The sequence below is a fragment of the Salvelinus namaycush genome, chromosome 18 (assembly GCF_016432855.1).
Source record: "Salvelinus namaycush isolate Seneca chromosome 18, SaNama_1.0, whole genome shotgun sequence".
NCBI lineage: Eukaryota > Metazoa > Chordata > Actinopteri > Salmoniformes > Salmonidae > Salvelinus > Salvelinus namaycush.
Window position 1 is genome coordinate 6,932,056 of NC_052324.1, and position 288,358 is coordinate 7,220,413.

Genomic DNA, 288,358 nt, shown 5'->3' on the forward strand with positions numbered 1-288,358 from the left:
TCTCGCTCTCTCTCTTGTTCCCTCAGTCGTCAGAGTGGGGTGCACCGGCTTGTTGTCTGGCCGTCTTCTGTCCTTCCCTGACCCCGGAGGCCCGGCACTACCTAACAGACCCATTAGTGAGGGGAATTGCATGTGTCTGATGTGGCCGAAAAACCAATTATTAGACACTTTCTTCCCAATGTTGCCAGAGTCTGTTGGGAATGGGCAATCACGCAATAATTTAGCCACTGATTTAATTTCACTCCTCTCTCTCTCCCCCCTCTCTCTCTCTCCCTCTCTATCCCCCCCCCTCTCTCTCTCCCTCCTTGTAGCGTGACTGACATCTCCATGGTCCTTTGCCAGGGCTGCTCTCTCTAACTCTGCCAGGGATGGTTAGCTGGCTGGCCTCAAGCCTCACGTCTCAACTCCACCCATGATTACAATAACTCAGACAGGCGCTGAGATGTGCGCGCGTGTGTGTGTGTGTGTGTGTGTTTGTGTGTGCGTACGTACGTTGTTGCTGGTCATAAAAAAAACTCCAGTTCTGTGTGGAGCGGGATATACATTTCAAAAGCCCATTGACAAGTTTATCATGCAGTCAGATCGCCGGGTGCTATTCTCCGCAGACTGGCACTGACAGAACAACAAAGGGTTTGTCAGTGAATTGAAGGCAGATATCCACAAAGATGCAGATGTAAACCGCAGAGCCCAGGGACTCCCTCACTCCTACATCAAGCTGGTCTCCTTTCTACCCCCCCCGTGCATGTTGGCACTCAGAGGAGACGGATGGAAGGTGGGGTGGATGGTGTGTATGTGTGTCACGGAAGTTTAAGGGGGGTATAAAGGAGGCACGGCTCTCAGGGCGCTGATTGGCCCCCTGCGTGAGGGTGGCAGGGTCAGAACGGCGCTGGGGGGGCCACCGGGAGGACTGCCCACGGGGCCCCGTGGCGGCTGGGTCCCGCTCCATCAGTCGCGGCCCGCTGCTCAACCAGACAGCCGTATTATGGGTGACTCCCGCTGATGCCCCCCTCCTCCGCCCCAACCGTGGCCCTCATGGCCCCTGGACTGCAAGAGGCACAGTCTGCCTGAACCACAGCAGGGGCTACCCGCCGTTCACAGGGGGGGAAAGTGGGAAGTTTTGATATCTCGATTAAGGGAGGGAGGGGCTGGTTGGGGGGGGGGGGGGGGGGGGGTTGTACGGTGGCCAGGCTAAGGCTGCTGTCAGCTCTCTCCTTGTACTCTATAGCCAATCAGATCCAAATGGAGAGAGGGACGTATTGTATTGTGTGGCAACATTTCATTACAGGCCACTTGTTTAGGTCCCTGACCGTGTTCTTGGACCCTCTAGGACTCCATACAGTAGCAGAGTGTTATCCTGTCTGTGCTCTCAATAAGCCCTGCTCTACTCCCTCTGAAAGAAGGTGCTAGAATACTTGAGTGGTTTGTTGATATGCTTGAGCTTAACAAGAGTGATGCACAAAAGCTTTTGTGACCATTCTGAGGAAATGGAACCGGATTTGACACACGCGAACTACGCACGCACGTACACGTGTGCGCACACACATGCGCGCACGCTCGCACAAACACACACACACAGTGCCATGTTTACTCTTGCAGTAATTCCAAACGAACCTAGGGTTTGGAGACAATGGGACATAGTGGAATTCATAAAATCTCAAGTGAAATTGTGAACACACATTAAAAGATTCTCTCACACACACACACACACACACACACGCACACGCACACGCACACGCACGCACACACACGCGTAATGAAGCCTCATTAACATCAGTAAACAACCCCTCACTAGGTCGTGAACCCACAGCTCTTAAACCAGACCTTCTAGACAGCTTAGGGATGTGCAGGGCTGTGGCTATACAATGGGAAGCAGCAGCCGTAAACAGAGAGCATCAGGCATATAAAAACCTCTGGTTCAACCCTCCCCCTCCTCCTGCCGTAATTACATGGCTACATTCGTGCGCACGGCCCGGCAGACACCGCGTCTGAACCCCTGCACAGATATGATCTAGCGAGGAGCAGCTCTTATTAAATATGAACAAACACCATTCCCAAGTAGCCTCAATCCCCAGAAGGAATCTCCTGCGGTGGCAGCAGCAGCAGTAGCAGTACAAGCTATCTCCGGCACTACTGAAGCACTCTCCCTGCTGAATAGGCTGGTGCACTTTGACTGGCGGGAGTTCAAAGAGCCAAGGAACGAGGCAAGGAGGGAGGAGGAGGGCGGCGGGTGGAGGTGAATGTGCGTCCTACACACGTTCAAACCCTTCCATGTACAGTACTTCTACAGCGCACGGAACAAGTCGGAGAGAATTAGTGGAAACTGGGAATGGAATTCATATCTAGGGGAGCACGCAGATGTTCTCCAGTGTGTGAATGGAGAATCTTCAGCCGTGCTGAATGATTGCTTGGGACAAGTTTATAGATAGACGTATAAGCAGGCAAGCCAGGTGTGTCACTTTCCAAAGGTGTACATGAAAAGCGTGTTCTGTTTCCATACTACGCAAATTGGGAAGCAATTATTCAATTGCAGATTTGGAAAATCTGCAATTTTACATAATGTATATATTAGGCCTATGTAAGATACTATTTTCTGCCGAATTAGTGCATGTCATCATTAGACATCATGGAAATTACACATTTCCTCTGAGGTACTTTAAACGCTGCACAAACACATTCAAAGACAGACTACCTACCTGGCAGATAGCAATGCACGTGTACGTGCACGAACACACAAACAGACACGCACACACTTTGATTACCCCTTTTCCTGTCCAGACGCAGTGAGGTGTGATAGTAAGGTTTAAAGCTTGCATTGTTCCTGGCCAGTCAATCTGTCCGGCAGACTCCAGAGTCCTACTGATCACCCCATTACTACCGGGAAGGAGAGAGAAAGGGGGGGGGGGGGGGGGGAGAAAAAGGAGGTGGAGAGCGAGGGACGGTGAGGAAAGGGGCTACAAAGGGCTGAGACACCCACATCTGTCCGGGAACAATGTCAGAGCTTCCCCATTCAGAGAGAGGGGTTAAAAGAACTGTCACATCTCGCTGATGTGAACGCTGTTAAATGGTTCACTGGTTTGACAGTAGTTGATGCCAGAGACTGCACTCCCCTGGGAGAGCTCTGGGAAGGAAGCACAGGCTCTGGCTGCCTCTCAGGCTCCCCTCCCTTACCCACCCCTCCATTGAAAATCCAGCAGATAAATAGATAGGCGGAAATAAACAATAACACGCCACAGGGAGATAATAGGGATCTGAGAATGTATGCATCAAGTGAATATATGCATATTGTTTTTCTGTGTGTCGTCATTGTCAAAGCAGCTCTTGAAAATCTCCATAGGTAAAGACAACCACTGAGATGACGTGAAGCCACTCCGATTAGGCCACAGTGTCCTTGGTGGATCTGTTGATGTTTGGGTGTCTACTGTTGTCTTTCGTTGACGTGACCCCCCAAAAAACTAGCCCCAATCCCCGTCCCACAGTAGTTGCGGTGGAGCAGGCACTCACATGACAAGGGGGCAAAAAAAAACTGCATCGCTTTAGTGTCGGTACACTTTGCGGGCGCTGCTTCCCTTTGGTGAGATGTTCTGCCTCCGGTGCTACATTTGACGGTTTGTTGAGCGGCACGTAGGTGTGTAGCCGGAGCCACAGCCGCCGCGCTGTGATCAAACAGCCTAACTGACGCATGGCCAATTATCCTGGCTGCCTACTTTCATCTCATGTTTAAGGGTAGGGAAAGAGAGCGGGAGAGAGGGAGCTAGGAAGGGAGGGAAAGAGAGTGAGAGACGGCTGTGGGTTTAGAAGAGTGGCAGATGTAAAAAGCACACTTCCCATCCCCAGAAGGAAGCACGCCTGACATATGCACCATTTTGGGAAAGTAAACAATGGAGTTGTCTACTTTGTGGATGGTTACCCCATCTATCCCATAAATAGGCCAATCAGAGAGCCAAACATAGAGTATAAGGGGATCTATCAGATGTGACATACCATGTACAGATTTTTTGTTCCCCAGTCTCTCTGTACATCACTCCTTTCCTCCCACACAAGAGAAATGACTTCCTTTCAAATTTTTGTAAATACTTCTCAGCTGTTTCGTTCTATTATTCTCCCTAGCCCAAGGCCGATAACGTAAGGAACCATCAACTCCTAGACTTATCCTTAGCTGTGAAGTATAGGTTACAAGGCCTGTGCTCACTACCAAGGTCATCTTTGTCCGTTTTACCCTTAGTTTGCATTCATTTGCTACGAGAGAAAGCCTTAAGTGAAGCACTCTGTAGTAAAAGAGTAAAGTCCCAACTTGTGTTCAAGTGAATGGAATTTAAAGAATGTAGATAAGGATTGCTCCTTCTCCAGTGCTAGGTGTGTGCAATGAATACTCGGGGAGAAAAGGTGTAGATTCACGCGCAGAGTGCGGCAGGTGTTTCTTTCGCCTTCGCAGAAGGCAGGAATCGCAATCACAGGCAGGCAATGGTCATACACAGGTAGGCAAACAGGCAGGTGAATCAAAACTAGGACTGAAGGCTACAACTGGTTCTCACAAACGAGCTAGGAAAAGGCTTAGTGGAGTCAAAACGAACAATACCTCACAAAGGCACAAACAGAATGAACTGAACTAAATCAGGAGCTGATGAGACCAGATGAGTAACTAACACAGGTGAAATCAATGAAAGACAGGGCTACGTTCAAGAACACAAAGAAACAGGGCTACGTTCCAGAACACAACGAAACAGAACACAAGTTTGATGGCGAAAATAAATGCAGAACCTTACAGTGTGTGAGTGGGGAGAGTGTGGTACAGTTTAGAGAGAGTAACAGGTTTGCTCCACTGACCTACAGTCGCCTTGGTCCTGGCCGAGCTTTTCCTCCCCTTGCCGCCGCTCGGCGTAGTGTTGTCCTTTAGGGCGTTCTCACACTCTCTCTCCATCATGGCGCCCAGCTCCTGGGACACAGTGTTCAGGTAGGCAGCATTCAGGAAACCCAGAATGGTGTGGGGCTTGGCCACCCCATTGAGAACCTGGAGCTCCTCCCTGAGGGCCGAGCACAGGGCCGGGGCGGCAGCACGGAGCCCCAGGGCCAGCCTGTCGAAGCCCGTCTCCTTCCCACCGGGGCTGGAGGCCAGGGCAGAGTGGAGCAGAGACAGGACAGCCTGGCTCCTCAGGCCCTGGTAGCGCGTCAGCACCTCCCACTCTGGGTAGAGGAAGAACAGCTGCTGCAGACAGTAGATGCGCTGAGGGACGGGGAGGGGACAGGAAAGTCTGTCCAGCAGGTGGCGCCGCAGCCGGAGCCTTACCTCGTCCCACACCTCATGGCTCTCCAGAGCACTGTCGTCCCTGACCGTGTGGACCGAGGTGTGTGACGAGGGGCCGGGCTGCTGGGGGGTGGGCGAGGGGGTGGTGTTGGGGAAGGACACGCCACACTGGGAGGAGATGTTGTGGAGCAGCTGGAGGGTCACGTCCTCTCGCCCCTCCTCCTCGGTCCTAAGGTACTTGAGCTGAAGAGGCGGAGGAAGGATGGTTCATGGAGGAGCTATCAACATGTTTATAGGTATCAATACGATCAGCAAATCTTTTCAATGTTATGGATGGTTATTGATAAGCACATTTTGACTGGCTAGTGAACTACATAGCATTGTACATTGTAGGTTCACCCCTCTCTCATCATTATTATCATGATGTGTTATTACCAGAGCTTTCAGGAAGTCCAGAAGCTCCTGGTTTCCTGTGGCGACAGGCCTGACAGTGCTGGGGTTCCGTGGGTTAAACCACTGCAGACATTCCGTTGGGCTGGGTGGACGCTCCCCCGTCCAGGACTCACCCATCTTCCCCTGCAGTTCCTTCAGACTCTGTTCTATACTGGAGAGGGACAGAGACACACGCCACTCACAATAAACCTCTGACTGTCACCTCCATCACATACTGCATAACAGTACTGTATTCCCCCCACCTCCCTGTCCCCCCCACCGATACACACACCCCCAAACCCTGAGAGAGACACATCAGCGGTAATGAACACAGACATCAATATATCTCGGCTGTGTGTGTGTGTGTGTGTGTGTGTGTGTGTGTGTGTGTGTGTGTGTGTGTGTGTGTGTGTGTGTGTGTGTGTGTGCGTGCGTGCGTGCGTGCGTGCGTGCGTGCGTGCGTGCGTGCGTGCGTGCGTGCGTGCGTGCGTGCGTGCGTGCGTGTGTGTGTGTGTGAAGTGGTGTTACACACGTCCGATACATGTGCGTCTCCCAGTGTCACTTCTCTCGCATTCCCTCGCCACACACACACACACACACACACACACACACACACACACACACACACACACACACACACACACACACACACACACACACACACACACACACACACACACACACACACAGGCCTCCCATATTAACAGACTACCTCAGCAATTCTGTCTCCCCTTTAATCTTATCAAGAGTAGTATGTTAAGGCCCAGTTCTCTTTGACATTTTAGAGACACATTTGCATCCACCCACACACACACTCATGAAGAAGTTTCCCTTTCACACGCACATGGAGCACAAAGAAGAATGAACATTGAGAGAGAATTGACATTGATTAAAGAAAAATAAGTAAAATAACGTATTCAAATTCTGATTAAAGGTTAAATATGTCAAATGTTAAAGGTTGAAAGCATGGGGAAATATATAAGGGGGATTCGAGTAATGCAGTAAAATAGTTAACAATGTTATAATGTTGTTTGCTTTAAAGTATGAGGCATATAAACTATGTTTATTTAAGCTTAGATTAGGCCTGCAGGAGGTTGATGGTGGAAGGTTATAACGTTGAAATGTTGTATTGTTGCAATGATGAAATGTTTAAGTTGGTGGATGTTTAAGATGTAATGGGAGTGGTACATTGAGTTGGAGTAAGATTGTAATTGAGTGCGGTGAGGAAGATTCATGTTTAAGAATGAATGTTTAAAAGTTAAGGTTAATAATAAGGTACATTAAGGATGTTTGCGTGATCTGGAAATTGCCAGGTTAGAACGGTTAGGGGTGAAGTGGATGGACGTCCTGTTTAGGTGGAAAAAAGATAGGGGTTAAGGGGCAGAAAAAGCACCTTTTGGAACGAGGGCCACATTTGGTGTCAACTACTAGATACGTCATTAGGGTAGGTGTTAACCACAATGAGTTAGCAGAAAGGAAAATGGAGGGTATAAAAGAGCTAGGATTCTTTTGAAGGGGAAAAAAACTTTGAGCTTGCTAGAAGAACTTGTCGAATGCTGGATTTAAAAAAATATATATATTTTTTTAATTATATAACCTATATTTAACTAGGCAAATCAGTTAAGAACACATTATATTTTACAATTACGGCCTACCCCGACCAAACCCTAACCCCAGACGAAACTGGGCCAAGCTGGGCCAGCTGGGTTGTGATACAGCCTGGAATCGAACCAGGGTCTGTAGTGATGCCTCTAGCACTGAGATGCAGTGCCTTAGAATGCTGCGCCACTCGGGAGCCCAGGAAGAAGATTTTTGCAGTAGTTTTTTAGCTTAAAGTATATTTTGATTCGTATCATACTCAGTCAAAGTAAAATTCTAGGGGGAATCTTTAAGGGTACCTCATTGATAGAAGTTTGAAGTAGTTGTTAAAGTTTTCGACGTCGTCTGAGGGACTTATCATCCTGAGAGGGGAGCCAACAAACTGTTTATAGAGTTGTAGAAGGTAAAAAAAGATATATTATATTTTATTGGCACACCCCAAAAGGGGTTGAGTTAAGGGCACTGAAGGTTGTCTATCAATTTCATTTACTGTACATTTTTGCTTATCATTGATTGGTTGATTGATCTGGGATTGTTTTATGCCTGTTTCTGGAATTTTGAATAAACCTGCTTTATTGTTCTGTAACCCTGTGTCATCAAAGAGTCTCTCGTCTACTATAGGTTTCTGAAGTAGACTTGATTCGTTGAGGATTTTTTAGCATCTGGTTAATTCGTCTATTGGGGACTCGAGTGACTGGTGTAAAATAACCTAACCGGAGACATAGCTATAGGCGCTGAGCGCATTGGTAGACGTCGTAGGAGGAGATGATTCTGGGCTAAGCCAACCCGAGAGAGAGCACCCCATAGTGTTCTGAAGTTGAAGCTCTGGCCTGGTCGATCCTGAAGAGGCGCCGAGTTGCAGGTTGAAGCAGCATAGGCACTCGACTTCGGGGATAGCCCACTCTACTGTAAGGCCCTCGCTGTTGAGTTTAAGGGACAGTCCCTAGCTGTATACTAGCTCAGTGGTAAGGCAGAGCGGCATCTATCAGATCTGTAGGGATTAGGGCCAAGAAATAACGGAACTGCCATTGGGTAGACAGGGCCTAGTTGAGTCGTTAATCCTGCAGAGGGGGGGGAGTATTTTAGCTTTGATAAATTGACAGATTAGATATGACATTCGCGGGCTCAACATGTTTAGTCGTGTCCATGAAAAGCAATGCTAGCACTCATCTGTACGTGTGTGAGAGAGAGAGTAAGAGAGAGAGCGCGAGAGAGAAGGGAGAGTCAGAGAGAGTTAGAGAGAGAGAGAGAGAGTGAGAGAGAGAGAGAGAGAGAGAGAGAGAGAGAGAGAGAGAGAGAGAGAGAGAGAGAGAGAGAGAGAGAGAGAGAGAGAAAGAGAGAGAGAGAGAGAGAGAGAAGGGAGAGACAGAGAGAGCGCGAGAGAGAGAGACAGAGAGAGAGAGAGAGAGAGAGAGAGAGAGAGAGAGAGAGAAGGGAGAGACAGAGAGAGTAAGAGAGAGAGAGAGAGAGAGAGAGAGAAGGGAGAGACAGAGAGAGAGAGAGAGAGAGAGAGAGAGAGAAGGGAGAGACAGAGAGAGTAAGAGAGAGAGAGAGAGAGAGAGAGATATACAGAGAATGAGAGAAAAGGAAACAGTTCCATTTACTAACACCCAGCTCATTCACCACTCTGGGCCTATAAAGCTCCTCCTGCCCCCTGCGAGTCGGTGATACACACATCCAGATGTCTCCCAATGACGACACATTAAATAACCATTCAACGTGACACACTTTCATTTCAGAGGGAAAATGTGGGGCATAAAACGTTATAGACCACCAATCTGTATCCAAATTGCTGTCGATTGAATCCCGCACACGTGGTTTTAGTTGGCTAGACGAAGCTGTATGTATAGACAGTCTATTTACTTAATTTTGATGCAGAATTTGCTGACTGACAGAAAGCCAGAACACGCCAGGGGAGTGGTGATGTGTCTGTGACACCCACAGAGGACATCCAAGTGGTGACAGGTGTTGTTGGAGGGAACACACACTCTTCCACAACGATAGTCAATCGCTAGCTGTAAAAGAGCGCTAGCTCCAACTAGCTCCCCCCGCTAACGGCTTGTGTGAGAAACGCTGACAGTGCTGTCTGTAAAATGAACACAATACTCCCCCCCCCCTCCCCACCTAAAATCAATGTCTTTTTTAATTGCTGTTTGTTTTGATTGAGTAACTTCTACGCCCTTACCTTGGGTGTCACAGTGTTCAAGAATGGTACCCCATTAATGCAGAGAAAGGTTTTCTTGTGCATCATTATGTATTGCGTACACATGCATTGTTTGAATTCTGTTCACGCATACAAATTAATATAGCTCAATGTTTTTCTCCAAATGTACCAATATAGCACAAAACAAGAAATCACTAGCTCCACTCTACCAATCAAAGCAAGCCAAGCTGACATTTCACATTTCTGACAAAACTGACATTTGTTTTAGCCCACATATCTTCATGTTAAAACGTGTATAGGAGAGGCAGATAGAGGCAGTCTATTTAATGTTAGTCATAAACGTGTGATGTGTGATCTGGGCTCCACCCCAGGACTTTACTCAGACAGCAGGTCTTAAATGAGCATCCATCTGGTCCGTCAGCCAGCCTCTCAACACCATCAAAACACACCATTTTACAGCATACACCTCTCATTTTACCTCTTTCTATAGAAAGACACCCGTGCGCGAGTGAGCACATACGGCCATACACAGTCACGCACGCACGCACAGTACACACAGTACACACTTTTATATCCCACCCCTACTTCTCTCTCTCTCATCTCATCTTTTCTGCTCATCTCAGCTTTGAAGGTCCACTGTAGGATTTACAGTTTGATTGAATGTCTGTGTGCCACCTGCCAGGCTGGGGTCCAACTCAGGTTGTATGATGGACTATGTCAGAGCCCCCCCCCCCCCTCCCCCAAACACCTCACAATGTCTCACCTTTAGACCTGAGGTGTGGGAACAATCTGGAGATTAATCAACTCTACCGGATTAGCCTCGACCACAATGACTTCCACCGCACAGAGCTCACAAGCTGCAGAGCTAGACAGCTAATGCAGCGAGAGATAGAGAAAGGGAGGAGAAAGACAGCAGTTTGACACAAGGAAACACCCGGTCAATCCTCCAAGTGAAAGTAACAATGGACAGACCTGAGGTGAAAAGAACCACAGAGCTGAAGCTAAACAAAAGGCCGGGAGATGAGTGGAGGAGAAGTTTCTTTAAAGTCTCTCGACAAACATGTCCATCATATCACTCCCCACTTCCTTACCCCTTCTCACATCCCCAACGAAATGGAATTGTTTTTCAGATTGGGCTACAGCAATACCCTACAAGACAAGCCTGGGCACACCACCGCCACTCCGTCCCCACCCTCTCACCCCAAAGAAAGGAGTGATTGGAGGGCTTTTGTTAGATGGCACATTTCACAGCTCTGTGACTTACAGAAACCCAATCCTGTGATTAGTCAGTGCATTGACGTTATCTTAAGTTCCTTGTCAGAATTAATTTAGTGTGGGTGGGCTGCGGGGCTGTCTGTCAGGCTCCGGGGAGAGGAAAGCAGAGAGGGGGCAGGAAGCGATCCCTTTCAAATAAAGCCCTAGCTCCAAACTGGACCGGCCGCCTGGGAACCAAATATCTGCCCCATCAAAAGGCCCCATTCTACACGGAAACAAGAGGGAATGGGGTTCAATGAACAGCCTGAAACGGATCCCCCATTCGCCCTGCCCGTGGCCCCTCTTAGTGCCCTCAACCTTGCCAGAGACCGCAGGCATACACACACGCTGCCACACACTCGCATACACACAAACGTACGCAGACCGATGATGATATACACACATACATGTTTAAGGTACATGCAAGCACACACACTCACACACACGGCAGATATAACTATGAGAAATGTTGGCAGGCGTCTAGTGTACGCCATTTCCCTGCCTTGCAGAAAGGCGACAGCAGTGTCTGCAGTCCCTTGGCCTGCACTGCCACTTCATTAGAGGACTTTTTCTGCTGGCCTCCTGAAGTGTACCATTTGATGAAACCTAATGGATTACAGCATTTCAATTTGGGGGAGCCGGGCCCCGTTGTCAGCCTATCTTAATCTCCTTCAATTAGGGAGCAGCTCTTAGGCAAATCTCTGACATCTGAGAGCTGGGAACAGGCCAGCCAGTCTGACCCACAAATAGGTTGAAGCCTTCCTTCACGGGAGTGGGCAGTAAGAGCTCACTCGTTCTCTTTATGTCTCTCTCTGTCTCTCTCTGTCTCTGTCTCTGTCTCTCTCGCTCTCTGTCTCTCTCTCTCTCTATGTCTCTTCTCTTCTCATCGTCCGGATTCCCTTTACTCTCCTCCTCTTCCATAATTTGTCCCAGACACTGATAAATGGATTAGGCAGCAGGTGTGTGTGTATGTGTGTGTGTGTGTGTGTACGTGTGCGGCTGCCTCTGTGTGTGACAGAGGCTGACCTTGGTGAAAGTACTGTAAGAGAGGAGCCTTGCCAGGGTCTGTCTACTAGTCCCCAAATGGGCTGAGATGAGCCCAAGGCTGACTGACCAGAGGTGCAGACTGAGTGGGGATCGCCAGATTTTTTGCCCAATTCCCCATTATCTGTCCCTTTGTTCTCATAATGGTTATCCCTCTCCCATATCCACAGGAACACAAAATAACCCTTTAATGCTTAGAAGGAAGAAAAATGCCTTGGCCTTCAGTAATAAGCCTTGAATTACCTACCCAAGGGTTTTCGTTTCAAGATGTGGAATCTTCAATTATTTTGTTCCCATTTTCCCCCCAAAAAGAGGGCGAGAAAAGGGGGGGGATGAGACGCAAACGCTAATGGTACCAGAGTGAGAGGCTTTGTTCAGCCGCCACATTTAGCCTGTCCCTCATCATCTATACTCGCCCTCACAGCAGCACAAAGGATAAAAGAGCTGAAATATAGATTTCTCTCTCTACTCCTCCTCCCCCTCCCTCCCTCCTTCACTATGCCCGGTCTCCTCTGGTTCCTCTCTCTCTCCCTCCCTCCCTCAATATGTGCCATCAAAATATTGAGAGCCTAGTCCATTTCACTCTGTCCTGAGTGTGGTATTTTCAAAGAGAGAGAGAACGAACGAAAGAGAGCGACAGACATAGACTCGGGTGGCCTGTCTAGCCATCTCATGTGGGAATTGGAGCAGAAGTTCTCATCAAAGGGGCTTTCACACACCTCAAAATGAGTCAGTGGTAACTGGTTGGAAAAAGCAGGTGTAATGTTCCCTTTGATGTATAAATCCTAAAACGGGATATGCTTAAACTGTCTATGCAAGATTTACATAACAGTCAGTCTGGGCACATATCTTAAGATTCACTCCTTTACTATAAGTGAATAATGTTATCATGCTGTATCATAACTGAATACAAACGGATGGAGTACGAACAAAAGAGGGAGACAGACAATCAAAGGCTCTTAATCTGCAATGTTGCTGTAAAAGCATGTTCTTTCACATAGGTTGAAGAAGAGCTCCTCATTGTAAATGGCAAATTGAGATGAGTGAATTTTCTAAAGCTTGAGGGCTCTGCTCCGTGATGTTTTCAAAGATAATTGACTTCTTCAAGCTCACAAAAGATCAGAATGTAAACAACGAGCATCTTAATCAACCATTCACTTCTCAAATGAACCTTTAATAACTGTAAACTCACACTGATGTTTCTGACAGATACTTGGCAACGGCTAGGAATGCTCATTAGTAACAGAACACACGCACACGTACGCACGCACGCACGCACACACACACACACGCAAATGGTTTCAGCAGCTATCTTTAACAACGTGCTGGAATATTAAACTTACAAGAGAGTTGGATGCTACAAGGCCAGACCTTGTTGTAGAGTCTTCTCAATGTTAAAGGCCCAATGCAGCTGTTTTTTTTTATCTCAATATCAAATCATTTCTGGGTAACAATTAAGTACCTTACAAAAATTGCTTTTTAGCAAGAGTAATTTCTCACGAAATAATTTTGCTAGGACTGTCCGGAAGTGGTCTGAGTGCAGGGGAATACTGATAATCCCTGTCAAAATCCAAACTAGCTGTTATTGGCAGAGAGGTTTGGAACTCTCTTTCTTATTGGTCTATTAAGTAATTTACCGCCTGGTGACGTCACTAAGCAGCAGTGGTGATTTTTGCACTATAACGGTGACAAACAGCGCCCACAAACTGTTAGGGCCTACATAAAGCTGTCCCAACAGCAGAGTCCCACCACCTTACCACCGCTGCACCTGGCTATCAGCGGAGCCTTGTCTGGCAGCGAAACAGTTCATTCTGCCTCATTTACTGCCGTTTAAAAAAACATAGCTGATATGGCTGACTTGCTTAAACAAATGTAGTTTCTACTGACAATTGAGATGTACAAACTATGGCACAAAGGGCCGACATGCGGATAAGAGGCAATCCGTAATTTCGATTAAGACATTAATGAGCGAGCCAGGACAGACGTATATACTATATATTTGTTCAGCACTTTTGAAATGTACAGCGACAGAATTCAGAACACAGGCCGGTCTTACAGTGATTTCCCTGTACACCAAGTCAGAACAGTAGGATAAATAAAGGGGGCATATAAGCAGACAATGAAAGCTCTTACAATATTAGATGATGACATTTCTCAAAAACCGGTTATAGGCTACATGTGCACCGCCAAGTCAGAACAGTAACATCAGGCGAAATTAAGAGGTGAAAATAGACCAAATAATTAGGGTGAGGCACATGGGCTACTAACAGCTTACTACACAACATACACTTAGTATGACTTTCTTCGCGACAGTATACGTATCTCCCTGGCGTATTACATAATTTATGCAGCAGCATATAAGACAGTTTTGGACTCACGTTGTTGTGATGTGCTCACAGTCTGAGCTTGTTTATTCCCGACTTCCCAGTTGCAATGCTTGCAGTTAGCCATTGTCACCGATTCCTTCCAAACCCCTCATTGTTGAATTTGTGATTTCCAACTTGTTGTGTAATGTTTATGTCTAATGGCCGATGAGCAACGATACGTTTAATCTATAATTTCTCTTCATTATTTCTCTTCATATGACAAGGATTAAAACGGATTTGCCAGTAGATTGTCAACTTGATTCATGATGATGACTGCTAGCTAAGATTTTGAAAGTATGATGTTGACATGATCAGTCCAATCAAAGCTACAGTATAACGTGATTTGACGTAATTTTATCTGTGACCAATGACCTTGAGCCTTCTTGGAAGGGCACTACTAATGAAATTCTATGGCAGGAGCCACAGGGCTTGAATGTTGATGTCTACCCCTACTACTTGGCCGTGTCATAGTGTCCCCATGAGTGACAGAACACTGAGCCAATCACGGCGCAACGCTCCTATTTTCTGCTGGCTTGCTCCACCACCACAGAAAGCACTGAGCTAGGCTGAAACACCTGCATTTTGGAGCTGCCTTACTCAAGAAAACTAATGCATGACACAAGTAATTTTTCCAACAATTGTTTAGACAGATTATTTCATTTATTATTCACTGTATCACAATTCCAGGGGGTTAGAAGTGTCAGAGTCTAGGTGATGTGGGTAAGGCGGAGTCAGGCGCAGGACACAGAGATGAGTAATAATAGTAACTTTACTCAAAAATAATCTTCCAACAAGGAGAACGAAAATCCAGAATCACATAAACGAGACAAATGACAACAATAAACACGCACAAAATCATGATGGCTCCAGAGGGTTAAATAGGGAAAATAAATAAAAACGTAATGGGAACCAGGTGTGTACAATCAAAACAAAACAAATGGAAAAAGAAATGTAGATTGGTTGAGGCTAGAAAGCCGGTGACGATGACCGCCGAACGACGCCCGAACAAGGAGAGGCACCAACTTCGGCGGAAGTCGTGACAACAAGTTTACATACACTAAGTTGACTGTGCCTTTGAACAGCTTGGAAAATTCCAGAAAATTATGTCATGGCATTAGAAGCTTCTGATACACTAATTGACATCATTTGAGTCAATTGGAGGTGTACCTGCGGAAGTATTTCAAGGCCTGCCTTCAAACTCAGTGCCTCCTTGCTTGACATCATGGGAAAATCAAAAGAAACCAGCCAAGACCTCAGAAAAAAAATTGTACACCTCCACAAGTCTGGTTCATCCTTGGGAGCAATTTCCAAATGCCTGAAGGTACCACGTTCATTTGTACAAACAATAGTATGCAAGCATAAACACCATGGGACCACGCCGCCGCCATAACGCTCAGGAAGGAGACGCGTTCGGTCTCCTAGAGATGAACATACCTTGGTGCAAAAAGTGCAAATCTATCCCAGAACAAGAGCAAAGGACCTTGTGAAGATGCTGGAGGAAACGGATACAAAAGTATCTATATCCACAGTAAAAAGAGTCCTATATCGACATAACCTGAAAGGCCACTCAGCGAGGAACAAGCCACTGCTCTGAAACCGCCATAAAAAAGCCAGACTACGGTTTGCAACTGCACATGGGGACAAAGATCATACATTTTGGATGTCCTCTGGTCTGATGAAACAAAAATAGAACTGATTGGCCATAATGACCATCGTTATGTTTGGAGGAAAAAGGGGAGGCTTGCAAGCCAAGGAACACCATCCGAACCGTGAAGCACGAGGGTGGCAGTATCATGTTGTGGGGGTGCTTTGCTGCAGGAGGGACTGGTGCACTTCACAAAATAGATGGCATCATGAGGAAGGAACATTATGTTGATATATTGAAACAACATCTCAAGACATCAGTCAGGAAGTTAAAGCTTGGTTGCAAATGGGTCTTCCAAATGGACAATGACCCCAAGCATACTTCCAAATTTGTGGCTAAATGGCTTAAGGACAACAAAGTCAAGGTATTGAGTGGCCATCACAAAGCCCTGACCTCAATCCCATAGAAAATGTGTGGGCAGAATTGAAAAAGCATGTGTGAGCAAGGAGGCCTACAAACCTGTCTCAGTTACACCAGCTCTGTCAGGAGGAATGGGCCAAAATTCACCCAACTTATTGTTGGAAGCTTGTGGAAGGCTACCCGAAACATTTGACCCAAGTTAAACAATTTAAAGGCAATGCTACCAAATACTAATTGAGTGTATGTAAACTTCTGACCCACTGGGAATGTGATGAAAGAAATAAAAGCTGAAATAAATTATTCTCTCTACTATTATTCTGACATTTCACATTCTTAAAATAAAGTGGTGATCCTAACTGACCTAAGACAGGGAATTTTTACTACGATTAAATGTCAGGAATTGTGAAAAAACTGAGTTTAAATGTATTTGGCTAAGGTGTATGTAAACTTCCGACTTCAACTGTATATACACTACCGTTCAAAAGTTTGGGGTCAGTTAGAAATGTCCTTGTTTTTTAAAGATAAGCACATTTTCTGTCTATTAAAATACCATCAAATTGATCAGAAATACAGTGTAGACATTGTTCATGTTGTAAATTACTATTGTAGCTGGAAATGGCAGATTTTTTATGGAATATCTACATAAGTGTACAGAAGCCCATTATCAGCAACCATCACTCCTGTGTTCCAATGGCACGTTGTGTTAGCTAATCCAAGTTTATAATTTTAAAAGGCTAATTGATCATTAGAAAACCCTTTTGCAATTATGTTAGCACAGCTGAAAACTGTTGTCCTGATTAAAAAAGCAATAAAACTGTCCTTCATTAGACTAGTTGAGTATCTGGAGCATCAGCATTTGTGGGTTCAATTACAGGCTCAAAATTGCCAGAAACAAAGACCTTTCTTCGGGAACTCGTCAGTCTATTCTTGTTCTGAGAAATGAAGGCTATTCCATGCGAGAAATTGCCAAGAAACTGAAGATCTCGTACAACGCTGTGTACTACTGCCTTTACAGAACAGTGCAAACTGGCTCTAACGAGAATAGAAAGAGGAGTGGGAGGCCCTGGTGCACAACTGAGCAAGAGGACAAGTACATTAGAGTGTCTAGTTTGAGAAACAGACACCTTACAAGTCCTCAACTGGCAGCTTCATTAAATAGTACCCGCAAAACCCCAGTCTCAATGTCAACAGTGAAGAGGTGACTCCGGGATGCTGTCCTTCTAGGCAGAGTTGCAAAGAAAAAGCCTTATCTCAGACTGGCCAATAAAAATAAAAGATTAAGATGGGTAAAAGAACACAAACACTGGACAGAGGAACTCTGCCTAGAAGGCCAGCATCCCGGAGTCGCCTCTTCATTGTTGACGTTGACACTGGTGTTTTGCTGGTACTATTTAATGAAGCTGCCAGTTGAGGACTTGTGAGGCTGCTACAGTTGAGGACTTGTGAGGCTGCCACTGCCACTGGTCAGTCCAACACCGCCGCAACTTCAGCAGCGGCAACTGGCCCGTCCGACTACGACGCAACTTCGGCAGCTGCATCAGGTTCTGATCAACCCGCACTGCGTTCCTGTGATCGTCCTCGAGGCCGGTGTCGTTGGGGGGGTTACTGTCACGGATCCCTCCGGAACTTTCATTAGAGATTAGTACTTGATTAGTACTTCCCACAGATTAGTACTTGAATAAGTGTGCCCTTTGGTTTCCATTGGGCTGTCCATTATTGTTACATTGTCCGTTGGTGCGTGTGAGTACCTGTGCTTTGTGTTTTGGCTTCGTGCCATTGTCGATTGCGCAGATGATTACGGGTCTCGTCCCGTGTGTTAATCATTGTGCGCGTGTGTTATTTATTCGAGGTACTTCTCGCTCTTTTGTTTGGGTTTCAATCCTGTGTTTTGTAACGTGTTTGTTTGCCCTTCGTTCCCGTGCACGGCACGCCGTAATTTGGGTAGAATAAAAAAAACTATTACGCATTCCTACGTCTGTCTCCCGATCCTTCATGCCAACGTGACAGACAAGAACATCTCAGCTCAAAACTGTGTGTGTGTGTACGTGGGTGTATGTGTTTGTACGTGGGTGTACGAGTGTGTATGAGTGTGTCCCTGTCTGTCTGCCTATGTGTGTAGTGCCTGTGTCCAAACTCTCGAGTTTCACCTCCTGTCAGAAAAACTTTGACATTAAGAAAACCTCAGTGTGGAATAGACGTATCCTCGGGGCAACCCATCAACCAAAAAAGATTCTCGGGATGACACGCTCCTTTCTCTACCAAGCATCCCATTCTACCAAGCATCCCACCAGGTGGCATGGTGCCCAACTTTGCCCACATCCACTGCTGCATAGAGCCTTCGCTGACTGTGCTCACATTCCCATAGAATGACCTGACCCGAGTCCGTATTCATAACCATCTCAGAGTAGGAGTGGATGATCTAGTATAAGTTGTTATAAGCCTTTTGAATCATAATGAATAAGAAGGGGGGACCTGATCCTAGATCAGCACTCCTACTCTGGAACACTTGGTGTATATACCGGCCGTGGACAAACTCTTGTTCCTAGTTATGGTGGTCCTGAGAGACACTGACCTGCAGGCATTGAGTTTGAGTTTGTCCTCTGTGTCTCGGAGCAGCTGTTGGATATCCAGCTCGCTGGGAAGCCCAGGAAGCAGGAGCTCTACAAAGGCATGATCCTGTGGAAGGTCCCCCTGCCATTCCATCCTGCCTGGGGCACAGCGAGAGAGAAGGAGGAGAGTGAGAACGAACAGAGAATAATGGAAAATGTATTTTCTCACAAAAACAACAAACAAGACGTTGTCAGTATCACAGACTAAAAATGCTTTGGTTCAATGGATGTTTTTCTTGGAGAAAAAAAAAATCAATAGGTCTCTTGTTTAGCTCTTATTGAATGCATTATGTACACAGTAAATAATGAATGTACCAAAATGAAGCCATCACATTTTAAGATATTTTATCAAATAGACCATGGATGGACCATGGTCCAAACACACGCGCTCACACACGCGTGCACACACACCGCCACAGCATATGAGACATGGTAATTTGATTTCTCCTCGAACAAGATTGTTATCAGGAGCCGTAAATCAACTGCACCTGAAACAAGAGGCAACTTAAATATGTTCCGCCACATCCCTCTCCTCTGTTCCACTTACAGTAGGGGGACCCCTGATTAAAATGCATAGCTTCTAAGTATTATCAGACAGTGACACTACAACCAGTTAACGTAAAAAAGGTAAATAAATAACTAACAAGAAAGGGGACTCTTCACTGCAGGCTTAAATAAATAATCCATCTCGGTTCACCTCAGTATGACGCCCCCTTGGTGCTTAACACATCCTCGAACAGCCAATCATGCGCTGGCGGGGCTCGGCCCATATCAACACCGTCATCATGAGTCAAATGGAATGTAATGGAGAGTGTCAGTGTCAATTTGGCTTTCTCACACTCCTCTCCCCTTCATCTGCTGTGATTTTAATAATCCCTGTCAAAGTCCAAACAGCCTGCCGTACGTAGGCCTACCACCCTGACACGCCAGACAGAAAGCTCAACATTCATTTAGCCCACACAAAGGGAGGCCTGTCCAGCTGGACAAATATTATTTTCTTCACTTGACAGTCTCTGCAGTTAAGCTTGTACTTGATTATTCCCTCCCTCCCTCATCCTCCCCTCACCCCCTCTCCTTCCCCACATCATCATCCGTGCACTCTGTCTGGGAGGGAGTATATAGAGAGACTTCTGGAGACGTGTAGGTTTTCAATCGGCGGATTAGGAACTCGACGGTGTAATCATACGGGAGAGAGCGTGTGTGGCGGAGGCTGGTGATGATAGTGTGTCACACAGGATGTGCATCAACAAACGCCCGTGTGTGTGCGCGCGCGTGTGTGTGGTACACGTGAGAGTTAAGGGAGAGTGTCAGGTTCACATTGTCACCACACAGGGCCTCATTAGCAGCGGAAGCAGTAGATATCTTTTGTGTTGTCATTATCTATTTTGAAAGCAGATGTTGAGGAGCCCCAGTGTATTTTTGACTGCTGCCACTGGGTTGACTGGGGCAGACGTATACTCAGAGCACTCAAAGAGAATCTACAGTAGCAGTCTCCTCTCACACAATCCCAGTTAGAGATTGTTCTGAAATATTTAGCAGCTCGTCCCCAGGCTGGCATTTTAAAGCCACTTAGAGCGTGTCAAGTTAAAGTCAACACTGTTTAAAAGAGGGCACCTAACATCCTCTTTTAAAGAAACAATAAATTAAACACATACATAGTTTGACATCAAAACATTTCAGAAAATGATCTAATATGTTCTCAGAAGCAGCTATGAAAACACTGTAACTGTGCTTCACAAGGCCTCAAAATACAGCTCGAAATTGAGTTGATTCATGTTCCCCATTATTTCTCCCTTGCATTCATTTGATTGTCTACCTACTACCGAATTTATGCTTAAACGTTACCTATATGCTGTGGAAATATCTAAGTAGGCCTATTTGTAGGCTGCTATTACATAGCATCAAAGTAGGCTAAATGGAATTAAAATCAGTCATTATAGTGTTTGGAGAAACAGCTTATTAACCTTAATTTAACTAGGCAAGTCAGTTAAGAACAAATTCTTATTTACAATGACGGCCACGACCGGCCAAACCCTAACCCGGACGACGCTGAGCCAATTTTGCGCCGCCCTATGGGACTCCCAATCACGGTAGGTTGTGATACAGCCTGAAATAGAACCAGGGTCTGTAGTGACGCCTCTAGCACTGAGATGCAGTGCCTTAGACCGCTGCGCCACTCGGGAGCCCGAGTGCCTAGAGTCGAGGTGCCAAGTTTGGCACAGGGGTATAGATTATAAATGTAAGAATTCTGTATTTTTTTGAGTTGATGGATTTTATGGGCTATTTGGTTCTGTGCTGATAATTTAGCTTGCGAATGCCATTCCACTGATTAAGAGTGTCATGAAATGATCATCCAGAAGCGGCGCTCCCAGTGGCCGAGTACTTTAATGCAGGCAAACTTAAATCTGTTTTTCCTCATTTCTACCAGCATGTCACATGTGCAACCAGAGAAAAAAAAACTCTAGACCACCTTTACTCCACACACAGAGACTCGCACAAAGCTCTCCCTCGCCCTCCATTTGGCAAATCTGACCATAATTCTATCCTCCTGATTCCTGCTTACAAGCAAAAACTAAAGCAGGAAGTACCAGTGACTCGCTCAATACAGAAGTGGTGAGATGCTGATGCTACGCTACAGGACTGTTTTGCTAGCACAGACTGGAATATGTTCCAGGATTCATCCAATGGCATTGAGGAGTACACCACCTCAGTCACCGGCATCATCAATAAGTGCATCGACGACGTTGTCCCCACAGTGACCGTACATACGTACATACATATCCCAACCAGATTGATTGAATTCTACTACACTGGCTCTGGCGCCCGTTGGATGTGGCAGGGCTTGAAAACTATTACGGACTACAAAGGGAAATCCAGTCTCGAGCTACCCAGTGACGCGAACATTCCACACGAGCTAAATGCCTTCATGTTTGCTTCGAGGCAAGCAACACTGACGCATGCATGAGAACATCAGCTGTTCCGGACGACTGTGTGATCATTCTCTCCGTAGCCGATGTGAGCAAGACCTTTAATTAAACAGGACAAAATTAAAAAAGCCGTGGGTCCAGACGGATTAGCAGAAAAGGTACTCAAAGCATGCGCGGACCAACTGGCAATTGTCTTCCCTGAAATTTTCAACCTCTCCCTGACCGAGTCTGTAATGCCTGCATGTTTCAAACTGACCACCAGAGCCCTTGTGCCAAAGAAAGCAAAAGTAACCTGCCTAAATTATTACCGCCCTGTAGCACTCACGTTGGTAGCCATGAAGTGCTTTGAAAGGCTGGTCATGGCTCACATCAGCACCATCATGCCGGAAACCCTAGACCCGCATACCGCCCCAACAGATCAACAGATGACGCAATCTCAATCGCAGTCCACACTGCCCTTTCCCACCTGGACAAAAGGAACATCTATGTGAGAATGCTGTTCATTGACTACAGCTCAGCGTTCAACACAATACTGCCCACAAAGCTCATCACTAGGCTAAGTACCATTGGACTAAACACCTCCCCCTGCAACTGGATCCTGGACTTCCTGATGGGTCATCCCCAGGTGATAAGGGTAGTCAACAACACATCTGCCATGCAGATCCTCAACACCGGGGCCCCTCAGCGGTGCGTGCTTAGTCCCCTCCTGTACTCCCTGTTCACCCACGAATACGTGGCCAGGCACGTCTCCAACACCATCATTAACTTTGCTGATGACACAATAGGGTCCACCGACAACGATGAGACAGCCTATAGGGAGGAGGTCAGAGACCTGGAAGTGTGGTGCCAGGACAATAACCTCTCCCTCAATGTGAGCATACAAAGGAGCTGATCATGGACTATAGGAAAAGGAGGGCCGAACAGGTCTCCATTTACCTCGACAGGGCTGAAGTGGAGCGGGTTGAGAGTTTTGTGGTGTCCACATCACCAACGAACTATCATGGTCCAAACACACCAAGACAGTTGTGAAGAGGGCACGACAAATCTTTTCCCCCCTCAGGAGACAAAAAAAAGTTGGCATGGGTCCCCAGATCCTCAGAAATGTATACAGCTGCACAATCGAGAGCATCCTGATTGGTTGCATCACAGCCTGGAATGGCAACTGCTCGGCATCTAACCGTAAGGCGCTTCAGAGAGTAGTGCGTACGGCCCAGTACATCACTGGGGCCAAGCTTCCTGACATCCAGGACCTATATACAAGGCGGTGTCAGAGGAAGGCCCAAAAAATGGTCAAAGACTCCAGTCACCCAAGTCATAGACTGTTCTCTCTGCTACCGCACGGCAAGCGGTCCCGGAGCGCCAAGTCTAGGTTCAAAAGGCTCCTTAACAGCCTCTAACACCAAACCATAAGACTGCCGAACAATTAATCAAATGGCTATCCGGGCTATTTGCATTGACCCCCCCCCCCCCTTTATTTTTACACTGCTGCTACTTGCTGTTTATTATCTATGCATAGTCACTTTACCTCTACCAACATGTACAAATTACCTTGACTAAACTACCCCCGCACATTGACTCAGTACCGGTACCCCTGTAGATAGCCTCATTACTGTTATTTTATTGTGTTATTTTAGTTTATTTAATAAATATTTTCTTAACTCTATTTTCTTAAAACTGCATTGTTGGTTAAGGGCTTGTAAGTACGAATTTCACGGTAAGGTGAAATTTGTGAACATTTCATTTGATAAGCTATGGCCTACAGTGTTTGTTTTTTTACAACATTGTGAACCAATAATTGAGTTAAACAAACTTATATTTTGGGTTCTGATGGGGTAAGACAGTTGAACTAAGCTCATGAGGCTTTTATGTTATATTCTTCAATAACTAATGGCTATAATTAATTTAAAAGTCTAAAAATGGATGCACTAATGCCAGATTGCGCCCTTAACAGTTTAGCCTATCTCTATTAGCTCACATGTGAGGTCAGAGCCGAATAATAGAACGGCCTGCAAACACTTTTGCCTGTTATAAGTGTCAGGTTTAGATACAACAAAACACAAATTAGAAGCTATAAAGTACTGATGGCTTTTAATCAATTTCTTTGTTACAAAGAGACAGCCATCAATATCATAATCCCATTAGGCTACTTCTTCAAAATCCCCTATCTAGTAGTTTACAGCTGTGAGCCTATTTCAAGTCAAGGAGGCAATGTAGTGAAAATAGGCATACAAAGCCCAATGAAACCTTATTTCTTCTCCTAAATCTTCATTTAATAAACGGACCATGGGTACAGTCAGAGGCATATATTTCGCTTGTCTCAGCCTGTCATGTTGTCCCTTGGTCTCATTGATTGGTGTAGCCATACCAGAAATAGAATTGGATACATTACAGACTAACGTTACTCTGCATTGGCCAAAAGAGCTTAAAACGATTAAGAATCCTGCATGCTGAGGATACACAACCTATTAACGTTTTTGAACGCCTACGAGGCTATGAAAACGTTTGAAATATACATATAAATAGACGATAGGCTACACACCTCTCGATCAGAGCGTTTTGTTTGCAGTCAATGAAAATCTGTTACAATCTGCTCCATTGTAACTAATCTGAATTATCCACAAAGCGTCTGTAACAACCACCCGGAAGCAACCAAGGGAAAACTTCCGCCGGTCGGAATGCTCCAAGTTTCAGGCATGATAGAGGGGGATTTTGGTTAATATTGTTTTATATTCAACGGTTTTGAGACGTGATACCCATGCACAATTGAATTTGTTATGAAATTCATAATTTAGGTATTTTCTTCTCATTCATGAAATCATGCAATGTTAAAATAATGTGTGTTTTAAAAAACATGTGTCGTGTATCCCCCCACTAGTGCTGTTTACTCTCAAGATAGGAGTGTTTTCTACTTAGCACAAGGGTGGCAAAACAATTATATTTTGCTCAGTGATAGTCCAATATGTAGCTAGTTTATTAACCAATATGCACGATTTAATTGTAGTTTCGATAAATATAGCAACATGTTGTTGAATGAATCAAATGCCAGTCTAGAGAAATAAAATATTGACGGCTCGCAAAATGGTATCGACTGTCAAGTCTGGTCATGGCGTCTGAATTTTGGCGCTAGCTAGATAGCGTCAGTGTGGACGTCACATGCACAAGCCAAGGTACTTTAACGTTATCGTTATATTGTTTTTAGTTAAACACTAACCTAACTAATACTTACTAGATAGCTACTGCACAGTGTTTAGCTAGCCAGTCTTACTGACATATCCAGGGATTTAATGAAAGTGCAATATGAACTTCCCTCGGGCGTTCTATTGGTTTCTACATCATGCTGAAATTCCATTGACGTCCTCCGCTAGCTAGCTAACTGGCTAGTTATCTGCAGTTCAGATACCCATTGAAAACGTGTGTTGCAAAAGTAAACGACAGTCTTGCTGACTTGCTCTACTGTTATTTCTACTCAAGCAAAGCATGACTTAATTTATAGTAGACTAGTTTTCATTTGTTGTCTTTTATCAGGATGGTGGACACCAAGCATGTGTTCCAAGTGTCTGGGATCAAAAATCTTCAGAAGAAGGGAAAGTTGCTCCACGGAATCATTCAACTGGGTGGAAAGTACATTGGTGGCTCTGTAAGTGTTGACATCATAACATCATAGCTACAGGCTTTCACTCTCAACCCTCATTCTCCCTTTATAAGCGGGATAATCGCACCAAAGGCCAGGCTGTGAGACAGCCATTATGAGAGCTGGATGGCACCTGTCACTGTCAAGACAGTTCATTGAGGAAAAGATTAACAGTGGGTGATTAGTCCTGAAAAATGACCTTAATTGGTTTCTGATGTTGGGATGTATTTTTGACTCTGTCATTTTATCCTTGCCCTCAATTGGCTCTTATTATAGTTACTGTACATTTGCCTCCAGTCTCAGGGGCACACAATGTGCTGCAAAGTTCGTATCCCTTTATCCCCTCCACGACTCTGCAGGAAGGTCACAGCAAGAACGGTCACTGGTCAGTTTAGAACTTTAGTTGCTGACCTTTTGGTGTCCGTTGTTTTATTTTCTATGTACTAGGACTATATCAAATGAGTTGGCCGACCACATAGGATATTTTCAATGCCACCAAAACATTCCGTTTTATTTAGATGGTTTGCCTTGTGTTGATCTTCCAGGTTTATAAAGACGGAACTACCCATCTGATTGTCACCCGTGAGCTGCCGAGTGAGAAGTTCATGGCAGCCTGTGCAGGAGGTAAGTGATGATGAACGTAGGCGTTACACTTACTAGGTGTTACATGAACTGAGTGTACAAAACATTAGGAACACTTGCACTTTCCATGACAGACTGGCCAGGTGAAAGCTACTGATCCCTTATTGAATGGGCAACACAACATATTTAGATGCTTTTAAGTGGGGTATGGTAGTAGGTGCCAGGTGCAGCGCTGCTATGTTTTTCACGCTCTACAGTTTCCTGTGTGTATCAAGAATGGTCCACCGCCCACTGAACATCCAGCCAACTTGACACAACTGTGGGGATCATTGGAGTCAACATGGGCCAGCGTCCCTGTGGAACGCTTTCGTCACCTTGTAGTCCATGCCCCTACGAATTGAGGCTGTTCTGAGGGCAAAAGGGGGTGCCACTCAATATTAGGACGGTTTGCCTAATGTTTTGTACACAGTGTATTAGGTAGCAAGTCTTGACAAAGTCAGCTTGTACAGACTATATAGGGATTCCACAGCTTGATACTCTCATGGACCTTTCAGAAGTAGCGTTTTTATGTGTTTTGTGGTGTTTGTCGTTTCTCTTCCCTCTCTGTCAGGCAAATGGATCGTGACTCCAGAATATATTTTTGACTCTGTAAAGAATGGTTCGTGGCTGCCAGAGGGGCCCTATGAGTTGGACATTGTCTCCAAGGGAGGAGTCCCTGGGGCCTCTAACCCAGTGACGGTGTGGAGGGAGAGGGTGACCAGCAGGACCATGGCTGGGGCCTTCGAGAGCTGGAGGGTCCTCCTGATGGTCAATGAGCCTACTCGCAGAGACATGCTCAGAAGGTGGTCTTTAGAATTGTAGTGGGCAGTAATATGACGTGTGTGTGTGTGTGTGTGTGTGTGTGTGTGTATATATATATATATATATATTAACATGTTTGTCTGACTCCATAAAGATAATTAGCCATATGCAAGAGACTATGCTTGAGTTACAGTAATAGACAATGAAGAAAGGTCTGAGAATGGAATTCTAAAGACGTGTATTTAATGAATTTGTAAAATGAATGGATTCACTTTCAAGGCAAAGCTTAAGTTACAAGCATTAGAAGGCATTCCAAGCATATGCAGTGCATTCGGAAAGTATTCAGACACCTTGACTTTTTCCACATTTTGTTACGTTACAGCCTTATTCTACAATTTATTAAATTGTTTTTTTCCCCCCTCATCAATCTACACACAATACCTCATAATGACAAAGCAAAAAAAGTTTCGACATTTTTGCACATTTATATAAAAAATATAAAACTAAAATATTGCTTTTACAAAAATATCCAGACCCTTTACTCAGTACTTTAAAACACCCTTGGCGGCAATTACATCCTTGAGTCTTCTTGGGTATGACACTACAAGCTTGGCACACCTGTATTTGGGGAGTTTATCCCATTCTTCTCTGCAGATCCTCTCAAGCTCTGTCAGGTTAGATGGGGAGCGTCGCTGCACAGCTGTTATCAGGTCTCCAGAGATATTCGATTGGGTTCATGTCCGGGCTCTGGTTGGGCCTCTCAAGGACATTTAGAGACTTGTCCAGGAGACACTCCTGCGTTGTCGTGTTGGAAGGTGAACCTTCTCCCCAGTCTGAGGTCCTGAGCGCTCTGGAGCAGGTTTTCATCAATGATCTCTCTGTACTTTGCTCTGTTCATCTTTGCCTCGATCCTGACAGTCTCCCAGTCCCTGCCACTGAAAAACATCCCCACGGCATGATGGTGCCACCACCATGCTTCACCGCAGGGATGGTGCTAGGTTTCCTCCAGACATGATGCTTGGCATTCAGGCCAAAGAGTTCAATCTTGGTTTCATCAGACCAGAGAATCTTGTTTTTCATGGTCTGAGAGTCCTTTAGGTGCCCTTTAGGCAAACTCCAAGCGGGCTGTCATGTCCCTTTTACTGAGGTGTGGCATCCATTTGGCCACTCTACCATACAGGCCAGATTGGTGGAGTGCTGCTGAGATGGTTGGCCTTCTGGAGCTCTGACAGAGTGGCCATCGGGTTCTTGGTCACCTCCCTGATCAAGGCCCTTCTCCCCCGGTTGCTCGGTTTGGCTGGTTAGCCAGCTCTAGGAAGAGTCTTGGTGGTTCCAACCTTCTTCCATTTAAGAATGATGGAGGCCACTGTGTTCTTGGGGACCTTCAGTGCTGCAAAAAATGTTGGGGTACCCTTCCCAGATCTGTGCCTCGACACAATCCTGTCTCGGAGCCTTACGGACATTTCCTTTGACTTCATGGCTTGGTCATGCACTGCCAGCTGTGGGACCTTATATAGACAGGTGTGTGCCTTTCCAAATCATGTCCAATCAATTGAATTTACCACAGGTGGACTCCAATCAAGTTGTAGAAACATCTCAAGAATGATCATTGGAAACAGGATGCACATGAGCTCAATTTTGAGATAAAAAAACAAAACAATTTTAGAATAAGGCTGTAACGTAGCAATGTGTGGAAAAAGTCAAGGGGTCTGAATACTTTCCCAAAGGCACTGTAGATCGTAAGGTTAACTTACAGGACAGAGCATGAACAAAGAGATGCCCTCTCGGCCAGATGCCTAGGAAATGAGAACATGCAACCTTCCTCCATGGACTGGATACAGGATAAGAGAGAACAAAGGCATTCGTTTCCATTTATAACATCTGAAGGTGTAACCTTTCAACCCGAAACAAACCGCCATTGACTAATCAAACGATACCAAGTTTACAGTAACCTAAACACTCCCAGGCCCAATCTCCACAGGGTGTCACAGCATGTAAGAGCTTGTGCGGCGGATGAGACCAATGTAAATAAGACAGAATTCCTGAGAAGACAATAGAACTCCTTTGCATGATAGTGTAATTCAGAGGTCACACTGTACAGATACAAGTAAGAGATCATACATCCGTATAGATAGCATCAGTTATTCTCAGTGAACAAGCTTCAGATAGAGACCAAGCATAGAATAATGCTATATTATCCATCACACTAGTCCTCTGGATACTGTAACATAGAGATACATTTTGGCCCCTCAGAGGGGGAAGGGCTGACTAGCCCTTGGGCATTGACCTTTTTGTTCCTGTCACATTTTCCATGCAGCTCCAGGTGACAAAAATTAGGGCCAAGCCTACAGAATTGACCTCAAACCTCATGCTTAGACATGTAAATGATGCATTTCTTGTCGTCTCAAACACGTTGTGTACTGTATTTGTTACATCAAATATCAGACACACCTGTCACTTAATTTATCATGAACATATCTTTTTTTCAGAATCCTAAAAGCTGGGAAGGCCAATGTGTACTCGTACCCTCCTCCCTCCCATGCTGACGTGACACACGTGTTGACAAAACATGTCGCAGAGCATGCGAAGGCCCACAATGCACCATGCTACTCCATAGAACACATGGCCCTGCATCTTTTTGGGGTAAATGTCTATGTAGATGTCGGCTGGTTAGCTTAATTAACAATTACGCCCAGTGAAAGGCTCGTATAATAAGGCTCAATCTAAGTGCTCTGTCTTGTCTTCAGGAGAACGTGTGTTCTGATATGGGTTTAACCTGGACAGAGGGACAGCCAGAGGAGACACAGGAGGCCAGTGAAGCTCTCTCCACAGACTTTTCAGAGCTGGAGAGCGAGGCCAGGGACTACATCTCTCAAATAGGGGTGAGGGGCAGGTCTTTTCAAATCCGTCTACGTTTAGCAATGAAGCGCAAGGTTTTCAATCATTGTTTTTCTGGGCGAAAGCTCGTGTCAGTCGTACAACTTTTTCAGTCGTCATTTTAATGACTGCATGTGTGACATTGTGGATGGCTCGTTTCATGCAGGAGCGGAAAAGACTCCCAGATATCCTGAGCTACTATGCCCCTGGACCGTACGCTCAGGTATGCAGATCTGCTCGAAGCATAGTAATACATCTACCATACATGCATATTATACAACTGTAAAATGAGTGTGTGACGCGTCAAAGAAGATCAGGTCATTCAATTTCCTTTATGTCAGGCGCCTCACTGAAAGGTGACATTTTGTGCATAGACGCATCATATCCGGGTCACCTGATTTAACCAATGCTGTCAGTTGATTGGTGAAGCGTGATTGGCAGACCTATTAAAGGTAGTCTCTCACTGTCCCTCCGGTGCCTTCCCAAGTGGATTTTCTTCCGATTGCTATTATAAACGGCCATGTAGTTCTTTTTCACATTTCCTAAGTTCATATTCAAGTAGGCAATAGATGACAGTTACCGAGATGACCTGATGAACTTCTGACGTCCTTCTCTTTCTCTGCTCACGCCGTTGTCCATCTCTCTCTATTTTTTTGTAGACTGCTGTAGCCAACTTCAGCAACGTGCAGAGCCTCACTGAGTGTGGTTTATTCAACCAAGCCCTAGAGGAGCTCCAGTTGTACCTGCTGCCAGGGCAGCTCCCCCCAGCCCCATTCCTCCAGCCCCTCATGCGTCACGCTCTCCACGTAAAGACCACACAAACTGTTTGTTGTCCATTGTCAAAAAAATCGAAACCTGATTCCCTGGCTACTCATAGCTCCTCTTTCCCCCATCCAGGGGGATGCCAAGCCTTTCTTTCTCAGCGAGTTCCGCACGGTTCTCCACAGCATCCTGAGGAACAACCCTCCCTGGGGTTCTCCAGCTAGCGGGACGTTCTTCATGAAGGTGCTACAGTGTCCCCAGTGTCGAAAAGGAGTCTGGCCCCTTTTGGAGACATCACTCAGGTATAGAACACTAGAGAGACACTTATACAAAGGCCATAAACTGTATGTCCCAATAACCTCTGTTCAAAAGATAATTTTAAAATGAGATACCCAAGTCTCCTGTGTTTTCATGGGCCATCTGCAATTCTACTATATCCATCTCTCTTTTTTACATACACTGCTGGTTTAAGGTTTTAGAACACCTACTCATTCAAGTTTTTTTTCTACATTCTAGAATAATAGTAAAGACATCAAAACTATGAAATGACACATATGGAATCATGTAGGAACCAAAAAAGTGTTAAACAAATCAAAATATATTTCATATTTGAGATTCTTCAAATAGCCACCCTTTGCCTTGACGACAGCTTTGCACACTCTTGGCATTCTCTCAACCAGCTTCACCTGGAATGCTTTTCCAACGGTCTTGAAGAAGTTCCCACATATGCTGTGCACTTGTTGGCTGCTTTTTCTTCACTCTACGGTCCAACTCATCCCAAACCTTCTCAGTTTGGTTGATGTCAGGAGTTTGTGGAGGCCAGGTCATCTGATGCAGCGCTCCATCGCTCTCCTTCTTGGTAAAATAGCCCTTACACAGCCTGAAGGTGTGTTGGGTCATTGTCCTGTTGAAAAACAAATGATAGTCCTACTAAGCCCAAACCAGATGGGATGGCGTATCGCTGTGGTAGCCATGTTGGTTAAGTGTGCCTTGAATTCTAAATAAATCACAGACAGTGTCACTAGCAAAGCACCCCCACACCAGAACATCTCACTTCACGGTGGAAAATACACATGCGGAGATCATCCGTTCACCTACACCGCGTCTCACAAAGACACAGCGGTTGGAACAAACAAATCTCCAATTTGAACTCCAGACCAAAGGACAAATTTCCACCCGTCTAATGTCCATTGCTCGTGTTTCTTGGCCCAAGCAAGTCTCTTCTTCTTATTGGTGTCTTTTAGTAGTGGTTTCTTTGCAGCAATTCGACCATGAAGGTCTGATTCACACAGTCTCCTCTGAACAGTTGATGTTTTACTTGAACTCTGTGAAGCATTTATTTGGGCTGCAATTTCTGAGGCTGGTAACTCTAATGAACTTATCCTCTGCAGCAGGAGTAACTCTGGGTCTTCCATTCCTGTGGCGGTCCTCAGGAGAGACAGATTCATCATAGCGCTTGATGGTTTTTGCAACTGTACTTGAAGAAACTTTGAAAATTCTTGAACTTTTCCATGTTGACTGACCTTCATGTCTTAAAATAATGATGGGCTGTCGTTTCTCTTTGCTTATTTGAGCTGTTCTTGCCATAATATGGACTTGTTTTTTTACCAAATAGGGCTATCTTCTGTATACCACCCCATACGTTGTCACAACACAACTGATTGGCTCAAACACATTAAAAAGGAAAGATATTCCACAAATAACTTTTAAGGCACACCTGTTAATTGAAATGCATTCCAGGTGACTACCTCATGAAGCTGGTTGAGAGTGTGCAAAGCAGTTATCACGGCAATGGGTAGCTATTTGAAGAATCTCAAATCTCAAATATATTTTGATTTGTTTAACACTGTTTTGATTACGACATGATTCTATATGTGTTATTTCATAGTTTTGATGTCTTCACTATTATTCTAGAATGTAGAAAATAGTAAAATAAAGAAAAACCCTTGAATAAGGTGTGCTGGCGACAGTGTCAGCGTGCATGCGCCCGGCCCGCCACAGGAGTCGCTAGAGCGCGATGGGACCCGCACGACGCTGGGCCAATTGTGCGCCACCTCATGGGTCTCCCGGTTGCGGCCGGCTGCGACACAGCCTGGGATCGAATCCGGATCTGTGGTGACACCTCTAGCACTGCAATGCAGTGCCTTAGACCGCTGCGCCACTCGGGAGGCCATCCTTCTCCTTTTCATGTTGTACCCATCTTCCTCCTTTTGGTGTCTTTGTTTCTCCAGGTTCTGCATGGGTAGCAAGCCCTGTCACTCACTCCCTAGCCCCGCCTCCCCAGAGCTGCTCCGCTTCCATGGTGACCTGCAGGCCTTTATGCTCGAGCTCTTCAAGTGTGACATGCACTCAGCTAACAAAGGGTAATCCCCACCGACGGGACACAGGCATATATTGGCGTAATGTAGAAAACAGCTGCCACTTACTTGAAACAACTTCGATAGTTCTAATCAACGTCATGCACCACAGACACGACACTTGTGGATATTTCAACACGTCCTCCGTCTTCCCTCAGAGAGGCGGGAGGCTTGCGGTCGTCCGTCCTCTACAGGGTGTTCTGGAGCTTGTGGGAGCGCTCGACGCTGGCCTCCAAGGCCGTGCAGCAGATCGCCCAGCTCCTGGTGCAGGCCTCATTGTGGGAACGCTCTGTCTCTGAGGTAAACCGGGACACGTTCCCAAGTCCCTGTTCCCGTCCTCACCAACATTCCAGTCACATACAGTAGGCCTACATCCCTGTCCCGCCCATAGTTCAGTTCAAAGTCGATTCTGAACTTGCGGCGCACCATCTAAGGCAGTGGTTCCCAAACTGTTGGGTGCTGTGTCAGCAGGGGAAGTGCAGGGGTCTTTTATTTTTTTTTAATTGGGGGGGGGGGGGGGGGGGGGGACTCATTTCCTCTTGTCATGTTAGTCATTACAGACCTTAGAGATATTTGTAACTCGTCAGAAATGCCCAGATCAACTAGCCCATGTCAGCTGTTTTTGTTGTTTTTTAGCTATTTTAAGCCAGAGATATTGTTGTAATAAGAAAAGTTATCATGTGTAGGATTGCAAGACAATTCACTTTAAAACTGCAACGTTTTCTCTGCTCCCATGGTAACATTTGTAGAATTGCAGGCAATAAGCGTTAAACCTGCAAAATTCTCTCCACCAACAAGAGGGGTGTGAACAGTTTTTGTATCATGAACAGTGCTTGTTCCCATAGAAATGGATGTGGGGGGGTGGTGCGGGATGTTCCCCAATGCTGGAAGGGGGAAACCCCTGATCTAAGGTGTTCCATGTCCAGCACATAACAGGAATTGTAATGGAATCGGGCCCTCACTCTGGTCCAGCTATGTAGCCAACTACTCATCTGTGTCCTTGTGCTGTGGTTGCTTGCGTAGGGTCAGGAGAGGGACTGGGAGAGGGACAGGAGGCAGACGCTGGTGCTGACCCTGCAGGACACGCTGGGCGTGGTGGTGGACTACTGGTGGCAGGAGTACAGCCGCCTCAACCGCAGCCTGGTGGACAAAGGCCTGGAGGACCTGGCTCAACACATCGCCATCCTCTGCCAGGGTACGCTGCACTGCACACAGGTCTGAGGCGCCGTCCCGAGCGGCACTCTGTTCCCGATTATAGTACAGAACTTTCGCACTACCTGTGGACCCCGGTGAGAGGGAGTGCACTATATAGGGAATCGGGTACCATTCGGGACGCTACCAGTCTGACACACAGCAGCAACGTTTTAATAATGTGTTCTAACTGATCCTGTGTTGATGTGGAGGGTATTCTTCCTGCCCTCAGACCTGCCCCCAGATGTCCTCCAGACGTTTGTTCCCGGGATGGTCCCAACTAGGCTACGGATGGTCACGGCAGACGCCATCTTTAGGAACGTGTGCTGCAGGAACGGCATCATCATCGGAGCAGAGCCCATCTCGCTAAGGAAGATTGTACGTTTTGGCCAAGTCTACATTAGAATGTGTTTGGTTTCCCCGTCCTGGCTCTTGTGTCCCAGGTGTAGTACTAGTGCAACAGCGGTACAGTGTATTGGACCTCATTTGCACATACAGGCCAGTTATTTTGCTGGGATCAGATTCTCTTGCTGCTGTCCTCACTGCTGGGCCTCTCACTGTCACAGCTGCTAACTCTGGTGTCTTTATCCCTCTGTCCAACACACACACACACACACACACACCTCCTATACTACAGAGGCAGAGTCTCTATAAAGACCCTCTCTCCTTCATCTTACTGTGTGTGTCCTGACAGGTGTCCTCCTACCTGCCAGCCCTGGGGAGGCTGTGTGCGGTCAGGACAGGTGGCTCCAGAGTCCCCCGGGCAGACAGCGGGGGCCCTCGGCCTGGGACTGAACCCACCTCCTGCAGCTGGAGCACCCAGGGGACCGATACAGGGTGAGTCTTTGTGTCTGTGCCCCCGCTGACCACTCCAGTCAGGCTAGAGGGCATACAACCAACCTCCCTGAGGTGAGCAGAGGAGGGGAGGTGTAGAGGGGGGAAAAGGTGTGTGGATGGGAGAGGTGAGAAAGGGAGGAGATGTGGTGAAATGAGGGAAAGGAAGGAGGGAGAACAGGAGGGGGTGAGAGGATGCCATAGGAGAGGAGTGTGTGAGAGAGCAGGTCAGAGTGAGTGTGTCGATGTGGAGTCACATGCCTATGTATCAGAGTTTACAGGAGAGGTGCAGAGAGCAGGTTAGAGCCCCTACAGCTAGGCTTCTCTGGACAGACTGATGGCTCACCTCTCTCCCCTGCCACCCCTCCCCCCCGCGTCATACCAGGCAGCTGCTGCTGTTCAACACCCCGCCGCTGGCACAGACACGGGGAGGCAGGGACCGCTGGGGATGAGGTTCACCTCAAGGCTAGCAGCTCACTCACCGACCAGCCTCGGCCTCTTTTCCCCTCACACACTTTATTCACATTTTTCAATAGGAAATCAAAAGCTGTTTTTTGTTACCTCACCTTACAAAAAGATATATTTTTCAATTAATAATTGTGTATTTCTCAGAGAGTTGGGGTGAGGGGATTGTATAATATGTATGTTTTGGTTTAGAAAGCTGAGGTAGCATGTGAGTGAGAGGCCATGAATGTGCTTTAATAGATAAAGTGTGTGATGAGGAGAAGTCCCTCTCTCGCTCTCATAGGCTCTTCCTGTAAGGACAGCTTGCCATCAGGGCACAAGTCCAGACAAAGACTGGCGGGAGGCTCTCCATAATTGAAGCCCTGTTTCCTCCTGCTGGCTTAATCAAGCAGAGCTTATTGCTTTTCTGTTTGAGCCCGTTTGGGTTTGTAATTCTCTGTATCGCTCTCTCGCCCTCTCTCGACACATGTTACTGTAGTCTAGCAGTTAGAGCGTTGGGCCAGTAACCGAAAGGTCGCGGGTTCGAATACCCGAGTCGACAAGTTGAAAAATCTGCTGACGTGTCCTTGAGCTAGGTACTTAACCCTAATTTGCTCCAGGGGCACCGTACTAATATGGTTGACCCTGTAAAACAACACATTTGTGACAATAAAACATATATTTTTGTATTTATTATTTTACTACAGCACAGTGAATCACAGCATCCCTTAAAGGCATAGTAGGCAGCTTTTTTTGGCGACCTGAACAATTTTACGTAGAAATGTGTGTTAAAGTTCTGTTATACACAGCCGCGAGCTGCCTAGTGACACGAGCCTACCAGACGAGCAAAATTGCTTGCCTCGAAGCGAGCATAGAAGTAACACTGAAGCATGCATGAGAGCATCAGCTGTTCTGGACGACTGTGTGATCACGCTCTCCGTAGCCGATGGGAGTAAGACCTTTAAACAGGTCAATATTCACAAGGCCGTGGGGCCAGACGGATTACCAGGACGTGTACTCCGAGCATGCACTGACCAACTGGCAAGTGTCTTCACTGACATTTTTCAACCTGTCCCTGAATGAGTCTGTAATACCCACATGTTTCAAGCAGACCACCATAGTCCCTGTGCCCAAGAACACTAAGTTAACCTGCCTAAATGACTACCGACCCACAGCACTCACGTCTGTAGCCATGAAGTGCTTTGAAAGGCTGGTCATGGCTCACATCAACACCATTATCCCACTCCAATTTGCATACCGCCCCAACAGATCCACAGATTATGCAATTTCTATTGCACTCCACACTGCCTTTTCCCACCTGGACAAAAGGAACACCTACGTGAGAATGCTATTCATTCTCTACAGCTCAGCGTTCAACACCATCGTGCCCTGAAGGCTCATCACTAAGGTAAGGACCCTGGGACTAAACACTTCCCTCTGCAACTGGATTCTGGAGTTCCTGATGGGCCGCCCCCAGGTGGTAAGGGTAGGTAACAACAGATCTGCCGCGCTGAACCTGCACGGGGGCAGGGGTGCATCCTCAGTCCCCTCCTGTACTCCCTGTTCACCCATGACTGCATGGCCAGGCACGACTCCAACACCATCATTAAGTTTGCAGACGACACAACAGTGGTAGGCCTGATCACCAACAACGACGAGACAGCCTATAGGGAGGAGGTCAGAGATCTGGGCCTGTGGTGCCAGGATAACAACCTCTCCCTCAACGTGATCAAGACAAAGGAGATGATTGTGGACTACAGGAAAAGGAGGACCGAGCACGCCCCCATTCTCATCGACGGGGCTGTAGTGGTACAGGTTGAGAGTTTCAAGTTCCTTAGTGTCCACATCACCAACACACTAACATGGTCCAAACACACCAAGACAGTCGTGAAGAGGGCACGACAATGCCTATTCCCCCTCAGGAGACTGAAAAGATTTGGCATGGGTCCTCAGATCCTCGAAAGGTCTATAGCTGCACCATCGAGAGCATCCTGATTGATTGTATCACTGCCTGGTATGGCAACTGCTCGACCGCAAGACACTACAGAGGGTAGTGCGTACGGCCCAGAACATCACTGGGCCAAGTTTCCTGCCGTCCAGGACCTCTATACCAGGCGGTCAAAGGAAGTTCCTAAAAATTGTCAAAGACTCCAGCCACCCTAGTCATAGACTGTTCTCTCTGCTACCGCACAGCAAACAGTACCGGAGCGCCAAGTCTAGGTCCAAAAGGCTTCTTAACCTCTTTAGGATTAGGGGTGGAGTTTACACTTTTGGGGAAAATCGTTCAAAATTTAAAACGGCCTCCTACTCAATTCTTGCTCGTACAATATGCATATTATTATTAATATTGGATAGAAAACACTCTCTAGTTTCTAAAACAGTTCTAATTATTTCTCTAAGTGAAACAGAACTATTTTTACAGGACATTTCCTATCCGGAAGTGAGATTTCCAATATCGAGGTCTCTCTTCAAAGGCTTGTCTAAAAAAGGGCTTGTCACTTATGACTGTAGAAACACGCCATACGCCTTCCCCTGGGTGTCATGCGGAAGTGAGAGAAGAAATGAGGTGATTATCTCGTTCAGGGGTTGAATACAACCTCTTTGATTGAGAGGACCGCCATTTTTTTTTGGGGGGGAGGCGCGAATTTGGACCTGGTATCGCCTCCTGGAAAACGTTCGTTATTGATGAATATGATCTCTGGCTTCGATTTTATTCGATACATGTCACAATAGCATCCTAAAGTATGTTTTTTCAATATATTTTAATTATATTATTGAAATTTATTCTGGACTTTAGACGTGATGCGACGCAAGAATTTTGTCAAGATGGAGAGGTTAGCGTCGCACTGCCAGTGTGCTTGCTAATTCAAGAGGGAAATCGTTCGTTCTGGATCGAAATAAAGACGTTTCTGAACAAAGGACCCCTTGGAGAACATTCTGATGGAAGATCAACAAAGATAAGGACCCAATTTGGGATGCTTTTTCATATATCTGTCGAACTGTGCTATGCTACCGTTCGACTAGAATCAATGATGCTGTGTGCTAGCTAATGTAGTAAGCTAATATAACGATATATTGTGTTTTCGCTGTAAAACACTTAGAAAATCGGAAATATTAGCTATATTCACAAGATCTTTGTCTTTCATTTGCTATCCACCATATATTTTTCTGAAATGTTTTATGATGTGTAATTAGGTAGTTGACGTTGGTGTCTATTTACTCTGGCTGCTCCCGTGCTATTTCTGACTAACTATGATGGTAGCTATGATGGTAGCAGTAATGTAAAACTGATTTATAGCTCAAATATGCACATTTTTTGAACAAAACATAGATTTATTGTGTAACATGTTATAGGACTGTCATCTGAGGGAGTTGTTTCTAGGTTAGTTAGGTTGGTTCTAGGTTAGTTAGGTTGGCTTTGTGCATGCTACCTGCATGCTACCGGTGCTGTGAAAAATGTCTGTCTATCTTTTGTATTTGGTGGTGAGCTAACATAAATATACGTGGTGTTTTCGCTGTAAAACATTTTAAAAATCGGAAATATTGGCTATATTCACAAGATCTTTGTCTTTCATTTGCTATCCACCATATATTTTTCTGAAATGTTTTATGATGTGTAATTAGGTAGTTGACGTTGGTGTCTATTTACTCTGGCTGCTCCCGTGCTATTTCTGACTAACTATGATGGTAGCTATGATGGTAGCAGTAATGTAAAACTGATTTATAGCTCAAATATGCACATTTTTTGAACAAAACATAGATTTATTGTGTAACATGTTATAGGACTGTCATCTGAGGGAGTTGTTTCTAGGTTAGTTAGGTTGGTTCTAGGTTAGTTAGGTTGGCTTTGTGCATGCTACCTGCATGCTACCGGTGCTGTGAAAAATGTCTGTCTATCTTTTGTATTTGGTGGTGAGCTAACATAAATATACGTGGTGTTTTCGCTGTAAAACATTTTAAAAATCGGAAATATTGGCTATATTCACAAGATCTTTGTCTTTCATTTGCTATCCACCATATATTTTTCTGAAATGTTTTATGATGTGTAATTAGGTAGTTGACGTTGGTGTCTGTATTTACTCTGGCTACTCCCGTGCTATTTCTGACTAGCTATGATGGTAGCAGTAATGTAAAACTGATTTATAGCTCAAATATGCACATTTTTTGAACAAAACATAGATTTATTGTGTAACATGTTATAGGACTGTCATCTGAGGTTGTTTCTAGGTTAGTTAGGTTGGTTCTAGGTTAGTTAGGTTGGCTTTGTGCATGCTACCTGCATGCTACCGGTGCTGTGAAAAATGTCTGTCCTCTTTTGTATTTGGTGGTGAGCTAACATAAATATACGTGGTGTTTTTGCTGTAATACATTTAAAAAATCGGACATGTTTTCTGGATTCACAAGATGTTTATCTTTCAAATGCTGTATTGGACTTGTTAATGTGTGAAAGTTAAATATTTCAAAAAAAATTTTTTTTGAATTTCCCGCTCTGCCTTTTCAGTGGAATGTGGGAGGAGTTCCGCTAGCGGAACACCCATCCTAAACAGCTTCTACCCCCAAGCCATAAGACTCATGAACAGCTAATCTAATGGCTACCCCAACCCCTGTTTTACCCTGCTGCTACTCTCTGGTTATTATCTATGCATAGTCACCTTAACTCTACCTACATGTACATATTACCTCAATTACCTCGACTAACCTCTGTCCCCGCACACTGACTCTGTTCCAGTACCCCCTGTATATAGCCTCGCTACTGTTATTTTACTGCTGCTCTTTAACTATTTGTTTTATTTTTTACTTATCTAATTTTTACTTGACATATATTTTTCTTAACTGTGTTGTTAGTTAAGGTAAGCTAAGTAAGCATTTCACTACACCTGTTTTATTCGGCCCATGTGACAAATAAAATGAGATTCGATTTTCTCATTGATAGCAAGTCTGAGAAGCGGTAGATCCGTTCTATTTGCACTATTTCTATGCTTCTTGTTAAGTTTCATTTTGGTTTGTTTTACTTTCGCTTTTGTACACCAGCTTCAATCAGCTGAAAATAATGTTTATTTTTATTTTTATTACAAAACATATACACACACACAAATGACAGCATACGCACACAAACAACATCATCACACCTGCCCAGACCCACATGCTCACACCATCTCCAGCGCCTGCATCACTCTCCGCCACATGGCCTCAAACTGCACCATTTTGTTTCTCTCAGTAGCCCACCCACTCTGAACATTTGGATAATAAAGCATTGACCTTTCCATTGTGTTATCAGTAGAGGATTGGTTGATTTCCAGTTAAGTAAGATAAGAGTATCATCCAACCCATCAGGTATCTCACTGCACCCTCATGCCATGCCTTGAACATATGTAGACCGACAGAGTCAAAGTAAATTTGCATTGTAATACTTCTGACATTCAACTTTCTAGCTGAGCCCATAACTTTTGGACTTGATAACATTCCCAGAAGGCATAGCTTATTGAATCCTTGTTAGTTTTACACTTAAAACGTGACTCTTGCCGTTGTGCTGTAGAATTGGAGAATTTTGTCGCTTGTATAATACATTCTATACATTAGTTTACACTATTAAGCGTCCATTTTCGTTAACTCATTTTGTTAATGTTCCAACATTCCCTCCATCTTGTACCAATATCAGATATTTTTAATTCATGGGTCCAATATTTTTTTTCTACGAGGTTGTCAGTTGGATAGGCTCTCTGCAAGGTAAGATATACAAAACCTATCATATGACCATCCTTTTTCGACTCAGTAGTATTCCCTCAAGATTGTCCTGATGTCCCAAACATTTCAAATTTAATTTTCGTGATATGAAAGAGAAGTTGCATGTATTTGAAAATATCTACATTGGTCAGTCCAAAATTGCTTTTTACAATTATTTCCTATTACAAAGTAATTTACGGTTTCTATGCCTTTAGCTGTCCATGTGGACCAATTTATCGGTGAATTCTGAAAAGCTTGCTGGTTTTGTGTTCTACCCGGTAATTAATTGCATACACCTGGTGTCTCAGGTCTAAATCTGTTCCTGATTAGAGGGGAGCAATGGGGGCGGGGGCGGGGGGAGTGGGACTGGCTTCGAGGTCCAGCATTGAGTTTGAAGGCTCTACAGGGGTGTCAAACTCATTCCACGGAGGGCCGAGTGTCTGCAGGTTTTTGGTTTTTCCTTTCAATAAAGCCCTAGACAACCAGGTGTGGGGAGTTCCTAACTAATTAGTGATGTTAATTCATCAATCAAGTACAAGGGAGGAGCGAAAACCCGCAGACACTCGGCCCTCCGTGGAATGAGTTTGACACCTGTGCTCTACACTATTCATTGCCTGTTTTGTTACATAAACTGAAATTAGGCAAACTTCTTAGAATTTTTGCAACCAGGAAATGGCGGAGCGATTTTTGCCTATTGTACTTAAAAAAAAAAAATGAATCTGCTTTTTATGATTGAAAAAAATAACCATTTAGGCAGCCTCAAATGCAATTTAACAAAAGCAATGTCAGTTGTGGAAGGGTTTTTGATGTTGCTGCCTCTCTGATTCTGAGGTGATCTTTATCACACCTTGTGGGGTGGAAATGGCACTGGAGAGTCTGCTGCCTGTGTGTGTGTGTGTGTGTGTGTGTGTGTGTGTGTGTGTGTGTGTGTGTGTGTGTGTGTGTGTGTTTTGTGTTAGTGAATGGCTTATTGTACAATGCCCCCGGGCTTGCAGTGATCCTGCACCCAGAGTGACAGAATGATAATCCTCTATAGTATGGACGATCATAGGGGAATGAGAGAGGCTCTCTCGCCAAGTCTGTTGCCCCCATGTGGACAGGGTACTTTTTGAGTTAAGTGGGATGAGATGAAAATGTTTCTCACACACACGCGGGCACTTCTGATCTCTTCACAGACTTGTCCCTGCTAATAACAAGCTACGTGACAGAACGTGTGTTCCTCCCACACTGTCGGGGAGATTCCGCCCGGGTTCTGAACAGCCCAATTACCAGGGAACAAGCAGACTTCCCTGTAGTAAAGCATGCCTCCCCTCTCTCTCTCCTCTTCACTGTCACCCACATGTCAGACGTCCTGCTGGCAGCCAGGCAACAGGTCTCCCCTCCGCACACTCACTCACAGCGCTACTGACAGCCATACAGCTATTAGCACCACGCCGCTTTGAAGAGCGCACCTTCACTACGTCGTCTTTATTTCTTTCTCATAATCTCCTTTTTTCCCCCCGTTGAAATGACTCGCTTGGGGTTTTACTTACTAGGTGGAGGAAAAATGACGGAAAAAGGACCTGTGACGCCTACGGAGCCACAGCGCGTGGTAATTTGATCACGCGCGCGCGCGCGTCGTCGCTAGCTAGACGGGACGGTGTTGCGGATTTCTACGGGCCAGGTCACCCAGCTCGGGTTGTAGTGTTATTGCTGCATGGCCAGACTGATGACCACGTCATCATTAATACTGTAGGAAATATTGAATTGCATTCTAGAGGATTAATTTACCCAGCGTCCTCCTTGGCGTTTACACTACCTCACAGGATCCATTTCCTCAGTGCAATTGGGTGTGACCTTCATTTTGGTTATTCTTCAAACAGGGGGGCAGTGGAGACGAGTAACACGCTGACTGCACTGTATTTGAGAGCATGGGCTTTAGTAGGTGCACAGTGCTTCATAGTGACAGCCATTAAAAGACCGTGCTGGGAGTATCTCTTTGACAGGGTCCTGGTAGTTGTCTGTTTGAATGAGGCACAGTACTGGCCCTGTACACACTGCTGCCACTGCTCTGTTACTCAGAGGATGCTCCATTGCTTTGTGTGTGTGTCTGTCTGTCTGTCTGTGTCTTCCTAACATGTAGGCTTACTATTCCCAGCTGTGAAAGGAATTTCCTCTCTATGGACATTCATTGTGGCAGTATTAAATACTTTGAAAAAATGCCAGTCATCAGATGGCCATGATGATAATGTTTGATGTCAGACCTTACCCTGTCTCCCGTCTCTACCCAGAATGGCCAGCAGTCTGGTTAACGGAGCAGGTCTGGGCAAGGAGAACATCCCCAGAGGTCTCAACCGTGTCAACACAGCAGGTAACACGAACATACACACACACACACGCACACACACAACGCTTCTCTGCATATTTGCAAGCAAAAACTATTTTTCATCGACTGATGCACAGGACTAGGTCACCAGTAGAGCGAGGACACGAGAGCCTTGTCATCCGTTTGAACTTAATGAAGAGCCCATTATGTATTTATAAAGCCATGGATTAGCAGATGGTGTAGCTATGTGGGTGGATTCAATAGGCTTTTCTCATCTGTAACGAGTTCACCTTGTTTGCCACCTCTGGCATTCTCATTGAAATTCCACACGCTGTTAATGTTCTGGATCTATTATTCACATTTTTTAGGGTAAAAAAAAAAAGAAAGAATAATCGCACGGATAAAAGAGAAACGTGGAAATCATGACAATAGACGACACCACCACACGGGCACACAATGGTCGTCAGATCCCCAGTTTAAGAATATTAAACACAGCAATTAGGGCTGTGCTGTGAAAGTGATTTACTGCGTGCAGAACTTCCTGCACTTAGAGGCTTGGCACTCTGTGTGAACTCTCTGAGGTGTCAGCGCTCATATCTCCCCTCTCACCTGATCAGAAAGGCCCTGCACCAGAGCCAGGGAGGTAGGGGAGGGCAGGCAGGAGACTCCAGGCTGTTTGCGTGTGTTGTTTTTCCACTACGTGATCTCTGTACCGATGCGCTCAGCATAAATGTTTGATGAACCATCAGCACATCTCTCTCTCTTTTTCTCTCGGACACACACACACACATTTCATATTGCTTTCCTATGAGCTGTTTTTCTGTGCTGCATATCTTAAACTCTACGGCCACTGGGTCTCCCCTCTAGCATCTGAGAGGGGCTGTGGGTTTAGGAAGGTCCTTTTCTGTGCTCTGGCAGTTCTACAGTCTCCTTGGTGTTCTGTCCTGACTCCACTGTTGAGTTTCTTGGGTGCTACTAACATAGCTAGCATTGAGGAGAGCAGACTCTTACAGTAGGTGAGGTACAACATTAAAAACTGGCATATTGTACCCCCGCTTCCTGTTAGAACACTCAATTGAAATCGCATCGCCATCCAGTGACCACCGTCTTGTGATACTCTCTACACACATCAAATCGGTTCTCTGTCGTATGTCACCGATCAAGCCTAGTTCACAACATTCTTACGCAGTTTTTCAACTTCCACGGCAAGCCAGGTTTGGTGTTTTCCTACAGTAGGATATTGCCGTCCAAGCATGTACGAGGTTGTACATTCAGACATTGGTGTAAATGAATACTTGGCACTGTGTATAGTTTTCTAGCACCGTTCTGACAAATAGCGTTCTTATTGGAAGCGATTTGCCAGCAGCTTTTTGGACCAGCTTGCCAGTCAACACGTGGCACGGCTACACAGACAAAGTGGAGGGGTTCAACACGTACATTTAACTTTTCTATTAAAGAGTGAAATGGGGGATTGTTAGAGGGATTTATAGAAAAGGACAGGCGGATTTATCCTTTCCGTGCTTATAAATGCTGAGCATGCAATTACCCCTATAATGGAGGCATTTCGTCCAAATTGGAGCCATTACAGTGATTTAACAGTGCGTGGATTGGGCCTGGCATTTGCGAGGATGTGTACACATGGGGAGCTGTGGAATGGGTGTTTAATCACAGCGTTTTAGAGGCTGTAATGGTGGAACACACTGTGCAGACCGCTGACCTGCCACAGTGCAGAACAACTCATTAAGGCCAACTTGGACTTCACTCTCTGTCGTCTAGTTATTGCTGTTTTTTTTTTTCTTTTCGTGTGTATTATTCATTTGAGTTTTATGTTTATTCGATTTGGAGATAATTTATTTACATGGAAAGAAAGTGGTCTTATTTATCGGAGTTTCTTAACTGTATTATAGGAAGATTGAGGAAGTAGTGCTTATGAGGGAGAGGTTGCGTTGGAAACTGTGCTCATGTCGGCCATCTTGGCTCCAGTGTATTCCTCGCCGCATGGTGTGAGAATATTGGTACGGACCAGTAACTCAGAGAGGAGAGTGTGCAGTTGGGTTCACGGTACTGTTCTGTGAAACTCCACCGCCAGATCCGATCCACCAGTACCGGCTGTCCCTTTTTAAAATCCGGACTATTCCAGTTGGACATAACGGACAACACCGCATTCCAAAACCCATAACTGAGGAGAGGCAGGATTAATTTTGGATTTCCTGTGTTTTGGGCTGGCGAGAGGCAACGCACCAAAGAGACGCTGGGTTGCTCTGCAAGGGAAGGTGTTTTTTTTCGAGGAGGGCGCTGGGGCATGATGCAGCAGGGCAACTGGCACTGGAGATCTGAAATATATTCCACAACACAAGCTACCCTCCGCTTTGTGGCTTACCTCTGCATTTTGACACGAAGAAAGAAGAAAGAACAGTGCTGTTCCTCGTCCAGATGTTGTCGAAGCTCCAGATAAACAGCGTCTCTTTCTTTGCTGTCCCGCCCTTCAACCTCTTTGTCAGGTGGAAAACACATTTAATGCGTCTAATGCAACCTCAAAGACACCTCTGGGAAGAAAGGAACTCTTCAAGTTGAAAGCGTCGAGCATTTTCAATATTTCGCTGTGCCTTGAAATGCAGCACGCCTCTCTTCCTCTCCCCTGCACTCTTGCATGTCCTGTCTCTGTCTGCCCTCTCCTCCCTTTCTCCCCCTCGTTCCTCTCCTCCCACTCCCCATGCCCTGCTCTGTGCTCCAGTGAAGCCTCTGTATGGCCAGGCAGGCTAGTAAAGCATTTATTAGGAATTCTGCAGTCCTGTATTATACTGGCAAGCAAAGAGGCACTCATGCTTGGCCTTTAACTTTCTCGTGAAGTTCAGCCATACATGAAAATAGGGGGTACTGTCCCTCCTAATATATTCCTGATTTAATATTGTATCGAAAAGAGAGCGGGGGGGGGGAATGTAAATACATCTTTTGTGTCTGGGTGTTGTAGTTTGCTGATTAAATATCACGTGGTACGTTGGTAATGCCCGGTGGAGCTTTTGAACCCTGGATGTGTGAAGAATCCTTTTTGGAGCCTTTGTGCCTGGGCTGTGTACCATAACTTTCTCCAGGGGAACAATACGTGACAGGAAGAGGCTCTTCTCACACTCGCAGCCCGTTTATTAACTTTGTGGGGCTCTGGTGTAAGTGGAAAATCCCTCTGTCCCCAAAAAAAGAGGGAGGAGAAAGAGCCCAATTCACTCTTTTTTTTAATGACTTTATTATTATTTATTTTTGATCTCCCTCCCGTTTGTCATCTCTCCTGTTAAATCGCATTCTCATTGGAGGTTCGCCTTTTCTTTTTTTAGGTCATTTTTTTTGTTTTGTGGTCGTTGGGGACATTTCTTCAGTACATTATTGGTGTGTGAGTGTAACAGGGGGACAATGGGTAAGACACACCCTAATTTTGGATTTCTCTTCTTTTTTTTTCTCTCTCTCTCTCTTCTCCTTTGTGCCCATTGACGTGGTCCTGGCGAAGGCGAGACACTCCTCCACAGAGCCTGCAAGAGGAACCAGGTTGAGACGCTGCTTCAGATCCTAGCACTTCCTGGGACCGACATCAACGTGAAAGGTAGGTCCCCCCCCCCCTCTCTCTCGCTGCTTCCACTTTAGGGTGTCGTGGAGCGATTTTAACGTGGAATTAGAGAAGGAAGGAAAAGAGAAGTGTGCGTCATCAGTGTAACCTTTAGCTAAAATGCGAAGGGTGTGTCTTGGAGGAACGGGGTGGGTTGGAGGTTAGATTTAGTCGCTCTGCCAAGTGAATGCACTTCCTCTTATATTTTCACCTGTTTCCCCCCCCCCCCCTCCCAGGGAAAATATAATAACTGTCTTCCTTTTCAGTCCATTTCAATGGCTTATTATGCATCGTTAGTTTAATAGTTTAGATGCGTTGCTTGATGGTCGTCTAACGTGCTAAGTGGAGATTGGGTGAACGGGACGAAGAGTAAAACCGGAGACGTGATGGCGAAGGAAACGGGACAAACTGAAGGGCTTGGAGTGGTGGGAGGACTAGTTTGAGAACGATCTCTATGCTCTAGTGACATGGAACGCAAACCTGTCCCCATAACGAGGCCTCTGGTCTCCGAGACAGAGAACTCCTATTGTTTAACCTGTTTGGGCTGCAAGCCCTAAGTCGGGATCAATATGACAACAGCCACTTCAAGTGCAGGGCGCGAAATTCAAAATCTATTTTTTAAAAATATTTAACTTTCACACATTAACAAGTCCAATACAGCATTTGAAAGATAAACATCTTGTCAATCCAGCCAACATGTCCGATTTTTTAAATGTTTTACAGAGAAAACACCACATATATTTATGTTAGCTCACCACCAAATAAAAAAGAGGACAGACATTTTTCACAGCACAAGTAGGATGCAAGTAGCATGCACAAGCCAACCTAACTAACCTAGAACCAACCTAAATAACCTAGAAAAAACTACCTCAGATGACAGTCCTATAACATGTTACACAATAAATCTATGTTTTGTTCAAAAAATGTGCATATTTTAGCTATAAATCAGTTTTACATTACTGCTACCATCATAGGTACAGTCAGAAATCGCACGGGAGTAGCCAGAGAAAATACAGACACCAACGTCAACTACTAATTACACATCATAAAACATTTCAGAAAAATATATGGTGGATAGCTAATGAAAGACAAAGATCTTGTGAATAGAGCTAATATTTCCGATTTTCTAAGTGTTTTACAGCGAAAACACAATATATCGTTATATTAGCTTACTACATTAGCTAGCACACAGCAACATTGATTCTAGTCGAACGGTAGCATAGCACAGTTCGACAGATATATGAAAAAGCATCCCAAATTGGGTCCTTATCTTTGTTGATCTTCCATCAGAATGTTCTCCAAGGGGTCCTTTGTTCAGAAACGTCTTTATTTCGATCCAGAACGAACGATTTCCCTCTTGAATTAGCAAGCACACTGGCAGTGCGACGCTAACCTCTCCATCTTGACAAAATTCTTGCGTCGCATCACGTCTAAAGTCCAGAATAAATTTCAATAATATAATTAAACTATATTGAAAAAACATACTTTAGGATGATATTGTGACATGTATCAAATAAAATCGAAGCCGGAGGTCATATTCACCTTTAACGAGCGTTTTCCAGGAGCCAAGTACAGGTCCTACTTCGCGCCCAGAAAAAAAAAATAAAGTGCGCAAGTCTCACTCCAAGAGGTTGTGTTCAAACCCTGGACGAGATATTCAAGTCCTTTCTGCTCTCACTTCCGCATGACACCCAGGGGAAGGCGTATGACGTGTTTCTACAGTCCTAAGTGACATGACCTTTTATAGACAAGGTCTTGAAGAGAGACATCGATGTTGGAAATCTCACTTCCGGATAGGAAATGGGCTGTAAAAATAGTTCTGTTCCACTTAGAGAAATAATTCAAACGTTTTTAGAAACTAGAGACTGTTTTCTATCCAATAGTAAAAATTGATTAAGAGGCCGTTTGAAAATGGGCACATATTTTCCAGTTTTTCAATACGCCCCCTGCAGCCATAAGAAGTTAACGTGAGAGCATAAGACCGATTACACCTACAGAATACACCAACCTACCTACTGCACACTAGGTATAGATCTAGACTTGTTTCTTCAGATCAATATAGATTTAAGCTATTAAATATTACGTTTTGGTGTGTGTCTAGCTTTGGATGTAGAGAAATTATTAAGAGTATCCTAGATGATTTGGTTTTCAAATGAAAAGATGGCTGCTATTAGCTATGAAGATATTAGCAGTATAATAAGTTGTTTGATGGTTGTCATAGGTGTTGTCGTCCATTTAACTCATAATGTAGAATTCAATCTTTAAAATATAATTGGATGACCATTTTGTCTGGTGTGTGTTACTACTCAGACCACGCAGGCTGGACGCCCCTGCACGAGGCGTGTAACCATGGCAGCCGTGCGTGTGTGGAGGCCCTGCTGCGCCACCGGCCCACCCCTCACCTGTACAGCCAGGTGGGTGGAGTTAGCCCCCTACATGATTCGCTGCTCGGTGGACACACGGACATCGCCATGATGCTCCTGCAGCATGCAGGTCAGTCAGCGCGCATGGTATGCCGAAACTTCTGTACTTTTTCCATTCTGGAACATGAAATATCAAATGTTATTTGTCGTATACGCCGAATACAACAGGTGTAGACCTTACCGTAGACCTTTCTGTGAAATGCTTACTTACAAGCCCTTATCCAACAATGCAGTTCAAGAAATAGAGTTTGGAAACTCAAGTAAAAAAATCAAATAAACAGACAATAAAATAACAATAACGAGGCTATATATCAATCAAATGTATTTATAAAGTCCTTTTTACATCAGCCGATGTCACAAAGTGCTGTACAGAAACCCAGCCTAAAACCCCAAACAGCAAGCAATGCAGATGTAGAAGCACAGAGGGTACCAGTACCGAGTCAATGTGCGGGGGTACAGGTTAGTTGAGGTAATTTGTACATGTAGGTAGGGGTAAACTGACAATGCATAGATGATAAACAGCGGGTAGCAGCAGTGTAAAAATAAAGTGTGGGATGGGGGTCAATGTAAATAGTCCGGTAGCCATTTTGATTAATTGTTCAGCAGTCTTATGGCTTGGTAGAAGCTGTTAAGGACCCTTTTGGACCTAGACGTGGCGCTCCGGTACCGCTTGCCCTTCGGTAGCAGAGAGAACAGTCTGACTTGGGTGACTGAAGTCTATGAAAAAACGGTTCGGTACTAGAATTATTACTTTTGCTACTTCTGTCAAATGTGTCTCACATTGTATAGAGATTAAGAGGAACTCTCAAGACTTCAAAATATTTTTTGAAACCTCCCACTTTGGGCTGGATGTGTCAATGCAGAATTACTGTTTTACCTCAATTAGCCATGAAATCCCTAGTTTGTAAGTAGCTGTTTTTCTGGAAGCGGTGCTGTGCCATTTTTCCTATTTTTTTATGTGGGCCAGCCCCTAGCAATTCAATTTCAACCAATGAGCTTCAGCCCCTCAGCATTTGAGTGACAGCTAGCAAGAGGCACATCATGCGCACACAGCAGAGTGAGAGAGAGCGCAATGACGAAGTGCACATATCATATATGACGTAGTACGCAATTTTAGGGGAGCGCTCTTGGCTCGTGAGCGCTACTTTCAAAACAACTGGCTTAGAAGTATACAAAAGTACCGGAGAATACCGTTTAGCACCTTACTGTAATAGTTTGCATTAAAATGTGCAAAAATAGCTTTTTTATCAAAATACAATTTCAAGCAAGAATTTTGCTAGCGATTTGACAGGGGGGGGGGGCACTAAAAACAAGCTGTTATTGGCAGAGAGATTTGGAACTTGTTTTGTTATTGGTCCCACCGATTAACCCACCGATTGAATAGAGCAGTAGCTGAGTTAACGGTCTGAATCAAATGTCATTCTATGACTGGCTAATACGACTTATTTTTTTGCCGTGGTAGCGAGTGTCGTGGTACTAAGCCTGGTATCGAATTCAAAATGTTGGTACCGTGACCACACGCACACACACACAGAGAAACAAATGCATAGATTCACACACAAAGTCGAAGAGTTACTTTATTGGTTTCAGTTTGAGGGCTAGCCTATTTGGACTACTATAGTATTTGGAAAAGTAGCCTAACTATTGAATGAGGTGAGAGGAATATGGATGGATGAATGAGTCTGAAATGTAGCTTTGATGTATCAGGGAAATTGGCACTGGACTTTAGCGGCCTAACAGTCTTACGGCCACAGTCTCAAATCTAAATCATCTATGCATCTCTATCTCCCCCCCCCCCCACCACCCTCTCTTCCTTTCTGTGTTCCATCGCAACGTCTGTCCAAACGTATTACCCATCCACTCATAAGATGTCTGTTAATGTCTTTTTGAAGAGATTAGAGTCGTCAGGTTCTGCCGCTTGTGAAATTCACACGCTGGTTTGGTGGGAAATATGTCACAACAGAAATAGTTTGTGTGTCTCTGTGTGTTTGCTTGCCACATGCAATCGCTGTTTGGGAGCTTTGAAGTGAGTGTGACGTGTGTCAAAATGAAAGGGGGGAGGAGGTAGTGGTTGCATAGCTGTGTGTGTGTGATGGTGGTGGAGGGGGGGATGGGTAGGTGTGTGTGGGGGGGTAGACAGCGTTGAACAAGACGCCCATGTAGGCTGCCGCCACTTCCCTGCCTCACTCTCCAATTTGACTAATTATAGTTAATTTGATTTGGCTTTCCTATTAACACATGTATATATTCTGTCCTCAAAAAGTAAATTAGATTGGGATTGTTTGGTCCCGGTGAGAAAACGGAGGATTTTTTTTTTTTTTTTGAGCGGTGACAGGAAGAAAAGGAGCAAATTTTAAAAGGGGTCAGAGGAAGAGACTGTTGGCAAAATGAAAGTGTGCGTGTGAGCTGTCTGTGTGGGCTGCACCAGTCACTGCGAGCCTTGTCTTACTAGGACTCTGCCCGCTAGGCCACATCACAGAGATGGATGGATGGAGCAACAGCTGCTGGAGGAACGAGAGCACGCTCACAATTTAACACGCAGCTCTTTTCCCCCTCTTTCTTTCACTTAGTTTCTATTTCTTGACGTTGTGACTGGAGGTAGTGGGGCTAGCTGGGGAGAGGGAAGGGGTTGCAGTGTCTCTGTCTGTCCCCATGGACACCACTGGCCTTCAGGCTGACCGATGGAAAGGACAGAGCGAGCGATTCCCGTCAAATAGAACATTCGAACCAGGGGCTTTGATTAGCAGGCGGCTGGGTCCTACACATCAAGACAGTTGTGGAGCGACTTGGACAGCAGCTTGGTTCCATTTACCACTCATTCAGCTTAAAGAAGAGGGTCAAGTAAAGTAACTACAATGTATTAATATGTTTTCTACCGACTATTTGGTTTACAATGATTACTGAGTACATTTATACATGAAAAAAATATATTTTGCGGTGGGGTTAGCTAGCAAGCGTTGTAGTGGATACTAAATTGCTGCTGCCTGGCTGTCACCCTGTTGTGTTGTTCCCAACAGCCAAACTCAGCTGCCAGGGCTTGGTCGGAAAGGCAGCTCTCGCTGCCACTGCCAAACAAACAAGGCCTTTCAATGGCAGTGTTGTAACCCTGAAATAATAACCCTGGCTGGAGGACACAGAGGGAGGGAGGGAAGGGGTTGGAACGTATGGCCCCCACCCTCGACCCTGGGGTGCTGGCGGGGAAAGCATGCCATGGCTGAGGGCAAGGCCTGCTCTCTCCCCTCTCTCTCTTTACCCTCCCTCTGCTCTCTGAAGACTTGCCCACACGACCCTGCGTGTGTGCCCGCTCGCCGTGCCCCCTCCTCGGCTGGGAGTGTTTAAATTTTGCAGGATGACCAGAAAGAGAGAGAGAGTGCCCCTGATTTGGAATGGAAAATGACCTGGAGCTGTGGCTGAGCTCTGAGCGGCTCCAGAGAGGCGTGGAGAGAGAGAGGGAGAGAGAGGCAGGAAGAAAAGAGCCTTCAAGCTGTCGCCCTGCGCCTTAATCTCTGGTGGCGTGGGCTCAATACAGCCACCCATGTTAGTAAGCAGACCAAGTCTGCTTAGCCTAGCCTAGCAACCCTCTACATCCAGTCTCATTGAGGCCCAGCTAACACACACCAACTAAACAGCTCATTTAGATTAGGCTACACTACACTAGGTTAATTAATTAGTGTCTTTTTTTTTTTTTTTTACTTTTCTTTCCTCATCACGAGCGTCTGCTCAACCGTAGGATAAAGAGGAACTGCACCCGCTGATTTAACCTAGTTTTTTGGCTTGCTCTTCAAGAAATGCAGGCTGCCATGACAGAAGCCAAATGTGAGTTGGCTTGGGGGTGTGGCTTGATGTGGGTGTTTCTTGGGTGTGTCCTTACCACCACCAAGACACACCCATCTGTCAGAACCTTGGCCGCAGATGTTTCCCCCCCCACTCAATCGCAACGAACAAACCTCCTGCAGGTGGAGCTCAATAACTACAGGCAGGTGTATGGTGAGATGCCGGAGGAAGCTTTGAATAGGTCAGTAGCCTACAGAGTAATATGAGAAGAATGCAATTGCTGAATTTCTGCAGATCAAATCGTTATGTCACACGCTTGGTAAACAACCGGTGTAGACTAACAGTGAAATGCTTACTTACGGGCCCTTCCCAACAATGCCGAGAGAACATGATAGAAAAATCATAACGCAAGGAATGAATACACACCGAGTAACAAACTAAGGGTTTTGATGAATGTCAAATGTAGTAACAGGTCCATGTAGATTAAACAAGCCTTTACATAATACCACAGAGGCAGTCTTCTGCTAATATAACAATGTGCACCTTTCACCTTTTCATTGTCATTCCCAGCTGTGCCAGATACTGTGCCTATCGGCGTTTTTGTCTGCTGGTAATGGGGCTACCTTGGCAAACATGTCAGAGTGGTCATTCCTTCCTGTGCGGTGTCCCGTATACAACAGGAGTTCCCGGATCCTGGTGCAGAATACACAGGGTTTCCCCCACCATACTGACTGATAACATTCAATAATTTAAAAAAAGGACAATACAAGAAAAAGTTGTCTAGTATAATTTGTATGCTGAGTGCCAGGTCTCTCTCTCTTCAGAGACATCAGTATCAAGCCTGTATGTCAGTCTGGACTTCATCACGACATCTTGCAAGTCTCCATGGCTCCGTACATGTTTCTGTGAACACACACAGTCACAGTTCTATTACCAACGGCAGTTAGGATGGGTGATATCTGACAGACAAACAGGTGCTACGTTGAAGTTTGAACAGGTCAGGTAAAAGCTACTCAATTATGGTCTCCCCATCAAACGACTGAGGCGCCAGTCCATCTGTAGAAACAGGCAGAGTTCATCAGTGACACATGGAATGGAAAGGGTTTTGCAAACTGGACATCTATCGAACCACTGCAGCAGTCAATCTTATGAAGTGGTGTTGACTGGGAGGGCCTGTGGGTGACGTACTATACAGCCACGTGGTAAGTTGCATTTGGTTCTAAATAAAAGTACAAAGCTTTTTGCTAATGCACTTCACAACTTAAATGACTCTACTAGATGTATCTGCTTGGCTGGGGAATTAGCCTATTATTTTATCAAGCCAGGAATTTTTTTTATGCAACTTTTCACAACACACATTACCTATCATTGTGGATGAAGCCGTCTGTGTCATCAGGGCAGTAACTCGGGTCACTATCAGAAGCCTTACGGCGTGTCCTTTTCATAGGAGTCGAGGGAGACTGACAGTAAGAGGTGTCACAAGGGTACTTGTGTTGCGTGACACACTTGTATTCTGAGGTCTTTCCTGACAAGCTGTGAAAATAGCAAGTGAACAATTAATGAAATGATTGGTCACTAAACCATTTGTAATCACATTGCTGGACATGTTATGATACCCACCTTTGCTCCTTCTGGTAGGTCCTGGCATCCGTTCATGGCCCGGGGATCACTCTGGCATCCAAAAGTGCACTTTGTCAAACAGAAAAACAGGGTCAACCATTGTCATCATTCCTAAATTATAAACATAGCTCGAGAAATAACGTAATCTCGTTTGTTTGCAAATTCTATGCTTTACAGATGTAGACTTGACTGGCTCCAGATTGGATTAGATTCAGGCCAGTGGGGACGTTACACTTTTCAACCAACTGTGACATTGTTTCTTCTATGGCTCTGGGTTGGTTTGAATTTGTTGCTGCTAGTTAGTACACTGTTGTAGTCAGACATGAGTTAGCTCGTACCACCATAGCTGCATCCAATATTTATTTGTGCCCTAGACATGGGTTGCACCTCGTAGGCTAATGTGACTGTTTTGTCTACGTTACACTAACTTAGAAATACGATGGCATTGCTAAAATAGGCAAATAATTAGTAGGAAACAATTTGTCATATTATGATGATGTCAAATGTACTTTAGTGAGATGGCAATGTTACTAGGTAAGTTTGACAAAATTAGCTAGCAATGCTAATGTTAGCATTGCTAGCTAAAATACTGTTGTCCCCTCGTCTCTGTTAGCTGGCTACCGGTGTACTCATCACCACTGGGGACCAACACATCTCAATCACCTATCCCCGCATGATAGGGTCCATCGGCAGGGCATGCAAACCATAGTTGTTGGCTGTGTATCCTGCTTTAAGCGTGCGTTGCATGGTCAATCCGTAAAGGCGTTTCAGTCTCAGACGTCCGTGATCTTTTTGAAATCGTTGGTTGGGGGGCGATGAAACAACGGAGCCCCATTCAATGAAGGGAAGCGATGTAGGGGGCGGTTTGCACGTGGACATGATTGTAATCCAAACCCAACCTTCATTTACTCATTGTGACACATTTCGGTTCCAAACTTTTAGACGACTTTGACAAAAATGGTGCTATTTACACATTGTAGTCAATTTTGACACTAGAATAAACGTTTCTGACTCGAAGGGATTAGTTGGTTTTTAGGGGCAGTAGCTCCTAAAAGCAGTTGCAAATTAATTGTTCAATTGAGGACAGCGATTTATGTTCTACCAGACCTCTTCTGCGGCTGCTTGTTTGTTAGTCACACCACCAAGCATTCGTCAGCTTGTCTGAGTCAGTCACCCCTCCCTTCCCAAGCCAATTCATTTGAGTTCTGAATTCATGTTTGTGGAACTGAAAGATGTCATTAGCTCGGCGGCAAAGGAAGCAGCTTGGTCCCCTCAGACTTGTGCAGTGTCACAGATGTCCTCAGGCTGTGATGCGGAGAGACGTTTCCAAAATGGCGGGTAAACCTCGCCTTGCCTTGATCGGGGTCAACTCGGTAGTCGTCGCAGCTGGGACTGAAACCAGAAACGTTCGGGTAGCGACTGCTACGTTGTTAGCATGTTGCTTACCCCTCACTACGGCCAGTGTGTGTGTTTCAGCAGAACTTCAGGCTGTGTTTTAAAAGGTTAGACCCTCCCTGGGTTCGCCACCAAATTTCTACTTTCTCTTTCTCTCGCAGCCTTTAATGGTGTTTTGGATGTCTCCTCTATCTATCTATAGAAGAGTTTCCCCTTTCATGCTCCTCTCACGTGTGTGTGTGTGTGTGCATGCAGGCAAGCTGCTATATATTTCAAGGTTGCACTTCTACTTGGGTTTGTGCTATTTTCTGGTCTTGCAAGATTTCTTGCAGCCCACCTAACCGCATAAGGCCTCAAAGTACATTCACTGTACTTTCCATCCACCTCCCTCTTAGACCAGACTAGCCCTCCTCTGTTAGAACCACTTGCCCGATGCTGTGTTTTTACTGCCTACCGAGGCAGCTTCGGAAGGGTAGGAGGCTTCTTTTATGCGAGTGGCGTAAACACACACAGGTCGAGCAACTCCTCCTGTAACGCTCCATTTTCTCCTTCTCTTCCAAAGGTCCAGTTGCGTGCCTTTCCTCTCGGAGGAACAAGGGGCGACGGGCTAGACACAAGCACGGCCCCAAGGTTAACGTCTAGCGTCTCTGTTTCCGGACAGGGGCGTAGCCGCGTCCTTTTCCTATGGCTGTCTCTTCTTTCTGTTCAGGCCGGACCTCAAAAACGCCAGCAATCAGTCTTCACTTGAATCCGACTGTGTGTCGACCCAAAAGACAACACCACCGTGTCCAAGAGCAACATGAAGAAGCCGTAGTTCAGACGTATCTGATCATGGTTACCCAAAAGTAAAAATTGCGCGACGGTTGTCACTTCCCGTGAATCTGGCCACGAGAGATTAAGACAAGTCAAGACTTCTATATTGTTACATTTTTCCAGCTGTGTTGAATGTGTGGTAGTGAGTAGTTTTATAGACCCTCCGTTTGTAAGAGGTCATGACTGCTTTGTGTACTAAGTTGCCTACCCAGTTCCTTCCTTATATGTTGTCCACGTGCAAATGAGGGTCCAAGGGCACTAAAGCTGCTCGGACCCTTACACAGTAACAAGTCTGAGTAGGTCACAGGATATGGCCAATGTCATTTTTCTTAGCCATTTCCCTGCACTTCCTTAGTCATCTACTGACAAGACACTGTGCCTTATCGAAGTTATTATCAAAGTGCTGCAAATCAGCATAAAGCCCGAATACTGGGCAGCAAGGGATTTACAATGTCGCCTCCAATCTGTTGGTTCCTCGTCCTGTAGATGTCATAACGGCTGTGTGTGTGGCAGGTGTGCCCGTGGGGGATTACAGCTAGAGTCCAGCCTTCAACCCTAACCCTCTGGCCCATAATCTGCCTCTAATCTCTGTCTGCCCAGGCCTATGTTTGGTTGGGTGATGAGCCCTTCAACCGGATAGCTCTCATTACCACCGCTAACAAACAAACATCCCTACGACTCTAGCTACTGCTAGCAGGCTGGGTTCACTTAAAGATGTGGGCTGCGTCTCAACAATGGCAAGTGGTTTCTAGGGCTGTGACGATACCAGTATCGCAATCATTTTTTTTACATGGCAAAAATGAAAACATGAAGTAGACCAAACTAGTATGTCCTTTTTAAAAACCTGCTGTGTGTAAAATATTGTTTGCTGTAGCTTGGAAAAGAAATACATGTGACTCTGGATGACAACACAATGGTGTTTGTTTCCAACGTTAGGGCTGTTTTCCTCAAGAAGTTAAAGCCGCTTTGTGTTTCCTTGCCACGATACAAACAAGTATCGCGATACTGATATCGTCCCGGCCATAGTGGGTTTGTTTCTTTGTCTCCTGTTCCTTTATCCACAGTGATTTCACCAAATCAGTCGTCTTTAAAAAAGTAGACTGGAGACTAGGAGAATAAGCTTTATCCCGCTGGCTGTTGAGATGTGTACATTGACTGTGGTTGGGCCGTGCCATTGGTTGATGCTGTGCTATTGTCTTCCTATGGTTGCTGTTGTTGTAGGGCAGGGGTGCTCCTCTGGGGGTGTTGCCCCTGGTCTCAGTTCACACAGTCTCTCGCTGTCTTTCTGTCTGGTGGAAGGGGAAATAGAGAGTGGGATGTTTACTGTGCTCTGCTGTGCTGTGGAGCCGCATCCCAGTCTGTTTGCCTCTGCGTCTCTCGTCTGGAACTAAAGCAGACACCGAGAGGGAGAGAGAGAGGGGGATGGAACTAGGACTCCTTGCTCTGTTTCTCCCCTCCTCCACTCTGGCTTTTGTATTTCTTGTCTTTGCCTGCCCTCTAAAGGCCAGAGGGCTCTGTGCTCTGTGTGTGATGGTGTGTGTGGCAATCAGGCTGCGTCTGACTGGTGCAGGCTGCAGTAGCATTCGTGAGGCGTGTGAATTCCCCCGCCTGCATGAGCAGAGCTACACACACACACACACACACACACGTAGAGCAAATAGCGTAATTACCCCTGCTCACATTTAATCCCCCAGGTGTTTTATTTATCTCCAGAGCAGCATATCTGACACATTGCGCCAATACCTGGACTCATTTTAATCGCTCTCCGTGATGCAGGAGCCAATATCGTACCAAGCCCCGGACACTCTTCCAACGCTCTCTCGCTCTCTGTGTGTGTAGGGGTGTGTGTATTTGTGTGTGCAGTGTAAGTGTGAGGTAAAGCACTGACAGGTTGTGAAGAATAGGCAGCGGCGGATTCCGTTGGAGGGAGGGAGGCCGAATCGGTTTAGGTCTTGCCGCCAAATATGGTGATGAGAGGAAGTCCAGTGGGAGAATATGGCGATACATCAGTCCTTTTCAGTCGAGATCGCTTTCTGAGTCAAAATACAAGCCGAGATCTACCGCTCAGATTTACACGACTTCAAAAAAAAACGTACGCCTATGTAACATTTAACCAATTAAAAAGCAGTTGTGTAGCAATGAGGTTTGTGCAGTAGCCTATAGACCCAATCCATTATCGCTGCATATTGGCTACGCTTTGAATTGCCGTGCCAATCTTGCTCTTCTCAGACCATTTTGAAATGATATTACAAACATTGTAGCCACTGTATATGACCATTTGATCACGCTGGTAATAGGTCATTTGTTGTATTACTTGTGAGGCACAGCTGAGTGAGCATAATCATTTGTTTTTAGTTTTTTACTGGACTGGATGGCCTGCATCTGATGGTCAGTCTGAGCAGAGGAAGGGAGCAGCGGTGAGGCTGCCTCTCACCCGACTCACCGACCCTCCCTCCGCTGGGAAAAGGGGACACAGTCCTTCAGCTGATGGCGAAACTTAAGCATTATTTCTGCCTCATGCACGTCATGCATGTTGTTACTCCTATGACCAGAGAAAGGTAAATATTCCTTGATATTAAAAAAGGCACAAGCCGCTAATAATAACAACGCAAGCTTATGGAAACGCGTTGCTGTGCTCATTCGTTGCAGCTGCAGTGCTGGTTGTAGCGTTTGTGGAAGTAGGGAGAACACAAAGTGTTGACTGGGCTGAATACCAACTTAAACATGAGCTTACTCCTCTAAACAGCAGCTCTTTGCTGTATTCGTTGTCTCTCGAGTCAGTTTTAAACATTTAGAAATCTCACATGATCAACTTTGCTGTGCGTTCGAGGCTTCTTGTTTTTACAGTCTATGGCGCGAGGAAACATGGTGATCTGGTTGTCCAGCGGTAGGCCTATAGGTACCCTTGATTTGTTCTCTGTTTTTGTTTTACAGAAATGTTTGGTGATCGACTAGGGAATGTTTGTAGATCGACCAGGTGACCACTGAGCTAGGTGAAACTTGGCCGACATTCTGCAAATGTTCTCATTGATGAAACACCATCTCAATGCTGTTCCCCAAATTAAAATCTGTTTCGAACAGAGTGCACAAAGTTTTGTAGACTTTACCATTTCTAAAAGTTAGAAAAAATTGCATTGTTTAGAAGGAGTACATGGGCGAATTGAGTTATTGCACATGTGCACTTCAGGGTAGGCGTTCCCTAACGAAAATATGCAAATACACGGTAGAACATGTTAGCTCGCTAGCTCCTGCTTGGCTCTGCCCACCTCCTTGTGTGTTCTGCCCACTATACTTCATTTGTTCCCATTTGGGAACTACGCCGATGAGATATCTTGAGTTAGTTACCGGTATTTTTGTAGCGCGTGTGTACAGGTAGACGAACACAGCCGGGCAGGATAGAAAGACCGCCACAGAGACAGACAGGTCTCTGCTGAATTCCCCCCCACACCTCTCTCTGTCTCTGTTACTCCCCCATGTTGTGGCCTGTCTGTCAGGCAGTTTGATATGGCGGCAGAGCGGCAGGCAGGCCAGGACCACGTCAAGCCTGCCTCACCCAGCCTGACACATCACTCACACTGATGGGTCTGATTTGAGCCCAGGCCTCTTTTGCATGGAGTAGGGAGGGGAGGAAATGAATCAGCTCGGGGGGGGGGGGGTAGAAAGAGAGGGGAAGGAGGGGTGAGAGCTCAGTTCACGGAGAAAGGGGGAGCAGAATAAGTGGGGGGGCGGGTTGGTGGCTGTGCCCATCATACCCGACTAGGTTTAGTATTTGGCTTCCTGTATTTCAATAAGTGCCCTGTAGTTAGCAAGCATGTAGGGGAGGGCCACAGGATGTTTCAACAGAATTTACAGTCACGGATGATGGTGCACTTCTTTGCCAGGGATTTTTCACACACAAAAACATGGATCGTTGAAGGCCACTTGAGCTGAGCCTGCATTCTGTGGACTGAAAAGATATTTTTTTTTTCCTTTTTGGAGAAGAGTTCCAAAAAGTACTCAAGAACATGGCCTTCTGCCATTGAAATGTTAATTGACGGTGTGAAAGGCACATGCAGAGCACAACCCAAGGCTGGACCCCTCACTGAAAGCTACAGCTATTGTGAACAAAATATTCCCACTTTGGAAGTCTATTTTTGAGGCTCAAAACTGGAAGATGTTTGCGAAGATTGACCATTCCCGACATACAACATTTCTCTCCCCCTCTCTTAAACTTGATAGACCTGGCAAATACTGTGAATGCTTCACCTCAAGGCCCAAAGCCCTTTGCCTGAGCATGACATGACTGACCTGAAACTTCATAAGCACTCCTTTTCAATGGGCCTAATGGCAAGGCCAAATAAACCTGGAGTGGTTGGCTATTATTACCTGCTTTGTGTGAAGAACTCTTCTCACCTCGCCTACCTCTCTCTTTCCATCCCTCTATCCCTCCCCCACTCTCTCTATCCCTCTCTTTAGTTCTCTCTAGAGCGGCTTTGATCGAAACCGTGCTCTTACGTCCTTGACTGCTGCTCCCTGGCTGACCTCTGCATTGTAAATGTCCCCCGCTAATGTAAAAGTTTATGTAGATTAACGCGCCAATTTATGCAGATTGAGTTTTTTTGCCACTTGAGCTTGAAGCACTATAAAGGTAGATGAGAGCTGACCTCCCGTGGTACCCGAGTCATGTGCTTTACTTTCGCTATTCCTCCGAGCGCCAGAGCTGGCTAGCTGTATTCGAAGAGGGAAACAGAAAGAAACACTTCTTCTTCATTTGCAGGCTCCTTTTTCTCTCCACAAGTCGTGATGGCCACCTAAGTTCCATAATAAATAACATTATTTAGCGTGAGTACGGTATGCACAAGTCTATGTATTTACTATGTGTGCGAGAGCGCCAACCAATAATTCCAATGTGTGTACAGTGTTTATTTTAATACCTAGTTAATGAACTACTTGAACTTGCTGAATGGCAGCTTCTACTCGTAAGGTAAAGAACACCATTCAGTGTATTAAATCGTCGGACGAAAGAAGAGCCTCCCTTTTTTAAGCCTGATGCCGCCTCTGCACACGTGCCACGCGCATCCAACAACAAGGACAACAATTGTCCTTCCTTTACCCGTCCTGTTTCACAAGCCTCAGAGTGTCTGTCAAACAGAAACCGCTGCCTGGCTGTCTGTTGGCTGCCGTTCAGACTCTGTGGCGAATCGTCAGAGAGCCCTGAACTAGCTCACAAGTGGCGGGAACATTGCGGAGGTTGAGCAGTCAAGTGCCATCAAGTGTAGTTTGCCATAGAAATTGGATGTCTAAAAGCAAACAAAGGGCTCACACTCGGCCTGCTCCACATAGGCCAAGTGTGCGTGGGCCCGATGCTGGAAAAGGCTTTTATTATGAACACACAAAGGGAAGAGGAGAGAGAGAGAAGACAAGAAAATGTACAAAGTACTTTTAACACGTTGCCCTACTACACACAGTGAAACCGGCTTTGCGTTAAAGTACATTTGTATGTATGTATGTACGTACGTGTCGTGTCCAGTCCTACTGATGTCGTGTATGAGCGAGGAGAAATGTGGTTCGTGAGAAGATCAAATCGGTCTTGTGTTTGAACGATAATAACTTTATTGTACTCTAGCCTCATAATGTCGGTTTCCCAACCCTTAGCAATGCCTCTCAGTTTGATTAATCTGCACTGACAGTCTAATGTGTTACATAAGCATGTGTAAACCTAAAACTTAAAGTTAATAGTGTCAACGTAAGTTAGCAGTAAAGTGAGTTGAATGCCTTGGCTGGCCCTGTGGGTTAACAGCTGTTCTTTCTTTCTCTCTCTCTCTCTCTCTGTCTCCACTGTATATATCTAAAACAGTCCCATTGGCCCCCATGTAGTCTGACACTGAGTATGAAAAAACATTAGGAACACCTTCCTAATATTGAGTTGCACCCTCTTTTGCCCTCAGAACAGCCTCAATTCGTCGGGGCATGGACTCTACAAGGTGTTAAAAGCATTCCACAGGGATGCTGGCCCATGTTAACTCCAATGGTTACCACAGTTGTGTCAAGTTGGCTGGATGTCCTCTGGGCGGTGGACCATTCTTGCCACACATGGAACATTTTGAGTGTGACAAAACCCAGCAGCGTTGCAGCTCTTGACAACCTCAAACCGGTGTGCCTGGCACCTACTACCATAACCCGTAGTAAATATTTTGCCTTACCCGTTCAACCTCTGAATGGCACACACACACAATCCGTGTCTCAATTGTCTCGAGGCTTAAAAATCCTTCTTTAACCTGTCTCCTCCCCTTCGTCTACACTGATTGAAGTGGATTTAACAAGTGACATCAGTAAGGGATCATAGCTTTCACCTGGATTCAGCTGGTCAGTCTATGTCATTGAAAGAGCAGGTGTTCATAATGTTTTGTGTACTCAGTGTATTTTCATAATTACGTTTCTTAAATTGGCTGCTCAACCGTGCGTTCGTTGTGTGTCATGATTTCATCACTGATGCTTCTCAGGCCCTAATTGCACATGTGTGCAACGTTTCAAAAACATGACCATGTTTTCTTAAGAGTGGCACTGTTTTAATGTCGTTTAAAGTTGAATTCAATTTCACTCCCTATTGCTCGGTCATACGATGGTGTAAATATGGTATTAATAGCAGTAGTTGAAATGCCCAAAATATTGAAAATGGTAACGAATGTAGAAACTAACTAGAAATCTAAAGTAATCTTGTTGGGGTCAAGATGAAAGGTTAAAGTTGAACTCTGTCTGTCTCTGTCCATCTTTCCTGCAGGCTCTGAGCTGCTGCAGCAGAGGGACGGTCGTGGTCGGACAGCGCTGGACCTGGTCTCCACCGTCACACTGAGGGAGGAGCTTCAACGCAGCGCCCTTGCCGGAGACGCGGCCCTAGAGGCCCTGGGGTCAGAGGTCAGAGACCTACCCTTCCTGGAGGCCTGCTCCTGCCTGCTGACTTGCCTGCTTCTCACCTACCAGCTAGAGAGGGCTGTCCCCTTCCCTCCCCCCTTCTCATCCTCCCAGGCCCAGGACAGGCCTCTCTCCCTGGGGATGAAGCTGGCCAGAGCCCTGGAGAGCCACACTGCCCGGAGGCTGACGGCGGGCTGGGGTGACCCACGGCTGGTGCGCTTGGCTGAGGACATGGAGACCGCGTTGGGGGTGGAGGAATGCCTGGCTCAGTTGTGTCCCGCTATCAGGGAGTGCCAGGGCCCACACACACGCCTCCTCATCACCCTGCTGGAGGAGATGAAGGCCCACAGAGCAGCGCTGCTCTCACACACACACACTGTGACACACACACCTGACTGATAATGGACATTGACTGCGGCCGTGATTCAGGCGCGTTATAGGCACGTTATAGAGCAGAGCACTATAACAGACTTTTAAAGGTATTTTATGCTTTAGCCAACATGTACAACGTTTCTTGTGAATGTGATCTCCACTGTCTAGGTCCCTGCTCTATAAACTTTTGAGTGAATTGCGACATGCATAAATTATTGTTGTTTACATTTGTATTCATGTTAATCATGTGACATTACACTACCACTGTTAGTCTTCTTTCTTTTTTTTCAATTTTTCATACACATTTTCATGTTAACACTGTGTTTTTATAGATTTTGAATAAATATATTTTGTATTGAGAAGTGGTACAATATGTAATGATTCGCAGTGGCTGCACAACTTCCTCATATGGATGCAATCAAGGGCTAGGTAGGTAGTTATATCCTAAAGGATAGGTAGGTTTAACCAATTACCGCAGCCTTTTTTTTATTAAACTATGGGTCAAAAACCCGGTGAGTCATCATGGGTATGTAAAACGTGGGTCGCTACTGGTGGAGTAAAGCGGTCACAATAGGGCTCTCCTAGGCCCCATACAAACTGCAAAGGATGAGAAGATCCAAGCCCCCTCACCTTGAACCTTCCCCTCCAATCTGTTATAGATTAGCACACTAGACAGCTGATTTTCGAGTGTTAAAACTGCCTCGTATTTAATCCCAGCCACAACGGGCAAATTCCGTTTGTATTACCTGGTGACCTGGGTGGGTGGAGATTTTACCATGGAATGGTCTAAAATAAGTCAAATCCTCCCAAACGGGTCTATGGTCGATGGTAAACTAATCTTGTTCTAAAGGAAGCTCCGCCTCAGGGGCTGAGCAATTGTGATTGGTTGGATAAAAGCTCTGTTTCATATCTGTCTGCATTGTGACCAAATTTCCTGGTCCCTCCCTTTACGCATATTATTTGACAGATATTCTTAAAAATATATATTTATTTTAAGACTCATATTGATGCCATAAGTCAATGGTGCCACCTGTCAATTATTTTATAAGGCGGGATAATGATTTTAATTATTTCACCGTCTACACTTGTAAGATGTCCGGACACAACGTGTGCCTGACTACCTCCAGAGGTGGCCAGGAAGATCAGATCAAAGTGTATTTTGTATACACCTGTCTAAAAATGTTGGCACGATCAGGACTAAGGACATGTTAGAGCCAGGTATAAACAGCTCTTTAGTTGCAACACACGGGATGTGGCTTTGACTCCCGTAAGGCCACATATAAGCGGTGGTGTAGCCAAGGCTTGACGCATTCAAGGATCGCGAACAGAAAAATCATAGTACAAACTCAGGACGCAGGTGAAAGGTAAAAGAAACACTTTTTAATGACAAATTTAGAAATAAATTAATCCCACTAAATCAAATGGGCTAGCTCTGTCAGAGCATATAACTTACTCAAACTGAACCAAAGTCATTCCTTCAAAAATCAGAGGTTTATGGAGAGTCCCGATGCAGTGCAGGTGCTGCCAATATAATAAAGCCACTCAGTCCAGCGACACTTTCTGCAGAATTGAATGTTGTGGAACGTTCAAATAGAAATAGGCTATGTAGATCGAACATGCCTCTCTGGCATGTAGAATAAGGAATTACATTGGCTCAATTCACGGCATTTCTATCTGCAATGTTCAAGAACATTTGGCAACTGAACATAGACCAGGTGACCTGTATAGTACAGGGTTATGGGTCGTGTAGTCTTTACTATGGCGGCCATCTTAGGGCAGACCCCCCCCCCCCATTTGACACCTACTGTGTGGCATGCCCGTAGGTGGACGTGTCACATGTGCATGTGATCGTGCAGCACGAGACGGACAGGTGTCTATAAACAATAACAGTAGTACTTTAATAAGAGCTTAATCCGTTACAGGGAATGACAAATGAATCTCAAAGCAACTAAACTACAACTCAACAGGACTCAAATCAACATAATATTGGCAGAGCTACCCATGCTCTTCCCCCAATTGTCTTCTCCATGCAGGGGAAGATACAGTAGCCTCTAACCCTGTAAGGCTGTTCACTTCTTTATGGTGGCTGGTACGGGTCAGGAGTCTTTAAAATAAGCAACAACTCACTGCAGCAGTTCCACCATTGTGAGCAACCATGCTGCTTCGCATTCGATTGCAGAGCAATTGAAAGGGCAACAAACGGAGGTGCGTGTCAGTTGAACATGCACCAGCACAGGCACTCACCAAAGGTCTGTCTTTGTATTTGGCAGTGGAAGCATCTATTGAGCCGGATGGGTCCTGTCATGTTTGGTCACGTAGTGTCCTGAGCTGGGAGCACAAGACAGAGATGGAAGAGCCTCATCTGTGGGCCACGTGGGGGGTAACCAGGAGTAAGACTAGCCCACCTCTGGGTGCTCAAGAATACAACCTAGCCTGGCCACACAAACTATTCCCTGAGTGGGGAACTTCAATACAGAGATGGGCTTATACTGTAGTGGGTGATTGTGTGTGTTAGAGGGAGCTAGCGATTACATCCTGACATGTGAGGATGATGTGTGTTTGTCAGAGGAGGAGAGACTAATGACCCAGTGTTCCTTCCTGATCTCTTCTTGTGGAGGGGAGTACCACTGGCTGGGTACGCATGTCGTCATTTACGGGGCTGTGAGGAGTGATGTACAGGAGTTTAGATGGAGGCGGTTCAGACAGTGGCGGGACTCCCAGACTAATAAATGATCTGGTCAGAGGATTCACACAGGGGCCTCAAGGGCCCTCCCGGGTGGTATGCACTTCGAACCAACCTTTTGTGTAGCTGGCTATGTATTTGTCTTCGTGAAGCTCAATGCCGTTTTTGGCAATGAATGAAAAATCTCCATAGATGATACAAAATATTTAATCTTTTACAAGTTTTTCCAAAATTATCGACATACATCTGGTGAATTTATTGGTCGTATTAGATGTACATTATTTTCTCATAACTTTCCCTTCACTGCCCACCCACCCCAAATCCCCGTCCTTGTCCTCTACAACCATTGGCCAGGACTAGGAGAGTGAAGATGATGTCACAGGCAACACTGCAGGCAAAAATACCTCGGAGAGAAATGACAAGCATACACCTATACAAGATCATCAACCAACATCAGACCATTTACAGGCATATTATGTACATCATTCCAAAAAAAGTAAGTTGAGTAAAAAAAAAAGGGTGTGCAAATGAAAGTGCCATTTTCCTTCATGTCCGTCCGATACATTCTGTTTAGCATTTTGTTTCCTGTCGCGTCCTATAAATCACTTTGGCTTGCTTGCATACATCGCCATAACAATGTTATAAAACTTTTAATATTTGGATATAAGACCAAACACAATATACCCACCACAGTTACTGTAAATTATACCACGTACAGTAGTTCACACATACATATTCAGGTTTTCAAACGGTCCCCTTTAGGCAATAAAAATAGACACGAGTCTGCATTTTAGAGAGGATGATATAACCCTCGTAGGTCCTACTCTCCACGGAGCATGTTATTGTATTTCAAGTGCATCTCTCAAACCAAACCAATGGCCTTCCAAAGTGGCAGATCTACGCTTGTTGAAGTTTAAGGGACGGAGGGAGGGAGGGAGGGGGGGAGAGGGGTATGTGGAAGAGTGGAAGGCCCCTTCAGATGTAGCCTACGCTGTGATCTCTCAACAGATGCTTTCGGGAGAGACCCAGGAGACGTTCCCTTCCGACAGGGCCACGATCCTAACCGCTGACGAATGAGAGAGGGACAGTGAGAGGGATGATGGGAGGGCTTTGGAAAGAGGGTGCGCACACATACACGCAAAGCCCTGCGGTCTCTGGCCACCCATCGTCTTGTCTTGTCACACAGCGGCTAACTGGCTGCTCGTCTAGCGGGCGACCTCTCCGCCACCAAACGCAGCGTCTGGCCCTACAGGTTCACAGTCCCATCTACATCACTCTCCAGAGCCAGAAGAGACAGACAACTCCAGAAACATGCACCCATGCACATTTACATGTGCACCACATGTAGCATACACACCCAGCATGCATACACACCCAGCATGCACACACACAGTGTACGGGGACACCCTCCATGCAGCTTGCTTGTTTGCTTTGCATAAACACCCCACTGGGCATAGACGTCAGTTCAACGTCTACCTTTGATTTACCCTTGGTTCAATTGTCAACTAACCTGAAATCAACCAAACATTTCATCTGGTCATTGAATTTAGGTTGAAAGTTGGGCGGGGGGAAAAAAAGGCGAAATTCCCTGACGTGGATCGAATTTTTGCAAATCGCTCAGCTTTCCCACGTTGATTCGACGTCATCGCGTAGCATTGTTTGGGCTGAACTGACGTGGAAACCACGTTGATTCAACCAGTTTTTTGCCCAGTGGGACACATACACACACATACGCGTATGCACAAACTCATCCCTTGAAAGAGAGATCAAAGTTGAGCAGGAGGTGGGGCAGATGGAGATGGCGGCCAGCCTGTGGCACAGTGCTGGAGAGTGTGTGTGTGTGTGTGCCCACTGAGGCAACATGTGGAGATGAGAGGAGAGGAGACCAGCCTTTCAAATAAGATTACCGCTTGGGCTGCCTAAGGCCTGCCTGGCGATTCTGTTTGCACAGGGTGACATCTATATTAGCTCAGTGGCACAGCAGCAATCTACACTTGCCTGCCTCTTCTGGGGGGAAACGACACCCTATTTCTGGGTAGAAAAACACTGATCTGCACTATTGATGGTAGTGCAGATCGGGAGAATGGCATATTGGCAGGACTGCAGCAGTTTTCAGTTCCATTTAAAAGAGGAGTTTTTGAGGTTTTGAAGTTATCATTCATTTGGATCGTCAAGGACCACTGGAACAGGGTGATATGTATATAGGCCTAAGAACTGAAAAGACAATTAACATTTGACCTCTTAAAATATCTAGTTGCTTAAGAAATCGGTGAGAGGCAATTAGAAACGTGGGCAAAGTGTAAACGTACAAATACAGCTTCGAAGATGCCAATGAAGGGTGTACTATAGGGTTATCTGTTTTAGTTGTCTCTGTGCAGTGTGCGAGCAGCAGGACATACTGTAACTGGAGGCTAACGTGCTAATAGGTAACACTGTATACTGGCTGAGATGGAGGCTTGGTGCAGAAAGAACAACCCCCCCCCCAAAATAGAATAATTTAATCCAAAATGTAAACACAACAAAAAATTATTTACAACATTCTGTAAAATAATGAATAAATAAGCTCTTTATCTATTGTTCCACATGCTTACACCCAGAGGTCATTGGGAGTTCAGATTTTGAAAAGTAGACCAGCCATTCTACCTGTTTAGCGGCTTTCTGACTCTGATAGGGTTAAATGATATGTTCCTTACGGGGAATTATGTAAAAAATGTCTGAAACCTCTTCGGATGAACTCATAACTGTCACACAGTCGAGCATGACTTGTACATCTGTCAGACTGGTACAATGCTGTAGACACCTGGGTCCGGAATGATCCGGTTCACTTTCATCCACGCTCATCTCTAAACTCGGAATTTATCGATTTTTCTCTTGCTGTCTCTTTCTACAATGATAATTACACTTCGGGAGCCTGTACATGTATATTTAAAGTCAGTAGAAGAGGGAGAAAGAGGAAAAAGAGGAAAAAAGTGGAGAGAGAGAGAGAGTGAGTCGAGGAGGTCCAGACCAGCCTTCCTCTGCTCCTTGGTGTCGGGCCGTTGAGGGAGGGAAGATTCAGTGGGCGGACAAAGCCAGCTACCCCGGGTTGTTTTTCTTCCTCTTATTTGGACTATGACTGAGATCCAGTTTCAGCTCTCGGTACTGCACCTGTTAAAACACACACACGCAGAAAGAGAGAGAGAGAGGGCGGTCAGGTGGGGAAAGTGCAGGATGCTGGGATAGAGTCAGTGAGCACCCTGGGCAGGCTCAGTGTGTCCGTCCAGCTGTGTGGAACAGTGGCCTGGGGGAAAGGATCACACAAACAAACAGAACAGGGCAAAGGCTCATGGGAAAGCTTGGAGAGAGTACAGAGCCATCCCCGAGTGCACGGAGGCTATTCAGGAAACACAGGTTAACCCCTCACGAGCTACGGCAGTTTAGGCTCCAGCCTCAGTGCAGCAGTGTGTTGTGTTGCTTCGTCTATGAAACCCTGCAATATGCAATGCTAACTGTATTCACCATGCCTAGGCTTGACCACGCAGTACTTTTGGAACTGTACACGTCTGATTAAGAACAAGTCATATCGAGGCCAACTACACACAGCCTCCATTAAAATAAACACAATTAATGATTTTCTCCTCCTCCGTCTGCTTTGTTCTCTGTCAGACAAGGATCAGACAGTCGTAACACACTCCTGTCTCTGAGAGACACACTGAACAAACTCCACCTGTGTGTCCAAAAAGTCCTTTGGCAAGAAAGGTAAAGGAAAGGCGATGTTGGAGATTTTCTCCCATGCTTATATTTTCTAATCCAGAGGTAACCTAACCAGTAAAGATTCTACACTATGGAGGGAGAGAGAAAGAGAGAGAGAGAGAGAGAGAGAGAGAGACAGAGAGAGAGAGAGAGACAGAGAGAGAGAGACAGAGAGAGAGAGAGACAGAGAGAGAGAGAGAAAGAGAGAGAGAGAGAGACAGAGAGAGAGAGACAGAGAGACAGAGAGAGAGAGAGAGAGAGAGAGAGAGAGACAGACAGACAGACAGACAGAGAGAGAGAGAGAGAGACAGAGAGAGAGAGACAGAGAGAGAGAGAGAGACAGAGAGAGAGAGACAGAGAGAGAGAGAGAAAGAGAGAGAGAGAGAGAGAGAGAGAGAGAGACAGAGAGAGAGAGAGACAGAGAGAGAGAGAAAGAGAGAGAGAGAGACAGAGAGAGAGAGACAGAGAGAGAGACAGAGAGAGAGAGAGAGAGAGAGACAGAGACAGAGAGAGAGAGAGAATAACAGCAATCCTCAGTAAGACAAAAATAATGGCGTTCCACAAATCCAAATTTCATCTCGACACCGTTGCCCTAGAGCACACAAACAACTATACCTACCTCAGCCTAAACATCAGCGCCACAGGTAACTTCCACAAAGCTGTGAACGATCTGAGACGCAAGAAGGGCCTTCTATGCCATCAAAAGGAACATCAAATTTGACATACCATTTAGAATCTGGCAAAAAATACTTGAATCAGTTACAGAACCCATTGCCCTTCATGGTTGTGAGGTCTGGGGTCCGCTCACCAACCAAGAATTCACAAAATGGGATGAACACCAAATTGAGACTCTGCATGCAGAATTCTGCTAAATGATCCTCTGTGTACAACGTAAAACACCAAATAATTCATGCAGAGCAGCATTAGGCTGATAACCACAAATTATCAAAATCCAGAAAAGATTCTACAACCACCTAAAAGGAAGTGATTCCCAAACCTTCCATAACAAAGCCATCACCTACAGAGAGATGAACCTGGAGAAGAGTCCCCTAAACAAGCTGGTCCTTGGGGCTCTGTTCACAAACACAAACAGACCCCACAGAGCCCCAGGACAACAACACAATTATACCCAACCAAATCATTAGAAAACAAAAAGAGAATTACTGTACTTGACACATTGGAAAGAATTAACAAAAAAAACTGAGCAAACTAGAATGCTATTTGGACCTAAACAGAGAGTACACAGTGGCAGAATACCTGACCCAAACTTAAGGAAAGCTTTGACTATGCACAGACTCAGTGAGCATAGCCTTGCTATTGAGAAGGCAGACCTGGCTCTCAAGAGAAGACAGGCTATGTGCACACTGACCACAAAATGAGGTGGAAACTGAGCTGCACTTACTAACCTCCTGCCCAAATGTATGACCATATAAGAGACACATATTTCCTTCAGATTACACAGATCCACAAAGAATTAAAAAACAAACCTATATAACTCCTATATCTACAGGGTGAAATACCACAGTGTGCCATCACAGCAGCAAGACTTGTGACCTGTTGCCACAAGAAAAGGGCAACCAGTGAAGAACAAACCCCATTGTAAATAGAACCCATCTTTATGTTTATTTATTTTCCCTTTTGTACTTGAATTATACTTGTACTTGAACTATTTGCACATTGTTACAACACTGTATATAGACATAATGTAACACTTGAAATGTATTTACTATTTTGGAACTTCTGTGAGTGTAATGCTCACTGTCATTTTTGTTGTTAATTTCACTTTTGTTTATTATCTACTTCACTTGCTTTGGCAATGTTAACATATGTTTCCCATGACAACAAAACCCTTACATTGAAATGGAAATTGAATTGAAATTGAGAGGTAAAGAGAGAAGGGGGGGGGGGGGGGGGGGGGCAGAGAGAAAGAGAGGCAGTAAAAAGAAAAGGGTAAACAACAACATTATAAATCAGGGGTTCATTTTATTCATTACCATTGTTATTGTTTCTTTTAAATCGGGCAACAAATGAAGGCTACAGTATTTAGCTCGATGCTTAGCCTCATACTAATTATGGTACTGTATGTTGAGGTGGACAGGGAGCCATATGACATGGATTCAGTAATGGTTTGTTTCTGCAGCACACATTTTCTTTCATAGATACAAAGGAATCGTCCGTTAAACACGGTCGGTATAAAGCTATCAAAAACAACTCTCGGAGTTCCGTTTTCAACTCAGTAATGGGTGTTCATGCATAGTGGCTTAGCCTCAAAAACCAAAGGCTTGTCACTCTATTTGCCCCTCGCTCACAGAGACAAAGTCGTGCAACACACAGAGACATACTACGCTGGCATCCCTGAAAGCCTGAGGTACACTACACTCCACACTGACTGACACCCTCTCAGATTCGCCAGACAAGTGACTGACGTCATCGAAGCGTTCCCCATCTCCAGTGTGGTCGCTGTTCGCTGCGGCCGGAACACAAGAAATCCCTCATCGTGGCTGTCTGAGAGCGCTAGCTAGAGCTTTCCCATTCGTCTCCTACCGCTTAACAGTGCCACTTCAACAGGCATTGTCTAACCTAGCCTTCATCTGTCTTACAACATGACTCAGACACATCACACGGGCATTGCATTAAACCCCCCCCCCCCCCCCCCTAACCAGCCACACACTGTAGGCTATTTCATCTCCCCTTCAACAGCGGTCACCACCAATGTTTCACCCATAAAGGGATCGGTGACTGGCGACCATACGCTCCTCGTGTTCGCATCGCTAGCACAGCAGACGGGGCTGATTCAGAGCCGCTGTCCACGGCCTACGAGCAGAACATCTGACAAAACACAGGATCAATTTACAGCTGAACAAATACGGTTGAGTGAATGGGCAGTGCGAGAGAGGTCCGGAGCGGACGATTGCAGAGTGGAGGAACTAGAAGAGGGGTCCTGTACATCTGTACTGGTTCTGGTGATGTGCACAGATCCGGGGAGAGAGAGAGAGAGAGAGAGGGTCCAGCCACATAACAGTGGGGGTGATGACAGATACTGTTCTCATGTGGGTGGGGATAATTTTCTCGTCTGGCCAACTAAAGCAGACACTGGAGCAGACGCCGAGGGGACACAGGTTTTATACGGCCCCGTCCCATCTGTTCTGCCGCTGGTATGCAGGGCTGCGCTGTGTCAGTCAGAGTTTCATTACGGGCGCTTAGGGGGCCATCGCAGAGCTGGCAGGACGCCATCGTCGGGTGAGCCTGAGATCCTGCCATGTCCATACGTGAGGGAGTGAGGGAGGGAATGAGTTCATGAACGAGAGAGGGAGTGAGTGAGTGAATGCACATTTGGGGGGTGGGACAGGTTCACTTTCAATAAGTGCTTTGCCAGGAGCCGTTCTGGTTACTTTCTGGAGCACAGTGACAGTCCTGACTCCTGAGTTCTGTTGTTCATATATCATTGGACAACATTGGGCATATTTTCAAAAGCATGCAGGGAGTGAGGAAAAAGCCGACAAAGTATCCGAAGCAGGATATTGTGAGATCACTGCCTGTTAGTGCCCCATTATAAAATAAAACGCCTACAATCCCCCCCCCCCTAAAAAAGATTTAGCAATTTGGGACTGTCTGTTGCCGTTCAAATCAAAATCAAAACTAGACAAACAAAAGTTTGCATTTTGGGAGAAACTCGTTTTCTTATCGAAAGGAGGGAACCAGACAGAAGAAAAGGAAGGGGGAAAAAACAATAATAGCTCAATCAAAAAAAGATCTCTTTCAGAAGAGCTGCCAGGGAGAGACGCTCTCTCACACGTCACCCGTTCCCTTCCACCTTCCAGGTGACAGGCCCGCCGTGCACCACTCACGGCGCCGCTCGCTGGTGCTCACGCTCACCCTTCCTAATAAAGCTACACCGCCCCGCACAAGAAAACATGGCGAGCTAGTTAAAGTCAAAAAAGAGGAGAGGGAGAGGAGCAAGTGAGAAAAAAACCCAAAAGGGGTAAAGAGAGAAAGAGAGGGAGTGGAAAAAGGTGACGACAGTGAGCTAGCAATTTGTTTAAAAACAAAGTGTGGAGCACAGAGATAACATCTTTGGGAGACAGTGGGTAAAAGACCTGGCGCTGCTCAAAGGCTGCTCCACCCTCGCTCCTCTCTCCTCGCCACCCTCCCCCCTCTCTTCTCCCCCATGTCGACAGTCAAACTACAAAACAGCCTTTGAAGTGTGCACTGCGGAGGGGGCGCCGCGCATACCAGAGAGCATTTTGTTTAGCAGTGTCAGACGGTGGCGGCTGGCGGTGTCCCGGGACCCGGTGTTCCGCACGGCTTTCTATTCTCTCGCTCTCACTGCCGCCCTGTCGTTAAGCGAGAGGATTCCGGTTTGAAGGCGCCTGGGTGGGCGGGCGGGTAGCGGAGCGGGAAAAGGCAAATATAAATAAGTCAATGAGAGGAGACAGAGAGGGCGTTTTAATGATACTATGCTGTTTCTACAGGGGGAGAAAAGCTGCTGCAGGCTTCATCTTTTGTGATGCCTATAACCTTGCATTAGGGGTATTAAACGGTGCCAAAAACAACAGCTAGCGCACCGACACCCATAAACAGGGGACTCAGCGGTACTCCTGTTGAGTTTTCACAGAGAAGAAGCATGTCAAGGTGAAAGCAGGCAAATAGACAAAGAACAAACGGAACGTTTCCCCGGCAAGTCTGTAGGCTGCTGAGTGGAGACTAATTGCTTGCTTCAAGTGAAAGATTGAAATGTGTCCCAGGGACGATGAGGGGGCCTGTGGCAGAGCAGAGTGGAAGACGTGATGGATGGTGTTTCACAAGTAGCCTCAGCCCTTAAGCCCTTTTCAGCCCCCTACGCCCTGCCTTTGACCTCCTGACCTCTGGGATCCCCTCCTCAGCAGCCAATCAGAGCCATCCTCAACATCAAGATTGTTAAAAAAAAAAAAAAAAAAAAGGTCCCCAGCCTGCATTTGGAGTTCAATGACGAGTCGTGTCTATTTCTGTGGAGGGGTTTAAAGTAAACCTGCTACTTTATATTGGCTATAAAGGAGCACTTGCTATGCTAATTGCTATCTTCCTACTTATGCAGTCCACAGCTCACATGGCTAATGGCATCATAAAGCATGCTGGTACACGGAGCTGTCCCAAATGGCAGGTTGGAAATACTTAAGTTGATTATGTCTGTTGGCCTCGTTTAAGGGCACATGAAGGATTCCCCTAGCCTAGAATGCAAGGTAGCTTACTCTGGTATAAAAATCACAGCCAGCCATCCAGAGGGGAAAGTATACAAGGCAGCCATTATGGTTACAGCCTATGAAGAACATTAAGCCCGGAGGAAAACGAAGCAGCTGACAACGTGAACTGGCTAGTAGGTAGCGGTTTCAACCAATGTGCCCCCCCCCCCCCTTTGTTCTGGTCTTTAAAGGTGGTTCACAGTGCTGTTCGAGGCCCAGGGTCAGTGAGCTGAAGAGCACATTTTTATAAAGACCCCTGTAGCTGTCGTGGAAGTGCACTGTTAACGGTTCACTAGAGCTGAGGGAGTAGCAGCCGTCCAGCCCCACCAACCCAACCGCCAGCACTTCATGAGCAATGGCCGCCTCATGAACAATGCCGCGACTGACTAACAGCAATATGCTGCTTGATCCATTGCTCTCAAAACACAAAACACACGCCCACGGACAATCTCGGTCTCTGTGAACGTACACATATCGGCAAACCAAATAAATGTGAGACGTTATACAACAATAAACACATAATGCACCTGGGAGACCACACGCACGCACGCACACCCAGAGCGAGAGAAAGAGAGCGACAGGGAAAGAGACTTTGAGAGATGGAGAGATAGAAAGAGCGAGAAAGGGAGTGAGCGAAAGAGAGAGAGAGAGAGAGGGTACAACAGTTCTTCCGCAGAATAGACACAGAGCAGCCGTTTGCATGCCAACCTGTGGCGCAGCAGCCTGTCTGCCCTTTGTATATAAAGTCATTAGAAAGTCATCAGTCCTGGCTGCTCCAAAGCACCTCTAAAATGACGTGGAGTGCTGAGCTGGCCCTGCCCTGGCCTCAGAGAGGGCCACCAGGGGGACAGCGTGGGAGGTGTAGAGGGCCCTGAAATAGCACTTCATTTGTTATCCGCAGAGCTGGCCGGCTGGACACGCGCCGGGGAGGGGATGCTCCATTTAGGCCTGCGGCCCTCCAGCCTCAGCCTCCCCTGGCCTGGCCCCTGCAGGCCCCTGTGACCCAGAAACACAGGCAATGCGGGGAACCCACCACCGGAGGCAGCGCAGCGGAGAGAGTACAGCACAGCAGAGGAGGGCAGAACGTTCTGGTTCGATTTTAGCCACGGAGCTCGCAGTTATCCCCTTCTGGAGCCGAGCACCCAGTCCGGTGATCAGGAAGTTATATTTGGCTGGGAACAGTGGTGTGAGACGAGGGTGTCGCAATCTGGTGCTGAAACCTGTTACCAATTAACCCTTCAGCAGCAGCAGCAGTAGCAAGAGCTCCAGGGTCCGTGGGCTGTGTGTGTGTCTGTGTGTGTGTGTGCATGCTTTCGCCTGTGTGTGTGTTTGCGTACGCCTGTCTGCCTGTGTGTGTGTGTGTGTGTGCACGCGCGCGTCCGTGAGCTATTCCGACCAGCCACCCCTCATTAAGAGGCTCGTAAAGCCCTCCTACCTGCCGGCCCCTCCGGCTCCAGGTGTGCAAGGTGGCTGCACCTCAGCAGAGGGCCACCTTGGCCTCATTTGGGTCGGGGCTACTTGCCACTGGAATGGCTCTGGAATACCGTAAAACAGCACGGGGCGTGCTGGGGGCGGGGCTGGGTGCGGAGGATTACGATCCTGTAAAGATCAAAGAGGTGGCGGCCAACAGGCGATCAAAGGGGAAGCATGTTGGCACTGATGTGGCAGGGGATTGGGTCGGGTGTGCGTCTGTGTCGCTCTGCTCTCAGCAGCACGCCCTGAGCACCAGGCATTGCTTAGCGGTCACAGAGGACGCCGCCCCCGCCGCATAACAGGCTCACTTTCACAAGCTGCCGTTTAATTGCAGTTAAACAGTGGCAGCACCTTGGCTGGGCGCGTTAGAGCGTCGGAGGTAAGAGTTGATCAAACCCCGCCGTCCAACCCAGCGACCGCAGCGTTAATCTGATCTCACGGTTAATGTAGAACTAAACCGCGTGAGGGTGGTTAAACTGGTGGTTTAAATCTATAATGACTTGCTCACAACAGCATCTCTATAGGAGCCACTTCTGGATGGATTCAAACAGCCAGCCCATAAAGGCCTTCACTCACTTAACATTATCCATTCTGTGGACATGGAATGAAATCAGGAAGTATTGAGCAGGAAAAACACTTAATAATGGTTGAGAAGAAAAAAAAAGTCATATATTGTTTTCCAATATGTGTTAGCAATACGGCAGTCTATATAAATCACTAAGGGACATCAGTGAATATATAGGTATGGAGGGAGAGCGAGAGAGAGAGAGAGAGAGGAGTGGGAGCAGGGGAAGAAGGGACGAAATCACACCCACCACTTGTATATCCGAGGGGACTCTGGACAGGAAGTCCAGGAGCTCGTTGTTGTCAATGTTGTACGGGTCACGGAGCTTCTTGGTGAATTTATTCACCCCTGCAGGCAGAGGGGGAGAGAGCTGTTCAGCGCATGGGTCACAAGAGCTCGCCTACCTTCTATTTCTTTCTCTCTCTGTATCACTCACACCATCTTTATCTTTCTCTCAAACTCCTCTGTTTCACTCACACTATCTTTCTCTATCTTGCTCTCTCTCAAACCTCCTGTGTCTCCCATACTCTCTTTCTCTCACACTATCTTTCTCTTTCTCTCTCTTTCTTTCTCTCTCAAACTCCTCTGTTTCTCCCCCACTATCGTTCTCTTTCTCTCTCTTTCTTTCTCTCTCAAACTCCTCCATTTCTCTCCCACTATCGTTCTCTTTCTCTCAAACTCCTGTCTGTTTCTCTGCCACTCTGTTTCTCTCTCGATCTCTTTCTCTCACGCTCTCTCTCCCATGCTCTTTCCACTCTCTCGCTCTTTCCCCCTCTATTTTTCTCTCCTTCTCTCGTTCTCCGTCTGTGTCATCAAAGCCCTCTTTGAGCCCTTCAAGGTAACTCGATGTGTTTCAAAAGCCGAGTGCAGACACCATTAGAGACCAGAGCTCCCCTCTCCACCCCTCAAGGAGGTGCTGCTCAGCTCTGTCTGAAATACTCAGCTCACTGAGTTTGTTCCCTGAGCAACTGTGCCATGGAGGTAGACACCAACCCACATGACAGGGTTAATAAAGGAGATATAATGATTTTCCATTCCCAATCTAGCCCACCTTACTGGTTACATTACATAAAGGTACTGTAAACAAAGAACTTCTAAAGGCTTCGTAGAGTATATATATAAAGGCTTCATAAGCCCTACATAAATCATCTATAAGCATACGTCATACACTATAAACAGTGTATAAACATACAGTGCGTTTTTGTCACATCTAGCAAATTCACCAAAGGTACTGTACTGTTCCATTGTAGTCTTATAAATGTATATTACTACTACGTTTATAAGACTACAATGGAACAGTACAGTACCCTTGGTGAACGGCCATATGTGACCGAATGCACCATTATATGTTTATGCACCATTGTGAAGCATTTATGTAGAGCTTATGTAGCCTTTCTGTATGCTCTATACAGCCTTTAGAAGTTGTACTTTGTTTCAGGCACTCACCCCAGGCCAGGACAATGTAGCGTAGGGGGATATAGTAGATGAGCACAGTGGCCACACACAGTGCAACAATGGCCAGCCAGCTTAGGAACGGCACTGTCCAGTTAAAGGTGCTGTGGAGAGAATGGGAGAGATACGTATTAGCCCTGAAGGAGAGAAAAAAACGAAACTATTCAAGAGTCTAGACTAAACACGTTTATTTACGTGGGGGGGAATAACACGCATCGTTTAATTCTCCAACTTTACCCTACAAGTGAAACTGACTCGGGAGTCTCAATAACTTTACTGCCTGTCCTCTGTGTGTAGCTGAAACGTGTATGTGTGTGTGTGCATGCATGAACGGGTGTGTGTGTGTGCACATAGTGTGTGTGTTCCAGCCAGCTTGGCGGGGCTGAGTAAGATGTGACAGGGGGGGGGGCGGTTGGTGAGGGCTAGCGATGCCGACAGCGCTGGCACGGGGAAGCGGGGGACGAGGGAGCATTGGAGCAGCGGGCCGGGCGCCGAGGAGGAAGCTTACGACTCACTTCTTTATCCTCTCGCCGTAGGAGGCTACTTCATCCAACGCATTCTGCACACTGATGCACACATCCTGGATGGCATACAGCTTGTTGATGAAGCCCTTTCTCTCCGGGTCCTGCAAGGACAGATACAGAGAGAAGGAGAAGGAGGAGAAGGAGAAAGAGAGAGCGAGGGCACGATAGAGCGATAGAGAGAGAGAGGGGAGAGAGAGAAAGCGAGTGAGAGAGAAAGAGAGACCGGCTGGGCACATGCATCTTTCAACAAAGAAAACATTTAAAGAGCGTCAAAGACTTGAAGCGGGGAGCCAGATCAGGAGAGATTCTCCTCCAGTTGACTGACTACTCTCCAGGCTGTAATAGAGATAAAAAGTCAGCAGAACGAATCCCAATGTTTCCCTCTTACAGCGAGCACACGGGGAAATCTGAATATGTGAATAGAGGGGGGGGGGATTTAGCTGAATGCCAAATGGATCCATCAATCTTTCTAATGCCAAAGACGGGGCCCGCTTTGCTGTTGGCAGCACACTGTGACGTCACCAGAGGCGACATCCTTATCATCGTTAACGCCGTCCGTGCCGGGACGAGCACTTCCTTCTCAACATTTGACGGTCGAGAACATCAGCAGGCCCAAAATGGACCACAGAGTTACGTGTCGGGCCGATGGAAAAGCCCCCAGTTACGTGTATTAGACAGAGTACAAAAGAAGTCATGCAACAGTCAATGAGCTGCTGTAGGACTGACCGACAGAACGGACTGGGACAGGATGTGGTGACTGACTGAGTGAGAGTGGGTGAGTGAGTGAGGACATAAAGACAGACGCAGACTGTTGTGGTGGGGGTGTGCACATGCTTGGAGGAGAGGGGGCCGCAAACCAGGGCTCTCCGTCTCTGTCTCGGGACAAAGACAGACTAAGAGCATAGGATTGATTCAGCATTACACCACCACAGTGACCTGTGACCTTTCAGGAAGTTCACTTGTAGTTTGTAAAGACTGTCACCTACGGGCTGATTGTTGATTGTCAGGCAGGTTTACTCAAAACCACTTATTTTCAAACCCACTTTACACTTCCTGGCAGTATTTGACGTCTATGGATGTCCACCTGTGTATGACAATGCTACAGGTACACACTCTGGTCATGGCCTTCAATAATCAACTGGAACAGTCACATCCTAGAAACAACAAGTGGCTAATTCATCTCATTAAAGAGAATTAGTGGATCTTTTTACCCACCAGGCCCCAACCCCAAATCCTCCCCAGAGCTCCCCAATCGCCCCCCTCCATCGCAACCCTTGTCCTGCTCTCCCTGCTCTTCCTGTAGGATCAGATATTTGAAAAATGAACCTGGATGCAGCCAGCAAAAACCACATGGCCTCCTCGAAAAACCACACAAGACAAATAGATATAATTAGACAGTGTCCCAGGGTTATTTTTCTTTGCAAATATTTCACAAACCTCCTTTCTCCCCCTTTCCTCAGCCCCCATCTGTTCTGTATTACTGGGTCCAACAAAGCCCCATGTCCATAGTCCATTGTGTTGGGTTGTGTTGGGCTTTGTGTTCTGGGCCTGGGGAGTGTTCTCGGGGCTCCAGGGAGAGTGTTTTGAAGGACAGGGGAGCGGTGTGAGAGAGCGAGTGGGGGCGGAGGGGATAGGTTAGAAGTCAGAGGAGCATAAACCATTGCCACATGCCCCTCGAACTGTGGGCTGACTCCTATTTCCTGCCTTCAAACATAGGAGGGAGGTAGCAAAAACAGAGCCAAGGAGAGCCTTGTTTTTTCTCCTGCTCCCCCGCACTCCCCAGCAGTCACATATGGACTAGACTAGAGCAACCTGCTCTAGAGAGAAGCTTGATGCGAACAGCTGGCTCGGCTGTGGCCAAGTAATACGCCTCAGAATGACTTTACAGTACCTTTCGTTACGTTGTGCTACCTTCACCTTGCTTTTCCTTTGCCCCTTTTCTGTTGGCAACCTTGACATCCATTGCGACCTTGCCACGCACTATAATGTCATCACCGAGGGAAGCGTTGATATAGAGCACTCTGTCTTGGATGACAGCGCCATTCACAGATCATTGCGAAGGTCAAAAGTTGCCTGTGACTTGTCTTCAAAAGTGTGTGTGTTGAAAAAAGGAGAAAATACAGACTCGTGTCTGCTTCTCAGAGAAGGATTTGACTTTGACGTTTAATGTTTGCACCCTTCCCATTTCGAAAAATGTCTTTCACGCGTGTATGTAAATGATTCGGCGCCGGCAGAAAAATCGCGTAGCATCTGCTACACGTCAGACATGATGAAGTTCAAACGAGTCAATCGAATTGTAGGCTTATGTCCTATTTCTTGTCGGTGTTGTACAATTGCATGCCTTGATGAGGCTATCCCATTGCTAACCCTACTTAACAGTTATAGGCTAGTTTGATTCAGATGAACCTGGCCTACAACAAGCTGATGTCACTAGTTTATGTCACACTTGTCATGTGGTTTCCATGGCCTGATCAACAGTGGAAAGTAAGTGTTGGCAGATCCCTAACGCTGGGTGCTGGTGTCACATACCCGGCCTATTCACACCTAACAGGAAGACCAGCTAGAGACAGAGGGACAGAGGGAGACTGCGGTGCTAGACCTCCCAATGGTAACCAATCGTCACCCGAGCCAACTCTGTACTGTACTCATCTACTCAAACTTCTCCAAATACAGTGGCCTCCCGAGCGGCGCAGAGGTCGCAGTGCTAGCTGCGTCCCTACAGACCCGGGTTCGATCCCAGGCTGTGTTGCAGCCCAGCATCGTCCGGGTTAGGGGAGGGTTCGGCCGGCCGGGTTGTCCTTGTCCCATTGTGCTCTAGTGACTCCCGTGGCGGGACGGCGCAACGCACGCTAACACAGTCGCCAGGTATACAGTGCTTCCTCCGACACATTGGTACGGCTGGCTGGCGGGTTAAGCACGCAGTGTGTCAAGAAGCAGTGCGGCTTGGCGGGGTTGCGTTTCGGAGGACGCACGGCTCTCGACCTTCGCCTCTCCCGAGTCTTTATGGGAGTTGCATCGATGGTACAAGACTGTAACTACCAATTGGGGAGAAAAAGGGCTAAAATAAATAAATATATAATAATACAAATAACCTTCTCCAGCACAAATGGGGCAAATAGGAACGAGAGCCAGATGAAACACTTTCTTGCGTTACGTGAAGATTTTGGCCTGTTTGTTTGCTTCAAGGTCTGTGTCTTTGTGACCCATCCTACCAGGACTGTAGAGGTACATTATAATCATCTAATGTGTGCTGACATTTCACTGACTTGAAAAAGAAAACAACTTTGAAAATGGATGACTTGATTCATTTCCCATCATTAGAGCTGTATTCATAATGAATTTGTGTGTGTGCAGGGAGTGTGGTGGCAGGGGCCACTGGTATGTCTGTCTCTGTTGGTGCATTTATTAAAAAGTCTCGTCTAATTATGTCAGGGAACTTTGTTGCACATAAACAAAACGCAGACGACGATCAGCTCCCCCGACTCTCTCACCCCACCGCCACGGGCTCTGAACTACAAGTCACAGACTTGGAGTCAGTGATATGGGATTCTGCACCTCCAGGATAATGGAAGAAACTACGCTGTGTGTGTGTGTGCATGCGTGCGTGCGCTCGTCCATGTGCATGCACACACGCATACAGATGTAGGATCTTCATTTGAGCCGATTTGCCACAGCAGGAAAATAATCCTACAGCAACAGGAAATGTGAATTATAATGTGAATTATAATGAATTTTCGTAAGGAAAAATCAAGTCTGACATTTCAAAGTGGAAATTTCAAACTTTAGAAGCCTTTTTAAACCTCAATTACACTAAAAGTTTGAAATGTTCTGCATTGCGGGAATGTTCTCCTGAAACAGGGTGATCAAATTAAGATACTACATCTGTAAGGTTAGGATTGAATGGTTTCTCATTCCCATCGGTGGCCCCTCTCTGGATTTGGGTCTTTACTGGGGACGGTGGGCCTGTATTTCTGTTTGCCATTGGAATGACTCTGCTCCAACGTCTGTCAAACAGCCTAAGTCCTTATAGTGGTGTAGAGGGAGCGCATATAAAAGCAAGCATTTTGAGGCTTCCGTTCTGTGTTTGGTTGATCTGGACTGTGCTGTTCCAACTGTAAGTCCTGCACGGGGGGATCATGTTCGAATTTACCTAATGGATGTTCCTGACGGATCATTAGATCATCGAAGTGCTATCGACCTCTCCTCATGACGACATCAAACGTAGCCCGCTTTAGATTGAACTAAACGATCTGTCGGAGAGAACGGCTCACACGCACACACGCAAACAGCAGCGTGCTACATGCCAGTTCAGTTGGATGTGTGTGTGTGTGTGTGTGTGTTTTGCTCTCTCCAACAGATCATTTAGTCCAATCTAAAGCATATGGTGCAGTGCCACTCAACAGCGGAACCTGATGGAGCTCAAGAGGAAGCCAGAGGAACGCTCTATTTTATATCTGAGACAAACTGCATCGAGCCCTGCTGGGTGTACTGTACATGAAAGGGCTGTGTTTCAGCGTGAGGGACAAACATTCTGACGTCAATTCACTCACTGGGCTTTCACAGCCACAAGATTTCGAGGGCTGGTTTCTCTGCTGGAGGAGATTTTTTTTAATGTATGTTTATTTGTGTGTATTTGCACTAATACTGCGAGTGCATATGTCCATACTTGTGTGTGTGTGGGTGTCTGTGTGAGTGCAAGTGTGCGTCTGTGTGTGTGTGTGTGTGTGTGCACTAGTGATGCGTGGGTCAGCGGTTCACCTGCACCCACCTGCAATTGTTAATAATCCGCAACCCCCCAGACTATATGTGATAAAGTGTCAAAATCTGAAACCCGCACCAGATCCTAACCCGCAAAATATAGACAACGGGCTGTACAGTCAGAGATGGCGGAACAATTTTTTGACAGGGGGTGCGGGATTTATTTTAAGCCTAATTTAGATATTTTCTGCCTATAATTTGCATTTTGGTACGCTATTTGTTAGTCAGTATCTTCATAATTAGATACATGCAGTTTCTCTCCGGTCGTTGCTTGCCCTAGAAGACGAAATAAACCCTTGCTCGTAAGAACGTCATAAATCGATAGAATGAATGCTTCAACATCTGTGAAGTTTCCCTCGTTCATCTCCGCTTCTCTCACAGAGCAAAGAGTTTCAGTGAAACATTTCCCAATGACATCCGTCTGACCGGTTTTAAGGAAATGAAAAGCTGTGGAAAAACGACATGTTTCTGATACGATTTCAGTTCAGCTTGGGATGCATATTTTATGCGGTTGAATACTAATCGGCTTTTATGATGCTGCTAAAGATATCCCCTTTACAGACGGTCCCTAAACACGCATCCACTTTCTCAAGATGAATGTATTCTCTTCACTCCTGCTCCTGAGTCGAAATGTACGTTTTGTGTATCATTTCACAGCAAGAAATGCTTAATTCTGCAGGAGTTAATATATTAGGCTACGTGAGAGGTTATAGACCTAGCCAACAGTCAGTGTCCAGATTTCAGTTGCTATTCCATTCAACCCATCTGAACAGTACAGTTCCCTTGACATATTTGAAGTCCTCATCTTGGGACTGTCGAATTTGTATAGCGCCTCACAATCATCACACGTAACGTAGTCGGCACTGCCATCATCCTCTTTTATCCATTTCACCAAATCTTTCCCAAACATTACTGTTCTGGCCCTCCCTTGTCTTTTGTATTTTAAACTCTCCCATTTCACCGCTTTTCTCTTATCCGATTAAATGTAGTTATTTTTGCCTCTGTGGAACGACGCTAACTTTTTCTGCCCAAGTTCCCAAATGCGTTTGGCAAGTGGCGTGCATTTGGCACGCGTAGGCTGTAGTTAGGCCCTGAAGCTTAGGCTTTAGCCAGATTCAAATAATGAAAGAAAAACCTCAATGTAGCCTATAGATATGAACTGCACAATAATTAGACAGGCATTTCATTGTTGTCTCTTTATTCAACCCACCCGCCACCCACCCGCAATTCATCCACACAATATTTCATGACCCTTAACCCGCCCGCCCCGTGGCTATGAGTCAACCCGCGCATCACTAGTGTGTGCGTGCCCTGCATCTGCGCAAGTGTGTGTGTGTGTGTGTTTGCTTGTGTGTGTGCCTGTTGACTTGTCAGCTGTGTGTTGATCCCCGTACTGCTGAGCTTGCCTTCCTATAAGTGTCTGGAGCAGTTCTCTCTATCTGGGAAGACATGGAGGCGACACTCGTTAGAATGTTGGGAGCTTGGTAAGAGTCTGTTAAGGAAAGACAACCTGCGGTGACACTAGAGAGAGCTTCATATACGCACAGCCAAGTTAGGTTGACTGAACTCCGCATTGTGCTTCGGAGGGCGGCGACGTTCCTGCAAATTCATTTAGTCACAAGTCTAAGCATTGAAAAGGGAGACGCGAATAGGGTACGCCTCGTGATATGTTTCATCTATGCTCTCATTTCTGTCTGAGAGGAATTGCTGTAGGGTGGGATACTAGATGAGCCATTTTGAACTCTATAAGAGACAGTTAGTTCTGAACTGACTTCAGGCTTTGAGAAGGAGGGAGGTCACCATCTATAAAGATGGCATCTCACATGATATTATTCTTCCCTAACAGACACATCATAAAAGAATATAAAAATACAACCCCTAAGCCTATTCCACGGCAGTCAGGATGAGTGTGAAACTCTGGTGACCGCTCGCTGCTGTGCTTAAATTGCACCCTTTCCCCCCCCTTTTTTTTTTTTGTGGCGCACAATAAAATTGAAATGTCATATAAAACGTGACAGGATGTTAATTTAAGGCTCCCAGAGGGCATTTGAAACAGTTCTTGTTGATTCTGTAACAGCAGACAGCCCATAATCCCCCTCTTCCACCTCCGAAACAACGGCAGTAAAGATTCAAGCTGCTAAATGCTTTCAGGGTGACACCATTTCCAACCAAGGCTCAGAATTAGCAACAGCAGAACAGCACAGACATAACAACAAATCAAGACTACGTGCGTTTGGCTCTCTCATATTTCTTTAGTTAACAAGAGATTAAGCAAAATACACAGTATAACTTCAGTCATCACAAAATACTGAATGGTTTAAGAGGAAAGCACTACGGAGCTACATGGGAGTGCACTTGGGATAAATGCAGCTAGGTTGTTTCACGAAACGAGTGCCCTTCGCGTCCCTTTTCCTATTTTAGTTCAAAATTGTGCGCCAATATTGAATGTTAAAACCCTGCTATAATAAATGAAGTGCCTTTTAATATAGACCACATGGACACTTCAATATATATTATATGAATAAAAGCAGTGCCAAAATTCAGCTTCACCCCAACATGTCTCAACGTTTTTAACATCATTGTGAAGCCATCAATATTTTGTTGCTTTGACAAAGTCGTATCTGAAGCCTATTATTTATCTCATGTGATTAGTGATTCATTTACGTCTGTCCCTCGTGTTAAGATCAACCCTGTCATGTGAGCCGAACTCTCGTTTCAGATGGTGAAACTATTCCCTTTTAAATCTTTTTTTACAAAATAAATATTGAACATCTAATAGTCAAATCAGAGTCTAAAAGTAGGCTAGCCGGTTCTACGCTTTTTTGCCCAATTTTCTGGTGTTTTGGGGTGGAAAACCTTTACCCGTAGATAAACAGGCTCGACATGTTTCAACAATTACATTTTCTTTTTTTGTGAAGCTTGCATTCAATTGTCACTCCCTGTTGCACACAAGGTTCCAATTCCCCTGTCACAAGGGGATTTACGGCTGATTTCAGATGAAATCGTCAACCATGTTACGGTCAACCCTGTTACGGTCAACCCTGTTACTTTATTTGGCACTTAATAGGCACTTGCTGTAGTAAATTGAACATGTGGTCTTTATAACAGAATGTTAAAATGAGGTGAAATCAAAGATGCACTTCTCAAAAGTCAGCGAATTGTTGGAATGACTCAGCTCTTATATCAAAATGCTAGAACAAATCTTCAGAATTTCATAAAACTGATATAAACAATGTTAACAAATCTAGTTCTTAGCCACCGGCACTGTTTACCAAAGTTCCTCCCTAGAGGAAACAACAACAAAAAAAGGATTGAAGTTGAGCAGCTCATCTGTAAGGACATGAGTATTACCCAAGACAGTTTTGGAGGGATACCTAAAAAGGACGCAGTTATCTTATCCATCTAGTTTATAAACAAAAACACATGAATCTCAAAAACAGGACCCATGAGACATACTGGTTTATACAGTACAGTACCTCTCGGACCATTCTACAATCCAACCGGAAGGGGCAAGCTGCAGGATCAAACCTGATGGCTCGTGGGCCCAAGCTAGGTCTATGTCTGATAACCATTCATTCACCTTTAATCCCTGAAGGTCAGTGATCTATGCTCATGGCCAGACCGTGACCACACTGTACCAGCGGTCCTCATAGAGGACATGTCTCCTATTAGGAGAGAGTCCCAACTTCAGCTCCCTCCGACCAGCTAGAGATAGCACTGTGCTGCTGGCACATCGCCAGCACGACGTAAGAGGCAGATGTTTCGTTTTGAAGCAGCAGTGTTAATACATTATTTATTTCACAAGTAATCCTTGGGTGAATATGGAGAATACATCTCCGTTTTCCCTCCCTCTCTTTTCACAACCACATAAATATCTGGTTAACCGGGCCCCGAGATGCTCAGCACGTTCTCCCCTATCATCAAGTGGCGCTCGCAGACACAAAGGGCCTTGGGAAGGCATGCAGGAGCGCTCAGTTCACTAACGGGGATGGGGGAGGGGTTGTGGTGTGTGTGTGTGTGTGTATGTATGTATGTGAGTGTGTGGGGTGTTGCTTCGAAGGAGCCAAAGTCAAACTCCAGTTAACTGTGGCAGCTGAAGGTGGACTATGCAGACACCACACTCTCTCATTCTATTGAGGCTTTTCACCCGGCCTGTTCCCATGGTGAGGGTTGCCGTGACGCCCGAGGATAAATGTACACATAAGTGGAGGTGGAGGAGGCTTATTTTCAGGTTGACCTCTACGTCCCATGGCTCCCTCCTAAAAAGCCTATGTGTGTGTGTGTGTGTGTGTGTGTGTGTGTGTGTGTGTGTGTGTGTGTGTGTGTGTGTGTGTGTGTGTGTGTGTGTGTGTGTGTGTGTGTGTGTGCGTGTGTGTGTGTGTGTGTGTGTGTGTGTGTGTGTGTGTGTGTGTCTGCGTGTGTGCACTTCTAATGGGGCCGAGGTAGTACTGCCATGATCACCTTTCCAATCTCCCACCCACCAGCCTCTCCATCAGAAAGACTCAAGGTCGGGCACAACAGCCTACGGACCCCCTCCTGCACCATCCAAGACCCTCACTCTGCCATGCTTCCCCCTGCCTGCCCTCACCCCTGCCCTCCTGTCCCCCTACTCTCCTTCCCCTGTCCTCTCCAGGTTCCCGGGTGGCAGCGGGTGATGAATGGGACACCGATACTCTTCTCGTTTGTTGGCCTGGTTCAGCCCGCTGCCCTCTCCATCTCCAAAAAACAAGGCTGTCACATTCACAACAGCCCCAGCACAGCTCTACTCTCAAACCTACTTTGCATTCTGAGAACTTGGGTTAAAGGCACAGGCAATTTAGGGATTTATAAGTGATGTAAAGTCAATAATAAAAGGTTATATATCCAATATATACACTAGCACAAATACCATCTGTGTTTCTCAATCCTGGCTCGAGACAAGCCACAGGGTCTGCAATGGTTTCAATTAAACCAATTCCCTTCGTTCCTTCATAGGGCACATGCCCAGCCTTCAAACAGTGGGACACTCTTTCCCTGTCACAATACACTGTGGTGAAACAAGGTAATATGACAGAGTAAGTCATGCTGATAGTTAATTTTCTCTGATTCATCAACTTGCTTTACAAAATCCAGGCCAATTTATTCAGTCTTCATAACACCTGAAATGTCATTACATATTCATGTGCGGAGATAAAACAAGAGACCGGGACAATTGGAAAATTCCCCTATTTTAAAAAACCTTGTTTTAGAAAAAAGTGATGGGATCGTACCTTCAAAAGCAGCATAAAATATGTATCCTCAACACTCATTACACATTTATGACTCTTGTTAAAAGAAAAGGTAGCAACTGCCTCTGCCTATGTTTGACTTTGAGACACAGCCGCTATCATGTGATGTGCTCCAGATTCCAGCCAATCAGAGGGCGGATAGAAGAGCTCCACGTCTGTCAACAGTGCCAACGTTCTACTCTGACAGAGCTCTGATACTCTGACAGAAGGCAACTTTCACTGGTTTACAAGTGCAGATCTGCTTGAACCGAGGCTGCAGGGAGCTGGTGGCATTTCTCTTCGATATACTGTCCATCAGAGTCTAGACGTCTGGATCGTCTGGTTGTGAATGTGTCGCTGATTCAACTAGAAGGCCGTGACAGGTAGGTAGCAGTAGTATCCTGAGGACAGGGGGATAGGGCCCTCTTGGCTTAGCGACGGTGCAGAATCTCTAAGCACAGGGGGCACACACAGGTGTGAACACACACGCACACACACGCGCACACACCCACACCAATGGCTCACCCATACAGCTAGCAAAGCATTCCCAGATGGTGTAACTATTCGATAGGGGACATGAAGCCCTCTTAACAACTGTTATCTGTGAATGGTCATCCGACACCTGAGACTCGTCATATGGAGAACAGAAATGGTCCATGGGCTTACACAATGATCGATGCATGATGAGCTTGCCCAACATGTGGGTTTAACTCACCATTACAGAGGATGTTGTCTCTTCCAGTCTATCTTTCCTTACAGGGATGGATCCTACCACCCTACAGTCACATAAGGAGGGCACCTTTCCGTGCCGGACCCCACCCCCCCACCCCCCCATTCTTATCCCAAAAAGGACCGGGATGGGCGGTGTCGGGGGTGACAATAGCGCGGTGTGTTACGGAGCGAGCGTGCCAATGAGACGAGGACAGGGACTGGCAGGACAGAGTGAGCGCCTGCAGGCGGAGCGGCTGGACAGACAGACGATGAGCCATATAAGCCAGACAGGGACACCGGGAAGGCCGGAGCGGGGCCACACTTACCACCATCACCCGTATCCACTCAAAGTGCCAGGAAGCCAACATATCCACAAGGATATGGCTTTCAGGCAGTCGGACGTCATCCGAATGGCCGGGCCCAGGCACCTTGTGGGTCAGAATAGATTAAGATTTTTTTTTTTTTTTAAACCAGGGACACAAAGGAAAGGGTTAAAACAAGGCTGAGCAGCAGAGCAGAGGAACAGATATCTGGGGGAACGGGAGAGAAAGAAAGAGAGAGGAAAATAATCCACCTGATGTGTTAGAAAAAATGGCAAACAAACAAACAATGTGGCACACTTTGCAAGACAATACTCCTCCACACTTTTCTCCCCACCTTTTTGTTCTTTCACTCTTTATTAGCCAAACATGATTAAAATGCAGTTCCTAGGAGCGTCTCCCAGAAGAAAATAGGCAAAAAAGTAAAAAGCACTTTTTTTTTTTTTTTTTTTACAGCGTGAAGCTTTTCATCCTTCACAGACGGAGAGAAGAAAAGAACTCCAAGCAGCTCAAAAGTTCTCTTTATTTTATTCTCCTCCGCACTTAAAAAAAAAACCTAACTTGTTACCTGAGGACATGCATGGCGAATCACAAGCTCAATAGCCCCAGAACAACTTTTCAGTCACACTTTTTAGAGTATTAAAAATAATCCCCCCGCGCACTCTTTAGTCCAATTACATCGGAGCACGCAGCTATCGGCGGATCTGCGCGGTGCGGTGCGGAGCTGGGGCTCCGGCGGCTCCTGCGCTCCATGTGCTATCTGCAGATAAGCACAGTCTCCCTCCACGCCCAGATCCACATTGTCACAATGCTGCCTGTACCAGGATCAGATCTTACAGCATTACACACTGCTGAGAGGTTACCTGTGTTTTCCCCTCTAATGTCACCGTGATAGGAAAACAGAGAGACGCAGAGAGGGAGAGAGAAAGAGAGATAAAGAGAAGCAAAGGGAACGATAGAAAGACGGCTCCCGAAACGGGAGAGAAACAGCGAAAGTAGAAGAATGAGGGAAAAAGGGAGATAGACGGAGAAGAGGACGAGCGAGAGGGGTAGAGATGGCTGTGAAATGGGGTGTAGCGTATTAAGGTGCTGCTGTTAGGCCCAGGGGTCAGGAGAACGGGAGTGTGTTGCTAGGGCGCCATGGGCGTCGACGATACAGCAGCGGTTTAATACCCATACACCTGCCAGGCCATCGATAAACACAGAGCTGCTATCAGGTCGCCACAGCTGCCTAGAACCCCCATTATATCCTCCATTACTGACTCCACATGGTAACAGCAAGGAGATTAGCAACTTTTTGTTATTAGCAGATAGTATCTTCGTATACTCGCCTTAACAGCATAGCAGTGGTATCACTTGATGTTCTCTCTCTCTCTCGTGTCATTAATTGTCAGTCGGAACTCAATGAAAGCTTCCCCGAAAAAATGACATACAGCATGAATAACACAAACAGTGTTTTTTCAAATTATACTGAACAATGTGCTGTTCCCTGTGTGAGTATGAGTGTGCGTGCTCTGCGGAGAACGTGTGTGTGTGTGTGTGTCCTTCGCCTACAGGGAGAGGGATGGTAAAAAGCCTGCCTCAGCAATACAGAGGAGAAGGATAAAGAGATAGAGAAATGACTCGAGAGAGGGAGAGTGGGGTAGTGTCAGCTCTTCATCTCTTTTCAAGAGATCCTTACTTGAACTTAGAATATCCATCACACCTGAGTCCACATGAATGTTCGAATGACGAGTAGCGAAATGTCTATGGTGTTATTCACACCGGGCGTCTGTGTCTGTACAGTAATGCCTAGGAAGCATACTGGGAAATGGGACAGACACGTGCTTAACAAATCAGGACTCCTTCGCTGTACTAAGTTGTTGAGTCGACATAATCGGAAACAAAGAATGAACAACAACAAACAGCGCTTCTCTATACCGTCTAGAGTCTCTACCAGCACCTCATCAGGGCACCTCACTGTAACACGTGACGCCGTCAAAGTGTCCCTGGTGTTTCTAAGCCAAGTACGTAACGCACGTACAGGCCTGTGTGGGTACCAATGCTCAAACTACTCTAGAGGACATAGACAATACACCCAGCAGGGAGAGACGGAACGAGAAAGTGAAAGGGAGGGAGAGGGAGAGACAGAGAGAGAGACAGAGAGGAGAGCGCGCCAGAAAAGAGAGAATAAGCGAGAGGAGAGAGAGAGCGAGGGAAGAGGAAAGGGAGGTGGAGGAGGGAAAGGGAGAGAGGGAGGGAGAGGGAAGAGAGAGAGAGAGAGAGAGGGAGAAGGCTGACATCTGTAGTAGGTGTAAAGAGGCGTGAGGGTGAGGTGTGTGTGTGCGAGCGCGGTAAAGCCGTGAGTGGGACATGATTGCAGTGTGTATCTTATCTGGCTAGCAGTAGTCCTGAGGCGAGACGAGCGCGACTCCAGTGGCCAGCCATGCGTAGTGAGTGTAATCTCAGAGCTTCTTCAGCCCCTCTATCCCTCTCTGGGAGACAGGCTATCACACACAGGGACCCTGGAGGTGATAACTTTACTCCAGCTCTGGACAGCAGGCTGTGTAAGACAAAGCTGCAACATAGACGTCATTCAGTCCCTACAGATACTACTGGAAAGTCTAGTCTGTCCAGTACTTACACCTAAAGCTCCCATGGCATACATGTACCAACCTGATCTCACAGTTTCACTCCGGAATTTGACGTATTTGGTCGAGCGTTGATTTCGGACCCGTTAATTCCGCGTGGTGACAGGGTTTAAAACAGGGTTAAGTTTAGGTATTGATTCCGCGTGGCTAAGGTTAGGGCTATGGTTTGGGGAAGGCTTAAAACAAAATAATAATAATAATAATAAAAAGCACTGTTTCCAGTATCATCAACTAGTCTCCCTGCTTGCTAGAGAATTGTGAACTACAATGGCGCATTGGTCTAAGCAGTTTTTAAAAATGTATTTTTATTTCACCTTTATTTAACCAGGTAGGCCAATTGAGAACAAGTTCTCGTTTACAACTGCGACCTGGCCAAGATAAAGCAAAGCAGTGCGACAAAAACAACACAGAGTTACACGTGGGATAAACAATCGTACAGTCAATAACACGTTAGAAAAATCTGTATACAGCGTGTGCAAATGAAGTAAGGAGGTAAGGCAATAAAAAGGCCAATAGTGGCGAAGTAATTACAATTTAGAAAATTACACGAGTGATATATGTGCAGATGTGGATGTGCAAGAAGAAATACTGGTGTGCAAAAGAGCAGAAAATCAAAAACAAATATGGGGATGAGGTAGGTAGTTGGTTGGTTGGATGGGCTATTTACAGATGGGCTGTGTACAGCTGCAGCGATCGGTAAGCTGCTCTGACAGCTGACGCTTAAAGTTAGTGAGGGAGATATAAGTCTCCAACTTCAGCGATTTTTGCAATTCGTTCCAGTCATTGGCAACAGAGAACTGGAAGGAAAGGTGGCCAAAGGAGGTGATGGCTTTGGGAATGACCAGTTTGGGTGTTGCTATGGTGACCAGTGAGCTGAGATAAGGCGGAGCTTTACCTAGCAAAGACTTATAGATGACTATGTAGCGAGGACCAGCCAACGAGAGCATACAGGTCGCAGTGGTGGGTAGTATATGGGGCTTTGGTGACAAAACGGATGGCACTGTGATAGACTGCATCCAATTTCCTGAGTAGAGTGTTGGAGCAATTTTAAATGACATCGCTGAAGTCAAGGATCGTTAGGATAGTCAGTTTTACGAGGGTAAGTTTTGCAGCATGAGTGAGGAGGCTTTGTTGCGAAATAGGAAGCCGATTCTAGATTTAACTTTGGATTGGAGATGCTTCATGTGAGTCTGGAAGGAGAGTTTACAGTCTAGCCAGACACCTAGGTATTTATAGTTGTCCACATATTCTAAGTCGGAACCGTCCAGAGTAGTGATGCTAGTCGGGCGGGCAGGTGCTTGCAGCGATCTGTTGAAGAGCATGCAGTTCGTTTTACTAGCATTTAAGAGCAGTTGGAGGCCACGGAAGGAGTATTGTATGGCGTTGAAGCTCGTTTGGAGGTTAGTTAACACAGTGTCCAAAGAAGGGCCAGATGTATACAGAATGGTGTCGTCTGCATAGAGGTGGATCAAAGAATCAAGAGCGACATCATTGACATATACAGAGAAAAGAGTCGATCCCAGGAATTGAACCCTGTGGTACCCCCATAGAGACTGCCAGAGGTCTGGACAACAAGCCCTCTGATTTGACACTGAACTCTCTGAGAAGTAGTTGGTGAACCAGGCGAGGCAGTCATTAGAGAAACCAAGGCTGTTGAGTCTGCCGATAAGAATACGGTGATTGACAGAGTCAAAAGCCTTGGCCAGGTCGATGAAGACGGCTGCACAGTACTGTCTTTTATCGATGGCGGTTATGATATCGTTTAGGACCTTGAGCGTGGCTGAGGTGCACCCGTGACCAGCTCAGAAACCAGATTGCATAGCGGAGAAGGTACGGTGGGATTCGAAACAGTCGGTGATCTGTTTGTTCAATTGGCTTTCGAAGACTTTAGAAAGGCAGGGCAGGATGGATATAGGTCTATAACAGTTTGGGTCAAGAGTGTCTCCCGCTTTGATGAGGGATGACCGGGGGTGACCGTGGGATGACCGCGGCCGCTGTCCAATCTTTAGGAATCTCAGACGATACGAAAGAGAGGTTGAACAGACTAGTAATAGGGGTTGCAACAATGGCGGCGGATAAGTTGCTCTCTGGCTCGAGCCCAGCGCTGTGCCATAGTTATGTTTTGGAGGGGGAGCGCCGACAAAGGCACATTTCCACGTCCCCAGCACCTTTTCAAACACTCGAAATCCACGGCTCTTTCCGGTCACCAGCCTGACGTGTACACTCTTAGAAAAAAAGGTGCTTTCTAGAACCTAAAAGGGTTCTCCGGCTGTCCCCATAGGAGAACCCTTTGAAGAACCCTTTTTGGTTCCAGGTAAAACCCTATTGGGTTCCATGTAGAACCCCTTCCCCAGGGGGTAGGTGTGTGAGTGCGTCTGTCTGTCGCTCCGTTAATCATACAGGTCTCGCTCACTCTCTCACTCTCTCTCACTCTCTCTCACATAGGGATGAGTGAGCAGACGGCGACGTGTGTGTGTGTCGACGGAGTGTGGTGGCAGAACCATCACCTGCTGGATCCCCTGTAGCGAGGGCCTGTCTGGAGGATGACAGACAAGTAACAGGCACACACACACACACACACACTGCCATTCACCTGGACTATCTCAACAGGTACTATAATGCTCTATGAAACTGTCTTCTGCATTGATGTCATGTTCTCATCCCACATGGACAGTTCACAGGCAGGCACGCAGCGCGCTCACACACACACACACACGCGCGCATGCACGCGCACACGCACACGCACACACACACACACACACACACACACACACACACACACACACACACACACACACACACACACACACCACCAGAGAGAGAAGAGGAGGAGGAGGAGGAAGAGGAGGGAGAAGCAGCACACAGAGTTAAGCTCCATTCTTCTTTTCCCCTTCAGGTGCCTGCTTGGGTTTAACAACTGAGCCGTCCCCATCAATTAGCCTGGACTTTGGACTTTCATTGAGAGTAAGTGACTAATATCAGCATTGGCTAAGAAGAAAGACACTTTTCACGATTGCCCAACAATCTGTTAAGTGGATACACATGTGGCGGCCTCGGCAAAGCCTGCAAGGGGTCCTCTCCCCAATAAAAAACAGGTGCTCCACTTTTTTGCCATGTAATACCCCATTTAGCCCCCGGAGCAAAGGTTATCCAGCTAATAGCTGCCTTGTGGTGCACAGGGAAGAGCAGCACACACGGCCAGAACGGAACATCTGGAACGGATTGCACATACTTGCAACATATGCTTCAGGTTCAATTAAAATGAGGCCTTGGCACATTTATTAATCTTTTTTTTTCTACCTTTGTGCCATGAAAAAGGCCTCCTCTGACCTGACCTTAATATTATACAATTTTAGCAAAGACGAGAGGTAATGAGAGCGTCAGGTCATTTCAATACCTGAGAGTGAGAATGGAAATGACAAATTTGTTCAGCCTCAAAACTCCATTTGTTGTGCACTTAACCAGGGAATAAAGGGGGAAAAAAGAGGGTGTAAGAATGAAAGAGAACGGGGGGGGGGGGGGGGGGGGGGGCAGGGATGGAGGGAGGGAGGGAAAGAGTGAGGGAGAGCGCTAGGGTGGTTTGAGGAGAGAGATATTGGTGAAATAAACAAGAAAAACAGCCCCCTTTCAACTTCCCTACAGCTCAAATGGAATGCTAACAGTTGAGGGGAGCGATAGATCAAAATGTATGAAGCCAGAGTTGGTCAATTGTAGCCTTTGTGGTCGCCTTGCTATCCGGCGCCCCAGCCCTGTGTGCAGAAAGAGCAGGGCCCTCATGTGGAATAATCAGCTCAGGACTCAATCTGACAGACGCCGCGAGCTGCAGCTCCCTCATTTCAATATGAAAGTTGAAATGTATTTTTTCTTCTTCTTCTTCTATAATCTGCATCTTTTCAAACGCCTGTTTTTTTTCTGAGGGAAGGGAGGAAATGCAGAAGAAGAAGAGTAGAGAGATAGAGAGGTGAAAAAAGGTTCAAGGTTGTTTAACGCATATCTTCAATCGCCGCCCTGTACATCGTAGCCTTGGAACCTTGCAGCCGTGGAACTTTTCCCTCAGAGCCGCTGGAGGAGGGGGGAATGAAAATGTCGAGACGCTTGTGGACTGACTGCACATAATATCTGCTTTTTTAACCCTGTGATCTCACACAGGCACTTGTGGCACTTTGGATATTTCAAAGGGCTGGAAAGAGGTCAGCCTAAAATAACTCCAATCTAAATGAAGAGAGTCTTCAGGCTATTTCATTTCAGATAACAAATTGCTTAGTCAAAGGCTCATACAAGTCGAATAAAAAGGACAGACTGAAGAGATTTTGTCGAAAGTAGTGCCCAGAGATGCTAAATCAGATGATATTCTAATTGATCTTGGTGTTGGGCAAATATCACTTAAAACTAACAATAACCACGAAACAACATCAGTACGAAGTGTGCACACAAACCACACCATGCTACGTACTGCCATTTACATCATAGGAAGAACCAGGAAAAATTCTATAGCACACAAATATCCTCCTGAAACAAAACAGAACCTGGGGAACGATTACTTCAGATTTGGTTTAGGACCATTCAAAAGGATTCTACTCTGTTGTCTTTTGGTGCTACGAAAACCCTGCGGTCGGCTGCTAGTATCAAATGTCAGGTTCCGTAACGTTGAAGCCTAACGCTGCCTCTCTCCCTGACTAGGACTAGAAAGGATCAGGAAGCTCAAGGCTAGTATGGCTACAAGCTGCCACTGTGTAAACGAGCGAGCTAACCCACTAAAGCAGCCACCTGTTGTTACCTGATAGCTGCTGAGCACATATTCTGTTTTATTACTAAGTCAATGAGAAGATAATGCTCCTAAATAGTTCCTAAAGCTCCTTAAGTCGGTGCTTTATGCGTGATCTCATCCCGGAGGCGCAACGGGCAACGCTGCACATCAACATTCCAAATACAGTAGATAGCTACATAAAGAAGAGAAGAGGACGTTTTTAAAAGAGCGAAGCAGAGCAAATCACTAATACTGACAACCATGATGCTATGCATGAAGAGGTTACAACAGGCAGAGAACGTGTCTGGACCCATTTCAGGAAGACAACGATCAATGTTCAAAGTTTGGATGTGCGCGTGCGTGCATGTACGCGTGCGTGCGTGCACATTTGAACGTGTGCATCTAAAGTTTGGAGTGTATTGAAATGGAGTGTACACATTGCATCTATGTGTTTGTGTTTCCTGTGTGTGGAACGCTGGCACCCCAGAGACTTCCTGTCCCATGACAGCATACAGAGAGAGAGAGAGAGAGAGAGAGAGAGATAATTACCTTGTCATCTTTGTCATAGTCCTCATCCTCGTCCTCCAGCAAGTCCTCCATCGCTTGCTGCATGGCGGTTGCCACAGGAACAAGAGAAGAAGAGAGAGATTAAAAACACATAAGTGGGGCAGACAGGTATTCTCATTCATTCTCATTACCACAAATTGCACGATGTACACTAAGTATACTGTACACAAGGCTGATGTTAACACAAGTCAATACAGGGCTGATTGCAGTCTTTTAGTCTTCCAGGCCAATCTGAGCCCACCTCTGACCTCCACCCGTTCCCCTACCTCTCCTCTCACTACAGGGGGTAGAGAAGAGGAGAGGAGAGGATGGCCTCCAGCAGAGGAAGCCCAGTGACAGAGAAGTGTAACTATCTGCTTCACTGGTCCCTAACTGATGGAACAACAGCCATTTCAGCAGGCTCCTCCCACTAACCCCCACAACACACACAAACAACCCCCCCCTACACACACAAGGGAGAACAGATAAAGAAAGAGAGAGAGAGAGACTGGCAGCGAGAGAGTGAGTGAAAGTAAAAAGTAAAATAGAAAAATTTCTATGTATGTTTGTATGTGGGGGATGCTGAAGGAAATGGGTTAAGGAGTTGTGGGAAAGTTGTTGTCTCGACCTTTCTGATAGAAAGGCATAAAGACGTCATTATTAACCGTACATACGTTGTGTGTCTCCTTCAATCGCTCCAATGGCCTTTTAAATCCCCCAGGAGGCCTACATAAGCACACGAACTAGGTTTTGACTCAATCTCTTGCTGTTCGCTATAGGCAAGGAGGAAAGTGGGGAAAGAACAGGCGCTCAAAGTTGTATTACACAACAACGAAGGGTGGAGCAGGCAGCAGCAAACAGGTTGACTCAGATCAGGGATTGAACTTAGCGTCCCCTGGGAAAGAGGAGATCTGTAAAGAGTCGGACGGACAGACAAACAGATGGAGAAACAGACAGTGTCAGTAGTATCACGCGTGTATTCTTGCTGCCTGCCTGCCTGCCTGATGAGCAGTGGTAGGACAGCACAGATCGTTATTCCTCCTCTCCTGCCTCCTCCCCGTCAATCACACGTCAAAGCTACAGGGTCAGACGCAGCGGCATTACCCTAAACAAACAGGCGCATCATAAACCCGCAAGCTGCCAAGGGGCTGCATTTATCTCCTCCCATCATCCCATACCCCCTACCCTACCCCCGCCCGCACCCACAAACAAGTTGGAGAAATCCAAAAATCATTACTTCCCAGAACAATAGCTTTTGTCCCTTTGTTTTATTGGGATAATAAAAAGTGCGGCTGACATAAGCTCCTTATGTAAATACAGCTTCCCGCAGAAACAAAGAGAGGTTCAACCCAGTTGTGCTGAGCGGGGAGAGAGTAAATAGAAGTCATGACGTTATGTGTGTGTGTGTGTGTGTGTGCGTGTGTATCTATCGACAGCTTAGTATGGTTGTCGAACTTGTTCTACTCCTGCCTATTCACCGGAATCCGTTGGTGTCCACAACAATCAACTGTTACCGAGCTAACGAGCAAGTGTCCCGCATCTAAAAACTCTGTGTACAATAAAGACCTGGGCACCGTGTCAGAATCAACAACCACAAAGGACACGCTCAAAATGGATCATGGGTTTCTCCAAACACAGCCTTTTTACTACAGTATACAGCACAGTAACATACTGTAGGCCCCATGTTATCTAAAACAGAGAGAATATCAGCTGACGATAGGCAGTACCGACAGAGACGAGGATACCGTCACCCCCCCTACGTTCTCTTCTCCCCTCTTGCCTGGGGTAAAGAGAACAGCCTTGTTCACCGCTACGAGAGTGCGTAGTAATATAAATAAATAAAAGGAAAGACATGTCATCTCATCTGCCCTGAAGATTGCCACAACTAAACGCTGCGTCTCCGGAAGACATCAATTACCAGCGCGCTGCTGATGAATTCAGCAATTTCCCCTGTTCTGTTATGATGAACACTGTTTGGGTGTATTGTACCATTCAGCTGTTTATCCCCTTATCGCATCGTTTGAATTACTATCATTACAAACCGATGCTTCAAAGACTCAATGTCGACAGGATCGTGTAACGTTCACACAGCCCTAGACGCGCTTCGATCCAACACTTTACCAGAGGGGAAATTAACATATTCAAAGCATTCAAATCTTCTGAACGGTACAGGTTATACTCACAGATTACAGAGGGTACATGAATATATACAAAGATACTGCACATGTGAAATATGTCATAGCTAGGTGAAACGCAGTGGAGGCTCCTCAGAGGAGGAAGGGGAGGACCATCCTCCTCAGTGAATTTAATAAATATAAAAATAGTGAAACATTTAAAAAGTTATTATTTTTAGATAAAACTATACAAAATATATTCACGTGTCACTAAATAATTGATTAAAATACACTATTTTGCAATGGTCTACAGTAGCCTCAGAAGCACTCTGTAGGATAGCACCATTGTGTAGCCGGAGGACAGCTAGATTCCATCGTCCTCTCGGTACATTGACTTCAATACAAAACCTAGGAGGCTCATGGCACTCACTCCCTTCCATAGACGTACACAGTACTTATGACAACTTCCGGAGGACATCCCACCTATCAGAGCTCTTGCAGCATGAACTGACATGTTGTCCACCCAATCAAAGGATCAGAGAATGAATCTAGTACTGATAGCATAAGCTACAGCTAGCTAGCACTGCAGTGCACAAAATGTGGTGAGTAGTAGACTCATAGAGAAAGACAATAGTTGAACAATTTTTAAGCCATTAATTTATTCAAAAATGAAGGAGGAGCAAGAGAGAGAGAGAGTGACAGAGAGAGAGAGAGAGAGAGAGAGAGAGAGATAGCTATATTTTTTATTTTTCCCTCTCAATTTCACAGACTTAGCTAGCAAATTCAGCTAGCTAGTTTAGCCTACTCAACCACTCGGCTCAAACAGAGGGATGCTATGTTAGCTAGCTGGCTATGACTATCCAACACTGGAACTCTTCCAAGTCAATGTAAGCTTTTGGTTTTACTAATTTATTGCCGTCTGGGCCCGCCATTGTAACTGCTAAACTGCTTTCTGACTGTACACTATACTGCATTAGCCAATATGGTGACAATGATGTACGCTGTGTGTAGCGGTTATGATATGAAGGTTTGGCTTGGAACGTTTTTTTCCCGCCTGGTCCCAGTTCACAAGTGAAGGGAAAAGGTGAGAAGAGGACAGCGCGTAGACGTGAAAAGGAATACAACGAGCTGTTTCTATGTGGCTATGAAAGTAAACTGTGTATTCCTACCTCCGATTCTGTTGAAAAAATGTCTTCAACAAAAGCATACGGAAAGAAACGGGGATAAACATACCTGAATTTGTCCAATAGAAACTCTTGTTTGCAACTGTTGGGCTAATGAATACATCCTAGTTCAGCTGGATGCAGGCAAGAGTGTACAAGGTGGTATTGAATGTGTGCAGCTACGTTGTAGCAACCTCATGATGGGTATAGGGAACATTTTAGTATCATGTAGTAACCTAAACCTATTGCTGTTACATGGAACTGGGTGAACGGAATATGAATGACAGTCATCCAATATGCTGTAATAGAGATAAGACAGTGCTCATGAAAAAATAATTGTCCTCCCTCATCTTAGACGGCACCGACCGCCACTGGTGAAACGTATAAATAAAGTACAGACCATTTAGTATGGAGCAGTGCTCGTGAACACATGTCCTGGAGGGCAAGTGTCCTGCAGTGTTTATGTGAGTCTGGCTTGTTTAAAACCAGCCTATAGGGTCAGTGCCATGGCAAGCCATTTCCTCTTGTTTTGGTCATTAAGCCCCAGTAGGCCGGAGATCCTGACACCTGTGTGCCCTAAAGGAGCAGGGAACAGGGAGCAGACAGAGATATTGATGTACAGTAGTACAGGACACTTGAAGTAGGCCTGCCGGCTGTGGGAGGAGAGAGAATAGGAAAACTACAGTGGATGTGTGAATTCTGGAATACCACTCAGGCCTTGGATGGGTCGATGAACCTGAACACACACACACACAAGCACACACACAAGGATAAACACACACATGCACACACCAGACAAGATAGACATCCCCATTCGACCCCCTGAGCTACCGCTGGCATCCTCTTCACCCCAGCTCGGTGACGTCCGCCCTGCCAAGCGAACGCCGTCCCCCAACCCCCACCACCACCACCACCCCCCTCCTACCACCACTATCTCTGCTGTCTTCCTCCTAACCTTCCGAATGACAGCCGCTAGGGGAATTGACGCCAAGGCAGACATCCCGCCGAACATGAAGATATACTCTCCTTTTTTTCTCTCTCTTCCCCCTCTCCTTCTCCTCCTCATCTTCCTCTTTGATACGTGAGAGGGTTTTAACCTCTCCAGCTGCCGGGGCCTGCTCCAGTCCCCTCCAGACCCTGCTTGGTATGCTGTCTCTGTGTGTCTCTGTGTGTGTGTGTGTGTGTGTGTGTGTGTGTGTGTGTGTGTGTGTGTGTGTGTGTGTGTGTGTGTGTGTGTGTGTGTGTGTGTGTGTGTGTGTGTGTGTGCTTTGGCTCTGGAGGAGAGGGGCGAGGAGAGGGGAGGGCTGGAAGGCTGATAAGGACTGTGGGCAGGCAGAGCTTGTCTGACCCATACGGGCCCTTCACAAGCTGTCAGAGCCCTGGCCCTCACAGGGGGGGCCTTCCGTCTGCGCTGACCCAGCCCTGGCTCACCCAGCAGGGGGCAGAGAGGGGTGAGGCTGGCTGGGGCGCTCTGGGACTGGGGTTGACGGGGCCTGCCTGTTTTCATGATCACACAGACGAGTCAAAGTGCCAATCATAATCATCACTACATTCCAGAGAGATACACATAGTATTATCTTATTGATGGACACATGTCAGCATTGAGTCAGTCGGACCAACGCAAAGAAAACCAACCTCTGAGTTTTGCTCAAACAGAACCAAACTGGGATAGACCTTTGTTTCAGAAACAGGGCTGGTGTGTGTGTGATAGAGAGAGGCAGGTGCCTGGCTGGGGAAAGTAGGAGTCACAGGGTAGAGGAAGCTCTGGGCTAGTGTCTGAACACCCACACACTGTCGAGACACACACACACACACACACACACACACACACACACACACACACACACACACACACACACACACACACACACACACACACACACACACACACACACACACACACACACACACACACACACACACACACAGCCAGAACAGTCAGAGAGAGCAGCAACAGAACAACAACAGGGACTGCGGCAGAACACGGAGAGCTGACATTGTTAGCAGCGACGGGTACAGAGGTTCACAGGGATAAAGAGGGGGAGGCTGGGAGACTGGCGCGGCGTTCTCGCCCCACTCCCAACCCCGTCTGCCTGCCAGCCAGCGAAGAGGAGCAATGGCGGCACGGGGGAAATCAGCGGGGCACAAACGCTTCCAGTTAAAAGTGACATGACCTTTTGATTTTGTCACCTGTCACCGACTGCCATGTCTTCCGCTGCACTGAGGAGCGCCTGCCAGGCACCGCAGCCTCCCTCGCTCTCTCCTTTTGTCTATCTCTCTGTTTTTGGGGCAGGGCCACTGCGGAGGTGTTCCTTTGGTTTGAGTGAAGGCACACTGGGCCAGGCTCTTTCTCTTTCTCCTCCTCCTCCTCATCAGAATATAGTTCATTCTCCTCTCTTTCTGTCAACTCAAATCCTTATGGGGACACATGACATCCCATTGACTTCTCCCAAGGCTTGTTGCTCATTTCAATTGATTATATCCCAACCTATCCTTTCACGGTACAAGCTAACAGAAATGGATTGCTGTCTACATCTCACTAACAAGACACTGATGGTCAAATGGATATACTGTGCATTCGCTATTGACTTAATGTGAGAAGAAAGACAACAATTAGTCAATTCAAGTAGAAGGGGCAGAGAGAGAGAGAGAGAGAGAGAGAGAGAGAAGCTGCAGGCTCTATCCTGGCAAACACCAATAAAGGCTGAGAGAGTAGAAATTGGTGGAGAAAAGGCCCATGGTTGTATGGGAGGCCTAGTCTTTTGAAACAATATGAGAGAGAGAGAGCGATAAATTAGACCCAACCAAATGATGAGAAAGCAAAAAGAGAACTATTTGACACACTGGAAAGAATCAACCAAAAAAACGGACCAAACTAGAACACTATTTGGTCCTAAACAGAGAATACACAGTAGCAGAACACCTGACCACTGTGACTGACCCAAAATTTAAAAAATCCTTGAATATGAACACTCAGGAAAAAATTGTCTATCTAGAACCTAAAAGGGTTCTTCAGCTGTCCCCATAGGAGAACCCTTTGAAGAACACTTTTTGGCTCCAGGTAGATCCCTTTTGAGTTCCACATAGAACCCTTCCCACAGAGGGTTCTACACGGAATCCAAAAGAGTGCTACCTGGAACCAAAAAGGGTTCTCCCTGGAACCGAAAAGGGTTCTCCTATGGGGACAGCCGAATAACTCTTTTGGAACCCTTTTTCTAAGAGTGTACAGGCTCAGTGAGCATAGCCGTGCTATTGAGAGAGGCCGTCATATGCGGGTGCAGTTCCTGACACTTCTCCCTTTTGCCAATGATTTTCCGGAACTCAAATATTATTTTCAGATTTCCCAAAACTTGTACGAAAAGCTTGGTGAGGAGAAGCCTTCTGTAAAAAAAAAAGAAAACATCCAGCCGGCTCCCACCCATCGACTGCCCGCAAAATGAGGTGGAAACTGAGCTGCGCGTCCTCATTTCCTGCCAAAGGTATAACCATATGAGAGACACATATTTCCCACAGATCACACAGACCCGCAAAGAACTTGAAAACAAATCAAGCATTGATAAACTCCCAGATCTGTTAGCCGAAATACCGCAATTTGCAATCACAGCAGCGAGATTTGTGACCCACTGCCATGAAAACAGGGCGACCAGTGGAGCACAAACAACATTGTAAATTCAACCCAGATGAATCAGTTTACTTGTCTTCCCCTACTAATCGCACTACAACTATTCGCAAGAAGTTAAAAACACTGTACGTAGCTGATAATATACATTTGACACATCTTCCTCCCGTTGAAACCTTTATGAGTGCAATGTTCACTGTATCATTTTGTTGTGATGTTTTTAGTTTCTTCTCACTTTCCTTTATTCTTTATTTCACTTGCTTTGGCAATGTAAACATTTGTTTCCCATGCCAATAAAGCACAATTCAATTGAATCGAGAGGAAGTGAGAAATGGAGAGAGAGAGGGAGGGGGAGAAAACACACCTTAAATCTTGGCTGCCAAGTTACCAGCGACGACGTTGTGTAAGTATTGTGATTTACAGGAGGTAGAAACTGAGATGCACTTCCTGTGTTCCTCACGACAACGTAAAGGAAACATTATACCCAGATTTAAAAAAATACCTTTAGACAGATCCCTGATGAACATAAACTCCCTATTCTGCTTAGAGAAGACCAGCAGCCAGCAAAGCAGGCAGCTAAATGTGTCAACCTGTATCACAACCAGAGAGAGATGGGAAAGACTTTACGGTTGTCAGTGTTTTTGCTTTGTTTCAATGTATTTTGTTCTCTTTTTGTTTTGTTTCCTTATATATATATATTTTTTAAATTCATTTCATTTCTGTACATGCTGATGTATGCACTCTAAATATAAATTATATAATACATCAAATAATGTATACCCCCATACACATATCCACACACTCCCATATGCAAACACACCCATACAAAACCAGGGTACAAAACTACCGACACCTGCATGCATGCTCACCTACACTCCATAGACGTTCCCATTGTACCTCATTGTACCTATTCAATGTTGTTACGCATGATCTCATTGTACCAATATATATTCTTATTTTTTTGTTTACTTATCAAAGCAAAATCGTTTTTAGATGATCACAGTATTACTATTTTTATTCATTTTACTTCTATTATTTGTAAAAAAAATATGTTGTAATATTTATGTGTGTATATATACATATTTTTTTTCTTATCACCATTACTATTATAAATGTTTTACTCTTATTGTTGATTTCATTATGTCACTTCACTTTAGCAACAGTGGCCTTGTCATTTGTGCTAATAAAGGATCTGGATCTGAAATCTGAGAAGGGAGGAAGAGAGAAGCACAGCGAGAGACAGCGAGAGAGAGAGAGACAGCCAGAGAGAGAGAGACAGCCAGAGAGAGAGAGACAGCCAGAGAGAGAGAGACAGCCAGAGAGCGAGAGACAGCCAGAGAGAGCGAGAGACAGCCAGAGAGAGAGACAGCCAGAGAGAGAGAGACAGCCAGAGAGCGAGAGACAGCCAGAGAGAGAGAGACAGCCAGAGAGCGAGAGACAGCCAGAGAGAGAGAGACAGCCAGAGAGCGAGAGACAGCGAGAGAGCGAGAGAGACTTTTGTAAGTGTAATGTTTACAGTAAATGTTTTATTGTTTATTGTCTACTTCACTTGCTTTGGCAATGTAAACATGTTTCCCATGCCAATAAAGCCCTTAAATTGAATTGAGAGAGAAAGAGAGAGCCTATCTGAATCTGAAATCTGACGGGAGAAATAGAGAAGAACAGTGAGAAACAGAGAGAAAGAGAGAAAATGAGAGAGAGAGAGAGAGAGAGAGAGAGAGAGAGAGAGAGAGAGAGAGAGAGAGAGAGAGAGAGAGAGAGAGAGACAGAGAGAGAGAGAGAGACAGAGAGAGAGAGAGAGAGAGAGAGAGAGAGAGAGAGAGAGAGAGAGAGAGAGAGAGAGAGAGAGAGAGAGAGAGAGAGAGAGAGAGAGAGAGACAGAGAGAGAGAGAGAGAGAGAGAGAGAGAGAGAGAGAGAGAGAGAGAGAGAGAGAGACAGAGAGAGAGAGAGAGAGAGAGAGAGAGAGAGAGAGAGAGAGACAGAGAGAGAGAGAGAGAGACATCACCGGCGTATTTCTGCACCATGACAGCATGTGCTATAATTAACACCTCCACAACATCTGGTAAAGAGTTTTCCGGGCCAGTGGCTCAGCAGTGCCGGTCGGTCTTCCAGGGACGGCCCTACAGGCCTCCAGCTTTTCCATTCCAGCTGAGCTGTACCCCGCTTGACTGAGCCCAGCCACCCGGCAACTCAACCCGGCAACAACTCAGAGACGGAACCTACCAAACGGTTCCAGGTTTCAAAACAAACGGGGTGGTGGTGGGAAATGGGTGACTACGAGAGGTGATAGGTGCTGATGGAGGTGGTGGTATTGTTGGCGCTGTCATCCTCTCTTTGTCTCCAGACACTAGTCTGCCTGGAGGGTGCAGTACCACCTCCAAACAGTAGGGGTCTCTACTGAAACGCAGAGGGTAAGTATGCAAGACGGACAGCTCTTTAAAAAAATATATTGAAAAAAATAGTTATATTATTTCCCAACTGCAATGAGAATAGCATACAATTACGTTGTGGCATTGGTCAGACTGTCTGCACCTGTAATGATGTCTTAACACTTAAAAACACCCTGTCCCCACCACTCTAACCAGCAGCGGCACCATATTCTCTCCCTCTGTCCTGTCATGGCTCACATAGCCCAGCAGTGTCTGGCATGTTAATAACATCTTTTATCCATAACAAGCCACACACCGCCTTAGAGAGGGTGACACGCGGGTCATCTAATGGTGCCACAGCTGACAGACAAGATAACAGGGTTAGAGGTCAGAGGTCAGAAAAAGGCAAGGTAAGAGCTGACACTGTTGCTGCACCAGGTCTTTAATAGCTGGTCCAAGGTCATCTTTTCTGTTCAGCACGTCTAAGGCCTGCATGAGGAGTACCGGTCTGATATATGTTGTATAGGAAGAGAGTATTAGAAACAAAGAGAGTTGCACACTCCATATATTTTTATATAACCTCCCAGTAATTCATTGGGTGTAAAAAAACCACAGACGTTTCGGCATCACCGTGCCTTATTTCCGTTTAGTGTCACGAATGCTTGAACCAGGTTGTGTAGAGTAACCAGAGCGCCAGTGGCCCTCAGGTGAAAATTACAGCGTGTAGAAATACAGTGTGTTCGTTTACCCATTATGGACGGGGCTGTGGTTTTGGTATAGAATACGAGAGGGATACTCACATTGAACCCATCACATGGAACTCCTTTTATTTCATTAGGGAGTTTGTAATCAACTGAGCCCCCCCCCACCCCCCCCCCCCCCCCTCTCTCTGTTTAGTTAAAGTGAGTTGAGTTCAAGAGAGATTCCTCCAGCATTACCCTCATCCCAGGTTTTTGGAAAACCACAGCCTTCCGGATGCTGACCCTTGGTGAAGCACAATGATTTAATATTACATGTTCTTTAAAGCAATTAGTGGCCGGGTTGTTCTTTTCTCTTCCAGGCGAGTGAACGAGGAGGCCACAACTTTCTTTCTCCCTCTAAACCACTTCCCCCCTGACACCAGTGACAAAATGGGAAACACTGCTTTAAAACAAACAGGGACATGCCTTTGGGGATACATCAGTGTCTGTGTGTGTTCGTGTGTGTGTGTGTGTGTGTGTGTGTGTGTGTGTGTGTGTGTGTGTGTGTGTGTGTGTGTGTGTGTGTGTGTGTGTGTGTGTGTGTGTGTGTGTGTGTGTGTGTGTGTGTGTGTGTGTGTGTGTGTGTGTGTGTGTGTGTGTGTGTGTGTGTGTGTGTGTGTGTGTGTGTGTGTGTGTGTGTGTGTGCGCGTGTGTGTGTGTGGCCGTGAAAGAGAGAGCTTGGCGCGCGCGCGCGTGTGTGTGTGTAACATGAGGGACAATCATTTTCATTTCATATACACAATCACATCCCTTACAAAACTGTCTTTCTCCTAGTGCTATACTGCTGTATGGATGGTTGCGACTGCTGTGTGTGTGACTCTGCAGCAGAGGGCTCATATTACTGCAAGGTGAAATGACTGCCTGCCTGCCTGTCTGTGTGTCTCTCTGCCAATGTGAAGATGGCAGCCGAGCCCAGGCGGGAGAAGCAGGATGACACACTCCGAGAGAAAGGTCCCTATAACATGTCACAGCTCCTCAACCATCCTGCACAGCAGTGCTCAGATACTGACAAAGAGAGGGAAGGAGAGATGGAGGCATAGAAGGAGTGGGCCGCCTCATCACAATCAGTTGCGCCTATCCTCAGGCACTGATATCACACGCCAAGAGAGTGGTGATTTTCTACAGAGGACATCTTTTGTGCCAGTTATACGGCATGTTCCTTCATCGCAATGGTCTCGGGTGTAAGTGAAAGGTGCTAATCGGAAACAATTACTCCCATTCTCCTGTCCACGCATTCCCCGTATAGAATGTACACAGTGAGAGAGAGAGAGCGAGAGATTCCGTCCCAGGAGTTGACGAGGAACTAACTTCCCATGTTTTTAGGGACTGTGTGTGAGTGGAGTGCAGCGCTGTGGCTCATCATGGGAACGGGGCTCAGTCGGCGGCTTTGGTTAATGGGAAGCATACCCGTGTGTTTGTTTACTGTGGCAGGGAGCGGAACCCCCCCCCCCAATACCTCATCTGTTGTGGTTACAATCGTCAAACTGTAGAACAATGGAGGCAGAGAAAAGAGTAGGGGGGAGTAATAACATAACGGCAGCTCTGTCCGAACCCTCCTCTCTCATTGGAAGCACAGGTCGCTAATAGTGGACCACAACCTGGTTCTGCAGGCACGCAGGCACACATGCACAGACAGCCAGACAGCTGACCTGGTTTTGGCCAGGGCTCAGATCTCACAGTTGTCATACGGCTGGGAGATTTTCCTTAACATGTGATCTGACCAGGGAAAACTCTGGGCCCAGGGTCGTTCCTGGTCAGGTCACTTAGTCAGTTGCAATTCCTGGTCTTGTACTCTCATCGGCCACAATACTGTTCAGGATGAGAGAAGTGTAAATTGACGTTGACGTGTGACGAGTAATACACTGTGTTCACAAGAAGAGGGACGTTTTTCCCCCTATCAAATAAATACCACTCATTACAGTGTTAACTGGTTTTAATGTAGAAGCCAATTCGGGGAGTCCTCGAGACAGTAGGAATGGGGGGGGGGGAGGGGGCTCTTATGTGAAGTGAATAGGTATGCAATCTTTATTGCTTTAATTCAATTAAAACGTGCCTGGGAAAAATAACATCGTTATTCATAGATCATATGGAGGTAAATAAATAATGAAATCCTTTTTTTTGTGTCTAGAGATTTCTGTCAAGCAATGTCGCCATCTACAGGGAAATACTGCATATACAGAGCACTGAAACAGGAGTGAAGCACGAAGGTACAAAAGCGACAAAGCTGCATGTGTGTACTGCTATGTGTGTACCTGGGTTTTACGCTCAGTTTAACTTCCGTTGTAAAATACATGTATTTCTTGCTATTAATTGTGACCCAGCTACAATAATGTCTACACTGGCTAAACACATCTATGCCTGAAGCCTGCTCAAGTAATTCCTAACATTCAGGTAATACTAAAACCAGTACATTCACAGCTACATTCATCACATCCTGTTTTAAAAAGGACAATTAGTTATTCAAATTCGTTTCACCTGTTGTTTTCATTGGTTTAACAGCTATCAATTCCATCTCCTGAACAATCTGCCGAACTGCGACCTCATGAAAAATGAAGTCATACACGTTAAGAGAGGACAACATGTGGTCGCTTTATTGTGCATTCTGGAAGGTAGTCTGGAAATGCTCTTATTAAAATGAATCCCTTCATTGTTCACGCTCGCACCACAATTCCGGTCCAGTTTCTGCGTCACACGACTCTCCAACTACACCTCGGCAATGATTAAAACATGTCCACTTCTCCGTGACATTGCTTTGACACTGTTTAATTGGAATAGGAGATAAAAAAAATAAAATACAATTAAATACATATAATACCAGGTAAGTGGCGTAGCGTTGCTCAAGGTGACAAGCTATTATTTCCTCCTATGCAGAGGAAGAATTTGAGAGCGATTCTTGAAAGTTCAAGGCAATTGGCATTTCTCATTTAGAAGCGTAATGGAATGAATTTTCCCTCCGTGTCTGTTTCTTGTTTGTATTAACTTTGCGATTCTTTTCGTTTCTATTTCTACATCTAGAGAGAAGGTGCCGACACAATGTGTCCACTCCCTAGTCCCCTTCTGTTAGCTTTATGTTTCCTGGATTTTGTAATGTCTTAGCAAGTACACATTATATATTTTTTCACTACATACATTTCTTGCGCTTGCCATATGACCTAGAACTAGACAATTAAAGGGGCAGAACGGCGTAGGGATACATAACAGGGACACTCACCACGTCTTGCCTGGTGTCCTTCCCCGAAGCGACAAGGATATAGTTCCAGGCCAGCGGCAGCAGCAGAGCCAGAGGAATCATGTAGAGTTCAAAGTTCCACACCACGAGAACAAAGAGCTGCAGAGAGCAAAAAAGAGAGAAAAAGAGAGAGAGAGAGAGAAACACTTGGGACTTAATGTAGCAGAGACCTGCATTGACCTCAAACTGCAAACACACATTCGCATATCGCACATACGCATAAACATAACACACAGACCCATACATCTGATAATATATGTATGATAATCAAATAGAAGAAAGCCTTAAATGGACGGCTGTTGTGACAAAACAGGACCCCTGATCCCAGAGCTGGGACAGGGCCTACGAGGCCAACAGGGCCACCCTCCACCTTCACCGGAGGATGAGGAGGATAAGTATCGACCGTCACAACACTCCCTCTCCACGCCAATCATCCGTCATCCACAGGCCTGAGGTCACTCTCTGTTTCAAGCACAACTAGTCAACATGACCTTAACCCTCCGACCCTCAACCCAGCACCTGACCTGCCACACCATGAGCCCCCTAACCCTGTCACCCCAACCCCACCCACCCCGAGATGCCCATAACCCTGTCACCCCAGCTCGAATTACCCTTATTCCACCTCCATAGTCATCTGTCCTGTCCCTCTCTATCCCCCATCTCGCATCCAAACAAATAAAAAGCATAACTCCAGAACTGAGTGCCCCAAAACCTGTATTCTGTTTAGTACAGAGTCTTTTGTAACCCGGACATCAATTATCATGATCCTGTGAAAATGAAATGCTTGAGGAGACATAATTCACAAACACAAAATTACTCATGTCAAATTGCTTTAGCGTGTGTTGACTGATATTTATTTGTTTATTTGGGTTGGGGGGGTGGATGGCACATTTTTGTGAAAGAATAGATAAAAACTGTTAAATTATTTCTCATTATTTCACAAAACATTAAAAACATCCTCCGACATATCTATTTTTTGTTGGAAATGATCAATGTAGAAAATACATAATAGCAATGTAAAACAAAATACAATCCAGGTGAAAATATTTGATAAATATTCATATATTTTCCGACAATGCGCATTAATCAAACTCAAGGATGCAAAATGTTCATTATTTCAAGTCGATAGAAAAAGACTTGAAATTGTGAATGGGAGGACTACGCTTTGAAATTAATTGCATCTGTTGCAAATGCATTCACAATAGATTGCTACTGCCTTAATGGCAAACGTTCACTGACAATGAAAACTAGGTTTGAGACAGGAAACAGCCGATACATCGGGCTGTCTCACCTTGCGCGGTCAATTATGACACATGCACGACAAAGCTAGAAGTTCGGCTGAATGAAATAATACAATACATTTCAATCAGTGTATATCTTATAATCAGCGGGAAAGTGCCGGAGTTTACTAACGTTCTCTCAGTTCCTTGCAGCCTCTCGTGGAGCAGCTGATGTGTAGGTGGATACGTGGGGTACGTGTGAGTCCTCACCTTCTCTCTCCTCCCGTATTCACAGGCTATAGGAATCAAAAGCTTCAGCATCTTCCCCCCTGTTGACCTACAAGGACATTGCACCTCTGTGTCCTCGCCCGGCCTCCCTCTACAAAGCCCTGCACTAACACATCTCCAGTACAGGGTTGGGCACTGGGTCAGGTGTACTGTACTGTGCTGGACTCCCTCTCCATCTCCGCGGATCATTGGCCTATCCCTTACAGCCTCGGAAACCCAACGCAAACATGCGCGCGGACACACACACACACACACACACACACACACACACACACACACACACACACACACACACACACACACACACACACACACACACACATCTAAAATTCATGTGTAACTTACCACCACTAAGCTATAACAAAATTACAAAAGCCACATAAAACTCCCAATCTCTTAAACAACTAAAAAGTTGACAAGACCCCCCTCCCCCTCACACACAACCACAAATCATGCACTCATACAAATTTAACCAGTTGAGATATTTGTGTACACAAACAAAACAAAGACATAAATAAAACATTACAAATGAATTGGCCAGGACATTAGCATATTGCTCAGAGCCAAATATCTCCTTCTTAAGGGCCCGTCCACAGTGCAGTACTACCACGGTGGCCAGCCCATTTCCATCTCTTTCTCTTTCTTTAATAAAGGTCTGTTTAGGGAATTGGAGGACTACTCTTCAATAATTCAGAAGTGCTTAGCAACCTCCAGGACCTGTCCTCCTACTTCCATATCCTTCCGCGAGCTGCCACAATACTGGCTGGGTGTGGGCTCAGCATTATCTAGCGCTCTGTCTCTAGCACTCCCACTCCAGTCTAATGTCAGAACACAAACGGAACCGCTCTCACTAATCTACTGTTACTGTACTGCACAGTTCCACCGCAGTGACCACGCAGAAGAAATAAAGATTCACAGGGTCTTTTAACACTGAAGCAGCGAAACCATATCATCCTGAACACTGTGTTTTTGAGCAAAATAGGAAAAAGCTATTTCTCCAAACAAATGCAATTCAGTTCTCTTACGCCTATTAATGTTCTATACCTAAATATAACTTCACACATACAGTGTATAAATACATCTAAACCAACCTAGTTGTTCCCTGTCTATTATACGTTAGCGCTCTCATACGAAGGCATGATATACTGAAGTGTTTATGAGAGGACTGCCTCCCTCCTCCTCTGCAGTGTCTGGCTGGTGTGTGGTGTGTCTGTCCGTCTCGTTTCCCTGTGCCTGGGGTTATTTAACCTGTCGCCCACCTCATCCCTCCCCATTTGGTTATTCTAGCTCTGGGCTAGGCTGTGACTGACAGCTGGAGGAACCCGACACCCCGACCCATCAGAGGCCAAGCCTGCCCCGTCTCACAGCCCCTCGGCTGGGGAGAGGAGCCCGCAGCGCCGGGACCTTTCCCCAGGACCAGGAGGCCACATCCCCCACATTGCTAGCCAACCGAGAGGCTTTCTGCTTGGGGAGGAGGGAGAGAGTGTCAGCCGTGGAGGTCTGTGACTGGAGAAAGAGGAAATAAGGTAGAGCGGGGGAGGGAAAATGATGAATCTTGGGACATGTGGCTATATACAGTATGTGCTTTGCTTTGCTTTGCTTTGCTTTGCTTTGTGTGTGTGTGTGTGTGTGTGTGTGTGTGTGTGTGTGTGTGTGTGTGTGTGTGTGTGTGTGTGTGTGTGTGTGTGTGTGTGTGTGTGTGTGTGTAAACACAGGAATTTTCAGAGCTCCCCACACACAGCTCACAGGCTGGTGTTACGGAGCGGCAGCGCTAGACTTGGAGACAGGGCTTTGCTCCATCCCTGCATCAACTTCTGTTACGTTATCCTCCTGATTCTGAGAACTCATCGAAACTCTCGTGGTGCGAGACTGTATTTGTGTGTGCGCGTGGGTGCACATGCGTGCGTACACATGCATGTTTGCATTACACAAACTCCCTCTAATTTAGTCCTGGGAGTATTAGATAGAAGGAGAATACAATGCAAATGATAATTTCCTATTTGTCGCACACTGAAACACGAGCGATTCACTGTTCTTCTTCTGGCAAACAGCTTCAACACGGCATGAGTGTAAAATGTTATTAACTCATTAGGATTTATGCTAACAGAGAATATTATGTAGATTATAAATAAAATAAACACATTTTCTCACGTCAAAGAATGTCAAAATGGAAACCGAATAAGATGCATTAAAAGTGAACATAGACGTATTCAACAGAGCATCATACACAACCGTGGCGAGCTCAGGCCACTTAATAGACATGCAGTTTGTTTCCAAATCACAGCAAAACAGCCAGTAAAAACTTGACTGAATACAAAATACAGAAAGAAAAATATACTTTAGTGAAATAATTAGAAAAATACTTCTAGGTACCTAGGAATAATTTTTTAAAATACGAGAATATAGATATTCTAATGATCTAAAATGGAAAATAGTACATGTGAATTTAACGTTTTATGGCATATTATGTGACATGAAAACAAACCAAAAAACATTTGGTTATTTCTACAAACTAATAAACAGCAAAAACAACAGATAATCACGTTAAACTCTAAATTATTATTTTCTTAACATGTAGTAGATATACAATCATTTAACTTTCAATAGAATGAATAATATCCCTAACTTTATGAAGCATTCCCTTATCAAAAGGACACATGGCACAGACTTAGGAACACAATCCGATCGGGAACAGATGAGTGTTTCATTCATCTACTAAACTTTGATGAAGGTAGAGGATTTGGGCTTTATGGTTTTGGCATTATGTGGTTTACTAAACACTACTCTGGTGCTCGGCTTTACGGCTTGGATAGGAAGTGCTTTGGCGTACATTGAGTGTGTACTAGTCTTACTCCTCTCTCCAGAAGTCGACTGGAGTTTTGAATTTCAGAGTTAAGTTCGCTTTATCTTTATTACATGGACATCCATCCAGATACTAGACGGCCGCTGCCAGAGAGCAAATAGAACAAGTCATGTTTTGACTGGAAGCCTGTCTTACTTCGCTGGACAGGACAGTGCCATTCTGTGGTGCTAGATTGCCCCCTGCTGGTGAGACAAATAACTAGAGCTGTTTCGCGTTTGATAAAGAGCAGTTGGACATGACATCTAAAACATTGAACCAGGTATGACCAGGTACTACACGCAATCTGTAATAGAAAATGAACTAAAGACACTCACAAATAAATGGTCCTGTCCTGTAGCGGTGTCCATGAATTAGAATAAAATAGAGATAATTATCTTCAGATGTGCTTCTGTCTTTGACAATCACACCCCAGACTCCACAGTGTCCTCTGGCTCAACCTGCCGTTGTATTTCACTTCCCCTCATTTTTCCAATCAGAGAGGTAGTAAAAATGTTATAGTTTATCTATTCCAAGCTGTCCATTGCTCTGTGGCAAAAACAAAATCCTGCAGTTAAAAGTTAGCCAGCTTTCTCAAGTGGAGTCAAAGGAGCTGGAGAGGTGTGTGTTTGTGTGTGTCTTTGTGTGTGTCGTGTGCGTGCCTCTCTCTCTCGCTCTCTCTGTGTGTGTGTGTGTGTGTGTGTGTGTGTGTGCCTCTCTCTCTCTCTGTGTGTGTGTGTGTGTGTGTGTGTGTGTGTGTGTGTGTGTGTGTGTGTGTGTGTGTGTGTGTGTGTGTGTGTGTGTGTGTGTGTGTGTGTGTGTGCACCAGCGCCATAGGTTTTTCTATTTTTTTATTTCAGCAGGGTGAATTTTTATCTCAATGCAAAGCAGGTGATAGGTGCTCCAGTTTCCTGCAGAAGTAACTCCCTTGTCTGGGGCTCTCCCACTGATAAGAGTCCTACTTTGCCCCAAATAAAAGAGCCTGGTATCATTTCTCCTGTCTTCCAAACAACCCCCGCCTCCTGCCCTTCTCACCCTTCTGGGCCTCACAAAGCCTGCTTTATTTGCTCCCAATTCAAGGCTCAATTGCAGATAAAGTTACGGCAAATTTGTTTGGAGGAAGAGTTGCTGAGGCCTGCGGTCCCTGGAGCAATAACAGCCTTGTCTTTCAGGGGCCGCGGGGAGATCTGGCATGAGCCACTAAACAGAACTCAACACCACTGAGCCTCACAATGGCCCCAGCTCACAGGCAGAGAGGGAAGGGGGGATGAGAGTGGGGGATGGGGGGGGCTCAGCTTGCAGGTGTTCAGGTAGAGAGGAAGCAGAAGCTTACCCCCCCACCACCACACACACCACCCGTGGTGCGGGACGGGAGGTAACTCCAGCTCTGCCCATTGTGCCAACGCCGCGGGCACTGCTGCCACAGTGGCTGGTTCTCTGTCTGGGTTGTGTGGTGTGTGAGGCTCAGTTACCACACACACACGACTCTAATCGCAGTTGGCGCTAATGGCTGAGGCGCACATGTGGCTGGATGGACAGATACGGGGAGAAGGAAAGCAGGAGAACAAACTAGGGAAAGGAAGAGAGGATTTGTACCTGTTAGCCCACCAGACTGGATCTGTCTGGACACTAATCTGAGACAGAAAGGCATTACATTACTGCTGTGTGTGTGTGTGTGTGTGTGTGTGTGTGTGTGTGTGTGTGTGTGTGTGTGTGTGTGTGTGTGTGTGTGTGTGTGTGTGTGTGTGTGTGCGTGCTCAGAATAAGCAGTATTACAACAAATGGGTTGATCCAACAATATCTATTACAACTACTAACACAGTCACACACACACACACACACACACACACACACACATACACACACACACACACACACACACACACACACACACACACACACACACACACACACTTCACTAGCGTACCACCTTGGCCAGACGGGCCCCCTATAAAAACCCACTTAAAGAGATGAGTGAAGTGATTAAGAGGCCTCTCAGAGCGAGGGAGGGGAGAAGGAGGCACTACCTGTGTGGAGGAGAGGGCCTAACAGTACAAGTATACACTGTGGCGTTGCTTAAGTGTCCTCTCCAAACTCCCAATTACAGCCCACGGCCATGTCGACTTTGACACAAGGCGCAGAAAGGACAGAGAGAGAGAGTGAGAGAGGCACAGAGAGCGAGAGACAAAGACAGAGAGAGAGAGAGAGAGAGAGAGAGAGATAGAGAGAGAGACAGAGAGAGACAGAGAGAGAGAGAGAGAGAGAGAGAGAGAGACAGAGAGAGAGAGAGACAGAGAGAGAGAGAGAGAGAGACAGAGAGAGAGAGAGAGAGAGACAGAGAGAGAGAGAGAGAGAGACAGAGAGAGAGAGAGAGAACTCAATGAGATGCCCATACCTCATGTTCCATGACGGTAGACACCTTCTACCAGGAATCTGAGAATGCAGAGCACACCTTTCTACAATGCACCAGTTGCACGGTCTTCAAACAACTACATGGAAACTGTGCAGATCTACGTGCCAACACAGACTGAACACAGATTGAACACACAGCAGCGATTCCTCTCGTTAGAAAAACAATTGGCACAAACGCGCGCGTGCACATACACATGCACACGCGCACACGCGCACACGCACACACACACACACACACACACACACACACACACACACACACACACACACACACACACACACACACACACACAGAGAAGCAAAATGTTAACTGATCAATAACGCCTCTCTCCGGGCTTCTGTCTTGTGACGGCATGATGACCTACACACACACACACGCACGCATGCACACACACACACTCCCAACCCTCCGCAGAAATTAAAATGTGTCAAACAGCAAATGCTAATAGTTCACACAGCGACATTTAGTCACCCAATGAAAGGGCTCAGGCATCACTAGAACCTCTAAAACAGACAGGTCATGTATCTACTTATGTCTCCGCAAAGGACAGGATTTAAAGTCTGTCTGTCAGTCTATCTGTCGGTCCGTATGTAGTACCATTCAGCCACTCAGAGGCTTAAAGGAGGGTGTCCTTTTAGTGATAGCTGCTTTGCAGACCAATTATACTTTACAGTTAAATACCAGGTACAGGTGACAGGCAGAGAGCAGGACTTGACTACAGCTGTCATCACCAGAGAGAGGGAGAGAGAGAGAGAGAGAGAGGGAGAGAGAGAGATAGATAGACAGAGAGAGAGAGAGACAGAGAGAGAGCGAGAGAGCGAGAGAGAGACTGCCATTTACAACATGACTTTCACTATCAACATTACATTGTCTCTTACACTCTATTAAAGACATGTTACAAAGGGGTTATTCGTCTGTCTAGCTCCAGATATAACCTTTTTTGGTTCCAGGAAGTACCCTTTTGGGTTCAATGTAGAACCCTCTGTGGAAAGAGTTCTACATGGAACCCAAAAGGGTTCTACCTGGCACCAAAAAGGGTTCTTCAAATGGTTACCCTATGGGGACTGCCGAATAACCCTATTAGGTTCTAGATGGCACCTTAGATTGGTTGGTGAATGTTTGATTCCTTGCCCTGTTGAAGTCCATGTTACCCAGGTGATACACTTGTAGTGGTGTACTGCCATGAGTGTTTCAGTGTAGGTTAGAGTGTGTTTTGTGAGATATATTAGTCCATACATTGTTCATTAGATCTATATGTACAGATACGTATTCGTATAGCCTTCGTCAGACGGGTTAGTGTGAGAAAGGGGCCGGTGAGTGTGTGCATATGTAGCCTATGTGTACTGTGTACATCCGTGTATGTATATGTACACGAGGTGTGTACAAGGAAATGAAAGCATTCGTACCAGGAAGGCGCAGATGCTCCTCTGAGGCGAGTGCCATTCGAAGCAGCTGTTGATGTAGCAGCCGGCGTTGATGAGGAGCAGGACGCACCGTCTCACTCGGTTGAAGTTCTGCAGAAGCAACTGGACAGAACACAGAGGTGACGTAAGCGGTCATGAACACGACTCGGGACACAGAGGTGACAATGCAGCCGGGCGTCGACGGGCGGCCGGCGGCCAAGGAGTCGAGGGATCGATTCTTTCAGAGGCGACCCTCGTTCTACGGCTTCCTTGTGTCGTCACACAGAGTCAGCACCCTCTCGAGTGAAAGAACGGCGAGGACAACCATTGGACCTTCACCTCGACTTCTTTAATGGCGCGTTTGTGCGCAGGAAAATACACACAGGCATGATAATGACAGAGTAGTATACACCCGACGATTTATGAGGAGGTCCTAGAAACTGCTACTTGATTGGTGAATATAGAACAGTGGATAGGCTGTATGCTAAATATAAATGAAGTTTGTCTAAAGACAGGAGAGGATGAATCGTGTCTGGAAAATGTATCATACACACAAAGCAATCTTGCAGCTGTCTGATAATAGGCTGGCTTAAACCATGGGATTTGTCCAATAAAACGAAAACAGGCCACAGGTGACTGATAACGAACACGATTGTATCTTAGACGTTTGCGCAATCCAGACTGTGGTGCTTGGGAAATACTTGGCAGAGGTACATTTTCTCAGAGAACTCCTCTGAAAGCGAAAACTATGTCAGCGTCTGTCATCACGTCTCAATGAGCTTTCTTGCCTAAGTCAGCCAACTGTCTTTCCTACGTGTTGCCTTTGTTACTACTCTAAGTGTTACCATCATGTTGTTTTTCTATGGCCTTATCAGCCCTGGGTATTAGTTGCTTATGATATGTCACAGTCAATAGGTCAATAAATCATCACATGTTAACTATTAGTCAGACTCCCCAACAATGTCACTCGGTATGTGGTAGTGACTATCGTATTATGAAAAGAAAAACATATATAAAAACCTATTTATTATAAAAATCCACTTCTAACACGACCAAAGAGAATTAAGTATTCAACCACGGCATGGTACAAAACTTCTTCAGGCCATAATAATGTCAATTAAAATGTTTTGGGCAATATTGCCTAGTAATGTTGCTGCCAACGTGATGGGGTATGAGATACTGGAGAAGAAAAAAAAAGGGCAAGGGGCAACATGGACAATACATTTCGTTTCTCATACCCCATCACGTCAGCCAGCCTAGTGTTGGTCAAGTATTGGCGCAATAATGTTAACGAAATGCTGAGCGTACAGGAAACCCAATCGCTAAATCAAGTCAAGTTCACTGAGGCGGTGTCTTTTTAAGCTAGCTCGTCAAATGGAGTTAAGTAACAGTAATAGCGTTCACGGCCTGTGATGATTTCACATCCCTAGGGAGTTCATGCAGGCATCTGGCCAGCGATGGAGAAAGCATCGCAGTCCCATTCCGCTGTGTTCCAATCACGCAACGCCGTAACAACGTGACAGAATAGAAGTCAGCCAATCAGGTCACATCCAGGAAGTAGTCCCCGAAGAGGGAATATCTATTCTGAAGTGTCTTTAAAGAGGATTCGGGGATGTTTAGGGGGAATTGGGCTTTTTTCAACACCAACCTAATTCATTATTCAACGGAGAGTAGTGGTGAACTGAGAATGACTGTGCGTCTACGGTGTCCTGTTGGGGACATTCATCCCCTGCAGACAACAGCACTCTGAGTCACCCGCATCCCCGCATGGTCTCACACGGCCACGCTTTGATCACACAACTGTAACTAGCAGCAGAAGGACTGCTCTAAAGTCTCTCTCTACTGTATTTGCTACACACATTTCGTTGCAACCAACGTGAGTACTAATATTTAGGGCCAGGAGTTTTCCCATGATCACATGACTGGACCAGGAAAAACTCTGGACCCTAGATATAGGCTATAACCACGACATGGAGTTTTTCCCGCTTAAGTCCTGGCTCTGATAATATCCTGCATTCAGATATTAACCGTCTAATTACAATGTCATCTAATGTCTGTATTTAACTGGCAACTTTTGGGGTTTGTGTGTGTAAGGACAGGCAGCGGGGCCACAGCAGGGACTAGCCCAACACAAAAGAGCCCTCACGGGGCAATCTCTCGAAAGCAATCGATGACATCATCATTCAGAGACGTTGACATGGGGCATCCCGACGAGTCAGAGGTGAAGTGCAGATGAAAAGAGAGAAGCGCAAAACAGGGAGGGTGGGGACGGGGGAGGATCACACAGGGGAAAGTGCAGAGTGGGCATCTTTTGGCACAGGGAGAGAGAAGGAGAGCGAGAGGGAAGGAGGAGGAGGAGAGAGACAAAAGGGGTATAAGAGTGGGTGACCGCTCAGCCCAAACGGCGTTTATGTGACACGTCTGATGTGGGCAAGCCCCCGCGATTCAGCCCTTTGTGGGACCGCCACATTGAGCGGCGTGACAATGAAGTGCAAAGCAGCAGTGGCACAGAGGGCCAACTAAGGATGGCCAATCTACTTATACACCCCCAGAGCTGACAGTTTGACATTTCTATTCTCCGCTCACAGTAAAGGAGAGAGCCGGGGGGGGGGCGCGCTTTTCTCTCCCTCCTGCCCACACTGTTGTGGCCTCCCAAGATGCCACTCAAGACCGGTTGGGTTTTGTTAACATTTGTAATATAATGGAGGACGGTGGTAGACGCCGAGCTAAACGGGCCAGCGGGTTAGAGGGTGTTGGTGTCGACCTACCTGTTTGGACACTCTGGGTTCATCCTCAATGTATTTCTGCTCGATGGGTATTAACGTCCTGAGACCGGCCTTCACCTGGTGCGGGAATAATAGACACATAATCAACACGCAGCCAATGGCGGGATATTATCACAATAACACAATTGTGGTCCTATGTCTATTGGGATCGTTCACAATATGGCATGGACAGATTTCTGAATTGACTGTGTTAAATGCATACATATATGCATGCATGATGTTGAGAGTCATGGCAGTGCATACGCCCTGTGTCACGGGCTATAGCGAGAGCTCTCTCCATCACACACAGAACTAAGATGGCCGCCGGCAGGACACACACAGTGAGAATAAATGGGCAAACAAAGGCAGCTGAGTGGGAGTGTTCGATAATTCAACTGAAAATGAGGACGGGGGACAAGGGACGGCAGGGGAGGAAGGACAAACAGCATAAAGACGACAGTTCTGGAGCGGGGAGGGAGTGTATGTGTGGGGGGGGGACATAGTAGAAAAAAAGGGGAGGAGAAGAAAAAAAGAAAGACTTACAGCATTAAAAATCACGTCTATTTCGAGAAAGATGACCCCTTTTGTTGGCCCTGTCAGCTCCTTGCTTTTCAAGGCGTAGGCTTTCCGTTCACCATTTTGAATCTGCGGGAGAGGGACATGACAGCCGTCTGTCTGGCAATACCCGGCTGAATACACTCCCTGGGCCACCTTTGAACCCCAGCTGCTGCATCTGACAGAGAGCCCAAAACAACTGTGGCAACTCTGACAAGTACCTGTTCATTACCACCACAGCACTGTCAGGGAGAAATTAACTATCCTGGGGAATCAGCCCAACATTACCACGTTTTTTCTCTCTCTCTCTCTCTCTCTCTCTCTCTCTCTCTCTCTCTCTCTCTCTCTCTCTCTCTCTCTCTCTCTCTCTCTTTCTCTCTCTCTCTCTCTCTCTCTCTCTCTCTCTCTCTCTCTCTCTCTCTCTCTCTCTCTCTCTCTCTCTCACTCTCTCTCTCTCTCTCTCTCTCTCTCTCTCTCTCTCTCTCTCTCTCTCAATGATAACACAGTCTCATCCACAGTTGCAAAAAATGTTGTGTTTTTTTCAACAGTATATCCCCAAGGGGAGTCGATAGATAGCAGATACATTTCATCAGGAGGACTCACGTTTAGTAAAGGGATGGCCACTTTCCCCAGGAAGTCTGCACTCCTGTCTCGGTCCTCGTCGTACACCGTCACCTCCAACACTGAGTGGATGTCCTTCACGTTACTGCTGGCCACAGAACAACAATTAAACCAGTACAATCAGACATCTCCTACACCGCTCATAGCACGATGAAACTACAGTCCTCTATGACCTTTGTGCTCAACTAAAGAGTGTGCGAGTTGTAGGAGGAAGGGAATCACGGTTTACGAAATGTCACCTTTGAAAAGTAGGCTAGTGGACGATGCTGATGGAAAGAAAGGAGGTTACTCTTAAAGAGAGAGAGAGAGAGAGAGAGAGAGAGAGAGAGAGAGAGAGAGAGAAGCGCAGCATTGCGCAAAGGATGACTCAATGACCCAGGTTTCCACGGGAATTCGTTAGTGTATTTCCCCATAAAGAAGATTTGGAATAAATAATATGGATTTGAAATCAACATATGTACATGGTCATGTATCAGAATCCAATTAAAACTATAGCATGTCAATCAAAAAATACATGAATAGGCGGAAAGATTAAGCAGGGAACGAAACGTAGACGTCCGAGTTTCAATCTCCACGATTTACTAGCGTTAGCTATGTTTGGTATGAGACGTATCGATGTATGAATGTATGAATAATCAATAATACTGTCAAATAAATAGATTTGGGGGGGGGGGGGGGGGGGACGCGGGCGGGTGGATGGAGACTGAGAAGGGGAATGGGTTGGGGTTATCTTTGGATGCAACTCTTTAATTGTTTTTGTACCTGTTACCCCTTAAATCTGTTACCCCTAAAAAAAGAAAACAAAAGACAAAACGAAATATAAAGTAGATATTTTTTCTTCTTTCATCTAAATATATTTTTATGATTTACAGAAGGCTAAGTGCATACACTGTGCAATGTTTGGCTAGTTGAATGAAAACACATTGGAAATGACAGTGTTTGATTTTAGAAAATGATTTTTTGGTGTTTTAGAAAATGTGCTTAATCCACACAATGATAAATCGAGATATTTGCAGAAATGTGAGAAATCATCATTAAAAATGTGCATTGTCATGTGCATTCCACCATAACATTTACATTGTAACGCTTACATTTTTACAACATCCTATGGCAAAATTTAGATACATGGCCTAACTGGAGACAGAGATAACTGGGAATGAGAAAATATTTTTTAAATGAGGCTGTTTAAAAAATATATTTTGTAAATGTAATAGCTATAATTGTTTTGTTACAATCATCGCTTGTATTAAAGTTATGATAACAATACAATTGGGGCATATGGTTATCCGTCAATGTATTAATAACGTATTGTAATACTCTTATTTTATTAAGTAGAGGTGTAACACAATTGACACGACAGTATATTTAAGAACAAACAGAATTTGATTTGTGTGTGTGTGTATCAAGTAACGGCATGTGTCGGAGAGCGATAAAAACAGGGAAAGAGAAATAGAGAGACCACCCGGTATGAGATCATGAGTGGGTACGTCTGTGGCAACATGGGGTACAGAAGTGCACTCACAAGGTGAAGACCTTGTTCCACTCGGGGTTGAGGTTCTTGTAGACGGTGTGTGTCTGTAGCCGATCATTACTCAACTCCACCACACAGAAGGGGTCACTCTTGCCTGCGAGGGGGAGACAGAACGAGAGAGCGATAGAGAGGGAGGGAGAGAGACATGTCGATAAAAAGAGAAGCCGTATTAGCTTTATCTCTGTCTGGTTTACTCCTGTCTAATCCAGTGTCGGCTGGCCTACGGAGCCTACGGAGGAAGCAGCGCTGGTGGTTAGCAGTAGCGCTAGCTTTCTACCTGATAAAGAGGCGCGGGGAAACAGCCAGGAGCTGATCAGAGAATTACCAGCCACATAGCCCTCCTGCTCTTCCCCACCCTCCTCCTCCTCGCCCTCCTCACCGCATGACAGCTCCAGCCACCATTTATAACCTAGAGTAATAATGTGATACATTTATTTTACCCCATGCTACACTATATCACCGGCCCTGCTACAAGGATCCTAGTGCTCGGACACTGATAAGCACTACGGAATCTCTGCCTGGGGCACCGGAGAGAGAGAGAGAGAGAGAGAGAGAGAGAGAGAGAGAGAGAGAGAGAGAGAGAGAGAGAGAGAGAGAGAGAGAGAGAGAGGACATCTTGTCTGACAGGGATGGGACTGAGAAGAGGCAGGGAGGGGGGAGAGGAGCTAGGGAGACAGACTTGGTGACTGGAGGTGAAGTGGGTGATCTCCGGTGGAAGTTACTCCAAACAGGTGGAGAGACGTCGAGACAGCGCAAGAGGAACACGCCGATGTCATTTCACTATCACAGAAAGATTGACGTTATCTACACATTATCTACGCAATGTGTCATACCTTATATTACTGGTTCTGATATTTCGGACATACATTATATTGTATACTAAGCCAAATCATGTGATGGCAGCATGTTAAAGAAAGACTATCAAAATGAAGAAAGTCATTTTATAAACTCCATATATAAACTCCCAGCAATTGAATGGGTATTTACCAACGTTTTGGCATTACTGTGCCTTCCTCAGGGCGCTGTCATGAATACTTGAACCAGGTTATGTCGACACACAGTGCAATTAGTGCAACCAATGACAATAGTGAGGGGTGTGTCACAATGATAAGTTAATTAAAATGAATTTGTGAAACTGTAAAATATATATATATATATATTTAAAAAAAATAGTTTATAGCATATTAAATGTATTACGCTATTGTTATCATATAGAAACAAAATTGAATATTGTACATCATATTAGCATCAACATACATTATTGTTTAATTCAATTTCACATAATTGTTTTGCATTTCATTTCATATTTGCTACATGTAATCTTTTGGTTCAACCTTAATGTATAACGAGCAGGGGGAACATAGTAGGTGTACGCTAACAAGCCGTAGAAAGAATATATCCATTTATAAGACTTGTTCATAAAATAAAATAAAGATTTGTTCATAAGAAGGGCCTGAGATCCAAGTCCATATTCAGACCACCAGTGGGTCAATGTTTTTAGATAGGATATCCTGTAAGTCTCCCTTTATAGAAGTAGGATCTCCATGTTACCTCCTCTCCTTGGTCGAGCAACATGCTCAATGCCTGTGTATTTGAGGGAGGAGATGGTTAGCTTCAACAAAGTGAGCTGCTACTGGATAGTCAGTGTTCTTACACCTGATTGAGCACCATGGAGACGATAGCTGTACCGTAAATACATCATCAGCCGCATTAACTAAAGTCATATTTGGCAGAATGTTTTGTCTTATGTAATTCTCCACTATCAAAGGAAAGATTCAAGAAAGTCTTGGAGTTGAAAGAAAAAACACACAATTTGAAAGCCATGAAATAGAGACATAATGGTTGGACACTTCTCCAGAGAGTAGCATACTGTACTAATCCCAACCAATGTCCTATATATTCTGTGTTTGTGTACGGAAATACATGTCACTGTTTCTTTGTAAAGGACTACCCCCCCCCGACAAACTCTTAATTCCAGCTTTGATCTATACTTTTATCAGAACTGTTGGGAACACTTTTGCTGTTTGTTCAAGAAGATCACTCTTGAAAGCTAGGTCAGGGAGAGAGAAACATATCCCATTCAAATTCCCCAAGAGCGTAACGCAAAATAAAATGACTTCAAGAGTGCGCGGGTTTGCTTTTAATAATGAAGTTAATAACAGAACAAATGGGGTTGAAGGCGAGGCTGAATTTGGGTTCACGCATCAATTCCCCGTCGAGGCGGCGCGTTGGGTACGCCTCCATTGATTCCTGTGAGTTTCTTCGAATGTTGTGACAAGGGCAGGACATTTAGTGGGAGAGCTAAACAAATGTCACAGTGATCAATGCGGAGCCGTAGGTGTGGCCTCCCGCATCTATTTGTGGCACGTATTGATCTGCCAGTACGCTTCAAGTTAATATTGACACTCAACTCCTACCATGCAGCATCATTATAAACAAAATAATTCCCTATCAGTTATTAGAGTGGGTTCACCTTTTAGAACATAACATGCTCTATACTTTGTTAATTTAATATAATCCATTTAAAATGAAATAATCGAGGAGTTGGCGAAAACGGATGTTTTTGTGAATTTTGTGAATATTGTGAATTTCCATGTGCAATTCAGAAAACACTGGGGAGTGTTGAGTATAAAGTGCTCCTGTTTTATGTTTTTGGGGATTCCTTTTCTAAATTCTGAACAATATATTACATCTTCCTAAATTACTGCATCAACACCCAGTTGTTCATGCTATTTGTGTGGTCACTAGAATATAAAAGATACTACTCTCGAATGAGCTACAATTAACTGAAATCCAATCACTGAAATTGATTGAAATGTTCTGAAGAGGAGAAAATATTCCCCCTCTAACGGTGTTCTCCTTTAATAATATGCAGGCAATGTGGCTGCGGTGGTGAGCGGTTGTCGCTGGTGATGAACTTTCACCTTAACGGAGAGCACCAGAGGCGGCTGTCTCAGCCAATTACACGCTCAGGTTTGAGGGCTACTTTGACGGTCCAGGTAAATGGCCAACCAGAGCTCCTCCCCGAGTTCATTTTCCATATCGTGGCTGGGTTCACGGCGAGAGCTTCAAACTAATTTCAGGCACCAGTTAGATAAGCGTGTTAAACTGAGCTAAGCAAAGCGGTGGAACTGAGGTGATGCCCTTGTCTTCCAGGAGGCAAATCTGAGTTCCTTTTTAGAGATGTTGAAAGCAGCATGCTTTATACTGCAGTGTTTGAGAGTCTCAACACATCCCTTACTGTCATCACTACATCCCTATGACTACCCTCAGTCAAGCACATGCTTGCACCCTTGCAAAGTGTTGATAAATGTCATTAACAATCTGTTACATAGTAATATTGAAGCCTCAGCTCAATGCACGTTTTACTGTATACCAAATACCATTACAAAGATTGATCCTCCGAGAATAAACAAAGTTCCTTTTATATTGATGCAGTAAATTGATGTGCATGCCTCCTTCACTGGGAAGGTCCTGTGTGTCTCTGAAAGGCTGGAACAGTACGGGCGGTACTCACACGGGGAAGAGCACCTCATCAACTGGGATTGTTGGTTTTAGAGGCTATTTTCAGTTATTCTACTGGGCTGGAGTAGAGGTACTCCATGTAAACGCGACAATTAGAGTAGCGATGGGACAGACTTCCTGACACAGAGAGAGAGAGAGAGAGAGAGAGAGAGAGAGAGAGAGAGAGAGAGAGAGAGAGAGAGAGAGAGAGAGAGAGAGAGAGAGAGAGAGAGAGAGAAGGAAAGAAGGGCCTTCTATACCATCAAAAGGAACATAAAATTTGACATACCAATCAGGATCTGGTTAAAAATACTTGAATCAGTTATAGAACCCATTGCCCTTTATGGTTGTGAGGTCTGGGGTCCGCTCACCAACCAAGAATTCACAAAATAGGACGAACACCAAATTGAATCTCCTCTGTGTACAACGTAAAACACCAAATAATGCATGCAGAGCAGAATTTGGCCGATAACCACTAATTATCAAATTCCAGAAAAGAGACGTTAAATTCTACAACCACCTAAAAGGAAGCGATTCCCAAACCTTCCATAACAAAGCCATCACCTACAGAGAGATGAACCTGGAGAAGAGTCCCCTAAACAAGCTGGTCCTGGGGCTCTGTTCACAAACACAAACAGACCCCACAGAGCCCCAGGACAACAACACAATTATACCCAACCAAATCATGAGAAAACAAAAAGAGAATTACTTGACACATTGGAAAGAATTACATTTTTTTTTTTAGCAAACTAGGATGCTATTTGGCCCTAAACAGAGAGTACACAGTGGCAGAATACCTGACCACTGTGACTGACCAAAAATTAAGGAAATCTTTGGCCATGTACAGACTCCGTGAGCAGACCTGGCTCTCAAGAGAAGACGGGCTGTGGTGGAAACTGAGATGCACTTCCTAACTTCCTGCCAAATCTTTGACCATATTAGAGACACATATTTCCCTCATATTACACAGACCCACAAAGAATTCGAAAACAAATCCAATTTTGATAAACTCCCATATCTATTGGGTGAAATACCACAATGTTGCATCACAGCAGCAAGATTTGTGACTTGCTGCCACAAGAAAAGGGCAACCAGTGAAGAACAAACACCATTGTAAATACAACCTATATTTATGTTTATTTATTTCCCCTTTTGTAGTTGAACTATTTGCACATCACTATATATAGACATAATATGACATTTGAAATGACTTTATTCTTTTGGAACTTTTCTGAGTGTAATGCTAATTTTGTATTGCTTATTTCACTTTTGTTTATGATCTATCTCACTTGCTTTGGCAATGTTAACATATGTTTCCCATGCCAATAAAGCCCCTTAAATATAATTTAATTGAGAGAGTGGGAGTGAAATGGAAAAAATCTGCCTCTCACTGTCTCTCTCACTCATGGTCTCGGACTCTCTCTCTCTCTCTCTCTCTCTCTCTCTCTCTCTATCTCTCTCTCTCTCTCGTGGTCTCTCGCTCTCTCTTGGTCTCTCTCTCTCTCTCTCTCTCTCATGTTCTCTCTCTCTCTCTCTCTCTCAATCTCGCTCTCATGGTCTCTCTCTCGTGGTCTCTCTTATGGTCTCTCTCTCTCTCTCTCATGGCCTCTCTCTCGGGGTCTCTCTCTCTCATGGTATCTCTCACTCATGGTCTCTCTCTCACTCATGGTTTCTCTCTCTCTCTCTCACACATGGTCTCTCTCACACATGGTCTCTCTCTCTCATGGTCTCTCTCTCACACATGGTCTCTCTCTCACACATGGTCTCTCTCTCACACATGGTCTCTCTCTCACACATGGTATCTCTCTCACTTATGGTCTCTCTCTCGCTCTCATTCTCAAGGACTATCTCTCTCATTGTTTCTCTCTCCCTCTCGTTCTCATGGACTCTCTCTCTCATGGTCTCTCTCTCTCATGGTCTCTCTCTCTCTCTTCCCCTCTCATTCCCTTGGGAACGCCACACGCACGCACACACAAAAACAAACACACACTGGAACAGCCGGGCAAGGTTAGCAGGTCAGCGTGGTGGACCTGACCATCTGAGGGGGTGGGGCTAGAGGATGGAGCAAACCATCTGAGAAATGGGGTGGTCGATCAGCTGAACCCTCTGTGAGGGTGGGATTAGTGGAGGGTATGTACCATCTGGATAGGAGTGATATTGTGAAATTAAGGGTGGAGAGGACAACCTAACAGAGAGAGAGAGAGAGAGAGAGAGAGAGAGAGAGGGGCTCAAAATGGTGATACTTGACAGTGCCTAGCTGTCCACAAATGCTCACGCTGACAACACCACCGGAGTACAATGCATGAAAGGAGGACACACAACTTCACTCATTTGAGGCATTGCACCTCTGTTGAACTAAACGGTTTGGTGGCTATCCTACGCACTTCCCTATCGTAGGCCATATTTGTCCATCATTACACAAGAAACACATTTCTGCAGAAGTTCCGGGCTGAGAGTGGCTGAATACTTAACTGTAGAATAGCCACAGTAGGACCCAGACTGAGATATGAGTTCTGTATTGAGGTCAGCAGCACATAGCGGAGGGATTTCCATTTGTTTCTCTGGTAGAAAAACAAAAGGCAGAGCCATTAGCCCTTGTTACTGCCGCTTCGCTATCTCCAACAAGGAAACGGAGGAGCGTGGCTCTAGCTGCTAATGTGTGTGGGTCCTCTCCCCTGAATAAGGCCAAGCTAACTCACTCCCACTTCGCTTCCACTAGATAACACACACACTGCCAAACAGTAAAGTAGGCCTGTCCACTGTAGACCTCATTAAAAGTATAAATTAATGGGGAAACTAGGATGTGAGAGAAATATTTTGGAGACTTGGTGGTTTAAATGAAGCCTCTCCCCTATATGAATTAAATCCAAAAGAAATAAGTTGTTCTTTAGTCTAGATACTGTCTCGATGGGTTCTTGTTGGCCATCGTCAATTACAACTACATCGATGGATTGATGTTTTATACACTTGGCATGGGACGGTTCAATTTGGTAGAAACTAACAAGACAAGCAGGTGAGTTTTTAAGCGACAGATTTACTAAAACGCTTCGCTCTTGATGGCGGAGAAGACGGTCTTCACGTCAATTGAAGGAGTTTCAGTCGACTTACCTGTGACGTCTGCCGCCATCAGCCTCTCTGCTCTGATGACCTTCACCTGGACCATACCCACATCCTTCAGGTTGTGGAACGACCTCAGCACACTCTGCAGGATAGAGGTCAGAGGTCAGGGGCGAAGAGCACACTGAGTACATTAAGCTTAGGGTAACCCTTTTTGAGTTCAGCAATTCACCACGGACATTCAAACGGTCACGTCAAGTGGAGTCGAACCGGCAAAATGTCCTTTTATTGTCAAGGTAGTCAACGTTTCCCCCCCCTCTCTGTCTCTTTTTACATTTATTTTGACACACACGTGTCAGAATAATATCATTACCTTCTCTATTTTGTGTGAACAGAGCGAGATACAGAGCGAACGAAAGAGCAAGAGAAAGAGCGAGAGAGAAACACACCTTTTACTGATAATAGAGATATTGCAGAGCTCAGTCACTCCCACTGAGGCATGACTGGTACTCAGGCAGTGATGTGATAGTTACTGGGCACCATCACTTATTTACTGGCCATACTGGTACACACACACACACACACACCCACACACACCCACACACACACACACACACACACACACACACACACACACACACACACACACACACACACACACACACACACACACACACACACACACACACACAGGCAGACAGAGAAAAACACCTCCACTCTCTCTGTGACCTTTTCCACACTCAATGAAAACACATATCTCCATGTTAGCACCAGTATCATTGTCACTTCACACAGGTCAGACAGGCAGGCAGCACAGATAAAGCAGAGAGCTGAGGAGGTCAATGTGTGTGTGTCACGGCATAAGCATTCGCACAAACACACACAAACTGACACACACACACACACACACACAAAGACATGCACTGAGGCCGTACTGAGAGACATGCTGGCGTGTCTTAAAAGCAGTGAAAACGCACTTCACTTCAATTTATTTCTCTCTCTGGCAATAACCCCTTACATACCCAGAGGAGTAATTATAATTTACATTTTCGAGTCAGGGCCAGGCTACAGACTTAATTTATTATAAACTCTATCAGCCTCTGCCTGTTTCCAGCGATATTATTGTTGAAAAGCCTTCGAAAAAAGATGAGAGGAGAGGAAGGAGAGGGAGAAAAAAAAAACCTTTCCACATAAGTTTAATACATGATTTCTCTGAAGATATGACAGCTTGTTATTTGTGATTATTGGGGATGGCCTAAAAGAGAGAGAGAAAGAAAAAAAAAACATGGCTGATTTGTGAAGCCGGAACATTTCCATAGCAGAGGAATTTCTGATTTGCGTGGCTGCCTTTTCAGGCCCACTCAATAGACAGGCAGATAGATTGAAAAGCTCAGGAGATGAGGCCTCTTTATTTTTTTAATGAAAGGCTGTAGAATATATTTTCTCACCCTCCATCCTCCCAGCTACCAAGCTGACGAGGCTCTCTCTCTCTATATCTGGGTTCAGCCTAGCCCCATTACTGAAGAGGATCCACCCCCCATCCACCCCCCCCCCCCTCAACCTCCTACCCGCCAGCAGGGATTGGCTGGGGAGGTGGGGTAGAGGAGGGGTGGTAGCATGTGGCGAGGGTGAGTAAGGGGGAGGAGGGGATGGTAATATGGCGGGGCCCCGGCTTGACTGACAGCTTGTCACCGTGACGTCTTATTCCATCTCTGTTGTGGTGAAAATGAATGTCAACGCGCCGGGCCTTATGACTCGCTGTCATCTCGGAGGATCCTCACCTTTTATCAACGCTCCAAATAACATTTCATCCCCACCGTCTGCAGGACGGACAATCCGGTCAGGGGACATTAAATCGGATGACTGTGAAATGTCATAATAAAAATGGAATGCTAACAGCTTCCGCCTCTCTCCGCAGTTCTCTCTACCCCCTTCCTCTCCTCCTAGTTGCCCCCTCGCTGCTATGTGCGTGTTGAGGGTGAGTTATGGGGGTGTAGGGGCTGCAGGAGTGGAGTAGAGTGGAGTGGCACCACTTGAGGAGAGGTCAGTGTGTGTACCCCCAGGCCCATTAAACCCATTAGTCCAGTTCCTCCTCCCCCATTAGTATGCATAAGTCCTGCCCGCTCCCTCTTCTCGCCTCACGTTAATAGAGCTGACATACCCAACACACTACAGAGCACCATCACTGGGCTTGGAAGAGGGGGGAAGTAGTGGCCACCATGTTAACATCTGAACACTGGTCGATCAAGACTTAAGGCTAAAGAAAAGACATACACAGAATGTAATTTTTGCACAGATACACTACCAAGATACAGATACACTACCAAGATACAGATACACTACCAAGATACAGATACACTACCAAGATACAGATACACTACCAAGATACAAATACACTACCAAGATACAAATACACTACCAAGATACAGATACACTACCAAGATACAAATACACTACCAAGATACAAATACACTACCAAGATACAGATACACTACCAAGATACAGCTACACTACCAAGATACAGATACACTACCAAGATACAGATACACTACCAAGATACAGATACACTACCAAGATACAAATACACTACCAAGATATAGATACACTACCAAGATACAGATACACTACCAAGATACAAATACACTACCAAGATACAGATACACTACCAAGATACAGATACACTACCAAGATACAAATACACTACCAAGATACAGATACACTACCAAGATACAGATACACTACCAAGATACAAATACACTACCAAGATACAAATACACTACCAAGATACAGATACACTACCAAGATACAGATACACTACCAAGATACAGATACACTACCAAGATACAGATACACTACCAAGATACAAATACACTACCAAGATACAAATACACTACCAAGATACAGATACACTACCAAGATACAGATACACTACCAAGATACAGATACACTACCAAGATACAGATACACTACCAAGATACAAATACACTACCAAGATACAAATACACTACCAAGATACAGATACACTACCAAGATACAAATACACTACCAAGATACAAATACACTACCAAGATACAGATACACTACCAAGATAGAGATACACTACCAAGATACAGATACACTACCAAGATACAGATACACTACCAAGATACAGATACACTACCAAGATACAGATACACTACCAAGATACAAATACACTACCAAGATACAGATACACTATCACCATACAGATACACTACCAAGATACAAATACACTACCAAGATACAAATACAGTACCAAGATACAGATACACTACCAAGATAAAGATACACTACCAAGATACAGATACACTACCAAGATACAGATACACTACCAAGATACAGATACACTACCAAGATACAGATACACTACCAAGATACAAATACACTACCAAGATACAGATACACTATCACCATACAGATACACTACCAAGATACAGATACACTACCAAGATACAAATACACTACCAAGATACAGATACACTACTAAGATATAGATACACTATCACCATACAGATACACTACCAAGATACAAATACACTACCAAGATACAGATACACTACCAAGATACACTACCAAGATACAGATACACTACCAAGATACATATACACAATAAAGCTATAGATACACTATACACACATACACTATACACTATACATACATATGCAGTTGAAGTCGGAAGTTTACATACACTTCCAAGTACATTTAAACTCAGTTTTTCACAATTCTTGACATTTAATCATTATAAAAATTCCCTGTCTTTGGTCAGTTAGGATCACCACTTTATTTGAAGAATGTGAAATGCCAGATTAATAGTAGAGAGAATGTGTCACACCCTGACCTTAGAGAGCCTTTTTATTTCTCTATTCGGTTAGGTCAGGGTGTGATTTGGGTGGGCATTCTAGTTTGTATATTTCTTTGTTGGCCGGGTAGGGTTCCCAATCAGAGGCAGCTGTCTATCGTTGTCTCTGATTGGGGATCATACTTAGGCAGCCCTTTTTCCCACCTTCAGTTGTGGGATCTTGTCTTTGTTTGTTGCATGTGCTGCACTCCGAAGCTTTACGTTCGTTTGTATTTTAGTTTTTTTGTGTCATTTTAAATAAAATTTAATATACGCCTACTACGCTGCACCTTGGTCCGGTCATTCTACCACTAACGACGGACGTAACAGAATGATTAATTTCAGCTTTTATTTCTTCCATCACATTTCCAGTGGGCCAGAAGTTTACATACACTCAATTAGTATTTGGTAGCATTGCCTTTAAATTGTTTAACTTGGGTAAAACATTTCGGGTAGCCTTCCACAAGCTTCCCACAATAAGTTGGGTGAATTTTGGCCCATTCCTCCTGACAGAGCTGGTGTAACTGAGTCAGGTTTGTTGGCCTCCTTGCTCGCACATGCTATTTCAGTTCTCTCCAAATATTCAAGAGGATTGAGGTCAGGGCTTGTGATGGCCACTCCAATACCTTGACTTTGTTGTTCTTAAGCCATTTTGCCACAACTTTGGAAGTATGCTTAGGGTCATTGTCCATTTGGAGGACCCATTTGCGACCAAGTTTTAACTTCCTGACTGATGTCTTGATGTTGCTTCAATATATCCACATAATTTTCCTCCCTCATGACGCCATCGATTTTGTGAAGTGCACCATTCCCTCCTGCAGCAAAGCACCCCCACAACATGATGCTGCCACCCCCGTGCTTCACGGTTGGGATGGTGTTCTTCACAAGCAAGCCTCCCCCTTTTTCCTCCAAACATAACAATGGTCATTATGGCCAAACAGTTCTATTTTTCTTTCATTAGACCAGAGGACATTTCTCCAAAAAGTACGATCTTTGTCCCCATGTGCAGTCGCAAACCAACTTTTTTTATGGCGGTTTTAGAGCAGTGGCTTCTTCCTTGCTGAGCGACCTTTCAGGTTATGTCGATATAGGACTCGTTTTACTGTGGATATAGATACTTTTGTACCTGTTTCCTCCAGCATCTTCACAATGTCCTTTCCTGTTGTATCTGTATATTGATAGTGTATCTGTTTCTTCATATTGTATCTGTATCAGATACAGCCCAGAATCGAACCAGGATCTGTACTGACGCCTCTAGCACTGAGCTGCAGTGCCTTAGACAGCTGCGTCACTCGGGAGCCAACATATCTGTATCTTGATAGTGTATCTGTATCTTGATAGCGTATCTGTATGTTGACAAGGTATCTGTATCTTGATAGTGTATCTGTGGCTTGATAGTGTACCTATATCTTGATAGTGTACCTATATTGTGACAGTGTATCTGAATTGCTAGTGTATATTTATCTTGATAGTGTATCTATAAATATATAGTGTATCTGTATCTTGATAGTGTATATGTGTCTTGATAGCGTATCTGTATGTTGATAGTGTATCTGTTTCTTCATAGTGTATCTGTATGTTGGCCTCCGAGGGGCACAGCGGTATAAGGCACTGCATCTCAGTGATAGAGGCGTCACTACAGATCCTGGTTCGATCCTGGGCTGTATCTGATACAGATACACTATGAAGAAACAGATACACTGTAAAGTGACTATTGATCTTGATAGTGTATCTATATCTTGATAGCGTATCTGTATGTTGATAGTGTATCTGTATGTTGACAAGGTATCTGTGTCTTGATAGTGTATCTGTGTCTTGATAGTGTATCTGTATGTTGATAGGGTATATGTATATTGATAGTGTATCTGTATCTTGATAGTGTATCTGTATCTTGATAGTGTACCTGTATCTTGGTTAGGGTATATTGATAGTGTATCTGTATTGTGATAGTGTTTCTGTATGTTTATAGGGTATCTGTATCTTGATAGTGTATATGTATCTTGATAGTGTATCTGTATCTTGATAGTGTATATGTATCTATCAACATACATATACACTATCAAGGTACATATACACTATCAAGGTACCTATACACTATCAAGATACCTATACACTATTACCATACAGATACACTATCAAGATACCTATACACTATCAAGATACCTATACACTATCAAGATACCTATACACTATTACCATACAGATACACTATCAAGATACAGATACAATGAATTGAATGTAACCAACACATGCACTGCATACACAGCGTCCTACAGTAAACTCTCCACGTTTCTCATCGTGGTAGAACAGCTAGAGAGACAGCAGTCTGTCAGTCCATTGGGCAGTACCGGGCACAATAGACACAATACGAGCCAAACACTATTACATGGGGGAAATACCACACCTAACATCTACAAGCCCACCCATGTCCCTCCACTGTTCATCAAAACATACGAATGGTTATGAAATCCTAGGCCCAGAGTATAATAGAGACATATAGGATGGGGAAAATGGTCTGTGAGAAGCCCAACATCTCCAGAACCCACTCTCAGGTGTGCATTATCAGTTGTCTTCAATGGCGGCAGATTAGGGAAGGGGAAACGCCTGCGATACACGCTTACCTCGGAGAGCTAACGGGCTCACGTCTACATCCTGTCCCCACATGCTATTAAAACCAGGGACTTAACGTGGACGGTGGGGGCGGAGAGTGGGGAGGTTCAATAGCCCGGCCCTGTGCCCCTCCCTCCTCTCCTCTCCTCTAGCAGCCAGATGAAAGCTGAAAGTCATCTGATACGTCAGCGGTGCGTTAATGATGCCGGGCCGGGCCGGTGGTGAGAAGCCGGGGACGGAGGAAGGATTTAATTGCGTTTGTTCCTCACCTATACGTTTTTAAGGAGCCAGCATATGTGCTTCAAAGCCCAGGCGCTATGACGATGACAATGCATGGCACTTGTAACTCCCACCGACAACCCCCTTCCGTAAGTCGTTTATTGGTTAGTTGATGGGGGGTGAGGGCGCAGGTTAGCTGGTGTGTTAGGGAGGTTGCAGTGATTAGCACTAGCGGGTGCTTTGTACGGCCGTCTGCTAGACAGCTGATTCCATACTGATGATATGAGGGAAGACATTCGCCTGAGCAATGCTTCACACACACCTCCTTACGCATACACATATTCACGAACACATGCACACACACACCCGAGACACACACACACACACACACATTCAGACGAATCTGCTTTGGAGAGTATTGTACAGCATTAGTAGCGACACTTGCTGTTATCGGTCTGCCTTGATAAGGTACATCTTTATTAAATTCTCTCATTGAAAGGGCATCAGTCAGGGGAAGAGGAATAAGCTAATGACGGCAGTCCTCTTCAAACCAAACCATACCACACTCTCCCCCACCGACTCACCCCCCCCCCATCCCTCCATCCTCCACTTGCTGCTAGTCGGCTTGCCAGTGTGGTCGTCGGTGGGAGACAGAGAGCATAGCCGGCACAGAGAGACCAAGAGCGAGCGAGAAAACGAAGGAGAGAAGATGGGGGGGGGGAAATGTCTCTCCTTTACAGAACAGAAAAAGGGGGGCGGCAGTTGTGAAAGGTGAAATAGCTTTTTCTTTTCATTTTGCACGCCTACCCCTTCCAGCGCAACCCTTACCCCTTACCTCTCGCTCCCTATTACACACCCACACCCACACATTCCCCTCCCCGCCCTTGCTCTAAGTGTGTTTAGGAAGAGATTCGCGTCCGCCGCCTGTCTCGGTCCTAGAGCTCCCCCCTCTGAGCATGGGACGCCACTGCAGCGTGGGGAGTGCTCTCGTGGCCAGCCAATGAGGTGCTAGCGTGGTATGTAGGTCACGCGTCCGTGGTTGGCCTGTGGAGCGCTCTCCACTGGAGCTCACCCAGATCAAACACACAACCCAGCAGGACTCTAAACTTAAATTAGAGCACAGTTTACACACAAACACACACACACACACACACACACACACACACACACACACACACACACACACACACACACACACACACACACACACACACACACACACACACATACACACACACACACAGAATCAAATTCCCACATACAAACAAATGAAGTAGGTTGCTAGAATATGGTGCAACTACAGAGAAACAAAACACACACACAGCGTGATAGAGGAATGAGCATTTCCTGTCTTAATGAAGGAGCACGGCACAGCTCTGGGACGTATGCTGAGACTCCTCCAGGCCTCAATCTGCATTATCAGCGTGTTACGCAACTGCCATCAGACAACATACTGTTGATATGTGACGAGTGTCCCCTGTCAGGGCTGTCAATGCGTGAGCTGCAGTGCCCAGGTTGTGTGTGTGTGTGCGCGAGAGCGTGTGCATGCGTGTCTTTGTGCTGGGCCGATGGCTGAGAGTGACAGCAAGTGAAGGGTTAACAGCGCTAAGACAAAGGCACAGGCGGAGTGTATTGTGCTGTGTGGAGGGCCTCAGGAACACAGGGGGCCTAGGACTCCTCAGAGAGACACCAAGCCTTTTTCAGCTAACAGGCACACACACACAGACGCGGACACACAGGCATACAAACAGTAACACACTAGCAGACACCACAGATCCTTTTAAATATTCAAAAATAAACATATTCACACCCACTCACATTATGGTATAAAAACACACGCTAATGGAGAGAGGGGAGGGATTCACGGCAGCTTCAGTTTCAATAGAACCTGTCAGAGTAGGTCTTCTCTCTTAACCTCTCAACCCCCTCTTTTCTTTCTCTTCTCTGTACCCCATCCTCTCATCTACGGTCCCCTCCCCTCTTTCAGCGGTAGTTACCAGGTCAAAGCCCAGCCAGGTCACTCGAGATCCAAGGCGATATTTGACATTCGTTCAGGTCGCCAGGACATCGGGGGATGCCTTCAAAACCAGCCACTAGGGGCAACGGTGAGCGCCATTCCCATTAAGTAGGCTTGCAGCTTGCTAGGGTGTTATGGATGGGGATGGCGGATGGGCGTCAGCCGCGACCCCCGGCTCCAAGGGTTGCGTGTTCAATCCCAGTGGTAGCCACAAATGTGTTTCTATTGTTACATACACTGGGGGCGGCAGGTAGCCTAGTGGTTGGAGCGTTGGGCCAGTAACCAAAAAGTTGCTAGATCAAATGCCCGAGCTGACAAGGTAAACAAATCTGTCGTTGTGCCCCTGAACAAGGCAGTTAACCCACTGTTCCTAGGCTGTCATTGTAAATAAGAATTTGTTCTTAACTGACTTGCCTAGTTAAATAAAGATAAAATAAATAGGTGTATTGAAATGTGTTTTTACTGTTACATACACTGGACAGGTGCATCAATATGACGCCCTGGATGGAAATGTGATCCAATGAAAACAAGTTGTGACAAAGTGTTGTTGCTTGATGTCTTCACACGAGGGAGCAGGAGAGACCTAGAGCCTGAGTCTTGTCACTTAGGCCTCTTCCATGAAGGTCACCTACTGACACACGCACACACACACAAGCTCACATATCTCTGTAGTATCTGGTGTCTCTCGTGTGGGTCATCCAGAATATTGACCGACAGGTCCGAGATGGACACTGCTGCAGCCCCCGTGAGTGTGACCAGCAGCACCAGCATGCCCTCGCCCTCCTCCAGCGGTACGTCCAACTTATGAGTGTGCTCTTTACTCAGCGGCGACAGGTCAATCAAACACCTGAAACACACACACGTTTTAATTACAGATATACCGATATATAGACTCTGACATTGAGAGGAATAGGGTGGGGATGATAGTGAGAAAGAGTGAGACAAGTGGGTGAAAGCAGGAGAAAGTGGGGAAGAGAAAGAGCGAGTCGACAGGTCTCAATAATCACTGTGCTTTTACTGTAGTCTGCCAGTCATTTGTAAATATGTTGCATGGTTATGGCACAGGGTTGCTTTGTTCAGTCCAATTCACCAAGAGACCGGGAGAGAGAGAGACAGAGAGAGACAGAGAGAGAGAGAGAGAGAGACCGAGCGAGACAGAGAGAGAGAGAGGTTGAGAGAGAGAGAGAGAGAGAGAGAAAGAGAGGTTGAGAGAGAGAAAGAGAGCGAGAGAGAGGTTGAGAGAGAGAGAGTGAGGTTGAGAGAGAGAGAGAGAGGTTGAGAGAGAGAGGCTGAGACAGGGGAGATTTTTTTAGTTTTCCAGTGAGTCAGTGGTGCAATGGGAAGCTGGCAGGCACACTGTTGCTCAATGTGTGTGCGTGCGTGTGTTAATGAATCTGTCAGTAGGTCCTGGACAGAGGGGTGACGTGGACATCAGTGGGCCTGGAACATGACTCAACCAGATGGGTATTTAAGGAGGGGGAAATAGTCAATTACAAGCAAGGACCAGTGGACACTAGCTCTCCAGGAAGAGGTATGGAGAAATGCAAAACGAGCTCCTCCAATCTCCTCTCCTAGCTATTAGTCTCCTGTCTTAGTGGGGACTTGTCAAACACACGTTCGCGCACACACGCACATGTAGCGAACGTGAGTCGGGCTAACGGTTTAGCGAACTCAAAAGCAGTGTCACCCTCGGCCCAAGAGGGAATAGAGCATTCTAACAAAGACAGGAGGGAGACTATTGGTGTTGTTGAAAAATGAACAAAAGAAAGTGTGTGTGTGTGCATGGGAGAGGCCCACCTGCCCATGAAGTCGTCCTTCTTGCCTGCGTCTTTGTCCCAGACGGTGATGTCGATGAAGCCCCCCTGCTCCTCATACAGATGGAAGTCAAACTGCTCTCTCCACTGGGGGTTCAAAGTCTTGGGTATCGTCTGCCGAGTGGAGCACACAAAAAGAGGGATATGTGCGCAGCAAATTTGCAATCGGAATTTTAACACCCACAGGTTTTAAATGTAACACTTTCTTAGAAATGATATGTGACCATCACAAATAGTGTTAATAAACTAACACAACCAAGAGTGTTGGGTCCCTAACACCATGGGTGTTGCAAATTCTGATGTAAATGAACACTTTATTATAGCTGGTGCTGTTACACTTTCTCAGTGTTAGGGAATTAACACGTGGTGTTACAGTAACTTGTTTTGGGGTGTTGTTTTAACACTGTAGGGTGTAAAACCGTATTTGCATATTTCCCAGGATGCCTTTTGAATGAATTTACCACCCCAGTACCACCCATGACTGTGTTTGCGTAGCGTGTAAAAATCATCTGTCCTCGGTTGCAACACTTACTACCGAGTTCCAAACTGCCTCTGGAAGCAACGTCAGCACAATAACTGTTCGTCAGGAGCTTCATGACATGGGTTTCCTGGAGTGATGAATCACGCTTCACCATCTGGCAGTCTGACGGACGAATCTGGGTTTAGCAGATGCCAGGAGAACGCTACCTGCCTCAATGCATAGTGCCAACTAAAGTTTGGTAGAGGAGGAATAATGGTCTCGAGCTGTTTTTCATGGTTCGGGCTAGGCCCCTTCGTTCCAGTGTAGGGAAATCTTAACGCTACAGCATACAATGACATTCTAGATGATTCTGTGCTTCCAACTTTGTGGCAACAATTTGGGGAAGGCCCTTTCCTGTTTCAGCATGACAATTCCCCCGTGCACAAAGCGAGGTCCATACAGAAATGGTTTGTCGAGATCAGTGTGGAAGAACTTGACTGGCCTGCACTGAGCCCTGACCTCAACCCCATCGGGGTTGGGATGAATTGGAACGCCCACTGCGAGCTAGGCCTAATCGCCCAACATCAGTGCCCGACCTCACTAATGTTCTTGTGGCTGAATGGAAGCAAGTCCCCGCAGCAATGTTCCAGCATCTAGTGGAAAGCCTTCCCAGAAGAGTGGAGGCTGTTATAGCAGCAAAGGGGGATCAACTCCATATTAATGCCCATGATTTTGGAATGAGATGTTCGACGAGCAGGTGTCCACATACGTTTGGTCATGTATTGTAATGCTAAAGTAACAATTGGCTAGGAAATGGGTTGGAAGGTCCAGTACGTGAGGGCTGGTGTAGGTACCTTGCTCTTGTATTTCTGATGGCCCAGTCTGAATTTGACGTAGGGGTCACTGAAGCCGTTGGCGTCCATAGGCTGGAGGTCGCAAGCCTCAATCAGACTGATGCTCACTATACCTCTCCACAGCTGAGCTTTCCTGTGGACATCTGACAACCGCATACTTGAATGCAGCTGCTGCGTACACCCACACACACACCCAGACACACACACACAAGCATGCAAACAGAAACAGACAGTCAAATCACAGTATTCTATCTGTAGACACACAGCAACACATATGACAGACATGAAGACCATACAAAGAGATGGAGGCAAAGGAATAAACACACAGTCCAACACAGAAACATTGGAGTCAACTTCTGGTTCAGAGCTCGCCCATTATGCTGTGGATCACTCCTGTACATTGTAATATAGATACTGTACCTGATCTGGGTTCAGATCCCACCCCTGACGCTTCTACTGTCCACTCTAGAGGCTTTACGACCCAGCCTACACAGTCACAACCTAACAATGGACATCTCTGTGTTTTCACCTGGACCTGTATTGATAAAGTGTCTCACAGTTGGAGTGCTGATCTAGGATCAGTTTAGCTTTTCAGATCATAAAGAATAAGACTATGGACAGGGGTGGGGGCTAATTATAGACCAGCACTCTTACTGTGAGATGCTTTATGAACACAGGCCCCGGTCTATGAGTCTTTGAGTGACAGCAGTAGAATATAATAAAACCCATTGAGCTGTACCACTGACAGCATGTATTCTGATTGATGCTCCTCCCCCTCAGTTTAAAACCCATTTTTGAACCGTTTCCTAATCGCTTACAGGCTAATTTAACCTCGGCAGGAGTCACACATCTATTGCTCGCTTGTGCGGGGAGAGAAAAAACACAAAAATAAAGCCCGTCGGTACTTATTTGTCAAACAAACACATCTCTATGAGTTATCTCACTGTCTCCCTGCCTCATTTGGAGGGGCCTCATTAGCATATCTTTTGTTTGGAGTGAATTTCATTAAACTGTGAACAAACCCTGGCGCACAAGCAGCAGCGCTTTGATGTGGAGACGAGGCCTATTCATTTCCATTCTCCAGACATGAAACAATGAGAGCCGGGCTCTGTGTGATACTACCAGCCATACCCGCACTTCTGTACAGTCAGTCCAGGTAACCTACTACACTATGTTGTAATGCTAATGGTGAAGGATAACGCTCTATGCTAGCTAACTCCTCTTTCGGTGAAAAGCCTAATTGGGAGGCCGCGTTATTGTATTGTTGCTACATATCGCTCGTTATGTAAAAACCCATGGCCCGATTTGGATTAGGAATGAACAGATTCAACACCCCATGCCCAAAGTAGAGCAGGGAAATATGAGGGTAAGTGTTAGGTTGAAATCCCTTATTGAAAATAACAATCAATTTAGGAGCTGATATAGTCTAAAACGAAAGCCCTGTGTGATTGAACTCTTCAACTTATGTGATAACGAAGAGGCATGAGCTGGCTTTTCTGGACTTGAAGGGAAGCTGATGTCAACTATTTTAGTGTTATAATTATGCCACGGTGGTTCGTGCATTGTTTGCATGTGTTGAGTCCAGCACTATTCTGGCTTGATTAAAGAGGAGAGGGTGTATAAATAACTGTGGAGGGAGGGAGGCAGACACACAGGAGAAGTAGGGCTTGGTGGGGAAGTGCAGCAGTTAGTTAGCGCTGGAGATAATTCCCGAGTCACAGGCGGGATGGCCCAGTTTGGAGCTTCAAAGGTTTGGTTTTGGGGGGGAAGCACTACAGCAGAATGTCCGCACCACTCCAACCAGAGACACACTCAAACGATGTTACTGTCTCTCGATATCAACTCAAACAAACTTTTACTCAACTGTACTCGACTGTACTCGACTACACGCTTTCCGATCGAGAATGCTGCTCTCAGAAACATAGACAAATGTGGGAAGTTGTTTGTCATCAAGAGTCCATCCAGGGAGTTTGGTTTCAAATGAGACAGAGACATAAGCCTACTGGTTTTGAGCTCCCGAGGGCTTCTATGATGCAGAGGGACAAACAGGATACAGAACATGAATAGCCAATGGCTACAGATACATGTGCCACATGCATAGGCCAATGTAAAGGAGAAGCAGCCCCGGGACCAGCATTCCTTCTGTAGTAAGGAAATAATAGAGAGCAAAGATGAGGAACATAGGTTAAAGGGTCAATCTGCTAGGCATGATGGGAAATCAAAAGGGTATTCACAGGGTGGATGTCCTCATGAGGTAAAAGGGTCTCGTCTCAGACCTGGGAGATCTAGCTCGATAGCAAGTAAACCTCCAACACACTTTGACACACCTCTAAAACTATCCCTCCATCCAAAAGGTGCTCTCTCACTCTCTCATCACAAGTTCCTTCTCTGAACCTCCTCTTTTCCCTTTCTCCTAAAGAAACATGTATATATTTTTTCTCAGGACTATCTACAATCTTCAAACTAAGACCATTAAGGGCCAGCCATTTCTTGGCTTCAGTTTGGGCCTGAAGTTGAGCCTGGTGAGCCTCTGTAAATATACTGAACTGCTGCCTCAGTCACATAGGCCCCTTAACAATGTGAGAGGTATAGAGATGACAGGGGAGAAAGAGTCACTTTATTGTCTCACCCATCAGCTGCAATACACTAGTCTGGCTAATACCAAACTCAAAGTCCCGTGGAGGCTGGTGGGAGGAGCTGTAGGAGGACAGCCTCATTGTAATGGCTGGAATGGAATTAATGGAACAGAGTCAAACATGTGGTTTCCATGTGTATGATACCGTTCCATTTATTCCATTCTGGCCATTACAATGAGCCTCTCCTCCTATAGCTACTCCCACCAGCCTCCTCTGCTGGAAAGGCTGTTTTGACATTGTTCCTTCCATTACAACTGTTGGATTTTCAAATCCAAACAGCTTTCTACCCCCCCGGAAAAAAATAATATAATTTGAGGGAACCAATCAATGTTTCTGCTAAATATTCGGAGCGAGTATTGCACTAACAAACGTCCTCCTTTCCAGACCAGTGAGTCACAGTGCTTCCTTCCTGGTTGTATCAGCCTGACTAGCAAAACACTGGACTTGTTCCAGTAGGGTCTTGGCAAACTGCTTTCAAGTGCCACACTCCATAACTTAACAATTATAACTTACAACCCTGATTAGTTACTATATATAATTAAAATAGTATCTATTTTTATATTTCAGGCACAAAGAATATGAAATCACAGTCTAAACATTCAACTATAGTTTCAGGATTGATTCTTGGCTGTAACCTTAAAGACTGGTGCCCAAATCGCAATTTGAGGTTACTATGTTACAATGGCTACGTTTTCACACGATTCTTTAGCTTCTGGTCACTATAAAGAGACAAAAAATTCAGTCAAAGTACAGAAGACCCCATCTGGACTTTTTATATATTTTACCTTTATTTAACTAGGCAAGTCAGTTAAGAACAAATTCTTATTTTCAATTAAGGCCTAGGAACAGTAGGGTTAACTGCCTTGTTCAGGAGCAGAATGACAGATTTTTCCCTTGTCAGCTCAGGGATTCATTCTTGCAACCTTTCAGTTACAAGTCCAACCCTCTAACCACTAGGCTACCTGCCGCCCCTAACCACTAGGCTGCCTGCCGCCCCTAACCACTAGGCTGCCTGCCGCCCCTAACCACTAGGCTGCCTGCCGACTAACAACAAGCATGCTCTGTACATCCAGTATACCTGCTACTCGTCACTGCTCTCAGTTCCACCTGTCTGTATAATGCAGCTTGAGGGAAATAAAACATGATGGAGTGGGAACTGATAAAGGTGACAGGGAGAAGGGGCTGGGTCTCCACCTGAACCCAGGACAGCAGAGGGGTTTGGGTGGGTAGAGTAGGTCGGTAGTTGGTATTAGAGGTAACATGCCATGTATTACCTTATTGGATCGTTTCCAGCTCCTTCTCAAAAGCATGGTCTGTAAATGAGACAAAGCAGTTATCGGACGCTGGATAGCTTAGAGCTGCAGGGGATCAGAGGTCAGAGGTCAGCCCAGGAGGAGGCAGGGGGAGGAGGACGGTCACAGGCAGCCAAAATAAGCAACACATTCAGTAAGAAGCGCGGCCACCCACAACGGCCCATATATACTGTGCTGCACACACACAGGGGACAGGTATATATGTGTGCTAGCGCACACACACACTGGCAGACAACCCGCAAATACAGTCCCTCATGACTCTCTAAGCCTACACTTGGCCCTAACGCGTCAATACCTGCAGATCTCAAGGGTATGTGTAGGTGTAACCCGTGTAGAGGAGGTCCCTCAACCATATTGCTTCCACCTTACAGATCTGCAAATATTGAAGGGTTTTTAGGGCCAAATGGATGGTTAGGAAGTGATTTGGGACCGGCTAACACACTCCAGGATTAACCAGTGATGGCGAAAGCATCTGTGTATGTGTGTGTGTGTGTATCTGGGCATTCGTTTCTTAGACATTAGTAGTCATTATGTTAAGGTTATTTTCCTGTTTCTGATTACCATGTAGTACAGTATTTTATGAAATGTGAACATATAAATGTGAATCGTCTGTCTAGTTTTGATTGTAGTTTGTCATGGACTTGAATTCAATATTTCATTTTGCCCAGTAGGTGGCGATAGAGAACAACATCCATACTGTGTAGTGTTGCTGTGACCTTGTGCTCCTTTTCACAGTTTGAGGGATCCAAAAGGATGCTTAACCCAAATACAGTTTATATGTTGTGTCAAATGTGGATTCCGGGAATTATCGAACCAAATAAGGAGCAAAATTAATACATCAGATCAAACAGAATAAAACATTTCCCCCAAGACTCTCCTCTTGTTCTATATCAAACATGCAGGGGTCCAATTAACCAAACAAATAATTGAACATAAATAAATACGACTCTGAAACATTGAGCACGTCCACAGAGGGAAGGATGCACATCATTAGGAGCAATATTACCCAACACTCTTTGAAAATGGCACATAGTTTTTGTTTCTTCTAAAAGCAAATTGTTTGTTGTGCGTGCGTGATCAAATCTTTTTTCTCCAGTAGGTCTACTATACTGCAAATTCATTTCCACCAGTTGAAAGATGGATTGTATACAGTTCAGCAGCTCATAGAGACTATCTGTCATTGGCTCGGTGATGTATTACGGAGCCGTGCCATTGGCTGGGGAGACATTTCCTCTGAGCCAAATGAAGTGAGAATGAAAGGGATACTTCAGGATTTTACCATTTTTATGTCTGTGTGTCCAGTATGAAGGAAGATGGAGGTAGTTTCTCAAGCCAATGCTAACTAGCGTTAGCGCAATGGCTAAATGGCTAAAGGTCTATGGTATGTTCTAGCATGCTGGCAGATACCCATAGACTTCCAGCCATTGCGCTAACGCTAGTTAGCATTGGCTTGAGAAACTACCTCTAACTTCCTTCATTCTGGACCGAGGAACTTGAAGCTGTCGACCCACTCCACTACAGCCCGATCAATGTGGACATTTCCTGTACTCCACGATCAGATCCTTTGTCTTGCTGACGCTAAGGGAGAGGTTGTTGTCCTGGCACCACACGGCCAGGTCACTGACCTCCTCCCTATATACTGTCTCATCGTCGTCAGTGACCACTGTCGTGTCGTCACAAAAATTAATGATGGTGTTTGAGTCGTGAACGGCCACGCTGTCGTGGGTGAACAGAGAGTACAAGGAAGAGACTAAGCACGCACCCCTGTGGGGCCCCCATGTTAATGGTCCAGTGTGGCGGATATGTTGTTGCCGACCTTCACCTCAGGAAGTTCAGGATCCAGTTGCAGAAGGAGGTGTTCAGTCCCAGGGTCCAGAGCTTAGTGATGAGCTTGAAGGGCACAATGGTGTTGGGATATGTACGCACAGTCACTGTGGGGACGATTTCATCTGAGCACTTATTAATGAAGCCGGAGACTGATGTGGTAAACTCCTCAATGTTATCGGATGAATCCCGGAACATATTCCAGTCTGTTCAAGCGAAACAGTCGTGTAGCTTAGTATCCAATTCATTGGACCACACAGCGTGTCACTGGTACTTCCTGTTTGAGTTTTTACTGGTAAGCAGGAATCAGGAGGATAGAGTTATGGTGAGATTTGCCAAATGGAGGGAGAGCTTTGCATGTGTTTCTGTGTGTGGAGTAAAGGTGAGGTAGAGTTTTTTCGCCTCTAGTTGCACATGTAACATGGTAAAAATAAGGTAAGACAGATTCAGTTTCTCCGCATTAAAATCACAGGCAACTAGGAGAGCCGCCTCTGGATGTACATGGTCTTGTTTGCTTATGGCCCTATACAGGTCGTTGAGAGTGGTCTTGTGCCAGTATTGTTTTTTTGGAGGTAAATAGACATCTACCAAAAAAATTGATGAAAACTCTCTTGGTAAATAGTATGGTCTGCAGCTTATCATGAGGTATTCTAACTCAGGCGAGCAAAACCTAGAGACTTCCTTTACATTCGCGCACCAGCTGTGGTTAACAAAGAAACACACACCTCCCCCCCTTAACCTTACCCGAAGATACCGTTCGGTCTTGACGATGCATAGAAAAAACAGCTAGATGTACAGTACCAGTCAAAAGTTTGGACACATCTACTCATTCCAGGGTTTTTCTTTTGTTTTTAATATTTTTTTAATTGTAGAATAATAGTGAAGACATCAAACCTATGAAATAACACATATGGAATCATGAAGTAACATAAAAAGTGTTAAACAAATCAAAATATATTTTCTATTTGAGATTCTTCAAAGTAGCAACCCTTTGCCTTGATGACAGCTTTGCACACTCTTGGCATTCTCTCAACCAGCTTCATGAGGTAGTCACCTGGAATGTATTTCAAGTAACAGGTGTGCCTCCTTAAAAGGTCATTTGTGGAATTTCTTTCCTTCTTAATGCGTTTGAGCCAATCAGTTGTGTTGTGACAAGGTAGGGGTGGTATACAGAAGACAGCCCAATTTGGTAAAAGACCAAGTCCATATTATGGCAAGAACAGCTTATATAAGCAAAAAGAAACGACAGTCCATCATTACTTTAAGACATGAAGGTCAGTCAATGCGGAACATTTCAAGAACTTTGAAAGTTTCTTCAAGTGCAGTCGCAAAAACCATCAAGCGCTATGATGAAACTGGCTCTCATGAGGACTGCCACAGGAAAGGAAGACCCAGAGTCATTTTTTTTTCAATAGGACAATGATCCTACACTCCTCCAGACTGTGTAAGGGCTATTTGACCAAGAAGGAGAGTTATGTAGTGCTGCATCAGATGACCTGGCCTCCACAATCACCCGACCTCAACTCAATTGAGATGGTTTGGGATGAGTTGGACTGCAGAGTGAAGAAAAAGCAGCCAACAAGTGCTCAGCATATGTGGGAACTCCTTCAAGACTGTTGGAAAAGCATTCCTCATGAAGCTGGTTGAGAGAATGCCAAGAGTGTGCAAAGCTGTCATCAAGGCAACGGGTGGCTACTTTGAAGAATCTCAAATATATATTTCATAGTTTTGATGTCATCACTATTATTCTAAAAATAAAGAGAAACCCTTGAATGAGTACGTGTGTCCAAACTGTTGACTGGTACTGTTTATTTCCCATGTCCTTGTTCAGCCACGACGCCGAGAAATATACGATATTACAGTTCTTCAGGATCCGTTGATATGATAGTCTCAAACGGAACTCGTCCAGATCGTTCTCTTGTGATTGTACGTCCACCAATAGAATGGCGGGTAGAGACGGTTTATTTACTCGCCATCGTAGTCTCGTCAGGGAGACCACTAGTTTGCCTCTCTTGCACCGTCTAATCCTCTTCGGAGCCCCGGGGATTAGGGCCTGGTCCGAAATGAGCAGTATGTCCAATCAGGCTTTATTGAGCCCTTAGGACAGTCTAAGATACTGATGTGGAAACAGACATTTTTCCTTTTCATCCAAATCCTGGCACATTCAGATATGATATATACATGATTAGTTTGTTGACGAGAGAGAGAGAGAGAGCGAGAGAGAGAGCGAGACAGAGAGAGAGAGAGAAAGACATTAAAAATTGCGGACTTACAGCTTCCCTGAAGTCTCCCTCTTTGGGCGACAGTGTGACTGCCAGGTCTAGAGTTCCCAGGTCATGGTCGGGGTACTGGGGGTCCACAAGGTCAAGGGTCACGTCCAGGTTCCTGAAGTGGCAGAGGGAGGACACAGTGACCCGCACGCACATGCACACACACATGCACACACACACTCCCTAGCAAACCTGTGTGTGTCATGTAAATACAAGTAATTTGCATTTCCATGGAAGTACACTAGAGGGCAGTGGTGCATTGAATAAGTTCCATTGAACCAAGTGTCAAGGAAAATGGGGACACAAATAGGTGATTTGTGGCCTTAAGAGAGAGAGATAAGCAAACAAGGACAACAATTGTGAGTGACAAAGAAAACAAAACTGATGACATGGCTGAGAGACACGGAGACAGAATGTGTTGGAGAATAATAGAGAGAGAGAGAGAGAGAGAGAGAGAAAGAGAGAGAGAGAGAAAGAGAGAAAGAGAGAGAAAGAGAGAGAGAGAGAGAGAGAGAGAGAGAGAGAGAGAGAGAGAGAGAGAGAGAGAGAGAGAGAGAGAGAGAAAATATGCTTCTGTGTGAGACAGTTCATTATGTTGCAGGAAGAGCAGGAGAAAAAGGAGACGGGGAGGGAGGAGAAAAGGAAGGAAGAGAAGCAGAAGGAGATGGGAGATGGAGAAAGAGATGGATGAGATGGAGAGGGATGAAGGGAAGGACAAGAAGAAAGACAAGGAGGAGGAGAAAGAGGAGAAGGATGGGTGAAGGAAAGAGAGAGAGCATGAGAGTGAGCACGAAAGAGAGAGAGAGCGCGAGAGAGTGCAATCAAAAAAGAGAGAAAGTGCAACCGAGAAAGAAATAGCGAGAGATGAAGGAGAGGTGTAAAGTTGAGTGTTTCCCCTGTCTGTCCAGACCTCTGGTGTTCCAGAGACTCCAGGTAGAGGTAGGCAGAACCCATGAAGTCATCCTGAAGGCCAAAGTCATAGTCAAACACCTGCAGGACACAAGACAACACACTGTCACCAGAGAGACCACATACTTTATTGTATAGGGTTGCTAAAATCTGGTACCTTTCCCAAAATGCCCAGGTCTTCCAGAAATGCTGTCTAGATGACTTGGGATTTCGGGCTTATTCCCTCCTGATTCCGGGAATATTACAACCATGTTTTCTGGAAAGTTACTAGATTTTTGCAACCCTAGTACTGTACTCTGCTCAGGAGTACTGCACTGTAGTACTGTTGAAGTCGGAAGTTTACATACACTTATGTTGGAGTCATTAAAACTCGTTTTTTAACCACTCCATACATTTCTTGTTAACAAACTATAGTTTTGGCAAGTCGGTTAGGACATCTACTTTGTGCATGACAAGTCATTTTTCCAACAATTGTTAACAGACAGATTATTTCACTTTTAATTCACTGTATCACAATTCCAGTGGGTCAGAAGATTACATACACTAAGTTGACTGTGCCTTTAAACAGCTTGGAAAATTCCAGAAAATTATGTCTTTCCTTTGAAGCTTCTGATAGGCTAATTGACATCATTTGAGTCAATTGGAGGTGTACCTGTGGATGTATTTCAAGGCCTACCTTTAAACTCAGCGCCTTTTTGCTTGACATCATGGGAAAATCAAAAGAAATCCGCCAAGACCTCTGAAAAAAAATTGTAGACCTCGACAAGTCTGGTTCATCCTTGGGAGCAATTTCCAAACCCCTGAAGGTACCACGTTCATCTGTACAAACAATAGTACGCAAGTATAAACACCATGGGACCACGCAGCTGTCAAACCGCTCTGGAAGGAGATGGTTTCTGTCTCCTGGAGATGAACATACTTTGGTGCGGAAAGTGCAAATCAATCCCAGAACAACAGCAAAGGACCTTGTGAAGATGCTGGAAGAAACAGGTACAAAAGTATCTATATCTATATCCACAGTAAAAAGAGTCCTATATCGAAATAACCTGAAAGGCCGCTCAGCAAGGAAGAAGCCACTGCTCCAAAACTGCCATAAAAAAGCCAGACTACGGTTTGCAACTGCACATGGGGACAAAGATCGTACTTTGTCCCCATGTGAAACAAAAATAGAGCTTTTTGGCTATAATGACCATCGTTATGTTTGGAGGAAGAACACCATCCTAACCGTGAAGCGCGGGGTGGCAGCATCATGTTGTAGGGGTGCTTTGCTGCAGGACGTACTGGTGCACTTCCCAAAATAGATGGCATCATGAGGGAGGAAAATTATGTGGATATATTGAAGCAACATCTCAAGACATCAGTCAATGGGCCCTCCAAATGGGCAATGACACTAAGCATACATCCAAAGTTGTGGCAAAATGGCTTAAGGACAACAAAGTCAAGGTATTGGAGTGGTCATCACAAAGCCCTGACCTCAATCCTATAGAAAATTTGTGGGCAGAACTGAAAAAGCATGTGCGAGCAAAGAGGCCTACAAACCAGTTACACCAGCTCTGTCAGGAGGAATGGGACAAAATTCAGCCAACTTATTGTGGGAAGCTTGTGGAAGGCTACCCAAAATGTTTTACTCAAGTTAAACAATTTAAAGGCAATGCTATCAAATACTAATTGAGTGTATGTAAACTTCTGACCCACTGGGAATGTGATGAAAGATATAAAAGCTGAAATAAATAATTCTCTCTACTATTGTTCTGACATTTCACATTCTTAAAGTAAAGTGGTGATGTCAGGAATTGTGAAAAACTGAGTTTAAATGTATTTGGTATGTAAACTTCCGACTTCAACTGTATATGCATTCATTTGATTTATATTCATTTCATTTTCACATTACATGGCATAAGTCCACTGAAATTAGCGCTGTATTCTAATAACCACATCACACCTTCCCAAACGTCACAATTACATGTTTCAGATGGAGGCAATGGTTAGACAAAGTATATAAAGATAGTACTAATGCTTGACAATACATGTGTGAATATCCCAAAACAGTGTAGTAGCGGAGTCCTCCGACCTTGACATAGAGGGGTTCTTGGAGGCTGTCCACCAGTAGGCTGACTTTCTCGTCCCACACTGGGTTCAGGTTCTTATTGATAGTCTTGCTCCTGAACACCTCCTTCCCACCGATCTTAAACTTCACATACGGATCACTTGTCCCTGGACACAAGACAACAGCACGGAGGAAAGATGGGGGTTAGTATTACCTGTCCATAGAGACAGAAGGGAGATTTGTTCTGCGCAAAAGAGATGTGGGTGAAACTGACGAGATAAGGGTGCTTTGTTTTGGGGAAAAGCAAGGTGCTCAAGATGGTGCATAATGACTAAATATTGTTTTCGATATGCCTCCTTGTGTATTGCTTACTGAATCTAGTAATACATCTGTAACGTAATGTCATGCATGTTGTCCTATTCAGAGTTGAATCTCTTTAATCACGCTGTAGGGGTAAACAGATGTCCCTCTCTTTCCCTTGCTCTCTCTCTCCCCCCTCTCTCTTTCTTTCCCTCCCTACCTCCCCCCGGTCTAAGGCAGCCTGTCCTCTTCTCTCGGTTGTTATAGTGAGTTGTGTTTATGTTTGTGAGCAGGGGGGCGCTAACCAGGGCAAGGCAGGTCAGGTCACACAGGCAAACACTGTCTGGCCTCAAAACTCATGTCATGTGACTCACACTCCGTTATCTACAAAAGTTATGCCAACAGAACTGCAGTAGGCTAAAATGCTTTTGTAGATAACTTGGACGCATTTTGGAAACAAAAGATGCTCTACAGGGATGACGGAGACCATCCATCCAAATCATCTTGGTGCCTGGACCCTGTCCTCGCATTTCAATGCCGTGTTGAGACATTGGCTCCAAAACAGCCCAACCACTGCTCAGGTACCTCATCCCGTTCCCACTATTTCACAGTGTTATCATCGTACTGCCACAGATAACCATATTCCCAGGGCTATTGTCAGTGATAACCTTGTGACCATAAAGTTTAATTCCACTGTTAGCTCTGTCACTGTTAACCCAATTGGGAGACCCACTGTGGTAAGCTCGTCCAGTGCTATTATTTCAAATGCCACAAATATGGATACCCTGCTGTTTTCAAATCATATAAAGGGCTTGGGCTGTTTCATATCAACTTACGAAGTTTCATTTCAAAGATGGACCTTCTTGATATCTGGATGCATGACACAAGCCTGGATATTTTGGTTCTCACAGACTTAACTAATGGGCTCAATCCCAGATAAGGACATTGATATTGCTGATTACATCTTCAGGTGTGACTGTCAGAAAAAAAGAGAGAGGGGTGGCTATATTTGTGAAATAAACTCTTGTGGTATCATGTTCTCTAAACATCATTATCCTATCTTTAAAAAAAACAATTTCTGAGTATTTAAAACCTTTTCTTTCATCTGATTTAGTTGTGTTAGGGAATTTTTACTTAGATACAGTATGGGCTACCCCGGCCTCAGAGCATTTAAAGAATATTTGTCTGTACTTTAACCTGACTCAACTGATTGCAAAATGGATTCATGTAAAATAAATCCAGCAAACTCCTCACTGATTGACCTAATTCTGACAAATATCCCCCACAAGTGCTTGTCCAGTGGTGTCTTTGCTAATGATCTGAGTGATCACTGTCCTATTGCATGAATTAGAGATACCAATCCGATTAACACTAATCCCTGTATATTTATGAATAAAAATGTAAAATAATTTCCCCCACAAGCTTTTCTTCGTGATATGTATGCTCAGACTTTTTCTCTATCAGCTACCCTGAATTAGCTATGGAATTGTTCTAACAAATCCTTGGTTCTCTAAAGAACTGTCAGATTGTTATGATGAGATCAGGCCTGGGCCAAGGCTAGAAAAGTTGACTGTAGCTAATTGGCAGTTTTTTAAGCAATTGAGAAATAGATACACTTCCTCAATCAAGAAAGCTAAATCTAGAAACTTTCTAAGTTCTATCTCAGACTCTGCTAACGAGCCGTCTAAAGTTTGGAAAACAGTTAATCCACTGACGTGTCGAAATTCCTCTCCACAGGCTTTGATATTTTTTAAATAAATGATGGTTTAATTTAAGCTGGTCCGCCAGTCGACTGCCTACGCCTCTTGGCTCAATTGGAAGTTCTGTCAACTAGTGAATCTTCATTTTCTTTTCAACAACTTTACACTTGTGCTAGACGCCTTGTGCAAGATTGATGACCCACTGGGCAGATTTGCTTGAGCCTTTCTTCCTGCAGATTTCTGCTCCTCTGATTTCAGAATCTTTAACACATATTTTTAACCTTACAATTATTTCTGGTATCATCCCCAGGGTCTGAAAGGCGGCCCATATACTCCCTCTTCACAAAGGTGGTGACCCGTGACCTAAATAATTATTGCCCCATTTCATAACTCACTTGGACTAGCAAAAATTCTAGAATCCTTGCTAAATACTCACCTACGAAATGTATTCTAAATGTACACCAGTCAGGTTTCAGACCAGGTCATTTGGTTTTAAATGACGTTCTTAATTGCTTGGATAAGAAGAAACACTGTGCAGTCCTTTTTATTGACCTGTCTTAAAGCCTTCGACAATGTGGATCACTCATTACTTTTCATTACTTATTCAGAGGCTTTCATCAATTGGCCTGGACCAGGCTGCCTGTAGCTAGTTTGGAAATGATTTAAAGGACAGTGTTAAATCAGGTTTTCCAGACATTTCAAGAGGTGTCCCACAGGGATCAACTCTTGGTCTGGTTCTTTTCACTATTTACATTATCAATATTGGTTAATCTTAAAAAAACAACAACATTCACCTGTATTCTATTGCTCGCACAGCTGACTAGGCTCTGTCAGAACTTCAATATGCCTTTATTGCCCTTCAGAAAGCCTTTGTTGAACTAAAATTGGTACTAAATGCAGGTAAAAGTATATTTATTTTCCAAATCACGTAAAAATATATCTGATGATTTATTCATACATACTTTGGATGGTGCCCTCACTGATCTTGTCCTCGATTATAAATATCTGGGCATCTGGATTGAAGAAAAGCTATCTTACAAAAAAGCATGTTGATGAGTTAGTTAAGAAATTAAGAATTAAAATAGCCTTCTATAGTAACAGTCTTTTGTTAAATAGCAGAAAACAAATCATTCAGCCAATATTCATTCTGGTTATTGACTATGGCGATATCGCCTATCTGAATGCAGCTGCTACGGTATTGAAGCCATTGGACGCTGTTTAACATAGCAAATTGCGCTTTACTACGGGCGATAGGTTTAGCACGCATCATTGCATTTTGTATCAGAAAGTAGACTGGCCTTCCTTGAAGTCTCATAGATCGATACACTTCTGCCATACCTTACCTCATTGTTCACCTTCAAGCGTATAAGTTACCAGACCCGGACTCAGGGATGGCTAACCCTGGAGACCCCTTCAATCTCCACTGAGTTACGTAAATCTGCTTCTAGTTTCTTTCCCGCCTGGTGGAGTAATCTCCAAAAGTTGTTCAAGTTGGTGTATTTGGTGCCTCTAAAGCAATTCAGGCGGATGTTAAGAGTGCCTTTTTACTGAATAATGTGTTTGTTTACTATGAATGTGTTCTGCTTTTTGTGTTTGCTTTTCATGTATCGTGTAATTTATTTGTATCACGATATGTATAGCGTGTTGTTTATTGATGTAGTTTATTGGTTTGTTTGACAGGTCGTCGTTTTTAATAAGAATTTGTTCTTAATTGACCTAACTGTAAAAAATAAAGGTAAAGCATAATTGTATTTTTATGTGACTAAGGATAAAGCCTAATAGGCTGAGACAGAGGTGCCGCCGCTCCCGGAACATGCTGTGGGGTCGTAGGCCTCAGGACTAAAAAGTCTCTCTTTAATTAACAGCTCACTCTCATTAAAACGATCCTCTCTTGAACTGTGGCTAATTTGAAGCTGTTTTGTGAAGGATGCACCCACATGACAGCACAAACTTAGATAGCAACTCAAAATGTGAAAGAACGGCTTCTATTTTCAACGACTTCTCAAAAAAAACGAGGAGTAGAAGCTATTTACTTTAAAAGTTTTTGAATTTTTGAATTTTTTATAAATTCACTTCCTGAATTGATTGCTTTCAATTCGAAATTGACCCCAGCCCTGATGCACACATACTTTACATACACACAGACATGCATGAACACACACACACACACACACACACACACACACACACACACACACACACACACACACACACACACACACACGCACACACACACACACACACACACACACACACACACACACACACACCACTTCAGCAGAGGAGATCAATGCTTAAAATTGACCACTAGATGGGGGTGTTTACCTGGAGTTGTCCCTGTGACTGCTAGATCCTGCTGATTCGTACTCATCACCGAAACTGGCCATGTAGAGTGGACAAAAGCTACACTCTATCACATACAGGTAACCCAATACATGCATGCATAAACATGCATAAACATGCATAAACATTACCCTTGCCTATATGCAAAAAAACACTGATTTATTGAGACTATAATCTGAGCCCTCTGTTATATCCACAGCAGCACAACTCTGTTCCTGACATCCTTTAAAGATCAGTGAACTGGTTTATAGTTCTCTCTATATGAAATCAATCCTGATGGAAAGCAGATGAAAACGCTAAATGTCAAGCAAATATGACTGCGTAGATAGATGATGTTGGTGGCCGGGGCCTTCTTCAGTCACACCAATGGGTTTGGACAGGCACTTTATCTCATTTGAATAAACATAAACACAGAGTAGCTCTCAAAATGTCATAGTCATGGATATCCGAGCTTTGTTTGGAGAGGAGATAATGGAGATAATGGAGTTGATCGGCTTGACAGTCTGCTCACGTTCAGGGGTCCATAGTAACCTGGGTAGTGTTTGAAGCTGGATCATGTGTGCATGCAGGCACACACCTCAATCTCACAATGTGTGTGTGTGTGTGTGTATCGCCACTGAATGTCCATCATAACTTCCTGAGGTTGTTGGTCATTTTGTGTCACATGATTGCAGAGCAAAACCCAAGTCAGCGTAATGCAGCCTATCAGTCTGCAGCTTGACAGACGTCACTGTGCTTTCTCAACCATACCTCTTCCTCCTTCACCAGCTCACACCGAGAACAGAACTTGGGACCTCTGTCTCACACACGTGACCGTCCCCTTGACAACGTCTTAGCTAGCTACTCCACTGAAAAGCTAGCAATTTGATGGTGTGTGTGTGTGGATATTTTTTAAACTGAAGAGTGAGTTTACCAATCCCCGTCGGTCACACAGTCACTCATCCTCCATCCCCATAAGTCTATCTGATATCACCAGCCAACCACCCACTCTCCTTACTGACCCCGCAGAGGCAAGAATGGAGGCCAGGGCTGGCTGGGAGCTTGGCACTGTGTGTGTTTCCATGTGTCTTTTCAGATTAGCATCAACGCAATGATCATCCGTCCCTACTACAGTCATTAAACCTACCACACAAACTGCATTAACATAATCACACAGTCACCCACCCACTCAAATAATCAGAACGCACGCACGTACGAGCGAACATGTACACATGGAGTGTTAAGAGTGTTAGTGTGGCATTAATATCAATACAAACAGCCCTATCACCAATCCCCTCTCAGGGTGAAATTAGACCACTAACTATGCAATCCACAAACACTACACACACACATTCTCACAGGTGTCGGACAAACTGACCTACATACCCCGCACTGTGTTTAGGGGTCGTATTTATTAGGCTTGGGCGGTATGAAGATTTTCATATCGTCATACCATCCTTCTCTCACCCCGGGATTAACGGTATTAGCAGCATAGCACGCAAGGTGGCGTTGAAAATGCAAGAAAATCCCAGAATGCAAACACAATTAGCACCAACGAATAGCGAAATCACATAGAAGCTGTTAGCTAAATGCTAACGAGTGAAAATGAACATGAACTAATTGCAAAGACAGGCAAATCCAGCTCATAAAGTTATACAGGGATAGCTAGTAGCTACCGAATGTCATGTTCGGTGAGTGTGGACATTTACAAGCAAAAGTGAACGAGAGAAATTGGGTAAATGAACAAAGTTGTGATGCATGCTTTTCTGAAGGAAGAGCAGCAGGTGTTCACGGAGCAGAGGAGAGAAGAACGGAGGGGGAAAAAACACTAGAAGGAAGCACAGGGAAGAAAATGGCAACTGTACAGACAACTCATCCAGAGCTCTTTTACTTATGGCAGAAAGCCATGATAAGATATCTGATCGCAAACATTTAGTAGTGAATATGCAAAATGGAACTTCATCCTCTCGTGTACGCCACACAACATAGACTCACCGATAGATATTGAACTCTGTGGACTCACCAGCTCCCGATTTCTCCCGTTGTGCTATTTACAAACAAACGTGACTGGCTCAATTCTTCTGGGGAATTACGGCAAGCTTCATAATGTGACAGGTGAAATGAAGAACGCAGATCTGCTTTATCTCCTAACGTATTGCACAAGTTAACTGCAGGTAAAAAGGAGCTACAAATATTCACATTTATTGAAAAACTTCCAATAAATAGTTTTGACGGTATTGACGGTATTGAAAAACCATCCCATGGCTTTTTCCAAATACCCCGGTATACGGTATGTATGGTCTACTGCCCAGGCCTAGTATGTGTCACGAGTCTCAGAGTAGGATTGCTGATTCAGGATCAGGAGCATTACTGTGCCATTAGTATCAATACAAAACAGCCCTATCACCAATCCCCTCTCAGAGTTAAATTAGACAACTAACTATGCAATCCACAAACACTACACACACACACACGTTCTCACAGGTGTCTGACAAACTCTTTTTTGATCACAATGAATAAGACTACATGGACAGAGGGGACCTGATCCTAGATCAGTACTCCTACTCTGAGACGCTTGATAAATACGGGCTCAGACCTAAATTTGGAGCAAAAACAATGGCCAGCAATGACTGAGGCAATCAAACAACTCATTAACATCATAGTTCTACTTCTTGTCCATCGCTTCAATCTCCATATTCCTCCTCTCAAATTCCGCATACATTAGCAGGTTAGTGTTTTTCGTCATTAATCTTGATCTGGAGGCAGCTCTGCAGAGTGGTCACTAGCTGGGAAGAATCATCAAATCGGATTTATAACCTAACCCTAATCTCAAGCCTAACCACACTGCTAACCCTAACGCCTAACCCTAACCTTAAATTAAGACCAAAAAGCTTATTTTTGTTGTCATACATTTTTACATATTTTCTTATCATACATTTTTATAATATAGCCAATTTTGACTTTGCAGCTGGCCCAACTAGTGGAAATTGCAAAATTCTGCCTCCAGGGTAAGATTCATGACAATGAACGTCAACCTGCCACACATTGTCTCATTCATAATATAGTCCCATTCATAGGCTTCATCGTGTCCAACATGCAGTCTGTCGGACGACTCAGCCATCAAGTGCTTTTTGGTACTTGCATTCTAGTGGCATACAGCTCATTACATCGTAACGTGCTGTATGCTAGGGGGGCTGGGGGGGGCTGGGTGAAAACGCTGACATAACAGTGACACGATTCTGTGCTGCCAGCCCAGCAGGTTATGGCTCTGTGACGAGATGTGCAGTAAGGCCTGCCGGGATGAGATGTGCACTTCACTACCCCCCCCCCCCCATGCCCTTCACAGACGCATCCCAAATGGCACCCTACTCCCTACATAGTGCATAGTGCACTACCAGAGAGCTCTGGTCAAAAGTAGTGCACTGTGTAGGCAATTGAGTGCCATTTTGGATGCACCCGCATATCTCTGCAGGACAAGAGCAGCATCAGGGCTGAGGCATGGCTGGAAACAGGAAGAGCACAGTGAATAGCTACCACACACTGTGTGAAGGGTGTAGTAGTTACTAGTTAGTAATGGGTGTCAACAGAAAATACATGTGAAAGATAGTAGGTGTTGAAACCATTGAGGGTTATATGGAAGGTACTGGTAAAAATGGAAACTTCAACCACACACACTTCAATTACCAGTGGAATATTCAGTGTAATGACTTAGTAAGTACTGAAAACAGACTATTTTCCCCCTCATTTTTTGGTGTGCCATTACAAAGAAATAACAATTGACGGCATGCACTTAAAAACCTGAGTTATTCTATTCTTCCCTTACAGTTACCAGGGCAAGCACATAATGGCTAGAAATAAAACAAAAGTATTCGTGAAGCCAGAACAGGTCAACCCTAATTCAGAGCTCTACATCAGATGCCCAGGGTCTCATATGGATCAGGCAATAAGCCGAGAAATCCGCTATCGGATTGCCACACAATGTATCCATTCTCTGGACACGCTCCATTCCTTCCCTTTCCCCCTGCTGGGTCGATAATATCCCCCGAGACATCCACCAGAGAAGCAGCTGCTCTCAACACACCACCACGGCCAGCTTTATGACGCCATAAATATGTATGTTAACGCTGTCCATCCAACAGGCTGAAGAGCATGAAATGAAGGTGCCTGCCTGGAATGGTGCTGGAAGTGACTGGTCATAGGTGGGTGGTGTGTGTGTTATATCTCACACACAGATGGACTGGTGGTCAGGGGAACAGGCACTATGGAGCATGGGAATGAAAAAGCTGGCAGAGGCCCAACTTCCTCAGTAAGTCATCATCACTCATAGTGCCCACATAGAATGTCTTTTACACGCAGGGACGCATGGATGCACGGACGCACACACGCGCAGGGTCTACAGCTATCGCAGTCCAAACCTCTCAAACCAAGTAAAAATCACGAGTGTACTGAGGAGATGGATCAAGTTGACTCCGAGACGAGCAGAGCTCCAAGCTCCATGTGTTTCTGAAGCTGAGGCTTATTTATGTGGCCAATTAAACTGTATAGGATTCCAGCTCCCTTAGCTAACTTGACAGGCAGCTGAAAAGGCAATCCAATACACACTCGTCTCCGCTCTCATCAACTTCAGAGGGAATAAGAGGGAGTAAGACATGCCAGGTAGACAGGCTCCCTTGCCAGACATTAAAATTGCATCAATCCGCTTTTTACTTACAGTAAGTTGACGCCATGAAGTATCATAGCATGAGGTCATCACCTCGGACCTCCTACGGTCCTACACCTGAGAGAAAATGTGCATCACCCACATAAGATGAGTGCAGCGGTAACTGATAACAACACATGTTAAACATCACTGGCTGAGGTCCCTCCAAACAGAGTCAGGTCAGTTGGAGGGAGTGGGCCCATTCCGCCACCACTATCCTGACTCAACAGTAGTGTCTGCCAGCCCAGAAGACTGAAGGTGTGTACGTCATACCTGGATCATTGGGATATACCATCAACCTATTTTCAGGTGAAACACATATGACAGCATGGTTTTCTGCTGTTCATATCATGTGAATTGTATGCTGAACCCACAAGACAAACAGGAGAAAATCCCAACCAGGACCACTATATATATACAGTATATACGCCATTTAGCAAATAATACATATAAACAACGGCCTCTGAGCATCATAGGGAAACCATACTTATATATCTGTGATCGGCATGGTCGCACCACTCCTGTGCTATTAACTCAGTACAAGGCCTTATGAGCTGATTCTATGACCTCCGTCATGTTCTGCTTTGAACTCAGGCTTGACCACAAGAGACTGGACAAAGGACACACACACACACACAAACACACACACACACTATTTCTCCCTCCCTCCATGGACACCAAGGCTAGCACCAGGAGAAGGAACAGGGATCCAGTCATGACAAGGAGCAGGTCTTGAGCTAGTCTGTCAGGAGGAGGGATGACGCCATTGCTCTGGCTCAGTGACATACAGTAGACCTGGCATGAGCTTCGTGCCCAGATGACCTGAGGGGATGAGGCTCTAAGTTCAAGAAGGAACTTGTAATGAATGACTTCAACGGGGGTTTTTATTAGAATTACATTATGACACGTTTGGTATTATCTGGATATTAAATTGGTGAACGGTATTCGTTATTTGTAATGAACGGCACTGTTAATCAAGACAAGCCAACGAGCCGACAAGACCGTGAATAATTTAATGAGAAGTCATCACCAGATAATTACAATTCCACATAGAGACTGACGATGTCATCAGATCCCAAAATAATAAAGATGGGCATACAGGGAGGATGGGTTGGAAAGAGGCAAGCTACAACAAAAGCCCGTTAAGACACTGACATGCACTCACCCACCCACGAGAGCACGCAGGCCCGGCCACCAAGTCCGTCCGCCCAATACACCGCGCGATTGAGATCTAGCTTAGCAGGTGTATTTATCGATCATTTTTACTTTTGTGAAATGTTCTGGTCTGAGAGATATATATATATATATATATAAAAAACAATAAGGCATGAGGGGGTGTGGTATATGGCCAATATACCCTGGCTAAGGGCTGTTCTTTAAGCAAGACGAAACGCAGAGTGCCTGGATACAGCCCTTAGCCATAGTATATTGGCCATATACCACAAACCCCCGAGGTGTCATATTGCTATTATAAACTGGTTACCAACGTAATTAGAGCAGTAAAAATACATGTTTTGTCATACTCGTGGTGTACGGTCTGATATACCACGGCTGTCAGAATTTCAGCATTCAGGGCTCAAACTACCCAGTCTATAAATAAATATACACTTCATAATCATTACGCCAACCCAGATCCATACATACATCTGTGCTCCAACCCACACAGACATATCCCTCAGTGAAAGTACCTAATGCTAGCCAAAGATTTTCCTCCGTTTTCTCTTACAGCATACCCACAAAAAGGTAACTATTGGATTCATAGCATCAGTAGTGCTATTGTTACAATTGCCTTAGTAACATATTTCATAAGATCTGATAAGCTGGTTAACCGCAGCATTGAGATGCTAATAAAGAGATGGACATCTGAAGTGAGGGGACCATTTACACTGGTGTAGTAGTGAAGAGTGGTTTGACGTTGTCTGTGTGGATTACCCTGTAGTGCTCTTACGGCCCTCAAGCGCACGGGCACTATTGGCTGTGCTTTCAATTCTGCAACATCCTGACACAAGAGTCATGTTGTCACTTCATGCGCCACCTGTACACCATTTCTCACCTCCAAGTAATATACAGTAGTAGAACCCATCCTTAAGCTCTGTCTCCCCCTTCGTCGTACATTTAGCTCAAACGTGTATCTAAGAGGACAAGTTCAACCAGCTCCATCTAACACAATCTATCCTGGTCAATCGGCTTTCTAACACAGTGAGAAGGGCTGAGTCACATCCAGAACACTGTCTGAGCAGTAATCACTATTCAATCAGCACTATGATAATGACAGAGTAGACTAAATACTTCTCATTACCACCCTCTGAGTCCTCCTCTCTCGTAATATGGGTAATGACTCAGGCCCCTGCACAGTAAAAAAAAAAATACAATACACTGTGTAATAACATGTCCGTCAATTTGTCAAGATAATATGATGAATTTCAGTGCTTTGGTGTGACTTAGCGGTGTGATGAGAATAGTAAAATCCTTGAGCAGATGTTTTGTCACCTGCTCTTGAAAGCCGTGATGGAACAGAGCCCTGGCATGGAGTCAGTGTGAGGAGTGGTAATGTCACGTCACACCACATTATGCAGTACTATAGGCTCATTCGGACATGCTCAACAGCACAGAATGACATATCTCTTCGCTCAACAGACTCACACCAAACCTGTGACTTTTTACTGACGACTATGGACGGACATTTCCATGGATGGTCTGACGTGTCAGACACACCCTCACAAGTAGAGATACTGACCCCGCTGTCTTTTGCTCACCTGTTCTCCACCTCACAAATCACCTCCTTAATTATCAGCCTCAGGGATGGAGAGATTGGGCAATGGAGGGATAGAGGGATGAGGGTATTGGCAGGGTAGCGGGAGAGCGCAAATAATAGAGACCTGTGTGGTTAACAGTTCCCATCGATAAAAAATGAAAAAACATCCACACAATTGCAGAGAAGTATCATTTACTTGCGTGCTGGCTCCTGCATATTTTTAGGGGCGGCGGCCTAGTGGTTAGAGCGTTGGGCCAGTAACCGAAAGGTTGGCGGATCGAATCCCTGCGCTGACAAGGTAAAAATCTGTCGTTCTGCCACCTAACCCACTGTTCCTAGACCGTCATTGTAAATAAGAATTTGTTCTTAACTGACTTGCCAAGTTAAAGAATTTTAATAAATAAAACATTAAAAAATTCTGCCTGGGTTAGAAACATGACATGATGCAATGACATTGAACAAATACAGTAACCAAATCATCTATCAAGGTGAAAAATAAAGAGAAATTGAAGGACATTTGAAGAAATATGCAACAGAGCAATGGCACATTGACATTTGAAAAGGGTAATGCCTCAATTGAGGGTAACGACACGGCAGAAGAACAAACAACAGTGGAAGATTCAATGAAGCATGATGGGAAGGAGACAAAGTTCAACAACTCTCTCACGATGCATGTTTCCTGGACTTCACTGTCTGGCCATAGCATCGTACTTGGATTGAAACCGTTGATATGCTCATATGACACGAAAGTAGAGGTCTTTGGCCGCGCACACCAGCGCTGGGTTTGGCCTTCGAAATAACAATGCACATGCAGAAAAGTAACCCCATACCTACTGTAAAATATGGATCGATCTTTGAGGTTATGGGGCTATTTTGCTTCCACTGGTCCTGGGGCCCTTGTTAAGGTCAACGGCATCATTCACTTAACCAAGTACTAGGACATTTTAGCCAAAAACCTGCCAGGAGGCTGAAACCTGGCTGCATTGGGATCTTCCAGCCAGACAGAAACATCAAAATCACCCAAAAACATCATCCTTGACCAAAACCAAATCTACTTTCAAATGCAAATAAAAAGGCTGTGTGGAGGGTTCTGTATTTTTATCAAAGCACTTAGAGCATCTTCTGTCTCAACTGTCTCAAACACACGTGCACAACACGGAGGCACCCACATACACACGCAGGCGCGTACTGTACACACACACACACACACATAACCAGACTGTAAGCCTGACCCTGCATATAAACCTCGAAGAGTACATCCAGGGAATACAGCCTCTCCAATCACATGCCACCTGAGCCCAAGCCTCTGACACAAATCCACACACACCCTGACTGCATCCAGAAACCAAGCCTTCACAACAGAACTAGTCAAATAGGAACAGGAAAAACACACTCACTCAAATGGTTTAATCAAAAAGTTTCCACAGCAGGAATTCTGACGCCCCACTCCAATTACTTGTCCGGTCTACGCATCAGTTGTGTCCAACCCAAAAAACAAGGTGGACCTTTCCCCCTTTCCTAACTTCATCTAGCATCTCTATAGAACACACTCAAGCAGACAGATGGTGATCTAGTTTACTGTACCACTGCAGGTACAGACTCCTGACACTGTAGCGTTGTCTTTCATCTGAGGTGAAGCTGGTTAGCAGACCGTGACTAGGCCACTGACACTCCCCGTGACCCCCCACCAAGCTGGCTGTCTTTTTCCTCGACAGGTGTGTGACATTGGGGACTGTACCCCACCTCCCCCCCACCATCACCCATCACCAAGTGACAACCAACGCAATCCTCTGGGAGAGAGCAGGCAGTGGGGCCTTACCCGGTCACAGTCATGTAGTGCCTCACCAGAGGTTGTCATTAAAGGCTCACAATCAGTGACAATTTGGACAGGGGTGAGTGCATTAGGCCTAGGAGAATGACGTATTATTGATGAGTTATGTGACAAAGAGAGGCTGCTGGTCAATTGTCAAGGAGTGGAGATCTATGAACATACACAGACAGACAGACACGCGTATGTACACTAGGACACATGCATGCCCAGTTGCACAGACACGCACACAAAGCCCATAAACCCATACAAATGGCTGGATGACTTTACACAGTAAGGAAAGAGAGCAACATAAGCTAGGAGGATGCTGTACTACTATTTCCAAGCAGGCCAGGCTATTGCTATTGAAAATGAGTGAGAGGTACAGCCTGACGTCCCAGTCCGCTGTAAGCTGGGCAGTGCCATGCAGCGGCACAGGATTCCTCGTCATCTCTTGATGAGAGAGAGAGCCACTTTGGGGGAGTATACATTTTTCTCCTCCATGACAAGTCTAACAGACGACAAAGGCCTGAAGTCTATGTGGGGAGGATCAGGGAGAGTTATGGCCTCCTACTGTATATCCCTCTCCTCTTGTGAGGGGGTCCCCCATTGTTTTCTGAGACCAATGCTCGCTCGCTGGCACGACACAAACACACGACACACACACATTCCCAGATACGCACGCATACACGTACACACGCTGATGATTCATGCCTGGACTGAGATAGATCCGGGCTTGGGCTGAAGCCTGCCAGACACCCAAGGAAGAGCACCTCTGAGGACAAGCAATGTGCTACTTCTCTTTGAAAGACTGTCGTTGATACGTTGTAAGAGAGCACCTGGGGTTTCGCCTCTATCGATTCAGTATGAGCACGATCATAAAAAAGAAATGGTTATTTTTACTACAGTATCCCTTTATGGCTTTAGGGGAGAGGATCACCCCATCCTATAAAAACGGAAAAAGACTTGGAGAATCTGTAAGAAATACAACAACTAAGTACTGTATCTGTTTGCCACACAGACATACACATCTCTGTGCATTCGGTTGCATTCCGCTGGCACCCATCATGCACATTGCATTAACAGTCATCCCATTAAACTCTGGCTGCAATTACAGTGAGTGCCCAAAACATGAGGAACACCCACTCTTTCCATGACACAACTGACTAGGTGAATCCAGCTGAAAGCTATGATCCCTTATTGATGTCACTTGTTAAATCCACTCCAATTAGTGTAGATGAAGGAGAGGAGACAGATTAAATAAGACTTTTTAAGCCTTGAGACAATTGAGACATGGATTGTGGTTTGACTCTCAAGAACTGCAACGCTGCTGGGTTTTCCACGCTCATGATTTTCCCATGCGTAATAAAGAATGGTCCACCACCCAAAGGACATCCAGCCAACTTGACACAACTGTGGGAAACATTGGCGTCAACATGGGCCAGCATCCCTGTGGAACGCTTTCAACACCTTGTAGAGTCCATGCCCCAAAGAATTGAGGCTGTTCTGAGGGAAAAGGGTGGGGGGGGGTGAGAGAGAGCGAGAGTGAGAGAAAGACTAAGCAGGCCTGCCATAGCCCTTGTCATAGCACTTACTAATGAGACCAATTGTGTTCACCAGCAGCACAGAAACAAGGCTGAAACAAGGCTGGCTAGCAAAGAGACAATCTCAGAGCTGTCTCCTCCAACACAGAGACACAGGCAGGCTGGGGAGAGAGCGGAGGCTGGGGTGTCACTCAAGGATCCGTCTCACCTTCCCTGAGAAAAACATTCAGTTAACTGTAGCTGAACTCTTACTTTGAGTCTACACAAAATGTGATTTCATTCATTGGAATTGTACATTCGTAACAAGGTTACAAAATAGGGAAACAATTAGTCATAACCATCCAATAAAGTAAAACATCAATTGCGAGTTTGAGATTGGGTCAACGCATGACATTTGTTCTCACTAACTCCTATTCTCCCTTACCTCTCTTCTCATTCCTTGAAAACTGAAGAGAGCTCTCAAAGAGAGAAAGAGAGAGGGGGGGGGTGGAGTGTTTGAAGTGAGATCAATCGTTCACAGAGGGGATGGATAAGAGACATAGCGAGGAGAGCGAAATGAGAACGTGAGAGAAAGAGAGAGAAGTGTAAGAGAGAAGCCTATTCGTTCACAGAGAGAAACGGAGGACAGGGAAAGAGGACTAGACGAAACCCACCACCTTCTTTGTTTGATGTGAATTAGTACTTCACACACAGAGAGAGAGAGAGAGAGAGAGAGAGAGAGAGAGAGAGAGAGAGAGAGAGAGAGAGAGAGAGACATAGAGAGACAGAGAGCGAGAGAGACATAGAGAGAGAGAGAGAGAGAGAGAGAGAGAGAGAGAGAGAGAGAGAGAGAGAGAGAGAGGGGGAGAGGGAGAGGGAGAGGGAGAGGGAGAGGGAGAGAGAGAGAGAGAGAGAGAGAGAGACAGAGAGGGAGAGAGAGAGAGAGAGAGAGAGAGAGAGAGAGAGAGAGGGAGAGAGAGAGGGAGAGGGGGAGAGAGAGGGAGAGAGAGAGGGAGAGGGAGAGGGAGTGACCCCAGCAGTAGTTCGTACCTCCTCTGTCCCTGATGGCGAGGTTGTGTCCTTTCTTCAGTATGATGTCCAGCTGGTACATCCCTGGGTTGGTAACAAGGGCGGTCTCAGCATTACTTGGCTCCACGATGTTGATGCCCTGCAAAGAAACACACAACAACTAGAAGTTAACCAGACACACTCATCCACTGTGACACACATAGTGACCTCACCAATGAAAATCAAAGAAATGGAGGATTGGATATGTCATGTGTGTGCTGTGTTAAATAGATTATGCTATATTCTCTGACATCACTGGGTAAAATCTAGACCTTAGTGTCTCCAGTCCTGGATGCTGTTTTGGGGGACTTTGCGCTACGCCTAAGATTACATCTAAGGGAAACACTGAGGGACGGTTTCCCAGAGTATGAACATTCAGTGAGTGGCCACAGATTCTCCATTGACCATGATTTTTAGTCCAGATTTAGGCTTAATCTGTGTCCCTGAAACCGGCCCTGGCTGTCTGTGTCCCCATAGCCAGGCCCTGACTGTGACCCTGGATGTCCTAAAACAGACCCATTTCCCCCCGGGGCTCACCCTGGTGCAGCAAGCTCATTAGAAGGCTACACTGTGCTGGGAGGTCTGCTAGGAGCTAGTCTCCCCCTCACTCTCACTCTACTCCATTCGAGACGGCTGCCCTGCGTGGGTTTCCCTGTCACGTATCCCCAGCTCTCTGGGTTTGAGATGCTAAGAATAGCATCATCCTGGCGCTAGCATCATCCAGGCTGCGACAAGAGAGAGAGAGAAAGAGAGAGAGAGAGTTCTCTGACTAGGGTCATGTTCGCACGTAAGGCGCTTAGGCTACACAAACACTAGTGTTTCCACTACATGCTTTTAGCATTTATACAATATTTTTTCATTGTGAAACAAACAAGAAACAAGACAAAAAAACGGAAAACTTGAGCCTGCATAATTATTCACCCCCCCAAAGTCAGCTGCAAGTCTCTTGGGGTATGTCTCTATAAGCTTGGCACATCTAGCCACTGGGATTTTTGCCCATTCTTCAAGGCAAAACTGCTCCAGCTCCTTCAAGTTGGATGGGTTCCGCTTGTGTACAGCAATCTTTAAATCATACCACAGATTCTCAATTGGATTGAAGTCTGGGCTTTGACTAGGCCATTCCAATACATTTAAATGTTTCCCCTTAAACCTCTCGAATGTTGCTTTAGCAGTATGCTTAGGGTCATTGTCCTGCTGGAAGGTGAACCTCCATCCCAGTCTCAAATCTCTGGAAGACTGAAACAGGTTTCCCTCAAGAATTTCCCTATATTTAACGCCATCCAACATTCCTTCAATTCTGACTTGTCTACCACTCCCTGCTGATGAAAAACATCCCCACAGCATGATGCTGCCACCACCATGCTTCACTGTAGGGATGGTGTTCTCAGGTGATGAGAGGTGTTGAGTTTGCGCCAGACAAAGTGTTTTCCTTGATGGCCAAAAAGCTCAATTTTAGTCTCATCTGTACCTTCTTTCATATGTTTGGGGAGTCTCCCACATGCCTTTTGGCGAACACCAAACATGATTGCATATTTTTTTCTGGACACTCTTCCGTAACGCCCAGTTCTGTGGAGTGTACGGCTTAAAGTGGTCCTATGGACAGATACTCCACTCTCCACTGTGGAGCTTTGCAGCTCCTTCAGGGTTGTCTTTGGTCTCTTTGTTGCCTCTCCGATTAACGCCCTCCTTGCCTGGTCCGTGAGTTTTGGTGGGCGGCCCTCTCTTGGCAGGTTTGTTGTCGTGCCACTTTCTTTCCATTTTTTAATAATGTATTTAATGGTGATCTGTGGGAATTGGGATGTTCAAAATTTCAGATATTTTTTTATAACCCGACCCTGATCTGTACTTCTCCACAACTTTGTCCCTGACCTATTGGGAGAGCTCCTTGGTCTTCATAGTGCCGCTTGCTTGGTGGTGCCCCTTGCTTAGTGGTGTTGGCACACAGCCAAGACAACACAGGAGTGGCTTCAGGACAAGTCTCTAAATGTCCTTGAGTGGCCAAACCTGAGCCCGGACTTGAACCCAATCGAACATCTCTGGAGAGACCTGCAAATAGCTGTTCAGCGACGCTCCCCATCCAACCTGACAGAGCTTGAGAGGATCTGCAGAGAAGAATGGGAGAAACAACGCAAATACAGGTGTGCCAAGCTTGTAGTGTCATACCCAAGAAGACTAAAGGCTGTAATCACTGCCAAAGGTGCTTCAACAAAGCACTTAGTAAAAGAGCTGAATACTTATGTAAATGTCTCATTTTCTCATCATATCTCATTTTATTTTTAATAGATTCTTAAAAAAAAAAAATCTGTCTTTGCTTTTTCATTATTGGGTATTGTGTGTTGATTGATGAGGTAAAAAAATAAAATAATACATTTTAGAACAAGACTTTAACATAACATAATGTGGAAAAAGTAAAGGGATCTGAATACTTCCGAATGCACTGAGTATACCAAATATTAGGAACAACTTCCTAATATTGAGTTGCACCCCCCCTTTTTCACTCAGAACAGCATTCATTCGTTGGGGCATGAACTCGTTGGGGCATGAAGGTGTCGAAAGCGTTCCACAGGGATGATGGCCCATGTTGACTCCAATGCTTCCCACAGTTGTGTCAAGTTGGCTGGATGTCCTTGGATGGTGGACCATTCTTGATACACACGGGAAACTACTGAGCGTGGAAAACCCAGCAGCGTTGCAGTTCTTGACACAAACCGGTGCACCTGGCCTACCTACCATACCTCGTTAAAAGGCACTTATACTTTTTGTCCTGCCCATTCACCCTCTGAATGACACACACTCGGCTTCCAACCGCAAGACGCTACAGAGGGTAGTGCGTACGACCCAGTACATCACTGGGGCCAAGCTTCCTGCCATCCAGGACCTTTATAACAGGCGGTGTCAGAGGAAGGCCCTAAAAATTGTCAAAGACTCCAGCCACCCTAGTCATACACAGTTCTCTCTGCTACTACACAGCAAGCGGTACAGGAGCTCCAAATCTTGGTCAAAAAGTCTTCTACCCCCAAGCCATAAAACTGCTGAACAGCTAATCAAATGGCTTTGCATTGACACCCGCCTTTTTTACGCTGATGCTACTTGCTGTTTATTATCTATGTATAGTTACTTTAGCCCTACCTACTGTACATGTACATATTACCTCAATTACCTCGACTAACCTGTACCCCCGCACATTGACTCAGTACCGGTAACCCCTGTGTATTGCCTTGATATTGTTATGTTATTGTTGCTTTTAGATTTTTTTACTGAGTAAATCTTTTTTTAACTCTTATTTCTCTTAAAACTGCATTGTTGGTTAAGGGCTTGTAAGTAAGCATTTCACACTTGTTGTATTCGGCGCATGTGACAAAATAACATGTGATTTGATACACAGTCCGTGTCTCATTTGTCTCAAGGATTAAAAATCCGTCTTTAACCCGTCTCCTACCCTTGACCTACACTGACTGAAGTGGAGCAGGTCTTCCAAGTGTTTTGTACACTCACTTAGAAGACGTTTTAATCCAAAAGCGACTTACAGTCAGGCGTGCATTTTATTTTACATATGGGGTGGTCCCAAACGTACAAAAAGTACCCTCAACAGCTCAACCACAAGTGAATTCACACTCGTATCACTGCTTCTTATCGAGACCTTGTCGCAGAATTTCCATTCAGTTCAGCCCACAGCCTCACACTGTGCACCGAAATACCTCAAGTGGCTCTTGAAGTTGATTATCTCACCGGATATTAACTAAGGATATCAAATCCTACTCAGGGGGTTATTCTTCATACCAGCACTGTCTTTACAAAGGTATTATGAGGTACTGTGGCCTCGAGGGGACTGAGTGTATGAGACTGTCATTCCTCATGGTAGTGGCAGGTAATTTCCACTCTGTGCTACCACCTCCTTCATTGCGTTGTAGCTTTCTTTCCTCGTTATTAGACCACTCGTGACAAACCTCTCAGCTCGTCACACAGCCACTGTAGTCTGCTCAGCTCTCTGCTGTCCTAACCACTTGGACCCCCGGAAGATCAGCTACTGCACGAGCAACATCCTAACAAACTAAACCATTCACCACTTCTCCCCTCTGCGTTTACTGGGAGTCGGGCCTGGCCCAGGAGTTGTTCCTGACCATGTAATCTGTCCCATGGAAAACTCCTAGCCCTAATGAGCCACTGTGCTTCCCTAGCCTCTGGCTAGGACTGAGCTGGACTGAGTTGCAGAGCTTGTTAGAATGGGGAGGTGCTATGTTGTAATGTTGTTGTTGGACAGGACAGTGTAATTGCTGCAGTGAAAATGTTTTTGAGGATTGAGGTGTATGATGCACGTGGCAGCTGATTTGCATAAACACAATGGCTTATTGTTTCAATGCAGCCAGGTGCCATGGAAATTCATTTGCATCAGTGTGCGTGTGTGTGTGTCTGTGTTTTTGGACTTTAGAGATGCCATTGGTACTTTATCACATAGTGTAATGTTCAATGCACTTGAGATTGTACAACCGCCTCAGCCTCAGGTGGACATTAAATCCGATGTGTACAAAGGCTCTTTTCTCCAAGTTATCTGCGGGAAGAAGCTGACTGAACCAATCCCACTCAGGGTTGGCATAAAAACAGGCGTGGAGTGCTGCTAACTTCCTCCTAGCAATCATCCAGTGGCTAAAATGGCTATGCCAGTGTGCCCCAGCCCATGTGCGGTCACCGAATCCAGTACAGGGGTATGTTGATGACGCTCAGATAAGTTGAATGTTTCTGGTGGGCGGGGGGGGGGACCAGTTGAGGAGTTTTCAATTGGGTTTTCAACCTGCCTGCGGTCATGAAGCTAGAGGCTGTGAGAGAGGTGGCCTTAGCAAAGGTTCAACATCTGTTTGCCAACGTGCAACAGAACTTTGCCACAGAACTTTCTGACAGAAATGCATCACAAAACTCTTCAAGTGGTGAGAAAGGGGGATACCTAGTCAGTTGCACGACTGATTGCATTCAACCAAAATGTGTCTTCCGCATTTAACCCAACCCCTCTGAATCAGAGAGGTGAGCTGCCTTAATCGACATTATCAGCACTCAGGGAGCAGTTTGTTGGGGATAAACTGCCTTGTTTAAGGGCAGAACAGCTGATCTTTCCACCTTGGGGATTCAAACCAGCATGCTAGGCTATGCTTAAACACACACACACACCACATGTTACATTATCTTCCTAAGCCAAAGTGAGGGGGGGGGGGGTTGGGTGTCCCGAATGTCGAGTGGATTCACACTGCTACCAGACTGACTCACCTGTTGAACATGCTCGATGGTGCTGACACGACAATTAGGGAGTTGCAAACCGTGATCCGTTCCCTGTTTTACACACTGAGTTAAACGTAACGGAGTCTGTTGCACATGTTGTTAATGGTTGCCGTTCATATAGTACAAAGACGTGTACATTGCAAGACATGGCCGCTTTGTTGACCTGATAGCTACTGAGGTGAGACAGGTCTCACAAATAGCACAGATACACGAAAATGTTTGTCAGAGGAGCCTGGTTTGAAGTTGATGGTGTTAGGTTCTTATTTTTCAGAGTAAATGACTCACAGACACTAGAGAAGCTTAACCAAGTTGAATTCTTCCCAAAGGTTCTGTACAGCTGTATTCAGACAGCAAAACATTTCTCACCATCACAGTTATATACGTCTCACTTTAGGACACTCCTCCTTCTCTCGCCAATCCTTATATCTTATGTGTCAACAGGAAGAAGGTAACCAGATACAAAACACTGATTACTCCCTTAAGGGGAACTGACCTCACCTCCTGACCTCAACCCCTCCTTCCTCTAGTCCACAGATGTCCGTCTGTCTCCCCTATCTCAACCGTTGCTCTACTCTCTTCCACCCAACACATTCCAAAGCTATCTGTCTTCCCACAGAGAACCATTAACTTCTGACACACAACCCACAGAGAACCGTTAACTACACAACCCAGTCTCCTTCACTCTTTCTATTCAAGGCTTCTTCTCTGTCATTTATTTAATATCTCAATGTTCAAAGTTTAGCCGATTCCAACAATGGTAATGTGTTTTTTTTGTATACCGAATCAGCCAGATATTGTTGTTTGTGGGGGAAGCCAAAGAGAGACACTGATTTTGGAGGTGGGCTGCTCCTTTGACTGCTACATGGAGCAGGCCTTTTCTGACAAGCTGCTTAAATACTAGCCCCTCGGACATGTCCACAGGCTGCCCGTATGTGGCCTTCAGATTGCAGGCCTACATTAAGACGAACGCAAAGCAGCTATGGACAACCTTGCAGTGTGGAGAAAAAGGTTCTATCTGTTTCCCTAGGTGTCCAGATATCCCTGTCCTGAAATGTTTGACTCCTTATTGTATGAATAATGATTTGTGGATTCAAATAAAATATTTGTGTGTGTGTGTGTGTGTCAGGATTAAATAGGAAGGAACCATGTGTGTGTGTGTCTGTGTGTGTGTGTGTGCATGTGTGTGTGTGCTTGCGCATGCACAAGTGTGTGAACAAGTCTGTTTACTTACAATGATGAACCACAGCATCTGTCAGATAAGAAACTGGTAGTGTAAACAGACAGTTCCTTCTAAACCACCACTGGCTGTGGATCAGACTCACTGGATTGGACTGAGAGAAGCAGTCATTAATCCATTGCAGTCATCAATCCAGCGTCTCACTATAAACAGTCAATACATCTCATCTTCAACACAGGTCTCACATCTTCATCAAACTAATGAATAGCAACTTTCAACATTAAAACAACGATAAAATGTCAATAAGCACACACTCCATAATTGTGCGCAGCAGTTGTTGATGTTAAATGAAGTCCCATTTCCAAATCCCTCATTACACTTCAGCTGGTACAGCAATTTCTTTCAAGTCAAGCTTGGGAGAAAAGTGCTGGTAGAAAACATCAAATTCCATGATGAGCAACTTCTGCTGGATATCCATAGCAATCAGTCAAATAGTTGTTAGAGTAATTGCTTTGGGTGACTTGACCCCTCTCAGTGGGTCCCTAATGGTTCGGCCCGCCTGTCACGGCCGTCAACAGAAGTAGACCAAAGGGCAGCGTGGTGAGCGTACATATTCCTTTTTATTTAGGACGCCGACAAAAACAATAAACAATCCAAAACAACCGTGAAGCTAAAGGGCTATGTGCCACAAACAAAGTTAACCTCCCACAAAGACAGGTAGGAAAAAGGGCTACCTAAGTATGGCTCTCAATCAGAGACAACGATAGACAGCTGTCCCTGATTGAGAACCCTACCTGGCCAAAACATAGAAATACAAATAATAGAACAAAAGAACATAGAATACCCACCCCAAATCACACCCTGACCAAACCAAATAGAGACATAAAAAGGATCTCTAAGGTCAGGGCGTGACACCTTTGTATTTCCTTTAGACAAACATCATTTTTAATTAAGGAGACACTGTCATAAACAGAAGATAAAATCAAATGTGGATGTGATAGGATGGATGTAATAGAAATTTAGGCTCCAGAGAGCCGAGACTCTCTCTAGCTTTAACAACATCTACAATCGGATGCATTTAAAGTGCCTTCAGAAAGTCTTCTCACCCTGTGACTTTTTCCACATTAAAATTGATTAAACTGTATCACTAGCCTACACGCAATAACACAATGTCAAAGTGGAATTATGTTTTTAGAAATGTTTACAAATTAATAAAAATGAAAAGCGGACATGTCATGAGTCAATAAGTATTCAACCCCTTTGCTATGGCAAGCCTAAATAATTTGAGGATTCAAAATGTGCTGAACAAGTCACATAATAAATTGCATGGACTCAATCTGTGTGCAATAATAGTGTTTAACATGATTGTTTAATGACTACTTAATCTCTGTACCACACACATACAATTATCTGTAAGGTCCCTCAGTCGTGCAGTGATGTTCAAACACAGATTCAACCACAAAGACCAGGGAGATTTTCCAATGCCTCGCAAAGAAGAGCACCTATTGGTAGATGGGTAAAAATAAAAAAGCAGACATTGAATATCTCTTTGAGCATGGTGAAGTGATTTATCACACTTGGTGTATCAATACACCCAGTCACTACAAAGATACAGATGCCTGAAGAGGAAGGAAACCGATCAGGCCAATGGTGACTATAAAACAGTTACAGAGTTGAATGGCTGTGATAGGAGAAAACTGAGGACCAACAACATTGTAGTTACTCCATAATACGAACCTATACTAACAGAGTGAAAAGAAGAAAGCCTGTACAGAATACAAATGCTCCAAAACATGTATCCGGTTTGCAATAAGGCACTAAAGTAATACTGAAAAAAATGTGGCAAAGTAATTTACTTTATGTCCTGAAAACAAAGCGTTATGTTTGGGACAAATCCAACAAAACACATCACTGAGTACCACTCCTCATAATTTCAAGCATGGTGGTGGCTGCATCATGTTATGGGTATGCTTGTCATCGGCAAGGACTAGGGAGTTTTTTAGGATAAAAAAAATGGAATAGAGATAAGCACAGGCTACATGCTAGAGGAAAACCTGGTTCAGTTTGCTTTCCAACAGACACTGGTAGACAAATTCACATTTCAGCAGGACAACAACCTAAAATACAAAGCCAAATACGCACTGGAGTTGATTACCAAGACGACATTGAATGTTCTTGAGTGGCCTAGTTACAGTTTTGACATAAACCGTCTTGAAAATCTATGGCAAGACTTGAAAATGGCTGTCTAGCAATGATCAACAACCAACTTTACAGAGCTTGAAGAATTTAAAAAAGAATAAATGTGCAAACATTGTACAATCCAGGTGTGCAAAGCTCTTAGAGACTTACTCAGAAAGACTCACAGGTGTAATCAGCGCCAAAGGTGATTCTAACATCTGACTCAGGGGTATGAATATTTCCAGTACATTCGGAAAGTATTCAGACCCTTTGACTTTTTCCACATTTTGTTAGGTTATTCTAAAATGGATTAAATAGTCCCCCCCCCCCCCCCCCATCAATCTACACACAATACCCCATAATGACAAAGTAAAAATTAGCTTTTAAAAAACATACTGTAAACTCATAGAGAAACAGCTAGTTCTCCAAACTATAAGGATAGGTTGTTGTCAGGGACAGCTTCAACACTCTGCTGTGTTCGTATATTTCACAAGCTAATGCAAAGAGATCATGATTTATTTCTGTCTATGTGTCACGGATCCCTCCGGAACTGTGTCATTGCGCAAACCTGGTCCCCATTTCCCTGATTGTAATTGTTGAAATGTGCCCTTTTGGTTTCCATTGGGCTGTTGATTTTGTTCCAATGTCCGTTGGTCGTGTGAGTACCTGTGCTGTGTTGTTTTGGCTTTCGTTCCACGTGTATTGCGCAGATGATTTTGGGTCTCGTCACATGAGGTATCATTGTGAGCTTTTGTTATTTATTCGAGATACTCCTCGCTCTTTTGTTTGGGTCTCAACCCTGTTTTTTGTATACGCGTTGGGTCTTCGTCCCCGTGCCTTCACATGGCACGCTGTAATTTGGGTGAAATAAAAAACCCTATTATGCATTCCTGCGCCTGTCTCCCGATCCTTCATGCCAACGTGAAAGTATTCACCCCCTTGGCATTTCTCCTATTTTGTTGCCTTACAACCTGGTATTAAAATAGATTTTTGGGGGGTTTGAATCATTTGATTTACACAACATGCCTACCACTTTGAAGATGCCAAATATTTGTTATTCTGAAACAAACAAGAAATTAGACAACTTGAGCGTGCATAACTATTCACCCCCCCAAAGGCAATACTTTGTAGAGACACCTTTTGCAGCAATTACAGCTGCAAGTATCTTGGGGTATGTCTCTATAAGCTTGGCACATCTAGCCACTGGTATTTCTGCCCATTCTTCAAGGCAAAACTGCTCCAGCTCCTTCAAGTTGGATTTGTTTCCGCTGGTGTACAGCAATCTTTAAGTCATACCACCGATTCTCAATTGGAATGAGGTCTGGGCTTTGACTAGGCCATTCCAAGACATTTAAATGTTTACCCTTAAACCACTCGAGTGTTGCTTTAGCAGTATGCTTAGGGTCATTGTGCTGCTGGAAGGTGAACCTCTGTCCCAGTCTCAAATCTCTGGAAGACTGAAACAGGTTTCCCTCAAGAATTTCCCTGTATTTAGCGCCATCCATCATTCCTTCAATTCTGACCAGTTTCCCAGTCCCTGCCGATGAAAAACATTCCCACAGCATGATGCTGCCACCACCATGCTTCACTGTGATGATGGCCAAAAAGCTAAATTTTAGTCGCATATGACCAGAGTACCTTCATACATATGTTTGTGGAGTCTCCCACATGCCTTTGGGCGAACACCAAACGTGTTTTCTTATTTTTTTCTTGAAGCAATGACTTTTTTCTGGACACTCTTCCGTAAAGCCCAGCTCTGTGAAGTGTACGGCTTAAAGTGTTCCTATGGACAGATACACCAATCTCCGCTGTGGAACTTTGCAGCTCCTTCAGGGTTATCTCTGATCAATGCCCTCCTTGCCTGGTCCGTGAGTTTTGGTGGACGGCCCTCTCTTGGCAGGTTTGTTGTGGTGCCATATTCTTTCCATTTTTTAATAATGGATTTAATGGTGCTCTGTTGGATGTTCAAAGTTTCTGATATTTTTTTTATAACCCGACCCTGATCTGTACTTCTCCACAACTTTGTCACCCACACACCTGTTTGGAGAGCTCCTTGGTCTTCAAAGTGCCGCTTGCTTGGTGGTGCCCCTTGCTTAGTGGTGTTGCAGACTCTGGTGCCTTTCAGAACAGGTGTATATATACTGAGATCATGTGACACATAGATAGCACACAGGTGGACTTTATTTAACAAATTATGTGACTTCTGAAGGTAATTGGTTGCACCAGATTTTATTATGGGCTTCATAGCAAAGGGGGGAAATACATATACACACACCATTTTCCGTTTTTTATTTTGTAGAATTTTTTGAAACAAGTTGTAACGGCAGCCTTCCTCCTCTTCACGAGAAGAGAGGGTGTAACAGGGATCGGACCAACACGCAGCGTAGCCAGTGCTCAACATGTTTAATAAAACGAAACTGTGAACACTTACAACGATACAAAATAACAAAATGTGGCAAACCGATACAGCCCTATCTGGTGCAGAGAAAACACAAAGACAGGAAACAACCACCCACAAACCCCAACACAAAACAAGCCACCTATATATGATTCCCAATCAGAGACAACACAAAACATCTGCCTCTGATTGAGAACCATATTAGGCCAAACATAGAAACAGACAAACTAGACACACAACATAGAATGCCCACCCAGCTCACGTCCTGACCAACACTAAAACAAGCAAAACACACAAGAACTATGGTCAGAACGTGACACAAGTAATTTTTTTCATTTCACTTCACCAATTCGGACTATTTTGTGTTTGTCTATTACATAAAATCCCCCAAAAAATCACATTAAATGACCTGTTGTAATGAAACAAAATACGAAAAACGCCAAGGGGGATGAATACTTTTGCAAGGCACTGTGTGGCTTTATTTTAAGCCATCAAACTCGTTCACAAGTTGGCCCTGATCAGACTACAGACTCATCCATCATATGGATGATGTTTCTGGGTTTCGAAAATGAGAGTGTGCAGAAACAAACGCAGGCACACACACACGTGCGCAGGCACACACACACGTGCGCAAGCACAAACACACACACACACACTCATGCTCGCACACACGCATGAGCACACACACACACACACACAACAAAGCAAACAGATGTTATCAGTACAACATACGTGTTGTATTGGAGCCATAGAGTCAGTGGTGTCAGGCAAGTGAGAACGGGATGGCAGACATGACTGACACACACAAACACTCATCTAATCAAACACCAGCCACCCACACTAATCTACCTTTTGGTCTTCAGTTATACCTCTTGATTTAATACCTTTCCACCTAACTCACACACACAGACTGAGAGATTATTGGGCAGAGGAGCAGTAGAAACAAGTTGAACTATGTCAGAGCGGCAGCTCCACTGAAATCGTGCTTGTGCAATTACAGAGAACATATGTGGGCGGTGGAAGTGGAGGAGAGATTGAGCCTGGCTTGTGTCGGAGAATGAGTTCTGAGCAGCGGGGAGTGTTAATCCACCTCCTACCCACTCTAAGGCAGTACAGTGGTACTGAAGCCTATACATTAGTCCACCCAACAGAACCCCACACTACAGCTACACAGGTCCCCTGCTCCCTCCACTCTGCTAAGTCAGCTCAGATGCTATCTCTGTAACTCTTCTCTTGGATGTACGACAGATATTCAGGAGATGTAACGTATCCTAGGTTAATGCATCTCTAAATGACCATGTATGACGCATCAACTTTATCTACAGGTACAATGGGTTGCTCTACAGCACCGTGACGGACAGAGCATGGGTTACCTCAGACCATTCAGACAACAGTCCATTCTGTGAACCTTTAACCTCAACGCTCATCACAAACCTATCGGTGTTTCTGTTAGCAGGCTCTCCTCCCACAGTCATTAATGAGGTATTGAAGATGGTGGAGTTCCTTTCATTAGAGGTGCCTATTCACTGGGGAGAGGTGAGTCACCATCAGCTCCCTCTCCCAACCTCTGAAGTCTGAGCACTTCCAGAAATAACCACAGCCATTCTGCCAGTCTACACCATGCTGCTTTATTACTCATTAACACACCTGCTGCTTCCATGTCTAACACTCTTTCTCCTTCTGTCTCGTTCTCTTTGTCTCTCCTTCTCTAACTCTCTCTGTTTGTCTCTCGGTCTGTCTGTCTGACACACTTTTCCTCTCTAACTCTCTCTCGCACAGACACACGCTGTGCTTTCCCATTAAGGCCCTCAGGCACACACTCACAAATGCTTTGCTGTGACCATCAATAGGCCACGTCACAATAACTTTTACCCTATAGAACCCGGCGCTGTGCAAGTGAGTCAAAGTACAACAAAAACTTTCCAAGAACAGCACACAAAGAATCACATTACGGTTCATTTCAGAGAAGAGCCATTGAGGCCGGAAGGACCCCTGGGCCCAGCGTGTGACAAAATGTGACAGAAGACCGAGCCAGAGGAGATGTGTGGAGAGGTGTTCCATCTAATGAGCTCTTCCCGGTCTTTTCTGTCATCCTGCAGACTAATGATACAGGACTGTAGTCTGGGGCCATCCTCCTACATGTTCAGCCACAGACAGAGAAGCAAAGAGGGCTATGATAGCTAGTGATGGGCATAATGAGCCTCCTGATCCAAATAGAGAAGAGGATTACCGTAACAACCTTTACCACGCTGTTCCTATAACCTTATGGAGGGTATCTCCTCTCATCTCCATGCACTGGTGTTAGAACGCTCTCACTCAGCAGATGACGACATCTCACAACCTCGAGTCTAGCCACTGATCATTAACAAGTGGGGAAAAGAAAGAGTATACGAGAGTATAAGAAGAACAAAAGGAGAGTCGAGGATATCCGAGAATGAGATTAAGATCGAGCTAGAGGGAGAGAGAGAGAGAGCAGCGAAGTGATGAGAAAGTACAATAAATGGGGAATGAGGAGAGAGAGACCATTTGTCTTGGGGTATACAGCCAGTCAGTGTGGCAGTGAGGGAAAATGTATAGCTGAACTGGATAGCATGCTACGGGTGGCAGAGGAACAATGGAACATAAGGTATTGCCAAAGTTAGAACTACAAGAGGTCGTGGGTCTGCATCTGAAGGTTCTGTTGGTACACAACTGAATATTAACATACAACGTTACTACCCTGTACTGGACTGTGATAGACAGTTGGACGGCTTTGCATATTGTACAATAGGGCTGGGAATTTCCAGAGACCTCACAATACGATATTATCATGTGTCACGATCGTTGTTGTATGAATTGGACCAAGGTGCAGCGTGGAATGGTTTCATCATCTTTATTCGAGTGAAACGCACAGAAAACAATAAAGAGCCAAACGAATGTGAAGCTATGCAGTGCTCACAAGAAACAATACTTAAACAAGATCCCACAACCGATAGCTTCTGATTGGGAACCATACCAGGGCAACATAGAAATACAAAAACTAGAGTACCCACCCTAGTCACACCCTGACCTAACCAAAATAGAGAATAAAAAGGCTCTCTAAGGTCTGGGCGTGACAGTACCCCCCCAAAGGTGCGGACTCCGGCCGCAAAACCTGATTCTATGGGGGAGGGTCCGGGTGGGCATCTCCGGTTCGGGACGTAGACCTCGCTCCACTCGCGGATCCCTCCGCTTCCATGGAATCGGAACGTGGATCGTCGCCGGGGGCTCCGGACCGTGGATCGTTGCCGAAGGAACCGGACCGTAGATCGTCGCCTGGGACTCCGGACCGTGGATCGTCGCCGGAGGAACCGGACCGTGGATCGTCGCCGGGGACTCCGGACCGTGGATCATTGCTGGAGGCTCTGGACCGTGGATCGTCGCCGGGGACTCCGGACCGTAGATTGTCGCCAGGGACTCCCGACCGTGGATCGTCGCCGGAGGAACCCGGAACGTGGATCGTCGCCGGAGGCTCCGGACCGTGGATCGTCGCCGGGGACTCCGGACCGTGGATCATTGCTGGAGGCTCTGGACCGTGGATCGTCGCCGGGGACTCCGGACCGTAGATTGTCGCCAGGGACTCCCGACCGTGGATCGTCGCCGGAGGAACCCGGAACGTGGATCGTCGCCGGAGGCTCCGGACCGTGGATCGTCGCCGGGGACTCCGGACCGTGGATCATTGCTGGAGGCTCTGGACCGTGGATCGTCGCCGGGGACTCCGGACCGTAGATTGTCGCCAGGGACTCCCGACCGTGGATCGTCGCCGGAGGAACCCGGAACGTGGATCGTCGCCGGAGGCTCCGGACCGTGGATCGTCGCCGGGGACTCCGGACCGTAGATTGTCGCCAGGGACTCCCGACCGTGGATCGTCGCAGGAGGAACCGGAACGTGGATCGTCGCCAGGGACTCCGGACCGTAGATTGTCGCCGGGGACTCCGGACCGTAGATCGTCGCCGGAGGCTCTGGACTGGGAACCCTCGCAAGAGGCTCTGGACTGGGAACCCTCGCAGGAGGCTCTGGACTAGGAACCCTCACTCTGGGCCATGGATCATCACTGGATGCTCTGGACTGGGAACTGTCGCTGGAGGCTCCGGACTGGGAACTGTCGCTGGAGGCTCCGGACTGGGAACCGTCGCTGGAGGCTCCGGACTGCAGACTGTCGCTGGAGGCTCTGGACAGCAGACCGTCGCTGGAGGCTCTGGACTGCCGACCGTCGCTGGAGGCTCCGGACTGGGAACCGTCGCTGGACGCTCTGTACAGCAGACTGTCGCTGGAGGCTCTGGACAGCAGACTGTCGCTGGAGGCTCTGGACAGCAGACCGTTGCTGGAGGCTCTGGACTGCCGACCGTCGCTGGAGGCTCTGGACTGCCGACCGTCGCTGGAGGCTCTGGACTGCAGACCGTCGCTGGAGGCTCTGGACTGCAGACCGTCGCTGGAGGCTCTGGACTGTAGACTGTGCCTGGAGGACACGGTGCGTAGAACCGGCACACATTGTACCGGGACGATAACAAAGAGAGTGCGGAGAGCTGGTACAGGACGTGCAGGGCTGGGGAGGCATACTGGAGACCTGGTGCCTGGAGCCGGTACAGTCTTCCCCAGATGGCTAGCATGCTCCTCAGGACGAGTACGGAGAGCTGACTCAGGTGGAAATAAACTGAGGACACGCTCCTTAGGGTGAATGTCGTGCCTCATGCACCAACACAACAGCTCTCTCATAACTCTTTCCTCCAATTTCCCCATCAACTCACTGACTGTCTCTGATTCACTCCCTTCACTCCCCTCCAAGTTCACCTTCCTCTCCCAGACTGGCTCTGGTTCACCCCTCGGCTCCGCCGACCACCCCTTGTGGACTGGCTCTGGTTTACACCTCGACTCCGCCGACCACCCCGTGTGGACTGGCTCTGGTTCACACCTTGGCTCCGCCGACCACCCCGTGTGCCCCCACCCCAAAAATGTTTTTTGAGGCTATTTCTTGGGCCTACATCGTGGCCGCGAACCCCCGTGTCGTCGCTGTCCTTCCTTCGCTGCTTCCGCCTGCTTCCATGGCAGGCTTTCGTCTCCTGCCATTACCTCCTCCCAAGTCCAGGATGTCCTTAACTCCTGGATCTCCTCCCAAGCCCAGGATACCTGCTCCTCCTGGGCACGCTGCTTGGTCCTGGGGTGGTGGGATCTTCTGTCACGAACGTTCTTGTATGAATTGGACCAGTGCAGCGTGGAATGGTTTCATCATCTTTATTCAGGTGAAACGCACAGAAAACAATAAAGAGCAAAACGAACGTGAAGCTATGCAGTGCTAACAAGCAACAATACATAAACAAGATCCCACAACCACAGTGGGGAAAAGGCTGCCTAAATATGATCCCCAATCAGAGACAACGATAGACAGCTTCCTCTGATTGGGAACCATACCAGGCCAACATAGAAATACAAAAACTAGAGTACCCACCCTAGTCACACCCTGACCTAACCAAAATAGAGAATAAAAAGGCTCTCTAAGGTCAGGGCGTGACATCATGATTATTCAGACCACTTGGCTTTTTTCACATTTTGTTACGTTACAGCCTTATTCTAATATTGATTCAGTCGTTTTTTCCTCCTCATCAATCTACACACAAAACCCCCATGATGACAAAACAAAAACAGGTTTTTAGAAATGTTTGCAAATGTATTAATAAAAAAACTGAAATATCACATTTACATAAGTACTCAGACCCTTTACTCAGTACTTTTTTGAAGCTCCTTTGGCAGCGATTACAGCCTTGAGTCTTCTTGGATATTACGCTACAAGCTTGGCACACCTGTATTTGGGGAGTTTCTCCCATTCTTCTCTGCATATCCTCTCAAACTCTGTCAGGTTGGATGGGGAGTGACGCTGTACAGCTATTTTTAGGTCTCTCCAGAGATGTTCGATCGGGTTGAAGTCTGGACTCTGGCTGGGCCACTCAAGAGCATTCAGAGTCTTGTCCCGAAGCAACTCCTGAGTTTACTTGGCTGTGTGCTTAGGCTCATTGATCCGTTCATCTTTCCCTCAATCCTGACTGGTCTTCCAGTCCCTGACGCTGAAATACATCCCCACAGCATGATGCTGCCTCCACCATGCTTCACCGTAGGGATGGTGCCAGGTTTCCTCCAGACGTGACGCTTGGCATTCACACCAATGAGTTCAATCTTGGTTTCATCAGACCAGGGAACCTTGTTTCTCATGGTCGGCGAGTCCTTAAGGTGCCTTTTGGCAAACTCCAAGTGGGCTGTCATGTGCCTTTTACTGAGGAGTGGCGTCCGTCTGGCCACTCTACCATAAAGGCTTGATTGGTGGAGTGCTGCAGAGATGGTTTTCCTTCTGGAAGGTTCTCCCATCTCCACAGAGAAACTCTGGAGCTTTGCCAGAGTGACCTTCAGGTTCTTGGTCACCTCCCTGACCAAGGCCCTTCTCCCCCGATTGCTCAGTTTGGCCGGGCGGCCAGCTCTAGGAAGAGTCTTTGTGGTTCCAAACTTCTTCCATTTAAGAATGATGGAGGCCACTGTGTTCTTGGGGACCTTCAATGCTGCAGAAATGTTTTGGTACTCTTCCCCAGATCTGTGCCTCAACACAATCCTGTCTCGGAGATCTACGGACAATTCCTTCGACCTCATGGCTGGGTTTTTGCTCTGACATGCACTGTCAACTGTGGGACCTAGACAGGTGTGTGCCTTTCTAAATAATGTCCAATCAATAACCCTAACCCTAACCTGAGCTCAATTTTGAGTCTCATTAGTAAGGGTCTGAATACTTATGTATTTCTGTTTTTTTATTTTTAATATTATTTCCATTTTTTGTCATTATGGGGTATTGTGAATTGAATGATGAGGGGAAAAATGTACTCCATTTTAGAATAAGGCTGTAACGTAACAAAATGTGGAAAAAGTCAAGGGGTCTGAATACTTTCCGAATGCCCTGTAAATTTCTGGGCACAGGTATATCCGACTATAAATCGATACTTGGAGTCAAAGTGTGGATATAATATCATCCATAATAATATTGTGATATGTAACTCTATTGATTTTTTCAACCACTACTGTCAGTAGTAGCATGTTTTGACGGATGGTATACAGTGATCTAGTAACTTTATCCCAACCATAGTCAAATAGTGCTGTCATGCTTACTGTATCACAAATCTACAATGATGGGGACTTCCTTTGCACATAAACAGTTTGGCATGGTACTGTCACAACGTGCCCTTGGGGGGAGGATCATAGGTGCCCCCCCCCCCCCCCCATCGCTCTCCACAGTTTTATGACTTAACGACAGGTCGTAAGTTCCTTGCAAAAAACTCTCTCTTCACTGCCATGGAATATTGAGGGAGAGAACCTATGGAGAACAAAGACACGGTTCCCACCAAGATTCCTACATCCCAAAATTGGAGAATGAAACAATATTCCAACTTTAGAGAAGATGGTAGGTGATCGGTGGGAAATCAACGAACGACCATGTCAAATTTGTTTAATTTTGTGACATCATGAAAGACAGTATAACCACATTAGTGTATCTTTGCTTGTGTACACTTCTCTATTATGGGGTTTGCATCTGAATGTCTTATAAAATAAATGATTAAGTATAAGAATCATTTTGGAAAGATAACAATGTGACTTTAGTCTTCTAAATGAGAATTGTTTTTCATAGTAACTTATCATCAGTCAGTGCCCCTGCCCCAAGTGAAAACAGAAATTGGGTGGGAATGATGAAACGCCCCCTTTTCTACTCCAGTATTAAAAAAACGCTACAAAATGTACATTAGACCAGAGAGCATGGAGCAGTAGCTGTATGTTGAAATGGTTGTCCATTTAAATAAAGACCAGTTACGTGCAGCGACAGCTGAATACGTTACAAATTAAGAAGAAATCTACCACTTTATAGACCAGAGGATCATTCAGTCTGCAGCTGTTTAAGTACTTTAGTCTGGTAAATGCGACCGATCGAACGATCAAATGGTACTCTGAAAGATCCATTCTGGAGAACATTTCACTTTTCGAACGATCATTGGTACGCCTAAAGTATCCAGCTACAACTACGAAAGACTTTGATCTCTGGTGGACAAACCAGAGGCTTTCTGTCGACTGATTCTCCAGCAGACGGACCGGCAATCACAGAGAGAGACAAAAAAAGGCCTACACTAGTAAATATGTAAATTGCAATTTATTTTCGAATGAGCGGCTGTTCATGTGCAAAGTGTTATCAGATGTGTGTACGATAGTGGAGTTCTTTGTCTTTCCCGCTCTTTATCTGTCCCCACCCCTATCCATTGTCTACCAAGCTGTCATATCGGGCTTAGTCCACTTGGGAATTTTCATTGCATTATGTAGTAACCAATGTATAACCTATATTGTGTGTGTGTGTTTTTTGTAATTCTGTGTGATTATTTAGTTAGTTAGTAAATAAATAATTAAACCAATTTGAATATCGCTGACTCATCATTTATGCTAGGGTTCGTGCAGATATCCAAGGGTTTGCAACATTCAGAATATGAGTGATGAGGTAATAATACATTAAAACGTGACTGTAATCGTTAAGCTATGAAAATATCTGAAGAGAGTTAAATTCAGGAAATAGTAACTCTTTAAACAACATTTTCCCGTGGTGCCCCGACTTCCTAGTTAATTACTGTTTACGTGATTAGTTTAATCAGGTAATAATTACAACTAGAGAGTTGATTTGATCATATAACAGTCTTAACATGAATGAATAGTCACATTACGACAGTACTGTTGGTGTCAGACAGATTGGATGTTTGACGCGTTACAGTAGGAAACCTGCTACGCTTACAGTTGATCTGTAGAGCTTGATACGACAGCTGATGTAAAAGTCAGGTGTGTGACAGTGTTACGACGAAGAACGACAGTAAACAACAGCCGAGTTAAACCAAGTAGACTGACACATACACAGAGCAACCAATCAATGTACAGGATACACCATCAGCAATTCAGCGTATATAAGTAAGGATGGAGAGAGGGATGGATGGATGAAGGGCAGAGAGATAAGGGAGAGAGGGATGTCTGTAAGGGATGAGAAATGGAGAGACCGAGGAGGCATTAAGAGAGTGATAGTGTGAGAGAATGGACACGGGCCAGAAGGATAGAGAGAGAGGGAGGGGGAGCTGGTGCACGGATTGGCTTTGCAGCAATAACAGAAGTCTACTTCCTTTCCCTGAGGCGCAGGCCAGCTTAGAAGAGAGAGGAGAGCATTTTAACACCGGGAGGCCTTCATACCGCCACATTCCTGTTGCATTTCTAACATCTTGTAATTTGCTCATTAAAGTATAAGAACACAGAATCCTTGAACATTGTTCATGCTAAATGTAATAATAGGTCAAGTACTGCAGGCTATGCATTCTTGTCGCGACTATCACCGAAGGTGGCTCCCCTTCCCGTTCGGGTGGCGCTCGGCGGTCGTCGTCACCGGTCTACTAGCTGCCACCGATCCCTTTTCCCCTTTTCGTTTAGTTTGGTCTAATTGGTTTCACCTGTTCCTTGTTTGGGGTTTTGGGTTGGGTATTTAAGTTCAGTTGGCCCGCCTGTGCGGGCTTGTTTGCTGTTTTTTAGTACAGGAGTGTCCTTTCATTTATTTTTCCGATGTTCAGCGTGTGTACCGGTGTTGTACTATTTGGAGCGTTTTACGCCTATGTTCGGCGTCACCCTCTTTCCCTGTGATTGTTTCCGGAATAAATGTTTTTTCCCGAATCCTCTGCTCTCTCCGCCTGACTCCACACCTATCACTCTTCATAACTTGACAATTCTTAAATGGTTTATACAGTGCAATCAAGTCAATGTGAGTTTGTCCAGAAGTTGCCTGGGCAGGATATGTGAAACAATGAGGATGTTTCTCCTGTGGATGACCGAGGAATCACCAAGGCAACACAGCTAGGCTCAACAGTCTAAGACATCAATACCTGTTATCTATTAACCATGACGCGACAGTACTACAGCACCACTCACGGAGTCATCAATCAGCTCCTTTGACTTTTAAGCGACAGGGGGAAATAGGATAATAGCTTTCAGAAGCCATTTGATATTAATGAATTGTTCTACTGCAATATATCAAGCAGGATAACAGAAAGGCTATGATTCAGCCATGAAAATGTCATTCCGAGAAAAGCTCGCTAAATTAAGATAAATCTGGAGTGGGACAGAGTTAAGACAGAATTTGCACTAAAAGCCTCAGACCATGAGAAGGTATGTTGCTGCCTTGGATCCATCTTAACTTTACAGTGTTAAATATATGCCATTAAGCTGATGCTTTTATCCAAAGCGACTTACAGTCACGCATGCATACATTTTCCGTATGAGTGACTACTAGGTTGTACCAACACCACTGCGAAGTGTTACCCAAAACAGCATAGCAAAGCTCAGTTTACATAACCATCACCAGCGTTAAACTGCCAGGTCAACATCTGGGCTGCGTGACACTGGAAAGAGAAGGGAAACGGCGCTGGCGTCTCTAGCGTAGAGCATCCCGTAGAGCATCCCTTCACAAACCTGTCAAAGCAGTTTGGGATATCCTGAGAGCTACAGTGCTGCCGCTTAGAACAACTCTCAGCAGTCTCTCAGAGGAGGAGGAAGTGGTCCCTCTCAAGTATTATCAGACCAGAGCTACTCTGATACATGCTAAACAGGTGTCTACGGAAGAGTATCTCCATCATTTAGTAGTAATTGAAGAAAGTAGTGCAGGGTGCCCTAATAGTATGCTGAGCCCCCTTTCAATTGACGGTATCTCCCACAGGTATCCATCTTCAAACCCCGTCTACATCACACACACAATCAATACGCCATCTGTCCTGCAGGTGAGTGTAATCCTCTCCCTATTATTCCATTGGGACACACAGATAGATCATGTGCACTCCCGCCCCCAGCATTAGAGGCTTTTCAATTGCTGTTCTGGTTAGTGTTTATTGGCTTATTTCACTGTAGAGATTCTAGCCCTGCTCTCTATACCATATCCAACCTCTCAGTTCCACCACCCACATATGCGATGACATCACCTGGTTTCAATGATGTTTCTAGAGACAAGATCTCTCTCATCATCACTCAATACCTAGGTTTACCTCCACTGTATTCACATCCTACCATACCTTTGTCTGTACATTATTCCTTTAAACTATTTTATCGCCCCCAGAAACTTCCTTTTACTCTCTGCTCTAATAGCTCTAGGCGACCAATTCTCATAGCTTTTAGCCGTACCCTTATCCTACTTCTCCTCTGTTCCTCTGGTGATGTAGAGGTGAATCCAGGCCCTGCAGTACCTGGCTCCACTCCTATTCCCCAGGCGCTCTCTTTTGATGACTTCTGTAACCGTAATAGCCTTGGCTTCATGCATGTTAACATTAGAAGCCTCCTCCCTAAGTTTGTTTTGTTCACTGCTTTAGCACACTCTACCAACCCGGATGTTTTAGCCGTGTCTGAATCCTGGCTTAGAAAGACCACCAAAAATTCAGACATTTTTATCCCCAATTACAATATTTTCAGACAAGATAGAACGGCCAAAGGGGGCGGTGTTGCAATCTACTGCAAAGACTGCCTGCAGAGTTCTGTTATACTATCCAGGTCTGTTCCCAAACAATTTGAACTTCTACTTTTAAAAATCCACCTCTCTAAAAACAAGTCTCTCACCGTTGCCGCCTGCTATAGACCACCCTCTGCCCCCAGCTGTGCTCTGGACACTATATGTGAACTGATTGCCCCCCATCTATCTTCAGAGCTCGTGCTGCTAGGCGACCTAAATTTGAACATGCTCAACACCCCAGCCACCCTACAATCTAAGCTTGATGCCCTCAATCTCACACAAATTATCAATGAACCTACCAGGTACCACCCCAATTCCGTAAACACGGGTACCCTCATAGATATCATCCTAACAAACTTGCCCTCCAAATACACCTCTGCTGTTTTCAACCAAGATCTCAGCGATCACTGCCTCATTGCCTGCATCCGTAATGGGTCAGCGGTCAAACGACCTCCACTCATCACTGTCAAACGCTCCCTGAAACACTTCAGCGAGCAGGCCTTCCTAATCGACCTGGCCGGGGTATCCTGGAAGGATATTGATCTCATCCCGTCAGTAGAGGATGCCTGGTCATTTTTTAAAAATGCCTTCCTCACCATCTTGAATAAGCATGCCCCATTCAAGAAATTTAGAACCAGGAACAGATATAGCCCTTGGTTCTCTCCTGACCTGACTGCCCTTAACCAACAGAAAAACATCCTATGGCGTTCTGCATTAGCATCGAACAGCCCCCGTGATATGCAACTTTTCAGGGAAGCCAGAAACCAATATACACAGGCAGTTAGAACAGCCAAGGCTAGCTTTTTCAAGCAGAAATTTGCTTCCTGCAACACAAATTCAAAAAAGTTCTGGGACACCGTAAAGTCCATGGAGAATAAGAACACCTCCTCCCAGCTTCCAACCGCTCTGAAGATAGGAAACACTGTCACCACCGACAAATCCACTATAATTGAGAATTTCAATAAGCATTTTTCTACGGCTGGCCATGCTTTCCACCTGGCTACCCCTACCCCGGACAACAGCACTGCCCTCCCCTCTGCTACTCGCCCAAGCCTTCCCCATTTCTCTTTCTCCCAAATACAGTCAGCTGATGTTCTTAATGAGCTGCAAAATCTGGACCCTTACAAATCAGCCGGGCTAGATAATCTGGACCCTTTCTTTCTAAAACTATCTGCTGAAATTGTTGCCACCCCTATTACTAGCCTCTTCAACCTCTCTTTCGTGTCGTCTGAGATCCCCAAAGATTGGAAAGCAGCTGCGGTTATCCCCCTCTTCAAAGGGGGGGACACCCTTGACCCTAACTGCTACAGACCTATATCTATCCTACCCTGCCTTTCTAAGGTCTTCGAAAGCCAAGTCAACAAACAGATTACCGACCATTTCGAATCACACCACACCTTCTCCGCTATGCAATCTGGTTTCAGAGCTGGTCATGGGTGCACCTCAGCCACGCTCAAGGTCATAAACGATATCGTAACCGCCATCGATAGGAAACAATACTGTGCAGCCGTATTCATTGACCTGGCCAAGGATTTTGACTCTGTCAATCACCACATCCTCATTGGCAGACTCGACAGCCTTGGTTTCTCTAATGATTGCCTCGCCTGGTTCACCAACTACTTCTCTGATAGAGTTCAGTGTGTCAAATCGGAGGGTCTGTTGTCCGGGCCTCTGGCAGTCTCTATGGGGGTGCCACAGGGTTCAATTCTTGGACCGACTCTGTTCTCTGTTTACATCAATGATGTCGCTCTTGCTGCTGGTGATTCTCTGATCCACCTCTACGCAGACGACACTATTCTGTATACTTCTGGCCCTTCTTTTGACACTGTGTTAACAACCCTCCAGGCGAGCTTCAATGCCATACAACTCTCCTTCCGTGGCCTCCAACTGCTCTTAAATACAAGTAAAACCAAATGCATGCTCTTCAACCGATCGCTGCCTGCTCCTGCCCGCCTGTCCAACATCACTACTTTGGACGGCTCTGACTTAGAATATGTGGACAACTACAAATACCTAGGTGTCTGGTTAGACTGTAAACTCTCCTTCCAGACCCACATCAAACATCTCCAATCCAAAGTCAAATCTAGAATTGGCTTCCTATTCCGCAACAAAGCATCCTTTACTCATGCTGCCAAACATACCCTTGTAAAACTGACCATCCTACCAATCCTCGACTTCGGTGATGTCATTTACAAAATAGCCTCCAAAACCCTACTCAATAAATTGGATGCAGTCTATCACAGTGCCATCCGTTTTGTCACCAAAGCCCCATATACTACCCACCACTGCGACCTGTACACTCTCGTTGGCTGGCCCTCGCTTCATACTCGTCGCCAAACCCACTGGTTCCAGGTCATCTACAAGACCCTGCTAGGTAAAGTCCCCCCTTATCTCAGCTCGCTGGTCACCATAGCAGCACCTACCTGTAGCACGCGCTCCAGCAGGTATATCTCTCTAGTCACCCCCAAAACCAATTCTTCCTTTGGACGCCTCTCCTTCCAGTTCTCTGCTGCCAATGACTGGAACGAACTACAAAAATCTCTGAAACTGGAAACACCTATCTCCCTCACTAGCTTTAAGCACCAGCTGTCAGAGCAGCTCATAGATTACTGCACCTGTACATAACCCATCTACAATTTAGCCCAAACAACTACCTCTTTACCTACTGTATTTATTTATTAATTTATTTTGCTCCTTTGCACCCCATTATTTCTGTCTCTACTTTGCACTTTCTTCCAATGCAAACCAACCATTCCAGTGTTTTTTTAGTTTTTATTTTACTTGCTGTGTTGTACTCACTTCGCCTCCATGGCCTTTTTATATTTTTATTTATTTATACATATATCTGTTTGCCTTCACCTCCCTTATCTCACCTCACTTGCTCACATTGTATATAGACTTATTTTTTTTCACTGTATTATTGACTATATGTTTGTTTTTACTCCATGTGTAACTATGTGTTGTTGTATGTGTCGAACTGCTTTGCTTTATCTTGGCCAGGTCGCAATTGTAAATGAGAACGTGTTCTCAATTTGCCTACCTGGTTAAATAAAGGTTAAATAAATAAAATAAATAAAAAATTAATTGGTGGTAATGCCGCCACAAAACAGCATTAGTAAACTGCAATTTCCACATACACTTATAAATCCTAGATGCAATCCTAGAGGTCATTCAAATAGCAAAACCTCCATTCCATGTTCAAATCAAATCAAATGTTATTTGTCACATTCTTCGTAAACTTGTGGCTCCCTGTTAAGTGTGTGTGTGTGTGTGTGTGTGTGTGTGTGTGTGTGTGTGTGTGTGTGTGTGTGTGTGTGTGTGTGTGTGCGCGCTTGTGTGTGCGTGTAGTTTAGGGCTGGGAATTGCCAGGGACCTCGCGATACGATATTATCACGATACATAGGTCCTGACAGGATATGTATTGCGATTCCCACGATTCTATATGAATTGAGATTCGATACTGCTATTTGACGTTCCACCATTTTTCATCAATCTAGTCAAATATCGATATAATATTGTCCCAAAATAATATTGCGAAATGTAACGGTATCAATTTTTCGCCCATAACTAGTGTGTGCGTGTGTGTGTGAGAGGGTGAGAGCAGTACAATAGCAGTAGGCTATTGTCACGTTGGTATAAAAGGAATCGGGAGACAGGCACAGGAATGCGTAATAGGGTTTTTTATTGACCCAAATTACAGCGTGCCGTGTAAGGGCACGGGGACGAAGACCAAACAACCACCTATACAAAACACAGTGTTGAAACCCAAACAAAAGAGCGAGGAGTACCTCGAATAAATACACTGGGACGAGACCCGTAACATACACGCACACAATGATTCTACATGGGACGAGAACCGTAATCATCTGCACAATACAAGCGGCACGAAAGCCAAAACAACACAGCACAGGTACTCACACGACCAACGGACATTGGAACAACAATCGACAAGACCACTGAAACCAAAGGGCACGTATATACAAATACTAATCAGTGGGAATAGGGGACAGGTGTGCGTGATGAACGTTCCGGAGGGATCCGTGACAGTACCCCCGTCTATACTTGTTCTATTCCTCTCAGAGAAGATTTAAATAGAATCTAAAGTTAAGTCAAACTAATCCAGTTTCACCTCTTTTGAAAAGTGATGACACAGTGGCAATAATAGTGTCTAGTTACAATAATATTCTTTATTGTGGAAGTGGCACTTCCAGCTAGAGACAGAGCATCTATCCCTGACACCGATTTTTTCTCTCTCTACTGCCTGCACCTGACATCCACCTGACATACTACTGACAGTGTCATCCAAAGTGTCATTCTGCATAAATGATGGCCAGGCGAGTACTGTTGCTGAGTGAGGAGGGGGGAAGTGACACTATAAGACAGAGAACATTTTCAGAAAGAGAGAGAGAGAGAGAGAGAGAGAGAGAGAGAGAGAGAGAGAGAGAGAGAGAGAGAGAGAGAGAGAGAGTACAGAATGACAGAGCAGCGTCTATGTTTTGGCAGTGTTCCCGTCTGTCCGTCACCGTTTAGCTCTGGGAGGAGGAGAGCGGTCGCCCCAGAGAGTCAGATGCTGCTGACAACGCAGGCAGAGTGCCCAGTCCCAGCCCCAGCCTACTGTCACACGCTTCACAAACCAGTATAGTACAGGACAATACAGTACAGAACAGTACAGAGCCTGCTCAGCATCGTCAAAGACAGAACCGTTCCATAAGGCCTATAGCTGGCCCACCCACAACCACCCTCTCATCTTCCAACAAGTTTCTTTTATAAAGTTAATTACATCAGCAGCTGTCACTAGGGCTGTTGCGGTGACCGTATTACCGCCACACCGGCGGTCATGAAGGCAGTCAAATTCCAAGTGACTGTTTAGTCACGGTAATTAGACTTCTAAAAGCTCTGATGCTGCTGATGGTCATTAGTAGCCTACCAAACTTGCTAACTGCCTGGTCCTCAGCACTCTATTGTCCCTCTAATCACTCTGACATCAATGCAAATGTAATCGAAAATCTAATCAAATACTTCCTGAGAGCCCATAAACTCATGTTGCGCAACATTTCTGCAGGCTATGCAATTCAGCAAGAAAACAGAGTGATGGCCTCTATTAAAAAGAGGAGGATCCCATCAACTTTCTATGGGTTAGGCCTACTCTATTTATTTCTCAACTTTCCTAATATTAAGCACATTGCTTATCTTTACAACAGGAGTATAGCCTACCTGGCTGGCATGAAAATGAACCTGTATTTGCTATGTCACGTTCCTGACCTGTTTTCTGTTGTTTGGTATGTGTTTATTGGTCAGGGCGTGAGTTTTGGGTGGGCAGTCTATGTTTTCTGTTTCTATGTTGGTTTTGGGTTGCCTGGTATGGCTCTCAATTAGAGGCAGGTGTTTGACGTTTCCTCTGATTGAGAGTCATATTAAGGTAGGTTGTTCTCACTGTTTGTTTGTGGGTGATTGTCGTCCGTGTCTGTGTCTGCGCACCACACGGGACTGTAGCGTTCGTTTGTATTAGTCTGTTCCTGTTCGTGCGTTCTTCATGTTTTATGTAAGTTCTCTCGTTCAGGTCTGTCTACTTCGTTTTGTTGTTTTGTAAATTATCAAGTGTTCTTCGTGTGTTTAGTTTCGTCTTGTTAAATAAAGTTCATTATGTATTCACAACCCGCTGCACGTTGGTCAAATCACTACTCCTCCTCTTCGTATGAAGAGGAGGAGGAACACCGTTACAGAATCACCCACCAAACCCAGATCAAGCAGCGGGTTAACGGACAGCAACGACAGCAGCAGTGGGTCAAGGAGGATTGGACATGGGAAGAGATTCTGGACGGAGAAGGACCCTGGGCAGAGCCAGAGGAGTGTCGCCGTTCCAAGGCGGAGCTGGAGGCATCTAAAGCGGAGAGGCGACGATATGAGGAGGCAGCACGGAAGCAAGGCTGGAAGCCCGCAAGTACAACCCAAAAATTTCTTGGGGGGGGGCTAAAGGGTAGTGTGGCGAAGTCAGGTAGGAGACCTGCGCCAACTTCCCGGGCTTACCGTGGAGAGCGAGAGTACGGGCAGACACCGTGTTACGCAGTAGAGCGCATGGTGTCTCCTGTACGTGTTCATAGCCCGGTGCGGGTTATTCCACCTCCCCGCACTGGTAGGGCTAGATTGAGCATTGAGCCAAGTGCCATGAAGCCGGCTCTACATATCTGGCCACCAGTACGTCTCCTTGGGCCGGCTTACATGGCACCAGCCTTACGCATGGTGTCCCCGGTTTGCCTACATAGCCCGGTGCGGGTTATTCCACCTCCCCGTACTGGTCAGGCGACGGGGAGCATACAACCAGGTAAGGTTGGGCAGGTTCAGTGCTCAAGGGAGCCAGTACGCCTACACGGTCCGGTATATCCGGCGCCACCTTCCCGCCCCAGCTCAGTACCACCAGTGCCTGCACCACGCACCAAGCCTCATGTGCGTCCTCAGAGCCCTGTACGCACTGTTCCTCCTCCACGCACTCTCCCTGTGGTGCGTGTCTCCAGCCCAGTGCCTCCAGTTTCGGCACCACGCAGCAAGCCTCCTGTGCGTCTCCAGAGCCCTGTACGCACTGTTCCTTCTCCCCGCACTCGCCCTGAGGTGCGTGCCCTCAGCCCGGTACCTCCAGTTCCGGTACCACGCACCAGGCCTATAGTGCGCATCGAGAGTCCAGTGTGCCCTGTTCCTGCTCCCCGCACTAGCCTTGAGGTGCGTGTCTCCAGTCCGGTACCACCAGTTCCGGCACCACGCACCAGGCCTACTGTGCGCCTCAGCGGGTCAGAGTCGGCCGTCTGCCCAACGCCTTCTGCACTGCCTGTCTGCCCAGCTCCGTCTGAGCCATCCGTCTGCCCAGTGCCATCTGAGCCATCTGTCTGCCCAGTGCCGTCTGAGTCATCTGTCTGCCCAGCGCCGTCTGAGTCATCTGTCTGCCCAGCGCCGTCTGAGCCATCTGTCTGCCCAGCGCCTTCTGAGCCATCTGTCTGCCCAGCGCCTTCTGAGCCATCCGTCTGCCCAGCGCCTTCTGAGCCATCCGTCTGCCCAGCGCCTTCTGAGCCATCCGTCTGCCCAGCGCCTTCTGAGCCATCCGTCTGCCCAGCGCCTTCTGAGCCATCCGTCTGCCACGAGCCATTAGAGCCGTCCGTCAGTCAGGAGCCGCTAGAGCCGTCCGTCAGTCAGGAGCCGCTAGAGCCGTCCGTCAGTCAGGAGCTGCCAGAGCCGCCAGCCAGTCAGGAGCTGCCAGAGCCGCCAGCCAGTCAGGAGCTGCCAGATCCGCCAGCCAGTCAGGAGCTGCCAGAACCGCCAGACAGTCAGGAGCTGCCAGAGCCGCCAGCCAGTCAGGAGCTGCCAGAGCCGCCAGCCAGTCAGGAGCTGCCCTACAGTCATGAGCTGCCCTACAGTCATGAGCTGCCCTACAGTCATGAGCTGCCCTACAGTCATGAGCTGCCCTTCAGTCATGAGCTGCCCTTCAGTCATGAGCTGCCCTCCAGTCATGAGCTGCCCTCCAGTCATGAGCTGCCCTCCAGTCATGAGCTGCCCTCCAGTCATGAGCTGCCCTACAGTCATGAGCTGCCACTCAGTCATGAGCTGCCACTCAGTCATGAGCTGCCCTACAGTCATGAGCTGCCCTACAGTCATGAGCTGCCCTACAGTCATGAGCTGCCACTCAGTCATGAGCTGCCACTCAGTCATGAGCTGCCACTCAGTCATGAGCTGCCACTCAGTCCGGAGCTGCCACTCAGTCCGGAGCTGCCACCCAGTCCGGAGCTGCCACTCAGTCCGGAGCTGCCATTAGTACAGAGTTGTCCCTCTGTCCTAAGCTACCTCTCTGTCCGGAGCTACCTCTCTGTCCTGAGCTACCTCTCTGTCCTGAGCTACCTCTCTGTCCTGAGCTACCTCTCTGTCCTGAGCTGTCTCCTCTATGTAGGAGGGGCCTTAGTGAAGGTTCCTGGACCATGGTCGGGGGCGAGGGTCGCCACTCAAAGGACGCTAAGGAGGGGGACAAAGACAGTGGTGGAGTGGTGTCCTCGTCCACCGCCGGAGCCGCCACCGCGGACAGATGCCCACCCAGACCCTCCCCTTGAGTTGTAGGGGTGCGCCCGGAGTTCGCACCTTGAGGGGGGGGTTCTGTCACGTTCCTGACCTGTTTTCTGTTGTTTGGTATGTGTTTATTGGTCAGGGCGTGAGTTTTGGGTGGGCAGTCTATGTTTTCTGTTTCTATGTTGGTTTTGGGTTGCCTGGTATGGCTCTCAATTAGAGGCAGGTGTTTGACGTTTCCTCTGATTGAGAGTCATATTAAGGTAGGTTGTTCTCACTGTTTGTTTGTGGGTGATTGTCGTCCGTGTCTGTGTCTGCGCACCACACGGGACTGTAGCGTTCGTTTGTATTAGTCTGTTCCTGTTCGTGCGTTCTTCATGTTTTAAGTAAGTTCTCTCGTTCAGGTCTGTCTACTTCGTTTTGTTGTTTTGTAAATTATCAAGTGTTCTTCGTGTGTTTAGTTTCGTCTTGTTAAATAAAGTTCATTATGTATTCACAACCCGCTGCACGTTGGTCAAATCACTACTCCTCCTCTTCGTATGAAGAGGAACACCGTTACATGCTATTTAAGTGCATAGATTACATTTTTCCCCCACCCCTGTTTCGAGACAGGTGCATGATAATGGTCAATTCTAAATCAAAACAAATTTCACGCATATATGATTTAGTATATGTAAAGGCAAGATTAAATCAATAATATTCTGATGGGTGACAATACTAGGCTATCACTTGTGAATTATATATTATCAATTGTGAATGATGCCCAGCGTAAGAAACACATTTTTTTTTGCAACTTTTTAAAAATCATAGTCACACACCTCATGTAGCCTAGCCCATAGGCCTATATGTTTTGATAAGGTTTTTAACACAACTAAAGTGACCAAATAACTTCTTAAAGTGAAGCACATTCATCTGCTTTACAAGGGGTGTAGAGCCTAACTGGCATACATAAAAAGTATGTGAATTTCAAGTTTGGGGAAGTAAATTTTCACCATAAAAATACACCTTTAAAATAAAAGCATTACATGCATAATTGCATGTGCGGTCACTTTTGATAATGGTGTTTTCCCGCTAATGGAACATCCACACTTATAGCCTTGCTGCGCTTATAAACGTGAAGAAATAACCTAATAGTTTATCAACATTTTAAGCTAAACGTTCTGATCTGTTGCGACAGCCACATTGCGGGTGGATGCTAGTGGTTGTATTCATTTGGGATCTACCACATCCCACAACTGTCCTAGACTATGTTTGGAATATTTATTTCTCACACAGCAGGACAAGGTGATCAATAGAATAGGTCAACTTTTGTACTATGGGGATAGTAGATTAACATACGCTAGTGATTTTGCAGTTCATTAGGCCTACTCATCTTGTTGGCTGATGAAAAGGAAATGTGGACAGTTCTTCCAATATCTTCAATATGCACCTCGGAATTGGATAAGGACGCGCGCAGTTGCGTCCCCGGTGTGTCTGTCTTCACTTGTAGCCTGTGAGAAAGACCTGATCACGTGATGGAGAGCCATGTGAGTGAGGGTTGCTTCGGAGCAGGCAACACTCAGGGAGAAGGGCACAACGCAGCACTACGGGCCAAGGGCACAACTGCCAATGGCCGCAAATGGCATGTCCTTTTTTAGGGTGCATTATGGCCACAAAAAGGGGACGCCACCATGAAATTCGAGGCATTAGCAAGTGCTTGTCAAATTGTGAATGAGAGACAGATGAAGTGTGTACAGCCTGCGCAAAAAAACAAAGCAGAGCTCATGCCTTTCAAGTGACTTTTTTCAAATCATCATTAGAGTGGCATCATGCAGCCTTACAATGTATTAAAAATCTAAACATATACAGTAGCCAAACGTTTGTAGAACAACTACAGTTACATTAATAACGCTAAATTAAGCATGAGTACCTATTTCTTTGTTAACTGTTCAACACAGAATAGCCGCATGTGCACACTCCCTCAAATCGTTTGGAGAAAATATCCCTTCTATTTTATTCAGCTTTGTTCAATTGTATTCTTCATACTATTGTATTCTTCATACTATATACAATTTTAAGCAAATCTTGTCTGCTAAATTAACTATTGTAGCCCACAGCTATTTGGCATAGCCAGATCAGGACCTTACATAAGGACGTATCAGAGTATGCTATTCTGTTCTTCTGAAATAGACTACATATTCTTCATATCATGTTTCTTTAGACCTGTCTAAAATAAATAATGGATTTATTGTGAAGGTGTAGGCTATATTACATGGATTTATTTGACTTTTTAAAATGTAGATGATCTGAAGGTCTGCATCAGTGGCATGTGTGGAAGCCAAGAGATGCTAAATGTGCTTATGGTAGTTAGCGGTCAATTACCGTGTGGCCGACAGTGATTTGCTTGACAATCACCGGCTGACAAAATTTCGTGACCGCCACAGCCCTAGTTGTCACAAAGTGCTTTACAGATACCCGGTCTTAAGTAGAATCATTTATGATGATGATGGTCGCTGTCATCATTCATCATCAGATCGTAGCTTACAGTTAGCTACAGTACGTTTAATAACCATGACAATGACACATGCACCTTGGCTGGGCTGTGAGGTAGCGAGGACTTCTCCCCGTGTCTCTGTGCCAGGCTGGGGAGAAGACAGGCTCTTACGATCTCCCTGTCACTGCCTGGCAATAACAGGTGAGAGGCACTATGAGAGAAGAGCACGACTCACTCTAACAGCACTGTAGTCTGTGCACAGCTTCTGCTTCACAGAGCAAGAGAAAGTGAGAGAGAGGGAGAGAGAGAAATAGAGAGTGAGTAAGAAAGTGAGAGACAGAAAGAGTCCGAGAATCAGGTCTCTGCAGAAAACAAAAGGAGCAGACCACCTAAAAAACCCACGAGGCCCGTCGGCACGAACTGAATTAGAGACGGACGAAATTAGAATGTGAAATTAGTTGTGTTTTACCAAACTCGCAGTGAGAGAGTGAAAGCTTGCGGGGAGCTGCCACTGTCAACGGAGCACAGCACATGAATGAACAAGCAGCCGTCATCCAGCTCCCAGCCGCCCCACAAACATCCACATTTGCATACGGTAGAGCCACAGGTGGCTGACTCACATCCCCATCTCTAAGGTCTTCACCCACAAAAAACAGCCATAATACTCCACACCACAGTTGTGGCCAAAAGTTTTGAGAATGACACAAATATTAATTTCCACAAAGTTTGCTGCTTCAGTGTCTTTACGTATTTTTGTCAGATGTTACTATGGAATACTGAAGTATAATTACAAGCATTTCATAAGTGTCAAAGGCTTTTATTAACAATTACATGAAGTTGATGCAAAGAGTCAATATTTGCAGTGTTGACCCTTCTTTTTCAAGACCTCTGCAATCCGCCCTGGCATGCTGTCAATTAACTTCTGGGCCACATCCTGACTGATGGCAGCCCATTCTTGCATACACAATGCTTGGAGTTTGTCAGAATTTGTGGGTTTTTGTTTGTCCACCCGCCTCTTGAGGATTGACCACAAGTTCTCAATGGGATTAAGGTCTGAGGAGTTTCCTGGCCATGGACCCAAAATATCGATGTTTTGTTCCCCGAGCCACTTAGTTATCACTTTTGCCTTATGGAAAAGTGCTCCATCATGCTGGAAAAGGCATTGTTCGTCACCAAACTGTTCCTAGATGGTTGGGAGAAGTTGCTCTCGGAGGATGTGTTGGTACCATTCTTTATTCATGGCTGTGTTCTTAGGCAAAATTGTGAGTGAGCACACTCCCTTGGCTGAGAAGCAACCCCACACATGAATTGTCTCAGGATGCTTTACTGTTGGCATGACACAGGACTGATGGTAGCGCTCACCTTGTCTTCTCCGGACAAGCTTTTTTCCGGATGCCCCAAACAATCGGAAAGGGGATTCATCAGAGAAAATTACTTTACCCCAGTCCTCAGCAGTCCAATCCCTGTACCTTTTGCAGAATATCAGTCTGTACCTGATGTTTTTCCTGGAGAAAAGTGGCTTCTTTGACACCAGGCCATCCTCCAAAAGTCTTCACCTCACTGTGCGTGCAGATGCACTCACACCTGCCTGCTGCCATTCCTGAGCAAGCTCTGTACTGGTGGTGCCCCGATCCCGCAGCTGAATCACCTATAGGAGACGGTCCTGGCGCTTGCTGGACTTTCTTGGGCTCCCTGAAGCCTTCTTCACAACAATTGAACCACTCTCCTTGAAGTTCTTGATGATCCGATAAATGGTTGATTTAGGTGCAATCTTACTGGAAGCAATATCCTTGCCTGTGAAGCCCTTTTTGTGCAAAGCAATGATGACGGCACGCGTTTCCTTGCAGGTAACCATGGTTGACAGAGGAAGAACAATGATTCCAAGCACCACCCTCCTTTTGAAGCTTCCAGTCTGTTATTCGAACTCAATCAGCATGACAGAGTGATCTCCATCCTTGTCCTCGTCAACACTCACACCTGTGTTAACGAGAGAATCACTGACATGATGTCAGCTGGTCCTTTTGTGGCAGGGCTGAAATGCAGTGGAAATGTTTTTTGGGGGGGATTCAGTTAATTTGCATGACAACGAGGGACTTTTCAATTAATTGCAATTCATCTGATCACTCGTCATAACATTCTGGAGTATATGCAAATTGCCATCATACAAACTGAGGCAGCAGACTTTGTGAAAATTTATATTTGTGTCATTCTCAAAACTTTTGGCCACGACTGTACTCCATAATAATACTCTGGAGTTTAAGAGGGGCATATTGATGAGGGTGCTAAACATTTCAATTGATTAACTTAATCTCCAACAACTCAGTTTAATTTTTTTACAAAAATAAAACTGCTACCGTAGTTGACGTGGCAGCATAACATATGATATGTTTCTATATCATATATAGGTATCATATATAGGTAATTTAAAGGAAACGCCAACATAAAGTGTCTTAAAAGGTCGTTGGGCCACCAAGAGCCAGGACAGCTTAAATGCACCTTGGTATAGAGTGTGCAAGTGTCTGGAACTCTATAGGAGGGATGCGACACTATTCTTCCACGAGAAATTCAATAATTTGGTATTTTGTTGAAGGTGCTGGAAACATCACCATGCGCAATGCCAAGCGTCGGCTAGAGTAAAGCTTGCCACCATTGAACTCTGGAGCAGTGGAAACGTGTTCTCTGGAGTGATGAATCACACTTTACCATCTGGCAGTCCAACGGACAAATTTCGGTTTGGCTGATGCCAGGAGAACGCTACCTGCCCCAATGCATAGTGCCAACTGTAAAGTTTGGTGGAGGAGGAATAATGGTCTGGGGCTGTTTTTCATGGTTTGGGCTAGGCCCCTTAGTTCCAGTGAAGGGACATCTTAATGTTACAGCACATTCTAGTTGATTCTGTGCTTCCAACTTTGTGGCAACAGTTTGGGGGAGGGCCCTTTCCTGTTTCAGCATGAAAATTCCGCCCGTGGGGGATCAACTCCATATTAGTGCAGATGATTTCCGAATGAGATGTTCGACGAGCAGGTGATATCCATCCATAGCCATTTGCCTTCTCACCAGCTGAGAAACAACCCAGAGAGAGATCCCAATACCATGTACATATTTACATTTTTTCCCTTTAACCTTTGTTAACTAGGCAAGTCAGTTAAGAACAAATTCTTATTTACAATGACGGCCCAGGAACAGTGGGTTAACTGCCTTGTTCAGGGGCAGAACGACAGATTTATACCTTATCAGCTCGGAGATTCGATCTCGCAACCTTTCGGTTACTGGCCCAACGCTCCAACCACCTATATTATCACAGTCCTGTGTGGCTCAGTCAGTAGAGCATTGCACATGCAATGCCAATGGTTGTGTGTTCAATTCTCCCTGGGGCCACCCTTAAATAAGATACATGCACACACTTAAGAAAAAAATATCTACTAAATAGCTTAAATTTGTATTATTATGTACAGTTGAAGTCGGAAGTTTACATACAGTACACCTTAGCCAAATACATTTTAACTCAGTTTTTCACAATTCCTGACATTTAATCCTAGTAAAAATTCCCTGTCTTAGGTCAGTTAGGATCACCACTTTATTTTAAGAATGTGAAATGTCAGAATAATAGTAGAGAGAATGATTTATTTCAGCTTTTATTTAATTAATCACATTCCCAGTGGGTCAGAAGTTTACATAGAGTCAATTAGTATTTGATAGCATTGCCTTTAAATTGTTTAACTTGGGTCAAACATTTCGGGTAGCCTTCCACAAGCTTCCCACAATAAGTTGGGTTAATTTTGTCCCATTCCTCCTGACAGAGCTGGTGTAACAGTCAGGTTTGTAGGCCTCCTTGCTCGCACACGCTTTTCCAGTTCTGCCAAAAGTTTTCTATAGGATTGAGGTCAGGTCTTTGTGATGGCCACTCCAATATCTTGACTTTGTTGTCCTTAAGCCATTTTTCCACAACTTTGGAAGTATGCTTGGGGTCAATGTTCATTTGGAAGACCCATTTGCGACCAAGCTTTAACTTCCTGACTGATATCTTGAGATGTTGCTTCAATATATCCACATAATTTTCAATCCTCATTATGCCATCTATTTTGCGAAGTGCATGATGCCATCTATTTTGTGAAGTGCACCAGTCCCTCCTGCAGCAAAGCACCCCCACAACATGATGCTGTCGCCCCCGTGCTTCACGGTTGGGATGGTGTTCTTCACAAGCAAGCCTCCCCCTTTTTCCTCCAAAACATAAAGATGATCATTATGGCCAAACAGTTTTACTTCTGTTTCATCAGATCAGAGGACATTTCTCCAAAAAGTACGATATTTGTCCCCATGTGCAGTTGTAAACCGTAGTCTGGCTTTTTTATGGCGGTTTTGGAGCAGTGGCTTCTTCCTTGCTGAGCGGCCTTTCAGGTTATGTTGATATAGGACTCGTTTTACTGTGGATATAGATACTTTTGTACCTGTTTCCTCCAGCATCTTCACAAGGTCGTTTGCTGCTGTTCTGGGATTGATTTGCACTTTTCGCACCAAAGTACGTTCATCTCCAGGAGACAGAACGCGTCTCCTTCCTGAGCGGTATGACGGCTGCGTGGTCTCATGGTGTTTATACTTGCGTACTATTGTTTGTACAGATGAACGTGGTACCTTCAGACATTTGGAAATTGCTCCCAAGCATGAACCAGACTTGTGGAGGTCTACAAATTCTTTTCTGAGGTCTTGGCTGATTTCTTTGATTTTCCATTGATTTTCTAGGCCTTGAAATACATTCACAGGCACACCTCCAATTGACTCAAATAATGTCAATTAGACTATCAGAAGCTTCTAAAGCCATGACCTCATTTTCTGGAAATTTCCAAGCTGTTTAAAGGAACAGTCAACTTAGTGTATGTAAACTTCTGACCCACTGGAATTGTGATACAGTGAATTATAAGTGAAATAATCTGTCTGTAAACAATTATTGGAGAAAATACTTGTGTCATGCACAAAGTAGATGTCCTAACCGACTTGCCAAAACTATAGTTTGTTAACAAGAAATGTGTGGAGTGGTTGAAAAACGAGCTTTAATAACTCCAACCTAAGTGTATGTAAACTTCCGACATCAACTGTATATAGCTATTCAATCACTTAACTACCATCCATCCTAAAGCAGCCTCATACACCTCAGGCTATCTCCTCTCCTCTAGTCTAACCAGCTCTGTATCCCTCTCATTCTGATCATGTATAGTACATCTCAGAGCCATGGTGCTGAAGCTGGGGCTGGAGTTATTATTAATGGCCCCGTCCCTCCCTGGCTGCTCATCTGTCCAGATGCTGGGAATGTTCTTCCTCTATCCCTCCATCCCTCTATACACCCCTCCGCTCCACTGAGCCGCTGTTATGTTCCATCTCTCCCTGGGTGTGATAGATGGAGGGAACAGGAGATGTCTGTCTGTCTGTCTGTTCTCTGAACCTACCTAGCATCTCTAATATTCAACTCCCTCATTCAATATTCAACATTCATCTCTCCCTCCCGCTTTCTTTCTCTCCCTCCACGTCTCACTCTCTATATTGATCTTTCTGTCTTTCTCTCAATCCGTCTCCCTCTCTTCTTGTTTCTCTCTCATTTGCATTGTCTTGATCATTCTTGCTGTCTTTCGCTCTCTTTCTCCACTCCCCTGTCATGCAAGCTGCACCCTCCTCTATTCCACATGGTTGAAAACTAGACACCACTTCCAGATCAGCCTACACCAATCATTAACACAAACACCGACAAACATACACACAGACAAACATATACAAAACACAGACACAGACCAGCACCTATCAACCGGCTCTCTGTAGCCGATGTGAGTAAGACCTTTAAACAGGTTAACATTCACAAGTCCGCAGGGCCAGACGGATTACCAGGACGCGTACTCAGAGCATGCGTTGACCAGCTGGCAAGTGACTTCATTGACATTTTCAATCTCTCCCTGACCCTGTCTGTAATACCAACATGTTTCAAGCAGACCACCATAGTCCCCGTGCCCAAAAATGCCATGGTACCCTGTCTAAATGACTATCGCCCCGTAGCACTCACATCTGTAGCCATGAAATGCTTTGAAAGGCTGGTCATGGCTTACATCAACACCATCATCCCAGACACCCTGGACCCACTCCAAATAGCAACCCCCCAACAGATCCACAGATGTCACAATCTCTATGTGAAAATGCTTTCATTGACTACAGCTCAGCATTTAACACCATAGTGCCCTTCAAGCTCATTACTAAGCTAAGGACCCTGGGACTGAACACCTCCCTCTGCAACTGGTTCCTGGACTTCCTGATGGGCTGACCCTAGGTGGTGAGGGTAGGCAACCACACCTACGCCACGCTGACCCTCAACACGGAGGCCCCTCAGGGGTGTGTGCATAGTCCCCTCCTGTGCTCCCTGTTCAGCCACTACTGCGTGGCCGTGCACGACACCAACACCGTCATCATTAAGTTTGCTGACGACAAGACGGTGGTAGGCCTGATCAACGATGACAATGAGACTATGAGCCTATAGGGAAAAGGACAGGAACAACAACCTCTCCCTCAATGTCAGCAAGACAAAGGAGCTGATCGTGGACTACAGGAAACGGAGAGCCGAGCACTCCCCCATTCACATCGACAGGGCTGCAGTGGAGCGGGTCGAGAGCTTCAAGTTCCTCGGTGTCCACATCGCTAAGGAACTATCATGGTCCCAATTCTGTTTGTACACTTGTTCACATGCATATTCTTCTTAATAAAACCTATTTGAAACAAGCCATTACACTTCTTTATTATCATGGCATTTCATTATTAGTATTCAGGTTATTACTTATAAATATTAATCAATTAATGAAGAAATGCCAGGTTGGAGAGGATCTGTCACATTTTTGTATTGACACAAATTAACGGAGTCGAAGGTTTCCTCATCTATTGGCTTTTCTGCATATGTAAAAATCATATTTCGATGCACAAAACCATTCAAACGAAGTCTGATGGGTTTTCTCACACTTTTCCCGAAATATTCGCATGAAGTCACAAACCCTGCTGCTGCGGTCGATCGACCGTTCTTCAAAGAGAGGACACTGTAATGAGGTAAATCATGTACCCTAAGCTACTGAAAATAGGCATTATACAAGATTAAATCATGACAGGAGTATTTGATTCTTATTAAAGAGATGGAGTCCAGACGAGCTACTTCATGAAACTTTTTGATTGGACATCTAGGCCTATAGAGAGAATCCGCGAACCACACACGCAACCCCGTAAAAGCACCCGTCAATCAAAGCCACCATTGTATGTCAGACATAAGAGCAAATATTTCTCCTTTCCTTTAAACATATTAAAAAACCTGGGCCTACCTTAGGCTTTATGAAAGTAAGCTAGACGATAATGAATTGACAAGGAAAGCATGAAGGGGACAGCTATGCTATAGCATGAAGAGGAAATTGACAATCATTCAAATTAAAACAAATACACGCAACATGCCCATACCCTGTTGATCAGAATTGCTGATTATCGAGGGGGAGAGTGTTGGAAAGATTATTATCATTTGAAAGGATGTAAAAAAGATATATATATTTTTTAAAAGACTGAGATGTCCAGCTGGACACTTTTCTACATTTGACATTTGCGAGAAGCAGGCTAGGCACTTCTATGCGTCATCAGGCGCGCAAACTCCGTCAACATTAACAGGACAGAGAAACCAGACACATGTTCATTCCTCACATGCAGCGCCTAAATGACGGTATGAAAGTGTAGCAGGTTGTGAACTCTGCAAACAATGTTTCCACTCCGAGAATGGTAAATCACTGTAATTAATACATGCATTAACATAAATTAATGTAAACAAATGACAGGGATTAACGATCATTTGCCTGTTTTACAAACGGTAAATTACCACATGGGCATTCATAAAAGTGAATAGCCCAGGCTACTATTCTACTTTGCGAGGATAGGAGGGTGGACATTTTTGGGTCTCGCGAGGGCAGAATATCATCCAGGATCGGGCTAGATCAGCGTTGATTGGTCTATAAATTAAGAAAAGATTCCTATGCAAAATTATACCTTGCCAGGTTGGAGAGGATTTGGCGCATTGTCCATTTGACACAACGCATTATAGGCATTAAAGCATTACAGGCCTCAGAGCCAGAACAACCTTGTCGACTGCTGTTGAATAATGAATGAAGTTAACTAAATGAGAAAAACAATTGCTTACAGTCATTGATTAACACTTCCGCTATTAGGTTAAGTGTATCTGCATGAAAATAAAGTAAATAAAAAACATTAAAAAACACTAAAATGAATCTAGGCCTATTTAAACATTTTTGAAGGTTATTGTATTTTCATGGAGGTCTTCATCCTTAATCACCAGTTACAGAGTTATTCAATTACCGTCACAGCCCCTGTAAGGTGCCAAAATAAATACTCTGAGAAGCTCTGCAGCTCATAACTGGTGGGGAGTTAAGATAATCAGAAATAGCCTACTATCAGACATCCAAATACATGAAAAATAAACATTAACAAAACAATTCACCAAATGAATGTGACCAATTAACGGGAGACAGAGAAACGCATTCTGGAGAGAGATGGACCTATGGTGCATTTTCACCACACACCCCTTCCCTTCTTATTGTGTCGACATTTTCAATTAGGGATGTCATTTATGTAAATACTAAGCTGTAGTGTAGACCACAACTCAATTGTTTTCAATAGGTCTACAACAGAAAATCCTTGTGAAACACTAATGTTCACTGACTACCAGACAAGTCAAGTATATTATTATTACACACGTATATTATTTTCATATTAATTCAAAACAGTATAAAGCTGCATTTGAATATTTCGGATCTATTTGGGTCCGATACAGACCCGACCCAATTTGGATCTGATTCTCCCTCATCTCGGACATGTTTTGGTGTCGGATCTTGTCCACCTCGGATCCGAATCCGACGACCGCGTCCTGTCAGTGTTGGATAGGATTTTCATGGATCCAATTCAGTCCAGATCTCAATTTCTGGATCAGAGAAGACATCTAATGTACATATCTACCTCAATTACCTCACACCCCTGCACATCGACTCAGTACTGGTACACCGTGTATATAGCCAAGTTACTCATTGTGTATTTATTATTACTACATGTTATTAGTGTGCTGACTTGTTCTTTTGACTGCCAGTATACATATACTGTCAATATACACTGCTGCTACTGTTTATTATCTATCCTGTTGCCTAGTCACTTTATCCCTACCTATGTGTACATGTCTACCTCAATTACCTCGTACCCCTGCATATGGACTCGGTACTGGTACCGTGTGCATATAGCCAAGTTATCGTTACTCGTTGTGTATTTATTCCTCACGTTATTGTTTTTCGATTATTTCTCCATTTTCTTTCTCTCTGTATTGTTGGGAAGGGCCCGTAAGTAAGCATTTCACTGTTAGTCTACACCTGTTGTTTACGAAGCATGCGACGAATACAATTGGATTTGTTTTGACCGTTTGAGAGTGGCTTGACAGTGCAAACCAACATAGTCTTTTGAAAGCGTGATTAAAACAAGAGTAGATACAAAAACGTATGAAAATTCACAAACCCACACTATACTGTACTCTGCTACTCTCCGTACTTACAGACATGTTACTGATCCAGGACACTTGAATCCCCTCCACACCTCTGATATCCACTGTGTTAAAATCCTCTGTTCAAAAGAGAGTCCATGCAAGCAGTTCCCTGCACAGTGCACACTGACTAGAACAGCGCACAAGAACAGTAAAACATCAGCTTCAACAGTGTGCATATTCTCCAATAGAATACAGCAGCGCATAAAAACAGTAATCCACTAGCATGATGATTAGACACATGCATGCGTGTGTGTGTGTGTGTGTGTGTGTACCTACAGTCAGGCTTCGTCCCACGGAGGAGAGAGACAGTGCTAACATCCAGACTCAGAGCCAGCTCCACACTACCACTGCAGCTGCTGGCTTTACTGTCCTATATGAGACACACACACTTGCACACACACACATAGTGCATAGCAACGGGCAATCAGCTGTGAGGGAGGTTCTTTCAAATACTCCACATATCCACCCCCACCCTCCCACCTCTGTAGACACAAGACTCTCTCTCTCCCTCTCTCGCACGCACGCACGCACACACACACACACACACACACTCACTCACTCACTCACACTCACACACAAAACGAAACAGAATATGCAAGCATCACAACTGCCCACACAAACAAACACACACACTGAGCTAAGGTAAAGAGAGACGCTGACAGTGTAATCCTGTGGGACTGTGTGATGTAAGGAGAGGAATCAAGTTGGATCTGTTCCGAAATGGATCCGTGGATTTCCCACTCGACCCGATATGCATAATTTATTTTTATTTTTATGGAGACCCGTTCAGAATGGACCCGAGGACAGTCAGACCCAAAGGACAGTGGAAAACAGACCCGTGCTGGTTTGGATCCGAGAGACCTGTTCAGATCCGAGAGAAAGAAACCTGCAACTGAGCACTGACAGCACCATCAATAAACAAGCTATATTGATCCATGATCCATAATTACGTGTCATTAAAAATTACCCAAAATAATATTTGTTGCGTTTTGATGTGTAGCCTATTAAAAACGTTATAGTTTATTGTTTTAATGTTTTTTACTTTCCTAAAACAATAGTTGTCTATCTCATGGTTCAGCTGTCGGAGATTTGAGCGATCAGGGCATTGCATACATATACTGTAGGCCTATAGGCCTAGGTGTTCACTGTATGATATTCACATTTAAAAAATAAATATTCATGGAGACAAGCTTAGGCTATAGCGACTGAGAGAAAGATATGCCGGCGCCATGTTCCCAACATCCACATCTTTACACTTGTCGGATAGGCTACTACTGCTATACAGATATGTGACCCGTTTCAGGAAACTAGGCGTCTCGACTTCACAGCAGAGCCATTTGAAATGCCTTCTCGAACATGTGAACTTTCATGTGCCTTAATAACAAACTTTTATGGCACCTGTAAATACGAATAAAGTGGTTAAATTACGAGCCTAGTTGGTTTAGCCAAAGAAAAAGCAAGGAACCTTCCTGAGATAATGAGTGGGCTGGAGAGATGAACTTCAGATTGGTCTGCTGTGTAGCATCTTGTGTCTATACAATGAGCTGGTCGTTATGCATACATTATCCTTTCTACTGCAGTTGTTTTCTCAGAATGCCATTTTGCATTGCTAATTATTGCCTAATGTTAGCTAGCTAACTAGCTAACATTGAACTTATTTGGTTAGCTAGCTATGACAATCGGTTTGTATTGGTAGTACTATATGGCTTGGGATAATAGTTAATTGTTTAGCTAGTTAGCTAACATTAACATGTCTCAACAAAAGACCCCAAGTTAAAGCTTGCTGTTAGCTAGCTAACGTTAGCTGAGGTTAGATGGCTGGCTTGCTCGCTAACAGTAACTTACGTGTATGAACTGTGTAACTTTAGTGACGTTTTCTCAGAATGCCATTTGGCATTGCTAGTTAACTTTATCTAGCTATGACTATCGGTTTGTATTGCTAGTACTCTATGGATTGGGCTTATGGTTCATTATTTAGCTAGCTACACGTCTAAACAGAAAAAAAGAACATACTTTTGAAGGCTTATCAATTCTTACAAGTTAAAGATTGCTGTTAGCTAGATAACATTAGCTAACGTTAGATGGCTGGCTAGCTAGGTAACATTACATGTATGAACTGTGTGTAGTGATATCTCAGAATGCCATTTCGCATCTATTGTATAATAATGCTGAAATATTAGTATCTGGAATTTGTCTTTCAGCGTCAGTAGAACACGCCTGACTCTCCTCCACCAGTCATACAAGGAGAATGGTCTAATGACTCCCATCAAAAAGAGAGCTGGCCCAAGCAAGCACAGGTTACACCTGAAGCATGAGGACTTGCAGCGAGTGGTGAACTTCATCAACAACTACGCAGAGGATAATGCAATACTATTACCAGGACGCCACCCAGAGGATAATGCAATAGTATTAGCAGGACGCCACCCAGGACACAACCACTTTGGTGGAAAGCTGCTGCCATCCCATGTGACAAAAGCAGCAGTGTGGCGACTCTACAAGGAATCGATGACAACACTTGGTATTTAAAGCATAAACACGTTTTGATTATTTAATTGACCTCCAACATGATTGGCACTACTTTTATTCAGGGCCCTTACTGAACAGTCTGGACCTAAACTTCCTAATCACAAGCCACACCAAGTTTGCCCCCTGACTGGTGCTTCGGCCTCATCAAGCAGCGCATCAGAAAGACCAGAATGAACACTTTGTCTGAGATTGCTGGTTTTGTGAAGGACAGCATTGTGACAGGGGTCAAAATCCCACAGCTGGTTAGACTGGAGGATGGTACGCTGCTGGTGGAAAGCTATGGCTGGCAACTACACCAGACTCCGCACTTCAGGCCGCTGCCACAGACCAAGCAGTACCAGCACTTTAGGTGAAAATCATTTTCATTGCATTGTATGAGGTTATTCTTCTTATCTAAACTTGGGAGGTGAATTGATGTTGTGCAATGTTGTAATGTCTTCTGATTTTCTGTTGTTGTTATTCCCTGTTTTACAGCTTCAATGCTCTGGAGCCTGGTGTTGTTGTTGCCAAGGAGCGTTCGGACTGTCGGGACCAGGTTTCAGCTCCTGCGCAACGCAGACATCCTTCCTCCCAGAAGGTCTGCCTGTACAAGCACCACCTGGACTGGACACTGCTAGACAAACTTATCTTTTTGAGAAGATCAGGGAGTTTTGTGACGAAGAGGCTATGGACATCACATGCCCTTCACCAAAGTCAAGGGCAGGACAGAAACAGGCTCTCCGAATATAGATTCCCTTGTTCATGCGTGGTTCGGACGGACCAGTCATCAGCACTATCTGCAGTGCCTCTATTCACATGTCTCTCTCCTAACACACACGCCATACGTTGCCGCTACTGTTTATTATTTATCCTGCTGCTCAGCCACTTTACCCCTGATTGTATGCATAGAACTGGTATCGTTATTGATTTTGTTCTTGTACATATTGTATATTATTTTATTTATATTGACACAATCGATTTCTGATATTGCTAATATGCAAGTAACCATTTGGCTCTACCATTTACACCTTCTGTAGAGACCCATCCACTTAGCAAGACTTAGCAAAATATTGATATATAACATGAATATTGATATTCATGTGGTCGTAACATGATTTTGTGACATACCACAACAATATCATGTGAACGTATCAAGTGTCCACCACATAAATATATGGCGCATACATCTGTTTATGTACTGTACATGTGCACCTCACTCAGATTTCAACTCAGGTTGCAAGGCCTTAACTTATGTATGGAATACTATGTGATAAGTGTGTGTGAAACAGTATATAATGTATGCTAATGTAATTGGTATGAAGGTATTTGGGCAGTGCTGTAAAGTTCTTCATTAAAATACTTTTAATTACTAATTAAGTATTTTTGAGGGGTATACATTACTTTACTATTTATATTTTTGGCAACTGTTACTTTTACTACATTCCGAAAGAAAATCATGTACCTTTTACTCCATATATTTTCCCTGACACCCAAAAGTTCTCGTTTTGATAGCAAAATTGTCCAATTCACACACTTATCAAGAGAACATCCCTGGTCATCCCTACTGCATCTGATCTGGCAGACTGACTAAACACAAATTCTTTGTTTGTAAATTATGTCTGTGTTGGAGTGTTGGAGTGTGCCCCTGGCTATCCGTCAATTTTTTGTTGTTGTGCCATCTGGTTTAATATTGTAACGCTCGTCGGAAGGAGACCAAGGTGCAGCGTGGTACGTGTTCATGCTTCTTTATTTTTAAAAACGAACACCAAACAAAACAACAAAATAACAACGAACGTAACGTCTTGAAGGCTCACCAGAGCTAACAAAAACAACATCCCACAACCTAGAGTGGCAAAACAGGCTGCCTAAGTATGATTCCCAATCAGAGACAACGATAGACAGCTGTCCCTGATTGAGAACCATACCCGGCCAAAACATAGAATCACACATCATAGAAATAAAGAACATAGAATGCCCACCCCAAATCACAAATGACAAATATAAGGTACTTTAAATTATTTATACTTTTACTCAAGTATGACAATTTAGTACTTTTTCCACCACTGGATGTGGCTGGGGGTTACAGCATTTCTTTCACATGACCCATCAATTTAGACAAGTGTGTCTGGTTAAGCGTCATCTCATATTTATAAAATATTTTTATCTGGACACTTTGTTTACCTGGAATTTTTCCTTATTATAGGCTACTACCACTTTTAGTCTTAATCTTTACTACACTACTCACTGTTTAGCACATGCCCTCACATGTGAATCCTTAAAGAGATGGGTGGGGCTGGCTTAAGAGGGTGTGAACAATGCTGAATGGGTGCTGTCATGACGTGGCCCTTTCTGGATAGTGGCTTCCCCCTCTCTCTCTCTCTGTCTCTCTCCTACACACAGGTTCTGTTATCTCAGGTTGTAAATCCCTGGCGGAGACTCTCTCCCCCAGGCCATGCAGAAAGAGAGACACAGAGAGAACAAAGGATTTCACATGGCGAACTCCTAAATCCCCAAAATGGGAATTTGAAACAAAATGTTCACTTGTGAGGAGGTGGGAATGGTCCGTGGACACTTAAGGGACGGGTATGACGAGTGTGTTTCATTTAGTGACCTCAGAGAGGACAGGAAACACACATAACTATATCTCTGAATGTGCACATTTCTCAATTATGAGGTTTACATCTAATTCTTGTATAAAATGAATGAGTAAAGATGAAACTATTTGTGAAATGATGTAATGTGATGTTAAACCTTTAATGTGAGAGAATTGTATTCCCTTTAAAGTTTAACTAAGTCATTGGCCCGCCCCCGTGAGCACAGACACGATCCAGCTTCATGGAACCTTCGTGGTTTTATTGTTACGAATAAAACTCCCTCCTGGGGAAATCCTCTTCAGACTAAGCAACTTGTGAATAGTTATTGAATTCCTAACCATACCACGTGGAGCATTGGCTACACGGCTGGAAATGGTTAAACCCTGAGACTATCGATCCCGACAGAATAAGAGCAAATCTTAGATACTAATTACTAGTCTGCAGCTAGAAATTATGTCAACCTGGGATGCAAAGACTGACAACTGCCAAAACAACTATTCTATGAGAACATTTCTGAATGGTACTCTGAAGTATCCATCCTAACCACAAAATACTTTGATCTTCAGGGAAGCAGAGAGAGAGAGACACTCGGATGAACTCTCCAACAGACAGACGGACGATTCCAACAGAATCGACACCCAATTCCCTTTGTCCACCAAGCTGTCATATCGGCTTAGCCCACTAGGGAACCTCTCCTATCATTTCCTTGTAACCATATCTACTGTTCGTGTGTTTATGCATTTCTGTGATTATCTAGTTAGTTAGTAAATCAATTATTAAGACAATTGGTGTATGGATGATTCATAGTAAAGGCTGGGTTTGTGCAGATAACCAACAATTTACAACGTTTGGAATGAGACTAACGTGAGGTTAAGAATAATTCATTTAATTAGAAGTCTATTTGATCAGATATTAAAATAACTTTCCTTGGTGCCCAGACTTCCTAGAAAATTACATTTACATGATTAGTTTAATCAGGTAATAATAATTACAGAGAATTGATTTGATAAAATAACACTTCACTTTTAATGATGCCAAAGACATGACATTGTAGACAAATGAAAGCTCTCCAGTAGGTACCGAAACATTCAAAGGCCCTTTTCTCAAAAGTGTGTTTACAAGTTTATCAACTTTCAAAGCAGAAATACTTTCCAATTGTTCCTCAAAACTACAGTCTATTATACACCATTTTGTATCTCGGAGTCTCTAGTTTTATTCAATGTAAACAAAACAATAAAAAAAATTGCAATGTAAGAATTGAGCCGTTCACTCACATATAAAGTGTATTCGGAAGGTATTCAGACCCCTTGACTTTTTCCACATTTTGTTACGTTACAGCCGAATTCTGAAATTGATTAAATACATGATTTTCCTAATCAAACTACACACAATACCCACAATGACAACGTGAAAACAGGTTTTTAGAATTGATTGCTAATTAATTAAAAGTAAAAAAACAGAAATACCTTATTTACATAAGTATTCAGACCCTTTGCTTTAACACTCGAAATTGAGCTCATGTGCATCCTGTTTCCATTGATCATCCTTGAGATGTTTCTACAACTTGTTTGGAGTACACCTGTGGTAAATTGAACTGATTAGACATGATTTGGAAAGGCACACACCTGTCTATATAAGGTCCCACAGTTGACAGTGCATGTCAGAGCAAAAACCAAGCCATGAGGTCGAAGGAATTGTCCGTAGAACTCTGAGACAGGATTGTGTTGAGGCACAGATCTGGTGACGGGTACCAAACAAATTCTAAAGTATTGAAGTTCCCCAAGAACACAGTGGCCTCCATCATTCTTAAATGGAAGAAGTTTGGAACCACCAAGACTCTTCCTAGAGCTGGCCGCCCGGCCAAACTGAGCAATCTTGGAGAAAGGCCTAGGTCAGGGAGGTGACCAAGAACATGATGGTCACTCTGACAGAGCTCCAGAGTTCCTCTGTGGCGATGAAAGAAACTTCAAGAAGGACAACCATCTCTGCAGCACTCCACCAATCAGAGAGACCTGAAAATAGATGTTATGCGACGCTCCCCATCCAACCTGACAGAGTTTGAGAGGATCTGCAGAGAAGAATGAGAGAAACTCCCCAAATACAGGTGTGCCAAGCTTATATCTTCCCGAGAATAGTCGAGGCTGTAATCGCTGCCAAAGGTGGGTCAACAAAGTAATGAGTAAAGGGTCTGAATTCTTATGTAAATGTGATATCTTTTTATATTTGCTAACATTTGTTAAAACCAGTTTTTGTTTTGTCATTATGGAGTATTTGTTGTAGGTTGATGAGGGAAGAAAATAATTTAATCAAATTTAGAATAAGGCTGTAACGTAACAAAATGTGGAAAAAGTCAAGGGGTCTAAATACTTTCCGAATGCACCCTGGTAGGCCTAAAACATTCTTCCTCACCTCAAGTTCAACTGTCGGAGTCAGTTGAAGTGCCTGTGCGCACTGCCTTCAGACCTGCTATAGCTAATAATAGCCATACAAACACCAAACCTTCACAAAAGTTGCTTAACTTTATTAGGGTAATATCGAAAGTAAGTCAAGTCATTGTTTATTGGAAAAATACGAGCAGGTTATTATATTGCGGCATTAAATTAATTACCAACAAAGGTGATTGCCTACCGAGGCATACCCAACAAATTACAGCAATAGGCTAAGGCTATTTATTTTACAACAGGCCTACTTTTAACATTAAACTAATGTGGAGCACAAAATTACAGACAGAACTTAATTTAGCTAACGAAAAGTTCCCAACAAAATAAATAAATGAAAGGTAGAAAATTGCATTAAACCTGTTTAGCGAGTTGCACAAAGTCCATTTGGCTGCGCCAGCGTTCTTCTCATCTTTATCTACTACAATATTAAAACTTGTCCACTTTGTTGCCTTCTTTTCACTATACTCTTTTTCCTCTAACTTCAATGAAAAAAGGACTCCATCTTCGCAATCAACCGTAGCCTAGGCCACGGGTCCTTTACTCGTTCTCTCTCTCCTCAGCAGCAGGCACACGCGAGCAGCCGGAATCCGTTTCAGCTGGATTTAAGATACACGTTTTATTGAGTTGCAATTGGCTGACAAAGATAACAAACTCGCACAGTTCTCATCATACAAACACTAAATGAACTGACGACAGGTCCAACCGGGTCCAGTCGGTAAATATATTTTAATTGCAAATAACCGAGACCCCTGACAATTATATCAGACCCGAACCAGATCACTATTAGTCATCCAATGGCCAGTGTCCCTGATAGTACCTAGCTATCTTATAACAAACACCTACAGGGACTGAACAGAATGAGGAGGAGGAGGAGGAAAGTGGGCAGGAGCAGGGGGAGAAGGCACCTGACTACATGACTGAACAGTAGACCAGGCGTGACAAAACTAGAGCCTGTAGGACCTGCCTTGTTCATAGTGTTGTTAAAAAGGCAGAGCGGCACGTTATTATGGACAGACTTCTCCCTATCTTAGCTACAGTTGCATCAACATATTTTGACCATGACAGTACAATCCAGGGTTACTCCAAGCAGTTTAGTCACTTCAACTTGCTCAGTTTCTACATTATTTATTACAATATTTAGTTGAAGTTTATGGTTTAGTGAATGATTTGTCCCAAATACAATACTTGTAGTTTTTGAAATATTTAGGACTAACTTATTCCTTGCAACCCATTCTGAAACTAATTGCAGCTCTTTGTTAAGTGTTGCAGTGATTTCACTCGCTGTAGTAGCTGACGTATATAGTGTTGAGTCATCCGCATACATAGACACACTGGCTTTACTCAAGGCAAGTGGCATGTCATTAGTAAAGATTGAAAAAGGTAAGGGGCCTAGACAGCTGCCCTGGGGATTTCCTGATTCTACCTGGATTATGTTGGAGAGACTTCCATTAAAGAACACCCTCTGTGTTCTGTTAGACAGGTAACTCTGTATCCACAATATAGCAGGGGGTGTAAAGCCATAACATATACGTTTTTCCATGAGCAGACAATGATCGATAATGTCAAATGCCGCACTGAAATCTAACAAAGCAGCTCCATGTAGTATGAAGTGAATTCTGGTTAGAGCTGGGATGAGAAGCTCAACCCTGCAGGTATCCTCCAAGCTAATAGCTATTAATATCACACACTGTGGGGATCATTGACTCTGCAGCTAGCAGACAGAGAGACAGAGAGAGAGAGAGAAAGAGAGAGAGAGAGAGAGAGAGAGAGAGAGAGGCTCCAGCCACAAGTCAGGAAAAATACGTGTTTAAGTGCCGGAGGCTAAGAGAGAAAGACCATGATCTGAAAATTCCAGCATTAAAAAAAGAGAGTGAGAGGTTGACAGAAGTGAACACAAAGACAGGTTGTCAGAAAGGTGAACCGCTGAAGGGGTGAAGAAGAAAGGAGAAGAGGAACAGCCAATACAGGGATGGAGGGCAGCCGATTGCGAAAGGGAGAGAGCATTGAGAGAAGGAGAATAATAAGTGATTTTTGTACAGTAATGTTGTTGCTGGCAGACCCATAACAGCCTGTGCCAGGGAAGAGAAGGGCACCAGGCCTGGCACTCACAGCAGGGGATGCCACTCTCCAGCGGGCAATGGGCAACAGACTGCAGGCAGCACTAAACACTATGGTGGCACAGCGGAGAGAGGGCGGTGTGTGCTAGTGCATGTGTTTTTTTTATATGAGTGTGTTTGTCCCTTTCAGTGTGATGCTGCAGTATCTGACTGTCAGCAGGTTTGATGGATAATGATGAAACCCATAAAGGAGGGGATTAACATCCAACATCACACTTCTGATTGTTACGGATACAGGTGTATCCTGTGTGTATTTCTTTTCTCTCCTTCTCCCCTCACAGGTGGCAACCATCATTCCCAAATCAGTCACCAATCAGTCGCTAATCAGAAGACACCTGCTCCTTTTCTCTTACCCTATCACATTCCCTTTCCCTTGGTTTAAAAACCCATTCACTTGTTTTCTCCGGAGCTCAATCTCTCGGTCATGCAATCTCTCTGCAGATCTCTTGTGTTTGCAACTACATGTCACTTTGTCCATCATCCTGTGAGTTTTGTTATGGTGTTTGACTGTTTGTTTGATGGTGGGAAAAGGGGGTACCAAGACAAGTCGCCCATGGGCATACACTACCCGTAGGAATACTTTGTCTAAGAACACTAGTTAGAACTGGGCGGACCACCCTCTGTATTTTTGGTTAGTTAGTTAGCTGTATTGAAGTAGGCTAGTCTAGCTTAGGAGTGTTTTTGGATATTTGTTTCTTTCCTTGGGTCCAGCTCAGCCCCTCTCCCTGCCACCCCTTTACCGTGTGTTTAAAAATAAACCCTGAGTGTTTGACGGTAGATTTATGTTGTCTGTGATTATTTGTTCTCACTGTTACTTTTTCACTGTTATAATTTGCATGAGTTGTTACGGGTCTCGTTGCCATCCCCCCCCCCCCCTAGACTGTAGAGCCAAAGGGATTCGTAACACTGATGCTGCAAAACAGAGCAGGCTATTCAAATGCAGACTCTGGCTACTCGTATGTCAACATTATGTTGTGGTTGGAATCTAAAGGTATTTGATGGCTCAGCGATGATTCGGATGGTATTAGCATTATGACAGGCCTGGGAAGAGACATGACTATGTCCGTGGCGCAGAATGTTGTTTTGATGTTTTTAATGCTTGACAAAATGTTGCTTGCCTCCAGGCCTCATGGAATATGTGTTTGAGAGTGTGTTTCTAAGTTGGTGTATAGTGTTTATTCGGACAGTGCGTTCGGAAAGTATTCAGACCCCTTGACTTTTTCCACATTTTGTTATGTTACAGCCTTATTCTGAAAATGATTAAATCGTATATATGAGGGATGTCTGTTTCATACAGAGTCATTCATAAAGTCTTAACGGTGCCGTCTACTGGCCTTTCCACTTCCTGAGGGCAAGGCCACTGAGCCACCAGACTGACACAAGAAGGAACAACACAGTTCATCATATCTGCGGCCTTGCCCCCTGTCCTCTATGTTGGCATTAGCGTGACAGTGAGTGAGCCATCTGTCTGCTCATTAGTCACAACACATCACAGGACACACACACAGTATGGCAGCCCGGGCAGGAGCCCCCAGAGTGAGGAAAACGATCCAGGGTTCGGAAACACTCTTCAAAGCCTTCCAGTCACTGAAGCCCTTTCAGAGGACCTACGCCAGCTCACAGCAGCGTTCCTACGCCAGCTCACAGCAGCGTTATCAATGAACCCACACAATAGAATACTGTAGTGGAAACAGTGTGCTAAAGTGGTTACTCAAGAGGCCGACAAATTGACAGATGTCAATTTAACGTCTAGTGTTACATTTGGTTGAGTTCAACGTGAAATCAACAAAAAAATGAAAGCTGGCACCACCACTGTCTGTTCTGCCCACCCATCTAGAGGTGTGTTGAGGTGGGTATACTGTATAGAAACGTTTATGGTCATACACACATCCTTAAAAACATAGGTGCTGGGCTAATAAAGAATACTTGTGGAGGACTGCATACTGTTTATGCTCCCAATTCATCGCTTTATTGACTGTTTCGATCCAAACCAGATCTTCCGGGGGTGGTTTGGGCGTGAGGCTGCCCTCCTGGGTAATATATCTGTAACGATCCCTTGCGCCATGCAGACATTCTTCTGGGTAACTCCGCCGTCTGAAACGCTCATCCAGACAGTCGACTTGTTTGTCATAGTCACTCTGTGTCCTACAGAGCCTGCGTATGCGACTGTATTGGCTGACAGTGAGGCTCTTTTTCAGGGGTGTAGGGTGGAAGTTTGTTAAGGGTGTTAATCATGTCCATGGAATTGCATACATATGCAGGGAGGGACACCAAGCTGGGTTTTAGAAAGAAATCAATAAGCCAATGGAGGCCACAACAGGTCTCCCCGGTGGCCTATCCAGTAGCTTGTGCATTTTTAGAAAGGCATGGATAATGCTCGTGATTGGATTGTCTACTTTCATGAACTTATATTATTTTTTGTATAACGTCTCCACTTTCGACGAGAAACTGTGTGGAGTCACGTGACAGTATCTGATAGAAAGTGGTGTTGTTCAATGTTGTCCCCGGCTCTCGTTCACATACTCATCACGGTTTACCAACACCACAGCTCCGTCCTTATCAGCATTACTCACAGGATTACTCACATTACTCACAGCATTACTCACATTACTCACAGCATTACTCCCATTACTCACAGCATTACTCACAGCATTACTCACAGCATTACTCAAAACTGAAGTCATTGTTTTATTAATCCAATGATTGTCTCTGTTCTTTAGGGAGATTATGGTAGACTATATTCTCGTTTCTTATTCAGAATCTGAGACACATCTTTTTCCACCAATCTGCAGTATGTTTGTAGGGAGAGATTTCCGTATCTGAGCAGACAAAAGGTGGATTTTGCTCGAAAAAGAGTTTTCGTTCTGTGGGAAATGTCATTCTTAATTGTGTCACACGTAGCCTGAACACTCGTCTCACCCATTCTTGATACATCCACAATTGGACTCATTTATGGGGCAGAAAAACTCCCAAAATCTCAACGTACAAAATAATTTCTGAAACTCTATTGTAGTGTCAAAGTCATTACATGATAGTGGGGACGAAAGATAAGCCTTTAACTCAAGGCCAACTCACATGAAGTGTTTATGGGACGTGAAGAAAGGTTGATTACACTCAGGCATTCTGACCGCGTGTCCAATAGCGGCCTTGCTCCTGTGTTCTTCTTGCCCTGCCGACCCTTCTTCCACATCCGTGGTGCTGCTGAAACCTCTTGGGCCACTGAGGGTTTCCTGTCACCCCTCGTTTGCGTCCTCAAAAAGATCCACTTCCATGGGAATCGAAGCTGTAATCCCAATCTGCATCAAGAGAAGATACCCTCGAGTGCGGAGGTGGGGTAGCCTCATGTGGGTCGTCTCTGACGTCACCGCCACGGGGCATAACGTGCCACAGTCAAGCTGGCACTACCTAAGGTGGTAGTGTCCTGCGTGTGCCCACACACACACACCCTACCAGGGCACACAGGTCACACCAGTGTTGGGTAATTAGCTAGGCACAGTGCCAGTGCAGAACCAACACCCACACAGACAGACCTTGAGATCCAAACTAAAACCTGGGATAGTAATCACAGGACATAGACAAGAACAAAAGAAAAGGTCATCAAGGAGATAAAAACAAAAGCACGGAAGACAATAGAAGAAAAACAGCAAAACTGAATGAGAGAGAGAGAGAGAGATTCCTGTCTCTGAATGGTAGATGCTATCAGAGTGCTTCCCAGGGAGCAGAGCAGGGCTGAGAGAGTGCACCAATGGCCAGACGACCAGCTCTTTTCCAGGTAGGCTTTCAGTCTGCCTTCCTATCTTCCTCCTCTGTCTCCTGCCTGTCTCTCAGTCTCCCTGCTTCCCTCTCAAGCCTGCTTGGCTTCATCTCCACCTTCCACACTTCCTGAACTCCCTCTCTCCCTCTCTGCCTCCCTGGCTTCCTCTGCCCCGCCTCATAGCTCTCAGTCTCCATACCCCCTCCCCCCCTTCCTAGCTGCCTTTCTTCCTCCTCCTTTCTGGAGCCTGTATGATGGCTGGCATTTGGTCTGTTTCAGTCTGCTGAGTCCTCCGACTCCCCTCAAAGACAAACTGCAGGACTCCACCACTTTCACAGGAGACTAGATAGCCATCTAACACAGGACACTCATTTATACTGTTTTTCAAACAGATGCGAATGGGATAACAAAATAACAGATTCCCCTTTTGGCTTCAAGCACACACACACTAGGGCTGTGACGGTCATGGAATTCTGGATGATATAATTGGCCAGCCAAATGACAACGGTCTCCGTAATAACCTTTCAAATAACAAAATAAATACATATTTTATTATTATTTATAGATTTTTACGCACTTTTTCTCCTCTCCTCGGCTCCTGACCGCATGTGCTGCCATAGAAATAGAATGAAAAGGTTGGGCGTCCCCATTTAAGTCAAAGATTACATAATGTGTCGACTGGCAGCCATTGTGAATGTACCCATAGGACCAAAGTAGAGTTTACATCACGTCGTTACTGCAGAAACGGACTCAACCACACGAATGCCCGGACGTCCCGTCTTCAGTGAACGGTTAGTTCCCCCCAAAATGATTTAAAAAATAATTACATTTAAAAACGGTTATGACGTTTTTTTTACAGTCTTCATCCATAACCGTTGGTTACATGGTTATGCAGAAACTAGGCCAGCCCTAACACACACACACACACACCAGGATTTCCGTTAGCCGGTGATACCCGGCTTTCCCCCCCCCCCAATTGTCTGGGAGAAGAAAAAAATCCCCTTGCGAAATAGTGTCGATGCAATACCAGTTGATGTAGCACGAGAGCTGCTGATACAAACAGCTGTTTGTTGCTGCTGGAGTGCAATCATTGCGCAACAATGCTAAAGGCAATAGCGTGTAAAAAAAACAAAACAATAATGTCCACTATTAAAAAGAACTACTATTTTTATTTCTCAACTGGTAATTGAAGCGTGCTTCCCTAGCCATTCAAGTGCATAGGCAACTAGGCAGGCTTCAGCGCATCACACACCACTTTGCAATGACCTGGAGGCATATTCCATTGAATCCAGTAGCCTTTCTCTCTCATGTTCCATTGGTTTTCAAATCAACTTTATTTTATTGTCCAGTAGCGAAAGGCACAATCCTCGTCATATTAGCAACCCATTCTAGTTGTTGCATCTTTAGATCTCCCCCTCTTTCTAAATTTTTAACAGATATTTACATCTCTGTCACAGCAAACCGCTCACAATAGTGTTTTCCACTAATTGCATTATGGAACGGACATTTGTGTGTAGCTTACTGCCTTAAGCGCATTTCTGCACCTATAATGTGAAGATGTAATAGCTTATCAACATTTTATGCTAAACCTTTGGATCTGTTGAATGACCTCATTGCTTTTTAAAGTGTTTGGGGATGTAGCCTAGGCCTACTGGTTGGATGAATTTGGGATTTACTGTCCCACAACTGTTTGAAGAAGCTATTTCTTCTCTCGCACAGAATGATAAAGACCGTCAATATGAACACTCACCAGGGATATGGCCGATGCTCCCTGTTTGTGCCAATAAAGATAGGCTACATTTCGTTTTTATTTATTTCTATATAGAAAGGAGTATGCTAATTCTGAACAGTTTCCCAGGCCCTGCCAATGAAAAACATCCCCACAGCATGATGCTGCCCCACAGCTGGATGGTGTCTTGGGGTGATGAGAGGTGTTGGGTTTGCGCTAGACATAGTGCTTTCCTTGATGGTCAAAAAGCAACATTTTAGACTCATCTGACCAGAGTACCTTCTTCCATATGTTTGGGGAGTCTCCCACTTGCCTTTTGGCGAACACCAAACGTGTTTGCTTATTTTTTTCTTTGAGCGATGGCTTTTTTCTGGCCACTCTGGCTTAAAGTGTTCCTATGAACAGATATTCCAATCTCCGCTATGGAGCTTTGCAGCTCCTTCAGGGTTATCTTTGATATTTTTGTTGCCTCTCTGATTAACCTTTTCTCAATAGGGGGTGCTGTTTTCACTTTGTAAAAATTTCGTTCCCAAATTAAACTGCCTCGTACTCAATTCTTGCTCGTACAATATGCATATTATTATTACTATTGGATAGAAAACACTCTCTAGTTTCTAAAACCGTTTGAATTATATCTGTGAGTAAAACAGAACTCAAGTTGGAGCAAACTTCCTGTGAGGAAGTGAGAAATCTGAAATAAGGCAGGCTGTTCTAGGGTCAGTTTATTAATTTGCATGTCTTCTATTGGTCGACATGCACTGCATACGCCTTCCCCTAGATGTCAGCAAATAGTGAGAATTGGAATGGAGTTGCTAGGCAGATCTGAGGCCATATAAGGGCTCTTGGAACCGGGGGTGCACTCTTTTCAACATTCGCCATGACGCAAGACAGACCTCAGGATGGCGTTCTGGAAAGCTCCCGTTATAGGCCTTAGATATATCCGGCTCTGATTTTATTCGATATAGGTGTTAAGAATGTCATAATGTAGTTATTTTAAACCGAGTTATATCAGTATATTGCGATTTTCGGAATTTTCTTTGTGCTGCGTTATAGTGAGTTGGGCACGTCTTCGCCACATGGCTAATGTTTACTGCTAATTCCAAAGTTGAAGGCGACAATCTACAACCGAGCAACGATTCTTCTGGACAAAGGACAACTTGCCCAAGATTCTGATGAAAGCTCATCAAAAAGTAAGAACTATTTATGATGTTAATTCGTTGTTCTGTTGAAAAATGTAAAACTCCTATTCCGCCATTAATTTCGGTGCGGTCTCGCTTTAACGCATGCTGTATGTTGTAGTAACGTTAATTTTAAAAATCTAACACAGCGGTTGCATTAAGAACTAATGTATCTTTCATTTGCTGTCCAACCTGTATTTTTTAGTCAAGTTTATGATTAGTTATTGATTAGATTAGGTGCCTCTCCCAAGATTTCTCCCGACATTTTGTTGGCAGCTTGGCTACTATTCTCATTGTATAACCACGATTTGTGCCGCTAAATATGCACATTTTCGAACAAACTCTATATGTATTGTGTAATATGATGTTATAGGACTGTCATCTGAAGAAGTTTGACAAGGTTAGTGAAAAAATTAATATCTTTTGCTGGTTTATTCGTTATCGCTATTGTTGGCTTGAATCAATGCTGTTGTGTGGTTGGCTATTGTAGTAAGCTAATATAATGCTATATTGTGTTTTCGCTGTAAAACACTTAAAAAATCTGAAATATTGGCTGGATTCACAAGATCTTTGTCTTTCATTTGCTGTACGCTGCGTATTTTTCATAAATGTTTTATGATGAGTATTTAGGTAATTCACGTTGCTCTCTGTAGTTATTCTAGTTGCTTTGGTGAGAGTTGTGATGGTGGCTGCAATGTAAAACTATGATTTATACCTGAAATATGCACATTTTTCTAACAAAACATGCTATACAATAAATATGTTATCAGACTGTCATCTGAAGTTGTTTCTTGGTTAGTGACTATTTATATCTTTATTTGGTCGAAATTGTGATAGCTACCTATGCAGGAAAAAAATGGTGGAGAAAAAAAAGTTGTGTCTTTTGCTATCGTGGTTAGCTAATAGAAATACATATTGTGTCTTCCCTGTAAAACATTTTAAAAATCAGAAATGATGGCTGGATTCACAAGATGTGTATCTTTCATCTGGTGTCTTGGACTTGTGATTTAATGATATTTAGATGCTAGTATTTACTTGTGACGCTATGCTAGGCTATGCTAGTCAGCTTTTTTACTGATGGGGGTGCTCCCGGATCCGGGATTGTGTGCAAGTAGAAGTTAATGCCCTCCTGGCCTTTCAGAACAGGTGTATATAAACAGAGATCATGTGACAGATCACTTGACACTTAGATTGCACACAGGTGGACATTATTTAACTTATTAATGTGACTTCTGAAGGTAATTGGCTGTTTCATTTCACCACCAATTTGGACTATTTTGTGTATGTCCATTACATGAAATCCAAATCTATTTAAATTACAGGTTGTAATGCAACAAAATAGCGGGATGAATACTCTTGCAAGGCACTGTACCATAAACTAAATGTGATTCCTGTCGTACTAAGAATCGTGGGTGGACGTCCTGATAAGGTTGCGCAACCAATGCATATGGGTCCGGTAAATGTCTTAAATGTCAGGTAAATTAAAATTCTGCTGGTCAAATGTCTGGCGCCTCATTTTCCGAACGGAAACCCTGACACACACACACACACTCTCCAGTACAGTGGGAAATAACAGCAGAGTGACGGAGCATGTTTAGCTGAAGAACATGTTTGGCTCCCTTTGGCCCTCTAATGTGAATCTAGCTTGTGTGTACGGCATTATAACATCTCACTAAGGAGCCAGTAGTAGCCAGCAACCTTACAGAGCCAATACGATAATGTAGTGGCTCCGTAAGGTTGCACCGTACCACCGTCATAGATGCCATCAACTATGTTCGACAAAAACGGAGTTACCATTACAAGTTTAAAACACAATGTGCTGTGTTATGACTGCACTTCTTTCTCAATTTACCTAAAATCAATACAGCCAACACCCACACATATACCGTACATGCACACACTGTACATCTAAGACACTGCATCTCAGTGTAAGAGGCGTCACTGCAGTACCTGGTTCGAATCCAGGCTGCATCACATCCGGCCGTGATTGGGAGTCTCACAGGGCGGCGCACAATTGGCCCAGCGTCGTCCGGGTTTGGCCGTCATCGTAAATAAGAATTTGTTCTTAACTGACTTGCCTAGTTAAATAAAGGTCAATAAAACAATTTAAATATATGTTTCATTACTAGATAGCGAACAAGCACTTCAACTGTCTGTTATGCTTTTGTCCAATGATGCAATACGGGAAAGTTATTGTGTGAGCAAAGCACTTCACCATTTTTAACCTTATTCATCGTCCAGTGATTACAATGATTAAAACGGTGTAATTGTTTCTCTCAGACAGAGCTCCTACTCACACTACTAATGTAACACCTTTCTCTTCAGAGACAATGGGTACACATCATATTGTATCTGAGAGACAATGCTTTAGTGCAGTGAAGTCATTTCAAACACACATTACGTAGGGCACATGGGAGCACTTATGCTGCTTAGTCACACCACAGGGAAGAATAAGCAGTGAACACACACACACTAATTTACCAAATCTCCCTGCCTACGAGCGGTCACGACCAGCCAGTATATGTCTGATTGGAGCATTCACAAACAATTCTACAGCACTCCCACCACATTTCATTCATCTGTTCCAACTGGGAACTGAGTCTGCAAAAGCACTCACATAAAAGAGCCTTGCTGATGGTCACTACGATGGCATCAATATTTCATGGGAAAAAAACACTTTCTTTCAACAACAACAAAAAAAATGCACCTCTGTCTGATGACGCAAATGGACGGAATGGACTTCCATGGATCATTCTGCGCTGTGATGCTCTCTTTCTCTCTGAATCACTCTCTCGCTCTGCCTCTTTCTTTCTCTCTCCCTCTCTCGTTGTTTCTCCCCCCCCTCTCTCACACACACATACAGACACAACCCACGACCCACAACTGAGTCAGACTATTTACCTTATGCGAAGTATCACTGATAGAGTCCAATTCAAAACGTCAGCACTTCACCTGGGCCACTGTGAAGAATTTGCTACTTTATGAATGAGAGACAGCACATCAACTACAGTCGTCCTACTTAATCCTATCAGTCCCAAGACCCCAGCAAAAATAGATCTGCTATTCTTTTATTTGACTTTCATTTACTGCATGTCCAGCCCTGATATTTAGCTCCAAAATCAAGTGTTTAAAATGGTATTATCAGAATAACCAGGGCTACAAGTAGAACACAAAACTATTTGATATAAACAGTTGCATTCATGAGTTGTATCGACAAATGTCAATAACAAAATAAGGTCCGTAAAGGCAAAAAAACGATGTTTGCTCAGTGAGAAATTAATATCCAACTCGTCAATGACAAGCGTGTGGAGTTAGGAGTTTGTGACAGCAACTATGTGAGCTTATTACAGTGTTATAGTTACCATGTCCTAGGATTTCCTAGGATAGCAGCCCCCTATCCACATCGGCTGGACAGTTTTAAGTTCCTCGGCGTACACATCACGGACAAACTGGAAATGGTCCACCCACACAGACAGCGTGGTGAAGAAGACGCAGGAGGCTGAAGAAATTCGGCTTGTCACCAAAAACACTCACAAACTTTTACAGATGCACAATCGAGAGCATCCTGTCGGGCTGTAACACCGCCTGGTACGGCAACTGCTCTGCCCACAACCGTAAGGCTCTCCAGAGATGGCGCCGACAGAGATGGTCACTTCACCTATTTGTATGTATTATTTCTTACATTGTTACCCCAGGAAATCTTAAATCTTATTACATACAGCCAGGAATAACTATTGGACATAAGAACGACGTCAACTTACCAACATTACGACCAGGAATATGACTTTCTCGAAGCGGATCCTCTGTTTGGACCACCACCCAGGACAATGGATCTAATCCCAGAAGCCGACCCAAAACAACAACGCTTTAGAAGGGGCAGGGATTGGCCTCCTGGTCAGGCTCTGTAGACGTGCACATCGCCCACCGCTCCCGAGTATACTACCCGCCAATGTCCAGTCTCTTGACAAGGTAGATGAAATTCGAGCAAGGGTTGCCTTCCAAAGATACATCAGAGATTGTAACATTCTCTGTTTCACGGAAACATGGCTCTCTCGGGATATGTTGTCAGAATCAGTTCAGCCACCGAGCTTCTCCACGCATCGCGCGACAGAGATAAACACCTCTCTGGGAAGAGGAAGGGCAGGGGTGTATGCCTTATGATTAACGACTCATTGTGAAATCATAACAACATACAGGAACTCAAGTCCTTCTGCTCACCCGACTTAGAAATCCTTACAATCAAATGGCGGCCATATTACCTCCCAAGAGAATTCTCGTCAGTTATCGTCACAGCCATGTACATTCCCCCTCAAGCAGACACCAAGACGGCCCTCAAGCAACTTCACTGGACTCTATGTAAACTGGAAACCATATATCCTGAGGCTGCATTTATTGTAGCTGGGGATTTTAACAAAGCAAATTTGAGAACAAGGCTACCTAAATTCTATCAGCATATTGACTGCACTACACACGGGGGTAATACTCGATCACTGCTACTCTTAACTTCCGCGATGCATGCAAAGCCCTCCCCCGCCCTCCCTTCGGCAAATCTGACCACGATGCCATCTTGCTCCTACCATCTTAAAGGCAGAAATTCAAACAGGATATACCAGTGACTAGAACAATTCAACGCTGGTCTGACCAATAGGAATCCACGCTTCAAGATTGTTTTTATCACGCGGACTGGGACATGCTCTGGTCAGCCTCAGAGAACAACAATAATCTATACGCTGACTCGGTGAGTGAGTTTATAAGAAAGTGCATTGGAGATGTTGTACCCACTGTGACTAGTAAAACCTACCCTAACCAGAAACCATGGATGGATGGTGGCATTCACGCAAAACTGAAAGTGCAAACCACCACATTTAACCATGGAAAGAGGTCTGGGAATATGGCTGAATATAAACAGTGTAGTTATTCCCTCCGCAAGGAAATCAAACAAGCAAAATGCCGGTACAAGGACAAAGTGAGTCGCAATTCAAAGGCTCAGACACGAGATGTATGTAGCAGGGTTTACAGGAAATCACAGAATACAAAAAGAAAACCAGCCACGTCACGGACACCCACGTCACGTTTCCAGACAAACTAAACACTTTCTTTGCCCGCTTTGAGTATAATACAGTGCCACCGTCGCGGCCCACTAACAAGGACTGTGCCCCCCCCCCCCCCCTTCTCCGTGGCCGAAGTGAGTAAAACATTTAAACGTGTTAACCTACGCAAGGCTGCTGGCCGAGACGGCATTCCTAGCCGCGTCATCAGAGCATGCGCAGACCAGCTGGCTGGTGTGTTTACGGACATATTCAATCGCTCCCTATCCCAGTCTGCTGTCCCCACATGCTTCAAGATGGCCACCATTGTTCCTGTACCCAAGAAGGCAAAGATAACTGAACTAAATGACTACCGCCTCGTAGCATTCACTTGAAGTGCTTTGAGAGACTAGTCAAGGATCATAGCACCTCCACCTTACCAGCCACCCTAGACCCACTTCAGTTTGCATACCGCTCCAACAGGTTCTCAGACAATGCAATCACCATCACACTGCACACTGCCCTATCCCATCTGGATAAGATGTATACCTATGTAAGAATGCTGTTCATTGACTACAGCTCAGCATTCAAGAACATAGTACCCTCCAAGCTCATCATCAAGCTGGAGGCCCTGGGTCTCAACCCCGCCCTGTGTAATTGGATCCTGGACTTTCTGACGGGCCTCCCCCATGTGTTGAAGGTAGGAGACAACATCTCCACTTTGCTGACCCTCAACACTGGGGCCCCACAAGGGTGCATGCTCAGCCCCCTCTGGTACTCCCTGTCCACCCACGACTGCGTGGCCATGCACACCTCCAACTCAATCATCAAGTTTGCAGATGAAACAGCTACAGGGAGGAGGTGAGGGTACTCGGTGTCAAGAATACAACCTCTCACTCAACGGAAACAAAACAAAGGAGGTGATCGTGTACTTCAGGAAACAGCAGAGGGAGCATCCCCCTTTCCACATCGAAGGGACAGCAGTGGAGAAGGTGGAAAGTTTGAAGTTCCTCGGCATACACATCACAGACAAACTGAAATGGTCCACCCACACAGACAGTGTGGTGAAGAAGGCGCAACAGCGCCTCTTCAAACTCAGGAGGCTGAAGAAATGTGGCTTGTCACCTAAAACCCTGACATACTTTTACTGATGCACAATTTAGAGCATCCTGTCGATCTGTATCACAGCCTGGTATGGCAACTGCACCACCCTGAACCGCAAGGCTCTCCAGAGGGTGGTGCGGTCTGCACAACGCATCACCGGGGGCAAACTACCTGCCCTCCATGACACCTACAGCATCCGATGTCACAGGAAGGCCAAATAGATCATCGAGGACAACAGACTCGAGCCACTGCCTGTTCACACCGCTACCAGCTAGAAGGCAAGGTCAGTACAGGTGCATCAAAGCTGGAACCGAGAGACTGAAAAACAGCTTCTATCTCAAGGCCATCAGACTGCTAAACAGCAATCACTAACTCTGCTGCTGCAAAGAATTTATAACTGACTTTTTTTGACATAACATAGGTACAGCAGATCCCCATATTGTATGGGACACTTTTAAGTGTGCCTTTAGAGGCCATGCAATTCAGTACTCATCTATAAAACAAAAGCAATTTCGATCAAAAGAGTCCATATTAACAAAGGAAATTGAAGGACTAACAGTACAGTTAGATAACAATAAAAACGGTACCATAGAGGCACAGAATAAGTTAGAGGAAAAACAAAAAGAAATGGAGGAACTTATTCAAGAAAGATCCAGTGTAATATATTATAAAAATAAAGCGAACTGGATGGAATATGGGGAAAAATGCACCAAATTCTTTTTCAATCTTCAATATAGAAATGCTACCAAAAAAAACGTATTAAAACTTGTTACAAATGATGGAGTCACGCATGATTCACCAAATGATATTTTGAAAGAGGAAGTAAAGTACTTTAAGAATATATTTTCGTTTCAGGCTCCTCCATCTCCACTAACTGAAACTAATTGTATGGATTTTTTCCCTAATAATAATGTAAAATTAACATCTGTACAGAAAGACTCATGTGAAGGCCTAATTACAGAGGAGGAACTACTTGATGCAATTGGGGCCTTTAAGGATGGGAAAACTCCAGGACTGGATGGCATACCAGTGGAAGTATACAAACATTTTTTTGATATACTCAAAGGACCATTATTAGCTTGTTTTAACCACTCCTATATAAATGATAGATTATCAGACACGCAACAAGAAGGTGTGATATCATTATTACTGAAACAGGACCCAAGTGGTATATATAAAGATCCAGTCCATTTAAAAAATTGGAGACCTCTTACACTTCAGTGTTGTGATGCAAAAATCCTAGCAAAATGCTTGGCGCATAGAATAAAAAAAGTTTTGTCAGATATTATTCATCCTAATCAGACAGGTTTTTTACATGGACGATACATTGGAGATAATATAAGGCAAGTACTGGAAACAATAGAACACTATGAAATATCGGGGACACCAGGCCTGGTTTTCATAGCTGATTTTGAAAAGGCTTTTGATAAAGTACGACTGGAGTTTATATATAAATGCCTAGAATATTTCAATTTTGGGGAATCTCTTATAAAATGGGTAAAAATTATGTATAGTAACCCTAGGTGTAAAATAGTAAATAATGGCTACATCTCAGAAAGTTTTAAACTATCTAGAGGAGTAAAACAAGGTTGTCCACTATCGGCATATCTATTTATTATTGCCATCGAAATGTTAGCTGTTAAAATTAGATCAAACATTAATATTAAGGGATTAGAAATCCAGGGCCTAAAAACTAAGGTGTCATTGTACGCTGATGATTCATGTTTTCTTTTAAAACCACAACTAGAATCTCTCCACGGCCTCTTAGAGGATCTAGATACATTTGCTATCCTCTCTGGATTAAAACCAAATTATGATAAATGTACCATATTACGTATTGGATCACTAAAAAATACACATTTTACATTGCCATGTAGTTTACCAATTAAATGGTCTGACGGTGATGTGGACATACTCGGTATACAAATCCCAAAAGAAAGAAATGATCTCACTCCAATAAATTTTTATAGAAAGTTAGCAAAAATAGATAAGATCTTGCTACCATGGAAAGGAAAATACCTGTCTATTTGTGGGAAAATCACCCTGATTAACTCTTTAATCATATCACAGTTTACCTATTTGCTTATGGTTTTGCCTACACCTAGTGACCTGCTTTTTAAATTATATGAACAAAAAATATTCAATTTTATTTGGAACGGCAAGCCAGATAAAATTAAAAGGGCCTATTTATATAACGAATATGAATTCGGAGGGCAGAAATTATTAAATATTAAAGCATTAGACCTCTCACTAAAGGCATCAGTCATACAAAAGTTATACTTAAATCCAAACTGGTTCTCTAGTAGATTGGTACGAATGTCTCATCCTATGTTCAAGAAGGGCCTTTTTCCCTTTATTCAGATTACACCTGCTCACTTTCGGTTGCTTGAAAAGGAAATAATCTCCAAAATATCTTTATTTTTTAAACAAGCCTTAGAAAGTTGGTTGCAATTTCAGTTTAATCCACCTGAAAGGACGGAACAAATAGTACAACAAATCTTGTGGTTAAATTCAAATATAGTAATTGATAAAAAAACTGTATTTATCGAAGAAATGTTTAAAAAAGGTATAATTTTTGTGAATGATATCATAAATAGGACTGGTGGAGTAATGTCACACATGCAGCTAACACAGACATATGGAAATGTCTGCTCTACCCAAAATTACAACCAATTAATTGCAGCATTACCACAAAAATGGAAGAGGCAGGTGGAAGGGGATAAAAGTAAGGAACTTGTATGTCGGCCTTATATTAAAGAACATAAATGGTTAAAGAAAAGTGTGATAAATAAAAACATATACCAATTTCATTTAAGGACCAAAAAACTTACAGCTGTGCCATATAAATTGCAAAATAGTTGGGAAGAGATTTTCGATGTACCCATTCCATGGCACATGGTTTATGAATTGATACGCAAAACAACGCCGGATTCAAAACTTCGAATTTTTCAATTTAAATTATTGTACAAAATTCTTGCAACTAATAGAATGTTATATATATGGGGGATACAATCTTCCCAGCTCTGTAGATTCTGCTGTGAGGAGGCAGAGTCATTAGACCATTTATTTTGGTATTGTCCGCATGTAGCTCGTTTTTGGTCACAGGTCCAGGAATGGTTGAAGAATTGCAACATTTGCGTAGAACTAACGCTACAGATAGCAATACTGGGGGATTTGAAAAGCCATAGTCAATCAATCAATAATATAATAATTATTTTAGCAAAAATGTTTATTTTTAATTTACAATCCGTGGAAGCTATGAGAATAGGAAGATTCAAATCTTTTGTGAAGCATCACAGCACAGTTGAAAAATATATGGCAAATAAAAATCCGAAATGGATGATGTTGACAGATAGATGGGAAAGGTTGAGTGGAGCTGAAGGGTGGGACTAATAACAAGATAAACAATGTAGGGCATACGGGATCTGTGAAATGTGTATAGGTGCGGAGCTATTGTGAAATAGCACAGTTACAAGTGGAAATCAAACTGGATGGACAACAGAAATAGAGGAAGGACTAAGAACAAACAAGAGAGAACTATTATAAAGTAGACTGTGTCTGTAAAATGTGTATAAGATGTATAAATTGAAGGTAAAAACAGAAATGTTTATCAGTTTACTCCAATTGGGGGATCGGTGGTAGGGTTTGCGGGGAATAATAATAAAGGTATACTCTTTAAAAAAAGTATGTATGTCTATGTAGGTATGTGTATGTATATATGTGTATATGTATGCATACGTGAATGGATATATATATTTACCCCAAAAAATATGGGGGATTGGAAATGATGCAGACAATTACATTGGAAGCAACATTCTTTCCGCAATATTAAGCTGATCCACCCCCCCAAAAAAAAAAAAAAAAAAAACTCTGCTGCTGCCTACACTTAGACCCAATCACTGGCCACTTTAATGAATGAATCACTAGTCACTTTAAACAATACCACTTTAAATAATGCCACTTTATAATAATGTTTACATATCTTACATTACTCATATCATATGTATATACTGTATTTTATACCATCTATTGCACCTTGCCTATGCCGCTCGGCCATCGCTCATCCATATATGTACATATTCTCATTCACCCCTTTAGATTTGTGTGTATTAGGTAGTTGTTGGGGAATTGTTTGATTATTTGTTAGATATTACTGCACTGTCGAAACTAGAAGCACAAGCATTTTGCTACACTCGCATTCACATCTGCTTACCATGTGTATGTGACCAATTAAAATGTAATTTAATTGGATTTGAGCAGAGAGAAAAGGGGTGCTGAAATGAAATGTGTGAAGTAAACACTGGCAGAAAGTGAAATGAGGTTTTAGAGAAGGAGAAGAACTGTATGAGTTTGGTATTTGGTATTATTTTGGTAAGAAGTCTATTTGCTAGTGAAACCGTGAGGAAAGCAGGTGTGACTACGATGCCACATTGATACAGCACACCCTACTGACGGTCTCCCATAATGATGGGGCTAAATAACATCAAAAAAGCTGCCCTCATACCAAGGTACAATTAAAACTGCAGAATGTGATAGCAGCCACACACACACCTTTGTTTTACTATCCTTATGGGGACCAAACAATTGATTACGATTCAAAATCCTTTTTCCGTAACCCCTAACCCATAATCTAACCCTAACCCCACAACCCTGAACCTAAACCTAACCCTAACGCTAATTGTAACCCTAACACTAAACCTAACCCCTAAAGCCTAAAAAAGCCTTTTTCTTGTGGGGAATCGGCAACATGTCCCCACTTGTCTGACTTTTCCTCGTTTTACTATCCTCACCACAAGGATAGTAAAACCACACACACACACACACACACCTGAACCCGGCTGCTGCCTTTTCCAGCTCAGAGTCAGAGTCTGCACTGAGGCAGAACACTATCTGTAGAACACAGTTACATAAACTAGCTTTCTGTGCTGCACAACCTTTCCACAAATCCTGGGTGAAATGCATCCCTCCATCTCTCTCCACTCTCTCCCTCTATCACGCCACCCGCAGTGTGTGTCCACATATTTTATCACTTCAAAAAAGACAAACATAGTAAAAGGTATAAAAATGTAGCCGCAGACTGTGAAAGCAAGGACAAGGCAAAACGTCCTCCACGACTGTGTTTTTAAAATGATATTCATTCAAAGCACTAATCCCTTGCTTAGCGTTGCTGATAGCAGCACAGTTTACACCACCGCTGAAGATAAAAGGGTAAAAAGGCTTTGAATCTTTATCATGAGGGAACCCGTGGTTATTAGCACCCGGAGTGTTCTCAAGAACAAGCACACTGTTAATCTTTTACTGCAGTGGGCTAAATCAGGGTCACACAGTGTGTTTCTTGGAAGTCTTAAACAAATCTACTTTGAAACCAAATTATACACCTCACACACATGGTTATGGGCTTAAAAAAGAAGACACCTGTGCCATGTCAGATATAAAGTTGAAATGTATTACACTTCATATACATCACAGAAGATTGAAATATAACAGAACCATTTGACATACTGTAGAAACACTGGATTTTTAAACACTTTTTGTTATAGATTACAGTTTTTGCCAACTGCTTACACACAAAATCTTTTCATGTCACACGATTTTTGAAACCTCTCACACCAAATACAGTATCCAAAACCATAAGCTATTTCTCAGCCTTTGACTCAGTTGTCAATTGCATAAAACACTTTTTTCAAAACACTACACACAATTCTCTACCTAAAACACAAAAATCTAACAGGAAGTGACTTGCTTTCCTTTTCCAAACACAACCAATCAAAATGCTACACTTATTCACCAGGTCACACACACACACTCCTCACATGTGCAAACACTAATAGCTTAACTCATCACTAACCAATCACTGCTTTACTGTAGTATAGGCCTATAAATAGGTCAAAGGTCAGATTACCTGTTTTGAACAATGGATGCCAACAATGGACAGAGAGCAAGAGGAGTAGGAGGGAGAGGAAGAGGAAGAAGAGGACGAGGGCAAAGAAGAGAAGGAAGGAGAGTCATCTCTGATGAGATTAGGGCAACACTTGTTGATCATGTGATCAACCACGGTTTGGCCATGGGAGAGGCTGGACTGAGAGTCCAGCCCAACTTGAGTCGATTTACAGTGGCGTCCATAATTCGAACCTTCAGAAATGAGAACAGGTATGCAACTATCTAATGACTATTTTAGCATTACAGTAATGTACTGTAAAATACGTATGACTGCATAGTATTGCATAAACATTTGTAACTCTAAGCCATCCATTTACTGCACTGCATTGAATGAATGAGGTTGGTTATCATGGTGTACTACATTTTTGTACATTGTTTACAGTTCCTATGCTGAACACATACTGTGTTTGAATTCTGTACAGAGTGGAAAGGCAAAGACATCATGGGGGATGAGGACGCTTGTTTACAGATGTACAAGAGACTGCAATTATAAATATGGTTTTGGCCAACAATGCAATTAGGATTCGAGAGATAAGAGAGCATATCTTGAATAATGACACCATATTTAACAACATCAATGCTGTAAGCCTGTCGACCATACAACGCATCCTCCAACGGCACCGAGTGACGATGAAACAACTTCACAAGGTGCCATTTGAGAGAAACTCTGACAGAGTCAAGAATATGCGACATGACTTTGTAGAGGTATGTATGCAACACTACTTACAGCGTGGGGGTAATATAACTATGTGTGCTGCCATCACTCAAAACGGGGTCCTCCATCACAATGCCACACTGGGTCCGTACAACACCGGCCATATGCTCACTTTTCTGGATGCAAATTACACAATGCTTGTCCCTGATCCAGATCAGGAGCCTGCTAGATTTGTGGTTTTATGGGATAATGTTAGTTTTCACCGGGCTGTTCTGGTCCAAAACTGGTTTGCCACACATCCACAATTTGTAGTTTTGTACCTACCCCCATATTCACCTTTTCTAAATCCCATAGAGGAATTCTTCTCAGCCTGGCGCTGGAAAGTGTATGATCGCCAACCCTATGCCCGCATGCCGCTTCTCCAGGCAATGGAGGACGCATGTGGGGACATAGAGGTTGCCTCTGTCCAAGGTTGGATACGCCATGCTAGGAGATACTTCCCTCGATGTTTGGCAAGAGAAAACGTATCTTGTGATGTGGACGAAGTATTGTGGCCAGACCCAGGCCGGGGAAGAGATGAAGCGTAGCTTAGCACTGGTGACTGCCCCCCCCCCCCGCACCAATTCCTGGACTGCCCCCCCCGGGAACCCACACACACAATTGTGTTCTTTACTGTATTCTAAAGAATATACTTTTGGTTTACATATGTTTATGGTTTTGTTGTATGCTACTGTATACAACAGTAATGTTTGGCCTAATAAATATGTTCTGTTTCTACATTGCATTGGTGTTTACAGTGTACTTGTTACCCCTCTCAGCAGATTACTTTCACTGTAGAACATTGTATTGAAATGTAGATATACGCCTATGAAAGACCAAAGAGCTTTAGATTTAGAACAACAGTGTTTACATGGTATATCCAAAAATGTACTATTATGAAAGCAGTGTTTGCCATTTGATGCAAATGCTTCATTCTGACATGTGTTTATGGCATTTTGAATGCAGTGTTACATTTTGAAGGAGATGTGAGGCATTTTGCATTTTGTGTGTGCAGTTTTGGGAATTGTGTGTAGAGTTTTGAAAAAAGGAGACAGTTTTGAAAACGTGTGTAAGCAGTTGGAAAAATATCAATAACATGAAGCTTTGAGGCCACTAGAGGGCGCTTTGAATTACAGAAGAAAACGTTGTTTCTCTCTCTCTCTCTGAATAATCAGAAAGAGGGAGACAGAAAGAGCACTATGGGACGGCGCTGCTCCACACACTACTGCTGCAGCTCAGTCTATTATCTATCCTGTTGACTAGTCACTTTATCCCTACCTATATGTACATAGATAACTCAGTTACCTCGTACCCCTGCACATCTACTCAGTACTAGTACCCTGTATATAGCCATGTTATTTTTACTCATTGTTATTCGCTATTCACTGTATTTAATCCTTGTGTCACTTTTTGTCACTTTAACTCTGCTTTGTTGGAAAAGGACCCGTGAGTGTTTCACTATTAGTCTAAACCTGTTAACGAAGCATGTGACAAATAACATTTGATTCGACTGATGTGCCTTAAAAGACAACAAAAAAGAGCAACAGCTTCTATAAATGAGATCGCTGTCAAATCGCTCCTGTACTTTTACCACTGGTTCAAGACAAGAACAACTTCACTGACACAACCATGCCTTCCACTATCCCAAGTTACCGTAACATAGCACAGCTCACAGCATCAGTATACCTTTGTCTATAAATGTTACAGGTATGTGGCATGGGGGGCTTTAGCTGCTGCCTCTGGAGCACATGTGCAATGTACCACTGCGAGCATGGGTTTGAATCTGTCCCCCTGCTCTTTCAGCACATTCTCTCTCTTTCTCTCTCTCTCCTACATTTCTTCTCTTTCTTTCCAATAAACTAGAAACTAGATTGAAATATATTTAGCTTGAGCGGAGAGAACACCCATAATTCCAGGACCATGGATAAAAGGCGAGGAGACACAATTGCTGGAACTGTGTGTGTGTGTGTGTGTGTGGGGGGGTGTGTGTCTGAGACAGAGCCCTAATGCCTTTCGAACACATTGAGGGAGTGACTTGGCAGAGGACAGAAGGATAAAAAGGGAGGGGTGTATTATGGATGTGGGTGAGGAGGGAGTCAATTCACTGCACGGCAACTTGCCATCATTGAATACAGTGCCTTCCGAAACTATTCTCACCTGTTGACTTATTACACATTTCGTTGTGTTAAAGCTTGAATTCAAAATGGATTAAATTGATATACTATTTCACCCATTTACACACAATACACCATAATGCACACCTGGATTGTACAATATTTGCACATTATTCTTTAAAAAAATCTTCAAGCTCTGTCAAGTTGGTTGTTGATCATTGCTAGTCAGCCATTTTCAAGTCTTGCCATAGATTTTCAAGCCGATTTATGTCAAAACTGTAACTAGGCCACTCAGGAACATTCAACGTCATCTTCGTAAGCAACTCCAGTGTACACTGTATTTGGCCTTGTGTTTTAAGTTGTTGTACTGCTGAAAGGTGAATTTGTCTCCCAGTGTCTGTTGGAAAGCAGACTGAACAAAGTTTTCCTCTAGGATTTTGCCTATGCTTAGCTCTATTCCATTTATTTTTATTCTCAAAATTCTCCCTAGTCCTTGCTGATGACAAGCATACCCATAACATGATGCAGCCACCACTATGCTTGAAAATATGAAGAGTGGTACTTAGAGATGTGTTGTGTTTGCTCCAAATATAACACTTTGTATTCAGGACATAACGTTAATTTATTTGTCCACTTTTTTGCAGTTTTACTTAGTGCCTTATTGTAAACAGGATGCATGTTTTGGAACATTTTTATTCTGTACAGCTTTCCTTCTTTTCACTCTGTCATTTAGGTTAGTATTGGCCTATGGTGAAATCCCTGAGCGGTTTCCTTCCTCTCCAGCAACCTAATTAGGAAGGATGCCTGTATCTTTGTAGTGACTGGGTGTATTGCTACACCATCCAAAGTGCAATTAATAACTCCACCATGCTCAAAGGGACATTCAATTTCTATTTTTACCCATCTACCAATCGGTGCACTTCTTTACGAGGCAATGGAAAAGCTCCCTGGTCATTGTGGTTGAATCTGTGCTCGACTGAAGGACCTTACAGATAATTGTATGTGTGAGGTACAGAGATGAGATAGTCATTCAAAAATCATGTTAAAGACTATTACTGAGGCCATGCAACTTATTATGTGAATTGTTAAGCAAATTTTGACTCCTGAACTTATTTAGTCTTGCCATAACAAAGGGGTTGAATACCTATTGACTCAAGACATTTCAGCATTTCATATTTTATTTATTTGTATACACCGTGTGTGTGTGTGTGTGTGTGTGTGCATGCTTGCAACGTGTATGATGTGATTGTAGATAGGGGGTGGTGTGTGGTGAAGTAAAATATCTCAGCAGTTCACCTGGGCAGAAAATAAATGTATTTGTTTAATCAAACAGGTTTTCAGAAATGTTAGCAAATAAATTAAACATAAAAAACAGAAATACACTATATACATACAGTTGAAGTCGGAAGTTTACATAAACCTTTGTCACGCCCTGGCCTTAGTATTCTTTGTTTTCTTTATTATTTTAGTTAGGTCAGGGTGTGACATGGGGAATGTTTGTGTTTTGTCGTTTTGGGTGGTTATATGGTAAAGGGGGTGTTGGGTGTAGTGTATGAGTTTGTGTTGAGTGAATGTTTCTAGGTATGTCTATGGTTGAGTTAATGTTTCTAGGTATGTCTATGGTTGAGTGAATGTGTCTAGGTATGTCTATGGTTGCCTGAGTGGTTCTCAATCAGAGACAGATGTCTTTCATTTGTCTCTGATTGGGAGCCATATTTAAGGCAGCCATGGGCATCATGCATTTGTGGGTAATTGTCTATGTCTAAGTGTTTAGTGTCAGCACTTATGTTTGAATAGCTTCACGGTCGTCTGTTTTGTTGTTTTGTTTAGTTTGTATAGTGTTCGTTTCGTTTTCGTCTTCTTTCTTAAATAAAGAAGATGTACTTTCCACACGCTGCATTTTGGTCCTCACTCTCTCCCATTGACGATCGTGACAACCTTAGACAAATACATTTAAACTCAGTTTCACAATTCCTGACATTTAATCCTAAAAATTCCCTGTCTTAGGTCAGTTAGGATCACCACTTTATTTTAAGAATGTGAAATGTCAGAATAATAGTAGAGAGAATGATTTATTTCATCACATTCCCAGTGGGTCAGAAGTTTACGCACACTCAATTAGTATTTTGTAGCATTGCCTTTAAATTCTTTATCTTGGGTCAAACATTTCGGGTAGCCTTCCACAAGCTTCCCATAATAAGTTGGCTGAATTTTATCCCCTTCCTCCTGACAGAGCTAGTGTAACTAAGTCAGGTTTGTAGGCCTCCTTGCTCACAAACACTTTTTCAGTTCTGCCCACAAATTTTCTATAGGATTGAGGTCAGGGCTTTGTGATGACCACTCCAATACCTTGACTTTGTTGTCCTTAAGCAATTTTGCCACAACTTTTGGAAGTATGCTTGGGGTCATTGTCCATTTGGAAGACCCATTTGCAACCAAGCTTTAACTTCCTGACTGATGTCTTGAGATGTTGCTTCAACATATCCACGTAATTTTTCTTCCTCATCATGCCATCTATTTTTTGAAGTACACCAGTCCCCCCTGCAGCAAAGCACCCCCACAACATGATGCTGCCACCCCCGTGCTTCACGTTTGGGATGGTGTTCTTCGGCTTGCATGCGTTCCCCTTTTTCCTCCAAACATAACGATGGTCATTATGGCCAAACAATTTTATTTTTGTTTCATCAGACCAGAGGACATTTCTCCAAAAAGTACGATCTTTGTCCCCATGTGCAGTTGCAAACCGCAGTCTGGCTTTTTTATGGCGGTTTTGGAGCAGTGGCTTCTTCCTTGTTGAGCGGCCTTTCAGGTTATGTCGATATAGGACTCGTTTTACTGTGGATATAGATACTTTTGAACCTGTTTCCGCCAGCATCTTCACACGGTCCTTTGCTGTTGTTCTGGGATTGATTTGCGCTTTTCACACCAAAGTATGTTCATCTCTAGGAGACTGAGCGGTATGATGGCTGTGTGGTCCCATGGTGTTTATACTTGCGTACTGTTGTTTGTACAGATGAACGTGGTACCTTCAGGTATTTGGAAATTGCTTCCAAGGATGAACCAGACTTGTGGAGGTCTACAGTTTTTTTTCTGAGGTCTTGGCTGATTTATTTTGATTTTCCCATGATGTCAAGCAAAGAGGCACTGAGTTTGAAGGTAGGCCTCGAAATACATCCACAGGTACACATCCAATTGACTCAAATTATGTCAATTAGCCTATCAGAGGCTTCTAAAGCCATGACATAATTTTCTGGAATTTTCCAAGTTGTTTAAAGGCACAGTCAACCTAGTGTATGTAAACTTCTGACCCACTGGAATTGTGATACAGTGAATTATAAGTGAAATTATCAGCCCGTAAACAATTGTTGGAAAAATTACTTGTGTCATGCACAAAGTAGATGTCCTAACCGACTTGCCAAAACTAAATTTGTGGAGTGGTTGAAAAACAAGTTTTAATGACTTCAACATAAGTGTATGCAAACTTCCGACTTCAACTGTATGTATTCAGACCCTTCGCTATGAGACTCGAAATTGAGCTCCAGTGCATCCTGTTTCCATTGATCATCCTTGAGATGTTTCCACAACATGATTGGAGTCCACCTGTGATAAATTCAATTGATTGGACATGATTTGGAAAGGCACACATTTGTCTATATAAGGTCCCACAGTTGATAATGCATGTCAGAGCAAAAACCAAGCCATGAGGTCGAAGGAATTGCCAATAGAGCTCTGAGACAGGAATGTGTCAAGGCACAGATCTGGGGTCCCCAAGAACACAGGTCCCCAAGAACACAGTGGCCTCATTCATTCTTAAATGGAAGAAGTTTGGAACCACCAAGACTCTTCCTAGAGCTGGCCGCCCGGCCAAACTGAGCAATCGGGGGAGAAGAGCTCCAGAGTTCCTCTGTGGAGATGGGAGAAACTTCCAGAAGGACAACCATCTCTGCAGCACTCCACCAATCACGCCTTTATGGTAGAGTGGCCAGACAGAAGCCACACCTCAGGAAAATGCACAGCCCACTTGGAGTTTGCCAAATGGCAACTAAAGACTCTCAGACTATCAGAAACAAGATTATCTGGTCTGATGAAACCAAGATTGAACTCTTTGGCCTGAATGCCAAGCGTCACATATGGAGGAAACCTTGCATCATCCCTACGGTGAAGCATGGTTGGGGCAGCATCATGCTTTGGGGATGTTTTTCAGCGGCAGGGACTGGCAAACTAGTCAGGATCGAGGGAAAGACGATCAGAACAAAGAGATCCTTGATTAAAACCTGCTCCAGAGCACTCATGGCCTCAGACTGTGGTGAAGGTTCACCTTCCAACAGGACAATGACCCTAAGCACACAGCCAAGACAATGCAGCAGTGGCTTCAGGACAATTCTCTGAATTTTTTTGAGTGTCCCAACCCGATCAAACATCTCTGGAGAGACCTGAAAATAGCTACGCTCCCCATCCAACCAGGCAGAGCTTGAGAGGATCTGCAGTGACGTATGGGAGAAATTCCCCAAATACAGGTGTTCCAAGCTTGTAGCGTCATAACCAAGAAGACTTGAGGCTGTAATCGCTGCCAAAGGTGCTTCAACAAAGTACTGAGTACATGGTCTGAATACTTATGTAAATTTGATATTTCCGTTTTTTTTTTTAAATTTGATAAACCAGTTTTTGCTTTGTCATTATGGGGTATTGTGTGTAGATTGATGAAGAAAAAAACGATTTAATAGATTTTAGAGTAAGGCTGTAACATAACAAAATGTGGTGTATACATGGCGTACCAGTACCGAGTCGATGTGCAGGGGTACAAGGTAATTGAGATATATATGTACATATAACTAGGAATAAAGTGACTAGGCAACAGGATAGATAATAAACAGTAGCAGCAGTGTATGTGCTGAGTCAAACACGTTTGTGCAAACAGGGTCAATGCAGATAGTTAAATAGTTAACCAAATAGCAACCTGCACTAACTATTTAGCAGTCTTATGGCTTGGGGGTAGAAGGTGTTCAGGGTCCTGTTGGTTCCAGATTGTAGAAGCAGATAGAACAGTCTATCTATGACTTGGCTGGCTGGAGTCTTACATTTTCTTTAGGGCCTTCCTCTGACACAGCCTGGTATAGAGTACCTGGATGGCAGAGAGGTTAACGTGTCTTGGGGATATGATCTTTGACCCTCTGTAACTTTCTCACTCATCGTTATTCACGATTCATTCAGGTTTATCCGTAATCATGGTAGTATCCACATTAATATAGAAGTGTGTAGAAACATATTCTATTCTTATTTACAATAAAAGTTACTCCAAAATACACTATTTTCCATTCATTTCTATTGGGCACAAAATAATCTGAAACACATCCAAAACTAACTGCAAATGCATCCAACAATTTTGTAGGTTGATGTAGTCATTTTTTGCATACAATATACTGTAGCTCATATTGCTCATTATTGCTCATTTTTTTCAATGTTTTCAATATAAACTATGAGCCAGGAATAAAATCAACTCCTAAAAGTTTGGAACTGGGTAGTGAGGGTTGCAACCGAAGACAGACGAATTTTACACGCTACGCGCTTCAGTACTCGGCGGTCCCGTTCTGTGAGCTTGTGATGCCTACCACTTCCAGGCTGAGCCGATGTTGCTCCTAGACGTTTCCACTTCACAATAACAGCATTTACAGTTGACCGGGGCAGCTATAGCATGGCAGAAATTTGACAAACTGACTTGTTGGAAAGGCATCCTATGACAGTGGCACATTGAAAGTGACTGAGCTCTTCAGTAAGGCCATTCTACTGCCAGTGTTTAACCTATGGAGATTGCATGGCGGTGTGCTCGAATTTCTACACCTGTCAGCAACGGGTGTGGCTGAAATAGCCAAATCCACTCTTGAAGGGGTAGCCACATACTTTTGTACATATGGAATATCTGTCGACTAGGTGGGAGTCTTATGACTAAAGAGGTTTCATGCATAGCTTTTATTTTTACCCATAAGAGTAGGAGAAAAATGTCTCCATTCTCAACAAGGCCAATTTTCTACTCAGATGCTTTGTGGATACGGGCCCTGATCTCCACCCAGACAGAGGTCAACCATGGACTAACACAAGGTCATATGGGGGATGTCACAGCTACAGCTGGCATGATGTAGGGAAGAGTGGGCCTCGGTGATATTAAATACTACCCATTCTCCCAGCAACCTTTGGGGTGTGAGATTTTCTGTAGGTCAGCTATGTCCTACAGTTGAGGGATCTTAATATCTCCGGCATTTACCTGTAGTCACTTGTGTTTGAGAGGACTACGACAGTGAATAGGCAAGTCTTTTGTAAACACTAGCTATGGCCTGTCACAATGAAGCCAGACAAATAGAAGCCACCTGTTGTCGTGTGTTTCTCGTCCCTTTCCACTGTTCCTTCTAATAGGAACAGTGCTGCTTCACATAGCATCATCAGCTTTGACCGCCCTGTCTCACAGACCGTATCCGTGTTCATCTGCTGAGGACGCATCAGCGCGCGTGTGTGCGTGCGCCTGCTTGCGTGTGTGTGCGCGCAGGTAGATGCACGGCGTCTCTCCCTGCAGTGTGAACGGGAGGCTAATAGGCCTGTCAGTCAGGGTTAAAAATCTAACTGACACACGCCACTGTCTGTGAACACTGACTGGAGGAAAGTGAAACTCTCTCTTAACTTCCTTTTCCCAGAGGAAGGGGTTCTTTCCGACAGGTAATGCTGCCATCTATTTGATCCTGATTATATTTTATATGACACTTCTAATCTACTCTGAATTATGGTGAGCGTCTCTTCCCATACTCTGTTTAAAGGTGTGACACCAGATCAGTGAAACGCTCGGCCTATTTTAGATGCTCATTTGTAGGAAAGTGCATCCAATAGAATCTTAAAGGTCACGAACAGTCAAAATCACGTTTTGTTCACGGATGATATTTGGATGAAACCCGACCAAAGTATGAAAAATGACTGTTGCTTCTACATTGCTAAAGTTTTTTCATAAGGTTACTGTTCCCCTCCCTCATTTCAAACACTTGGATTCAGGAGGTGGGATTATTAAGGGGATAGGGTGACATCACCCTAACTCTCATTTTACACCAACGGTAACATGATATTCTCTTAACTAATTTAAATAAGTACAGCCTTGTAGCCAACATCGGAAAATGTGTTTTTGCGAAGGAGCTTAGTGTATATAGCTAGATAGCTACTCTACTGGTGCCAAAATTTGACTTTAGGGTGTAAGCAAATGTAATTAAAAGTTTATAATATTAATCTATGGCAAAGATACTTATGTCTCCCCTATCATCTGTGTCTAGTGTTCGATAGTTACTGGCTAGCTGGGTCTTCAGCCAGCTTAGAACATAATGGGGGAAAGGGTTGTTCAAAACCCTGACGCTGCTGTCACGTCAACACATCCGCCAGTGCTGCTGTGAACCGAACCACAAGAGACATGCCAAACGGGAGATGTATAAAGAAAAATGGACATCACTGACGCAATTTCAATGTTGTTTGAGTTGTTTTGTGTATCACCACGTTTGCGTGAGAGGGTTTTACTGCAACACTGCTCACTGCATCCAAGTTTCGTGACATAGGTGTTTCAAAGAGCTGTCAGTCAAGGCGAGCTCAAGAATATAAGCTCCCTGCCCACTCAGCCTGTCTTTTCAAACTTCCAGGTAGTTAGCCATGAAAGAAAAAGTATTTTTCTAAAATGTTGGGCATTTATATCCCAAACAAATATTATGGTTGATATTTTAGTCACTCAAAAGGCTATTTTACATCAGAATCAGAATGACTGTTCGGGACCTTTAATGCTGTACTTATTTATTTTTTCTCGCAGAGAAGGTTGAGTTTGGAATTTGAAGCATTGGATTTAATTTAGTTTTCACCAGCAGGTTCTGACAGCTTCTCATCCAGATGTATTCAGCATAGCACAGCTGGCCTACAGTGGTACAGTCCATTACCTCACCAGAAAATGTACTTTCTCTGGGTGTGAAGTGGACTTCAACACCTGCCATGAGGGAAGAAGAGGATCCAATGTCCCTCAAATGTCCCTTGAGGTTAGAATCACTCTCTCAGGAAGTGCAAATTGATAACTCAGTGGGTGTTTTTCCCCACCGTTAGACTTGACTGTCACTGATGCAAATGTGTGACATTGCTATTTTATCAGACATATTGCATTTTCAGCACATGAAAGGAACTACTAGTGCTGTTGAGCCAAACTATGACAAATAGTGTACATGCGTACATGCATGCATTCTGGTGTGTATGTGCATCTGTCCTGAATGTCAGTGTTTACCGATATCATAACCGCCATCGATAAGAGACAGACTGTGCAGCCGTCTTCATCGACCTGGCCAAGGCTTTCGACTCCGTCAATCACCGTATTCTTATCGGCAGACTCAATAGCCTTGGCTTTTCTAATGACTGCCTCGCCTGGTTCACCAACTACTTTGCAGACTGAGTTCAGTGTGTCAAATCGGAGGGCCGGACCTCTATGGGGGTACCACAGGGTTCAATTCTCGGGCTGACTCTTTTCTCTGTATATATCAATGATGTCGCTCTTGCTGCGGGCAATTCCCTGATCCACCTCTACGCAGACGACACCATTCTGTATACTTCTGGCCCTTCCTTGGACACTGTGCTAACTAACCTCCAAACGAGCTTCAATGCCATACAACACTCCTTCCGTGGCCTCCAACTGCTCTTAAATGCTAGTAAAATCAAATGCATGCTTTTCAACCGTTCGCTGCACGCACCCGCCCGCCCGACTAGCATCACCACCCTGGACGGTTCCGACCTAGAATATGTGGACAACTATAAATACCTAGGTGTCTGGCTAGACTGTAAACTCTCCTTCCAGACTCATATTAAACATCTCCAATCCAAAATCAAATCTAGAATCGGCTTTCTATTTCGCAACAAAGCCTCCTTCACCCACGCCGCCAAACTTACCCTAGTAAAACTGACTATCCTACCGATCCTCGACTTCGGCGATGTCATCTACAAAATAGCTTCCAACACTCTACTCAGCAAACTGGATGCAGTCTATCACAGTGCCATCCGTTTTGTCACCAAATCACCTTATACCACCCACCACTGCGACCTGTATGCTCTAGTCGGCTGACCCTCGCTACATATTCGTCGCCAGACCCACTGGCTCCAGGTCATCTATAAGTCTATGCTAGGTAAATCTCCGCCTTATCTCAGTTCACTGGTCACGATAACAACACCCATCCGTAGCACACGTTCCAGCAGGTATATCTCACTGATCATCCCCAAAGCCAACACCTCATTTGGCCGCCTTTCCTTCCAGTTCTCTGCTGCCAGTGACTGGAACGAATTGCAAAAATCGCTGAAGTTGGAGACTTTCATTTCCCTCACCAACTTTAAACATCAACTATCTGAGCAGCTAACCGATCGCTGCAGCTGTACATAGTCCTCATCCCCATACTGTTTTTATTTTATTTACTTTTCTGCTCTTTTGCACACCAGTATCTCTACTTGCACATCATAATCTGCTCATTTATCACTCCAGTGTTAATCTGCTAAATTGTAATTATTCGCTCCTATGCCCTATTTATTGCCTACCTCATGCCTTTTGCACACACTGTATATAGACATTCTTTTTTCTACTGTGTCATTGACTTGTTTATTGTGTTATTGGCTTGTTTATTGTTTATTCTATGTGTAACTCTGTGTTGTTGTCTGTGTCACACTGCTTTGCTTTATCTTGGCCAGGTCGCAGTTGCAAATGAGAACTTGTTCTCAACTAGCCTACCTGGTTAAATAAAGGTGAAAAAAATAATTATATAAAAAAAAAAAGTGTTGGTGCCTGCGCACGAACGAACGCACACACACACACACTCAATGCGCAGACTGAAATACCACAAGAAGCGACAGTCAGTGGCATACTAATTATTGTATCTCTGAAGTCACTGTACCGTTTTGGATGCTGTCCAAGATGAGGAATTAGACGTAACACTTAGAGACTGCTGACCTAAATGGAAAACCCCTACATGTAAACACTGATCAACAAACACATGGACTGGCCACCAACACTGCTATACTAGCAAATAAACAGCACAAGGCTACACAATGACTCGCTATATTGATCTTCTCTATGAATTGATGCATACAGTACATACAGAGTAGACCATTACCATAATACAGGTGTGGGTTACAAACCAACTGGGCCATATAGCGGGAACATACAGTATTTTGAGATGGCAGACAGGGATTTGAAACAGACACAACCCCAGCAGTCAAAAGCTAGAATTCCCATTGCATTTTACTCTGTGATTCAAGCCATGATTATTTTATACTCCTGAGTCATGTGGTACTGCACACACACACACACACACGTATCCATGCACGTGTGCGCGCACACACACACACACACACACACTGTTATTGCTGCTGGGAGTAAAGGGTTGCCGAGGGCTCATTCATTCTTCTGGCTCAACCACACAGGATGGAGAGGAGAGGAGAAGAGGGGAAGAGTAACCGTGTCTGATCATGAGGCATCAAATGAAACCCGGAGGATAGCTAACGGTAGTAGAATACAATGAAACAATAGCATTTCAAACCCCTCCAAGCTGATACACACACACACACACACACACACACACACACACACACACACACACACACACACACACACACACACACACACACACACACACACACACACACACACACACACACACACACACACACACACACACAGGTATAACTAACCTTCGGGGGGGGACACAATTCAGTCCCATTCAAAATCCTATTTTCCCTAACCCCTAACCCTAACCTAACCCAAAATCTAACCCTAGCTCCTAACCCTAAACCTAACTCTAACCCGTACTCTTACCCTTACCCTAACCCTAAACCTGATTCTAACCCTAACACTAATTCTAAACTTAACCCTAAACCTCCGAGAAATGACATTTGACCTTGTGGAGACTAACAAAATGTCCCCAGTTGGTAATTTTTTTTGTTTGCTTACTTTTTTTTATAGTTAAACACACACACACAGCAACACGACCACAGATGAATCAGAGACATGAATAGTAATGAGCTTTGTGTTGACCCCTTGACCCCTGAACTTGTATGACTAGGGGCATGGTTGACAGGTGTTTAGGGGACGAAATAATATGAAAATGTTACAGCTTTCACTCATTTAAAGGCCACTGTCTGCTGACCTTCATTGACCCATCTTCTATCCACAGTTAAGCCCAGGTGTATGAATGATGTATGAATGAATGGTGTGTATTACAGTGGGATGAAAAGGTTTATAACAGTCAGTTAGCACTAGTCAGTTAGTAAATAAAAAGGGAGAGCACAAATGTTGTGCAAAGAATTATTTGTATTCAGAAATAAATCAATTGACATACAGAATCAAACCAACATTCCCCAAAATCAACAAAATGTACAGGCTCAGTCTTTTAATCACAAATAAAAATATAAAATCAAGTCTGTTTTAGTAAAAGGGATTGTGGCAATAAGGCCCTGTTTCTACAGTACTTTCCCCAGAGTCAAATGAACTCGTGGATACCATTTTAATGCATCTCCATCCAGTAAAAAGGAACGTACTGGGCACACCACGTCATTTCAATGTGGAAATCTGGGTAATATTTGGTTGAGATCAATGAGATTTCAACCTTAATTCACTCACTCAAAAAGACAGCAAGACATTTTTTGAATTCCCAATGTGTTAAAAATATGTTTTCAACAATCTAAAAGCACAACTAAATTCCGATGTAAAAACCATGTCTGATTTTTGGTTAAGTTGTCATCTAAATGTGTTATCACGGCACTTTTAACCATATAAAAGCACAACAAAGTTTAAATGGGAATACACAACGTAATGTGTTATCAATGGGCTTCAACGAATAGCACAACCAAATGACCTGGATTGCAGTTAAGATTACATTAAAAGTACATCAATGCTGTTCAAGATTATGCACATGTTATTATAACAATGGTGAAGATCTTCACAGACCTGCGACTTTTGAATGTCATCTTGAACATGCATGGTTTCTATGATTACATAAGAAGACATTTATACAGTAACCATGGATGTGTTACAATCAATATATAAAGGATCTGTATCTAATGCTTGGATAGTTTCAGCTGAGCCGCAGGCTTAATCCTATTCTTTTATATGTTTTATTTAACTAGGCAAAGCAGTTAAAACCGCTAGCGGAACCCCTCGCCAACAGCCAATGAAATTGCAGGGCGCCAAATTCAATCAACAGAAAACTCATAATTCAAATTTCTCAAACAAAAAAGGCTTTCGGCAAAAGCCGAAGCAGAACATATCATTATGTTAGGTCAGCAACTAGTCACAGAAAGCATACAGCCATTTTCCAACCAAAGAGAGGAGTCACAAAAAGCAGAAATAGAGATAAAATTAATCACTAACCTTTGATATTCTTCATCAGATGACACTCCCGGGACAACATGTTACACAATACATGTACGTTTTGTTCGATCAAGTTCATATTTATATCCAAAAACCTCAGTTTACATTTGGCTTTGCCTCTAAAACATCCCGTGAATTTGCACAGAGCCACATAAATTTACATAAATACTCATAATAAACATTGATAAAATATACAAGTGTTATTCACAGAATTAAAGATATACTTCTCCTTAATGCAACCGCTGTGTCAGATTTTTTTTTAACTTTACGGAAAAAGCAAACCATGCAATAATCTCAGTACGGCACTCAGACAACAAATCAAGCCAAACAGATATCCGCTATGTTGGAGTCAACAGAAGTCAGAAATAGCATTATAAATATTCACTTACCTTTGATGATCTTCATCAGAATGCACTCCCAGGAATCCCAGTTCCACAATAAATGTTTGATTTGTTCGATAAAGTTCATCTTTATGTCCAAACCTCCTTTTTGTTCGCACGTTTAGCCCAGTAATCCAAATTCATGATGCGCGATCACTAGGTGCAGACGAAAAGTCAAAAAGTTCCGTTACAGTCCGTAGAAACATGTCAAACGAAGTATAGAATCAATCTTTAGGATGTTTTTGACATAAATCTTCAATAATGTTCCAACCGGAGAATTCCTTTGTCTTCAGAAATGCAATGGAACTCAAGCTAACTCTCACGTGAGCCCACAGACGATACCCGTCTCAAGGAACCATGAAGCCTTACGGGTTACAGGTTTCTGCTATTAACAGGTCTCCTTCAAATCCAATAGGCATTACTTATGTGTCAACTCATTCTCTTTCCGCAGAACTATCAAGGACTAACGGGGTCTAAACTCTGATTGTCAATCTCGACCTACTGTCAGCCACGTCCTCTGTTTTCCTCACCTGGCAAGATATAGTCACCTAAAATGCCAGCAGGTGGCGCCAAATCCATTCTCGCCCACTGACACTGTCAACAACAGGCCTGAGCGGGGTCCCACTCACCACACACATGCTACGGTTTGAAAAAATGGCGCCACATTGTCACTACGGCTGCCAGGTACAGGGTGTTGATTACTCACACTAATATAAAAGGGATCATATGCTACAATGACTTCCCATTTGATCTACACAGGACAGAAAAGAAATTCAAACTGCGAATTAGTGAGTGATGCGCAGCAATAGAAGGCGATAGCTACGACTCAATATGTCAAAGGCTTCATCTGAACAGTGTGCTATGCATTGTGTTTAACTTCATAGGGATGTGTTCTTGGATTATGTAACTGCACTGGCACATCCACACGATCCACTAACAGAGCTCTGCAGTCCTGCATCTCAAAATATGACTTCTAAAAGATGCCCCAAGGGCAGGTTTAACCTTCCTCAATCTGAGCACGCTGGAAAAACATGTGGCGTGCCAGCCTGCCATCCTTACATCACCAACGTGGAGGTTTTCGGCTAAAATTGGCCTCGCAAGTGCAACCAGAAAACCAGCAGAGCCAACGCTGCTTGGAAAACAATGAAGAGGAAATACAATGCCTTCAGAAAGTATTCATACCCCTTGACTTATTCCACATTTTGTTGTCTTACAGCCTGAATTCAAAATGGATTAAATAGATGTGTTTTTTCTCACCCATCTACACACAATACCCCATAACGACAAAGTGAAAACACGTTTTTAGACATTTTTGCAAATGTATCGTGTCAAGAAGCAGTGCGGCTTGGTTGGGTTGTGTTTCGGAGGACGCAAGGCTCTCGACCTTCGCCTCTCCTGAGTCCGTACGGGAGTTGCAGCAATGGGACAAGACTGTTACTACCAATTGGATACCATGAAATTGGGGAGAAAAAGGGGTATAAAAAAATAGTGAGTCTTCCTGGGTAAATCTCTAAGAGTTTTCCACACCTGGATTTGCCCAGTATTCTTTAAAAAATTCTTCAAACTCTGTCAAATTGGTTGTTGATCATCGCTAGACAACCGTTTTCAGGTCTTGCCATAACACTTTGTATCCAGGACAAAAAGTGAATTCCTGGTCTTTGTGTTTGAATCTGTGTTTGAAATTCACTGCATGTGTGGGGTACAGAGATGAGGTAGTCATAAGAAAATCATGTTAAACACTATTATTGTACACAATATGAGTCCATGCAACTTATTATGTGACTTGTTAAGCAGATTTCTACTCCTGAACTTATTTAGACTTGCCATAACAAAGGGGTTGAATACTTACTGACTCAAGGCGTTTCAGATTTTCATTTTTTTCATCAATTTGTACACATTTCTAAAAACGTAATTCCACATTATGGGGTATCATTGTGTGTATGCCAGTCAAAGTCAAAGGGTGTGAATATTTTGAAGGCACTGCATAAATCTGTCCAAATAAATAACTCTGCAGGCTAGCAGTCACGACACACATAACCAGCTCCCTCTTGCCCTACGTGTCTCTCTCTCTCTCTCTCTCTCTCGCGCGCACCCTCTTTCTCTCTCTGCTCAGTAAAACAGGTCTAATTACAGGTTATCACCATTCCTCCCTCCAATCTTTGAGTGGTAACAGCAGAGCAGAGGACACGGAGGATCAGAGAGACAGAGGGTGGACGGTATTTGAAACTGTACTAACTCAAGAGGCTGTATTCACTAACAGTGAAAGCGCATTCACCCAGATGATCAGACAGAGCAGAGGGATAACGGTTCAAATGTGTTGCTTATTAAAGAGGAATGAATCCAGGTTAATGACATTTCCTATTCTCGTGTCAATACATACCAAACAGTGTGTGGGTAAAGCTTGGTATAGTAGATGGGTTATGCTAGCCCACACGCACTACTTGCTGTTTTACTTTCGGATTTGGTAGAAGAAACGGAAACAAACTAAATACCACACGCACACGCACACGCACACGCACACACAACCACACACAACCACAGTAGGTAGCCAATAACAATAAAAAAAATTGTGCAGAGAGCAGCAGAGCCACAAACCACAGCATTGTGATGAGAGACGATGCTGTAGCAGAGGGTGTAGGCTGTGAAGTGCTGGGCTGGGGCCTGTTCATGCAGAAACACAGAACGATTCCTGGGGTATAAACAACTGTTGTCTGTGTGACACTCAGCAGTCTTCTTCACGGGGCCCACCAAACGATCCAGCCTAGCCAGACTAAACAAGCATATTTCATGCAGTTGCCATTCTAGGAACACAACACATATCTCAAACATCATGGCGTATGTAAATGCTGACATGGGGCTTCTCCAATGAGTTTCCATGTGACCACCACCCTGTAGGCTTTTATGCGTTACATCCCTGGCATTATAACGCCTGTGAAGGACACAGCTATGATAAACAAACGCATGCGTGAGGAGTCTTGTTGTCGACTGGGTTCGAGCGACACATCTTTCCCACAGGATTTGGAGTTGATGTCCAACCTCCCTGAAAGCTGAATTATCTCTGCCTCTGTGGCGTGCTGCTAGTAGCGCTAACCCTGTCCTCAGCTAGCCTCCATCTGATTCACACTAGGCACAATGAGATTGAAGTCATTTCCGACTCCTTAGTCGCCTTAATAACCCACAGGCGATTAATGGAACCGCTGCTGTCTCTCCCCGCGTCCGTCTCCCATTTGAATCTCTCCTCTCCAGATTGCCACTCTGCACACAGCCTGGGAAGGGTGGTGAGGAAGTGTCATATTAGAGGAAGCATAAGGAAGGAGGAAGGAAGGACACACTGGGTTGCAATGCTAGGTCAACTAGACTGATAACATGACCCATCAGGATAGGGTGGGAAATGGGAATATCCCCACCTCTTTTTATTGTGGTCACCACTTCATGTCCGCATTGACACGATTGGTTGGCGGTAGGTGGGGGCAGTACATCCTGTATAAACACAAACTCACTTCCTTGACAACTTCCTTGACAACAGCTCTGCACTGCTCTGCGAAGTGCAAGTATGAATGCGGCGACTTTTGCAGAGGCCATATCACCGTAAATGCTGCATGGCCAATGCAAACGTCGGATTGACCATGCAGCGCCCAGATGCACAATGCACTTCTCTCTCCAGAATGCGCTCTGTCCCGCCAATTTGTGCACATTCATTTTTCATAACTTCATTGTGTGAATTGTTTGTCTTTGATTGTTAGTGTATATCACTTCCCGATTACAAATACCACTAGTAGTACATTCACTTTTAATTCCTATCATTTCTAATCTGTTTGGTTACGGTCATTTCTGTTCATGCATTCACAGTGGCGATTTTAGCATGTAAATCTTGGTGGGGCAAAAATACACAACACAACACTAAAGAATACATTAATTGCACTGTAACGGTGGCAAACGGCGCCCACAAACTGTTAGGGCCTACATAAAGCTGTCCCAACAGCAGAGTCCCAACACCTTACCACCGCTACACCTGGCTTTCAGCGGAGCCTTGTCTGGCAGCGAAAACTTGTCTGGCAGCGAAACAGTTCATTCTGCCTCATTTACTGCCTTTAAAAAAAACATAGCTGATATGGCTGACGTGCTTAAACAAATGTGGTTTCTACTGACAATTGAGATGTACAAACTATGGCATAAGGGGACGACAAGCAGATAAGAGGCAATCCGTAATTTCGATTAAGACAATAATGAGCGAGCTAAGACGGACGTCAGCACTTTTGAAATGTACAGCGACAGAATTCAGAACATGGGCCATTCTTACAGTGTACTCCCTGTACAACAAGTCAGAACCATAGGATAAATAAAGGGGGCATATAAGCAGACAATGAAAGCTCTTACAATATTCAATGATTATATTTCTCAAAAACAGTTTACAGGCTGCATGTGCTACACAACATACACTTAATATTACTTTCTTAGCTACAGTATACATATCTCCCTAGCATATTACATAATTTATGCAGCGGCATATAAGACATTTTTAGACTCACCTTGTTGTGATGTGCTCACTTGAACAGGAAGGTGGCGCGGTGGTCCTTCGTGGGCAAATTTTGTCATCAAAGAAAGAGACCGGATATACAAAACGTATTTTCCTAGTCTGAGCTCATTTATTTCCAACTTCCCAGTTGCAATGCTTGCAAGTTAGCCACTGTCACCGATTCCTTCCAAATAACTCATTGTCGAATTTGCGATTTCCAACTTGTTGTGTAATGTTTATGTCTAAGGGCCGATGAGCAATGATACGTTTTATCTATAATTTCTCTCCATTATTTATCTTCATATGACAAGGATTAAAAAGGATTAGCCAGTAGATTGTCGGCTTTATTCGTGATGATGACTGCTAGCTAAGATTTTGAAAGTAAGATGTTGACATGATCAGTCCAATCAAAGCTACTGCACATATAACGTGATTTGACGTCATTTTATCTGTGGCCAATGATCTTGAGCCTTCTTGGAAGGGCACTACTAATGTAACTCTATGACAGGACCCAAAGGGCTTGAATATTCTAACTAAGGACTTACATTTGGCAGTGGCATAGTGTCCCTATGAGTGACAGAACACTGAGCCAATCCCGGCGCAACGCTCCTATTTTCTGCTGGCTTGCCCCACCACAGAAAGCACTGAGCTAGGCTGAAACACCTGCATTTTGGAGCTGCTTTACTCAAGAAAACAAAAAAGAGACCATGTTTGTATGTGGCTTTATTAACTCAATGATATATATTTTTTTTTTACATTGTTTGCAAACTGATATGTGTGTCACGTTCTGACCATAGTTCTTGTGTGTTTTGCTTGTTTTAGTGTTGGTCAGGACGTGAGCTGGGTGGGCATTCTATGTTGTGTGTCTAGTTTGTCTGTTTCTATGTTTGGCCTAATATGGTTCTCAATCAGAGGCAGGTGTTTTGTGTTGTCTCTGATTGGGAATCATATATAGGTGGCTTGTTTTGTGTTGGGGTTTGTGGGTGGTTGTTTCCTGTCTTTGTGTTTTCTCTGCACCAGATAGGGCTGTTTCGGTTTGCCACGTTTGTTATTTTGTTAGTTGTAAGTGTTCACAGTTTCGTCGAGTTTATTAAAGTCATGTTGAACACGAGCTATGCTGCGTCTTGGTCCGATCCCTGCTACACCTCCTCTTCAGACGAAGAGGAGGAAGGCTGCCGTTACAATGTGACTCGTATTAATGCCAAAATAATGCTTGCAAAACAGGCAAGCCCCCCAAAAATTATATATATATATGAGTTATTTTTTGCAAAAAATGTGGGTCTCTGCCCCACCTGCCCAGAATGACGGGTTGCCACTGTGCATTCAATATATTATTATTTCTCATTGTTGGAGTGGACACATTGTTTGCAGAGTGCACAACCTATGCTACACTTGTGAGAAACACGTTTTGGTTTATTTAATTCTATTTACAAGTTATGTCAATTCAATTTAGTCTTTGTCTTTTGTTAAGATGGCGCAGAAGAGGATGGCTAACGTTTTACATGTCTGTAACCAACTGTGCTATTTTGCTCGTTTTTTTGCGTTGTTTGTAACTTTTAAAATGTTTTATTTTGTACATAATGTTGCTGCTACCGCCGCTGCTAATATCTTCTGGACATCAGAACTGGGATTACTCGCCACGAACTGGAAGAAGCTTTTTCTTTTAATGAGTCAGACGAGAAAGATATACTGCTCTCCCGGGAACAGGCCCAAATCCCTGTCATTTGCGTGAAGAAAAGACAGAGAAAAAGTGGACGCAGATCGGGCTGCCTTTTGAGAATCCGTAGGCGAGCGAGTAAACTCCCACTGCCATCAATTCTACTTGCTAACATATAATCATTGGAAAATAAAACTGATGACCTACGATTACGATTATCCTACCAATGGGACATTAAGAACTGTAATATCTATTGTTTCACCAAGTCATGGCTGAACAACGACCCGGATAATATAGAACTAGAGGGATTTTCAACGCACCGGCAGAAAGGAGAAGCTACGTCTGGTAAGACCTCTGTCTTTTTGTCAATAACAGCTGGTGCTTAATGTAGAATATTAAAGAATTCTCAAGATATTGCTCGCCTGAGGTAAAGTACCTTATGATAAGCTGTCGACCACACTATCTACCAAGAGGGTTGTCATCTATATTATTTGTAGCCATCTATTTTCCACCACAGACTGATGCTGGCACTAAGACCGCACTCAACCAACTCTATAAGGCCAAAAGCAAACAAGAAAATGCTCACCGAGAAGCGGCGCTCCTAGTGGCAGGGAACTTTAATGCAGGCAAACTTAAATCAGTTTTACCAAATTTTTACCAGCATGTCACATGTGAAACCAGAGGCAAAAAAACTCTAGACCACCTTTAATCCACACACAGAGATGTATACAAACCTCTCCCCCACCCTCCATTTGGCAAATCTGACCATAATTCTATCCTCCTGATTCCTGCTTAAAAGCAAAAACTAAAGCAGGAAGTACCAGTGACTCGCTCAATACGGAAGTGGTCAGATGACGAGGATGCTACGCTACAGGACGGTTTTGCTAGCACAGACTGGAATATGTTCCGGGATTCATCCAATGGCATTGAGGAGTATACCACCTCAGTCATCGGCTTCATCTATAAGTGCATGGACGACGTCGTCCACACAGTGACCGTATGTACATATCCCAAGCAGAAGCCATGGATTACAGGCAACATCTGCATCGAGCTAAAGGCTAGAGCTGCCGCTTTCAAGGAGTGGGACACTAATCCGGACACCTATAAGAAATCCTGCTATGCCCTCCGACGAACCATCAAACAAGCAAAGCGTCAATGCAGGATTAAGATTGAATCCTTCTACACCGGCTCTAATGTTCATCAGATGTGGCAGGGCTTGAAAACTATTACGGACTACAAAGGGAATCCCAGACGCGAGCTGCCCCGCGACACGAGCCTACCAGACGAGATAAATGCCTTTTATGCTCGCAAGCAACACTGAAGCATGCATGAGAGCACCAGCTGTTCTGGATGACTGTGTGATAACGTTCTGAGTAACCGATGTGAGCAAGACCTTTAAACAGGTCAACATTCACAAAGCCGCTGGGCCAGATGGATTACCAGGACGTGTACTCAAAGCATGCTGGCAAATGTCTTCACTGACATTTTCAACTTCTGTCTGTAATACCTCCATGTCTCAAGCAGACCACCATAGTCCCTGTGCCCAAGGAAGCGAAGGTAACCTGCCTAAATGATTACCGCCCTGTAACACAAACGGCGGTAGCCATGAAGTGCTTTGAAAGGCTGGTCATGGCTCACATCAACAGCATCCTCCCGGATACCATAGACCCACTCCCATTCGCATACCACCCCAACAGATCCACATAAGATGCAATCACACTCCACACTGCCCTTTCCAAACTGGAAAAAAGGAACACCTACTGTATGTGAGAATGCTGTTCATTGACTACAGCTCAGCATTCAACACCATCGTGTCCACAAAGCTCATCACTAAGCTAAGGACCCTGGGACTAAACACCTCCCTCTGCAACTGAATCCTGGACTTCCTGATGGGCCGCCCCCAGGTGGTAAGGGTAGGCAACAACACACCTGCCACGCTGATCCTCAACACCGGGGCCCCTCAGGGGTGTGTGCTTAGTCCCCTCCTGTATTCCCTGTTCACCCATGACTGCATGGCCAAACACGACTCCAACACCATCATTAAGTTTGCTGATGACACAACAGTGGTAGGCGTGATCACCGACAATGATGAGACAGCCTATAGGGAGGAGGTCAGACAACTGGCCGTGTGGTGCCAGGACAACAACCCCTCCCTCAATGTGAGCAAGACAAAGGAGCTGATCGTGGACTACAGGAAAAGGCCAGCCAAACAGGCCCCCATGAACATCGACGGGGCTGTAGTGGAGTGGGTCTCAGAGTTTCAAGTTCCTTTGTGTCCACATCACCAACGATCTATCATGGTCCAAACACACCAAGACAGTCGTGAAGAGGGCACGACAAAACCTTTTCCCCCTCAGGAGAATATTTGGCATGGGTCCTCAGATCATCAAAAAGTTCTACAGCTGCACCATCGAGAGCATCTTGACCGGTTGCATCACCGCCTGGTATAACAACTGCTCGGCATCTGACCGTAAGGCGCTACAGAGGGTAGTGCGTATGGCCCAGTACATCACTGGGGCCAAGCTTCCTACAGTCCAGGACCTATATAATAGGTGGTGTCAGAGGAAAGCCCATGAAATTGTCAGAGACTCCAGTCACCCAAGTCATAGTCTGTTTTCTCTGCCACCGCACAGAAAACGGTACAAGAACGCCAAGTCTATGACCAAAAGGCTCCTTAACTGCTTCTACCCCCAAGCCGTAAGACTGCTGAACAATTAATCAAATGGCCACCAGACTATTACATTGACCCCCCCTCCTGTCACGTTCTGACCTTTATTTCCTTTGTTTTGTCTTTATTTAGTATGGTCAGGGCGTGAGTTGGGGTGGGCAGTCTATGTGTGTTTTTCTATGTTGGGGTTTTGTGTTCGGCCTGGTATGATTCTCAAACAGAGGCAGCTGTCAATCGTTGTCCCTGATTGAGAATCATACTTAGGCAGCCTGGGTTTCACTTTTGGTTTGTGGGTGTTTGTTTCCTGTGTCTTTGTGTATGTCACCAGACAGGACAGTTTCGTTTCGGTTTATTCTCGTTTATCGTTATTTTGTTGTTTTGTTCGAGTATTTCGGTTTTCATTAAAAGGAATATGAATACTCACCACGCTGCAGTTTGGTCCTCCTCTCTTTCTCCTAACGACGAGCCTAACACTTCCATTTGTTTTGTATACTGCTGTTACCTGCTGTTTATTATCTATGCATAGTCACTTCACCCCTACCTACATGTAGAAATTACCTCTAACCTGTACCCCCGCACACTGACTCGGTACCCGTACCCCCTGTCTATAGCCTCGTTATTGTTATGTTATTGTGTTACTTTTTATAATTTTTTACTTTACTATATTTTATATTTTATATTTTATATTAACTCTTCTTGAACTGCACTGTTGGTTAAGGGCTTTTAAGTAAGCATTTCACGGTAAGGTCTATACTTGTTGTATTCGGCACATGTGACAAATAAAGTTTGATTTTAATTTGAGAAACACGTTTTTGTTACCTTCATTCCATTTACAAGTTTTGTCAATTCAATTTAGTCATCGTCTTTTGTTTGGAGCGCTCCTATCAATGTTGAGTAAGGATGTGCACCTGATTAAGACATAGAACTATATAGGCCTATAGGCTACCTTAATGCGCGCAAATGTAGACATATAAATATGCCCATTTGGGGATCTGATAGTACTTCTGACTGGCTTAACGCACCACCACTAATGAGCTGTGGAGCTTCTCAAAGTAATGTTTTCTTCACCTCGAACAGCAAGCAAACTTTTTACACACTCTTTTTACATCCGTTGATAATGACAATAGTTGTTCAATGTATTTAAAAGATGTACAGCTCTCTCCCTTCGATAACCACTCAGTGTGAAGGGGAAAAATGTAATCCTCTGATCCAGTGAAAACCTCATGAAATAAGCCTACCTGATTACTTCTTGTCAGTGCTTGACTTGGAATGAAATAGGTTCTGGAACTCATTTTGCGTGCTGGTACTGTTTATATTTAGGTGCAGGAGCTCCACAATACTTTTGAGCTAATATTCTATATTAGAGGAACAGATGGAAGAAAGTTTGAAGTGCCGGTACTCCACTCCGGTGAGCTCAAGCACTGCTTCTTATCCCTTGCACAAATAGCCTACAGCTGTGTCTGTCCGGAGCTCACTGGCAGGGAAACTCTGAGGGCCCAGAATATTTCATACAATGTTGCATATTCGCTAGCACAAGCTTTGGGCCTGACCAAAGTTAATAGGTAATACAATGTTTCAAGTTCATTGCAGACAGGCCATGCGTAGTCAATGTGATTTATAGGATATATTTTTTTAAATCAGGATATTTTCTACCTGCAAGCTGCAATGTTTGTTGTTTTTATGTAGGCTATTTTTACATAGTTGGCAATGACAATAGGAGTTACTTTTTAGGTTTGCATCATTTTCATTTAGATTTGGATAGAACTTTGATTAACCACATAACAATGAGTTTTAGATATTAAGACGTTATTATAAATTAAATGAAACTGATCCACAAAAATGTGCATATGAAAACCATAACTGGCATGCAGATCGGTAGAATTGGTAAGATAAATTGGCATTCCATATGAGAAAGGTTGCCGGGGCCTCGTGTAGCCTATTACCGGCAACGTCAGGGGAGTTTTTTTTCTTCTGGTTATCTAGATCTCTGGCTCCCTCTTGAGTTATTTGTGTGTTATTTCATCAAACAGTAAGTTTAAAGCATCAGACAAGCTCAATGCATATAGTTGCTTTTATTAAAACACTTATGGTGTGTCTATAAATGGAAAAATATCTTAAGAAAATGTTGACCAATCAATTGGACAAAAGAACAGACAACTTTCGGTCAACCAATATTTTTTTTAGTTGGGGACAGCCCTAGAACACACCATTGTTCTATTCCAGGCACAGACAGTCCATCTGCAACACCTGGCAATCGCAATACAAACTCTGCTTCTTTATACAGAATTGGAATTCCTGTTTTTCTAATTCTGAGAATGGATAATGGGCTTTTCCAATGAGGTAGAGCACAGAACAGAAACTGTCGCTCCAAACTGGAAGAGACAGTGTCTCATGGTTATCATTCATACCGAGACCAGATTAGATCAGAAATGAAAGCAAACAACGTATGCATCATTGGTTATTAGCACTGCAGGTTTCCTTTTTGGGGGCCTCATTTGCAAATGCATTCGATACTCCTCTGGTAAGTGGAGCTGTGTTCATTGAGCTGCAAATGGCTTATGTTTGATTAGCATTTGTGAACAGTGAAGGTTCTGCCGCCTGTTTGTCTGCTGAATGTTTCCGGCCCACCTGTGTCTTGTTCCCTTGTCCGTGTTGTCTGGTTTAACACATGGCAACAGCTAATAATGTCTGCCGTTGTCCTATCATTGTGAGGCTGTCCAATTTCAAGTGGAGATGTTGTGGAGTGGTGTGTTGCTTTTGAAATTAAACCGTATATTCGCTTGTAAACCTTTCAAACAGACTGAAACATTTTATTATCAGACTGGGACATTTTATTATCTTGATGACAAAAATAAACTCAACATTTCTGCTCTGCCAATATAGATACATTCAGCAGTGTCCGTCCGTATGTGAAGTATTTTAGAACCCAACACCGGGAATCTCCCAAAAACTTCAAAGAAACATTTAGGCGGTTGCTTACAACTTTTGAGCTGTTGGCGGATTGCTACTGCTTATTAGGCTCTTAGGGTGGAGTAGCTATTAACCGGACTAAGAAAACGTAAACTCAAATAACTAGCATGTTGACCTTAACTGACATGAATTCATGTCGGAATTAACTACAAACGGCATATCTAATTTGCTAATATATCCTGTTCAGTAATTGGCCTGATGTTCCATTTCATGCTTGATATAATCTTTCCTCATGCAGCCACTGCCTGTGTTTCTGAGATCCAGTTCAATAAGGATTGTACACGTCAGCATAAAAGACCACAGTTAAGGGTTCCGCTCCATGCGTAATAATCCTTTGATTCATGTGTTGATTGTCAAGCTAAACCATCCCTTCTGTTCTCCTAATTGCACTGTTTTTGTTTCATTGTCTTTGACATAGAAGTGGAGGCTTTTTCAAATGTTCCATAACCTGAAGGAAGGACCGGGGTCTGAACAGAGAGTTCAGAGCTCCTGCTCTTTTCTATAACCTGTAGGGAACACAATATATGGTCATACTTGGCATGTGGGTTTCTCACTTATGGGTGGCACAAATTGGGATATGGGCAGGGGAATGGCAGGGTATATGCAAATGAAATTCGGTACTATTTACTATAGTTAAAAAAAGTGTGTTTTGTGGACTGTAATGTTTTTGCGGACATTACTGTAGTATTAACTACAGTGTTTTTTTTCTTCATATAAAACTGTAGTATTTACTATAGTATTCTACAGTATACGACAACATTCTATAGTAAGTACTACACATGATTGAGGGATAGGGAGTTTATAGAGGGAGGGAGTTTATAGTACATTTGAGTTTTTTAACGCGTGTCAACACAAAAGACGAAGAGAAGACAACCTTAGTAAGCCTTACGGTGCATTTCTGCTGTGTACGTCAGAGGGACAGAGCAGTGCTCTGTGATCTGACGTCACCACGCGAGATTCGCATCTCTGATTGTGCTGCTGCTCGTGATTAGAGCTGTAGAGGACTACTGAGTCATGCGGTGGTCGCCCCGAGAGAAGAGGCAGAGTCTAGAGAACAACGCCTCAGGGAAATAATGTCATGCATTGGCGTTCTCTCTTTCCTCACACTGTGTGTTCTCCCTGTTCTCTCCTGTTTTGAGAGGGTAGGCATATGTGTCCTCCGAGCAGAGAATCCTCCCTTTCAACCTTAGGTGAGGTGTCTGTTGTACATTCATCCAGACACCCAGATTGAGATCAGTCCAGGGCAGACATCGGAGAGGTGGGGGAGATACACACTGGGATGCTTGGATGTGGTGGTAATAAAGTGAGTATTGTTGATAGGCTTAAACTGTCTGGAGTTGACCGTCTGTCTGCATTTGCCCAACATGCTCAGTCAGACACAAGTGAAAGGCGTTCCATTACCCTCAGTATCCTTCACTAGACCTTGAGCACACCTGAGTAGCAGGTGGGAGTCCGGAAGAAAGAGGGTAATATTGCAATCTATCAGAGGTGAGAGCTACACGCCTCTATTTCTTGAGCATTTGTTGCTCAAACCTGCACCAATGTTATAGTGGGTTTTTCTCTGAATCATGGTGCCCAGATACTTTCAGGCTCTCAACATCAGTCATTCTCTGGCAAGCAGCAGGTAAAGAACCTCAAATATATGTAAATGTACTTTCTGAATAAAGTGATTGTGATTCTTCCATCGAGGGAACTCCCATTAAGATTGAGCCAGGCACTGCAACTGGAAGATGATGGCCATGTTTCCACGCCCCCACAACCCAGAGGCCCACGCATATCGGACACTTTTTCATCCACGGCCCCGACCCAGGAAACCAGTCAGTATGACAGCTCTTGCACTAAGCACTCTATGAGTTGACTGACAAAATTTGAGTGCGGTGTGTCCTGCATACAAGATGGCCCTCCTTCCTGACTGCTAAATATTTCACAAATGGCCCATAACAGCTGGGCATAGAGGCAGGGTGACTGATAAGCAGTCTGGGGTGACAGAGACAGAGAGACAGAGACAGAGACAGAGAGACAGAGAGAGAGAGAGACAGAGAGAGAGAGAGAGAGAGAGAGAGAGAGAGAGAGAGAGAGAGAGAGAGAGAGAGAGAGAGAGAGAGAGAGAGAGAGAGAGAGAGAGAGAGAGAGAGAGAGAGAGAGAGAGAGAGAGAGAGAGAGAGAGAGAGAGAGAGAGAGAGAGAGAGAGAGAGAGAGAGAGAGAGAGAGAGAGAGAGAGAGAGAGAGAGAGAGAGAGAGAGAGAGAGAGAGAGAGTTTTTATAAAACCTTTATTTTCTACTCAATTGTTAACATCAATAATGACACACTGCCTTTTCAGAAATGAAACAATAAATGTAATTCCTACACAAAATAAATAAAAATACAAAAGAACATATACATTCAACTTATTTCCTCAACAAAAAATAATTTCCCCTCCTCTACAAAACAAAGCGCTCCTTCATATGCCCACTTCTCCTCAAACACAGGGAGATCTTTTACAGCTGAGAAGAACTCAAAATCCACTTTTATTCTTGCTTTCACTAATCCTTTAAAAACACATCTTATATCCTTCTCATATCCCGTGTCTATCTTATGTTTCCTACTCAAAAAAATTGACATCTTAGCTTGTCCCAAAATAAAATTTAACAGTTGACATTTTCTTTTCTGTTGCTTACTATATTGAAACCCCAAAATAAAAACATTGTTATTGAAAATCTCACCTACAGCTCTAAACAAAGATTCCAGTATTTCCAATAGAGGTTTTATCCTCTCACACTCCATAAAACAGTGAAAAATGGTTTCTCTTATATTACAAAAAGGACATCCATCTCTAACATCTGAGTTAATGACAGATACAAAAGCATTAACTGCAATAATGCCATGTAAAACCCTCCATTGCATATCACCAGTACCCTTTTGTAACGGTGGTTTGTACAGTGCTCTCCATGCTGGCTTTACCTTGTCATCAATTCCCAATTTTACCCTCCATGTAGTGTCTTTTCTATCTTTCAATTTATCTTTATTTATCACCTTGACACACCCCCTATACAAGTCCTTCCCATTCACCTCATCCAAACCCACCTCCTCCAACCCTCTCAAATCCAACAATAAACCCTTTCTCTCTGACTCTGGGATATTTGGTGTAATCCCTAGTCTTGGAAATGAGACGTCTTCATCTTGTACCTTCTTCTCGTGGCTATTAAGCATTCCCCACTCTTCCTCTGACAGAGCCTTCCTGCAGCTTCCCAGCATTTGTTCGACAATCCTTTCCGACCTCACCCCCAAATGTTCAGCCAACCGTCTTCCATCCATTAAGGCGGGCCCAGCCATGGCCATTAACTGTTTTAAGGTGATGATTTTGCCCTTCACCAAAATCTTAGAAAAATGTGGAACAGCTGCAGTTGTACAATCCAGTCTTGCCCCATACACCAGAGGTTCCTCCAACAACCAATGCACTGACTCCGCTGAAGTTCGTCTGGACACCTTCATTATACTCCACACTCTGAGAAGACCTCTGTAAAACGGAGGTACTCCCTCCCTAGAAATCTGTCTACTATCAACCAGAAATAAAGCCTTCTTTAATCCTAATCCTCCAACCCTCTGTAATACAAGACCTGCCACCCCTCTCCACACCACCTTTTCCGGTCCATAAAGCAACCTTTGAATAAACTGAAACCGGAAAGCAGCAGCTCTACTAGCAAGATGTACAAGACCTTGACCCCCCTCCTCTTTTGATAAATATAAAACACTTTGTGGAACCCAATGATATTTATCCCAAAAGAAATCCACAATAATTGCCTGTATCTTAGCCAGAAGGCCAGATGGTGGTTCTAAAACTGACAACCGATGCCACAGTGCAGAGGCAATCACATTATTAACTATAATAGTGCGCCCCCTATATGACATACGAGATAATAACCAACGCCATCTCCTCATCCTCCCTTCCACCATTTCAACCACCCCACTCCAATTTTTTTCCATAGTCCCCTCATCTCCTAGGTACACTCCAAGATACTTAAAACCTCCCTTACACCATTCTAGCCCCCCTGGCAAAGCCATGATCCCTCCAGCCCATTTTCCAATCTGTAAAGCACAACTCTTTTCCCAATTTACCTTTGCAGAGGATATTCCCCTAAAACGATCAACCATTATACTCAAACTATCCACCTCCGCTTGATTTTTCACTAACACAACTACATCATCAGCATAGGCTGAGAGACAAATAGGAGGAATATCCTCTGAAAGGTACACCCCTTCAATGCGACTTCTAATGCTATTTAGTAGTGGCTCTATAGCAATGGCATACAACATCCCTGACAAAGAACATCCCTGCCTAATACCTCTACACACTTTAAAAGGAGCACTCAAACCACCGTTAACTTTCAATACACTTTCAATGTCACCATATATCACCTTTATCATGGCAATAAAACCCGAGCTGAACCCAAACGCCTCAAGCGTGTGCCATAAATATTTATGTTCAACTCGGTCAAATGCCTTTTCCTGATCAATTGAAATTAGACCAGCATCCAACCCAATAGCCTTAGAGACGTCCAAAAAATCACGAATCAGAGAAATGTTATCCCCTATCTGCCTGCCAGGAACACAGTAGGACTGGTCCGTATGTATGATTTGCCCCATCACCTCCCTCAGCCTGTTGGACAAAGCCTTTGACAATATCTTATAATCAGTGCACAATAAAGCCACCGGCCTCCAGTTCTTCACCTCCCTAGGGTCACCCTTTTTGGGCAATAGGGTGAGGACAGCCCTTCTGCAGCTTATTGGTAGTAACCCTCCGGTTAAACTATCATTAACTACCTCAAGCCAATCCTCTCCCAACATAGCCCAAAAAGACTTAAAAAAGTCAACGGGAAGCCCATCAATGCCTGGTGCCCTTCCATTTTCCATGCCTTTTAATGCAGTGTATAACTCCTGCAAAGACAATGGTTGCTCCAGCTCAACCTGCGCTTCTGCAGCCACCTTTGGGAGCCCATCACAGAACTGCTGTGTCACTGTTTTATCCTCTTTGTACTCACACTTATAGAGCTCAGCATAGAACTCTACTGCCCTCTTTCTAATTTCACTCGGGCTAGTGAGCTCTTGTCCAACAGCTGATTTGAGACAATGAATAATTTTTCTTTGTCCATTCTTTTTCTCTAAACCAAAGAAAAACTTGGATGAGGCATCCATTTCAGATATTCCCTGAAACTTACTTCTCACCAATGCCCCCTGTGCTCTGATACCCAGCAGGTCTGCCAATGCAGCTTTTCTCCTCTTGAGGGCCTGCGTATGGCCTCGATTTCCTGTGGTCTCAACCAACGTCATGAGTTCCACTATTTCAACCTCTAAGGCTTTCATTGATCTGGTGATATCCTTGGTGACATTCCTCGTGTATTGATTACAGAATTGTTGAATCTGGATTTTCCCTATATCCCACCACTGTTGAAGGGATACAAAACTGTCCTTTTTAGACCTCCACCTCTCCCACAAAAAACTGAAACATTTCCTGAAATGAGCATCACTCAATAAAGTTATATTAAAATGCCAGTATGCACTTTTGGGTTTTACATCATTAATGAACACCACCTCTGTTATTAAACAATGATCAGAAAATCCCACTGGGGTTATCACACTTGATTTACAGACCTGAGATTGATGCTCAAAACAATAAAACCTATCTAACCTAGCCATAGAGATGGTGTTCTCTCTCACATGCGCCCAGGTGTACTGCCTTGTGCCTCCATTTTGACTCCGCCAAATATCACACAGTTCATGTGTTACAATGAGGCGTTTTAAAAAAATCCTTGAAGCTATATGAAGTTCTTGGTGATTTCTATCTAAATCGCTGACTGTGCAGTTGAAATCCCCAGCAATAAATAAATAATCCTCTTTATTACATTTCTCAATGGTATTTGATAATGTCTCTAAAAAACATACCCTCTCAACTGTCACCACTGGGGCATATATATTTATCAGACACATAGTGATGTTTTCATACCTTGCTCTGACTTTTAATAACCTCCCCTCAACTATCTCCTCAACCTCATAAGACAAAGGCAAAAACCCTTTTGAGAACAAAATAGCCACACCCCCACTTTTTGAGTTTTTATGACTACACACCACTGTCCCCCCCCACTCCTGTTGCCACATAACTTCATTTTCCAAATTACTATGCGTTTCTTGTAAAAAAATTATGTCACTTCCCTTTCCCCTAATTAACTCATACACCATGGCTCTTTTTTTACCATCTCTTCCCCCATTTACGTTTAAAGAAGAAATCTTAAAACTGCTCATGTATGAAAAAAATATACAGAGGATGATACAGCCACCACATCTCTTTACAGAGTTAAAACTGCAACTAAACTCTTTCATTTTGTTTCGAATTTACATCACTTATCACTCTCGTGACCACTTTCTTGAGTCTAGCAATTTCAGGGCTTTTCAACCCTCCTCCTGTAATTTTTGACATCAGAAACTTTGCTGATTCAATAAACAATTCACTTTCAGGGAAAAAATCATTTACATTGTAATCTTGCATATATTTCTTCCCTTTTGTCACCTTTAGAAATTGACGTATCTTCTCTATTCCATATCTCCCTTCCACCCCATTTGTCTCGCTATATTGTTGTGACGCGTCAGATGACTCACTCTCGCTATCCTCCCCAGAAGAAAACTCCACCATCTCTACCACTTGTTCATCTTCAACTGACTTATCACTCTCTACCTTTCTCTTAGAACTAGACCCTTCACCCCCCCTTACATTCTTCCTTTTACTCCTCGGTATTTTGAAAACATCTGCTTCTTTTTCCGTTATTTCAACCTCCTCTTGCCCTCCAATTTCATTCTCCAGCACCACCTCAGCGACGGCAGTCGCAATCTCACCACCTGTTTCCCCTCCCTCTTTTTTCTGATCTACCACAATTTCCACCTTATCCACAATGCCTTCTTCTCCTACTTTTCCAACCACATCTGCCCACCTTCTCCCTTCCCCTGCACCCTTAGCATTTTCATCCCCTCGCGTTGGTGCGTTATTTGCACCAGCACTATAACTACTACCGATCTCAGCGCGCTCATTCTCGGGACAACTGCGCACCAAATGCCCCTCTCTTCCACAACCAAAACATTTCATTGATTCAGTCGAAGCGTAAAATACGTAATCAAATCCATCAATCTTAAAACTGAACGCTAAATTCAGTTCATCTACGTCCTTTTTTAATATCATATGCACTTGCCTCCTATGAGACACGACATGTTTCAGCAACGGAGATTTGCATCCAAAAAGAACCTTCTTTATTGTAGATACGATTTGACCATGACGAGATAACTCTCGCTGCAACACTTCATCTCTAACAAAAGGTGGCACGTTAGAAAGTATCACTTTTTTCGCCGGATTCATAAGCGGAAACACCTGCGTCTGTGTCTCCCGTAACACAACACCCGTCTCAACTATTTTATTCACCTTTTCAATAGAATCTAAGAAGATCACTACAGCGCTATTCATCCTTGAGGCTGATTTTATGCTATCATACCCAATGATAGCACCCACAGCAAGACTACATTCTTCTACTGAACACCCGGCCTCGGCTAGAATCTTCACTCCATGCCTCCTACTAAGTTTTTCAAACTCTACACATCCGCGAGTGGCCATTTCAACCAGCCCCACCCGCTGGTTGTGCCCTCGCGAAAAAACACACAAACAACCTCAACGATCCCACCACCCTTATACGTGCTTAATGATAGTTAAACAATATACCCTTAAAACAACTAAACTAATCAATATATATATATATACATACCAAAACCCAATAGAGTGAAAAGAATTTCCATTCGCTCTCACAAACACTCCTGCTTGACGACTCACTCCCAGCATGCACTCCGAAGAGAGAGGGAGAGAGAGAGAGAGAGAGAGAGAGAGAGAGAGAGAGAGAGAGAGAGAGAGAGAGAGAGAGAGAGAGAGAGAGAGAGAGAGAGAGAGAGAGAGAGAGAGAGAGAGAGAGAGAGAGAGAGAGAGAGAGAGAGAGAGAGAGAGAGAGAGAGAGAGAGAGAGAGAGAGAGAGAGAGAGAGAGAGAGAGAGAGAGAGAGAGAGAGAGAGAGAGGGCTATGTATGAGGTGGAGAATGAGAGAGACAAATGAAGGGAGAGATATGAGGGGATTTAATCTTCCCAGAATGATTCTAACCTTGCTTTTTAGCTAGGGAGCAGGGGCTGATTTCTACCTGGAAAAGTGTGCACACTATCCAGCCAATCAGAAACATCACGTGTCAGTGTCACCAAAACCAAAACACAAGAGTCTGTGGTGTGCGACGCTAGCCAAGATCTATACTGGAACAGAGCAGACCCACAGTCACTTCCACATGGGCTGGAGGTTATTGTGTCTGGGAGTGGCCATTCATCAAGTGGACATCAGTAGAGCTGGGGTTAAGTGGAGAGCCTCATGACCTGAACGCAAAAGATGAACATAGCTGTCACTCCAGCTGATGTATTTCAATATACAGAGGTCCTATTGAAACACTTATCACCCTGGCAAGAAGCATCTGTTAAATAGCAACATCAATGTCATGCAACACATAGTGTTCATGGAATATGACACATGCTGATTAGGACCGATAACGAGGAAACGCGTGACAGACAAACTGCATTAGAACTATCTGCCCATTTCCCATGATCAAATGAAATGATATGGGGTACAAAAAAAATAGATACCGCATGACAATAGGAATTGTCTGTGACATCAAGAAACCATTCAGCCTTGCTGACACACGCACGCACGCACGCACGCACGCACGCACGCACGCACGCACGCACACACACACACACACACACACACACACACACACACACACACACACACTATCATCATCATCAGATATGTTTTTGATGCCTCATTGCATTGGTGAGGTATGCAAAGTTCTGAAAGGAATTGGGACTCGTAGGAATATACACCCTATGACGTACACCCACTTTCAATGGACAATACACACTGTGTAGTTACTAGTTAACAAACCAGGACATCCTAGAATATCCAGTTGCACGCCCCTTTCATTGAATTAATGTTTACCTGACTCTCCGAAGTTACAATTAATCACCGCCGCTCACTCTCCAAATTACATTGTGAAAGTATGAGCATGTAATGCAGAGGCTTGTTATTTCCCATAAACTCTCATTTCAATTTAGAAAGTGTAGGCTTAATCCTGAGCCCTGAGAGGCATTTCAGAAATGAGAAATGCTTATTTGGCTTATTTGGCAACCCCGGTTATACAGTAGGCCTATCTCTGGTAAAGGGGCCATAGTGTACACATAGTGTTCGCAGATCATTTTTTATTGAAGTACCCGTCACCCTGTAACCCGAATGCAGGTGTCTCAAATATTAAATGGATAAGAGGTCCTTGGCACAGGGGAAACGTGCACTTGAGTAAGTACGTGTACCAAATTGCTTACACAAGCACCTGGATGTCTGATGGAGCTGTTGTACTGTGGAGGCTGAAGCCAGAAAACACTGGGGGAAAGGAGTGGGAGTCAATTTAGTTGATCTAAAAGTACAGAAGGCTGAATGGATCTTGACTATAGCAGGGTTTGAATTTTTTGAAGCGTAAGATGGCTATCATTGTGTATGGCATTCGCCATACCCTAGCTCAACACCAACAATTTCAAATAGGCTACTAAAATCATTCCAATCCCGATTAAAAGGGATGTGCAGTGTAGCCGTACTAGGGGCTGGCTTTAGGACCATGCGGAAAGCTAAGAGCCGTGTTTAGCGGTAGACGAGATAATGTTTTAAGACCATACGGACACCTCTGGGCAGCGCGTTGAGGCAGCTACGGTGAAGAGTGAACAGCATGACTTTTATCTCAGAACAGTGCAGAGATGGAATATGGCTGTGTAGATGGCAAGGTAACTGCTGTTTGACTTGACATTGAAACTAAACTAGTTTGTTCATCCCCGCGCTAAGCTGGTGCGTAGCATCTCACTGCTGTATGACACGTGTGTAGAATGTTAAAGCCTGACTAAGTAAGTCCCAAATAAAATGACCCTTTTTTTTCTGGTTTTATATATTTTGAAATATATAGATAAAATACTAATTTGCGATTTGGATCACTTCAAAGTGATACAAATGGAGGTTTTAATAATTATAAGCACAGCAGCTTCGTTTACAAATGTACTGGGCAGATTTTCTCCAGTTATGACGCAATAGGCCTATTGATAATTTTTCGTGGGCACATTCTATGTGTTTCTTTGATCTTTCCACGACTACAGCAACACATCAACAACACATCAACAACACATACACCGTCCTTGTTTTTGAAAGAACATTAAAAAAATTGTCCATCTAAATAACATTAAATTGATCAGAAATACAGTGTAGACATTGTTCATGTTGTAAATGACTATTGTAGCTGGAAACAGATGATTTCTAATGAAATATCTACATAGGCGTACAGAGGCCCGTTATCAGCAACCATCACTCCTGTGTTCCAATGGCACGTTGTGTTAACTAATCCAAGTTTATAATTTTAAAAGGTTAATTGATCATTAGAAAACCCTTTTGCAATTATGTTAGCACAGCTGAAAACTGTGGTGCTGATTAAAGAAGCAATAAAACTGGCCTTCTTTAGACTAGTTGAGTATCTGGGGCATTAGCATTTGTGGGTTCGATTACAGGCTCAAAATGGTCAGAAACAAAGAACTTTCTTCTCAAATTCGTCAGTCTATTCTTGTTCTGAGAAATGAAGGCTATTCCATGTGAGAAATTGCCAAGAAACTGAAGAGCTCGTGCAATGCTGTGTACTACTCCCTTCACAGAACAGCGCAAACTGGCTCTAACTAGAATAGAAAGAGGAGTGGGAGGCCCCGGTGCACAACTGAGCAAGAGGACAAGTACATTAGAGTATCTAGTTTGAGAAACAGACGCCTCACAAGTCCTCAACTGGCAGCTTCATTAAATAGTACCCGCGAAACACCAGTCTCAACGTCAACAGTGAAGAGGGGACTCCGGGATGCTGGCCTTCGGGATGCTGCTTTTCTTTCAAAAACAAAACTTTCAAACTTTCAAACTTTTTGAACAGTAATGTATATCTAGCTATATCCCTCTCATTACAAACGAGACTCATTATAAATTAGAGTTGAGTGATACAGAATAAAAGTGTAATTTAGCTGACAAATGCATGTCGTTAACGGTTAATAATATTGGCTCCTGGCTGTCAGTCAGTCTGTGTGTCTGTCTGTCTGTCTGGGTGCAACAGCTGATGACGTGCAGGAGAAGACATTTTTGAAAACACTGGCAGGTCTATTGTTACAACGTTGCTTTGATGTTGCTACTTTGAGCTTCTGGATGAAAACTGGAATTGTGGGCGATTTTCATTCAGCAAGGGATTGAGAATATTTTAGACTCCTCAGCATGACCAGTGCCAGCCTGCTGGACACTGGATAATAATAAAACAAAACAAAAAGGTCAGCTCTGTCTAAGCTACTTCTGGTAAGTGAAGGTAGCTAGTTAGCTCATTTAGATGGCTAGTATACAGATAGATCCACACACGCATTGCTTGCGTGATTTAACCTACAGCCAAATAAACATTGAACTTGTCTATGTACATTAGAATGACATTTTACTGCTGTAGCATTTATAGCTGACTCCACTTGCACATTTGAATGTTAATAATTTGCATCCCATGTAGAACATTTAAAAAATACATTTAATAAGATTGGTGTTACAATTGAGGATGTTTCCTACTACAGGCTCTGCCCAGAGGTCAGGACCTTTATGGCACAGGGGGTAGTGCACACGTGTCTTGTTTTGCAGGGCTTCTGGTTCAAACCCTGCTCCCCCATAGCTACAGACAGTGAATTTGTAGGTCTACTGTAATTGAGATTTTGTGTCAGTGTAGTAGTAATGAGATGGGATTTGAAGGCAATTTATGGACACCTAGTAGCTTTCACGGTCACACAAAATGGAAAGTCCATCATACCATAATGTCATTGTCCGTAAACTGCCACTTCTACAGCCTCTTCAATTTTCTTAAAATATATAAACAACCTGCTAATATGCATTCACACATATCATTACGGGGTGCTTTTGGAGACGTGTGGCACGTTTGTTTACTTTCAGGTTACTCACAGAATCACTGGCGTTTTTACGGAGCTGTTCCTCCTCTCCAACGTCCGCAGATTTTACTACCAGCTTCTCGAAGCATGCAGAGCCGAGAGAGGAGCTCTTCTGGTGGGACATGATTAAATGGGAGACGATGAGCTTCGGGCACTCGTGTCCCGTTAGCTCTGGCTTGCTTGTCGACACTCCATCCGCCCCCAGCAGCTGTTGCATAGGTTGCCCCGTGCTGCTGTTCCCAGGGTCCGCTGTACCGCCGAGTGACAGGTCGCCCGGGAAAGTCGACTGGGTAGAAGAGCAGAGATTGGGCTGTGAGGACGAAAAGACACGGTCCAACTGTTTCTTTTTCCTTTTAAACATCCATAACCCCGTCTCCTTTTTACCGTCGGGATTGCGACGTTCAGAGACCAATTTGGGACTCAAAAACGGTTTGGTTTTTTCTTGAAAATTCTTCCACATCCTCCGTTGATAGGACATCGATTCCTGTCCCTTCGTGGCGTTATCGTCCTTGTTTTTCTCCTCCATAGTGCCGGTACAGCAGCCTGCCAGTCTGCGCGCACCGCGTCGTGAATGTCACCGTTGGCTGAATGAAGATACTGCACTTCCACTATGATCAATTTCCAGCGCCAATGAGCCCCACAAGACGAATGGGGTCGTGCAGGTCTTCTGGGTCTTCGTCATCCGCGAATGTGTGCGCCTGAAGTGTGAATTTCATGAGAAACGTGGTGTGTTGCGGTCAAACGGTAACATTTTGGAGCGGAAGCGTTGCGCTTGCCATAAATGTGAAATTCACACAGGCTGCATGGACAGAAAAATCATCACACTTATTGGAGTCAGAATCAGATGGAAACACATACCTCAACAGACAGCGGACAGCGCTTAATAACTTATGCGTTGGTAGTTAGTAGTTACAATATACATTTCCAATAGAGATAGAGTAGAGAACTGAACGTAAGACTGACTGGCCATATTAAAATATTTAATGCGCCTCCCCCTGGTCAACCCATACCAGTGGGTTCAAATTATCACATGTTCTGATTGCGTTTCATAATGAATTGTATGCCATTGACAAAGGCTAGCAGATTTTGTTTTCATTTTGCAAGAGGGGTGTGCGTGTGCATGCGTGCGTTTAATGAATATTAGCCGAATAAATTAGTCCTTTTGATGCCTTCCCTCTGTTGTGAATGAATGCACTTTCTCTCTGAGAGAAGGGAGCACGCATAATCCAGATTTTTACTCGTGAAAGAAAATAAAACAATTACACAGAAATTGTGTAATAGAATGATTGTTAACCTAAAATATTGTCATATAGTCATAAATACAGTTTATATGGGTTGTATACACATTTTCTGTATAAATAGTCTCTAAAATATGTCTTAAATGTTGTTTTCTTGGAAAGCTGAGATTGCTATTATATCATACAATATCAGTACTTGTTGCATTTACAACTTGCCTGTTTAAAAAGAGACACTGACAGTGTAATCCTGTGGGATTGTCTGATGTAAGGATTGGAAGCAGGACTCAGAACTAGAGGTCTTCACGGGTCCAAAAAGTTGGATCTGTGGCTTTCCCACTTGACCCGATATGCATAAATACATTTTCAAAAAACAGAGATCTGTTCATAATGGACCCGAGGACAGTCAGACCCGCCCGTTCTGAAAAGGTCAGTGGAAAGGTCCGTGGTTTGGATCCGAGAGAAAGAGAGCGAGAAAGAAACCTCCAAAATGGGTTCTACCAGCCCCATCAATAAACAGGCCATATTGATCCATAATTACGTCCCATTAAAAACTGGACATAACAAATTACCCAAAATAATATTTGTTGTGTTTTGATGTGTAGCCTATTAAAATCTTTATTGTTTTATTGGTTTTTACTTTCCTAAAACAATAGTTGTCTATCTCGTGGTTCAGCTGTCAGAGATTTTAGCGATAAATGCATATGTGTATGATATTCATATTCAGAAAAGTAATATTAAAGGAGACAAGCTTAGGCCTAGCTTAGGCACACACACACACACAACCATTGCAATTACACCTAGATGATGGCATTAAAATGGGGATTGTGAGCATGAATTCTGTATATGGTGCAATCTGAGTGACAGTAAATGAGGAACAGGCCAAGGACTAGGATGTACATTTATGTAGGTCATGATCCCTATAAGATGATCTGATAAACCGCTAAAGCACTTTGCCTATCCACCCCTGCCACAATCCATTCATGAAACAACTCATGACACCTGAAAGTCAAACACACCCCAAGTACTTAATCCAAACTCCACGTCTAATTGAACAACTTCAACTCTCATGTAAATGTTGTTTCTCAGACTATGGATGGTGCAGGGGACTTGGAGACAATAGCAGCTCGGTCCCTGTCTTTCCCCCTGTCCCACTGGAAAATGAACCACCATCTTTAAGGAAACAGGTGGAGGTGCATTCTTCATAGTCACAACTGCAACCAATCAGAGCACACAAGCAATTCATTCAAACAGACAAATAAGCTCACAGTTCCAAATCACATGACTACTGTAATTCACTGAATAGATGTACAGTACCTCCACCCTTGTAACATACATATCTATAGGATAAATGAGAAGGGGGGGGGAAATCACTCAGGAAGGTAGATATTTTTTCAACACAGTAATTTAGACTTGGAAAGGGGTAAATAATTCAAGAGAATGTTGGGGGGGAAAAAGTACAGCCTAATAAAAAAATATCTTAGATTAAGAGAAGCTCTTAGACGGATTAATTTGGAGGATAGGCTAAATCAATCACAGCGCTAGTCGTCTTACTTTAATCAGCATGGCATCGATTGGAGGGCAAGGGAATGAGACACCAGGTCAGCTATTAAATCTGCACTGCTGAGTGTTGCGTGTACTGGTGTTGAGACCATCTTCCACTAGAACTTTCTGCCATGGCCCAGAGGTGTTTGACTGGGTTTAGGGATGGGTTCGTATGTTCATCTAATCTCTTTCTCTATGAGATAATTATATGGGCAGAAGAAAGTTATCCTCAACTAAGAATGTTCCAATTTAATCACTTAACACAATCACAAGCATTTCAGCTGGGGCAATTAAAAGTATTTCCCCTGAGTAGATATTAACATTTAGTCTGGGAAAGGGACATTTTAGCACAGGTTTGTAAATATGTAATTGGCTTTTTACAGATGTTAATGAGGCTCTGCTAGAGCAGCAGTTTTCAATGAAGGAGATGGCCATAGTTGAGCGCCAACAGACATGGAAACTAATCAAACAGACAGAATACATATCTAAATTGAATTTCTGTGAAAGAAGCACTCCAGAACAATCCAGCCTCAATAAAAATCCACGTTGAAAAGTATTGTTGGTCTACCACCACACAAATACTGGAAATACTACACTTTATTGCCAAAACGACTATACTTTAGCAACTAAAGTAATAGAGGAAGTTAAAAGATGGTTTGCTTGCTGAGCTCAGTGCTAACACAACATCAATCCCTCATTATCACATTGCCAAGTCCACACTGGCACACCCCATTCAGCTTTGCTGCAGTAACCAAGTGAACAATACAAACACATTAAGCACAACACACTGTAGACCAGACATTCGTTTGTAAGTATCCTGCATTTTCTTTTGTAAGTTCACTTGATGAATAAAACGTGATAAAATGATATACTACAGAGGATAACGGACTTCTCATACGGGTTAATAGGTACGGTGTTACGTAAGGGAGTTGAGATAAGGTTAATGGAAATAACATTACTTGTGTCTTGTGTTCGAATTGAAGAGCAACCTCCCGTGACCCCATTTCCATTTACTGTGACAGCGAATGGAATTCATGTTATCTGTCAAGGTGAACGCTGTTTTGCATGCTTAACAAAATGTTATATGTTCTTTTCAGGGAAACAGAAAACTGTTATGAAGAGGAATCATGTCACATGAGTCGATGTTACAGCCGTACCAGCCTTATGACAAGTGAGTTAAACATAAAGTGCATTCGGAAAGCATTCAGACCGCTTCCCTTTCTCCACATTTTGTTACATTACAGCCTTATTCTAAAAATGATTAACACAAATCTACACACAATACCCCATAATGACAAACCGAAAACAGGTTTTTAGAAATGTTTGCAAATGTATAAAAATTAAAAAACAGAAATAACACATTTACATCAGTATTCAGACCCTTTGCTATGAGACTCAAAATTGAGCTCATGTGCATTGTGTTTCCATTGATTATCCTTGAGATGTTTCTACAACTTGATTGGAGTCCACCTGTGGTAAAATCAATTGATTGGACATGATTTGGAAAGGCACACACCTGTCTATATAAGGTCCCACAGTTGACAATGCACGTCAGAGCAAAAAACCGAGCCATGAGGTTCAAGGAATTGGCCGTAGAGCTCTGAGACAGGATTGTGTTGAGGCACAGATCTGGGGAAGGGTACCAAAATGTTTCTGCAGCATTGAAGGTCCCCAAGAACACAGTGGCCTCCATCATTCTTAATTGGAAGAAGTTTGGAACCACCAAGACTCTTGTTAGAGCTGGCCGCCCGGCCAAACTGAGCAATCGGGGGAGAAGGGCCTTGGTCAGGGATGTGACCAAGAACCCGATGGTCACTCTGACAGAGCTCCATAGTTCCGCTGTGGAGATGGGAGAACCTTCCAGAAGTACAACCATCTCTGCAGCACTCACCTCAATCAGGCCTTTATTGTAGAGTGGCCAGACGGAAGCCACTCCTCAGTAAAAGGCACATGACATCCCGCTGGGAGTTTGCCAAAAGGCACCTAAAGGACTCTCAGACCATGAAAAACAAGATTATCTGGTCTGATGAAACCAAGATTGAACTCTTTGGCGTGAATGTCAAGCGTCACGTCTGGAGGAAACCTGGCACCACCCCTACGGTTGTCACGTTCCTGACCTATTTCTGTTAGTTTGTTGTATGTGTTAGTTGGTCAGGACGTGAGTTTGGGTGGGCATTCTATGTTGTCTGTTTCTATGTTGGTTTAAGGGTTGCCTGGTAGGTTGTTTCACAGTGTTCGTTGTGGGTGGTTGTCTCCTGTTTCAGTGTTTGTCGCACCATACGGGACTGTTCGGTATGTTTGTACATCGTCATTTTTGTGTAGTCTATTTTTCCCTGTTCGTGCGTTCTTCGTGTTTTATTGTAAGTTCGTATGTCTAGGTTTGTCTACACATTCGTTTTGTTATTTTGTTAGTTAATTCAAGTCTAGTTCGTTTTCTGTCTTAGTTGTTTGGTCGTGTCTTTACTAAATCATGTCATTTCACAAAGCTGCGCCTTGGTTCAATCACTACTCCTCCTCTTCGGTTGAAGAGGAGGAGGACTACCGTAACAGAACCACCCACCAATCCAGAACCAAGCAGCATAAGTTCGAGCAGTGGAACACGCAACAGGAGAGGCTTAATTATTTGGAGAAATGGACATGGGAGGAAGACCTAGAAGGCAAAGGACCCTGGGCGCAGCCAGGAGAATATCGCCGCCCCAAAGCTGAGCTGGAGGCAGCGAAAGCAGAGAGGCGGCGATATGAGGAGGCAGCTAGGAAGCAAGGCTGGAGACCGGAGAATCAAGCCCAAAACTGCAGATATGAGGGGACGCGTCTAGCACGGAAGCCCGAAAAGCCCGTGAGTACTACCCAAAAATTTCTTGGGGGGGGGGCTAAGAGGTAGTGGGCCAAGGGCAGGTAGGAGACCTGCGCCCACTTACCAGGCTAACCGTGGAGAGCGGGAGTACGGGCAGACACCGTGTTACGCAGTAGAGCGCACGGTGTCTCCTGTACGTGTGCATAGCCCAGTGCGGGTTATTCCACCTCCCCGCACTGGTAGGGCTAGATTGAGCATTGAGCCAAGTGCCATGAAGCCGGCTCTACATATCTGGCCACCAGTACGTCTCCTTGGGCCGGCTTACATGGCACCAGCCTTACGCATGGTGTCCCCGGTTCGCCTACATAGCCCGGTGCGGGTTATTCCACCTCCCCGCACTGGGCGGGCGACAGGGAGCATTCAACCAGGTAAGGTTGGGCAGGCTCGGTGCTCAAGGGAGCCAGTACGCCTGCACGGTCCGGTATTTCCGGCGCTACCTCCCCGCCCCAGCCCAGTACCACCTGTTCCTCCTCCACGCACTCTCCCTATGGGGCGTGTCTCCAGTCCGGTGCCTCCAGTTCCGGCACCACGCACTAAGCCACCTGTGCGTCTCCAGAGCCCTGTACACACTGTTCCTTCCCCCCGTACTCGTCCTGAAGGGCGTGCCCTTAGCCTGGTACCACCAGTGCCGGTACCACGCACCAGGCCTACTGTGCGCCTCAGCAGGTCAGAGTCGGCCGTCTGCCCAACGCCGCCTGCGCTGCTTGCCTGCTCAGCGCTGCCCGAACTGTCTGCCTTCCCAGCGTGGTCTGAACTGTCTGCCTGCCCAGCGCTGCCCGTCTGTCCCGAGCCTTCAGAGCCGTCCAGCCAGGACCAGCCAGAGCCGTCCAGCCAGGACCAGCCAGAGCCGTCCAGCCAGGACCAGCCAGAGCCGTCCAGCCAGGATCTGCCAGAGCCGTCCAGCCAGGACCTGCCAGAGCCGTCCAGCCAGGACCAGCCAGAGCCGTCCAGCCAGGACCAGCCAGAGCCGTCCAGCCAGGACCAGCCAGAGCCGTCCAGCCAGGACCTGCCAGAGCCGTCCAGCCAATAATTCAAATTTCCTGTTGCTGCAGGATTATTTTACTGCTGTAGAAAACTGGCTCAAATTAAGATCCT

At 44.6% G+C, this 288,358-nt stretch overlaps 4 protein-coding genes across 4 annotated transcripts in view; 1 reads left to right on the top strand and 3 right to left on the bottom strand.

The window, feature by feature from the left end:
• Positions 1-19,499, bottom strand: part of kiaa0825 (KIAA0825 ortholog) — a 56,137-nt gene extending 36,638 nt beyond the window's left edge. Inside the window, exons 1-4 of the mRNA XM_039013887.1 lie at positions 19,454-19,499; positions 18,679-18,814; positions 5,678-5,846; positions 4,825-5,485 (exon numbers count right to left, since the gene is read on the bottom strand). Coding sequence (XP_038869815.1) covers positions 4,825-5,485; positions 5,678-5,846; positions 18,679-18,814; positions 19,454-19,499 — 1,012 coding nt within the window. The remainder of the gene's footprint in view (positions 1-4,824; positions 5,486-5,677; positions 5,847-18,678; positions 18,815-19,453) is intronic.
• A 5,071-nt stretch (positions 19,500-24,570) lies between these two features.
• On the top strand, positions 24,571-64,395 carry slf1 (SMC5-SMC6 complex localization factor 1). The gene is made up of 18 exons (XM_039012713.1): positions 24,571-24,809; positions 25,168-25,279; positions 25,819-25,897; positions 26,466-26,697; positions 29,146-29,299; positions 29,404-29,538; positions 29,700-29,756; positions 30,193-30,339; positions 30,431-30,597; positions 32,527-32,658; positions 32,811-32,952; positions 33,676-33,847; positions 34,076-34,221; positions 34,538-34,680; positions 43,116-43,195; positions 46,650-46,742; positions 49,056-49,238; positions 63,531-64,395. Exons 1-18 carry the CDS (start codon positions 24,796-24,798, stop codon positions 64,058-64,060), a joined length of 2,718 nt encoding a protein of 905 aa, XP_038868641.1. The 5' UTR covers positions 24,571-24,795; the 3' UTR covers positions 64,061-64,395.
• A 4,914-nt stretch (positions 64,396-69,309) lies between these two features.
• Positions 69,310-171,852, bottom strand: mctp1a (multiple C2 domains, transmembrane 1a). Its single transcript, XM_039013888.1, has 21 exons — positions 171,844-171,852; positions 171,056-171,173; positions 154,924-155,066; positions 152,854-152,933; positions 151,947-152,058; positions 147,811-147,849; positions 143,901-144,068; positions 142,570-142,700; positions 141,433-141,619; positions 132,122-132,215; positions 125,501-125,603; positions 123,961-124,063; positions 123,346-123,447; positions 122,806-122,880; positions 120,041-120,160; positions 111,857-111,973; positions 98,643-98,699; positions 79,673-79,782; positions 79,152-79,261; positions 77,956-78,053; positions 69,310-69,863 (listed from the first exon to the last, which is right to left on the bottom strand). Exons 1-21 carry the CDS (start codon positions 171,850-171,852, stop codon positions 69,792-69,794), a joined length of 2,148 nt encoding a protein of 715 aa, XP_038869816.1. The 3' UTR covers positions 69,310-69,791.
• Positions 171,853-279,751: 107,899 nt separating this feature from the next.
• Positions 279,752-282,155, bottom strand: zgc:194908 (uncharacterized protein LOC797835 homolog). Its single transcript, XM_039013889.1, has 2 exons — positions 281,628-282,155; positions 279,752-279,778 (listed from the first exon to the last, which is right to left on the bottom strand). Exons 1-2 carry the CDS (start codon positions 282,153-282,155, stop codon positions 279,752-279,754), a joined length of 555 nt encoding a protein of 184 aa, XP_038869817.1.
• Positions 282,156-288,358: the final 6,203 nt, after the last annotated feature.

Coding starts and splice junctions, on each gene's coding strand:
- slf1 (XM_039012713.1), top strand. Junction 26,698..29,145: donor CGCAGAGACATGCTCAGAAG/GTGGTCTTTAGA, acceptor TCTTTTTTTCAG/AATCCTAAAAGCTGGGAAGG. Junction 32,659..32,810: donor ATGCACTCAGCTAACAAAGG/GTAATCCCCACC, acceptor GTCTTCCCTCAG/AGAGGCGGGAGGCTTGCGGT.
- mctp1a (XM_039013888.1), bottom strand. Junction 141,620..142,569: donor AAGGACGACTTCATGGGCAG/GTGGGCCTCTCC, acceptor TGTGTGTTTCAG/GTGTTTGATTGACCTGTCGC. Junction 123,448..123,960: donor TGGCCATCCCTTTACTAAAC/GTGAGTCCTCCT, acceptor CCTCTCCCGCAG/ATTCAAAATGGTGAACGGAA.
- zgc:194908 (XM_039013889.1), bottom strand. CDS start 282,155: ATGGAGGAGAAAAACAAGGACGATAACGCCACGAAGGGACAGGAATCG. Junction 279,779..281,627: donor ATTCTGTGAGTAACCTGAAA/GTAAACAAACGT, acceptor GTGTTGCTGTAG/TCGTGGAAAGATCAAAGAAA.